General features: G+C 50.0%; 9 protein-coding genes across 17 annotated transcripts; 3 read left to right on the forward strand and 6 right to left on the reverse strand.

The window, feature by feature from the left end:
• Positions 1-12,932: 12,932 nt before the first annotated feature.
• INAFM2 (InaF motif containing 2) lies at positions 12,933-13,394 on the reverse strand. The gene has a single exon (XM_086472386.1). It carries the CDS (start codon positions 13,392-13,394, stop codon positions 12,933-12,935), a length of 462 nt encoding a protein of 153 aa, XP_086328512.1.
• A 14,701-nt stretch (positions 13,395-28,095) lies between these two features.
• Positions 28,096-73,245, forward strand: PLCB2 (phospholipase C beta 2). 2 transcript variants are annotated; one of them, XM_086472456.1, is made up of 32 exons: positions 28,096-28,228; positions 32,178-32,255; positions 34,590-34,658; positions 43,713-43,853; positions 44,579-44,658; positions 45,297-45,350; positions 47,494-47,569; positions 48,147-48,247; positions 48,931-49,097; positions 49,297-49,443; positions 49,763-49,920; positions 51,793-51,875; positions 52,258-52,342; positions 53,743-53,911; positions 54,745-54,842; positions 55,586-55,682; positions 56,578-56,662; positions 57,083-57,207; positions 58,228-58,382; positions 58,813-58,977; positions 60,058-60,157; positions 60,427-60,531; positions 61,532-61,617; positions 61,715-61,811; positions 63,411-63,464; positions 64,966-65,176; positions 65,417-65,585; positions 67,251-67,327; positions 69,525-69,620; positions 70,687-70,744; positions 71,381-71,467; positions 72,109-73,245. In XM_086472456.1, exons 1-32 carry the CDS (start codon positions 28,145-28,147, stop codon positions 72,379-72,381), a joined length of 3,630 nt encoding a protein of 1,209 aa, XP_086328582.1. In that variant the 5' UTR covers positions 28,096-28,144; the 3' UTR covers positions 72,382-73,245. The 2 variants fall into 2 exon arrangements, with proteins under 2 accessions (XP_086328582.1, XP_086328583.1); XM_086472457.1 differs by lacking the exons at positions 70,687-70,744; positions 72,109-73,245 and having other exon boundaries at positions 71,381-71,415.
• A 7,804-nt stretch (positions 73,246-81,049) lies between these two features.
• Positions 81,050-105,998, reverse strand: PAK6 (p21 (RAC1) activated kinase 6). 2 transcript variants are annotated; one of them, XM_009961490.2, is made up of 9 exons: positions 105,911-105,998; positions 96,331-96,539; positions 91,301-91,918; positions 87,649-88,140; positions 87,260-87,393; positions 84,252-84,378; positions 83,962-84,087; positions 83,180-83,314; positions 81,050-81,217 (listed from the first exon to the last, which is right to left on the reverse strand). In XM_009961490.2, exons 1-9 carry the CDS (start codon positions 105,996-105,998, stop codon positions 81,050-81,052), a joined length of 2,097 nt encoding a protein of 698 aa, XP_009959792.2. The 2 variants fall into 2 exon arrangements, with proteins under 2 accessions (XP_009959792.2, XP_009959793.1); XM_009961491.2 differs by lacking the exons at positions 83,180-83,314; positions 105,911-105,998 and having other exon boundaries at positions 96,331-96,534.
• Positions 105,999-106,032: 34 nt separating this feature from the next.
• BUB1B (BUB1 mitotic checkpoint serine/threonine kinase B) lies at positions 106,033-153,006 on the reverse strand. Its single transcript, XM_086472363.1, has 31 exons — positions 152,864-153,006; positions 151,434-151,493; positions 151,040-151,184; positions 149,973-150,169; positions 149,692-149,870; positions 149,382-149,575; positions 147,306-147,400; positions 144,943-145,169; positions 144,543-144,652; positions 142,784-142,881; positions 142,457-142,509; positions 141,890-141,970; positions 141,579-141,663; positions 141,088-141,190; positions 139,744-140,030; positions 138,682-138,848; positions 136,414-136,560; positions 136,119-136,231; positions 135,676-135,837; positions 134,803-134,945; positions 133,222-133,393; positions 132,728-132,834; positions 128,358-128,543; positions 119,306-119,454; positions 118,944-119,108; positions 112,709-112,793; positions 111,533-111,832; positions 106,728-106,748; positions 106,423-106,500; positions 106,185-106,306; positions 106,033-106,109 (listed from the first exon to the last, which is right to left on the reverse strand). The coding sequence occupies exons 1-31, from the start codon at positions 153,004-153,006 to the stop codon at positions 106,033-106,035; spliced, it is 4,251 nt and encodes a 1,416-aa protein (XP_086328489.1).
• A 10,142-nt stretch (positions 153,007-163,148) lies between these two features.
• CDHR5 (cadherin related family member 5) lies at positions 163,149-175,529 on the reverse strand. The gene is made up of 15 exons (XM_086472364.1): positions 175,451-175,529; positions 175,059-175,237; positions 174,117-174,167; positions 173,672-173,764; positions 173,450-173,548; positions 172,006-172,116; positions 171,465-171,641; positions 170,966-171,056; positions 170,004-170,101; positions 169,083-169,289; positions 167,927-168,043; positions 167,230-167,302; positions 165,962-165,967; positions 164,597-164,748; positions 163,149-163,721 (listed from the first exon to the last, which is right to left on the reverse strand). The coding sequence occupies exons 1-15, from the start codon at positions 175,527-175,529 to the stop codon at positions 163,149-163,151; spliced, it is 2,106 nt and encodes a 701-aa protein (XP_086328490.1).
• Positions 175,530-177,851: 2,322 nt separating this feature from the next.
• On the reverse strand, positions 177,852-181,829 carry SCT (secretin). Its single transcript, XM_009954003.2, has 5 exons — positions 181,741-181,829; positions 180,572-180,676; positions 180,180-180,284; positions 178,988-179,089; positions 177,852-177,963 (listed from the first exon to the last, which is right to left on the reverse strand). Exons 1-5 carry the CDS (start codon positions 181,827-181,829, stop codon positions 177,852-177,854), a joined length of 513 nt encoding a protein of 170 aa, XP_009952305.1.
• A 12,655-nt stretch (positions 181,830-194,484) lies between these two features.
• Positions 194,485-207,492, forward strand: DRD4 (dopamine receptor D4). Its single transcript, XM_086472233.1, has 4 exons — positions 194,485-194,763; positions 205,505-205,617; positions 205,996-206,543; positions 207,290-207,492. Exons 1-4 carry the CDS (start codon positions 194,485-194,487, stop codon positions 207,490-207,492), a joined length of 1,143 nt encoding a protein of 380 aa, XP_086328359.1.
• A 3,804-nt stretch (positions 207,493-211,296) lies between these two features.
• Positions 211,297-233,033, reverse strand: DEAF1 (DEAF1 transcription factor). Of its 7 annotated transcripts, none has more exons than XM_086472073.1 (13): positions 232,965-233,033; positions 232,718-232,868; positions 231,739-231,836; positions 231,205-231,334; positions 230,310-230,456; positions 229,375-229,514; positions 228,619-228,684; positions 227,565-227,691; positions 225,697-225,825; positions 224,851-224,979; positions 220,999-221,249; positions 213,535-213,624; positions 211,297-212,009 (listed from the first exon to the last, which is right to left on the reverse strand). In XM_086472073.1, the coding sequence occupies exons 1-13, from the start codon at positions 233,031-233,033 to the stop codon at positions 211,905-211,907; spliced, it is 1,632 nt and encodes a 543-aa protein (XP_086328199.1). In that variant the 3' UTR covers positions 211,297-211,904. The 7 variants fall into 7 exon arrangements, with proteins under 7 accessions (XP_086328199.1, XP_086328195.1, XP_086328194.1 ...); XM_086472069.1 differs by adding an exon at positions 215,323-215,388 and having other exon boundaries at positions 232,718-233,033; XM_086472068.1 differs by adding an exon at positions 215,323-215,388 and having other exon boundaries at positions 225,697-225,858; positions 232,718-233,033.
• Positions 233,034-233,778: 745 nt separating this feature from the next.
• On the forward strand, positions 233,779-240,781 carry TMEM80 (transmembrane protein 80). The gene is made up of 5 exons (XM_086472081.1): positions 233,779-233,851; positions 236,152-236,168; positions 238,212-238,305; positions 238,413-238,505; positions 239,630-240,781. The coding sequence occupies exons 1-5, from the start codon at positions 233,833-233,835 to the stop codon at positions 239,833-239,835; spliced, it is 429 nt and encodes a 142-aa protein (XP_086328207.1). The 5' UTR covers positions 233,779-233,832; the 3' UTR covers positions 239,836-240,781.
• The last annotated feature ends 37,008 nt before the right edge of the window (positions 240,782-277,789 follow it).

Here is a 277,789-nt window from a genome sequence, read left to right on the forward strand (position 1 = left end):
AAGATGATTCATGTAACTGGGACCTACATGAGATATGGCGAGCCTTAAGGAGGAGCATCTGGAGGGAGGCACCATCATGGGTTATCAAGACCGGTTAATAATTTCCTGCCAGGAGGCAGCAGGTAACTTCCCAGTGACATTCTTTTTTCCTGTGAAAAAATACATATTTGAGAAATACCATGCATGTACCAGAAATGCGTCTGCTTCAACGTTTCGTATTTCATAGAACCCAAACTGAAGCCCTCGTTAAACCTTTTCAAAACAGAACATTTTAATGTTATGTTTTTAAATACTGATGATTCAGTTTTGATAAGGTGCAATTTTTGGAAAATCAGCGTTGAAACAGATGGTATGATTTTGCAAAATACAACCTATCAATCAGCCCTGAAAGGAAGGTAAAAACATCATGCCATTACAAGTTTCTATTGTGGAATTTCCATCCAGTAGAAAATCCTGTACCGGGTCACCTCACCTGACGCCAGGGACATGCCCCCTGTAGACGGATCTCACTCGTCCCACAGCACTGCGGGTGTCTGGAGCAGCAGTGAACAGGGGTAATCAGTGCTAACAATGTGCTGCGCCTCTGCCCTGCCCCCGGGCTTTGTGGGGCCCATCTCCCACACGCATTAACGTGCAGCTTCCCCACCACAGATGCTGCTCATCCATTTCTGCGGAACAGCAGCTCCTTGCTCCACATGGAGGTTTCACAGCTTCCACTCCTAATGTCTATTTATGGCACTAAAAGTCTCCAGCACCTTCAAACCAGTTGGAGATGCTGCGCAGAGAGTGTGGTGGGGCTTTCATCCCTTGCTTCAAATAACAAGGAATAAATATTTACCCGAAGTGCAGGACTGGAATCCCTGGAGAATGTCCAACAAGTCCCAGAGAAGTAAACGATACACAAAAACCACAGAAGCTTTTCCCTGAATTCTCTTGAGAAAATTAATCTTAACATCTTTAGAGAAAATGCAGCTGGGGGTAGATTTCCAGAGTAGCTCCAGGGATCTGACCTTCCAGCTCTGGCTGACGTAAACAGGAGTGGGGCAGGCAGGGCCTGTGTGCTGCAGGATCGAGGAGGTCAGAAGAGGTCAGCTTTCTGATGCAAACCAGTGCTAAAGGTTGGTGCAGGAAGCAGGACAAGCAGAAACCACCACTTCTCAATACAGTTACGGAGCTACCAAAGAACATGCCAGTTCCCTCAAGGTTCAAGAGACAAGAAGATACCACCTGCTGCTACGTCTTGGAAGTTGGCCTAGGACTGGCGGGCTGAGGTCTCAAGGGCTTGACTTGAATAGCATCAGACTCCCTGGTCCTTCCTGCAGCCCACACCACCTTCTTGAGCCCACCATTGTGCTATGGGCATTGCAAATCCCCAGAGCACACCTTAGTACCGCGAACCACCAAAGGAGAGAGGTCGGTCCTCGTGCAGAATTAGGGAGTGGTATCACTTGACACAAGACTTGACACGGTTATGTTCATCCCTCTGGAGCGACGGGAAGCCTTTACTCCTAAATCTCTCTGGCACTTTGGAAGAGCTTCTGTCTCTTCTTTGGTTTGTCAGCGTGACTTGAGGAGAGCAGGAACTATTAGAAGCTGTTAAGGTGTTGAGAGTCAGAGGCCAAAGCTAGTCATTGCAGCACCTTCCTTATGGCTACTCACTGAAGATTAACAAGCCTAAAACTAGTTTAGGGCTCTGAGAGGCAACGTTCTAAACAAACCTTGAAAACGAGCTGCTTTTGCAGCCTGCAGTTGTTGCTGTCACCGCAGAGCTGGCAGGAGGGAGCACGTGCCCATGCCTCAGCCACGCGCGTCAACCCTCTTAATGCAAACCCCAGATGAAACGGGGAGATAAAGGTACCGCACTGTGGTCTGCCGTGCCAAGGGGCACAGGCACATCTTCCTTTCTGCCAGCTCTGCTGGTGAGAAGGAACAGACAGACTGTAGAGAGTGACAGCATCTTAAACCATCCCAACCCGAGTCTCCACCAAAGACTCTTTACTTATTTAAGCTCATCAAGGGTTGCAGTAATGACTTTTCTACCAGTGGCAAATCTAGACAGGATTAGGATATTTTTTTCCCCTTAAAGAAATCAGTTCTAAATCAAATAGGAATTCATCCAGGGATGTCCATTGGCCTGTGCTAGGTAGAAGATGTCTCATGATCTTACTGATCTTTTTTCTGGCCTTACAGTGTATGTTGGAACAGCAGATATATATATCCATTTAAAAAAAGCTAAGTGAGAAAATCTGGTATGATGATGTCTAACAGATGGTCCTTACACGTCATGTCTGAGTTTGCCTTGTGGTATTTCACGAGACTGTCTGAGGCCCACTGAGAACAAAATTGTCTCTGGGAACTCTGGACCTGCCCCAGGAGAGACCCAACAAAATTAGGTCTTCCAACCCAAGCAGAGGATGGATAGCACTCACCTCAGCTGAAGGAAAAAGGGCCAAATTGCCAGACTTCATCAGCTACATTCAGCTGCAGTCTTCAGGGCCTTCGTGTCCACCCACCCCCATGACATGAGGTTTAACCAGCAGGTCCTGCAATGGACTGTTGTTGGCTTGGCTGCCAGAGTCGTCCCAGTGACGTCCCATGTCCGGCCAGGCTCTGTCAGGCTGGGAAACGTGAGGCAGATGGGGCCTTTGAGAGAGACCACTAGTGACCTGCATGAATCCTCTCACGTGGCAGTGACACAGGGAGGGGAATTGGGCACTGCATCCCCTGCTGCTGCTGGCAGGCACGGGCAGCACACAGCAGCATCGCTCTCCGGAGACCCGACTCACACCAGTGCCCCCAGCACAGAGCCTCCTCCGCCTCTGACTGGCCCTTGAGTCACACATGGAAAAGGGGATACGGTGTGAAAAGAGAGCAATGCTAATCACTGTGTCTAATTTCTAAGAGAAGTAATGACTTTAAGGCCCAGCAGTGTCTTGGCTGTAAAGACTCACTCATGCACAGCAAGAAGGTGCCTGTATTGAAAGGATAATATTGCAAAACAGGAGAGAGAATTGTCTCCCAGCACTAACAGCACAGGGCTGTCAAAGAGGCTTTTGAAACCATTAATAATAAAATAGATTAACAATAAACAGAGCTAGCTCTGGAGTCAGTTCAGACGTGTAAAACAGATTATTTTACAATATTTGCACCACCAAGTGCAACTCTGAAAATCTGTGTCCTGGCTCTTGCCAGCAGCATTAAACCCCCGAAGTGTGCTGCTGCAGCATTGCGCGGCCAACCCCAGCCCTTGCACCCCCACGGGACAATGAAAAATGTCACTAGCAACAGTCTTAGAATCTCCTCTCAGCCGTTCACAGCATCGATTATTTCAGAACCTCGGGTATGATTTCAGTGCAGTTCCTTACTGGATATCCATAGCTGTGTCCTTAAAGGATTCCTTTAGAGGTTTCCTTTCTGTGTGAGCCAAGCTTACGATCGCCTCTCCTGCCTTCATGGTATTTCATACGTTTTTCTTTTTATATCCCGCCTCTGCTCTCTCTTGGGAGTTTGGGTGCTGAAATCTGCATCAGCAAAAGGCAGACCTATGGACTTAAACAAGGCTGCAGGAAAATGCCAGCTCAGCAATTCTGAGCTGCACCCAAGCATCTGGCAACTGGAGGAAAAAAAAAATCTGCCTTTCCCAATTAAAATCAACATATCTGGGTCTGGAGGCAGCTACAGGACAGCAGGCTCCATCACGGGTTAGTTTTTTCACTAGAGAAAAGCTGATAGATCTCCTGCCCTTGGCGAACACGAGAGCTGCACCCCCAGGCCACGTTTCACAAGAGGGGACCACAAAGCCCTGCCCAAAATCAGCCCCTCCTCTCCTTGCTCCAGGTGCTGTACAAGCACACACAAAAACACGTGATGATTGTTGTTCTTGAGACAAAAGGAGAGAGTCAAGTAGTCTTACCTAACCCAGAGGAGGACTGGGAGCGTGCTTCATCCAGACTTGTACGTTCAGTCCACCCCCTGGGCCGCGGAGCTCCCCGATGCTCCCACCGGGTTTGGCAGGCGGGTTCTGGGTCACGCTGCCGCGGCACCTCCCGCGCAGCCCCAGCCATGCAGGAAGGTCAGGCTGAAACTCCGCAGACACTTTTAATTTACTGCTCGGCGGTTCCCTAAAGACTGATAATCCCGCTGCCGTCTCTGCTCTTGTTTCACAGGATAACGTGCTGAAGGTGGTGGATGAGAAGAGAAGAGGAGCACAAGCTCGTCCTCACTCTTTGATCTTCTATGAAATCAGCTTTCAGCACCGCCCTGTGCCCCTCAGCACCCATTCACAACACGGGGGGTCCCCCATCATCACTCCCTGCTCACAGTTTTGGCATCGCCCTTCCCTATCCGTACGCCAAAGGACAGGGAAGGCTACACACACTCCCAACCTGCAAAGGAAACACCGTCACTTATCTTTTGTATTTGTTTTGCCTATATTGCAGCTGTGTGGCAAGCCAATGAAACGTCTACTGGATGCACTTTATTTTATTTAATAACTAATTCTGTTTAAAGTTAAGATTTAGGTTTCTGGGCTCACCACCCATTTCCTCCCCCGGAGGCTGGCAGGGAACTGCATGTGCCGGGAGGACGCAGAGGCTGTGCGAGCTCTCCCTCACTCTGGGGCAGGGAGCAGGCGAGAGCAGAGCATTAGGAGACGGGGAGAGGCGTTACGTTGTAGTTCAGTAGGCGGATGAAGAAGTAGTGTTCAGAGCAGCTCTTGTGCTAGAGGTGTGTATGTGGTTGAAGTGTTGGCAGAGATGTGCCGTAGTTGCGTGGGCCGCGGGGCACAAAGGGGACGGAGCACTCTGCAGTCCCGCTGCGGGGTGCAGGTGCGGTGACAAGCACACGGCAAGCGCAGCATCTCACCCCTTAACAGCTCGCTTCCCTCCTCCTGTCAGATGTAGTAGGGCACAAGCAGCAGAGGCTGAGTCAGCGCATCAGGGGACTCTGCTTGCTTCTAAGGCAGGCAGTTGCCAGATGGAGCAGCTATGCAAGCAGCTCAGCAAAGCACCGTGCCTGCTTCGTAAGACCAGGAAGGCTACAGTACCCAGAGATAGCTGCAGCTCTCTGTGCCGAGCAGGGCAAGGAGGAGGACAGCACAGATGCAATCATCTTCCTTCTCCACCACACTGCACTAAGGATTAGGCAGCAGGACCTAGGCCAAATCAGAGCTGAAGGTCTAAGGCTTCCTACCGAATGCTTTCACCTTCCTGGTTGTGCCTTTCATAGCCTCGTGCTGGAATAAGAGGGCAGCAGCTCCCCTGGAAGCTGCCACCAGACATTTTGACCTGGCCTTAAAAGACACCTTTCAAATCGAGGATCTGGATGAGCATTTAACAAGCATAACTGTGCAAGAATCCCAGCTGCTTGGTCTTCCAAGCAGCTCAGAGATTCACAGCACACTAGGACCCGGCTGAAATATGGCCACCCATTAAGGAGAAGGCAGGCACAAGGAATAACGCAACATAATTTTTGACGTCTAAATGACAAAGCAGAGGCTACCACTCTTGTTTTGAAGCGCTGCTCTAAAACTGGATGCAGGAGTAAACGTACATGCAGACACATAAGCGTGGAGATTTACTGGATTTCATTGCAGGACGCATTCACTAACCAAAATGCCAGACTGCCTTGGTGATGAGGTTGGCATGTGTGGACAGAAATACTGTACGCTGTTTTAATGAACTAATATTTGCACAGATGAACATTTTGGTTTTCCACATGACTTAGATCCACAGCACCTATCTCATGAACGACAAGCCTGGGAATTTCCTCTACATGCCAAATTCAGGAGAGTTTACTGGCTTCAGACCAGGTATTCTCAAGAAACAGAGTGTGCATCTTTCATGTTTTATCAGTAGAAACATCTTCACCCCACCAAAGCCCAGACTGGGTTTATTTGGACTTACCCAGCAGATAAAAGAACAGAGCGATAAAAGCCAGACTGTAAAACTGCTCCAAGTCCTGGAGATTCTCCATCACTGTTAAGGGCTGATTTTCCTTATCTGACTGGCTCAAAAACCTGCTTACAATTGTTTAATTGTTTAACTTATTATTATTTGTTACATCAGGTGACTGACCTCAGTCTCAGCCCAGTCAGACTGAGTCATCACCAGCACACACTGGGAACGGCTTGCCTCACGGACCATGCGAAATACAGTCTCAGATCAAGAGCCTGTTGCACCTCAGCAGCAGTCGGGCACACAGCCAGGCAGAGAGAACGGCTGCACTGCCCCTGGTCCGGCCCTGAGCTGCAGAGATTAAAAACCCAACTGCAGTTGTTGCTCTATCTTAATGCTCCAGACTCCTTTTTGAAAGGAAAACCATCACTTTTCCCCCATTCCCTCCTTTTTCTGCTACAAATCCAAGTAACTCTGCCTTTAATGATGCCTAGGAAGAACTGAGTCTGTGCCAAGCTCCAGGGATGGGACTGCACAGACAGTGCCTGTTCTAAGTGTCATTTTTTCCTGCTCATTAACACTTTGCTCGAATGCACTTTGGTTGGTGCCTGGATTGCAAATTTTTTGGAAAACTGTGGCTAGCTGTTTCTTCTTTACAGTGAGAGAAAAGACTGAAAAGTTGAAAAATCTGATGTAGAGGGATTATTTATATGAAATAAAAGTTGTACTGAGGAAAAAGCTCCAGTTTCTTTGTGTTTCTCAGTCCCACACGCAGAATTTTCTGAATTGAATCAGCAAGCTCTGCTTTCCAGAGCAACAGCTCCCATCCAGCTTGCTTACCCCCTAACTCTTGGGTGAGCCCAGCTGACGCACCCGGAGAGCTCGCTGCAGCGATGACGGCCTGCACTGCAACACGAGGCTGCCTTTTCCTCAGAGGCATCAAAGCTTCCTCATCGCCACAGCACTTTCCTGGCAAGCGAACGCGATGGCAGCAGGCAGAGTGCAGAGTCATCTGCCTGCGGAGGTACCGGGTTCCTCCCAGCAGTGGTTGGGAGCTCAGGGATTTTGTGAAAGCTCTTCTAGCTCTTCCGGCCAACAGGAGAGCAGCAGCGGCTCTCGGGCAGAACACCTTCTCCTTCGAGCCAAGGGAACAGCCTGCTGCTACGCACTCGTCTAGTTGGCAAAATTTACCATCAATTTCAACACAGCAACTCTGTCGCTAAAATTCACGTTGAAATGGATTTGACGAGTAAAACAACTCCTGTATCAAGATCAATTTAAAAAACGTCAAGCCAAGGACAAAAATCCATCTGGATAAAGTTGGAAATACCTCAGTTTCCAAAGCTTTACCAGGCCAATCACTGCAGGAGGCAACAACATACAACCCTGACAGCAGTTCCAGCTCTCCATTCCTATCTCAACAAGTCTGGTACCTCCAGCAGGAGCGTACCGCACCGACTGCCGACAAGCAAAGCCCTCTCAAAGCAGAAATAACAGAAACATTCACTGATTTTCCACACCAGTTCCCCTCCAGATACATTGGTTGCAAATGGCACAAAACCCTGACGCTAAACTGGCATTTAGTCAGAAATTTTTGTATTTAAAGTGCGTAATACAGTAGTTAGTGCTGTTTAAGTTATGTGGAAAGCTTTTAAAGTCAATTAGAGGCGCAGAGCAGGAGCAGGGTACAGCTCTGCTGTGACGTTCAAAGCGCTGCCTGCTGCCTTCCCTTGGAAAGGCCGTTCCACAGCCCGACCAGGTCATGGGCTCACGGACTCGGCAGCTACTGGCAGGCAAAGCGAACGCGTTGGGCGTTCCAGCTGTTTCCCCGTCACGCCAGCTCAGTGCAGGGACACCCCAGCTGCCCAGAGATGAGGCTCTCCCCAAACTGCCGCTGAACACACGCAGAACAAGCTCCACCTCCTCAGCTTTACGCTCCAGCTCGGTAGGCCTGTTTCTGACACCATTCCCCTCTCCACACACTGCAGCACCTCCAGGACTCACAGCCAGCCATCGGGAACACCCCCCCATGCATAACCCCTTCCAGAGCGGCCCACTGAGATTAGTTTTGACTTCTCCGAAAGAGATCCCCGATGCCCAGAAGCAGCCACTGATTTGTTATCAACACCACACCACAAGACTGCGTCTCAGCTACGCTCACGAATTAAGCTAAGGCCTGGGGTAAACCAGCACCACCTGCCTTGTCGGAAATGCAGCCCAGCCCCAGGAAGCCGGGATTAAGATGGTGTGCGTTACATCAGCCGAGACCTCGAGAGAACATGCATGGGGAAAAGGTAGCTTTTAGGAGATGAAAATGTGAGCCAGCTGCTGGAGCATATTACATGCTCCAGTAACTTTTTTCCCAGCTATTTCCCTTCCTTCTGGTCCCTCTGCACGTGAGCTATTCCAAATGCACTCTCCTGGAACAAATGAAGCTCAATGGGACAAGACCAGCATGCGCAGGCAGAGCGCAAGTATTATATGTCGATAAATAGGCGTAAGCCCAAAGGCATCTCCATGCAAGGAAGGAACCAAGAAGGTTTGAGAAAACACCCTCTGATCCAGATACACCTTTGACTGGGCATCATTAATAATTCTTCACTTATTCCGCCTCCTTTTAGGGAGCACTTCCATGTGACAGAGCTTGCAGTTCTGCAAGGATCTAAGCAGAGGCAGCGCTACACAGTGCTGGAGGGTCACCACTGTCACGTGAGAGTCGCACCAAGGCAGTATTACCAGAAATTTTCTCACAAGAAGTCCAGTTCCTCCCTCATGAGACTCTTCTCAATCAGATATGAAAGGCAGAACATGACCTGGTCTTCTCTCTGTCCTCTTAAGCAACTACTGCGATGAGGAGCTGGAAAACCAAAGCTACTGTGGTATTTACCTTCCCTGGACACTCGACAACGATGCTTTCTGCACGTTTCCGAACCAAGGTGCACCTGAAGCACAAATGTACGGCGACTTCTGTTCTCTGTGCCACAATTTCTGAAAGGCTCTTAAAGGACAAAAATCTGGAACTCGGGCCCTAAATGATACAGAGACTCACAGGTTGGAGGAAAGTTGGCATTACAGAATGATTAGCATGTTTAATCAATAAAAAAAAAACAAGTGAAAAGATAGAAGCACAGATGCTGCTATTCCAGCCATATTCTTACTGCCATCATGCTTTTCCAGGAGCATCCCGCAGCTGGAGGTTTTGAGACTCCTGTTACCTTCCTTGTACCACTAAAGCAAAGGGCTCAAGACCCACAGTTCACTCGTGTTGATCATCATCTTTGTCCAAACTGACTTTCAGACAAGTCCCTTTCACACCCATGCGCACACCGGCAACGGGACACAGTTCTGTTTACAAGTAACAGGCAGGACAGCAGTTGAGTAAGGGGAGTACGGGGAGTACGGGGAGTAATCCTCACCAGCAATTCCCAGGGAATAACACTACAAATCAGGAGGTCAGTGATTTCTCTCTAGGAAGCAACACAAAAGCCTGGGCCTTAGCTCCCTCCCCCCAATTACACAAAGTGAACTGTTTTTTTTTTTCTTTTTGAGGAGCAATGAAGGGAAAAATGGAATTGGAGCTGAAGTAATACCAGAGCTTTTTAAAACCTCAGGTTTACCTAAGACTGGTGACCACACCATTTTAGGGCACTAAAAAATTATCACAGAATCCTAGAGTCATTAGGTTGGAACAGACCTCTAAGATCATTGTGTTCAGATGCAGATGACTGTCTCAGTACAAAGACGGCAACGTAACGCAAAAATTCACAGTTTGAGACACCCATCCAGCTGTTACCTGTGCGGCCAACATACTTCCCGAGAAACCCCTAGCACCCTGGATTTTACAAAGCTAGCTCACACCTAGAAACCAGCCCAGACAAACCATTTTTGTTACGAGAAGCATTTGCAAAGTGCGCTTAAGTCACCGACTTGTTGGACAATCTGCCACGGCGAGAGCAGCAAGCACAGAGCCCAGCTCACCGCAGGCTGGCACCAGCAGTACCTCGAGGGGCGCGTATTTTCCCGTGGAGGACTACGATTCCTGGGTAGGGAAAGGGGGTGGAAAGATTTTAGCTGAAGAACCTGGGTCCAAAAGGGCTTTGGAAAACAAGGCTGCTCCAATCACAAAAGCAGCCTGCGATCCTCCTGCACCTTCACGAGCCAAAGCTTCCCCCGTTGCACACTTAGTACAATCGTAGTGGAGTAACAGGATGCTCCAGCGCTGGTTGTAACAGGTACGGAAATAGAAACGTTTTGCTTAAATCTCAATTTGTCAGCAGAGGAGAAGATGCAAAAACGCAGCCTGGGAACTCATCAAGCCTGCACTTTCATACAGGAACGAAGACAGCCACAACCATCTCCGTACTGGCTCAGCAACTATTTTTAGCACCAGAAAGGGAGGCAACCGTCAGCAATGGCTCTACTCCCTTTGATAAAGCGGATCCGAACGCTGTCACTGTCCCAGAGATCCTGTGCCACCAAAACCACAAACCAGGTGAAGAGCTTGAAGTTGTTCCTGCTCCTGAATACACGGCATCTCTCCGCAGCTACATGACAGGTTGGAAGAGGGCCACGCAGCCCATTTAATTCAATTCACTTCCTCTCCCATCTGCTCCACGCAGCCATGCTCTATTAGCCTTCTGAGAGCAGTTGTATTTAAAGTGAAAAATGCCAGGAGTCCGTGTGCATCCCGCGTATGCTGGATGTACCATTCAGAGCCCCTGTAGATCCACCAGTTCTGAGCCACAGACCAGGACTGGAGAAATCCCAGCATCTGGGTAATCCCACCCAGCTTTTATTTATCTTCAAAGGTTTTAAAAGTTAAACACAAGCTCCCTCCCAGAGACACTTCCCAACTGGTTCCGCAATTAATACTAGAGCCAAGAAACAGCCTAAACTCAGCTGGCACCAAACAAGGAGCCTGGGCTGTTTGTCTTTTACCCACTCCTCCCTCAGAGAGCTGCGGGAAGCCTCTCCCCCTGCAACCAGGGGTGTACGCCGAGGACAGCAAACAGCATCATCTTCACCAGGACCCAGAGCTACCGCCTGCCTGCGGCAGCCCCACCAGGTATCAACATGCTGCGGGCAGAACTGCCCCGGGAACAAACTCCCCCACTGCTGCGGAACGGGCACACACGGGGCTAAACCCGGCCAACCGCCTGGCCAAAGCTACCACCCGGTGCCGCCGCCAGGGCACTGTCAGCCCTGCCACCGCAGTGGGGGAAGAGTTCAGAAGCAGCTCAGGAGGTAACAGGGCTGCAGGGCAGAGCGGCAGCTTTGGGCTTTCAGCCCCTTCAGCAGCTCTTCTACCTGCCCTGCAGAAAGGGGAAGGATCCCATGCACGCTTTTGGCCGGAATGACCAGATACCACCTTCTTCCCACCAGCTCGCCGCCTTTTCTAGTGCGTTAACAACACACGGACTTTCTTCCATGCTCTCCTCAAAATGGAAAAAGAAGGTGGAAGATCACACCCAGACCACTCCCTCCTTTTGCCCAATTTCCTTCTGGAAGCCCCTGCTCCTGGTTCCTACCTTTAACAGACACTGTAACGGAATGCCCAGCTGACAAGGCAGCCTTTACACACCACCACCAGTCCAGGTATGATACAGCTATTTTCCCTCCAACTTTAAAAAAGTGCCATATCTTACAGTACCGTCACGATTTGCACAACTGAAAGACGTACACCACACGGCAGCACATCTTTATCCCTCAGCAGAGGAAAGCTGAACTCCAGGGATCACTTCACAGGGACGCAGAACAGCCTGGCAGCCTCACAGTTAAGGCATGCAACTGAAACCATCAATCTGAAAAGCAGCTGCTCAGAACGACAGAGGTCTGAGTTTCCTAGTCGCGAGCCCACATCCCACAGCCACTGAGGGGCAGGTTCTCTGCACAGCTCACCAACGGACGGGGCTGCGCAGAGCATTTCTGAAGACTACAGGGTCGGAAAACACCACGCTGGGGGGAAAGCATGCCCAGGGCACATCATGAGCCGGCTGGCACAGACCTACCTCCCGACGGCCCCAGCTCCAGGGTGCCAGCGAGGTGCCGAGACGGTCTGTAAGCTCAGCCACCCCATGCAGGCAAGAGCAGGGGCGTACGAGCCGCGACCGCAGCTGCCCGTCGGGCCCACCGCGAGGGCTCCACCTGCTTCTGTCAGGAAAGATCAAACCTTCTCTCATCACCAACGCTTAGTTGCCATGATTGGCGGGAGTTAGGCACGTACGGAGGTTTCTCCAGCCTCACCTAAGGAGACCAACGACAAATGAATCAACATCGTATGCCATCACAGCAGGCAAACCATTTTTGCTACCCAGAGAGCCCTTCCAGCTCGACATCCCTCGCAAACCATCCTCCCAGCACCAAAGAGAACATACTGTATTACAGAGACTTTCATATTGGGAAAATATTTTAATATAGTAAACAAGTCAATTTACCTCTCACATGTTTTTAAATAAGTTGATGCTCATTGTTAAACAAAACTGGTTTTACTTAAACAATGGATTACAGCCTCTAAATTCATATTGTTCCCAGCTGATCCTGTAAATAGTGAGGAATTTTGGACACCGATATCCTTTTATAGGTAACAGACTGGCATAAATAGCACAGGAATTCAATGCGGGTTCGAAGGGAGAAGCTAGCCCTGGTGAGGAAAAAAAACGAAGCCACAAAATTCCCTTTTGAGGAAAAACGGGGGGGGAAAAAAGAAAAAAGATACCGCAGTTCTAAGTAAAAAACACTTCCTTCCCCCGCCGACCCCCGCGCCGGGTCAGTCTCCAGCCTGAGCTCTTCGGGGCTCGTCCGCGCCGGGGGTCGCGGCGCCGCCTCCCCAGCGCCAAGCGCGGCCGGCGCGCAGGGGCGACCGAGCGATCCCACCTCGGGCAGCCGCGCCGCCGGCCTCCATCCTCCGCCGAGCGCGGCCGCCGCATCCCCCTCCTCCCGGCCCGGGCAGGGAGCTCCCCCCCGGGGGCGGCGCCGGCCTCCGGGGGCTGAAGCGCGGCCGCCCCCCGCAGTCCGCCGGGCCCCTCTGCCCCGGCCGCCTCAGGGGCTCCCGCGCACCCGGCGCAGCGCGGCCGCCCCCGCTTCGGCCCCGGGAGGCGGCAACGACGACGACGACAACGACGCGTCCGGCTGGTCCGTCTCGGCGAGGCCGGGGTCGGGGCCCGTCCGCGGCGGCGCTGGAGCCTCCTGCGTGGGTCCGGCGGGCGGCTGGCTGGCCGCGGGGCCCGGCGGCGGCGCGGCGCGGGGCTGCGAGGTGGTGGTGGCGGTAGCGGCGGCGGGGCCGGGACCGGAGCCGCTGCCGCCGCCGCCGCGCACCGGCTGCCAGATGAGGCTGTAGTAGACGGCGAGGACGATGGCGGCCAGCGAGACGGAGAGGACGTAGGCCAGCACGGTGGCCAGGCGCACCCACTTCTTGTTGGTCTTGGCCGCCATGCGCGCCTTCTTGTCCCCGGTGTAAGTGGCGGGCTTGCCCCGCTCCGCCCCCGCCTCCTTCTCCTTCATGGGGGCCCGGCCCTTGGCCCGCTGCTCCACCGACCCCTCCGTGGTGGGGCCCGGCTCCGCGCCGCCGCCGCCGCCCGCCTCAGGACATGCCGGTGCCGCCGCCGCCGCCTCGTGCCGCTGCCCGCGGCCCGCGCTGCTCCGGCGGCTCCGCCGGCCGCGGGCGGGGGCGAGGGGCGGGGCTTAAGGGGGCAACACCCCCCCCCCCGGGCGGGGGGTACCGAGGGTTGTGTTTAAAGGGGCGATGCTGCGCGCCCCCCCCCCGCGCCGCCCCGCACACAGGGAGTGGGGTGGGGTCGCTGCGCGTGCGCGGCCGTTGGGTGGCCCTGAGGGGGCGCGCGCGGCGGCCATGGCGGCGGCTGCCGCTGCCCGCGGGTCTGCCGGCCCCCTCACCCCGCTGGGGCCGCCGGCCCGTCTGCCGGAGCCCCCCGGCCCGCTGCCGCCGTGCGCGGGGCGGCCCAGGGCGCGGAGGGCAGCGGTAGGTACGCGGGTGAGGGCGTCTCGGGGCTCCGCCTGCTGCGGCGGGCAGCCCCCGGGGCCTGTGGGGCGGGAGGCCTCCCACCGAGCCAGGCCGAGATGGAGGGCTCGGAGCACAGGGAGTGCTGCAGGGAGGGACGAGCGTGAGGAAGGCTCCCGGTAGAGGCCTAGCGCCGGAGGAGGAGGGGGTCAGCGATCTCCCCTCTGCTTTTTCTTCTCGCTGGGAGTTACTTCGCGGGGCCTCCCTGCTTGCGGGGACGTGATGCTGCCCGCAACTTTTGCGGAGCTTGAAGGGCGCCCTAGCTAAGCGTGACTTGTGGAGAGAGGGCGGCTGGTTTAGTTCCCTTCCAGTTGGGCTGATCCCAAACCGACTGATAAGCTCTAAAGCTGCTACTAGGATATGGGTTGACCTTGCTCCCCGTGTGTTAGTCCCCCCAGAAGCGTTCACAAGACAGCTGAAACACTGTGCTAGGGTGTGGATTAGCCTTTTCCTTTTTTTCTTTATGTCTGCTTTTAAGAATGACTTACTTGCTCATTTTACAATCATTTTCTTTTTTCTCCCACTTAAATCTTAGGCCAGTCAGGTGTGTTGCAGCAGAAAACCTGTAAACAAGGAGTTGCAGTCCTGAAAGAGGCTCACAGCAGCTGGAGGAATGACTGTTGCTCAGAAAGGCATCAGAGGAAGTGAGTGAGTTTTGAGTTACAGTAGCATTTTATTTTTCCTCTTAATAGCAGGAAAAAAGGTGGAGGGTTGGGAGAGAAAGGGAAAACCTCTGAGTTTTTGCAGGAAGAAGTATGGAGGTTGCAGCTCTGAGGAAGACTACTGAGGCAGAAGATACGTTAGGGAATAAAATGGAGTAACTTAAAAATAACTATAATTCTTGGAAGAAGGTGGCTTGTGTTAACTGAAGGCTCCAGGGGTGTCATGTGCACGTGGAAGGGTGGTGCTGCAGCGATCGTCTGTGCACACGGACCCTCAGCTGGGCCTGGCAGGGAGCTCCCCCTGTCCAGCAGCACAGGGAGCCTTCTGAAAGGGGCACCTGGCCGATTGTTCTTACAGGGGCAAAGGAATTTTGGGGACTAAACTTTTTTGGATGAGAGCGGCTATGCCAGGGTGGGATGTTCTGTATCCAGACCCTGCTCTTGTGTGGAGGGAAGGGCTAAAGCGTGTGGCATCGTCCTGCCAGCTGCTTTTGGAGATCCTCAGCACGAGTCTGTCATGAGACATATCATGGCTCTGCCGTGTCACTACAGGAGGGTGTGGATCCCGTGGCTGCCTTGCCAGCACTGGTGAGGGCAGTGGTGATTTCACTGCCTGCTCAGAGCAGTGGGGGCTTGTTGCCCATGGCAGGGGATTGGACTGGATGATTTCTTAAGGTCCCTTCCAGCCCAAACAATTCTATGATTCTGAACTGCAGCTAATGACAGGCTCTGTCCTTCTGAAACACTTAATTTTCGTGAACTGTTGCTGTAACCCAGTATGTTGAGGAAACATTTGTTAGTAGGGGTTTTTTTTTTGTGACTTTTCTATGGGCCCCCTTATCTCTCTTGCCCTGACTTGTTACACCTGACTGCATTCTTCTCGTTGAAGTCAAATTTCATACACCTGAACAGCATGAGCTGATGGCATCCTACTGACAAAACTTCCGGAGTCGTAGAAATGCTGCATCTTCTGTGGTGTTCTGTAGATTGCATACACAAATTCCCTTGGGCTGTATGTGCTTAAGTTAAGGGGATTTATAGCAATTCCTACAAAATGGATTTTCTACTATTATTTTAGGCTGTTTTCTCTGAATGATGGGCTTGCTCCAGCCCCTTCTCCCCTTCCTTCTCCTGTTTCAGTCTGCTGCTCCATCTTTTCTTTGCATTCCGAAGAAAGAGTCTGTAACTTGATTAGGGCTTCAGCACAGCTGTCCCCTGCTGTATGTGTATCCCTGAGCCTTTTGTTTTGAGGTCAGAGACTCTTTGGTTTCTGTGCTATGGAGTAGTTTAAGATTGAGTTTGGGCCTTTTTTGTCTGGCATAATTTCTTAGATCTTCAGGTTGTTTTTTAACCCTTCCTCTCAGCTGCAGGTCTGTATTGACATACCTGGCCTTTGGTTTCCTGCTATTGAATGCTGCAAGGACAGGCAGAGCCTTGCTGGGCTGCTGCCCGTGTCCCCTCACAGTTCTTCCTCAAATCATCTGGGCAGAAATGTGTTCATGCCAAACCCTTATGCTGTCTGTGATCTCTGGTGTTGCCACTGGTGGAATTTATCATTGCCTCTGGTGAAAGGATCATGGATTACCACCTCCTGCCAGTCCTTTCCCCATGCTCTTCCTTATTTCCAGTTCTGGAATTTTGGGGGAGAGGATTGACATGTACAGGCAGCTCCTCCGGGGCTGAATGAGGCCTCGGCAGTTTTTGCCTGACGCTTGTCTAGCCCACGTTGTCTTCCCTCATTTTAAGTCTGTCCTTGAAGATGCTGCATCCTCCTTTATTGCTTAACCCCACCCTGTTGTAGTGTCCAGAGGCTGGTAGACAAAAATCAGCGCTGCGGTGTTGTGAGGTGTCGGGATGTCTGTTGTGTTGCGTTTGGTGAAGGTGTTTAAGGGAGTCAGCGGGTTGGGGTGGGAAATGGGCGCAGAAGGTCACAGTCGGGTGGTGGGGGTCAATGTAATACAGAGCAGTTACCGCTGCGTTTCTCAGTCCTGTTTCCCCTCCTGGGAAGGAAACCAATCCTTCTTAATCTCTGTGCAAATGACTGCTGCTCCTTCACTGGTGCTGCCTTTTTTTTTTTCCCCTCTACTCACCAAAACTTTGTTCATAAATCCAACAGTTAATAGCGCTCCTATAAATCCAACAGTTAATAGCGCTTCTTTTCCATCAGCGGAGCTCTTGGCAGACTGGACTGGCTAAGGACGTGTGGTGGAGCTGTAGAAACAGCCCCAGCAAAGGTAGTGAGTATGCTGTGGTTGAGATCCCACTGCACCTCCTACCATTTCAGTGTAGATTCCAGGAGCAACTAAAGCTGCTCCAGCTGGAAGACATGGCAATAGCCAATTGAATATGAGTTACGCTCCTTCCTGCCTTCCCAGCGCTCTGCTCCCCTCCCCTTCACCCCTCAGACCGCAGATCTGTAGTTGTCTTAAAACTGAGCCGTGTCATTTTAGAGGTGTTCTGCCTTCAGGCTCACATCCTCAGCTCCCTACTGCACTTACCATTGCTCATTCAGGCTGCAGTGTAGACCTGCCCTTCACAGAAGACAAGAATTCCATGGCATCATTAAAGAAATTCGGTGTTCTTAAGGCTCTCTGCTCTATGCCAAGCCCTCTGCTGTCTCAGCTTTGAATAAGACTTGTGTTTATTAAATACTAAGTCTTGTTGGCTTTTGCTTAAGTCAGGTGTAAGGTTTTCTTTTTACTGTGAACAAGTAAATGGGTGTGAGGTTCTCTCCAGGTCCTTTTGTTCAGGTGCAGGCAGCTGCCAGAAGGCGTGGGCCTTCTGTTCCTAAACTTAGTTCCTTGCTAACAACCACCCATAAAGGCAAATGAGAGCCAGGAAGCAAGAGCTGCAATAATGATATTTTCTTTGTCCTCTGGGTTTTAGCAGAAAACCCAAGCTGTGTGTTGAGCAGGCTCCTGGGGTGCAGAAATAGAGCTCTGGGGTGCGGAGCTCAGAGCTCTTGTAAAGGCAGTGAATGTGTCGGACACTAGACAAAGCTTGCAAATTAGTCCTTTCTCAGGCATCTTATTTTCCTAAAGAACACAAAAGAGAGCGCTTACCTGAGAGAAATGGCATCAAGGGCACGTGGTGCACCCTGGGACTGGACCTGCCGACACAGGACGCCTGTATAGCCCTTGAACATCTCGCCTTTCCCCCATGACAGTCCAAACACTGTACTCTTCAGGGTCCTATTGTTTATAAGCTGCTCTGATTTTTTATTTCTCTGGTCTGAGGGTCCACTAGAAAACTCGTTTCCTTATGAGCCTGCTACTTGCTGCCTTACACCCGTGTTTAGTTGAAAACCCAAGTGCTGAGACAGGTTGTCGCGGATCTGGTGTTGCACCTACCTGGCTGAACAGCACTGCGTGAGTTCTGCTGCTACCTGTGGCGACGGGGGGGTTGATCTCCAAGGGCCCCCGAAGGACGTAGCTGAATAAACTTGTGTTATTGATTTCCCTTGTTCAGGGTCGGTGGAGAGTATCTAGTGCTTCAGGACAGACTTAATTAAGGGAAGATGATTGGCCTCTGTACAGACCTTGAAACACTGGGTTGGCTCACCTGGGAGGTGGCTGAGTCTCCACTGTTAAGAGGCCTCCTGAAGCTCTCTGAACTAGTGCCTGTTGAGCTGATCCTGCCCTGGGACAAGGGATGGGCTAGATGGCTTCCTGCAGTCCATCCCCCCCGTGCTTTTGGTTCAGCAAGGCAGCTGCTCTGCCTCTCCTTGCGCCCCATCACTAGAGGCGATCCGCTGGGAGCCCCTGCAGGTGACCAGCTTGTCCCATGAGGTGTGCGGTTTGGTTGCTCCCCTTAGGGTAGCTTTGTTGACTCTCACATCATAAATCACTGCCCTGATGTTACACTGTCCCTTGTCTGACCTCTGGTTGTGGTCCTTGGTGTCTGCCTCTGGCAGCGTGACTTCTACAGGCAGATTATAGACTTTGTAAAGAATCGTAACTTGCTTTTTATTGGCTCTGTGTTGCTGCTTACACTTCATCCTGTCACCTTTGTGAGCTGGGGAGGGGAGAGATGGATGAGGTCACTGCCTGCTTCCGAATGTTTAAAGGATGGAGCAGGTATGTTTAAATTCATCTCTTGGCTGAAGTCCTTGAGCGAATACTTCGCTAGGCTTGAGCCATCTGTCATAGAGAATGTCTCTGCTCTTGACGGGACAATCTCTCACCCTCTCCTGTTCGCTCTTCTAAAAGACACACACCTTATTGCACACCGTTGTTCTGGCCTCCCCTTTGGAGCCTGCAGGGAATCGAATTCTGTTCTTCTCTGGCGTTTTCCTCTTACACTTTGAAATTGCCTCTGTCTTACGTGGGAAGGTGCTGTCTCTTGTTGATCCAGTAACAGATGGGGGGAGGTTGGGGGTGTTCTAATTCCTTCAGCTTCTGATTGAGCTGTGGTATGTGAGGTTTGCACAACCCACTGTCTTGCACTGACTTGGAGAGTGAGCTGCAGAGGTTATGGGGTGGGCGGGGGAGATAGGAAAAGTGATGCTGAGTTTGAGATCTAACAGCAAGACGTCTGGTTTTGCTCAGGATAGAGGCCTTGGGCAGAAAGCTCCCGGTAGCTCCAAGTGGTGATGCATGAGCAGCTTCAGCCTTGTAACATCAACTTGGTGAGGCCCATTTTGAGTTGTTTTATTATCCTGTGAACCATCTGCACAGTATAGAGTATGTCCTGCTTGTAGGAGAGCCTTGCACAGTGAATGTTTCCTTGGCGGGAAAGCTCTGGAGAGTGAAAAGTATGTCTGAAAAGCATTTATTGTTTTGGTTTTAGTGTTTAGAAACTTCTGTGAGTAGATGGTGGTTCAGAGCTGGAGTGGGGAAAACCACGTGGCTGGCTTTGTAGCAGAGGTGTTCACAACATTTTGGAGGCTCTGCTTTTGTTTGGTGTAATTTGAGGTTTGGTGTGGAGTGGAGACAGATCTGAGGCAGAGAGTTCTCTCAGGTAACAGGAATTGTCTTTGGCCTGTTGTTTGCATGACACATTTCTGAAGCTGAGAGTGACAAGGGAGCTTGACAGTGCCCTGGGCATTGACTGAAATGAGAAACTTTGCCATTTGCTTGGATGTTAAGCTCCGGTCCCAGGGGTTCCAGCGCTCTGAGCTGTAGGTTTCACACCTCAGTTTGTGGAGAGGAAAGTCATTTCACCAAGTGCAGCACTTCAAGAGGATGAGTGTTGTGGGTTTAAGTTTAAAAAAAAAAAAAAAGTTTCTCTTTGGGTGTGAACCTGTGCTGTCTGTGGTTGTGACTCTAAACAGTCTCTGTGTGGGAATCTAGAGTCAAAAATCAGCGCTTCGTTGTTCGTCTTGCAGGGAGGAAACATGCATGTTCACACCCACACACGCGCTTAACGCCCGACCGCGGTTCTGAGGGCTCTAGTTCAAGAAGAACCACCACTTCTCAAGCAATAGGGCAGTGACGATTGATGGCCACGTAATGTGGCTGTGCCTTTGCCTCTGGTTTTCGTGGTCTGAAGAAGCTGAACTCGTCCACTTCTCTGTGTGGAGAATGAATGCGTGTGAGTGGTGCTTCTCCCTGCTGCGCCGAGGTATACACGAATACACACGTATCTAGTGTTCGCTCACCTGTGTGTGGGGGAGAGCACTGAAAATACGACCTACGATGTTTGCAGAATGGCCACACTTTATTCAGAGTTGCACCAGCTTGTGGTTGCCCCTACAAGCGCTGGAACAGGATTTTCTTGGAAAGCCTTATCCGCAATCTCATGATGCAGCCCTGAAGCTAAAGTGATCCTGCTTCACTCTGGGGTGGTTGGATTTACTTTCTTCCCCCCCAGGATGGAGAAGGGGGCTTTTTCGGTAGTTTGTTTGTGCGTGATTGCTCCAGCCATTTAGCTCTTAATGCAGCCAAGCTCTCGGTTAGACCGAACAAGTTCATTCTTCAAAGTCAGCTTGACTTAGCTTAAGTTTGGGTCCTTGCTGAGTTACACTAAGGCAACATGAAGTTTTAAAGATCCAGATAGATTCTTTTATATACGAGGTCAAGGTGGGTTTTCACCTTAGCTAAAATAACGTAGCTGTGAATGTGGTAGTGCTCCCTGATCTCGCAGTAGCTTTTCCTTGCAGGAAGAAAAAAAAGAGAAGCAGCTGTTAGTTTTTGACTTCCTCTGTTTCTGTGTGCGTGGCTTTGGTAGCTGAATAAGGAAAATGTGCTGGAATCTTGTTGATACCCCTGTGCAAGAGAGGGTGATTTAACTGAATTAAAATAGCAGTCTGAAACCTCTCCCAGTTCTGCTGGAGCTGATTCTTACTTGTGACATCTTACTGTTTTCACACTCCTGCCATCCTGGTTCAGGCTGCGACTGGAAATGGAGCTGTAAAGTCCTAGGAGAAAGGCTGCTCTGATGCTTCCAGGAGCAGAAAGCATGGAAGTGTCAGCAGGAAGTTCAGTCCTGCTGTGTCAGACACCTGTGAAAAGGGGAAGCTTTGCTGGCAACGACCTTAAGTGGGATTCCTTGTTACTGCTGTGTTGTCTTCAGATAAATCTTGTGTTACAAGCCACTGGCTGTTTTGCTGAGGAAAATATTTCTTCCAGATCCAGTGATTTGATAATCATCTGTTCTTCTGGATCTCTACATTTCCAGCAGAGGTGTCCAGCTGGTTTTGGAACAGTTGTATTCCTCAGTTTTCTGCGGACTGTGTTGTGTGCCTCATTGTCAGCTGGAGAGTGCTGCGGGGATCATGTCAGCCTGGGGACCAACGGTGGCTTGTTTACTGGACTAGTGAAGACCACGAATGGTGAACTGGAGGATGAAATCCAACCTGACACCTACCGCAGTCGTGTGTGCCCTGAGCACTAACGAGGTGGCACGTGTCAGAGCTGGTGTTTGTGTCTGGGAAGCTGCGCTGCTTTTCCTGAGCACGCCTCGTTAGACGGAAGCTGCCTCATAACACCTTCACCGCCTGCTCCCACCAGCACGCCCGGCCTTGTGTTTGTCCGTGGAGTGCACAAACATGCTGCTGCCTTTGGCCACGCACGCACCATGAATGCCACAAGGACCTAGTAAGAGACCTCCCTTGTGCTCTGGTGGCAATTTCCAGTCCATTTGCTGCTGTTCCTATGTTTATCTGGAGTTGCATGCAGTGCTCAATGGTTCCTAGAGAGCTCTCTTCTAGGAATCTGTAGTCCCTTTGTGTTTGTGTGGCGTTTATTCCCACTTTGATAATGCTGTGAAATAAAAAAAATAATTTTCAAGGTCTAATTTTGACCTCTAGAAAGACAGGAGATGGCTTAAGTATGCTGCACTGATTGCGCTTATCAGGGCCAGAAAAGCTGCGTAAAAAGCACAAATAACAATAAATAAGGTAAAAAGAAGGGCATTTCCTGGTGAGGCAGGGAGAGGAGTCTCTTGGAGAGTGGCCGTGGGAAGGAGCTGTGGCTGTGCTGTGTGTGCGTGTTCGTGTGCTCGTTCCTTGTGGCACTGGGCGAGTCGGTCACCTGCCTGCGTGCGCAGCAGTGAGGCCTCAATGGAGCAAACCTCTCTGCAAAGGTGAACGCAAATGGGCTTCGTCATCCCTTCAGGATCTGATGTAAACCCCTCCTCCCACCCACAGGTGACTATCAAGGGACAATGTCTGGATGAGATCTTCAGACCCCTTTAGCTGCAGCTTTCCAGTGGCTGGGGTCATCAGCTGGTGTCAGTGAGCTTCATTCGGTAGCTTCCGTGGGCTGCGGAGCCATCGTGTCTTTTGAGATTGTTTTAGTGACAGCTTCAATGATGTAGGTGAGGTGGAGGTTGGTGAGAAACTTTTGGGGGCTGATGGTGGTCCAGAGCCTGAAAAGCTTGTGAATCTGGGATTTTGCACGCGCCACTTAAAGCAGCAGAGGCAGTAGACCTACCTGCAAACCTGCCTGACTTTTCCTTTGCAGCCTCTGATGGAAAATGCATTCTTTCCTGCAAGACTAAACTTGACTATGTCCTTGCTTCACAAGCGTGTTTCACTCTGGGGAGCTGGAGAGTTTGGACTGTAGTGTGTAAAGGTCTTTGCAGTGAGGAGGGGAATACTGGAAGGCTGAGGCTGGGTGCTACAAAAGCAGGTTTTTGGTTGAGCACGGGGAGAACTGAAGTTTGTGGAAGGGCCAGGGAAGACCATGGCTGAAACAACCTATTCAGCTCCGTTAGCTGAGGAGGCAGAGTGGTTCTTGGGTGGCAGTCTGAGGCTGCTTTAATGTGGAATCAGCTGGTAGGGGCAGTGCAAAGAAGGTTTATAGCTTTTTTTTTATTATTTTTGTTATTCTTTCATCCCTGAGTCTGAATAGTGCTGCACCGGGGTGTAGTCTGGAATGGGAGGCACTGTCTCTTGCATGGGATTCCGTGGGACTCTTTTTCCTTTCAGAGTATATGGACACAGTTATATAAATCCGTGTAGGAAGCGGTGCTGACAAAAAGCCAGCCGTGGGCTGACGGCCGCATCACCTGCCTTAGCTTGGTGCTGGGACCAAGCAGACATCCTCCATTTCTCAGCCAAGAGCTCTCGTCTGTCTGGACCCGTGCGTGCAGCCGTGCCTGCTCTCCGGGAAGCGTGGACTCAGCCCTGCCCTGGACGTGGGACTGACCTGCTGCCTTACCCGGGACATCCTGCATTAAGAGGCTGACTCGGAGCTCTCTGAAGGGGAAGAGTCAAGGTGTGCCCAGCACCCGAGACTGTGCCCAGGCTCTTGGTGGGGCTCTTGTCTGGATGGGGCAAGAAGTGTGCCTCTTCCAGTGGATCTTGGGTTTTCCTACATCCTAAATGCCTTGAGCAGAAGCTGTTGTGTACCAGAGAGCTCGCTCTTCATTCATTTCACAATGGAGGCTGATGCTTGAGGAATAATAGTTTGTCTCAACTGAGAATGAGTGTGTTGACCTTAAAAATATGTAACTTCTCCCATTCCTAAAACTGTTAGGGTTTTGTCTTGCCCCAGGTACTATCTCCCTGGTATGCCAGTTTAAGATGTTGACCTTGATCTTCAAACTCCCCTGAGGTGCAGCTGAAATAACGTCTTGTTCTCTGTGACCTGCCCAAGGGGACTGTGTTCATCTGGACTTGACTCACGTGGGCAGATGCATTACTGCAGCAGCTGGCTTTGGACCTTCCATAGGAGGTTGCACTTGTGAAATGCGCTTTGGGATCTGACCTTCTCACAAGTGGAAAAAATTATGCCTAACCAAGGGAAGTAGAGCGAGTAAAGTCCAGGTTGTAGAACTAACAGACTGTGAAAAGCAGGAGCAATGAGGATGGAGCATGGCAGAAGTATTCCAGTAATACTAAGGATTGGGAATCTGCTGTGGGAGGCAGCAAGTGCATCCACAGAAAGAGACAGCTTACAGTTGGAATAAGTTGGGGTGGTAGAGTAGGAAGAAAAGGTTGATGAGGTCAAGAACAAAATGGAGCTTCCTCCCCCAGCATCTTGGTTTCCAGTTCCATATTTTATTCTGTAGTTAAACGCAGTGGGGCAATTGCCCTCCAGATTGGGTAGAAGTAGCTTTCCTGTTCTTGCACCTCTGTTAGTGCAAGGTACGCGAGATGGGCACCTTCTGTCTGGTGTGCTGGTACTCTTCATCCTCCTTCCTCTGCCTTAGTGGACCTGTCTTGGAAAGTTTCATTCTTTTGCTAGTAATTGGGAGCTGCACGGCTCGGTTGTCCCTGTGCAGCAGTTACTTTTGTGCTGCAGGAATGCATAAGGATGTTTGGGAATACCCAGAAAGCCAGCAGCGAGCTGCAGCGTAACGTACCAGTGAGAGGTAATTGGGGACCTGACTGTGTCTCGGTGCTTGGTCAGATAGGTTTGGCGTTGGGTTTTTTTCCCCACAGGACCTCACTGCTTTTGTGGTATTGTGGCATCTGTGGCCACTTGTCTTCCTGTGCCGTAGTCCACTGCCCTCTGACTTTTGCAGATCAAGTTGGAGAGTCGTGCTGCCAGCTGAGAGCTGTTGTGAATCCTTGGCTTTGTGGTTTGGGCTCAAAGTAGGACACAAAATAGGCCCCGGCGCACACACTCAGCAGTTCTGCTCTCCAGGGGCGGTGAGAAAACATTAGCCTTTGTGGTCCCACTGCTGTCATTAATCCTCTGAGGATTCCCGGGGCTCAGAGGGCAGAATAGAAAAAGGAGCAGCAGGATGAACTCAGTTTTGCGTAGCTGTGAATTTATTATTGGCGTTGGAAGGAACGCTGCCGGCTGTGTGCAATAGCATAGCTGCTCGCTAGAGGGCAGTATGACACACGGCAAAGTGCCGTGACGGGAGAGCTTTCGTGCAGATTTTGTGGGTGCTGGGAATGGGGGGGGGGGTTACAAACCAGTTTGCTAGAACGTGGGAGCCGTCCAGTCGAGGTGGTTTAATAGACAGTGTGCCTAAACCCACTGTCTACAGACCCTGTCTTGTGAAATCTCTGAAGGGTGATGCTGACCACCTTGCTTCTGCATGCACCTCGTGGGAGGTAGAGGCTGCGGAATAGGTAGGATGGGGAGATAAGGAAGAGTCTCCAGAAAAAAGAAAAAAAAAAAAAGGGAAATTTTGGCATATCAAAACTCCTGTAGTGGGTGGTGGGATGCAGAGTGGTGACGGTAAGGGGTGCAAAGGAGGCACGGGGCCCTGACAGAGGGGATGTAGGATGACTATGCACTGAGTGATGGGCCTTGCAGGAGAAAGAAAGTGAAGGGTGGTTAGGATAAATACTGCAGAAGGCGCTGCTGCTTCTGCCTGCTCCGATATCAGAGCTTTCAGCAGAGGGCAGGACTGTTGCTTTATTCTATCGCTGTTCCATCAGCTGTCTCTTCATGCAAGGGACAGCAGCTCCCCCATAGAGCGAGGAGCGTGAAATGAGAGATAAGGAGGCCGGGTTATGCAGAAGGAAGTGAGCTTCAGCTTTGTGACCATCTTTGTGCAAGCGGGATCTCGGCAGTTGATGTTGTGCAGCGCCGTGCAGCCTCGCAGGACAGGTGCGAGCTTGGGCCCTGCTCTTCATGTTGTTTGTTTGTTTAATTTATTGTTTTATCCCTTAAGGAAAGCTGACCTTGAGTGACAAGCCGGTAAAGCTGTAGCAGGATTCTTGTTTGCTTTAGGTTTGTTGATGAGACAGAGGAAGCTGTTGAATATCCAGGTCTGAGAGAATGCAGGACAGAAGCAGCCTTTCCGTGAGGCCCTGGTTCAGGCAGGAAGCAGACATGGTTCACAGTGCTGTGATAACTGTGGTAAATACTAGATAGGTGACTGGAACCAGTAGCTGTGACTGATCTCACCTGCAGTCCCTCTGCTCTTGGCAGTACGGGATGGCAAAGCTCATCCCACCTTTCACTTTTCACAGCTATGACCTCCAGGGCCTTCCTTGAGTGCTGTTGGTGTCACAGAGGATGGGAGGACTGCAGCACTTCTGAGAAAGATGGAGGCTCTTTATCCTTTTCACAGCTGCTCCCTAAGTTAAGTGGCCCTGAAATTGCTCTGGCCTTGCAGAAGGGATCAGGTGAGGGAGAGAAAACCCCTCCCTGCAGCCTCCTGTGCTCCCCTGGCCTTTCTCTATACGTACCTAGGCCTCTGGGTCTGTTCCCAAGCTGCTCACAAGAAGAGCCCAGAGAACAAAACCAGACCCAGCAGTGCCTGGCGTTTTGCTGGCGTTTATGCCAAGTCCCAGGCTGTTGCTGACGTCCCTGAGCGCTGCCAGCTCAGCCTGGGAGATCTGGGCAGACACAGTCATCTGCTGCCTGGAGCGACAGTGGTCTCGGAGGGGGAGCCTGGTGATGCTGTCTTGGCTGGGCTGAGTACCCCAGTGCTCTGTCAGCTGCCTGCCCGGGAAGCATGTGGCGCTTAAGGAAGCTTCATACTGCGAGCATAGCTTGGTTGTGAGGCCGGAGGTGACGGATTCCCATGTCCCTACTCAGCCCTGATACCCACCAACTGCAGCTATGGGTAAGCCACCTCTGTTTGCTGCCCTAAGAAAACAGAGCTAAAAGCCTTAGCTTGGAAAGTGTGGTGCCTTGCAAAATATCTTAGTAAACGCAGAAAACTCGATGGTAGCTGGAAATGTAGAAGCTGTCTTATTCCCAGTTTGTCGGGCACCATGAACCCTTGAAAGAAATGCAAAGGGTGTTAGGTTTGGTCAGGGTTCTCTGTTTCTGCAGCAGGCGTCTCTCTGACAATTGCTGCTGTCTTTTTTTACAGCTAGAGCACTTGCTACAGGTCCACTCAATCTCTCTTGCCTCACGTCACTAACGCTGGTGAATGCCCTTCGGATTCCTTCAGTCAGCCTTCCCCCGGCTGTCCAGTCTGCTTCAAGGTGCTCGCCTTATCAAACTGGGTAAGGCGGGGTGGGAAAGGAGCAACAAACCCACGCGGCTGGCTCCCCTTGCTCAGTGGGAGTTTCGTTGTCCACCCTTCTCAGAGAATCTGCCCTAGTTTTGACAGCGTCTTGTCCCTCTTGAGCAAAGCCAAGTGCCACACCTTGGCTTTGGCAGGGCACAGCAAGGACAACAACACAGCTGCACCGCGTGGCTTGGAGTCCTGTCAGAGCAAGCGTAGCGCAGTTATCTCCTAACTAGTTGTGGGGCTCTGCCTTTTTGACTAAAATTAACTTTGCCCGTGTCAGTCCTTTCCACAAGCCACTCTCCTTCTGGTTAGCCAGTGCACATCTGCCACCAGAGCGCCTTTTCCCTTCTGCTGTCCACACCTAACTCCTGTCCAACGTCAGGAGCAGGGATTTGGTTTTGCCCTGTTTGCCATCACCCTTCTGTTCTGCTTTCTGTCGCTTCCCTGCAGCTTCATCGTTGTAATCCCCTCTGTACCCACGTCTCCCGTTCTGTGTTCCCACAGTATCTGCAGTAGACCCAAGTGAATCTGGAGAATGCTGCAGTTCTAGGGACTCCTGTCATGTTTTGTTTCATCTGTCTGGAATTTCCATCTGCTCTGCTGGTCTGTCTCATTTTCAGGTTGACATTCAGAAGAACCCATAAGAGAAAGGAAAAAAGTTAGACTGGACAGTGCAGCAAGTGGCCCCAGAAATGGAGTCTGTACAGAGCAAAGAATAAGTTTATTTTACGTGATATCTGGCCCGTTGCATGAAGGGGGCAGTCTGCTTGTAGCCAAAGCCCGAGCTGTTCTGTAACCACATCTGCTGAAACAGTTTGAGTGTCGGCTGGCGATGCCTGCACTTCGTCAAAGAGCACATTTAAGGAAGTTCAGCTGCGGAAGCGCTACAAACCGTGCGCTTCACAAGTACAGCTCCGAGGAGCAGGTCCCTCCTGGAGAGACGGCGTGTGTGCATGAGTGCCCACGCAGGCACCTCAGCCCGTCGCAGGCTTTCCTCTGGGTGACCTTGGGCTGAGCTCTGGGTGCTTGCTTGGAGAGCTGTTGATTTACAATGCAGATTCATCGGTCCTCGCCTGCCTGCCCCTGCCCCTCCTAAATTTGGCTGGGATATAAGAGGCTGTTCGCTTTCTGATGCCAACAGCAACCATGGCAGAGAGCCCTGCCATGTGAGAGGCAGAGATAGAGGAGAGGAGGCCGAGGAGGAGCAAACTGCAGCTGCTATTGCTTCTGGTAGCTGAGGAGCACATCTGCAGGGCAGAATGTCAATGCTTACGCCTGTCCTGCAGCCCCCGGAGGTGAAGGAGTATCTGTCCAAGGGCGAGCGCTTCATCAAATGGGACGATGTGAGTACCGGGGTTCTGCTTCGCTAGGTGGTACGCACGGTGGTGGGGCAGGTGCCATGTTCTGGTCAGAGTTTGTGGGGAGGCCGGGAGCCTGTGTTCAGCGGGAGGATGGGACTGCGTGTCGTACCCGAGAGCAGCTTTGTCCGGAGAGGGAGAGTGAACTGAGAAGAACAGGAGAGCCGAGGGCCAAAAACAAAGGGCGTGAGTGTTAGGGGTTGGTGATGTGATTTCTGCACCTCTTCTCACTGGGGAGGATGGAAGTCAATGGAGTGTGTGCCACTGGGTCTGTGTGCACAGCTGCTCGGGTGTAGGACCCCAGGGTCCTGCCCGTGCTTGTGAACCAGCCCTCGGGAAGCCGTCGCTGCTGGGACTCGCCTTGGGGCGCGAGGCACACGCTGCGTTCGGACTTGTCTGCAGGGGTAGGATTTACTCCAGAGCTGATGGACACTCTGTGCTTTGCAGATAGAGAGGAAATCGGGCTCCAAGCTGCTTCCTCTTATGGCCGTGTTGCTGGAGCGGATCAGAGGGTGAGCCATGTCCTCTGCCCGCCTTGTGGGGCTGTGAGCTACCCAGTGGGCAGCGGCTGAGCAGCGAGGGGCCTGGGCTTTCACAGTGCCGGAGCCTCAGAGGGTGCTGCAAAAAGCTGCTTCTCTCTCCAACTCAGTGTCCTCTTGTATCTTCAAAACACCTGGTTTGCAGTCTGTTTGCCTTCTGTTCTGAGGGGAAAACAGTGTAGAACAGCAGAAGAGAAGTTAATTTGGATGTAAGAGTCCCCCTCCTCACTTTCTAAGGCAGCAAAAGAGTATTTACCCCACACACCTGAGCAAGGGGACAGCAGCTGCCCATCCTCTTTGTCTGGAGTGAGAATTGCCTGCTGTTGAGCATGAATGCTGATAAAACCGGGGCAGGCCAGGCTATGATTATTCACCGAGATCGGGGAAAGCATTTGATGTGGTGTTGCAAATGAGACGCATTAGAAGGAGCCTCCAGCAGCAATGCAGGAGGGATTAGCGCTCACTTGTGGGCGTGAAGCTGGAACAGAGTTTTAAGTCCCAAGGCAGTGTGTGAGGGGGAGGTAAATCACTTGTGTGCAGCATAAGTAGGGGTGGTCCAGTGGCACTGAGAAAGGAGAAGGCACTGTGATGTACAGAAAGGGTGGGTGCTGAGGGATACAGGTTGGAATATCACTGGGCGGTTATTCCGCTAGCTGTACGTGAACAGTAGGGTGGAAAGCACAGCCCTCCCTTTCTTTCCAATGGGGCTGCTGCCTGCAGAATGCACTTGTGGCTTCTTTGAATTTGAACAGGAGTCCTGTTTCTGAGAGTAACAGTAGCCAAACCTGTGTATAACTGTTGCTGACTCTATGCTCAGTCCTTGGGGACCACTTTCCCAAAAACTTGAAGCTGTGAAGTATTTCACTGGGCATTCCTGGGACAGTTAGGCTCCCTTGAAACCCAAGATGAGTCAAGTTGGGCTTCTAAGACCCACCAAGTATTAATTTGCTGCTGCAACCATAGGAGTTAGGGAGCTTAAGTCCTGTGTGGATTTTTCCCTAAAGTTTACAGATCTGTAAACATCCCTAAAAGGTTGCTGCTAATAACTAAGTTTAGAGACTTGACCTCCAGCAATAATGAAAGCTTTCTCCACAAATGGGCTGCTCTGGTCCCATTGCTGCATCTCATCATGCTTTCCCACTCCACAGTTAGAGGAGGCCATGAAGGATGACGGCAAGAGCTCCAGGCTGCAGGATTGCTGCTCCTTAGAGGTCATGGGCCTGTGGGTTTTTTTGTCTCAGTGTTTGAATTGACCTGGCCACGCTGTTGGTAACAGTTTTGAGCTCCTTCCACGATATCTGAGGCAAAGGAATGAAGGTAGATCAGACTGGCTCCTTACATCATTCTGTACAGTTTGGGACTGGGCCAGAGCCTTCGTTGCACCCAACAGTTTCTTGAGAAAAACAAACCCCTATAGTGCCTTCACCTTGCCCAGCGCTTGTAATGTGTTCTCTAGAGGAGAGTGCAGCGGGATCGCTGGCAGGGAGGCCTATTCTGACCTGTCCCACTGGGTTAGTTGTGACATCTGAGGGTAAGGAGCAGCTCTGCTGTGCTTTGTTCAGCATCCAGCAAGCTACGGCTGCCGAGGAGACTAAAGAGGTTAAGCCCTGCTGCACAGAGGATACTTTTATTTCAAGAACCAGCTTGGGAACCCTTTCAAAACCTCAGGCAGGGCACAATGTAGTAGCGGAGCAGATGCATGTGGATTTGGTTCTGTGCTGACTCTTAGCCCTCGTAGGAGAAGCAAAAATGCTTCTCTCTTAAAGATTATGGATTACAGGATTTTACCAGACAGTGCTTGCTTTCTACCCTGGAGTTGAACTCCATGGTGTAGGCAGCAGCCAGTTTGGCTGCCAGACCATCTCCTGTAGAATTCACAGTTTCCTTTGTTGGCAGGAGCCACCCCGTAGGAGAGCCTGCCTGCACCCCACAGCCATCCATGTCCCTGATCAGGAGGCCAGCTGTCAGCAGTCCTTATTGCTGCCTCAACTGGCTTTCAAGAAAGCTGCTTCGCAGAAGATAAGGTTAATCTAGAAGTATGGTGCAATACTCAGTAGCAGTACTAGAGTGCCTGTTCTGCTCTTCGTGGCTTGTGGCCATGTGTTCAGGGAGCTAACAGAGCTCTGGGAACATGGACATGATGCTGGGCAGATCAGCATTGTCCCTAGCACAGCATGAGAAGGACAGTAGGAAGAGAAAGGAGAACATACGATGCCTGTGGCACGGGCAGTTCACTGGAGTGAAGAGTACTGAATCTGGAAATGGAGATCCCTGGAAATATGAATACACTTGGGAGTGAAGTGTGAGTTCAATAACAAACTGAAGAACCCAAGGCCGAGTGATGGATACAACTTCCAAATTCCATGACTGGTTTCATCTCAGTAGCTGGGTACCTCAGCTTCCGGAATTGAATCTGAAGCCTTCCTAGAAGCGGCTGATAAGCCTTATGACCCTATCTTCCGTGGCACCAGAGGGCGAAGGCAGGGAGGAGTCATCTAGGCTGAATGAGCAAATGGGCTGGGACCCAAGCAGAGGCACCAAGCATCCTTCGTCTCGGTCGCGAAAGAGGTCACGCTGCTTCATCTCTTGGCGCAGGCTTGCCTGTGAGATGGAAATGGATGTTGTCTTCAAAATGTCTGTGAAGCTGCCTTGAACTGCAGAAGCAGCGTAACTGTTGGGAGGCACAGCGCACAGCCTCACAGCAGCCGCTGTCTCCTTTGCAGTGCGTGCCTTGGTCTGATCTGGAGGGCCTCCCCGTTTTACGGGGTTCGGGGTCGGCCCCAAGTCATTTTGTGCCTGTCGTGTGGGTGTTTAAATCGCTGCTTCTTTTTAGTCTGCGTAGAGCTAGTTCATGGGTTTAAGAATCGCCGCTTGAAGCAGACTATCTGCTGTGTTAGATGGACCCTCCTTGACCTCTGCCTGACCAGGCCCTTTCTCTGTCAAGAGAGCCCAGAGAACTGGCACGAGCACCTGGGTGGTCGATGCTGCGGATCAGCGCAAACCCGACTTGGCCTAGGCAGCTTCTGGAGCTTGTAGAACAAAGGAGGTGCCTTGGAGAGAAAGCAGTTTAAATGAAACAGCTGATTGCATCTACGGGTGCTTTCTTCTTTAATCCGTTGTATGGAAAGCTCCAAGAGAGCTGTCCTAGCTCAATGCACGGTGTTAGGGGAGACCCAGGCTTCAGCAGAGATCAGCTTCTGTAGCCTCACGCTGTGACTCGGGAGATGTACTAAAATCATGTGGTTCATTTCTATAAATCAGAGGATGATTCACCCGACTGGGTCTGTATGTGAACTGGGAACCTTATGTCCCGTGATGGGCTCTCCAAGTCACGTAAGGTGCTAACCTTCTTCCTCCTGTTTTGTTGTTTTGTTTGGTTGGTTTGTTTTTGTCAGGAAACAGCAAGTGCTTCTCCTGTGATTCTTCGAGTGGATCCAAAGGGCTTTTACTTATACTGGACCTATCAGAATAAGGTAAGTGCTAAGACTTTGCAGCTCGGTCTCCAAACAGCCAGTTCAAGTTTGTGTGAGATTAAAAGTGCTGGAGTTCTGCCCTCAGGAGCAAACCACCACACTCGTTCCACTTAGCAGGAAACCCCCCACAAAGGGCCGGGGAGTCTTGTGCTTCTTCAATGGCAGATTTGCCACAAACATGCCAGAGAGGCGTGTAGCCTTTTTGTGCTTGTCGTGCTGGCGTCTTGTACCTGCCAAGCTCATTAGATGTGCTTCAGAGGGCTTCAGAGAACAGCCCTATTGAGATCCCTGTTACCTGGCCAGAAAGTGGCCAGGTGGGTGCAGTTAAATGTGTGCAGCCTCAGCTAAGGTGTCCCTCAAGTGCAGCCTGTGTTGTAATTAACTGACTTGTTGGGGTTTTCGAAATTTCAATTTAAAAAAAAAAAAAGCGGTGACCATAGTTATGTAGAGACTACACAAGTCTGGCGAGCGAGTTGTGCTTTGCTCAGGCCAGTGGTGTGTGCGTGCTGCTGGAGATAAACCAAGGATGCTGGCTGCTGGGGGAGAGCGAGAGGCAGCAAATTCAGGAAAGTGAACTCAGTTCCCAGCTGATGAGTAGCAACGAGGGGTGGAGAGATCTGGCTGACTGGAGGTGGAAGGCTGGGCTTACTTCTGCTTTCCAGAGCAGAGCTGTGGTTCAGCTCCACTTCCTCCTCGTGACCTACATGCTGAAGAGGCATGGTAGATAAAGAGACAGAGGCAGTAGTCCTGCACGGCGCCCTGGCCAAGAGACCTGCTGTGTTTTGGTGAGCTCTGCCTTATCAGAAGATTGTGCCCCAGTGCCAATGGGGGCAAGGCACTGCCACACAGCTGTATCCTCCAAGAACAGTGTCGTGAGGCTGGGGACTGTCACATCCGTCTAGAAGATGTGTTTTCCTTTCAGGCACCTCCGTTGCTCTCATTCCTCTTTCAAGGTCTGCTCCTGGGGGTAGAATTTTTGCTGTAAGGGTTCCAGCCAGACGGCAGAAGTGGTCGCACCGAAGGAGATGCACAAAATGGGGTGAAGGGAGCTGTTGTCACCCATCAAAAGTGAGATATTTCACTGGGTTAGTGGTATGAGGGATTTCATTACCTGGGAAAGGGACTGGGGTAGGGAACTGTAGCTGACATGAGGAAACCCCAGACTGGAGGGGGTCTCATATTCCTGGAAATTGCCATTCATTATCATGTAAAACAAACTGTTATCAAATTTGAGAGGCGCGGTGGAGCGACAGCCTGTTTTACATGCTTGGGGAAGCACTTGTCTGGCATCTTTCCTATTCTCTGAGGGCACCTGCAGACGGTGTGAGCTAGCAGGGGTGGGGGGCAAATGGTGGCTGTGAGCTGGAGGGAGCTGGTGCCAGCTTGTGAAGGTCCTGTGCAGGCTGGCATGAGCAGAGTGACCAGTGACAAGAGATGGGCCGATACAGAGCATGGTGTGGTATGGTCAACAGTTTGTTGAATTCATTTGGCTTATTAATCTTTGGCTGACTCTTCTTAAGGTCTGCTTGTCACAGACAGCCAGGAAGAAAAACTGCACTGCTTTTGCACTAGGGATCCAGAAAGGAGTGGGATTAGGAGTAAAATTTCCATCCTGCTTGACAATAAAGCAGGGATACAGCCAGGGACACGGTATCCACATTGTTCCTTATTGTGATCTTGGAAAATAATATTCTCTGCTGCAACGAGTATAATTTGTTCTCCAGATCCATGGTAAGCAGGCGAATTAGTAACAGAGGAAGGAAATTCAGGTTGGATATTAAAAGAACAAGCAAAATAAACATGACAACTAGCCAATAGTGAGGACGTGGAGCGGTCTGCCTAGGGAAGGTTGTGGAATGTCCTCCATGGGAATTGTTTCAGAACAGATGAGGTGAAGGTCTGCTGGGAGTGACCTGGGGAGAGGTGGTCCTGCCTCCCTCCTAGCTCAGCTGCTCCGTCTTGAATGCTTGTAGGCCAAGGACAGGCTGACGACACTAGTGGGATGTATTACCGCGTGGACTTGTACCTGGGGTAGGGTTCCCCCGTATAAACCTCTGTGTGTCACAGACTCCCTCTGATGGTAATGCACACCGAGCCTCTGGCCTCGCCCTGGAGAGGACAGTGCTGCAGGCTGCTGCCGCCTCCGCACCAGCCTGCCAGCTCGGCACGTCAGCCGCTGGTGTTGCCCTGTCTCCCTGGTTTTTGGTGGGAGAGCTCTTGCCCGGTAAAGGGCGCTGGCTGAGACCTGCTTTGCAGTTTCTGGGGGCTCTGCAATGGATTTCTTTCCTTCCTCCTTTGTCTTTCCTCATCTTTCTTGTGCTTATTTTATTGTAGGAAATGGAAATTTTGGATATAACCAGCATCCGAGATACCCGAGTAGGGCGATTTGCCAAAATCCCCAAGGTGAGTGCGTAGCTTCATTTCTGCCAGTTGTTTGTAAGGGAAAGGCAAGGCTGCCTGGGGCTTTGGCGTGAGCTGAAGCAGCTTACCCTGGCTTCCTGCCACAAGAAGGTGGAGAGGACCTTGGGTCCTTACATCGCAACCACATAAATACGGAAAAGCCACCTTTACTCTTGTCCCCAAACTCCCATGGGGTCCTTGTGCACCCAAAAGCAAGGCACTTCCAGACTGTGGTGAACCCAATTTAATCTTGGCCTGGCCTTGACGTCCACTCAGCTACGCTGGGAAGTCCTGCCGGAGCCTTGTGATGCGGCTGCCCGCAGTCACCAGAGCTGCTCTTGGGCAAAGATGCACAGGCTGGGTCAAGGCAGCTGCAAACCTGTAGTTACAGGAGATTCTAACGCAGCGTGTGGTGGGGTTTCTTTTCCCTTTAAAGGGAAGAAAATGTAGTTTCAGAAAAACTAGTGTTGTGGGTGGTTTTTTTTCCCCAAATAATTTTAAATTGCTTGCAGGGTGGCAGACCAAGGGAAGCACATGATTATGGCTTTGTTCTTGGTTTCAGTTATAATTTAAGCTTCCTGCAGCAAAGTTGTCCTTGTTAGGACTTTGTTTCAGGGTCTGTTTTTTGTTTGTTTTGAACTTCTCCATGTATGGAAAAGGCAGGCAGAAAATTGAAGTAAAGCTAGAATGTGAAAAGGAAACAAAAGAGTGAAGGTGATGGCTCCCCATGGTAACAAGGTGATTCTCAGACTAGCGCAAAAGGGGAAGATTTTGCAATAGATACTGAGAGATTCGAGCAGCCTCTTTGCGCAAGTAGTGCGGCTGTTTTCTTCATACTGCTCTGAAAATGGCTCTTCAGAGCTCCCTGAGACTGATGTTTCTCAGAAGACCCTAATGAGGTGGGTGCTAAAGGCACAGCAGGGTTCAAGAACAGTACCCATCTCGCACAGTTCTTAAAAATCATAATTCCTTCTGAGAAACCGTGTTTCTTCTTGGAAATTCACTAGAATAAAATATATTTGAGTTTCCAACAAGCCTAACAATTTGTCTGCAGGTTTTGTGGGAATAATGTTTGGAAAAAAGCTCTCAGAAGGTTTTTTTTTTTCCCCTTCATTTGAGCGAGTGAACTATTTGGAGCTAGTAGACCTAGGTGCTACACTCCAGGCAGGATGCAGTAAGGAAAAGGCCAACTTAAAGGAGAGGCATGAGATGTTATATTCTAGGGTGTTCAACTTTCAGGAATAACCTGTTTACAAAATGAATTCAGCTTTGATATAGATTATAAATAGATGTTGTGAGTACTGAGGCCATCGGTGGATGTTCTTCTGGTGGCAACAGGCAGCCTGGTGAAAAATGTCCTAGATTCTAGCAGTTAGTTAAGGAAGACTGATTGCAGGCTACCAGGAGAGACGTGCTGGCACAAGCGCAATGTCAGAGTTGTCCCTAGACAGAGGGAATTCTTACTCAAACAGCATCTTTCTGTGATGAGCCCCTCCTCACAAACAAGGGATTGCCCTGGACACAAGACCAGCCCTGGTTTTCAAGAGTAATTCACAGTACAGTTCTGGGATGCCCACATGCCATATCCAGGGAAAAACTAAAATGGCCTTTTAAAGGAGATTTTTAATAAAAGCATGAAGAAGTTTGTGAAAAGAATGAGGAAATTCATGAGCAGTACCAGGGTAGCGAAAAGCAAGAGAGGAGGCTGTGTCTGTAGGTAGCTCTAACTCCTGTCAAGAACACTGCAAGTGGCCTGTGTGATTCCCATTGTAAGCAAAGGCTCTTCAAGAACAGAATGAGAGAGGACATCTCTACGTAGAAAAATTGCTGCTGAAGGATAAGAAAAAGGTCTCTTGAGAGGAGAGAGCCAGCCAGCAGACTCCCGGAAAGATCAGTGCTTGGGCCTGTGACGTACCCTGTGTTCATCTGTGATCTGCAAGAGGTGTACAGAGACGAGGCAACGTTTGCCAACGATAGAGTTGTTTGTAGTGATAAAGTGAGGGCTGATTTGTAGAAAGACCTTGAATTGCTGATTGACTGGATGATCTAATAAGCGATAAAATTTAGTACAGATAAAAATCAGGCAATGCACACAGAAAAAAACCCCGATCCTAATCTTCTGCAGTAACAGGCTCCGAGTTGACTGTTGCTACTCAGAAACAAGATCATGAGGGTATGGTAAAATACCAACGTAGCGTCCAGTAGTATTTGCTCAAAAAAGTGAGCTGTGTGTTAGGAATTAGAAGGAAAGGATTAGGAAATTGTGCCACAGCGTACACCCTGAATGTACCTGTATTTCTGTGCATTTCCAGTGTCCTCGTCTCAAATGAGACAGCTAGAAAAGGTAGAAGAGCAGCAAGATCAGAAGTGTGCAATGGCTGCTGTAAGAAGAGCATCTGAGTAGGCAGGGAGTGTCGTCTGGCAAGAAAAAAATAAAGATGGGGGGGGACATGTAGGAGTATTGTGGAGTGCTGTAACATCAGGAGTTGAATGGAGAAGGTGAGCATGAAGCGGTTGCTCAGCGCTTCTTCCCGTGTGAGAGCTCAGAGCAAGCGGAATTTTCCAGAGGTGAGTTCAGCAGAAGCAGGAGCTGCTGTTTCATGCATCGTGTCCCTGCGCTGTGGGATGCCTTCCCGCACGAGTCATGGAAACGTACGCGAGTTTAAAAAGTCAGGACAAGAAGGAAATGCCCTTTGAGAGTTATTAAATGTAAGATAATGCCTCTGGCTTAGAAAGCTGCTGAATCATAAATTGCTGGAAGCTGCAGAAATGTGTCAGGGAAGTGTCACTGCATTTGCCCAGTTCTTATACTTTTCCCCAGGCACCTGGATGGATCTGTGGGCTGACCTGGTGTAGCAGTTGTGTTCTACCCATTGTAATAGGCCAGAGGCAGTATTTTAGTGTCCTGGGAATTGGCTACAGCTCGTTTTTGACAAACAGAGAAACAAAGATCAAGCACCAAATGATTTATTAAGTATTCTTGCCAGGCAGAAGCGATGCACTTGGTGACAACCTCTGCTGTGAAAATCCCAAGCGCTTTTTGAATTCTGTGTTTCAAGAGACCCATTTAAAATGAGTCCCCTCTTTATTTCAGGGAATTTTCTGGTGTTTCTATGACAACATGTCGCAAAATGCACTAGGCTGGCTCCTTACCCCCCTTCCTCTTACGGGGTGATGCGAGGTCTCGTGTGGGCACTGAAATAGCCGTTGAACCAGAAGGGTGGGAGGGATGTGTCGTCCGTCCTGGAGATTTCTTATAGCCGTGGCTGTGCTATCCACGGTGCTCCTGCAGGGCTTGCTTAAAGCCCTCGGTTGTGTGCGGGGTTGGCTCCCCTGAGGACAGAATTTGCTCAAAGGAATGCAGGAAGCAGTGAGAATTCCTTAACCTGAATCACCGCACCCTCCACATGGGGCATCGTTACAAGAAGTATATAAATACGAAAAACTGACGTGAGGAAGCAGACAAAGATCTGTTAGAGGTGAAGGGTGGAAGAATGAAAAAGGGTGCCGCCTCCCCTGTTACAAAATAATGGCTTGGAATGCTTGTGGGCCGTAACTGCTGGAGTTAATGCAGACAGTGACTTGTTTCTTTGGCTAAAAGCGGAGGAGAAGGGGCTGATGGATGATACTTAAGGAGAATGCTATCACAGCTGCTGGAGGAGCTTTGGATGGCACCAATAACAAATCAAGCTGCCTTTTCCCCTCCTCTCCACTTCTTTGCAAGTGACCCTGTGGCAAATCCACAGCCTCTCTGAAGCAAAGCTTGTGATCTGGCGTTCCTACTGAATTGTGGCTGAAGAAGTTCACAAGGAGAGCAGTGCTTTGAGGGCATCTGTGCTATTGCTTTCCCCTGCAGGGGCCTGTGCCCTTTCAGGCTGTAGTTTGAGCTGCAGGAGGGTGAAACACACCCTGAGTTTTTCAGACCAAGGCAGATGAAGTGAGTCTCCCTGCAAACAGGTGGTTGGGCTGTGGATGCTGGGAGTTACCTGCTTTCAGTAACACTTTCCTGCTGCTGCTAAGCAAGAACTTTGGGGTTTTTCTTTGTAACCTCTCTGTACACAGCAAGAAGAATGACACCAAAGCACCCACGCAGAAAACTACTTCTGTATACCTGTCATACACCCTCCTTGACCAGCATTGTCCCTGCCAGCTGGGAGGCAGGGACTGGTGGGACCTCCTCCCTGACCCGGCAAGTGCTTAGGGCCTAGACAGTCAGCCCGTGGTGCCCAGCAGAGCTAAGTGTGGCACTGAAAAAGGGACAAGTCACTCAGGGCTGGCAGCAGCCACCTCCAAATGAGAAGGGCCACTGTTCTTTGCCCCAGAAGGAAATGATTCCTGGATCTGAACCTTCCTGAAGGTGGGGGACAGCCATGCTCTTTTTGAGAAGGACTGTCCTCTCTTGCTTCCCCCCTTCTGGCATGTCAGCACATAAGCACGCACACAGCCCTCGAGTCCTCCCATGACCTCGTCTGCAGGTTTCCCCTTCTCACCCCCTTCCCTTTATTTTCTTTGAGAGCTACTCAGTGTTCTGCAGTGGGTTTTTCTCCATGGAAATTTTTTTGAGAGATGGGGCAGAATGAACTTTGGTGCCTGTTCAAGAGTAATAAAGATAAGAATTAGCAGGGACTTTGAACATAAATGAGACAAGATAAAAAGCTGTTGAATGTAGTTCACAGCACGCCAAAGCAGATCAAGATGTTATTTACAATGCAATTCTGTGTTTTCCTTTGAGTAACAAGGAACAGTAATGGCTGCTCTGTTTTGTTGATTTTTTTTTTTTTCTTTTTTCTGATGCACCAAGAGCCCAGAACACTGACAGAATGTAATAATTAGGGCTGAAATACATCATGTTTTAGGCCAGGCTGGGCTGTTGGCTTCATCTTGCATTTTGTTTAGACATTTCAGCAGGCATTGGCTTTGAAACAAGCATAATTTTTCATAAAAACAGAAGTCTTATTTTCTGACTGTCGTGATTATAAAACAGTTTCACCCTCCATATGCGTTTTGTTATTGAACCCAGGGGTGCAGAGTCTGAACTGAACACTTACAAGGGAGAAAAGTCACACTAAGGTGTTTCACACGTCCTGTTTGGAGGTGGAGTAGGAGCGAGAGGTGTTTAGGCGTCGCCAGTGCAGGGAGCGCTCCCGTGGCACTCGGAGCCCAGCCGGGGGCTGTGCCCACGCTGCGGGTGCTCAGTCGTTCTGCTGCACCGCAGGGGGACGGCGGCGGCTCGGGGGGTCGCACGCCGCCGCCTGGGCCCAGCAACGTGCGGGAGCACGGGGTGCAGGAAGCAAAGTTGGGTGTTCAGGCCTCCAAATAAGAGCGGCCACGAGAAGCCGTATGGAGACAAACTGATAGGTGTGCGGGGAAGAGGAGAGCAGGTAGAAGCCTGTGGCTTGCTGAGGATTTGTAACTAGCGGAGCAGGGGCTGAGCAAGGAAAGGGTCCCATCTGAACAACGGCCTTTTGCCACCCTGGGCCCTTCTTCTGCCTCTTCCATCTTTCTGTGGCGCGAGCTCTTGGGCCGCAGGGACAGAAGTTACTGGGGATGCGCAGCCTGCCTCTGCCCCGCAGTCTGGTCCCGCTCGATTCCAGCGTGCCGCGGGTTATTTTGTGCCATGTGAATCTGTGTGCTGCTGCATTTTCCGGTTCCTTTAGATAAGGCAGCAATGAGAGCTGAGAGTGCTTCATCTGGGTAAGCTGGGGTGGGTTTTTTTTCTGTCTCGTCTCACTGAGCCGCCTGGTGCAGAGGCAGGCTGGCCCCCGCGGTGGCAGGACAGCCCTCCCCGCTTCGCAGCCGTCCGTCTCGTGGCCGAATCCCGTGAAGGAGCAGTGCTGCTAACGAGGCCGTGAGCATTACCTGCAGAGCCAAAGGCATTTGAATAATCTTGGTGCTCCCTTTCCCTTCTGGCGGCCAAACGAGACCTTTCTTCTCCAAAAGAGAGGATTTGTTGTCGTGTCCCGTCTTCTAATGCCACGAGCGCTGCATCGCGTAGCGCGTTCCGTGAAGGTACAAATGGGCAGCGTGCAGCTGGGGCAGAGCCCGGCTGTCGCTCGCCTGTGTCCCATTTCAGGTAGAGAAGGGACCATCTCTCGCTGCCTCTTGCGTTAGGCCTGGCTCTTTGTTTATATTTGCATGGGAACTTGCTTTTCTCTGGACTATGAACCTGGTTCGTACAGATGAGGATTTTAGGGAAATCAGGAGGGTGGGCGGTGAAATGAAAGCTGAGTCTGTATTTGAGCCACTCTGCTGGGGGGGTGTTTTCTGTTTGCTCGGTGGGGGGTTTTTTAAGTGGATTTGCTAAGCATTTCCCTGGCTCTGATTTGCATGGCTAATACAGTTGTCCTGCTTTTCACATCGCAATTCCTGTTTCTCCTTTGTGGCCACCTGCAACGTGACACTAAGTCATGGCGTGGGGAAGCTGCAGCACGAGGCGCTGAAGGGGTGCGGGTTGTGAAAGAGCCGAGACGTGGCATCAGGTTCAGTGCTCTTGGACGCAGGCTCTGGTCCCCTCGCTCCGTCTCCGTTCAGGGTTACACCAACATCACGGCGTTTGTCCTGGGAGGGAGGTAATCCCCGTGTAAAGCAGGCGGCACAGCGTGAGGGAGCGACTCGCTGCAGGCCAGGCAGGAGGTCAGTCCCTGGGAAAGCATGACCCAGTTCAGATCCCTGGCACGATCATCCTTCCCTCTCCCCGCTGCAGTTCGCTTCTCCTAAGTGAAGCCATCAGCTTCACCGAGGCGTTCGGCGGCAGCGTAAGTTAATGCTGACAGAGGGCACGGCGTATAAAAAGCAGCACAGGCCGAGGCTGACGGCGAACAGCAGCATCTGAGAAGGTGATCAGATACCAGGCCGTTGCCAAACGCAGCGCGAGTCCGGTTTGTCTGGCGGAGCGCGGCGAGATAATGGTAGGAGCTCTGGTGCGGCACCCAGCTCGCTGGGGACGGAGCGAGAACAGAGGCGTCTGCCGGGGAGCCGGGCGACACCAGCTTGCAGAGAAGGAAGGGCTGGGAGGAGCCGATGGGTAACAAATACAGGAAATGAGTTCAGCATCAACCACAAGTTCTCTATTGTCTGAGCTTCATATAATTTACAACGCTAGAGGTAAGGAAGCTGGACAAATGCTGGGGGGGTTGCAAGCTGAAGTTAAATTTGAAGCTGAAATCCTCACGCTTCGCCACTTGTGATGAAAAGTTAAGCTCCGTCAGGAAGTAGCGATGAGCTTGGAGAGGAGGTGTGGGAATGTGGGTGCCGCTCACTTCTGCGAAGGAAAACTGCTCACAAAGCAAGAATGAGCCATTTAGAAATTCCCCAACTATTGGAAAAGAGGCGAATCTTCTGGGTGGCTGACTGCTTTCCCCCTTCGTTCCCTCCGAATGCTCTTGGGCGATACAGGTTTCAGAGTTTCCCCTGCGGAGAGCTGCGTCTATCAAGTGAGAGACAGCAGTCAGGTGATCTTGAGTTACGATCCAGTCCAGCCTGTTTTTCCTAAAGATGCCTGTTTGCTACAGAGATGTCAAAATTGCAAATGCTCCAGAGATTTGGAAAAAACAATAATCCGCAGAGTTCCTTATGAAATATAGATGCAGCTCTGTGCGTGACGTGGTGCAGACACGTAAGAGTGCCTGAAGCTGAGCTGCTTTGGAGTTCCTGCTGTTGCAGGCCAAGTGTAAAGAGAAAATTCAGTGGCAGAAATGGAATTGCTTCCATTTGACTCACAATGGGATGCAAACAGATGGTTGCACAGAGGGACTCTTCGTTAGTTTGGGCTAAATTGAGGTCCGTGGAAGTCTGGGATCGGGGAGGTCGCTTTCTTCAACTGGCACCGACTCAGACGTTGTCCAGTGAGCAGCAGCTTAACAAGCCACTAAACGTGAGCAGAACTGCAGCGCCGGACTTGTACGTGCTCCGAGTTTAGAGCAAACACAAAGGCAGCCAAACACTTTTAGCCAAAACCTCTCTTGCTGAAGTCAACGCCATACGTGACACGTTAAGGTGTTGCTGATGTTTTAACTTGTCACGATGCGGCCACTCAGCCGTGGGTCCGGCTGCAGGTTGGTGCACCCAGCGAGGGCGAGGGCTCCAGCTCCAGGGAACCTTCTGAGCCCGAGCTGCTCCGCCAAAAGTCCCGCAGCACGAATTTTGCCCTCAGCTTCTGAAGGAGCAGTTGCTCTGACAGCCTCCCTGTTTGCTTTGATGGGGATTTATCCTGCACTTTAGATAACGAATTGCTGCGCTTTATTCTAGGACACGGGAATTTTATCCTTTCATTATAAATAGCGACTGTCAGTACAACTCCAGGATACCTTGGCTTAGTGACGCCTTACATAGGAATGAAGAAAATGCTAAATAATTTAAAGAGATTCTATAAATACTTTCATATGGTGATGAAATCCAAGTATGACTAACCAGATGAGCCTTGTACTTAACAAAACAAATCTCTGGTGAGCCATCGCTGTAGGATACTGCAATTGCTGTGGAAAAAACCGCTTCTAGCAACGGACTATGAACAGAAAATGCGACTTGGAGGGAGAGAGCCCATCCCTCCAGTGAGCAGGTCTAAAGCTCGTAGGCCTTCCGGGTCCCAAACGACATCTTCCTTGTGGTGGACCGAGGTCACAGCCAAAGGTATCACGCTAAGCTAAAAGACCTTCTTAGCGTGTGTTTTGACAAATGACTGGCTGCCATGACCTGGTTACGCACCTCTGGTGCGAGCAGGCCAAATACTCCTCTGCCTGTCTGCGAGTTCCGGCTGCAGTTTAAGAGCTCTTTGAGAGCAGTCTCCAACTTCTGCTTCTTCAGACCGAAAGAGCATGTTTGTGCAGTGATGTTAGTCACGATGTTTTGTTCCGCGGGGGATCCAGGTAATGCAGGCTCCAGAATAAAGATGAAAAATAAGGAAAGCCAAGGAGAGGAAGATTACATTAAACAATTTTGCAAAGCTTTTTGAAAAGGTTGCTGGGAATTTGGATCAATGTTTGGATTAGGTCCTGGTTTTCTTCAGGTGCAGTTTGCCTTTTTCTCCCTTCATCCCCATCTGTTCTGTTTCTTTTGCAGTGCCAGAAGCTCCGAGAGGTTTTTAACTTGGATTACCCTCACAGCACCTTCCTGCTAAAGACTCTGACTATTGTATCTGGCCCTGACATGGTCGACCTCACTTTCCATAATTTTGTGTCCTACAAGGAGAATGTTGGCAAGGTATCGGGTCCTGAGGGCAAGGAAGCACTGGGAAACACTAAGGATTGGGGCATTAAGTGGCAGCAGGAAAGGAGAGGGGAAGACCAGGAGCTGAACCCTGTCAGTGTTACTGGCAAGGTTATAAACAAGCAGGTTTATGTTCCGGTAAGGTGTGGTACTGCCGTAGTTCTGGAAACTTCCACCCTGCACGGAGAAGGACCAGTAGCAGAAAAATCTAGTATGTTGTTTGGTCCCTCAGGTGCTTTGTGTGAGAAGACTCGGTGGAACCGTTTCAGCTGCTAGTGCACACAGGCCGTGGGAAGGTGATAACCAAGCCCAGGGCGCAGTAGTTGGGGTCTGGAGCAGGGTTGGGACAGGACTTTTAACCACGGCCTGTAGCGACGGGGCAAGGGGCAACGGTTTTAACCTGAGGAAGGGCAGGTTTAGAGTGGACACAAGGAAGAAATTTTTTTACTCTGGCAGTGGTGAGACCCTGGCCCAGGCTGCCCAGAGCAGCCGTGGCTGCCCCTCCCGGGCAGTGCTCAAAACCAGGCTGGACGGGGCTTGGAGCAACCTGCTCTGGTGGGAGGTGTCCCTGCCCAGGGCAGGGGGTTGGACTCGATCTTTAAAGGTCCCTTCCGACCACTCCGTGGTTCCTTGCCCTTTCCGTATTTGTTGCTGTGTACTTCTCGGTGCAGTTCCAAAATGCCCAACTGCCTCTGCCTTGTGTGCCTGTGTGTTCCCAGAGCTGGGCTGAGGATATTATGGCCATCGTTCGGAATCCCCTCACATACAACGCTTCCCGGTACACCTTCCTAGAGAAAATGTAAGTGATTTCTGACAAACGTTGTTCCTGAAACCTTCCTGTACTGCCCTTTGTGTCTGTACGAGAAAGAAAAGCCTTGTTAGCATCCAGGTCCCTTGGCAGCCTCCAGAACAAGTCCTGTGTCAGCTCGGGAGCCCCAGGGCACAGGGAGAGGGTCGGTAGTTGGGCCGTATGTTGCCTGACAGCTGACTGGCACAGAAGGGCTTGAGCCAGTCAGACATGCGCCGGGTATTGGGCAGACTGAAATTCGGAGCCTCAAACGTGTCTCCCACCGCAGTCACAGCCCTCACCCCAACAAAGCGCTGCCCCTTTTTTGCTTTGCTCTGTCGTACTGTTTGGTTGGCAGTGTGGTACCGCTGAGGAATGCTAAATAAATAATAGGAGATCTCATTATCTCACATCTATATCTTATGATTTAGAGGAATCTTTCTGATATCTAAGCTTTTATAATTTTCCTGTTTCTCCTTCCCAAGAAATAGGAACAGATTCTGTCTGAGGGGAAGCTGGCGGTCTGTAGGACCCTGATTTTCAGTTAACTGTTAGATTGTTTTCCCAGTCGTGTATTTTTCCTTTCTCCTTATTTAATAGGACCTCTAAGATTGTCCAAGTGCATTTTCATAATCTTGTTTCCTTCATAGCCTGGTGAAGCTGAAGATGCAGCTTAACGCAGAGGGGAAGATTCCAGTCAGGAAGTGAGTATGGCTGTTCGCTTTATCGTGTGTTCCGTCAGGCTGAAGGCAGAGCCGCTGGTAGGAGGGTGGTTGCCCAGTGGCTTCAGCTGCCCGCTCTTTCTGCACCTGAGAGGTGGAGATCATTCCCTCGGGATTCAGGCCATGAAAGGACTCCTGCTGCACCTTAGGTTCCTCCCAAGGGCGGGCCTGGGACATAATTTGGGGCTGGAAGACCTTTTGTGGCCTTCACCTACAGCAAGAAATTGCTTTAAACAGCCATGGATTTCACTTCCTGGGCTGTGGCCAAGAAATAATGAACAAAACCAAGCGACTTCGGTAAAATTCTGATCTCAGGTTGTTTTGCAAACCTGAGTTGACAGGTGGATGATTTTGTGCCGCTCAGCGTCTTCCCTGGTCAAATCATTCCATGGCTGATCCTGTGGCTCCAACATGTTGCTTCAGCTCACGATGGGTGACAAAGGGCTGCGCTGCCACGTTGAATTCCCTTTCGGGTGCATAAATTCTCTTTTGTTTGAACAGCGAGGACCTGCAGAGAGTGCATTTGCGGGTATTTGCTGGGAGGTTTGGAACCGCTCTGCCTCTAGGTTTCTGCTGTTTCAGGCTCACAAGAGGCAAGCGCTGATCACCTGCAAGAGGTGGGCTGCCCGCCCCCTGTTACGCTGCAGAACGAGTCTAGATTATGTCTGTGCTGGCTCAGTGGGCTCCTGGATGGTTGATCGTTATTCAACGATAAACACTTTTTGTTGTTTGTTTTCTAAACCACCAACCAGCAGAATTTGGTTCTGCCGGAACCCGGTGTATCCCTCCAAGGCCTTTTAAAAACCTATAGGTCTTTAATGAATAACTCACACCGGGGAAGAGTGCTCTGAATTGATCTTTGAAATGCAAGCCAGGTAGCATTACTGCAGAGAGAAAACGGCTTATTCTAGCTTGTTTCAGAAGGAAAAAATATCTGGTACAGGCTGTACCTCTCTTCAATGCCCTGGTCTGTCTGGCTTGCAGAGTGGTAAAAGTGCTTTACTGTGTAAAGCGTTAGACCATTGAATAGTCCAGGTTAAAAGCCAGATTTATAAAAATATTCAGTGTCTCCAGGTGCAGGTGTATGTAAGGCTGTCAAAACTCCCATGTCTGAATTCTTCTGAAAATTCCACTGAGCATCTGCCTGTCTCCTCAGACATTTAAATCCCTTTTGAATCCTAACAAGGGTGCTGCCATTTTTGCCTGGCAAAGGGCAGCTTGGGAGCCAGCGTGCAGTGCGGTTGCTTAAGCCTGCTGCAGCTCCCACTGAACGCCTTTCCACCTGTCAACACATTTGGCACTTTTTGTTCCCCTTTTTGGCTGTGAGCAGCTGTGATGCCAGGAGCTTCATAGAGCTGACATCTAAATTTATCCACGGAGGAAACCTCATTGCTGCTGACTGGGATATTCTGAAAGTAGGGAGAGTTCAGTTGTCGTTACTATTCCATGGCGCAGCCAAGAGGCTGCTTGAAGCTGGAGGCTTGACCGAGTGAATTCTGCCCCGCAGACCAGCGCCCAGCGTTCTAAACCGGAGCTGAGCATCGGTTTCCGCAGCAGCAGGCTTTTGTGCTTCCACCACGTAATATAGCACCTTCTTTGCCTGGTCATGAGTTTGTTCCTCAAATTCACGGAAAGCCTTTGGTTCCAGAAAATCGTGCCTCCTTTCAAAGCAGCAAATGGGCACAATGTTTGTTTGCTTTTTTTTGAATGTTGTCTTGACGACAAAGTCGTTCTTGCTAATGCCAGCTACTGCATGGGGTGGTGCCTCGTGGGGGAGCGTCCTGGGGAATTTGTGGCACAAGGCCCGCTGCCTCCGAGGGGGGCCAGGGCGGAGGGCTCTGAGAGTAAGCTGATGCAGTCCAGTGACAGGGCTCTTCTGAGTCCACAGCAGAAATGCAGAACGTCTGTATTAAGGCAGCAGTCAAAAAATCCACGGTAGGTTTATAAGGATGGGTGCCTTAGTGACTCCCTCGAAGAAACACCCCCTGTCTTCTCTGTTCATGTTTTCAGTCGCCCTGTCAGTCTCCTTTGTGTTTTGAGTGTCTTGCACTCTGGCTGTACCTCCCGGCTTTCTGACTTCACTCCTGCTACATTGTGGTGATTTTTTCTATCCATGTCTGGTCAGTATTTTTCAGATGTTTCCTGCAGACAGGAAGAGGGTGGAAGCAGCATTAAGCGCTTGTCATCTTCCGAAGGGCAAGGTAAGGGTTTTGCTAGGTAGCCAAAGGTCTTGCTAGTGTGAGAATAATCTTTTTGCCTGCCCTGACTGTGAGGCCCTTGGCTATGAAAAAATCATCAGCCCAGATGCTCTTCATCGCTGTGAAACCTTTTCCTTACCACTAGCTGCCATGCCTTGACTGCAGGGATCAATTGTTACTGTTTGTAGTGCACTAACACTTGCGACTCCATCACTTGCACTACGTGACACAAGCAGCAGCAAGTTCCCTTCCGCCTGTTTCGCTGTCACTCGTTGAAGCCACAGATGTGACGGTTCATCGTGGCGCTTCTGCCAGCCCGCAGGGTACAATCCAGGCCTCTGACAGCTCCTACCGCTGCGTCAAGCTTTAGCTTTATACCGTCACACAAGAGGCACCGAGGGACAGTTTAAATAACTGCCTGTTCTGAAACAGGGCATTGTGGTGCTTCTCCTAAACACCTTGCCAGCTCTTGCAGTCGCTTCCTTGCTTTGTCACAAACAAGTGCCGGACTGTGGGTGTAATGGAGAGGTGAAAGCCATCGTGGGTTTGTTACGCTGACATGTCTTGATTGCGTTCTCAGAACGATGCCATCAATCCAGAGGACTTCCCCGAGACCGTGTATAAAACTTTCCTCATGAATCTGTGTCCACGGCCTGAGATTGATGAGATATTTACCTCACAGTAAGTTTCTCAAGCCACAGCAGAGAACTTGATCTCTTATGCCAAAAAATAGGTAAACAGGAGGGGCGAGGGGATTTTATGCTATGTGGTTTGTTCCCAAGCCTTAGAAGGGCAGGAACCCAGGTCACAAAACAGCGCCAGCGCGCTGTCGCTCACGGCCTGATTAGAAAGGATGAGACCTCACTGTGCTGCAGGGACTCTTCACTGTCACCGTCAGGAGGGTTGATTCCAGGTCAACACTACGTCATGCTGATGTGATATGCTTTTGGCTGGCCCCAGACAAGGCCGTGTACAGCACGAGGACCATAGATCCTCACAAGTAGCCAGTGACTTTTTTTTTTTTTTTCAAATAGCTAAATCTGTGACTTCTTAAATGGATTTGGTTTCATAGGGGCACTTCGATGTGCCCCGAAATTCAAGTCCCTTTAGAATCCGAGTCAGAAGCTCAAAATACAGTTTGTGCTCCCAGTACTCAGCACAACCTCTTCACAGTATGGAATTAGTGAGGAAGAAGAAAGGCCACAGTGGGAAGCATCGTTTACAGGGAGAAATGTAGGTAAAACAGAAATGGCCCAGGCAGGCAGACACCCATTGCTAACCTGAGAAAGGACCCATCTGTCTTTTGTGAAAGGGTTTTCTGGGTAATACACGGGCCTTACCTCTGCTCCTCTGTCATTCTCTAGCCATTTAAAAGCAAAGCCCTACATGACCAAAGAGCACTTGGCAAAGTTTATCAACAAGAAGCAGCGAGACTCTCGCCTCAATGACATCCTTTTCCCGCCAGCCAAACCTGAGCAGGTGCAGAGCCTGATAGAGAAGTACGAGCCCAGCGGGATTAACATCCAGAGAGGTGAGTCTTGTTCAGCCCAAGAGGCTTGCTGTAGAGGTAGTACGAAAAGAGCAGAGGAACTCACACCTTCTGCTACCCTGACTTCCCCAGGGGAGCGATCAGCCCGATTCTCACAGGTCCCTGTGTTTGCAATGCGCTGGCAAGGAGGTGCCAGAACCACTTTGTTTCGGTACCATTAACAGCTTTGTTTTCTGTGTAGGGCAGTTGTCTCCAGAGGGGATGGTCTGGTTTCTCTGTGGCCCCGAGAACAATGTGATAGCACTGGACAAATTGGTGCTGTACCAGGACATGACCCAGCCGCTCTCACACTACTTCATCAACTCGTCCCACAACACGTATTTAACAGGTAGGGGCATTTAACAGGAGTCCGCCTCCGCTCCAGCACGTGTGCAGCACCGCTGGCGGTGGGCGGCGAACCCGGCCGTCAGGCGGGCGGATGGAGCTGCCCTGAAGGTCGGAGGGCTGAGGGCTGTAACGCGCTCTGCGGGGCCTGGCGCTTCAGCGCTGCGTCAAGAAGAAACATCACCCCGTAACCGAAGGCGTCTTGTCAGGCTGCCACGATCGCCTGATCCAGGGTGGCAGAGAGTGCTGTTGCTCCAGTTTACGCAGCAACTGGCCCCCGTGACTGGCTAATGTCGACCCTTCCTCCTTCTGCTCTCCCCCAGCTGGTCAGTTTTCTGGTATCTCCTCTCCTGAAATGTACCGCCAGACGCTGCTGGCTGGCTGCCGCTGCGTGGAGCTGGACTGCTGGAAGGGCCGGCCCCCGGATGAGGAGCCGATCATCACTCACGGGTTCACCATGACAACTGAGATCCTCTTCAAGGTACGGAAAGGGTTTTCTCCGGACACGCTTTCCCCTGCTTGGTTTTAGGCTGGTGTTTGTTTGAGGAGGCTGGCTGAGGGAACTGTCGAATGGGTGGGCTGAGGGCAAAGATGACGAGTGAATGAGTGTGCAGATGGAATGAAAGATGAACAAATACGCAACAGGCTGGAGTGTGTGGGCATTTTTGGAGTGGGAGGACCAGAACAGGGTTGTTAGCTGGGGGTGATGAATGGATGAGGGGAATGTGTGCAGCCAGCTAGAAGGATGGAGAGGTGGTGGAGTAGATGTGCCGGCATACACAGGGCTGTGGGGCAAGATGGATGTATGGACAGAGAGTTGCACGTGGTGGATTTATGGATAGGTGCACGTCAGAGAACCAAACAAGAGGGCTTTTAGGAAACAAACGGTTAAAATGAGTTTAACTGGTCTACAGCAGGTTTCTGTGGCTCACAGCCTCACATGGTGGTGCTTTGGAGGAACAGGTTTCAATTACTTTCTAATTACATGAGTGTGTGGAATGTGTTCAGTGGAGCAACTGCCCCCTAGCAGCCTGGGCAGCTGGCTTCCCTGAGGATTCAGCTCCCAGGCTTCAGTAGCACAGTCCTTGGAAATACAGGGTATTCAACCACAGAAGTTACAAACAGCTTGCAGGTTAAAAATCAATGCATCACGCTTATTTCTTCTGCACTCGTTTACACAGCAGCTGTCAACAGGCAGAGGCACTTTAGATTCTCTTTAAAGCTATTTATTCCTATTCCCTATCTTCCCCCCAGCTCCCACACTTGACTGTAACTAAAATACTGAGAGGGGGGGAACAGTCCTTAAAATCAGAGGTATTGTCGTATTTCCCAAATCCTGTAGTACCACTGCTGCTTTGGGCACAGCAGTTCGCTCAGGACAGCAGAAATAATGTCAGCTGTAGCTGCTGTAATTGCAGAGTTCTGCTAAAGCATGTGGCTGTACCTCAGGGAAATTATAACCTGTTAACCAGTGTGTGCCCAGGTTTTACATAATACGTAAATCTTTCCCTCCACACCTCTCTCCCTTTTCTACCATTGCCCGTGGCTTTTTAGTAGCTTTTTCTGTAGCTTCTCCTCTGAACCTCGCAGGGTTCTGTGACAGAAAGTCCCAAGTGGTCCACGGAGGAGCAACTGTGGCAATCTCCCTCAGATCATGGCTGAACCAGGAATTCTGGGGGAGCAGGGACTGCAATTGCAAAGGAGCAACTGACACTTCTTTACCATGTCAATTAGCAGCACCAGAAAAGAAAATAGTGGAAAGTTTATGGCAGTTTAACAGGGGCTTAGGGAAAATATGATTATTTTTTCACACATCATTAATGCTGAGAACGTTTCCATGGTATTTGCATTGGAAATGTCAGCACTGCTCGTTACTGAACATACCAGTTTTCTCTGCTGCTACACAGAAGAGTTTTATAAGCAGGTGAAATGAGAAAATTAGGTTCAGAGGTAAGTATAAATAGGGTTTGGAGCAGTTTAATCTGGTGCCGCATGTACCTTTCTCTACCAGTTCAAAGTGCATGTGGCAGTAGCTTGCCGCCGGCAAGAGGCTTCGCATTCACTTATGTATATACTGAACCACGTAACAACAATAAAAACCCATATTCTTACATCTTCAGCTTCATTTTTATGCAAGCTATTGAGTTTAGCTGCATGTTGTGTCCTCTGGAGCTGGAAATCTGGGTGGGTGTGAAAAAGATGAGACTTCTCACCTGCGTACTGGGAGAAGTTTAGTTCCTTTAAAAAGAAGCTCCGGACAGTGACCAGTTCGGAGCCCATTCAGTGGGAGGTCAGCTGCATCGCTGTTCCTGGCGAGTGCTGATCTTTTCTCTGACCATTGCCTCTCGTTTAGGATGCCATTGAGGCCATTGCCGAAAGCGCTTTTAAAACATCTCTGTACCCTGTCATCCTGTCCTTCGAGAACCACGTGGACTCGTGAGTATCTGCCGATTGGGAGAACTGTGGTCTGTGTTGGCCGGAGCAGAGAGTATCCAGGCAAGGGCTGCACTCACTGTGGAGTGCCTGAGCTGAAATGAAACATTGATCGAGATTTCTGAAGAAAAAGCTGAAAGATGAGCCGTAAGCTGCAGGCTGAGAGTGACCCCAGTTGTGCAGCCTTTTAGCTCGGGATGGCAGAGTGTGGGGAAATGGGAGTCAGCCTGGGAAGGGACTTTGAGATCTGCCTCGTGCTCTCGGTGACGGCAAGAGATGGTTTTCTGGGTAGAGTACATGGATCTCGAGATGGTTGTTCGTGCAAAGCTCTGGATTCGGGCATCTGCTCTCCTGTTCACTCGTGCTTGGTCTCTTTGTTCATTAGGCCCAAGCAGCAGGCGAAGATGGCCGAGTACTGCCGAACCATATTTGGAGATATGCTGCTGACAGAGCCGCTGGAAAAATACCCAGTAAGTGGAAGTTGGGGAAGGAGGCTAGTGGAGAGGTCTTTCTGAAAAAAACTTGGTCACTCGTGGTGCTAGGAGGTGCCACAATAGATACCAGGACAGTGAGAGAGAAGACGATGCCTCGGACAAATAAGCCTGGTTCTTAGGGGTGAGCAACATAGTAAGAGGAGGGAAGACCTCTCTGTCGCAGAGGTTTTCTTAAGCACTTGCCCGACTCTGCTCTTATTTAACACTCTGCGACGTGAGTGACTTTGGAAGCGGAGCTCTAAGTAGCCACGTTGTCCGAGGATGGCTCAGTGTACTTTTGTACGCGGCGCCGTTTCTGATCTGTCTGCCCACACTTGCTTTGGAACGAAACAGGAACGAGGGCTCAGCGGCATTTCAGGCTCTTCCTACCGATGCTTCTCCATTCCTGCTTCCAAGGTGGAAACACTCCCTTCCAGGCACGGGTGGGCAGGCCAGCGACGTGCATAGCTCTGTGCTCCGAATAGCTGAGTGGAGCTCCTGATGTGCTCGGCCCTAGTCGTCGTCTTCCCTGTAAAGCCGGTGTTTTTGTGAACACAGCGACGTTTTTGGTGATCCCCGCGCGCGATGCTGCTGCAGCCGCCTCGCGAGTGGACACTGATTCCAAATAACGGGCAGTGCCTGTGTTCTGCAGAGCGTGAGGCCGTTCCTTGGGGCGTGTGGAGGAGGGGGACGCAGGGACACCCAGCCCAAGCCTCTGTTTTCAAGCACTGAGATCCAGAAGAGCTGAAAAGAAGCAACGAGCAAATTGGCAGTTACCCGCTGTCCAGACCCGTGTCCTTGTCCAGGCAGTAGGGAGAAACGGGGGGGCGGGGGGTGGAGGAACAGTTCAGGGCATTAGCTAAATTATTAACGGGCCTGCTGCTGGCTGCACGGGGAGTGTCGGTCTAGCAGCACGGTCTGAGTCACACATCCTGGTCTTGAGTCACCTGCTCTGGCATCTTTTTTACAAATCTGCTGCAGGCAGAAGGTTTCAATGTGGCCTGAGTGCTGATCTAGGGCTGAGGCTCTGCGATCATGACAGAAGTAGGTGGAATGTGAAAGCCAGAGGGGTGTGGGTGCTTCAGGACACGTAGATGGTTTCTTAGCTGCGGTGCAGGATCGGTGGCTGGGAACAGCGTGGCCTGTGCAGGCAGAAGAACGTGAGAGGGCTGAGAGGTGCAAAATGCTGCTCTGAAACCAAAGGTGAAGTCTAAGAAAAAAATCTGCATAGATGTAGTGGGATATGCCAGCAGGTGAAGAAATGAAAGTATATAGTGGGTGAGAGATGTGTCCAGGCACCAGTAAATGGCCAGAGGAATGGTACTGGGGCGGACAGGAGAGGGGAGTGTTTGAAATCTGTCTTTGTGATGAAAACTCAGTATGTTTATCTGTTGCAGCTGAAGCCAGGAGTTCCTCTGCCAAGTCCTAAGGATCTCTTAGGGAAAATCTTGATTAAGAACAAGAAGAAGCAATCTGTATCTGGGAAGAGGCAGAACTCTTTGAAGAAAGGGAGGAATGTGGAACCAGAAATTGAGCAGCCAGCCCCTATGGATGCTGAAGATACTGGTATGTCTGAAGGGAAAATGGGACCAGTATAGCTAGATGAGCAAGTCTGGCCCACTGGAGACCTTCCAAGTCACCCAATGCTAGCTTGAGGCAAGCCAGTACTAGTCATTAATTTAGTTTTCTCAAGAAGCAGCATAAGCTTGGAAGAGAAATTAAATCTTCAGGATATTTTCAAACACTGCATTCCGACCAAAAAAGACAATCAGCTTAGGCCCTGCGCATCAGTCAGCTCTTCTGCCTGCTCCAAGGCATGGGGCTGCGTGAGCTGGTGATCCGTTGATACACACTGGCTGTGGGCTGGTGGAAGGGTGGATCATTCTTTACTGCCTGTAGCTCGCTGATAACCACAAATTCACTGTGGCCTAGTTCTTCACCCTGAGGTTCTTGAAGGTTTATGGAACCTTCAGGCCCGCTCTCCTCCCCTCTTGGGCTCAGGGAACTTATGGTAGGACCGTGCATTTTCAGTCCCTGTCATGGTAGGAGCACATGAAGTCCTGTGAAGACAAGGTGAGCGCCACGACTGAGCACCTAGAAATGGACATTTATCCCCATGAATGTGTGTGACCTTGGTGGGGAAAACAGCGTTGTGATTGTCACTCTTGGGGTGTGAGGGAAGCCTGCAGGAGGAATGGTTTGGTCCCTTGAGTGTGCTAGTCCAGAGTGTGCTAGTTCTTGTGTGGATTTGGCTAATAAAATTGTATGATTCTGCCGCTTACTGCCCCTGCGTGACTTGGTTGTGAGGTTTTGCAGAGCGCTCCGTCGCTGGCAGTCTGCAGAGCCTTGTCTCAGCCTGCTGCCCGTAAGCGCTGCTGACGTGGGCTGTGTGCGCTTAGTCTGGGCAGGTGATGTGGCTGAAGAGGAACCAGAGGAAGAGGATGAACATCTTGGAAACCTGGATGAAGAGGAAATTAAAAAGCTGCAGTCAGATGAGGTACTGTCACTGTTGTTTCTGTTCCTTTTCGAGGCCTCCAGTTTTCTCTGGGGCCTCACCATATTGAATAGAGATGAACCCAAAGCGCAAAGGGGAATGAACTGTGCTGTGATGAACCGGGGCTTTCCTTCCCCCGTACAACATGACTTACAACTGAGTAGAAACTGAGTAAGAGAAATGATGTTGCAAGCATAGAGAATATGGCAGAAGAGCTGTTATTTCCGACTCTGCCTTTGATATTCCGCGTGCCTTGGAGATAACTGCCTGCCTTCAGGGTGTTTCGAGAGGCTTAGCCTTGGTCTGATAAAAGTTGTTATTGAAACATAAAGTGCTGCTTCTGAAGGGGGAAGGGGAAGAGATCAGCATTGCCTTGAATCGGAAAAAAAAAAAAAAAAAGACACAAACATTTTCCATTTCTGTCTCCCGAGTATCACTCAGAGAGGAGAGAAACCAACGTCCCCAGTTTGTCCCAGACTCCGTGCTTTGAGAGGCTGAAGAAGTCCTGGGCTTCTTACATACTGCTGCCTCTCCATATGGCTCAGTTTCAGTTTCTTTCCCAGCTACCTGTGCCCCTGCCTACACCGCCCACAGTGCAGCTGCAGGACCAGGAAGCCAGAGAAACTGGTGTGCGCTGGCCAGGGCAGGCACCGGGGTTCTTTGCTTGTGAAGCCCAGGTGTGTGTTGATTCCCCTCTGGGAAAGGTCTCGTCATCTGTCCTGTCTTGGATTTTGTTTTCTGCTCAGGGCACGGCTGGTCTGGAAGTGACAGCGTACGAGGAAATGTCCAGCCTGGTTAATTACATACAGCCCATCAAATTTGACTCCTTTGAAGTCTCTGCCCGTAAGTCAAACTCGGTCCTCTCGGGATCCCAAGTGTTTCCAATGGACCAGGAGAGCAGCGCTTTCAGATGCTGCTGTTCTCCACCTGCCTTTGTGACTTGCTTTCCCCCATTTTCTGTTGCGCTCTCTCTCTCCCACGACACGCGGATGGTCACAAACACTTCCCTTCTGCCCTCCTCCCTGTAGTAAGGAATTGGTAAGAAGGCAGGGAGATGTCAGATACTACCTCCAGTTATACAAGTGAGGATGGAAAGAAACAGCCTAGAGGCCACTGACATCTCTGTGGGCTTGTTTTGCCGCTTCTGAGGGCAGGGTTGAGCCCAGCTTTTCTTAATGTATGTGACGGGCCTTCCTCTTCTGTGGTGGTCGGACAGAGAAACATCCGAGACACTGAAAATGCTGGCCATTTCTTTGTGCACAATAGGGTCCTCTAAACAGTCCCCTCGGTTGGGACTAGCTTTGAGTGAGCTGGTTTGATTGATGAAAGAGAGAAAAAGAAAAAAATAGGTGAGTGAAGAAGGGGAAACTTGACAAAATAAGAAACTTTGTGCAAGACTGAAAATCTGGTTTCACTTGGAACGAAAACTCCAGGCGGGAGCTATTCTCTAAATGTCACTGAAATCCAGGAAGAGATGGGCAAAATAATTGCCATTTAAGCTTTGTGAGCCCACCCTGTCTGTACTCCATGAAGTTCGTGTCCTGTAGTAGACAACCATTGTCTCCCTGGTAAACATAAATCACCTTTCATGGAGTATTATTCTTCAGTCCCTTCCCAAGGCACCAGAGAAAGGTAAATTGCCTTGACAGAAAACCGTCCCTGGTAGAAAGCGGGAGTAAGCAGGCCAAGTGGGGGCTGGGCACGCCTTTCTTCTAAATGCTTTGTCTTCTGTTTCCAGAGAAGAACCGGAGTTACGTCATCTCTTCCTTCACGGAGCTGAAGGCTTACGATCTGCTAAGCAAGTTCCCGGCGCAGTTTGTAGAGTATCCTTTGGGCAGCCTGGGTCCGGTGCAGTTGGCTGGGTGCAGTGCGAGAGCTCATCCGAAGCGGAGGGGTGTCCAGCTGGCTCCTGGTTTCAGGACCTGGTAAACTCTCCATCAGAGATGGAAAGTGTGCAGGTGCTAGAGACGTGGGGTCTTCCAGGGTGGCCTGGGGGCTGTTCGGAGAGATTCTCGACAGGGCGCATCCTGCTGTAGCGAGCGCCAAGGCTGCCAGATGCCCGGCCGTAAGCGGAAGGGGTATGGGAAGGGAGCTGCTTGCTGCCAGGGCCTCCCTCCCTTCTTGTCTGGAAGGCTCTGAGCGTTGGGTAGCAGAGCTTAAACGATCTTTGTAATCCGAATGCGTGAGCCAGCGCCAGGTACCCACGGAGTGCTCCAGACTTGTTTCCCATAGAGCAACCGTAGATACAACAAGCGCCAGATGAGCCGGATTTACCCCAAAGGCACCCGGATGGACTCCTCTAATTACCTGCCCCAGATGTTCTGGAACGTCGGCTGTCAGATGGTGGCACTCAACTTCCAGACCATGGGTGAGTGTCACATTGTCCTCCAGCTTCGGAGCGTGCTCCTGTTCACTATCTCTTCCTTCGCTGTTCCCTGCCGCTGCTGGTCCCCTGACCGCGTCTGCGCTGCGGCCGCCTTCCAAGGGGTGCTGGGCGCTGACTCCGGCTCCCACAGACCAAAAGCACTTCTCTAGGCCCAGCACAAGTGTCCGGGGTGCCAGTCCCACGCGCTCGTGCGTACACAATACGTGGAGTTGCTGTTACCCAGCGTCTGGGCGCAGTCTCTGGCTGTCCTGTAATGGGATGTCAGACGAAATGATGTGCACAAATGCATCAGAAGCTCCCACTGCCACTGAGCTGCTTCCTCTTTTGCAAGGCAGCAGGCAGAGCTCCATCTGGCTACAGGCCTGGCCTGTCTGTGCTATTATTTCCAGTATTTTGACCTTGATGGGGAAGAAGGGCCTTTCCTTCCTGCACAACCAGCATGAGAAGGAAAGAAACGCCTCCAGAGAAAGCTGTTCTCTGTCCCTCTCCCTTCCTCAGGGGAGTGTCTTTGTATAGAGTGCAGGAGACTAGTGGGAGGATCAGCAAGAGATAAAAAGAAGCAACTTTAAAAGGGAGTGAGAGGTTGGTTTTGAAGAGGGTGTCGTGTTGAAGACAGGTGGAGAAACCTCAAGAGAAGTGGCAGAGGAGAAGATGGACTGAGAGGAGGCCCAAAATGACAGGGGGAAGGAGTAGAGGGGTTCAGACAACTATTTACTTCACACCTGAAAATAGTGGGTACTTCTTAAAGTGGGTTTTAATTTAGTTCTACCCATGACTTATGGTGCAGTCGTAAGCAAACCGCTTACCTTTCCTACAACAGCTGCTGGAATATTTTTCCTTGTAGGGTGCTGAGAGACTTAATGAGTTTTTGAAATGGCTTTGTGAGCCCTTGGCTAGCAGGGGCTGTCACAGTACAGCGTCTTTCAGCTCACTCGTAGCACGCAAGCCACCCGATGAGGTCCCCCCTGAAATTTTTCTCATGGTGTTCCTCTGTATCTCAAGATGTCCCCATGCAGCAGAACATGGCTCTGTTTGAGTTCAACGGCCAGTGTGGCTACCTGCTCAAGCATGAATTCATGCGGCGTCCAGACAAGCAGTTTGACCCCTTCTCTGTGGACCGCCTTGACGTGGTGGTGGCAAGTACCCTGTCCGTCACGGCAAGTACCGACCGTGGCGCTGTCAGCCCCTTCCTGGCACCGCGGGTAGAGCTGGCATCTACGTCCCCGCTGTTCCTTACCCAGTAGAGTTCTTGGTGGCAAATGAACCTGGAGAGTCCTGTGGGAGAGTGTTACCGTGGCAACTCCCAGTCTTTTCACTATGTTAAATTAATCATAATCGCATGAAAATGGAAAATTAGCATCTGCCACACAGAAGCAGCCAAGGCTGTGATGATGGGGAGGGAGGAGGCTGGAGGAAGTCGCTGCAGCAAGAAACATGGGTGGAGGTAAAAGAAAAGCCTGTTGTGGCTTGGAAGCTGCAGCAGAGAAGACGTTCTGGGGTGGGAGAGCGACGGTGGGGTGAAGGTATGGGTGGGTGCTTCGGTTTGATTGTTTCCAGCAGTTGCTAATTGTTCCTGCTTGTCCGTAGATACTCTCTGGGCAGTTCCTCTCGGACCGCAGCGTGAAGACGTATGTGGAAGTGGAGCTGTTTGGGTTGCCGAGGGACACGAAGCGCAAATACAGAACCAAACTGACCTCCACTGCCAATTCTATTAACCCTGTGTGGAAAGAGGAGGCTTTTGTTTTTGAAAAGGTAATAACATTTGATAGTCCTTTAGACAGAGAATCCTTAAAGCTCCTGTTGGCCACAAGCACTGCCTCTTGAGGGGTCAGTGACAACAGAAGGGACCCCTGGAGGCCTCAGTCATGGCTTTAGACAACGAGGCGTTACGTGTTGTGCTCTCAGCCACTATCCAAACAACAGCATCCGAACCAGCTCTGCGTCAATATTTCTCAGAACAGGCAGGGGGTAGCTGGGAACACTTCTGGAAATAACAGGCATCAAAAGTCTCCGGTTGTGATGCACTTCAGACCGAACTGACTGATCAGCTTTGAAAACTTCAAGCACCAGGAAGCAGAAAGGAACTGAGCGTCTGTGGTTAAACTGTAAATGAGAAAGAAACTGGAGAAGTAATGGGACCAGTGGGAGGTTTTCAGTTGTGCCAGAACACAGAAAGCTGCCCTGTTTGTCCACGAGAACTCAGTGGTCGCTAATCCAGCTGCAGGGTACGGGGAGGTTAAGTCAGAGGCGACAGTGATGTTTGGCCTTTCTGCAGTAGGTTACACAGGCAAAACAAGTGTTGCACAATTCACCTCTGTCAAGCACACTGTGAAATGGCAGGTATTTTCAGCCTACTTGGGATGTGGTAGATAAATACTATCCTCATTTCAGGCTTTGGTTCTGGCAGAATAATCTTTAGTTCATTTTACGGCAGAAGAAGGAGGGGGAGGAGGGAGGCAAGAGCCCTTATGACAGAGGCACCAGGCTGGCTAAATTGTCCTTCCAAGCTCATTCCCTTCTCATTCCCTTCATGGAAGCTGTGGTTCAGAGGGTGCGTTGCCCCGTTTTTTCTTTAGGTAAACTGCCCTCCTGTGATCCGGCGCAGTCTCTGCTCTGCGGAGCCGGTGTTCTGTGGAGTTTCTGTGAATTCAGTTACATCTGTGATAAACTGTGGCCTTAAATTACAAGAAGCAGAAATAGGCAGTGGCTTCCTTGGAGAGCTGGCACTGTTGTGTTGGCAGGAGGAGAGAGTAAAGCTCTACTCAGTGAAGCGAGTACGCTGTTAGGAGTTAGAGGTGGGGACGTTGGTGCCTTACTCTGTTTTTTCCTTAGATCATGATGCCCGAGTTGGCGTCTCTCAAAATTGTGGCCTGGGAGGAAGGAGGGAAGTTCATTGGTCATCGTGTCATTCCCGTTATTGCAGTGCACTCAGGTAAATTTTGTGGAAATTCCTTCCGCTTCTGTGCCCTTGAGACCTGTCCGTTGGAGGCTGTAAAGAAGATACGAACATCTGCGTATTTTGCTAATTAATCCCCATTCCCGTAGGCAGTGGGGCCTTCAGATCCATCCTGTCATAGCCTCGGCTTAATTCCATAATAGGTTCACCGTGCCCTCCTGTAGAGACTCTGTTTTGCTGTGGAGCACAGAGACAAGAAGGGACAGAGATTCTGCCAGCTGACCCCTTCTGCTTTCCGTCCTCAGGCTATCACCACGTTTGTCTCCGCAGCGAGAGTAACATGCCGCTCACCATGCCCTCCCTGTTCGTGTACCTGGAGATAAAGGACTACGTGCCCGACGCCTGGGCAGGTAGTTCGCGTTAGTAACGCGCGTGGGGGGTGCTCTGGCTTTGTCCAGGCTCTGATCCAGAAGCCTTTTTCCAGCCTGGAGGGTGCTTTCCTGCTGCACCCTTCGTTCCTGGTCAGGGTGGGACTTGAGTGAGTGCCAGCGTTCCGTTGCCTTCAGCAGAAGAGAGCGGGTGCGTGCGCTGTAACCGGGACTGGTTCCCAGTACGGCCGAGGCGCACACCCGACTGCGGGATGCGGATGTCACTGTCTCTGGCTCGGGGTGGGTCGGTCTTTTTACTACTTTTGTTCAGAGGCAGGAGGGGTTTCCTGGAGGGAAGAGTGATCACTACCAGAGGCGGAGGAGAACAGGCTTTTAGGGAGCCCAGGAGCACTGTTCTTCCCTGTTTGAAGAGAGGGAGGTTCCTGCTGGTGCAGAGATACAGTGACCTTCCTTTGAAAAGGGGACGGTCAAGCAGCGAGGGGTGAATGAGGAGAGAAGCCCCACTGGAGGTATCAACAGCCAAAGTTCTTGACAGTCATGAGCAACCAACAGCACCAACCACAGGAGTTCTTGCGAATACTTCTCATGTTTACTCTCCCTTCCCATGTGTTCATACAAATGAACCTTATTCATGGGAGAAATCCCGTGAACTTGGTGGTTTTAACACCTATTCCTAAAAAAGACCAGTTTTATACAGCGCTGGACTGGAATTAGAGCAGGGGGCTGTGCAGGTTAGGAGAGTCCTAACCTGGCTTTGCATTTTGGGAGCACTACGCTCCTTTTGGCTTCACAGAGCTGCCCTAAACATCAGTTGTGAGACACCCCCTCAGAACAGGGCTGAGGTGAAGACAGTCCCCGCCCTTTGTGCTGGCAGGGAGAAGCTTGTCACAAGTAGAGAATCTAATGCAGCCCTTCTCCACGGTCTCCTGTCCTCGGCCAGAAGGGAAACCAGAAGGCAAGGGCAATCAGAGCACGATGAGTTATTTGATAATCCAAGCAAAGACCTCCCCTTTCTTTCCAGATCTGACTATTGCTCTCTCCAACCCCATCAAGTTCTTCAGCCTGCAAGACAAGAGATCGGTGAAGCTGAAAGACGGCTCGGTGGAGGTACGTTTTTCCCAAGTTCTGTCATTATCTCTAAACATGTTGCATGGATTCAGCCTGAAATAATGGAGCTTTGATTTACTTCTGATCTTTGTTTTAGAGGCTGGACACACAGAGGAACTTCTTACCTGCTGAAACTAACGGGATACCAGGCTCCACTGGGAAATTCAGTCTTCCTCTTTCCAACGGGCCTGCAGGTAAAGCTGTGGCTGTGGGCTGGGCTAGAAGGGGGAGCCTGTACACTCAAAAGGCTGGAAAGAGACAGTGCTGGAGGGCGAAGATCCTTGGTAACGGGGTCAGAACCTCTCGGGCCAAGTCACCACCTTCAATGCTGGTGCTTGTCATTACCGACAAAAGCTGTAGTTACCCCCTGACTCGGGCTGTGCACAGAGCTTTTACGCCACCGCAGAAAAGTAACCTCGGGGATGTACTGAGGATACCAGGAAACGAGCCGAAGGTCCAACGGGCACGAACATTGTCTTTCCCCTCCAAGGCAGGGCTAACGTTTTGGGGTAGTACTGCCGTTCCCTGAGCGATCTGGCGCATACGCTGAGGACTCGGACTGAGGACCTCCGTTTTCCAGGTTCAGCACAGAGGTCCCTGGGAGAGCACTGCAGTAAGCGGGAACCACTGTCCAGGGAAGAAGCGGCCTGTGGCCGAGATGTAGCCTTTCATCTTAATTGTGAAAGTGGAGGTTGGACGTTGATTTTGAGCAAAGACATGATAATTCCCTATATTTCTCAGACAAAGGTTTTAACATCTGGCTTGGTTTTAGCCCATAATACCTCACCTCTTTGTTGTTCTCCTTCTGTAGATTACTGTTGATTTCTGACATTTCAAGTATGTTTAGGTCTCCCCAAAACTGCATCTTCTGAAATTGCACTTTTACCAGTGTCCAGTTGTGTAATACTTGGGAATTTTACTGATTAGTAATTTTATTCATCAGCTGAACACCAAGTCCTTCGTAAGATCCATTACCAGTTCAGAGTGAACAGATCCCACATCGGGCATTCCGCAAGAGTGGAATGGAGCAGCACAGCCCTGTGTTTTGACTGCCAGATTAAATGGGGACCCATTAACATAACAAGGGCAAAACCTCTGACCAGTCAGATGAGTTGAAAAAAAGTTACGGATTTGCTTTAACAGAAATCACACGGTCAGCATTTATTGCTGGGTTTATCGAAGCTCTAGCAGAGAAAGATCTCCCTAACAGCGAGTGTGTTCCTTTCCTACTGGCACCTTCTTGGCCTTATGAGATAGCCAGCAAGCCTTGAAGCTGTAGTACTGGTGAAGGTGCCCGAAGGAGTGTTCCTCAAACCTGCTTCTACTGCAAACTAATTGATAGTTTTGGGTTAGGTAAGAGCATGTCCCCTGCTGTACACTTATTTTACCTCATTCTCTGCTCTTGTGTTTTACACTAATCAGTATTTCTTCCATATTAACTGTATCAATGTCATCAGTGTCCTTTTGAATATGTTGGTATCAAAACAATCAGTTTTCTCAAATTTCAGACCAGAACATCCTTCTCGCCTAACCAAAACAAGTTTTCATGTGCCAGGTCATCACTAGCAAGGTTCAGCTAACACGAAGCAAGTGCCCCTTTTCTCTGGCAAGGCAGAGCATCCCGTTCTCTTTCTGATTACCCAAGCACTTAAGCATCTCAGCAGCTTAATTAATTCCTTGTGTTCACACCAACATCCTTCACATGGCCCATGTTCTTGACGAGCTCTCCACTGTCCCTTTTCAACCCGAAGATCCAAGACAGAACATGAACAGGAACCTCTTTGTGATTTCAGGAGCGGCGGCGTTCGCCAAGGACGAGAATGTGACGGAAGTGACGCAGGTTGCAGGTAACTCCTCTCGTGCTGTTCGCGTGGCCTGAGGCCCTGTCAGTCGTCTTAGGTTCCCTCTCCACCCAGTTTCTGACTGGGATGGAGATGAAGCCTGTTCTGCACATTAAAAAAGCCCTGACCCAACCCTACAGACAAACCACACGAATCTTTGGGCTCGAGGCCTGGCTTCCCTGCCTGTGGCACCGTTTGCCCGTTTTGGCAGCTGCCGCGGAGCGTGGTGAGCTCGCAGGCTGGGACTGAGCTCACGGCAGGTCTCGAGGAGAAGAGAGGCTTGGAGCTGCCACGGGCTGTGCCTTCCACGAGCTGGGCCGCTGTCACCTGCACGGGTGGCTCGGGAGAGCTTTGGGCTGAGGCCCCTGGCTGCAGCGGGTCAGCTGTGTGGCCAGGGAGGGGGCTGGAGCTGTCACACGGGGTCTGCTCTGGCCGGAGGGATGGTTCCTCTCCCCTCGCCAAAGCAGAGGTGACGCGGCCGCAGGGAGCCTTCGGCCCACGGGCACCCTCTGCGGTAACGTGTCACTCACCTGCTTTTCTGTGCCCTCACGCAGCGCGATACAAACCAGTACAAACCACTAGGAACCAGTCTGCCTAATTATGTCACAAAACCGAACTGAAGGCACAAGAGTAAACCTGTTGCCCTCGAGAGATGTTGCTGAGTAACTGTTATGTCCATGAAATTCTGGTTTTAAAAGTTATTCCTAAAGAAAAGCATTCCCCAGGACGGAGCTGTGGTTGCTTTAAATATGGGCTCTGGTTTGAGAGTCTGGACTTGCTGACTGGGAGACGCTTCGGTTTCCTCAGAGCGAGCCCTTTAGGAGTTGGCCCCGCACAGCACAGCATTGTGTGGCGGGCACACCCACAGGTTCTGTGAATTTTTACACATTCCAAGACAAAAAAAAAAAAAGTTACTTCCCCTAAGAAGGTACCTCCCTGTGGCCTTTCTGCCACAGATAACCACATCTGCCTGACTTGCTGCTGCCAGATAACAAGTTCTCCAGCATTTCACAGGCATCCTTCCCCTCTCACTTTCATCTGCTTTAAAAGCTCCTCCATTTATTCCTCACAGCTGAAGAAATGCCAGGCGTTAAAACCAGAACAGTTGAAAGCTCTTGTCATTGTAACTCAGTTTTGCCAAAAGATCAGTAATGAAATAACAAAGCTCTTCCCTTATAATGACGGCTGCCAACTAGCTTAACAGTCGTGCTGTCCTGGGGGACCCAGAATTGTGGAAAAGGGCGCAAGGCACAAGACGGACAGACTGGCACGTCACCACTGGTGTGTGTTCCTCTGGCCAGAATACCAAAAGGCAGCAATTCTGGCCATGCCCATGCCACGCGTCCCCCAGGCGGTGAACTGAGCCGCGTGTAACGCTGAAAAGAGGGAGGAAAAGTGAGTGAAGGCAGTGCTGGACAAACCTGTCGGACCCCAGAAGGCATTGCAGCCCTGAGAAATGCTGTGGGAGAGAAAAGAGCCTTTCTTTCTTTCTTTCCGTCGTGTTTAGAGCCTCAGACAGCCAGCCTGGCGGAACTGCAGCAGATGAAGCTCTTCCTGAAGCTGCTGAAGAAGCAGGACAAGGAACTGAGGGAGCTGGAGCGGAAAGGGAGTAAACGGAGGGAGGAGCTGCTGCAGAAATACTCTGTACTCTTTTGGGAGTCTGTCTGCTACGTAGGCAAGAAAAGGATGATACACGCTAGGAAAACCCAGAAGAAGAGGTAAATCCAGCACAGGGTCTCGGGCAGGGCCTGGCCTGTGGGTCACCTCCCCAAACCAAAGCAGAGGGATCCCCGAGAGAGAAACATGGGCTCCCCTTCTCTGAAGGAAGCGTGGAGTGGTGCGGGCATCCACAGCTCCCTGGGTTTGCGGTGTCGGACCTTCCACTGAGGGGTGGGCGGGAAGGAGAGGATTGTCTCGGCATCTCTAGTTGCAGCAGAGCTGCTGCATCTGTTCTGCAGGAGTCTGACAGCAGGTGACGTCGGTACGTGTGCAGATCCTGTGGAAGTGGCAGAAAGCGTTGATAGCCGCGTTGTGGAACTGAGAGAGAGGCTGGAGACGGACCTCATCCACCTGGGGGAGGAACACCACGATGGGATTCGAAGAAAGAAAGAGCAGCACGCCACGGAGGTAAGGACCGCAAGTGTCGGCAGAAAACGTAACCTAGGAGAGCCCCTGCAGGGACAGCCTGAAAACCCAAGTTCTGGACTGAACTGTGAGCTTGGAAATGCGGCCACGAGGCAGAAAGCGCCCCTCAGAGCAGTTGTCAGGTCCATGCAACGTAATCGAGCATGCAGGCAGTGATGCTGGTTTGTTAGAAGCTATAAAACCCCAGCAGGAGCATTGTCATAGGCCTGCACTTTGGAAAAAAAAAACCTGCCCTGGAGCACATGAGGCTCCATCTGCTTTAACTCCTTCCGAGAGCCTTGCTGGGGGTTAACGTGGCGTTTGTGGCTTCGCGCGCTGCCAGGTGCCGGCTCTGCCGAGGCCGCACCGCGCCTCTCCCGGCGTGAGGCTCTGCCGGCTGAGCCAGGGTGACCCACAGGGATGCTGGAGCCCCGCAGCGTCACCAGTGGCGGCCGTCGGAGCGCCACAGACGTGCCGTGGGGGCAGCCACGGTCACTGCTGTCGCTCAGCCAGGACAGGCGGCGCGTGGGAACGGAACAGCCCCACTTGGTGCTTTGCCGTTGCCACTGTGCTGAGGAAAGGACGGCCTGGCGAGGGACAGTGCTGCCAGGAGCCCCCCTCAGCCCTGCCAGCAGGGCTGAGCTCCTTCCTCTTGGAATCTGGAAAGCGTTTTGCTGTTTGACTTGGTAAGGTGCCGCCAGTGAGTCCTGCAAGCGCATCCTGTCTCCCCCACCCTCAGACCCCCCAACCCTCAGACCCCCCCACCTTAAGCAAACCCCGGCAAGAGGCACCGTAAGGCCTGGAGCCGAAGCGCAGATGATAAACGGGGCGTACGGCGGCTGTTCAGTGAAAGGGGGATGGTTCCAGGACTTGGAGGCCTTTTCCTACTGTTATTTTCCAAAGGAGTTTGCATCACGTGTCTTAAATCTTAGGTTCCCTGGTGCACTTTGGCTTGACAAACACCTTGCAAGCTGTCCACGAGACTGGCTGGTCTAGCCCGTACCAGCCCTGAGGGGGGAAAAAAACCCCAAACTGCCTTTTGAGAGCGCGCTTACCTGGAAATCATGCGTATGACCAGAGAGAAGCCAAAGGAATAAAACATCCTTGTCTCACAGCTCTGTCAAAGACTACAAAAAGTAGCGGGCAGGGCTCCAGAAAGGAAATAAACCCCTTGAGTTCTGGCTGCCCAGCACGCAGCCCAGCAGGCAGGGTTTTCCCTTCCAGGCTGTCTCCCGGCAGGCAGCCGTGCAGGCAGGTCCCACTGCCCTGCCACTCCTCTGCCAGGAGTTCCCACAGAACTTGGTTTCCACCAGGCACAAGGCCCGTCCCCTTGCCACCCCCCGGTGTTGGAAGGTAAGCTCCCCGGCTCTTTCCCCCCCACCCACAAGGGCGGTGAATCTGGTGCTGCCTCCTGCACAGAGAGCTGGGAAACGGTCCCTAAAGGTCACCTGGAGGCGCGGGACGGCTCAGAGCAGCCCTTGGAGCCTTGGTGGAGTCAGGCCGCTGGGACGGGGGCGTGGGTTTGCACGAAGCCTCACGGATTAGCTGGGCCCTGGAATTCAGGGCAGGGAGGGAGAAAGCTGAAGCCGGTGGTCGTTAGATGCGGGCGGAGTGCTGGGCCTCGTCGGGGTTCGCTGGGTTTTGATCTGGTTTTCCTCCCTTGAGCAGCAAGTTGCCAAGATAACGGAGCTGGCCAGAGAGAAGCAGACAGCCGAGCTGAAGGCGCTGAAGGAGTCGTCGGAAAGGTGAGCTGAGTCTCTGAGTGACGGAGCAGTCGCGCGTAGCTCTTACCGGGGGCGGCGTGTTCTGGTGGATCTCGAAGCGTTGTGCTCCAGGCAGCGAGTAACGGCGGGGGAAGAGCAGCATTTCGCTTGCTTTGGCGGGCAGCCGAAGCCCCGCCTGTGGCCGGGGTCCCGCAGTGAGGCTGGGAAGCAGCTCGTGTCTTGTGACCTCCAGATCAGGGCACCAGCGTTCAAGCTGCCGTGAGCAGCCTTGACTGACTCAGAAGATGGGAAGTAAGAGTGCTGGTCGCTGGGTGTCGTCTCTCTGCTGGAGTCAGTCCATCTCGTATCATCCCTTGCAGGGACTGACGCCCTCCGTCTTCTGAGTGAATGGAGCATCTTGGCTCCAGTCCTCAAATGAATGGGACGGATCAATTCACCGGTTTCTAGCCAGGCGTCTGTCCGTTTGTTCCTGCAGTAACGCTGTCCTGCAGCTAAAATCCTCGCTCATTCCTCCTTCCCGTTAAATCCTCTCTCAGCCTCTCGTTGCCAAGTCGGGCAAAACTTCCTCTTTTCGTGTCCTGCAGCAAGGCACGTTCTCTGTTTCTCTCAGCTGTTCGCACACCCAGACAGGACCAAGAAAAACAGGTCGAGTAGGTGGGTGGTGGTTTGCTGACACCACGATGTCGTTCAGTACAGTCACATGTACAGCTGGCTGCGAGGAGCTCCAGAAAGGTTGAAAATCTTGGGCAACAGGCAGTAAAAGGGCAGTTAAATTCAGTATCGACTAAATACAAACGGATGGGAATGGAAAGACACGAACCACAGCTCAGCCCTACGCAGGGGTGAGCTGCTGTTGTCCCTTGGGAAAGAGACCTGCGGGTACTGCGTGCAGGGCGCTCGTCCTTCTCGGCTCTGCAGTGGCCAAAGTGGCAAATAGAGGGTTTTTTTAATTGCATGGGGGAAAAAAAAAAAAGATTCAAAGTCAGCACTGTGCCTCTAGACGTGTCTCCTAGTGCAGACACATTTCAGTGTGCCACCTTGGACAAAGAGCTTTGAACGAGCATGAAGGGGGTGGCGAGGGTAGTCAGCAGTGGGGAGTAATTTCTGCACAAAAACGAGTTAAACAGGACTCAGCTTGGAGAACCGATGAGTGAGGGGGATGTGACAGAAGTGTGTAAAATCATGAATGGTATGGAGAAGAAGATTAGGGAAGTGATTACTGCCTGTTTCTCGTAAGAGGAGAACTATGAGGCACCCAGTGAAGGTCTTGGGGAGTTACTTCTGTCACGCGGCGTACGAGTTGGGTTCTTTTCCTCTCGGGGCAAGGAGCTATGAAGTCCAAAAGCAGAGCTAAACCCCAAGGTATGGGAGACGTGCATGGAGGCTGGAGGTTAGGCTGGAAGCTGGGAAGGTGGAGGAGGGAAAAATGACGCTGGGCTTGTGCTTTTTCCTGCACTTCTCTCACGCGGGTGCTCGTTCCGCCGCCGCGGGCAGGAGCCAAGCAATGGGCACAGCCCAACGGCTGCCCTTGCGTCCCCCTCGGCAGCTGCCCGGGGGGCGGCCTTGCACAGGGGTGCCCGGGGGGCGGCGCTGGGCCTGGGGTGCGTCAGCGCCCCGACGCCTTCCCCCGCCCGCCCCGGGGCCTGCAGCCGCCGTTGGGCAGGGCCACGTGTGCCCGGGCAGGGGCGCCGAGCGGGGCTCCCCGGGTTGTGTTCATCCTCCCTCCTGGTTGAGCGAGAGCCTTGGAAGCGTTGATGGTTTCTGCTCTGCGAGTTGCGTCCCGGGTCATGCGCCTTTCCAAAGGCGCGCTTCAGGTCGTCGGCTTGGGTCTGAGGGACAGGCCTGGAGCGCCTTCTTTTTTCTCTTTTTTTCTCTTTTTATTTCCTCTATTTTCTCTTTTTTCTTATAATTTTTCTTTTTTCTTTTCTTTAATTTTGCACTGTAAGTACTTTCAGCGAGTCTTCCCACCCTGAAGAGGAGCCCAGGTTGGGTATATAATACCACCTACTTAGACAACGTCTGTTTTCTCCTGTACCTTTGTTATGACTCCCTTTAAAAAAAAAGACAAAGATAGAGGACTTCTTAAAATATTCTGAAGACCTGGGGCTTTCTGCTGCACAGTCACTCAGACTTGGCTGTTCTGGACGGCGGAGCACTCCAGAGAGCCAGGGCAGAGGCGGCGTCAGTCCCTGCCCCCAGCACCCTTCTCTCTCCCCAGCACGGTCAAAGACATCAAGAAGAAGCTGGAGGCCAAGCGAGTGGACCGGATCCACGCCATGATGAGGAACACTAGTGACAAGGCTGCTCAGGAGAGGTACCGGGCTCAGCCTGTGCGGGAGGGTGAAGCGGCCGCGCGGGGGGCGGCAGAGCTGTGGGATGGGAAGGGGCCTGGCCTGCCCTCGCTCCGGGCGGAGCGATTCTTTCTCCGGTGCAGTCCAGTGCTCAGGCACGTACACGGTGAAGCCAAACATCTGCCCCGTGGCTACAGCCATTACGTCATCGCTGCAGGGATAACGTCATCGCTGCAGTCACTGCTGGCAGCGGCTTCCAGAGCTTTCTCCCAAGGCTTCACCTCTTTGCATATGGCATCAGCAAAGCTGGACTTTGGAATAGCCCGAGGGGAGCAGCAGCGCCTTAGCGATGCCCCCGCCCTGCCGCGGGGCGTAGGAGCTCCGGGGGAAGGGCAGGGGGAGGTCAGCACAGGTGGAGGCAGGGTACCCTGAAAGGCCTCCCGTCTCTTTGGCTGTCCTGCGGGACACGTAGGCTTCTTGCGGATGTGACCCCGCACCTTCCAGTCACTTCAGCTGAAGCCTAAGAGCACTTCCAAATCCCTCCTGCCTCGGTGGGGGTTTGTGTCCCCCCCCAGCACCAAGGCAGGCCTTCCCCAGCCTCTCTGCACTCTGTTGGTAACCAGTTTGAGCCATGGTCTCGGTCAGGGGGTTGTGTTTAGGCAGGCAGTGGCCGCAGCCTCCCTTCCCCTTCGTCGTTACAAAAACGCTCCTCTGCTCCTGAACCTGCCTGTCCAGGTACCGCGTGACGTGGCTCGGCTGTAACGGCTGCACGGGCGCAGACGAGGCTACGCTGCCGCCTTTGCTTCCAGCACGTGGCACCGTCCTTTTGCTCTCTGTTAAGCTGAAAAAATAGAATTTTGCATCCAGTTATTTGGTGTCTCAGTCAAATTTGAATGGCGCTTTATTTGCCTTTCCTAAAATTACAGCAGCCTCTCGGTGTGGGAGGCTGCTCGGAGACTGTAACACACCTGTCTGTGTGTGGGCACAGCCGTCCTGCCGTGTGTGTGGCGCTTTGTCAGCATCGATAAACAGGCTTGTATTCAGATAGCAGATGGCTTACGGGTTTTTATACATTTCCTTTCTTTAAAGGTTGAAGAAAGAAATTAATAACTCTCACATTCAGGAGGTGGTGCAAACAATCAAACTGGTAAGCTCTGCCGTGGCCCTCTGCCGCAGCACCTCTCTCCTGCAAAGTGGGGGTGTCTCGTGTACCTGGGCAGCCCGGCTCGCAGGCAGCGCCGCCTCTCCGGGGCGGTTGAAGCCCGTTAAATTGCCGCGGCAGAGAGGGCTCAGTGCGTAACGGCGGCAGGCGCAGGGCAGCTGAGAGCTGCTGCCCTGGTGACACACGGCGAGTCCCCGCAGCGCTGCAGCGCAACAGCCGTCCAGGAGATTCTGCGTTTGTGACTCGGGGCCTTTGTGAAGCACAGGGCGTGGGCAGGGCAACCCCCCGGCTGTTCGAAAGTGCCTGAGATTTTGCAGAAGGGGAGGAGACCCCTGAGGATCTCATCTTTGCCCTGCAGAGCCCCGTCCCCTCACAGAGCAGGCCGTGCCTGTCCCCCCGCGCTCACGCTCCTGCAGTGCTTCCCTGGCCCTGGAGTTCAGGAGCTGGAGCGCTGCACCGGTGACTGGGAGCCAGCAGAAATTGTTCAGAATTGGGAACGAGGGGGACACTGCGGGACGTGCTCTGTAACCCTGTGTCTTGCTGTTACGAGCTTGGGATGGCTAAAGCGTTTGTTTATAAAAGCTTAAATTTGAGTGTTTTCTTCGTTTGTTCTTTTTAAAGGTGACAGAGAAGACAGCCAGGTATCAGCGGAAACTGGAAGAGAAGCAGGCAGAGAATCTGAGAGCGATCAAGGAGAAAGAACGTCAGGTAAAGGCAAGATGAAGCTGAGGGTCAGTGCTGCTCCTCAGTACAGTAAACCCAGAACACTGCAGGGGATCATCTTCCTTGCACGTTCTTTAATTAATGCTACACTCATCCCACCCCCACACTTCAGACACCCACCCCTCGCTATGCTGAGGAAATGAATGACTTAGAAGACGGTTCTACAGGAGCCTGCACAGATCTAAGTCGGAGGTGCTGCACTCCTCCGCTCCCCGTGCTCACCAGCATTCCTCAGTCATACAAAACCCCCTAAATTTAGTGTGCTGGAAGCGTGTCTTCAGAGGAGATCAGTCTCATCCCTGAGCTCCTCGCACTCCCAGAGCACACAGGCGCGTCCGTCTGCTCTCCGGGCTGACGCGCAGCGAACACGCGGTCTCAGTCCATGGGACTGGGGTGCAAACCCGAGTGGCGTAACTCAGCCATCCTCCCCGCCTCCCCCCTCAGGGGGGCCAAAGCTTGCCTGGGGGCTGGAGACAAGTCATTCCCTGCGGGGTTTGGACCGAAATGGTGGAATAGGAACATCTCATCGTGTTGGTCTCTCTTGGCGAAGTTTTTTTAATACCTTCTCAGCCTGACGGCTGCTCCGCTCTAGCGCGTGGAGAATGACTCGAGGTCTCTGTTTGCAGCTCCAGCAGGAGGCACTGGCAGAGTATGAGGAGAAGCTGAGAACTCTGACTGCGGAGGTGCAGGAGATGGTGAAGAACTACGCAAAAGCAGGCTTTCCTGGAGAGCCAGAGACTCAGAAGGAAGCAGCTCAGAGCGTTCCTGAGGGAGGACGAGGCTCTGCAGAACAACTGGAAGAAAAGACCCCGGTGGCAGAGGTGTCGAGGCTCACACTAGCCGTGCCTGAGCCCCCGGGAGCTGAAACTGATGTCCAGATTGAAGAAAGCATCTTTTGAGAGGTGCTTCCCTTACTGTTCCATTTCCAGAAGGTTTATGGAGGTATACAGTGACGTTCAAGACCAGCTTGGCAAACTACTGCTCTCCCTTTCTACTCTGGGGAAATCCTGCGGGAATTTACTACTTTATTATCGTACATATTGGAAGTGGTCTGAGGAGCTCACCCCTCAGAGGGTGCTTCGCTCGCTCTCCCATAGCCTTAGCCCGGAGGTGTTTAAGCAGCACAAAAGGGCCTGTGGCTGCATCAAGCTACAGCACTATTTAGTCTGGATTCAGGCTCCAGTTTTTAGAGGAAGTTCCCTCATCATTCGTCACAGGCATCTCTCCAGCCCCCTGTGCTGCTGCCTTCCAGAGGTGCAGGGGGGAGCGCGCCTTTAAACCCAGCCGTAGAAGGGAAAGGGGCAGGACCATGGGCTAAGAAAGGCCCTTCCTTCCCCTGGGTATTAACAGCTTTGCCCGAAACTGGAGGCAGCACCAGGAGAGCTGTTCCTGCCTGGAGCAACAGGCGCTCTCCTCGCCCCAGAGTGTTCAGCGCCACGCTGCAGTGTAATCCCACAAAGTGCCCCCTCACCCCTCACCTTGTTCTTCAGGTTTCTGGAAAAGCGGGCTCAGTCCCAGCAGCCGAGAGCCGGCGGCGCTGCTTCCCAGAGCGGTTACGCCGCGACACTGCCTTGGCCCAGGCGTCACAAAGTGCTGCTATAACAAACAAACAAACAGCTCGGGTAGGTCTGAGAGACAAGATGTTCCAAGCCTGGTCTGGCATCCCAGAAGAGACCATACCTCCCCCACCGTGTAAACACAATACTGGAATTATAGATTGTAAATTTCTGACTTATTTATTTTCTTAAAAAAAATAAAACGTTGCACTTCTTAAAAAAAAAAATGAGATCCCCTTCTTTTCTACTTGCAGTTAACTGTGGCTATGGGAGCAAGTCCCAAACGTTGCCCGATGTACACGTGTGTTAACAGACATCAGCGGTCCAGGGTTTTCTGCCGTCTGTGCTCACAGTTCTCAAATTCCACTCCTTCTGTTATTAAATTCGCAGCGAGGTGATTCTTTTAACCGTTAACATCCTTCTCACACTTCTCATGCTCCTCTGCACCAGTTCGTTCTGTTCCGTATTGTACCCGATAACCAAACCGAGCACAGAAATTACCCCCCCTCCCCCTGCTGTGACAGGCCACCTCACCTCACTAATACAGTGGCTGCCGCCTCCTCTTCCTCCTCCTCACGAGCACAGGCCAGGAGAGCACGTCACCAGGCGTCAGAGCTGCTCTGGTGAGGTCACGCTCCTCACGTTGGCTCAGTCCTGGTTCAGGCCAGCAAAGGCACTGCCACGGGACAGCGAGGTCCGTCACAGACACGCCAGGACAGCGACACAAAGAACCAGGGACACTTGGAGCTGGTTCTCTCCCACCCCACAGCACCGCTCGCCCCTCCTGCGCCCCCAGCCCAGCCCCGCGGCCCCTCACTGGCTCTGGCAGCCGCAGGAGCGTCTCCCAGGACAGCCCGGGCTGGTGCAGAGCCCCTGCTGCCGCGGGCAGCGACACTCACAAACCTCCGGCCGAGCAGCGCCAGGGCAGCGCAGCGGGGGCTCGGGTCCCTGGGTGGCTCGTCCCGCCGGCCGGCCGGGCTCCTTCGGGGGGACGGGGGGCTCTGGCGTGGGTGTACGTTGCTAATGGCCGTTTCCGTCTGGTGAGGGCAGTTGCCTTCGCTGGTCCAGGACTGAAGCTTTATTTCAGGAAGGGGTAAAATATCACTCCAGTTAGATCAGTTTTGTTGGTTCCTACAGCAGCTCCCATCCCCGAAGGCTCACTCGCGCTGTGAAGGTTGAGGGCCTTCAAAAAAAAAAGATGCCAAACATCGCAGCAAGGTACAGCTGCAGCCGGGAAGGAGTTCAGTATTTTGACTGAAACCAGCCCCCAGCGCTGGCAGTTCCCAGTCGGGGCCCCTGGTCATTACCCCCTGCTTTCTGCACCGGGGCTGGCCGTGGAGATCAGGGATGGTGTCAGCAGCGGGATTAGCACAAGGGGAGGTGCTGCCTTCCCAGTAAGGTCACGGGGCAGAGCCACCACCATCATAGCCTCAAGGAAAGACTGCAGGTGGAGAAACACACCAAAACCCACCCCAACGCTGGCCCCGAGTGGGGCTCCCCAGTCACTGCTCGGCACCAGTTGCTTCCAGCCATTCAAACAGTCCCTCTGCACCCCTCAGCCAGGCCAAGGTGCCTGCAGTTGCTCCCTGAGATCCAGCTGCACACGGGAAAACACAAACAGAGCTTCAGGACACACGAGCTTCCCGTCAGCGTAAATACAGACCCGCAGCGCTCACTGTTGTGCGGCCCGAGGCTGCCGGTCACGAAAGCTGTTCGGAGCCCTTTCCAGCTGTATTTCTAGGGGCACAACAGCCACCCCCTGCTCTGTATGACCTTACATGGCACATGTTGCTCAGCACAGACCAAACTATTCCGTGTTCATCCCACCCTTCTGCTGCACACACAGCATCCAGCGCAGCAGCAACACAGCGCTTGTGCTGGCTGAACCGGGGTCTGTCGCCAGCTTCAGCCACCCGGTCCAGGCTGGCCACCCAAACCCCCTCCAGACAGTTATTTTCTCTCAGATATTATTATTTCAGAGGTTATTTTAAAGGATGATTTACCCCGTCTCTCTCTGGAGGGAACCCGGACACGTAGCTCATACCAAAAGGTGGCCACGGGGTGCCCCCCTCTCCATGCCCATTGCCAAAGCACCAGGGGTTACTTTTTCCCCTCAAATCCTCACAGTGAGTGAACCCAACAGAATCAAACCACGTTACAGAGACACATGGAAAGCCAGAGCAGAACAGCAGGGCCCAAGCTGGTCTCTCCCCTGACACCACCACCTACAGAACGTGTTTCACAGGGGAAGGGCGAGCTCCCTTCCTCCCCGCAGCACACGACAGGACAAACACTCTAAGCCAGGTCGGGCAGGTTCAATCTCGCCTCAAAGGCTGCTCCTCACCTGCGGCACCAGCACGAGCTGCAGCCCCTGCAACGAGGGACACCACCGCGACCGCCTCCTGCCCTCCAGCCTGCGCCAGCTCACCCAGCCCTGCCTGTCACGACTCCCCGATCGCTCCATTTCCCAGCCCAGAGACCCCTCACCACCCCATCGCGCCAACCCGTCGGTGAGAGCTCTCAGCGCCTGGGGGCGTTCCGAGGCCAGTGCAGCAGGCTGAACCCACTGCTCTCCTCTCCCAACCTCTTTAGCGCTCTCTGCCATCATCTCCACGCGGAACATCAGGGCTCTGGCAGCCTCTGAACGACGCAGGTCGGTTGGCCAAAGCAAGGGCCGAAACAACGCCAGAGGAAAAAGCTTTTCCTGAGGCTTTTTTAGAGGTGTGGCCATTTCAAAAACCAGCCATAGCTCAGCTATACTGTGACACAGATGTAAGAAAACTTCAGCAGTCTACATTCATGTTATTAATATCCTCTGATGTCTGAGGCCCGAGGAAGAAAACACGCCATGATGACGCGTACCCTCACACCACATGGCAGCTCCTATTGTGCAACCCTCCTGTTATCGAGCAAAGCGCTGGCACAGCTCGGTCAGGTCATTTATGCAGAATTTCATGAAAAACAGGTGGAATATTTTACACAGATTACATCTCAGTGCTAAAAAAATACCTTCTAAACGTGCTTTTCAGAGTGTGTAGGGAAGAATCACTCACTGCAAGCAAAGCCCCGTCTCGGAGGGAGTACGGACCACGTTCTGCATCAGCACCTTTCCCCGCTGAAGTGAAGCTGTCTTCACGCCCCAGAGGCCAGGCGTGCCGATGCTCCTCGAGACAGAACACTGTCTCTACCCAAAACGTGATGAAATTTCTGCAAGATGAGAAACGGACAAAAGTAAATAAAGGTACTAAACCAACTGTCACTGCAGAGGTTTCACCCAACACATGACGCGTTCCCACCACCCCTCCAGCAGCACAACGGCTCGCAGGGTCACATCAGCGTTGGGTCACTTACGTACTCCAGAGGAGAAATGCCACCTTCTGATTTTCCAGCAATTTCTTCCCACGGAATTCAGACATCCCTGAAGGTTTCTTCATGCAGCCGTGCAGCCCTGCCTGCGTTTGGGCTTACCACAGGACGCTGGCTGACCGCAGGGCAGTACGGTAGTTGGATCGGAGAGGTCTCTGTAATGAGGCTGTTCCATACAGAAACCAAATTCAACGGTAGCTGAGACAACAACAGTGCCTGGTCAGACACTGAACAGCAGCAGATTTGGGCACAACCTTAGATTCTTTCCACATTTTCATCTTTTATGTGGCATATTCTAAGTCTCGTTCCCTACCACTAAATTCGCTTGCCCAAAACTACAACTTTCAGGAGTCCAAACTTTGTTCTATACTCTTAAAAAATTAAATAACGGGGACCCCTAAGCAAAGGAGACCTCCAGCCACAACGAGGGATACAAACAGAAGACACTGTACCTGAAGGATCAGCCCGGGGACTCTCTAAAACAAGAGCATTACGAACAAAAGGCACAGCAGTCAAACTCGTCTCTTGGCCAACACCTTTGCAGGTGTGCAAACACCCTGACGAGAATTCAGCACTGACATTTAGGAAAAAAACAAACAAAAACCTAAAAGACTGACATGACACCCGCTCTCAGATGAGAAGCCCAACCCAGGGGAAAGCTTGCCCTTGCTGCCTCTTCACTATCCAGCGGGAACTGGTGGTAGCGGGAAGGTCCGGGCGAGCGCAGCTCTCCTCGGCAGGCTGGCTTGCTCCCACCCTCCGCGATCGTCATGCCCTTCACGTTTTCAGAGCACTGCACAGACACGAGGCAAAGCCTGAAGGTCACTGCTAAAGCAAATCCATTTGCTGTGGTGAACAGATGCAGATCTCTACGAATATGCTGCTGTCAAGCAGACGCCGAGAAGCAAATAGCCAGAAAGTCCGTGGCGCTGGTTGCTTTAGCTTTATTTCTGTCATCGTTCCCCAGGCAGCCAGGGACCAAGGAGCCTTTGATGTCTCTTCACAGCCACCAACAAGTGCCTGGGCGTCCTTTCCTCCTCTGCAAGGAACAGCAACTCATTTCCTTCCAGTTTGCCCCAGTTTTAGCTGAAGAATGGACAGCGTGAGCGGGCAGTTCCCTGCTGCCGTTCCTGTGGTTACAGGAAGCTTTGCCTTCAAATGTTTAGTGGCCCTTCTGCATACGACAAGCTGCTCTAGCTATTCCTGCAAACCATATCCAGTTGAGAGCTGCAGTTCAGGCTCAGTTTGTACTGAATGATCCAAAATTATCTTCTGCCTCTCCAACAGAGACACGGTGCTGGCAGGGCCGTTGCTGCTACAGAGGGAATTTGCTGCACAGTAGCTACTGTATTTTAGAGACGCTCTCCCTGCCCCACATGTATCCCCACGTGCTCAAGATTCACTGCTTATTATTATCCCCATGCACAGACTAGGACCAATGATAAACAAAACACAAAATATATGATAAACACAGAGCAAAACGCTTTCTCCAGGCACGGAGGGAAGCGTAGGGTTCTCCTCACCCGACCAAACAATCTTAAAAGCCGGCAGCCTCATTTGCTCTAGGGTCCTTCTGCAACCACTGGTTAAAAGATAGGGGCCTTCAGAGAAAGACTGTCCCGTTCTGAAATAAATGGGATAATAAGCTGCTGCGTCCGATGGCACAGAGCCCTGGTTTGAGGACAGGCACCATCACATATAAACAAGTGCAACCGGGAGATGACAGCAGTCACAGACTCCCCGTTTGATTCAGCAAATTGTTCATATAAATTCAACCTGTCGTCTTCAAAGGCCTACTACATGCTGATTGCCAGGGCTGTGGCAGCGTGGAAAAGACTCGATACAAGCCAGGCTGACAGGAAGGAAAAATAAAAGGGACCGATTCAGGTGAAACATGACACAGAACAACAGAAAACCCCGAGACATAAGTGCAGCCTTGTTGAAAGCACATACAAAAAGATATTCAGAGAAAACAACATCTGAAAGCATAATTACCCACCGAGTCGGCTCTGAGCCCTTCAGAGGAGAGGCTACATCTTGTTATGTACTTAGCTATCACTTAGCAGACAAGAAACCTCGCTCCTGAAGACTGCTGCAATGCAAATCGCAAACCTGCTCTGCTGAGGGTAATTCTCCTGACTGGCTGCCTGGTTCGTGGGGAAGGAGCTGTTGGCCCTGCAGAGAAAGCTGCACTCTCTTACCTAATCTAGGTTTATCTAAGGATTTATTTTTGATTCCACACTCGTCTAAGTAATGGAGCGATTAAGTGGTGATAGGCCATGCACGAACTGTAGAGAGAGAAACGCAAGAATCAGAGGCTTAACTCTCCATTGGACAGGAAGATGGATATTTCCCACATTCTTCACAAATATGGTAATGAGGTTTTAAAATTTTATGAGGTACTTGAATGCAATCTTTCAAGGGCCTTCCCCCACCGTGTTTAGTCAGACTGGGGCCGAAGCAGAAAGTGGTGTTCAATGTTGAACCTGCCATTCCTGTCTCTAGGAAACGCTTGTTTCAGGATCCAGGCTCCTGCTATCGTCTCTCCTTGTTTTAAAAGCCACGCAGCCACAGAACAGATAAAGTCAGAGCAGACTTCAAGGTTCACACTTCCCTTACATCTCTGAACTACAGACATGTTTTAAAGCATCTCAGCACCACAACAGGCTTATGAATAAATCAAGATCTACTTTAATTTAAAACACAAGTGCAAAGGATTCACAACTACAGACGAGCAGGATCGTTTCTTTCAAATTATAAATCTTTTCAAAGCCCTGCTCTTTTGCATAAAAAAAAGCAGAATATCTGGAATACAGAAACATTTTACATCAAAAGTTTTCCAGTGCAGCTAAGGAGGAGCTAAACGAATTCATTTCAACCAACTTCATCAGCCCCAAACTTGGACACCCAGTCTAGGCAAACCGCCTGCGATCCCTCTGCTGGCCACAGGCAGAGCGGTAGCGAGAGACAGCGATTTCACCCTTCAGCAGGTATCTGGGGCAATGGAGGTGAACCACCCTCTGGAGGTGTTCCTCTCACCTCGGTCTACAGAGCCAACCTATATGCTTCGCAGACTGGGTGCCCACCATTTGACGGCTGGCATCAGTGCAGATGAATTCCATCCCAAATTACTTCAAGTAATCAGCTGTGGCTTCAATTTTGAAGCAGGATCTGTAACCGGAGTAAATAGCAGAGGACAGAGATCATTAACATCTTCTGAAGAAAATGCAATTATGAGGTTAGTTTCTGAGACAGCAGGACTGTCCCAAGAATAACTTAAATTCCAATAAATTTGTATCTGGAGTTTCAAAACAGGATCCCAGTTCCACGTGTAAGATTATATCCTTGAGACCTCACAACAATACACACCGTTACTGTACAATGTCACATCCTGACCTACAGTCCAATGACCTCGACTATCTCACTGATCAGAAAGTGTATCATACAAAATAGCTAAATCTATTTTAAAATAACTGAAAGAGCTGTTTAGACAACCAGTAACCTTCCAAATGCATCAGCAAAGGGATGGGGGGGGAAGGGCATACCAGTAACAAAACACACATCAAAAGTTTCTCTTCTCCCCGCGTCCTGCAGCAGCAAGCGGGGGAGCTCGAGGCTCCACGAACCGCCTCACATGAACACAAACATCTCTCCTGGGATATGCAGGACAGCGGAAACCTTTTCGTTCCGTCTCCTAGAGCACCCCCAAGGTGCTACCCACCAATTGACTCAGGGCAGCGCTCCCCAGCCTCTCCCGGGAGAAAGGACTTGGAAAGAAAGGTGCCTGGAAACCAAACACAGGAACAAGCTTTCACAGACCCTCCACTCCAGCCAGCGCTGGAGGTGTTGCATATTGTGAACTGTCACCCACAAGATCCTGGTGGCAAGAACACCCATCTTCACAGAGTCTGTTTTGAGGCCTGTATCCAAGGGTTTCCCCCTCCAAAAGTTTAAGATCATGAAATGGATTCAAGATTGACCACTAAACCATACATATTCCTCAGCGAACGAGAAGCATGTTGATGCAAGAGAGCCACTTAGAAACTAATACACACTTATCACATCTGCTCCCTAGGAAAATACGTACAGTTTTCTAGGTCCACATTTAACCAAAGGAAATTAAAATCATCTGTGAAAAAGTCTCAGAGGAAAAAAAATCGTCAAGTCTTTGTGCATTATTTGAGAGTTTAAAGGGGTCTGTGCCCCAAAATGTACATTTGAGTCAGCTCAAGACTCCAGTGTACAACTAAGGAAACAAAGATCACATTTCTAATTGGGAAATATCGTTCCAGTTCAGTAGTCAGCAGCCAAGGTTTGCAGGAACTTGCAGACATTCAGACACACCACTTCAGACTCCACTGCAAAACGCCTTTCTTCGGAAGAAGCGATCCACAAGCCACGGAACGCCTGCTTTATTCTTGAGACACGCCTGGTCTTATTTGGATCTAGTATGTATTGATTGTCTTCAGCAAAAAAACAGCCGCAAAAGGCTGAGAACGCAAGGACAGTATTCACAATCATCCGCTAAAATGATCGTTGACAAGTCCCAAGCACCATTCACAGGACGAGACTGCCTGGTCTCTTGGTTTTTATTGGGTTTTTTTAATAAACATTAATTTTTCCTACCGTCTCCCCTCATGTAGAGTCAGCAGGTAGAGGTGCGCTTTCTGTATTGTTGGATAAGGGGGACCAGGCACTCTGGAAGTCCTGTCTGCAGCAAAAAGGGGTGATCCAGAAGTTCTTGTGCCGTTGCTCTTTCTAGCGGATCCCGCGTCAACATCCTTTCCAAGAAGTCTCTCAGAACTGGGGAGGTCTGTGAAAAAAGCAACCAACCAAGTCAACCCCCTAAAGGCACCAGGCGACAGCCCATGCAACAACCGCTGCCGAGGCAGGTTTGGTTTGAAAGGATCCCGGACATTCCAGCTCTGTGACCCTGCTTTCGCACAGAAATGGAACGTGAGAGCTCATGCGGTTTGGGCTGCAGTAATAACCTTCTGTCACCAGCGGGCACACCATTTACACAGGTTGGGTTGGTTTTTTTTAACGGGGCACAGCAAATTAAGACGAGACTGCCTGCCATGTCCTCCCATCTAAGTTCATTTTGCTTCCCATTTTGTTATTTCATCTTTTCAGCATTTCACCTCAGAAATTCAACAGAATCTCTGCTGCCCGAGGCACATCGCTTGGGTGTGAAGTGTTGAGCAATTCATTCTCTTACCGGCCACAGATTGTGGGAAAAGTCGTTAAAAGAGGATTCCCAAATAGGTTTTGAGAGTCTGGCAACCTGATGCTGCCAGCACAAGATGAAGAAACTGCAGCACAACACACTGAAAAGCTAAACGACCTCAGCAGGTTTGTCCTTTGAAAGATGTGTAAAAGCCTGTTGAGTAGCCAGACCCGAGAACCACTTAAAGGCACTGCGCATCTCTTGCTGATGGTAATCCTCTGCATCATTAAAACGGAATAAAAAATGAACTTGGTATATATTTATTTATTTTAATGCTGCTAATTACATCCATTTTAGTTTGGGGGCATTTTCCCAGCTCTGGTTCACTTAGAAGTAGATCACGAAATACTGTTCGTACTGAGCTACTGCTTATTTCTCGAGCGCTTTGAACGCCTTCGCTGTGATTGCTAGGGGGAGAAGGCAGGAGGCAGCTGAGGACGAGGGCCAGGACCCGGCCTTTAGCACTCTGGCAATAAATCCACCTATGTGTCAGGAAAGCAGCAGATCTTACCCCAGGTGTCCCTTCGCCCTGTGGCACCCCAGCACTACAGTAGTTGACCACAGCGAGCCATGAGCTGCCATCAGAAGGGAGGGCTGAGCCCCGCGGGGACAGCAGGGAGACGGGGGAGGACGGCCACTGGCCTGGCAATCCAGCGGTCTGGGGGAAGCCAGTTTGCTGCCCAGGACAAAGTGGAGCAGAGCAAGGCTGTAAACGGCTCTGGCTTTCACAGCCTGTGGTAGGGTCACCTCACCACGCACCGCGTGCGATCCGGACCAGAAGTGGCTTTACACCATCTAGGGAGGGCAACACCGGGTCCGGAATGTGACCTTGAAATTTTAATTAGCGTTGCGAAGAGGAAGGAGCAGCTGCTGGTGTTCGGGTGTGTGCTGTTAGTTCAGCAGTCTACTCTGTTAAATAATTCAGCTTCAGCAGCTGCAGATATTCTGATTAATTGGAAAGGCCGGATAGCTCAGAACGCTGCAGAAGCTATTTGATCTCGGAGGCTTGGATGAAATGAAAGGAGGACAGCTCTAAGTGGCGGCTAAAAGGTAATCACTGTATTTCTCATGTCACTGCTACTTTTCCGTAAGAAACCATGAAGCTGAGTTCCTCTTCAAAGCAGCCGCAGTGTCTCCATGACCTGCTGTCTGTGCTGAGCTCTCCTGCTCTGGCCATAACGCAGTCTGTGCAGTCCTGAAAGCCACGAAGCCAGAAAGTCTCAAGAGCAAGGATCCTAGTTACTTCCCTAGAAGATGAGCTACTCTGTCCACATCAGCCAGACATTAACTGCTGGGTCCACCTGAAGCAGCTTTGATGGCATTATCAGGTTTATGCCCAAGTGACCTTGCATTATTAGGGCTATTTCCCAAACCAGCCACTAGCTGTCAGCAGCGGCTTGAACCCACTGAGGCACCAGGGCCAAAGAAGTTCCCCAAGAAACACGTCCTAGCAAGATGACTTTCATAGCCAGCTTTACCGGGAACGGCTGATACGGATGTTTCCTCACGATAACCATCAGGTTTACAAGCGTTTGCCAGTATGCTCACCCTGTGGAAGTTTTTCAGTTTGGGAGGAGGGCTGTCCCGGAGTCTCTTCATTGCCTGGACTGGAGAATCACTAAAATAGGGGGGTTCTCCATCCACCATCTCTATCACCATGATCCCCAGAGACCAGATGTCCACCTGTGGGAGCCAATGTCACGTCAATACACGTGGTTCACAGCAACAGGTCCTTGCTTTGTGGCTTTCACGACGACTCCAACACCCCACCCATGACAAACGGTACTGAGAGAGTAAAACATTAACCCACTTGGTGCTACTGGACTTCTTACCACCGCTTAACAAAGACACCCAGGACCGAGCCACGCTGGTGTTGCGACACGTAAAGGTCTGCAAGTAACGGCTTGTGCTACACCCGGTTGGTTGGTAAACAAAACTAATCAGGCTGCTGCCACCTGCCCGTCATTTCAGAGCTCCCATCTCTGCCTTCCCCGCTCTCCTCCCCTCCCTTTATGGCACCGATTGATTTATATCATGTCACAGGCTGCCTCTTGCTAACATCTGTCCACACCACAGCAGATACAAGTCTATGCCAAGCTTCAGCTATAAGAATAGAGTAAGTTTACACCTCGTTCCCAGAAGCAGAACAACCTGTTTTTCTACTGTTTTAGGACATATTGGTATCATCACAATCAAATCTGCAGTCACGGTTTTATTTATATTTTAAATAGACTCTAGAGGCTCTTCCTAGAAAAGCCAATAGTTACTTTCCTGCGACACTTCAGAAGATTGTTTGCTACCTCTTCTGATACTAGGGAAGTGGTCCCTACCTCGGTGGCGTATGGTATCCTCGCAATAACTTCTGGAGCCATCCAGTAGGGGGTACCTACTAGGGACTTTCTTTTAGGGACATCTTTACTGATTTGAGCACAGAAGCCAAAATCTGAGAGTTTGACCTGTACAAAGAGAAAATCATTTTTAAACAACATGGAGGGGAAACACCAAAGACAAAGGGAGTAAGAGGATGAGGTACAAACAAGAGGTGGTGAACAGAAAGGAAACACGGAGACAAAGGCTGCAGCGGCGGGAGACACGAAACAATTTGTCTGAGGAAACGTACCCTTCCATCCAGTGTCAAAAGGATGGAGTCGCTCTTAATGTCTCGGTGAATGACCCCCTGAGAGTGAAGGTAGGACAGAGCCTGCAGCACGGATTCACACACTGTTGCAATTTGCTCTTCATTTAGCCTGAAATTACAGACACGGGAGGGTCACTGCGTTGTGCTGGGCAGTGGGCAGTACCCATTCGCAGGGCCTCTTCAGAGGCCCAGGGCAATCTGGGAGTTGAATTGCAGATACCTAGCTTGGTTCCCCTCAGCCCTGACTGTCTCACACGTCTACTGTTCTGCTACGACTGTCTTTTACTGTTGAAAACGTTCTTGCCTTGATGGTTACCAATTTTAAGTTCTCCTAAGTCTAACACGGAGAAATGGCATTTTCATTCTTGTATCCACATCCATTCTGCTGGTGCTGTTTCAAGCAGTTCTGACAGGCAAGGCTGCTTCTTCAGGCGAAGGTGCCGCAGTAACCGTTGAGACAGCTTTTTTTTTTTTTTTAAGCAAATACAGTAAAGCTATTGTTCACAAGGCTTATTGTGCAACTTTATCCAGAAAGCATCTAAACGCATCGTTCTGATAACGAATACAGGGATCCTTCACAGGTTTCACGCAGCTAGACACTTCGGATACCGCTACACCTAACTAAAGGTAGAGCAGGTTACAAGCAGGGAAGACGCTCCTGAATTTTACCACTCTCTGTCAGCACGCTGAGCGTGAGCACCACGAACCTCACCTTTAGAAGGTCTTGCTGTCTGGAATACCAACACAAGAATCTTCATGATCAAGTATAAGTGAAAACAATAGAAATTAAAATTATCTCCTGTAGCTGGGGACAGTGACAGTGTTCTCTGCACACTTCTACTGAGCAACGCTAGAGGTTAGGCATCTCGAAGAACGGCTGAAGTACCCAACTTGAGTACTTTGGAGTCGCAGCCTGTCTCTGGCAGTTGTTTCAAACAGCTCTCAGTTGAGGGCACAGAAATGACAAATCCAGGTCTGCGAGTAAGACTGAGGAGAAGAGAGCGCTCGTAAGGCAGAGCTGTGCAGAGCGCACCAGTACCTCCTAAACGCCCAGGAGCGACTCCTACGCGTTCAGGAAGGAGGCTGCACCATCAGCTGAGAAATTTAGACTCCCATCGCTTGTTCGGTATTCCCTATCTTACTCTACCGAACGGACGAGCTGACCGGGAGAGCTGCATGCCGTGGCCGCGCTGCGCCGTGCTGATGGCAAATCCGTCCCAAGGACGGCCGAGGGGGACTTCTGCCGTTGAGGGTAACCACGAAGGGAGAGGGACGAAGGCTGACTGTGGGGCTTCCCAGTACAGAACCCAACCTACTCAGAAAGTGCTTTTCATTCCAGAGTGCGCGAGCTGTACGAAAAGCTGATACCCTCCTGAGCTCTGGGGCTCAGCAGATAACACGAGGTGCGCTTTCAGCTTGTCACGTATGGAATTTGGTTTCAGTCAAGTGACTGCACAGTGTAAACCAGATTACTAGAGGATTACCTCACTCCCGGAGATGCAAATCAGTTATCACCTTCGGCAAATGTTTAATGAGTGGAATGAGGGTATTTTCCTCCCTGAGAAAAACCGACAAAGGCTTGCAGCTTACTTTTGACAAATGTTATGGTTATAACAGTTCCTGTTTCCACTAGGTGGAAAAACAAGCATTTGTTAAAAGGTTCAAAGGAAGGCCTTGTAAAATAACTCAAATCTAGGCTGAGGTCCCACAATGGAATTCAGTCTCACTGGTGGATATAAACTACACAGACTCTCCATAAACCTCTTCAGAACATATTTTTTTCGTTTTTATCTGCAGTTCCATGGGTTCTGATACCAGCTGAGAGCTGCAAGAGCTCCGCTGGCTCTGCAATGCCCTAACTCAGCACTCTTCAGGATTAAATGTTCTTTTTCCCGTCCAGGAGCAAGTACACGACTTACAGCAAAACCCTGGTTCCCAGACCCTGCGATGTGCCTCTGAACTCAGTGCTGGAGGGTCTGGCCAGCTAAGCGTCTCCAAGACACTCCTTACACATGGGGCTGGGGAGGCTACGGAGGACAGCGGGCTTTTTTTATGCCTCCCAAACACATCACAGATGTCCTTCCAAAACAGAGAATCCAGCAGAGCAAGACATATGCCTTAAATCCACCACAAGACCAGCAAAGGCTAGTCAAAGCACGCAAGCGAATTAAAGGCACACTATGATTTTAAAAAGCAAATACAATTAGTGTTAGCAATACTACCTAATTGTAATCCAATTAAGATTCTGAATCTTCAACAAGGGCGAGCTCATCCTACAGACTTTCTTGGTCAGTTTTTTCACTGCATTCCCTGCACCCGTTTGCAGCCTCGCAGGACTGCTTGGAGGCAGGAGGAGGGTGCTCCAGGGTCACGGGTAGGGCGCGACCACCATAACCGCGCCACCAGAACACCTTGTGAGTGGGACTCCAGAGGCCGTCTGAGAACAACTTCTTTGCCCTCCAGAAATGCTTTGGGCATTAATGAATATGAAGTGGCGGGGATAAGAAAACAAATTTAGGCGAGTGTCCAGTAGTTGCTATCTTTAGGCAACAAAACTTGGGAAGGAGTCCAGATCTCAAGGCTCTGCTGCGCTCCTCCAGAGGAGTTAGCTGCAAATTCAACCTCACTAAAGTTGCACCACTGAAAACACTTTCTGCATGCTCTTTAATACTTATTCAATGAGCTTCCTGGCCAGAATTCAACAGATATAGTAAACAATACTTTTTATGAGTACCGTGTTTTACAGGGAAGGTCATCAAGTAGATGAACAGTGGGTACCTAAAGGCAGCAGTACTGTAAACAAGGTCCCTTCTACATCACAAGTATCATCACAAAGTTCAGATGGAGGACAGTTATAAAGCGTAGTAGTTTCAGGGCACTGCAAACACAAGGTGTCTCAGGAAAACTATTCTTCCCAGAAATCTCCACTCTGCTGCTCTTGCCTATCAGGTGGCAACACAAGCGTCGATGCTTCAGGTTTTGCTTCATACCTGATCTGAGACACAATGTCTGTGAGGGCTCCCCCTTGCAGGAACTCCATCAGCACCCAGAGCTCCTCTCCCACTAGATAGCTCTTGTACATCTCCACCACGTTGACATGTTGGTAGTCTCTCATTATCACCACCTGTAAAAACACAGCGGACAACTGACCACCACAAAAATCACCAACAACGCTTAATCTTACCCAACAAAGCACGCGTGCGCAACCCTATGAGTGCAGTGCAGTGGCCTCCATCCCCCCGGTCATTTTTCTTCTTGGTACTAGTGTAATTCTGTTAAAAGGAAGACGTCTCCTGCTCTTCCCTTCTTTTTACCACGCCGACTGTTACCACGGCTTTACGGTGGAGAGCAGAACCCCACCTCTCACCGCCGTACTCACCTCATTAAAAAGGAGCTCCCGGCGCTGCTGCTTTCTCAGATCCATCATTTTCACTGCCACCTGCCGCCCTGAGTGCTTCTCTCGAGCAATACAGACAATACCTGTGGACCCTTCACCAATCTTTACATAGTTCTCCAGCAATGTCCGGGGATCCCCCTGGTCCACAACCATCCTAAGGGCAGCTTTGAACTGCTCATGAGTCACAACCACCGGGTCCTCACCGGCCGGCTGCCCTTTCGCAGAAGAGTCCTGGGGAAGGTGAAGGTTGCTGGAACTAGTCTGAGTCTGCCGGTTCCTGGGAGACCCTGCCGGTGACGGCCTGCCCTGCGGCAGTGCAATTGCCTTCTCCACTGTGGGTGACTTCTGGGGCGTCCCAGCTTCTGAGATCATCCTGGGGAAATCGGACGCGGGCTGATCTGACGGAAGAGACTGGGCTTTGGCTGCAGGGCTGCGTGGTGAACCCCATTGCTGGGGCCTGAAGAAAGCATTAGGCTTTGAGAAGAACAAATATGGAAGTGGAAGAAAGAAAAAGCAACGGTTAGATTAACAAGAAGAAAGAAGCGTCAGGAATCAGTTGCGTGTTACGCCACTCTGGCCTCGTACATTTTGTAGCAGACTGGAGTCAAGAGCTGTAGGTTCTGTCTCCAGCTCTGCCCAACATATGCTGCATGACTAGGGGAAGCCACATGGATGCAGATTTTCAAGAATCAGTTACAGGGTGGGTGCTATGCTTTAAGGACCTCCAAACTGAGGCAGTTAAAAAGGACCACTTAAAGCACATGCTTTAACAAAAACATCAAAAAACAAAACCCACCAAAAAAACCCCAACAAACCAGCTGCTAAAAAGCATTCCAACCTTGCCACCAAAACTCAGGGGCAACCTGTGTTGCAGAGAACTTGAAAATCCTTTATCCCTCTGTGCCTCTGATCTTCCTGTATATAAAAGGAAAGAGGATTCATGCCAAAGCTGTAAATCACTTTGATGTCTTGGCCTAATTCCCTTTGGGTAATTACGCTCTGCCTACTGAAAACTCACCCTGCGCTTTCCACTGGTGCCTGCAGAGCACTCCTGTCGATTCGGCACACAGCTAGCACTCTGGTTTGGGAAAAGCACCACGAACCAGGACAGCCGTGGGTGGCCGGCGTGAGACTTCAGCTACACAGGGCCACCTGCCACCTTGCCTTCTCCCCGGCTCAAAACCGACCTCCGATGAATTTGGATCAGCAGCGCTGGTTCCCGGAGCACTCGAGGCTTTCGGAGCCCTCCCACTCAAGTACCAAGCAGGCCCAACCCTGTTTACTTTACAAGATCTAGTAAGATCGTAGCCCGCAGTAACGTGGCTTCAGGATACACATTCCCATGCTAGCGCTACGCACACGTCTCCCAAGAAGGGTAAATCTTCAAGTGCTAGTGGAAACGTTGACTAATTAAAATTCAACAACATCCAGCAGGTTAGTTATAAAATACATTATATCCTTAGTTATACGTAAAATAATGGCGGATCTGATGAAGTGGCAACTTCAGAAAGAGCAAGCCGATCATTTGTATTATAGTGCAAAATAAAAACTTCAAAGCAACCAGCTTTTTCTCTCACACAATTCAGACTATTAATAAAGTTAATAATACGGGTATGGGAACCAAAGACTGCCAATAGAGAAATTTTTTAAAGAGCGCTCATTTTCTCTGTCTCAGACAGAAAATAATTGTACAGAATTTCATTCTGTGCGCTTTGGTTTTTAATCAAGGATCTGTGTCAACAGTAAAATCTGCATAAGCCTAACACACATAGGGCTCATTTTCACACACACAGAGGCCCTGAAAGTAGGATTTCGCAGCTCCTGGCAGCGGGGTGCAGGAGCGCGCAGACACAAACTGCCTGTCACAAGTTACTTCCTCCTCATGTACCAGCTCCACCCCTGCAGTCCTGTGGAGACACGTTCATGGCAACCAAGTATTTATTTCCCAACTCTTGTTTTGTCTCAGGAAAAAAAAAAAAGTTTTATATAACCTAGAGCATGCAGAAGGGCACACAGCAGGCACGCAAGCTCACGCATGTTTGTCTAACCACACGCAAGTATTATTTCCTGCTCCTGTCATTTGTCAGCCCTTACATACACATTTTCAGTCTCTGGACATTTTGAGGGGTCACTGGTTCTCCCACACCTTCCCCCGTATTAGGCCAAAAGGAGAGAGGACTCGCCCTTCCCATGGTGACTACAGGCAGCCTGTCAAGGCACCCCCCTCCCCATTTTCAGCCAGTTACATCATCCCCTTTCCATTCCAGCTGCAGTTATCCATTTTTTACACGTCACAATTACATCATCATCTCCATTTGTGAGGGAGACTGAGGTTTTAACCACTGGAGGCTGTTAAGAACAGCTCAGATAAACAATTGCCAGCGACGGTGCAGATCCTTCACTGGAGCAGGGAGATGGACTGGATAACCTCAAGGTCTCTCCTACTCCTCTCACAAGCAGCTCGAGTTCAAACGGACCCAAGCACACCCACCCGCGCACCCGCCATTTGACTGGTAACCTCTGCTCCTCCTCGTGAAAGTGCTGAGGCGCGGCAGAGGCACGCTTGCCAGGGGAGAAAGAAGCGGTCAGTTCTCCCAAGCACTCGGGGACGCCTCCAGGCAGTACAGATCAGCCCAGAGTCAGAGGCAGCAATAAGGGTGGTTTGGCTACACGAGAACTGCATTCCCTCACAATCCCGCTCCCTCGGAACGGGAGTCTGCAGGGAGAAGGCTGGGCCTGAACGCCTCGAGCCTGCTCCTTATGCAAGCTGCAAGAAGCCAGGTCGGAGAGAGCCCCACCCTGCCAGCCGCTTCAGAACAGTCAGTTCTGCTGGGCCAGCGGTTCCTCTCATCTTCCTCCGAGTTCAGGGCCTCCACGCCTGCAAGAAATTAGCCTGGCCTTGCACCAGCCCAGTGCAGCCTTTGAAACCACGGAGCCGCTGTGCAAGGACCACGAGTGCTGGGTTAGCCGGCGGCCTGCAGGGCTGCGTTCCCTATCCAGTAACAGGAACCAGCGTTTTGACTCCCGGCTTAGCGAGCAGCAGCGAGTCATTCGCTCAGGACAGCTTTCCTGGGGGAGAGGCAGCTATGAGCTGTCCCGTCCTCACCAGAACCCAACAGTCAGATTTCCAGTGCTGGGGGTGCTGATGGAAACGTTCCTGTTGTGGGCAGGTTGGCAGATACAGCTATGACCAACACGCTCTCCTCAGGTACTTCTATTTTGCACAGGCAAAAGAACACGTTACTAATGTAAATTACGGCCATTTCCCAAATGGCAAAAGCACATCTACGCTAGCACAGCGGCGTTTAAGTTGTGCCTTTACTACTACAGAAGGGCAAAAATGAGTAAGTCCCCGACCTCCTTCCCAACCTACATTCCTGCAAGCACAGCTCCACTAACAAGCCTTTCTCATGTAGATCTGGCCGTCCTTTTGAGCTGTGCCTAGCAGTACACTCGGTGAGGCTTAGGCGGACTACACGTTTCCTCTGACCCGGACTATTTTGATTCCAGCATTAATCATAGCAATAACAGATGGTTGCATGATGTTTGCAATTTGATTTGTTCAGCTGTGTAAGTAACCTCTGGAACTGCAAAGTCAACATTGCACTCACTCAAAAATACTGAATAACTATACCTTGATCTGCAGGGAAGGGCCTGACTTGTTTGAGCCGCTGGATGAGGGGAACACACTGCGCAACAGCCTCCTCTTCAAGCTGTTCTCTCTGGATTTGGAGCTAGGGCTGCCCTCCCCTGAGGGCCTGGAGTTGGCTTGTCGGGCGAGACAAGGCTGGGGCCAGCACTCTTCTGAGCTCTTCTTCCCCATCTTCTCGCTCTCCCCCGGTAGTGTTGGCATGTGCTGCAAACCAGAGGCACGCTGGAGGCAGCTGCCGTCCGCACCCTGGAACTCGGAAGGCCCGAGGGACTGTGCTTTCATCACCATTCCATTGGGATGAGACTGCCCTTCCAGTCGGGGCTTATAATCTGGCCACATCGTCTGCCTCCGGGTCACCTTGGTCCCACCATTGCAATTGAGGTAGTTTCCATATTTGTCTGCCCAGTCTGCTTCAGGACTCTGAAGATACATGTCTGGGGGTCTGTCTTCCCCCAGGAGCCCAAGGGACTGTGCTCTCCTCCTGCTGGTGGGGCTCCTTCCCCTCAGAGTGTTTGAGCTGATGGCAGAAAGCTTCTGGATGTCATTGAGTAGCCCGGAGATATAGCCTTCCACTTCCACAGTGCTGCCCCTCACCACAGTCTGTGAAACACAGGGAAGGGGAGGAAAGAAGAGTTGTAATAATTGAGGCTCAGTTTATCTTGACAAAAGTTAGATTTTGTTTGTCTAGCCAAAGGAGACTCAAGGAATTTAGGAAAAAAAGAGGATTTTTTTTCTTTTTGTCTTTTTTTTGTTGTTGTTTCCCCTCTTTACTGAGGGGAAACAACCACAAAAAAAGTCATTGTGTTACATCCTTCTGTCAGAGGCAGCAGTGCTTTCAGCCAGAACTGGGAGTCCTGCTGCTGTGCCCACATTCTAAAGGACAACACGAGAGCAAAACCCCGATGTTTTTAGCACTCCTGACCCTCCTGCGCTGAAATTCTGCTACACTACGGCACTAACTTAGGCTCAACTAGTTCTCAGAAGTTACAGCATGCCGTAGGCTCCATCTGCAAAAATTACCTTGCTGTTCCAATACAAGGTTCATCTCTCCCCTGAAGCACTCTCAATAGTGTTGTAATCAGCCTCCCTTAGTCTGGTTCTCTACAATTTTCGCTAATGCATCTTAATCCCGACTAGTGAAGACCACGCTGTTCCAACGCTCCATCCCTCCTCTGTTCTGCCAAGCCATTATAATTGAAAATGATGAACAAAGGGTCACAACAGCTCACAACTGCCTTGTAAGCAAACGATGAAGAACAAGGCTTCCATCCAAACAAGCAACAGCACTACACAAGTAGGACATCTGAAGCTGTCGGTATATTATGTAGTGCTCTATCTTGTTTATTCTGCAACTGAAAAGCTTTTAGTGCTGGGAACCAAAGCGTTACATTTCTTCACAGAAATTCACAGCATAGGATCACTCCTACACTTTCATGAATCTCTGCCTGAGGAAAGTCCTTCCCTGGTGTGATGGCAATCTCCTGTTTGCTAACTGAACTCCGGGGATCTTCTAAAGATGCTGAATTAATTACACCGAGCCTAATATTTAGCTGGTGCAAAACAGCAGCTCCAGTAATTTCAACAGAATGCCACCACAGTGCACAACAGGAGCACCCCGTTCGCTCAGCGCCTGAGAAAGGCAGGATAGAAGATTTTGTCAAACGAGGTGAAGAAAGGACAATCCAGCTCGTATCACTGCATACACAACATCACCTGCAGCGGGAAATGCTGCTCTTCAGTCCTGGTGTGTATGTGTGTGTATGTACAGATACACACCTCCCTCACCACATGATTGCATCTTCCTCCATGGCCCCAGTTGCTGTCAAGTAAAGAACAAGCTGAGGACACGTAACTCCTCAAACTGTTCCCATCACTTTTCACCAACCTCAATAGGAAAAAAACATACCAAAAGTTAAGTGGTCAGAAACCCGGTCTCTGAAATGTGTCATGGGGTGGGAAGAGTCTTCTGTCCGTTCTAATTTATCCACTAGAAACACCAGACATATCAATTCACCTCAGCAATGCACTCAATTAAGAGCACTGGTTCATAAATGAGCCTGAGCAGGGAGAGATGCAATATGCACACCCCCAAGTCTCCGAGCAGTCAGCAGGATGCCTCCACACCCTTGGTCATGCTCGCACAGGTAGATGGGAGAGAAAGAGGCCCTCCTCCAACGCTCACTGATGGTTCAATGTTTCTACAAATCAGGAAAAACAGTAATTCAAAATAAAGTTGGAAGAAATCTCAAGCGGCCAGCTAGTCCAAAGTAGGACAAAAGTCATTCCAGAAAGACTAACTTGTTCTCAACATAAGAAGTCTCCAAGAACAGATGCTATGGCCTCTCTAGAAAACCCATTCCAGTGCCCACCTCACTTCCGAGTTAAAAACTTCCTAAAATTAGACTCAAGTCACTCCTTGTTGCACTTCCAGTCCATTAGGTCAGCCCGATCCCCACAGAAGATGGGCGTTGGCGGTACTTGTGTATAAGGACTCCATCAGATTGAGCCAAACCTATAGGGAGTGCTCTTACAAAGATCATGCCTACCGACCAAAATTTAGAAACTAATTTTAAAAAGAAAGGCAACCCTTTACAAGCTACACACAGTACACGTCAAAAAAAGGAAAAACTATGACAGCTGAGTCCAGGACTCTGTGTATAAGGGCTTGGCCTAATAGGGCCAACTAGCACTTAAAAAAAAAAAATTTACTATTGATTGGTATCATTGACCAGGAATTCATTCAAATGGAGTTTACCCGAAACAATCAACTTTGTGACGCAGTCTAAGAGAGTATTTGCACTTGGACTTACTGGGGAAAAAAAAAAGACCCACAGTTTAAGATTCTTCTCTAGTTTTTAAAGCCTGTTGGGTATTCTATCCTTGTTCTCTTGGAGATTTGCACCTCCTTTCAGCTTTTACCATTACAGGTTTAATAGGCCGTACATGAAAGTAACAACTGGTTTTAGACTCTGGACAAACTCCAGTAAATCTCTTCATGCACATTTCTATTTTGACAGTGATGCCTCACGCTATTCTTCTGGGTGTACTTTTTCTAATACTTGGGAAAACTTGCTCAGTTTGCTCTGGGAATGCTACGGGTACAGTGTCAAGAGCCCAGCTGCAGTCAAGATGAAGGACAGAGCTAACGTTTCTGCCTGACCCAAAACCTGATACCCTGTGATTGACAGAAATTGGGTTTCTTGACATGATTTGTTCTTGATAAATCTCTGCTGGCTGCTAGCTATTACCCTGCTATCTCCTCGGAAGTGGCTGCAAATAGATTACTTGCTTATTTGTTCCAGTCTCTTTCTGGGAGTTGAAATTATTCTGACTGATCTGCAATTCCTTGGCTTTCATTAGGCCCAGCTGACTTGAAAATATGTAACTTATCCGAGAAGTCTCATTTCTGTTCATGTTCTTTCCTTATTCTAGCCTGCATTCTTATCCCTTCATGCTCGTGTTAATTGTGTTAGCCAGTGATCACAGCTAACCTTTTCAATAAAGACTGAAGAAAAATCATTAAACATTTAAGAATTCTTAGTGTCATCCCTTATTAACTTCCTTCCAAAATGAGCAGTGAACAAAGTCTTTCCTTCATCCTCCTTCTCCTCCTCAGTGCACTCACGATGTCTCCTTAGTGCCCTTTATGTTCTTTGAGAGTAACATCTCTTTCTGTGCCTTGGCCTTCCAGTTTTGTTCCTACATAAATTTCTTTTCTATTTGCCCTTTATAACTTGACCTAGTTTCCACCCTTCTGAGCAATCCTCCTGCAGTTTAAGCTCATTACAGAGCTCCTGAGCTAACCAACTTGGTCTCTTATTATACATTTTATCTCTTCTCTGGATTGTGGTCCTATCTCCTACTGCATTTTGAACCTCAAAGCACATTCAGGACACCATAAACCAGAAGGCAACACCTCCTCCCTTTTTCTTTTACCTGTTCTTCCTGAGCAAGTTTTTCCTTTCTAAATCAGCATCCTGCTCAAAGATCCTGACGTGCCATTTAAATTGCAGTTTTGATTTTGCATTAATACTTGCAGTATACTAAAATATAGTCCCATTTAGTCCCCATGTTTTAAGTATCTGTACACAAAAAGCTAAATATGTTCGTCAGATAAACAACTGTTTTATGTCCCTCCTAAAATCCAAGTAGCAACATCTCTATTTTACAACTTACCTTTCAGCTTTTGACTGGGAACAAAAGCTTCCCACAGGCTAGCAAGACTTTAAACACAATAATTCTGTCACCATCTTTCATTTGCTTTTCTAAGAGGTCACTGTGAATCTGCCTCTCTTCACACAGCAGGTCCCTGCAGTCCCTTGTGAACACGGTCTCCAGATGCCGTTGTCAACAGCCACCCAAGCAAGACAGCCATCGAAATTCACCCATCTCCAAGGATCAGGAGCTTGTTTCTCTTTACTGAAGGACTTGCTTTAAGGACAGTCTCCTGTTTACTATGTCCCACTTTCTGTTAAAATGTTGGTTTATAAACCCTTGTAGCCTAAACCATAGTTTAGTCCTGCTCCCTCTTGTCTCCCCTTCACTTAGCCACCCATGACCAGCAAGCTACTGCTACCCACCCTCTCCCACTCAGGCTTCCCTGTCACCTGCATTACCAGCCAGATTTGCTCACCCACGGGAACGACAAACTTGCTAAAACAGGTCTCTCCAGGAATTCTCCTCTTCGCTTCCCTGTACAAGAGCTGAACACATCCTAGGCCCTGTCAGCTACCCCGGGAGCTTTCACAGGTCCTTGTTCTAGTGACAGGCAGCCAGCTGGTGACACTACTGCAGCTGAGGACACTACTGTCCTTATTTCCAGTGAACCTACTGTCACCTCAAATAGAGACAGTCTTACCAAAGCCCAGAGCCTGCTATCCACTGAATCCCTTACAGATCCCACCCTGAGCCCTGTTTACCTATATATGGGGCAACGGAAACTTTGCTTCAACTTGGGCCTCCCCAAGGAACAGGAAAGCCCAGGGGACAGGAAAGAGTAGTCTTCCTCTTACCTTCATAGGCTGGAGTTGCATCCTCGTGATCCTTGAAGGGTCTACCACTGGCTTGGGGCGCCTCAGCGTGTCTAGAATGTTCTGCCATTGAGGTGGCAGGCCCACAAATTTGCCCTCCTTTGGGTCAAATGAAGTGTGGACACGGTGCTCGAAGTTCTGCGGAGCCGAGATCTCCGGGCGTTTCTTCTTCTTCTTGCGGAACATGATGCCTGAACCAGAGAAGGCAACGCCTCAGTGCTCTTGTATGCCCAGTCAGTAATATTGCGTATCAATCACGTTAGTTAATTACATCGTATTAAGAACATCCTCCAGTGACAAGAACTTTAACAACAGGGTCCATCATCGACTTTTACAGATGAAGAAACAGAGGCAACAAGAGAGCAATGACTTGCTCAAGACCCCCTAGCAGGTCCGTGGCTGAGCTAGGGTTTCTAGTGACCTTTTCAGTGCTCTGCCCACTGTGAAACAGCGCTGCTATTTCAGAGAAGCAGCAGACACCTGTTACGCCTATGGCTGAACTCCTACCACTTGGCTTCCTTTGTTTCTACAAATGCATATTGCCCGAAATAAACGTTTTAAATATATATGAGACATATATTTATGTTTTACAGGCTTGTACCGAGGTTAAATGGCTTTGGAGTCCAGCCCGTTACAGTGTGGATTCCCCTACAAGCGTGGAATGAAGGGTGGTTATGAACAGGGCTCAGGCTGACTTCTCACCGGTTGCTCTAAGTAATAAACGTTTGATTCCCATTTAAAGACAACAGAGCTGTTGCCAAAGGAAGAGCTGCCCAAGACTGATTTTTGGATCTCAGTTTTTCTAGCTTAGACAGAGGGCTTGGGAGAGAGAGAGGAGGTGGTAAGTGGAAATCAAACTCTGTCAGCAGGTAGCTGAAGAAGCTAAAATTAAAAACTAAGATTCCTTTCCCTTGGGGGCTGAGAGAGACAGTTTGTGTGAACAGCAATTACAAATGCAACAAGCCAAAACCAGCTAACACTTAAATATACCCAAACACAAGAGACATTCAAAATCTGAATTTAGGATTTATAGCCAGAAAGAGAGGCAGATAGAAAGCCAAAAGTTTTAGATATTTTTGAAATCGGGGAGATATGAAGGAAAAGGAAGAACTGGAGCTGCGCAGGCAGCCACAGAGGTGGGAAAGCTCGAATAACTGGAAGACACAACCACTTCACAGAAGACGGACAGGGAAGATGGGGTGAGGGAGAAGTTGCTCTTTCCACGAAGAAACAGCTCAGAGGGAGGGAGATTTTCTATGGAGAGCCGGGCTTTTTGCAGCGGTGAGTGGTGGGAGTCTGACAGACAACAGGCACAAATCAAAACAAGAGAGGCCCCGACTGGACAGAAGGAAAAACCTTTTCGTGAGCAGGAGAGTCCAGCACTGGAGCAGGTTGCCCAGACAGGCTGTGCAGTCTCCATCCGCAGAGGTTTTCAAGAGCAAGTTTTCTCTTGAAGATAAAGCCCTGAGTAACCTGGTCTGACCCTCAGAGCAGACCCTGCCTTGAGCAGGGGGCTGGACTACAGATCTCTTGAAGTCTCTTCTCCCCAGAATTATTCTATGATTCTACTGACTGGTTTTGATGGCTTTAAAGTCACAAGTATTCCAAGTCACATTTTCCTATTTGCTGCTGGAGAAACATGTTTAAAGGGCAGATTACTGTTCTGTGGATGCAATGGAACGTGCCCCAGAGCTCATCAGCTCCTCTCCAAGACGCTTTCTGTCAATGCACAGGACGGACGGTGCAATGGGAGCCTTGAGAGATGAAACAGAGACCCAGTGCCAAAACATTTGCGGTAGTTCAGTGCTAAAGCTCTCTAGCTTGGGAAAAAGCTGTACAGATTTCTTTAAAGAATTAATATCCACCAGTAGGAAAAAAAAAAATATTTACATGCTCTTCTCTTTCCACTGACTTTAATATTAGCATTTACCTCTGACTAATACTGCTTAAAGTGATGAATGCTACCTCTTCCTTGACATCAGGTAGAGGATTTTTGCCACTTAATCATCAACTTTTAGTGATCGCTCTTCCCCTGTATGGGACCTCAGCTTCCAACTATTTGTGCGGAATAAGTATTTACAAGGGTCAGAGACACAGAACACATACAGAGATAACATGTGGTGGTGTAGACACGAACAGACTTCTAGAGGACACTGGTCTCGAAAATCAGCGCACCTCGTGCTTTTTCGCCCCCCAATGAAATGTACGTCAAATATTTTGCAGGTTGTTTTACTTAAAACTTGCTTAGGGAGCAAAGCGCAGCCACCAGGTGAACAAGGACTTTGCTTCCTGGTGCCAGACTGAGATCCTGAACATGCACACACACTGGCTTAAAAAGTGGTTACCATGATCCCGTAGTCACTGGGGTGGGCAGTGTCTGTAAGCCGCAGAAGGACCTTTACACCATCTAAACCCCCAATCATGCAATCCGTCCTTGGTGCAATACAGAGTTCACACACTGACAATGTCCATTGCAATACTGCGTCCAGAAGCCTACTAAAGATACCTTTCAGTTGAAAAAGAAAGCAGAAGATTAGGCCACTAAAAAAAATACTTACAAGAGAGGCTGGAAGCAGCTGCTCTCCCTAGAAAAGGTTTCACAGCCAGAATAATCTTTGCTTAGAATATGTTCCAATGAAAACCCAAATACCTCTTAATGGAGAGCTTATGGGAAGAGCGTTTGCGCTCCAGGTCTGTATTGCAACTACTCACACACAGTGATTCATCTCTAAAGCCCCTTAGGTGCTGTATATTAGCTAGTAATCGAGACTAAAGTCATAGGGCAATTCTTTAAGGAAAAAAAAAAAAAAGCACAGACAATCCTGGAAAGGAAAGATATTCTAATAGCTCATGGTGTTAGTACTATTCAAACCAACAGCTGGTGCTATTGAGGAGCTTTCACAGCCTCCAAGGAAAGCAGGAAGTGTATCTGTAGTATTACATCAAGTTCTTCAGTTCTGAATCGTTGACTACATGTCAGGCATGACAGCTACTTGATCCACCAGAACTGGGGCATTTCCAGACCTTGCTGTTTCAACCAGTATCTCTCCTTCTCTCACCTGCTCCTACTCTCACAGCATCATTCCTCATCTCATCTTCATAACGAGAAGATACTCAGGGCATAGCACACAATGTCTTTCAAGTTTGCTCTCTAACTCCTTCAGGCGGCAAGGGGTCCTGTAAAATGTGGTGTTACAAATGCCACGACCATTAACACTTGTAGTATCAATTGTTTTCTGAACATTTGCATGATTTCCCCGCAAGGAGAACAATTCCAGCTAAACTACTTCAAAACACAAATATTTAAAGCCCGGGTGATATTTTGGCCCCAAACAGAAGAGTGGCTTGATGCCAGCACGTCAGTTTGCACAAGAATAAGCGCTACACTTGTGTGTTTCCATTAAATCACTATACCTGTCAATCGACCCTTAGATCCTATATCCAAAAGCATGCCTCCTAAACCCAGAACGAAGCATCTACTAAGTTCATCGTCAGTTTTAGGGTGACTAGCTGACACGGCCTGCATCTACCTTATTGGCTTATAATAGACATCTTAAAAGCCACAAAATGTAATCAACTCCAAACACAACATACCCCTGGGTATCCAATGACATTTGCTTTACGTGGTCAGCATCAATCTTTGAATATAAAGACATTGCCGTATCAGACAGGTGGTTTAAAGGTACACCGCATTAAGATCAAATGAAATTCATACACTAAAAATAGTTATTCGAAATCCAATGGATTGTAATAATCTGTGTAGGTTTTGCATTTCATTGAGGTCTGTATTTAACCAGTCTCCTTTCACTTTGAGGTTTTCATGCAAGAGCTGTTTACTCATATTTCCAATACCCAGCTAAAGAATGTTTAAATATAATACATAAAACAGGCCTTTTCTAATTCAGTAAGAAATTCATCAGAACATTTTATGCATATAAGATTTTGTAAATCAAGCCAAACCTGTACTTAAACGTAGACAGCAACCCTTTAATATAATACAAATACTGTGCACTGATTTTATAATAATCTACTAGACTTTAGTCTTTCATTCACTGCTGACAACTGTACTGTAAGAAATGTCACAAACATAAATAATAAAAGTCACTACCACAAGACAAAAGCAGTCGGAGATTGAAATTCTCTCAGCGATCCATTCCTGCTGCCTGGGAAACCACGTTAGAATTTTCAACTCCAGATATAGCTGTTCCTAGAGGATACAGTTCCAAAAGCTGTCACATCTGCCAGTGAGCACGAGAAAAAATCCCACAGCCAGCAGATCCAGAGCAGGGGGAGGGATTGACTGGGAAGGAGGGGCAAGAAGAGAGAAGGGTCAGGCTCAGATGAGAGGAAGGGGTGGGAAGATTAAGGATGGCAGAGAGAAAGGGGAATGAGAGTTAGGAAGGGAAAGAGGAATGGCTGGGAGACAGGCAGCCCGAGGAGCAGGGCACGGAAAAGAATCAACCCCACTGAAAAAAAAAGAAGTAGATAAACGTTATCAGGAATTGCTCACTCCAGCACACGAGTTCAAACGCGCAGACAAAGCGGCTGGCGTGCACTGTCATCTCATCTGACTCACCTCCACCCTGCGCACACACCATTCCCTGCTCCAGCAGATGCCCACTGTGCTTCACTGCGCTCAGACGCCCCTTCACTCACACGTGCACTTGGCGACAGCAAGACAGCAGGGAGCGACTTCGGCCTCGCTTGTACAGTTTCCAGTTAAAAATAAGCTTTCCCTCCCCCTCCTCGCTGCAGCAACTGAACTCACTCCTCGGTGCTCGTTGCACTGCTATCGCAGATCTGGACGCAGCTTGCTACATTCCTCCCGCCCCGGACAAGAGATAACGCCGGGTCCCTGGGCTGAAGAAAGCCATTCCCATGATTTCTACGTCCTCCCTCAGCCGATACGCCAGGCTGCTCTGGCCAGCTACAGGAGGAGGTGGGGAGGAGGAGAACTCTTCCTCCAGGACCTGAGGAACTGCAATATGCAGATTGAGTTTGGAGTAGAAAGATGAAGAAGATCCCAGAGAACCCACCAATTAAAAGGAAAACCGTATTTCCCTACTCTGCTACACAGGTCACTGCCATGCAATACATTCCAAATGCAGTGCAAGTTAAACAGGCCATTATCAACGCATGTTGCGGGCATATATGCACGTGTTCATCCATGGGTATGCGTGAATACACACACACGGTATTTCACTGTATTCCATACCCTCTAAAATCCTAATGTTTACCCTCCTGAGGTTTCTGACATGATCGTTATTTATAACAAGCCATAAACGTTCCTAGCAGTTTGCAGACAAAGAAAAATGACAGGTTCCTTCCCTCAGGAACTTACAAATCTGAATGTGACTTCACACAGCAAGAAATGACAACAAAGGGTGAGTGAAGGGGGGAAAGAAAAGCAAAATTGTCTGAAATCTGCAATGGGGTCTAAGAGCACAGAGCCTTGTCACAACGACACCTTCCACATTTGTCTGCAATTCTAGTTTTAGAAATACTGGGTTAGGTACATTTTTTCTCCTAAAGGAAGAGTGGATATTTGCTTGCTGTGCTATCACTTCCCCTATTTCAAGTCCTTTCCTTCCACTCCTCTCTCTCTCCCTCACCAGCCCCCAATAGCAAAGCTATGTGTTGGAGCAAACTAGCAGCACAGCAAACTGATGTAATGCTCTAAATCCTGCCCAAACACACACATGAGCGCACAGATTAATATTACATTAGAAATAAGCTTAGGGAGAGACATATTTGTTATATTGGTGGGTTTATTTTTGACAAACGAGGAAAAGAACACAACTGCTTGACATTTTTTGCTGTGCCTCCACTGATCAGGGTCTGAAGGCTTTGGTGCTGCCTCTTTCTCCCCTGCTCCATTTCCTTGCTCATAAATTAGGACTAAAAGCTGGAACAGAGTGAACGCCTATTTGCTAAGCTTGTTTTGGACACTGCTCAGTGACACACTTTTAGGTGTGTTTTAGCTATACTAGACCAAATTCATTCCGCGACATACAAAAGCACTCGCAAAGAAAAGACCTCTTGAACTTTCTGGAGCCAGTACAGGCACGTCCCAAATGCTAATGGGCTTTTTCCCTTGACAAATAATAACTTTCCATTCTTTACAGTCCCCTAGAAATCCCAGCTAAAGTTACTGTCTCATTGTGTCTCTGAAGGCAGGCCCCACCCTCCAGAGGTTTCATCTAAACAGACAAAAGGTAAGGAAAAGGAATTATTATCCTTATTTGCAGATGAGACAGAAAAAAAATTACTAGCTCGGCTTCTTCCCAGCTATGTCTAGATTAGCAAACCTGAAAGAGCTTCCAGGTATGTCTCCTGGCTGCTTTTTAACTTCATATTAAGGCCAGATCCAGACCAAACACACCCTCGCTTCCATGGAGAGAAAACATGGGTGCACGGCACCGGTGGGAGCCAAGACATGCCCTGACCACGTGTTTGACCTTGACACCAGCACATAGGTCTAGACACCACGAGAGAAACCAGCTGCACAGACAGAAATCACACCCGAACCTCAATTGCAATCCAATGCCTTCATTGTAAGATTAGCCTTCTCCCATCTGTCTTTGGTTTGTGAGAGGCTTACAGCTGGCAGATACCACTGCAGCACCAAGAGAAGGCTGCAACTCATTGCATCCTTTCGCCCAAAGCCAGCAAGATGCGTGCTGCAGGTCGCAAGGCTGAGACATAAGCGACTGTAACAACTATGACCCTTTCCCCCCACCTTTTAAACAACTTGGCGTGGCTGTGTCGTGTTCCGGGTACACAAGACCGTACAGCACCGCGTCTGACACCTGCACACCTCGCTGCTCCCCTTCCAGAGAGTAACCGCAGCGTTTCAAGTGGCTTTACCGTCATTATTTTGCCACAAATGATGCATCAGGGTTAAAAACAAGTGGCTGTATTTTGCTCTTAATCCGGAATACCAAAGAGCTTCAAGACAGGGCAGGATATGAGGCTTCACTCTCCGCTGTCTTGGGTGACAGATCCGTTCAAAACGAGCATAAAAATATTGCCGAGATTAGAATAAGAACATTTAAGGCTCTGTCTCCAAAAATTCACATGAGTAGCAACGTCTTACATATCAGATAGGAGGTTATGTTGGGACAAGCGCAAGGGGCCACATCTGGCACGCTGGGTCACATGGCAGACGAAGGAGCCAAGGCACTCGGCTGCATCTGGGGAACAGCTCCTTCGAACCAAAGCGCTTCGAAACGCTGGGCGCCACGTCCTGCGGCTCCGTCGAGGCACCGCAACCCCACCGTGCCCCTCCACGCCACGGCTCAGACCCGGCTGCCTCTGGCACACCGGGCTACGCGAGGGAAGCGGCAGCTCCGCGCGGCAAGCGCGCGCGGTGCAGACCGTACCGCGGGGAAGCGCCGGGCAGGCGCCAAGCGAGAGTCGCACGGCCGACTGCTGGCGAGCAGAGCTGTCCCAGCAGAGGCACTGGCGACCACACACCTCCTGGGTCACAGTCCTCGCTCCAGCACCAGGGCAAAGGGCTGGCAGAGATGCCAGAGTGATTCCCCAGCCCACCCAAGTACAGAGATGCAAGAGTTAAACCTCCTTCCAAGCAACACGAAACAATCTGAGTCCCTATTTATGATCTTTATGTTCTCCCAAAGTGAGATACGTATTTATTTAATTGCTGTCAACAGCCTGCAAGGCAGTTCACTTGTGTTATCCCCACAGGATAACTGATGGGAAAACTGCAGCCCAGGCAGTGTGCCCCAAAACATGGGAGGAGACAGACTGGCTCAAACCCCACAACCTGGCTGACTCTCAGTGCCTTCCCACTCACTACTGCCAGCACCCAGATGGAAATTTCAATCGTAACAGACAAGTCTTCTCTTAGGGAGTATCAGTTATTCTGCTCTGTTTGGAAAAGCACATGCCATGAGTATGAATGTTCACAGAGCCCTGCACACATTAAAACCTGAGGTGCACTCGTAGCACAAGTAAAGGTAAATAACTGTTATTGTCTACAGCTACCCTCCACGAGCTGGTTAGCCTTCAGCTGTCCTTGCTCACTTCGGAGCTGGTGTCTGTACCTGTACAGAACTGATGCCAGCTCTGAATGCGATGAGAACTTCAGCACGGTACCTCTATCGATACCCTCAAGAAAATGCCATGTGCGATGCAGGACTCGGAACCTGCCTGAGTTTTTACTTGCAGTCGGTGTCGACTGGTCCAAGCTGATGTAAGCAATCCACACGAAGTATTTCCCTCTTTTTTCTGCTTGTGAGTTTCCTGAAGCACATTAGAGAAACAGGTTGGAAAGTGCTCTTTTTCTGATTGGAGGCAGGACAGCCAAACTTTTACAGTGCTTCTCCTTGGGAATGAAAACCATTTTGTGACCAAGCAAGAGTTACGTTTCCCACTTTTGCAAGCCTTGGCAGCAGGACCCAGGATATTCCTTCCAGGTACATCCGTACTCACACCCATCTAGACAGAATCAACCCCTGTACAGGGAACAGGCTTTCCATCTGGAAGCGCAGTTACTAATCCAGCAAACTATTTGCTGATAGCTCTTCCCACTATTTGATCAGCTTTGCTACTAGATACACAAACCATTGCTCACACTTAGCGCACAGGACGTACATACCAAGGCAGTGTAGAATATTAAAATCAATATACAGCTTCATCACACCATCAGGAATGAGACTTTTCAGTGGGACAGGGCTTAAGAGAGCGCCATGCAGCAGCATTCCTTTCCCCAGCAGCTGTGTAGGGGCTGACTGAGATTTCACCCAAGCTCAAAACTCAGAAAAGCAGAGGAAGACTCAGCAAGTATCTCTTACTCTACGTGCACCCCCCAGCCTCACCTGAGAACTCGCACTCACCAGCCACAAGCTTCTCTTCTGCTTTTTCAGTACTCTGTCCCCAAATACATTAAAGCATTAACGTCCTGGCAAAGAAGAAAGCAAACGCATCAGCAAACATTAATGGACAGGCTGTTTTCTGTAGCCGTAAATAACTGGCTGTATGTGTGGTTACCACCTGGCAAAAATAATGAAGTACAAATGCCCAATCGAATTGTAGATTGCAACTTAAACAGGAGGAGATTAGTCAGCTTTCAGATAGCCAAAATACGCTCGCACACACATACACACGTGAGTACTACGCCGTGGTTTCAGTAGGTGTGCTGAAAGGATCTCGGCTAGCACAGCAGCCAGGAGGTCAGGAACACAGACATGAGGGGTTTGACTGGTGAGTCAATTAGACCCCTTCATAAGATACAGTGAGGGTCCTTGCAGATACAAGAGACTTAGGAGGAGATATCACTATGTCTCGTGTAAAGGCAATAAGCATGCATGTTCCTGACACGCTGTCTGCTTTCTCAAGCATAATCCAGAGTAATTTTTAACCCCTTCTTCACCCCAATGTTTTAAGAGCATCACCCTGCAAGATTCAACAATGCATTTTCCTCTCTGCATTCCCCATCATCTTGAGTGTCAATAGGCTAAATCGCTAGACCCCAGGCACCACAGACCCGTATACTGGCCCACCTGAAAAACACTTGAAAGCAAAAACCACGAGATCTTACTGGCAGTCCTGCTGCAACAGTGCCGGTAGAGGACAATTCCAAGTGAGAGGAGAAAGAAGGGTCTGGAGGGAAACTCTCCCACTGTCATGCAGCAAAGCCGATTGGAGGACGGTGTTGCTGGGCTATAGGAGTAAAGATGAAGTAAACTCCTTCCCAAAGGAATCCAGCTCCCGGTTTTTCTTCCCTTTCAGAACCATCCCTTGAGAGAAAAAATTGTATGACCCCCCGAACCATTCCCCTCTCGCTTTGCCCTAGGCTGGCACTGCCAACTCACGTGTGATCATTACGCCAGTTCTTGGCAGCGGCAGGGCTGAGCTCCGAAGGGAAGGGGTTAAGCCGTAGCAGCACAGCCACTGGGGAGCGAAGATGTTAGTTTGAACTGACAAACCTAGTCCTCTGTAAACAGAGGGAACAAATCGCACAAAACAGCAGCCATTAGGATGGTGGTGTTATTGCTTTAAAGCCAGCAAGCAAGCCACTGTCGACCCCCAAATCTGCAGGAGGGAGCTTACCCCTGACTCCTCATTGCTCCGTAACCAGAGGCGAGGTGGGAACACTCTGCCACCCGAATCCGCTGACACGCCGATAAACTTGAGAGAGAAAGACGGCAGGAGAGAGCGGGAGAAGGAAAAGGGGTGGAGGCAAGTCTGACATGTTTGTACAGTGCCTGGTTCACCGAAGCTGCCGAGTTTGATTTCAGGGTGTGGTAGTAGATGGGACACAGAAGCGTTCAGCGCGGAGAAGCCTCAGATTCGTGTTCCAAGGAAAACGACAGCTGACAGCAGAGCCTCTTGGGATCATCTTGCTTTCTCCTCACCTTCTTCTCTTATTTTGGTCCCTAGAGGGGATGAGAGAGAGAAAGAGCTCAGAGTCACACCTGGGCACTGAGATTTGCTGGGTCTTAGGCAAGAACCTTGCGGAGATCGTCTCCCATTCCCTTCCACCCTTTTTTACACCCACCCCCCCTCTCCACTTCACTGCTGACTTATTAAAGCTCCAACTTGCTCGTTATCTCCTCTCTCAGCTCCACAGCCTCAGGGCCTAGAGCTGCCGCAGCTTCTAACGAATCCCGACATCTCCGCCTGCGTCGCCTGGCTGCAGATTTCGGGACCTGCCACCAATTCCTTGTCATTCCCAGCAGGAAAGCTTAGATTCCTTGCTATATGGCTGGCTATACAAGAATTCATGGATTTATTTGCATGGCGGATGAGCAGCACATGACCTGGCGCTTTTGCACTTTTACGTTTCCCCTGTCACTCGGCATGAGTCAGTGCTGCCAGGTCTGAGGTCTAGGATCACCCTATAATCCGGTTGCGCTGCCTGTGCCGTGCCTCAGGGTTTACTGACTCCTGGAAACAGGCATTTCCACAAGTGACTTGTGTTCCACACGACACCAGCTCCACCAGTAGCTGTGGCGGATGGGCATAGGTGGAAGGGGCCATCATCAGAGGACGCTCTGGGGATTACAGCCCAGGAGAGGTCAGAGTTCATGTCAGCAAACCCATCAGCTGCTCTTTCTCCACTGCAAATAAAGAGGATTCTTGGCCCCTCCAAACCACTAACAACACTGGCTTAGCCCTAAGATATTTTTAGGTTCAAAGAGCAGAGATAAAAGCCTTAAAAATCCACTCCCATGATTTTTTAGGGGCTTTTTTAATGTTGGTTTTGTTCAACCACAATAAACAAATGACATGCTACAAATAATCATGAGACTGTCATCATTTCTGCTGGGAGTGGCTGATCCTGCAGAGGTGGGCCAGCCCAGTGACCTTTTAGCCATGTTCCCCCACTCCCATTTTCCTTCTTACCTATCCATCCCGCCTCATGAGGCTGCAGTATCTTTGTACAACAACCAGTGTCACAGACCTAGCTGGAATGCACAAGATCAGCAGTAGTTACTGAGAAGGAACAGAACTGGGGTTCAAATAGAGAACGCAAAGGAAACCCTACCATTGTAGCTGGTGGTGCGAGGTTCACAATCCTCACTTCCAGACCTGCTAGCTACGTTGTGAAAGGCTCGTGCAGTCTGACTGTGAAAGTGCAGTCACCACTTCTACATTACACTGCAGGTCCTTGCCTGCCAGAGCCTGCCAAAGAGACTGAGGTTTCCTGCCTGCTACCTCACAGCAGCATCCCTAGGGTATAGGAAATAAAGTTAGCCAGGTTCCTTGCAGTCTGGGGATTAGCTCCCCTCCTCCTACGGGGCAGGCCCCATACACAGATGTAATCAAAAAAGGGAAAGTGCACGTTAATAGTAGTAAATAACAAACTCCGATCAAGAGAGGGGGACCCCATTCTTTCTCCAGAAGCCTGGAACTTGCAAGGCAGAAGCAGCGCGGTGGAGGATCAGAGATGAGGAAACAGAGCCTAACCCTGCTAGGTGTGGAGGAAATGCGACAGCGAGTGCAAACGGCCGCTCTCATCTGCTGCATCTTGTGCTTTGCTGATGTGCCAGCCAGCGAGGAGTCATCTGCACAACGATAGCTTTGGGAGTGTCACAAAGAAACGTCATTTATATTCTACAAGGAGTCACCCAGGCTCGGAACTGGCTTCAGATTTGCATAAGCATTGAATTTCACGGGCTTACATGCTAAGACAGTCTTCTAGAACAAAACGCAAGTTCCTTATAAAGGGAAGAGCCTGATTTTACTTGTCAAGACACAAGCTTAGATGAAACCAAGGCAGCTTTGGGTTGGTGTGAACCTCTGCTGCCTACAATCTTAATGAAAAATTAGGACACTTTCCAGTCTCTCTATTCACAAGTTTGGTCCCAGCAGTCCTACACACTGTGAAGAAAGATTTCCCAGCAGAAACGATGCGTCTCTAATTTTCCCCTTTAGCAATTGTCCCTTTATTAAACATTTCACTGCTCCTTCCCTGCCCACTGCTCCCTTCTTACCTAGAGAATTGCACAAGATAATATAAATAATTATCCTCACACATTTATATAAACACAGGCATACACACCCCACTCCTCCTACGGCTGCTGTACTCTGCGTTGCTCATTCAGGTCCTGGCTGTCTTGGCTATAGCAGCAGCCATAACTGGCAAGCAAGAAGTGCTGCAGGGTACATTGACTAAACGCTTGCATCGCAGACTGCCTGATTTATCTGCGCAGCAAAGGCCATTCCGTACTCCTTGTCCCCTCCCCAGACACAAAGCTCCCCTCCCCAGACATAAAGCGTAGCAAATTTCAGATCAAAACTGCTGATCTCGCCTCTCTTCTCACCCTGCCCATCCACGTCACTGCACCAGGGGAGCACCAGTACCTCAAATCCTGCACTGTTGCTGTAACAGATTCCATTTCAGCCCATTTAATCTCTCCTGGAGCAGAGTTTTGTGAGAAAGAAAAAAACCAACCAAACAAAAAACAACACACCAAAAAACCCCACTTTTCGACTTTTTACTATGCCAGCAGGCAAGACTGGGCACTTCTAATCTTCACCAAAAAAAGGTTAGAGACACCAAGGCCAACTCTACCACATATGATGTCTCTCTGCTGCCTCAGCCAGGAGAAACGTACTTGGCCGCCCATTTGGAGCTCGTGGGAACTGGGCTACCTGTTCAGAAAACCTTATCCTGCCTCAGCAAAGCTTCCAGGAGAAGCCTAATACCAAGGCACAGTAAATCTGATGCATTCGGGAAATCCCAGTAAGAACGAAGGCAATTCCACCTGTGGTTCAGGGCTAGACCTTCTAGCAGGGCTCCTCCAAGCTCTGGGAATTGCTTGGAGGCACAAATGCACTCCCATCAGAGAAGTGTGGTCTCTCTTCACTTTCATGGCTCTTGAAATCCAGAGTAAGCTGGCCAGGGAAGTGAAAAAAATACGCCAACAATTGGGACAAAGGGGTCACTAGGAGAAAGGGTGTGTTGCAAATTCGCAAAGCATCAGCATCAACTGATGGGAGGAAGCACAAGATAGGAATCAAGTCTGCAAGTCTCATAATCAACGCATGACATTAGCCAGGACTGGAGATAAGGAGGAAGCAATCCAGAGGCAGTTTCGCTTTAAATAAGTGCCTACAGTTTAGCTACCTTTCCCCAAGGCTACTGCATTCAGAAGTGGGCAGAAAATTTCAAGGGAGCACTGTTTGGGTTGCGAGCTCCAGTGTTAGGGTTACCCTCCTGCCTACTCGGCATCGCTGGCTTTATAAAGGCGGTGTGCGGGAGATCCCAGCGGGACACAGCCTCACCCGCACTCCCGCTGCAGGAGCTCAGTCCGCGTGCTTCTAAGTGCCTCCAAGGTTTACACTCTAATCCAGTTTCCATTTTTTGGCCCAATTTAAAACAAAAAACCCAATTCATCAGAGCTGAAGAACTGGACGTTGGTTTGGCAAGCTCATCGCCCCTGCCAGAGCACTGGGTGCTGTTACAGCTCAGGACACATCCCCGCGCTCAGATCCGGCAGGGCAGTGTGGCGCTCGGAGCCCCTCTTCACCATACGCTCACTGCCAAATCCAACTGCTGGGGCACGCGAAAAAGGGAAATTTCTGCTGCTTCAGGCTCTCATCGGCCAAATCACAGCCAGGCTCTGCTGGGCAGGCAGCTCCAACGGTGGAGCAAAGCAAGGAAGCAGCAGAGGGACCTGCAAATTCTGCCAGACTAAGAACACCAGGCTGGAGCGGCGAGAGCTGAGAACATAAGCAAGAAAGCAGATTAGGCTTAAAGAGAGTAAGAAAACAGCAGACTCTCTTTGAAAATTTTAACTCCCACTCTTGATAAGAAGTTGAAACTAAAGCTCAAGAGGATCACCTGAACACAGCACACGTTATTTTGCTACTGGTTGAATTCCTGTGGCTTGGTAGACATTCCCTGCAGATAATATCAATACAGCTTGGATCACAGCCATCTCACACTTCTTCCAGATCTTTTACTTGCAAAAATTCACAGACGTACTAGGTTATAACAGAAGTAACGTCATGCTCCACCAGACAAGTCTGTGCCACCCTCTACAAAAGGTGTATCTGTGGCTTCCCACAAAAGTCAGGATGATCAGCCCTGCAATGGCAACATCGCGGCAGAAAGCCAGCGCAGCCCACCTTTCCCTCAGATTCGCCAGGTCACCTTGGGAAAGTCATTTTCCACACTGGTAAAATGACTGTGACAATGCTTAACTCCCACAGAACAGAGGCGGCTTAATCTGTTGTTTTTCCAGGCATGCTGCGATCCTTAAAGATGCTATAGAAATGCAGATTGAAATCCCTGGCTGACATAAGAGGAATACAGACTACAGCTTCTGTTCGGAATAACTAGGTCAGTCAGCTATTGCAAAAGTATTAAGCAGAATTCAGAGAATTCCTAGTGGCTAAAATAACGGTAGCAGAAGTTTAACGCCATTTGCTGTTATTAGTCACCCTCTACCTCTGGGTACGTTCAAGCCCAACTCTCAAGAGCCTGGAACAATTTGAGGGCTGGAGCTCACGCTTGTCAAAATGCAGCCACGTGGCTCTGTGCGGCAGGGGAGGCTCCGGTGCCTCTCGCTGCCTTGCGGGGGTACAACTGCCCTCACAGCCAACAGGGCCTGAAGCAGCAGGACTCCTGCAGCCCGCCTCGGAGAGCTGCCCCTCTAATCCTGTGGCAGGGAACGGTGTCACGGTCACCCTCCCAGCAGCAGCACCCTACGGCAAGTGCGGGAGGGTGCTTTGTGCCAGGGTGGTGTATGGGTAGCTTGTTTGGGGGGAAGGCTGGTAGAGGCAGAGAGCAGCTCTTTGAATGGCATCCAAGGAAGAGACAAAGGGAAGGGTTGACCATTGCAATGGGGATGAGTAGCCAAAATTTATCTCAGCCCCCTCCCGTCGCTGGGGCTGGACCCAGCACTTGCTGCCCTCCCGCTGTTCAGCAGTGCTGCAGCCACCCTTCACCCCCTCACACCCAGCCCGCTCCCCCGAGCTGCGCTGGCACGACTCGCGGCTGCCTGCGGACCTTACCACGAGGATAATCAACACAAGTCCTTGCATCGAAAAGCTTTTGGGTTTACTGGAAATAGGAGGTAGGTGAAGGATTAAACCCCTTTGGGTTTTTTTTAATTACTATTATTAATGTTTATTTTTAAACTCGGGTAGTTTCAGCAGCCTGGCGTACAGCGCAGCCACACAAACAGCCGTGCCACCACAGCTCAGAAGCCGGCAGCCTGCAATGCAGGAACTGGGCCTTCTAGTTTTGCCACTGAAACAAGCCTGTCATAATACCGACCCCTCCGTTTCCCTGATCTCCGTGAGCTGTGAATGCACTGGAGTCCACAGGACGGGCTGCAAAGGATTAGATCGTTATAATCTTGACTTGGAGATTTATTTATGTAGTGTAGAAAAATATGCTAGCTGTGACATCCTTGTCTTGCATACTAACTGCTACAACAGAGGAAAAAGTTGTTAATTGCTGCCTCCCCTAAGCGTGATTTTTGGTCTTTCCTGATGGTAGTTAGAGAAGCCTTTTACTTTCTTTATCCTCAGCTTTCTCCTCCCATCTTCATTCAAGCTGCAATTTGTAATAGCCTAAATACCAGCATAAGATAGGAGAAGATGCTGGTTGCTCTGGGGCACGTTGTTTCAGCAGAACACAGGCTGGTGGGTGCACGATAAAGCTTCCAACCACCATTTTCTCCATTAAAAAAAGAAAAAAAAAAAACCTACACAAAACGTTTGTGCAACTATTAATGCTGTCAGATTCCACAATAAGAAACTAAAATGTGCTCGCAGTCAAGCAACACATATTACAGAGGATTGAAACGTGCTGGCTGCTTCTGGTTTTGTAAGAACATTTTTACACCTGATTAATGGAGCCCAAACTGAACACACTCACCCAGTCCCCCTGACCACCCGCACCTGCTGGCAGTTTGCTGCAATCACAACAAATGTCCTTCCTTCAGAGAAGGCTGGAGTGAAACCTAGTGGAACAACCGAACCAGAATCCTCCTCAAGATAACACCAGAAACTAATCCACTGAGATAGATAGCTAGATAGAGAGACAGATAGATAGATAGATAGACAGACAGACAGATAATTAAAGGAAGTATCCAGATTTTAATTAAACAAGTTAAGAAAGGAGCAACATAAGACAAAGCCATTTAAGCTGTAAATAAAACGGTATGTCTCCTGTTCCGCAGATCTAGAGATTCTGAGGATGGCACTATAAAAATAAGTGAAAAAATTCTCTCAATCTTCTACTTCATCATCATTCATCCAACTACTAATTCAAAAACACGTTTCTTGTTCATGGACTCTCTGGAGTGCCAAATAAATTCTATAAATAAATGAATTCACAGAAGTATGTTCAAATAAAAAGAGTATCAACTTAGTTCATTTCCACATGTGACCTTTAAAAACAAATGCTTGTTAAGACTCAAAACGAGCATTTTCTTATTTTGCTCTTCAGAACTTTGATGAGAACTGAAAGCCTGGCTAACAGTTACGCCCAAGTGCTTAAGCAAAGATTCCCTACAGAAATGCTTGGGTAGTTATCTGGAAAATTCTTCCTTCTTTCAACAAATAGCAATCTCAGTCCAGGAACAGCCACAACCCATTGTGAAGGTGGTCACAGACCACAAATTAGAAGTAGCTGGATAATTTAGGTGACCCTGAGTTCTCAGAGACTGTTTTAAAAACATGCCTTTAAATGAAATAAATCTCAATGTTCTTTAAATAAGTTATTGGCTCAGCTTTACGTCACCCAGGCTGCTATTTTGCAGAAGCTTAGGGAGAACAGATTTAGAACTTGGAAGAGAACACAAAAGCCCAAAGATCTTCACAAATTCCCGATTTGGGAGCGAGCAGCAGAATTAGTATTTTCTTCTCTGTTAACACCAAACAGTGCATATTTTATAATAAAGTGTCAGAAATCAGGAAGTTTCCTCAGTAGCAGTCACGAACAGGAGCATCTTGTCTACCAGCATCATCTATGGTTGATGAGGTGGTACAAGATCTAAACTACTTGCGACTTTGCTTTATGCCTTCAGGTTTCTAATGAAATAAACACAGCATGCATTTTTCATTTTATGGCCTAAATATTCCCTAACAGCATCTAGGTTTGCAATCTGATTTTCCACACCTTCCACGACCCACTCAGGCGCTCTGATTTCTGCAGATTAATTATGTGTGTGCCCAAACTGGACAGCTTGCCGTAGCACAAACAGCTCAACGATGACTTGCCCAGAGAGACTTCTTTCCAGAGTCAGTTGTAACATCTGTTCTTCAGATCCAATCCAAAGTCCCTTGAAACCACAGTTTTTTCACTGACTTCCACAAGTGCTAGAAAGATTCTTATTCTAAGCTGGATGTTACAGGAAAGAAGTTAATTTCTAACATTATTGTATGCATTTATGTACTTTCTTGGACCAGGCCCAAAGTACTCATTATAAAGTGTAACACCCTACTTAATTCTTCCAGAAGCCAATCATAAGGCTACTATGAATTTTAATGAGCACTGAATCAAGACCCAGATGGTTTTTAGAGCCAAATTATCCTGATCGTGGTTATTTTAAGCTCTGCGTATTGCCTTCTGGCCACTACATATATTAACCCCTCTGTTCCCGGTCCAGATTAAGGAAAGACTGTCCTACCTGTTCTCCCCATCTAAACACAGCTCTTCAGCCCCACTCTAAAAGACCCTCAGCTCCTGCAATGCCTTGAAAAGTCACATCTTTGCAAGAAGACTCAAAGGTTGACACAGGTGAGGAAAAAAACCGTACCCACAACACAGCAGGGAGACAGTGACCTGATCCATACCGCTTCAGTAACCCAACCAGGGCTCTGTAGCCTTCTGGAGACAGTAACATGAACGTGATCAAATTTAAAAGAGATTAGTAAGTGAAATCTATGAAAATTTTCATCTCAGGGAAGAAGGTGATGGAGTGTAAGAAAAAATATAGTTGCTTATAAGGCACTGTGCATTGCAGAAAACTCGAAGGCCATCAGTAAGTTAACCCTGACACGACAGACAGTCCAATTTAACCAGGTTCTCAGGGGACACCCAATTGATCTCAGAGCCATCAAGTTGACATTATCAGCTCACAGAGACGCTTGTCTCTGCTGAATCTGCTGAGTACGTTTGCTTTCTAGTTTGATATGGTATGTTCCATTGGAAGAACTAAAACTTCTCTTTTATACAATAGTGTTTCAAGTATCTCCACGTCATATGGGCAGGATACCTGGCCCTGGCCAAAGGATGCTGACTGCAGAGCCTCAGCTGGGTCCACCCAAAATGACACTGCTCAGAGCTGGAGTTTGGCTACACCGTGATTCTTCGGAGCAGGCTACAAATTACCTTCCATATCTGCCCCAGACCCCTATGACCTTACTCTTTCCTTTGACTACACGTGGGGCTTGGGCCGTGCTTGTTTCCCGCAAAGCACTGCTGGTGCAAACGGTAACCTGCGTGTCTCAGAGACTGACAAGGCCTTCCCCCTTCCCCTTGGCAACCTGCAGGAGAAAAAATATGGCACTCGACTGTTTCCAGAGTGCTCTTTGGTCGAAGCAGCGCTATTCCTTGCTAGACTTTAAGCACGTCCAGAGAAACGTGGGTTTTTGTTAGAGACTTTTCTTTTTTCTAGCAAATTTTGTGACCAATAACTGACCACAGCAATGCGCGCGAGCCTTGGTAAACCAGACAGCTGTCAGGCAGCCAGAGCGCCAGCTGTTTCGGGGTGGTTGGTGGTGTGAGGTTTTGAGTTGGCTTGTTTTGGGGTTGGTTTGTTTTGGGGGTGGGGTTGGTTGGGTTCTTTTTCCAGACCGGGTTAAGGGGGAGAAAAGGAGAAAGAAAATACAAAGAAAAAGGTTCTGCTACCCACTTCTCTGGTCCCCAGGTGTCCAGGATCTTCTCTCACTTTCCTGCCTTGGGCAACATCAGTTCTTGTCCCAGTGTCCCAATATCTCTGTTCTTTGTTAAAGCCCCTTTACATTCACTGTGTGTTTTTTTTTTCCTTTTGTATTCTGGGATTTTTTTTTTTTTCCCTAAACCTTGTCTGGTAAACAGATGGACGTCATAGAAATGAAAAGGATGAAATGGAAAGAGTAACAAAAACTGAAGCGCAGCATTACGCAAGTCAGCTATGGAAAAGAAATTATGTTATGTCGCTGTATATTACTCAGTTGAGAATGGTTCATGTGTTTACACTATTTAACCACCCTACCAGAATGGGCATCACAGCTTGAGGAACACAGACAGAGCTCTGAAATGATTTCATGATTAGAAATGAGGGGTGGGAGGCAAATAAGGAAGCAAAAGATGGTTTAATGTCCTCTCTTGCCTCCAGATGCACGACACATGGCTCAGTTGTCATAAGTCTGTGCCTGAAATACTTATTTTTAATTCACTGAAAACACACTGACTGAGCAGCAGGAGTGCAGGTGACACACTTAACTCGCCGTCGTTCACTCAAGCAGAGGAGCTCCATCTCCCACCTCTCTGCCGGGACTGCCAAGTAAAGCATCAACGGCGGGTTCAGTAACTCACGACAACTCTGCCTTCTGCCCAGCCCAAGAGCCCTGAGGAGCATGTGCTTTAACAGGTTTCAGTCCCTTTTGACTTGAACCACATTTGAACTTCTTAGTGAAAAAGCACTCTATCCTGTTACTGTTCCTCTGAGCAATCGCACACAGGCCCCTTTTATTATTACATTAGTGTAATTTTGTCTCTGACTTTCCCCCGAGATTAATTACTCACGTCCTGCTATTATTTATTTTACTACTAAGAGCCTGGGTTTTAGCAGTAGTTTTAATTAAATACCAATCCTCCTCCTCAATTAAGATCACCTTTATCTAGCCTGCTGTGTGCTTTGTATTCTCCAGCAGTAGCACTTGCTCCCTCCTATTTATCCTGCCCTCCATGGTTCTCTCAGGAACAGCAAAAAGCCCCCTCTCCCACCAAGTCCTATCAGCAAAAAGAACTACAAGGTTTTGCTAAAGTAAAGAACCATCGCATGGAATATAACGTGGTGCTTAACACTGGTGATGCAGAATTCCAGTTAAGTTTATGCCAAGTGACACTGCCAAAAGCAGCAGCAACTTCCACACCCCCAAAGGCATATTGTCTGCTGCGCTGTCCCGTGTGCCAGCCCACAGCGTGGGGCTACTACTGTCCCCCTCTGGTCTCCCTGCTCCTCTGGAGCCTTGCTCGCACGCCCATTGCTCCCCTACCCTCTGATGTTGGGTCTGTCCTCTCCACATGAAAGATGCCAAGGCAGGTTTTCTTTGGGAGTTTGAAGTTCAGCGTGACCACACACTGGGTAAACACCTCCTCAGTCTTTGCTGTCCCTGGATAATGAATCAGATCTCGATGTATTCTAGACTTCAGCACACAGGATTCTTGGAAGCTGCCCTAGATTAATGTTTTAAGAGTCATTCATTCATGCTCCCCAAGTGTCAGAGGCGGAACTGATGACTCCTGACTGTGAAGTTGGCAGCAATATCCTCATCTCGACTATTTCTACAAAGTGGAATCAAACTGCAGCAACAGCATCCAAGTGCATTAACTGCTCCAGTGCCTGGCAGAGCCAGCTGCGGAGGCAGCAGAAAGTTACGCAATTGCTGCTGGCACCAGACACCCTCCTGGCCATCATTCCCTGCCTGATATCGGGCACCAGTACCCTTCCCCGGGCAATCTCACCTAACCACTCAGCAACCTTCACAGAGCACAACTTCCCCTCGAGGCACTGCTCATTCCTCAGCTTGCACAGGGAAGGGGAGGCAACAAGTCAGAGATCATTTTGATTTCGCTTCTCAGACTTGAAAAGGCTTTTTCCTCCTTCTCGGGTCTAGGTGCAAAAGTTTACTAACTACACTTGCTTCCCTAAACATCAGATGTTTTTGCTTTTATGAGCACGTTTTATTCCTTTTCCAAGAGCAAAATGGAACTGCGTACGAGTACTAGATCTATTAGCGTGCAAAGAGAAACTATAGACACACGCCTACGTGCTTCCCCGCACTTCCAGGCTCAGCAAGTGCACTCCTTAATGGCTTCGGCACCTCTGTAAAATCTGTGCTCTGCTGTACTTTCATCAAGGACTATGATTTATACACCACAACCTGGGCACACAAGTCGCAGTCTGGAGGGTTCCCAGCTAGGAGGAGGTGCAGGGTTTGGTCTATACAGGGGAGGAGGGGATACTGATGATAAAAGACTTTTTTAGATGTTACTCACCAGTTTTTTCCAGAGCCATCTCTACACCTTCAAGTTATTTTTCTCGTAACTTAAATAAGGCTTTCAAACAAGTTCCTGCAGCTGGGACAAGGAGGTCTCTACTACTTTCTGGCCTCTCCACAAATAGTTTTCAACAGTGATAAGCTGTTTGTTCAGGTGCAATTCAAACAGATCCTTTAGAAAAAAATATCCTATCTCCTTGCTCGTGTTTCAATAGAATTTCTTCAAACCAAGCCTATCAAAAACCTTCGAGTTCAAGTTCCCAAGGCAGAAACCATCTTCATTTTGCCTCCTACAGTCCTACAGAACAACAAATACTCTGTCAATGTTTAAAAGCACCAAACTTAATAAACCATAAGCTCGTGTCTATTTACTAAATTTTACTTTCATTCACCCCCTGTTCCTACAATGCCCGTCACTCTATTATTTAAGTACATGCCTTAGAAGCACAGTCAATGGCATTTATTCACCACCACAATACAAGCAGGCAAAAGGCAGCGTTAAAAGCATTCTCCCTCACCCCTTTTTTATGGCTTCAGACCTCAGAAAATTAGTTCTTATTGGCTGATTTAAATTTCCAGCCTAAAAAGGGAGTGCCAGAGACAGCAGAGATTTATGGTCACAGTTCTACAGCTTGGGAAGGCAAAAAAATTTCAGAATTCACCTCAGTTTTAGCGTTCAGAATGCCGGACCCTGTTGCCCCATCTACCTCCCACGATCGCAGCCTTACCTTGAAAAAAAAGATCTCTGAGAAATACTTCTGGAGTGAATTCAGTCCCTTCTTCCTTCTGACTGCAGGTCGCTGCTTGTCTTAAACACGGGAAACATCCCTTGCTTCAGGCACAAATCCGCAGCAATTTCATCGGAAAGCTGCTTCGGCGAGGTCCCGGTGCAGCCTCACACACCGGCAAAGCCCAGCCCTGCCCCGCCGCCCGGGGGGCACGGCGGGAGGGACCGGGGGGCACGGCGGGAGGGACCGGGGCGCACGGCGGGAGGGACCGGGGCGCCGCCCGCCCGGGCAGCCCGCAAGGGCTGGCCAAGCGCCCGGGGCACAGCAGCCTCCCGGCTGGGGACACAGGGAACCACGGGGATCAATTCCATCAAACCCTGCCCTTAAAAGCGGCGAGACGTCCCTTGGAAACCCATCGCGCTCTCGGGATCCCGCAAGGCAGCGAATCGCTGTTTTCTGGGACCTTTTTTATCGTGGGCTCGTGCTGTGAGCTCAGCAGAGAGGACGGGGCTGCCTTGAGTGACATTCGGCACAACAGGCGGGAGCCAGCTCCTCATCGAGATCCTGGAGCCGATAGGGCATCAGCCGAGCCCTGACCGACCCTTCGCCGCGGGCTGGGCAGGGAGGGGGCACATAACGGAGCCCCACACGGCGAGCAGCTGTGATTAAAGGCTCCCGGGCCCTATAGAGTTATAAACTGCAGACCACGAGCACAAACACAGCGTCATTCCATCGCCCAGGCAAACCAAAGCGGTCCTTGGCGAGCGGGTAAGCAGCGCCCTGTCCCTTGCTGGACAGAAGGACGCTGTGGGCATTGTGCTGATCTTGCACAACTCGCCCGCGTCCCTGTCGTGTAATTTCAAAAATGCAAACTCTCGCATCGAGTTGACACTTCTGCAGGCTAAATCTCAGCAACAGCTCTCACGGCTGGCTGTAGAAGAAGGAAGGGAAACTATTCTAAGGCTGGAGACTTCATAGGGATGTAAATTAGGACAGATTGATTGAGCTGATTGAAGCAGCGACAGTTTACACGGGCTGAACCTCTGCAGATGTAACCATTATGTTCCTGCTACTTGAGTCCCAAATGGAACCCAGCAGAATCCAATTCTGTAATCACGGCAGCAAGTGAAATAGCTTCCCCCCACTGCAGTCGGCTTAGAAATCAAGTCAAAACCAGCAGGGCTGCCAGTGAGGCAATTAGGTATTTTCCATAGGTAGTCTGATAAAGAAGCCAGTTATTTACAGTTTCCTGGCATGTCAGGTACTTTAGTGTTTCCTGGACAACATTCAGAAAGGAGAAGCACTTTTTTTTTTTTTAAGATAAAGGTGTTGTATCCAAGAGACAATTAATTCATTTTTCTTGCTTTTAGAGCTGGCTTTTATTCCCTCGCCTGGATAACCACAAGCACATTTTTGTGAGCGTTAGGTAACAAGAAAGCCTGCTGCTAATTCTTTCTCATCAGGGCCTGGGGAAAAATACAAGCTGTTGGGTGAAAGCTAAAAAACAAATAGAAAAGATGGGAGGGGGGAGAGAAGGGGAGTGAGAAAATAACTGAGGAGTGAGTCAGTCATGCTCCTCCTGCTTAGTCACCTGTAGTGCTTCTCTCCAGACACACCGGAGATGGGGAATAAGATGCCTGCCTGCCTGCCTTCCACCCACCTCCTCCTCCTGACAAGGACTTACACAAAGCAGCAGTGGGGCAGAGTTTTGGGAGACAATCATCACCGGTGCAAGCTTTCCAGAGCGCAGAGCTGACAGCAGCCCGTTTGCTCATGTTCCCCACCCCCTCCTGTCGCCCCCTGCACTATTTCTCAATTAAATCATCTTGAATCAACCTGTTCATGTGCTGGTTTAAGTTTCTCTGATGGTGCCCTGCAGTTTTGACATCGTAGGGAGTTGCCATGGAGAAGAGGGTGATGTCATTGACACAAAAAGCACTGAATTTACAAATACGACAGGAACAGAGCTATTTATAAAGAGCTGCTTTTCTCTCCCCACTTTGCTGGGGTGGGTGGAGGCAAAGGCAGCAATTCCATTCTTGATGTTTCTGTCAACAAGTCTCAGAAATGAATTTTCTTGTTAGAAAATATCCTAAGCCCGTGAAATTGCTGAATGCTGTCAGCTTTCGGACTTCATTCATTAGAGCTGGATTTAGCTTTCCAGCTCACAGCTATTTTTGAGGTCATATAACTCTCATGTTTGCATAGTAACTTCTATCCTGAAAAATCCGTGCAGCATTACTGACACACAGCCACTTCTGAAAGGAAAGACAATAGCATGTCACAAAGAGAGGGGACAGGTACCCTCGTTGGTGTAAAGGCTTCGTGCTGCTTCTCATCACTTGGAATAACAACTGCGACTCTTGGTTTTGCCTTGACTATGCGGGGTGCTGTTGCACATTAATGCAACCCTCATATAACGAAACATTTGGTGCATATAAAAATTGCAAAACACAGAAGAGAGAGAAAAAGGAAGATGATAAACTTAGACATGAACAAAAAAAAATCATTTTAGAATGCATTTGGAATAAACTGGGAGGAATAAAGGGTGGTGTAAGAACACGACAGGGAAGCGATCACAGATGTCAAGAGGATTATTTATGTGCATGGCACCTAAGCCAAACATGCAGCCATCCATGAGGACAGTGGCATTCCTAAAAGCTGGATGCTAAGAAGAATTATTTCACCAAGATACAGGTCAAGGTCCAAAATTCAGCTTTGAGTTAAAAAAATAGCTTCGTTTGCAAAGAAAACAGCTTGGATCTGAACAGCTGGTGAAACAACTACACTCCAGCTTAAACAGCAGTGTCAGTCAGAGCAAGGGTTCCCCCGTTTTACTCTCTGGGTGCTGATGTCAAAACCAAAACCTATTTTGGCGCAGTGTTACTGGTTGCATTGTACATTTCAGCCGCCCAGAAGCACCACGGTGATGGGGAGCGACAGAAGTGACTAGTCCACATGCAGGTTAGGAAACCAGCAGCTAAATGTATCAGTTTCCCTGTTTTTATGAACCATTTCTCCTCCGCAGAAGTGAAACATTTATAAATAGGTATATTTAGATATGAAAATGTACCTAAAAGTATAATACCAGCTTTATAAACAAGAAAAACACAGGACTTCAAAGATTTGTCCAGTATCACGTGCAAAGCCAGGAGCAATGCTGACGGCCGAAGGCAGGTCCCCAGCCCGGACCCCTGTTTGTCTCAGGAACAGAAGTTTCGCAAACTACAAACGCTGGAGACATTCACAGGGCTTTGCCAGATCATCCACGGCTTTGCAGCACGGTACCCACCAGCTTGGCTCTTACTGTAATGAGACAGCAAGGAGATTCAGGAGAAGCATCGTTTCCCGCCACCTCCTCTACGACGAGTCCAACTACTCAAACACCATTTCCAAATTGGCTGTCTCCCATTTTAAGAGGACCGGTGTGAATTTACTGGGAAAGCAAGGAAAACCGTAACTCTTTTCCGTGAGCCTCATCCAGCGCCACAGTGTGTTCCTCACCTCATGGCAGTGGTTCTGCCCTTCCCCCTCCCACATATTGCTCCACATCCCTTTCTGGAAAGGCTCTCGGTACCTCAGGAAAGCTCACTGTGTGTGGAAACCACAATAAAGTTTAAGAAAGTGGAGAACATGCCGTACAGCGAAAGACCTCAGAAACTTAAGCTATAATCGAGAAAGTTATGAGGCGAGTTGCAGACGGTCTAAAAGTATACAGCTGCGCTGCTTGCTTTGAGGAAAGTCTCCTCAGTTTAGCTGATCGGAAGCAAAACCCCATTTTGCTCTTGGTGCATGGGGCACGTGTAACAGAAAGGAATGCTCCTAAACAGGAACCAACAAAGGTGTCTCCAACGTTCAGTTGTGAAGGAATTATCTCTTGAACAAACCAAAAACAGGATCACAGCGAGTTTTCCATTGTTATCCAGCTCACCAAATGAAAAATATGCTTTCCCAGGAGATGAGGAGGAATAAGAATTTTTTAATTGCATCAAAGTAGACTATTCCTGTTACACATTCTCCGTCTGTTAAGCAAATGAGACTATCTTTACAGCTGCCTACACCAGTTGCCAGCAATGTTTTCCGTTTCAGGCTAGGCAAGACTACTTTCAGCTGACGCTTATGTTTTACATCTTGATATGAAAACGGCTGCTTTTAGTTGCAAAGGATCTAAGCAATAGTTTCTGAATACGGCACATGAAGAAAAGGCCTCCATGGTTCCCCCCCAAACATCACAGGGGCAGGCGATGTGCCACTAAAACTACTGACGGTTGGGTTTGATCCCTGACACACTCACCTTCTCAAAGAGGGTGTCAGCAGATGGGGACTGTGGAGCCATGGGAACAGACTAATGAAAGGACAAGGCGTAGCCAGTTCAGTTCACAGTACAGGTAAAGCACTGATCCAGTGCTTTAGGAGTAAAGGCAGATCTGCCGGTGTGACAGAACGGTCCAGAATGCCTTTACTGGATCTGTCGTGACTGGGCATCGAGGAAACATACCCACAAGCCATACCCAGCCCCCACGGCATTTTGCAATACTCCAACACTTGTATTGCCTACGAAATGTTTCCTGAGTGAACAATTATTTAAAGCATTACACTACATCAAAACACATTACCGGCTTAGCTTCAAGAAAGGAGCTATACAATGCCAGAGATACTGAAGAACTGTGCATCGAGAGAATCCAGAGCACTGGAAAAACAAACATAAGCTCAGGCACAGAAACTGAACAGAGACTAACATTTGTCTTTCATCAGCATTGTGGCACTTAGCTGCTGATCCTGCTTTGTAAATCACATTTCCATACCAGCTGGAGCCACAGGATCAATAATTAAATACCTTTGGATGGTACTTACAACAAAAGGAGAGGAGGGAACACGTATTTCTAGAACCAACAAAAGGAAAGCGTTCTTCCCTGGTCTTACTGAGTAACTTCAATGTTCACGTGCTTGTTGAATAATTTAAAATATTCTATTCTATCAGATAAAGAATGAATGGAAATGAAACTTCCTGATTTCTGAGTTTGTAAACATGACATTCTGCTACATTACCCAAGCAGAAGGGCAGCGAGTGTAAAATAGTAAGCACCCAGAGAAAGACACTGTTAAAGGAGCTTCAGTTTTCCTTCAGCGATCTTTAAGGGCAATCTTTTCAGGCACATGCACATTAGAGTAACGCAGTGCCCGTAGCCCAAGGCTAAATAAGAGATTCCAGCCACCGGTTCTCAAGGCCACAGCCAAATAACTCCCCCGGACTAAGAACACTAAGCTTCTGCACAGCGAAGCATCCCTGGCACCGAGCAGCGCTGGGGAAATCACGAGTGCACAGCACGGAGCGCAACACCTCAGAAGTTACAGTTTAGCCCAAAGCCATTTTGGAATATTTATTATTTGGGAAATCAGCAGCAGCACAGAGGAAAGATTTAGAATTATTTGTGGATGCACATGCAGGAGGTGTAATTTATCTGCTTTTAAAGGTATTCATAAGTTTCATGAATTAAAACACAGTTGGATCTGATTTACAGTAGGTTTGGTAGAACCAAAGCAGAATTAATTAATGCACAAAATCCAGAGTTTGGTAGGTCAGTCAGAATGACACAAAACGCGAAGTGACAGTGTTCTTCATAAAAAATAATTAGGATTTTTTTCTTCTATCATTCTTTCAATTTTAGACTAAAGACGGGACAAATGGCTCACCAAGGCCTTTTTAAAATTTTCTTTTCAAAGGAACAGATGTCTGTTTTCATATGCAAGACCACACTATGCTGTAGTGAGGAAGGTGACACAAGCAAGAGGTAGAAAATAATGGAAATCAATTGCCAAATTCATCTAAAGATATTAGAAACTGGAATAATTCAGCTTACTGAAATCGTTCAAACCCTTCCAAACATTCAGATTCAAATCACATCAGTTCTTAACAGTATCCAGAATGCAATTTTCTGAGAACAAGAAACATGCAACATGGGAGAGCCCTAAAAAAATTCCTTGGCTCTGTCCAACCTGTGGGACTAGGGAGCATTCCCACGTGCCGGGAGCACACTCTGTCCATGCCCTGGCTGTGGGGATAAGACCTGTGTGCCTGCCCTTCTGCCTTGCTCTCCGTCAGATGGAAGGACAGCTCGGAGATTCGCTGGCCTAGAAGACTAAGGCATAAGTCCTGCTGTACGAGATTCACGTTCTATATGTGTCTAAAACTTTACAAGTTCTTAAATATTTTGCAGAACGAAAGCCTGACAATAGACATAAACACAGCAGTTCTGCTTAGTCTTGAAATTATCTATAGTCCCATGTGAATTTAAGGCTACTGATTTAATCCAATGTAATTACCTTTATGTGTTGCTAAATTTCCGTTACTTGAAGAATTCCTGAATTCATATGAATCTGAATATAACATAGACTATAATAAAAACATAATATAATTGTATGATTTCATATGAAAATCTGCAAATACAAGTGTGGGACTTCACGCACCATCCACACAAAATGCATTCTCCTTATTTATCAGCGGGATTTATACAGAAACACCTCATTTAAGTATTACAGGGGACACACACAATAAGACAGAGTGCAAGCTGCTGTTTCTAGTTTGTTCTGGAAATCTTGTGTTAAGAAATCTCACCTGCTCGCACAAGGCCAAGCTGACCCCTCTGATAACGGATCGGTCAGGTCCATCCTTCTGCTCTCTGGTTGTCATAAGCTTTCTGTTTAACACAGACCCCAGGCGAGGAGAAGTCTCAGATATGAACGCATTTGGAATGTAGCTGAGCTGATAAGTACTTTTATCAATTGTCTCAGGTTCAGGATTTTGAATCTCCTACAAATTAAATACCTTTTTAGGACAGCAGGTGATGAGTACTAGCTGACATTTCCTTAAAATGATCTCTTAAGATGTAAAGCATTAGCAAGTAGGCTTCAGAGCTTCCAACAGACTTTTCATAAGTATCTGTAGGTGGAGGACTTTAAAAAGTAAGTTCTGATTCAGTTGGGGTTTTTTTTTGGAAATTATTCTTTTAGCAATTATTCTTACTGTTGGCTTCTCTTCTGGCCTTCACTATCAAGATCTGCTTTTTCTTCTAACTTGCCCTGACCTAGTCAAGCAGAAGCACTAAGGTTCTGCAAGGTTGCTGGTCACTCCAGTGCACAAGCACTAACGAGGTGACCTGGGCGGGTGTTTCACGGGGGCAGCCGGTGACCTTGACGAGCCCCAGCAACAGCTGCAGCAACTCCTTCAAACCCAGATGCAGATAATGGAGCTTAACAAGCAGAAAATGGCTCAGACCTGGCGTTGTTGCCTCTCTCGCAGTGTATGTACACTCACACACATTGATCAGCCCAGAATTTTTATCTGTACAATTTGTTTTCTGTCATTATTTCCAGACCCTTTTCCACTTAATACACTAGACAACGTTATTGACTTAACTCTTCCACTGGTTCTGAACAAAGCAGTTTATAAGAACACAGAGGAAAGGGGGGTCCCTATGAATACCAATAAATTGGTTCAGAGAACAAACGCTCCAGAGCATCAGCAGCAGATAAACAGGCCAAGTATTCCATAGTCTCAGGGGAAAGTATCTGGCTTACTGGGAAGCACAAATCCAAGGCACCCAGAGCATCAGGCAAATGGCTCTTAATTTCTGAAAAAGTTAAGAGCTCAGCAGTTCTGCACCCCTACCTTTCTTGGTAGCCTTTGAGAACCTTTCACTGTAGCACCTTCCTAGCGAGCAAAGGAACAAACCAGGGGCAGGCTTTGTCTCCTGTTCTCTTCCCACTCTCAGGCCAGTCAGAACTTGGTTTTCCAGCAGTGTCCAATTCCCTCCTTCTGACCTTTCTTGCCAAAGTTGTCCTAATATCTGCCTCTGCTGAGATGACAAGAAGTGCCACAAGGGGTAGAAGGTGGGGTGAGAGCACATCTAATGTCCAGGCCTAGAAGTTCTAGTGAGGTTATCACAAAAAAATGGTGATGGAATCTGAGCTATTGCAAGTTTTAACATACTATTTGTTACATGAAAACGTATATACAAAAATAAGTCCAAGGGATGCAATAGATCACAGTTACACCCAGTTGCTTGGAGAACAAAACTTGAACAGACACAACCTTCCTGAGCTCCACTCTAAACCAGGGTAGGCAGAGTCTAACCTGTGTGGTTGAGATGCAGAGTTCCATCACAGCAGAAATGGGATCAAGCAACAAAAGAGATGTTTGCTCTCCCCTTTTATAGCTGCTAGTTCCTCTTCATTATTTTTGTTTGTTTCTCATGGAGAAGTCTGTAATGACATCGCTAAACATTTCTTATTTTACAACACTGGGCAGGAAGGGAGTTCCAGTAATCTTCTAGTTAAGGGTAAGGTGCTTGGGATAAAGGGACTATAAAGAAGGCATTAGATACCTGGAAGAGCAAAGAGAACACAGGCCAAAGCCAGACAAGTAGCGACAGACCTGTGCAGAAAGAGCAGGAAAGAGAGTGGCCTGTAGCAACTTAGAACAGAGGGAACCAAGTTCCACAGCAGAATTTAGAGGTAACAGACAAACAGGGGAGAACCAAGCAGAACCATGGCCGGAGAATTCAACCAAATGAAAAAAACACTTACATCCAATTTGGTTTTATAGGGAGAAGAAATTACCAGTGACGCAGTCTTCTACTCTCACTGTCATATGTGGGAGAAGCCATGAGCAAGTAAATCCTGAGTCTGAGAAGGTCCTCTACACTTAAGGTACATTTTGGTTTTGGATCCTGTAAATTCTGTTCTCTTGAATATAATGAAGCCTTTGTATTGCTTTCAATAATACAGTGCATAAAAGGTTAGACACAAATATCTCTCCACAGAACCTCCCACAAACACCTGCAAATACTTCAGCACATATGGCAAATTTAGACTTCAGTGAGATTTCTGAAAGATGCTCAAGCCAGGCGGTAACTCTAGCCCTTGCAAAAGTAAATAAAACACTTGCACTCAAAAGCAAAATTTTAAGTATGCATCTTTTTCACTCATGACTTCATCTACTTATGAAAATCATCCATGAGAGCACATCCCAAGTGGAATCATTCAAGTTGCATTCAAGTGTCCAGGAAGTCCTGTGTGGTTATGAAAGCTGCCACCAATGAGTGGCGTTTCTATCTAGCAGTCACACACAAGTCCCAGTCAGGCAGAAACACCCCAGCACGGATACCAAATCAAGTCTTTTGAAACCATCTGACAGTAATGTTTAATATGACAGAGTTGCTATCAAAATACAACTTTATTGATGAAACACTGAAAGAGCAGCTAAACATCGGACAAAGACATTTCAGAGACTGCAGTGTGAACGAGGTATTAAACACATTTTTGAGAAGCTGTACAAAAAGGGGAGGGGCAGTTATGACAACCAGTTTTCTCTGGCAAACTGCTCAGACACAGACTAGTTCACACAGCTGGCTTAGAAGGTTATCTATGCACTGATGCAATCTCAACATTCTTTAGCGAGTCCCACAAACTATTGCAGACTTGGCTAAAATTAGTGTACATGCTTACAGTTGAAAAAAATTAAATAAAAAGTTAACCACAAATTCCTCTCTGATACAAAAATGTGTTTGTCCTCTATGAAATCACAGGAAGTTCTCCAAAAGGAAAGTTTCTCCCAGTGCAGCTAAGGATTCACAAAGATGTTCTTGGAAACGACTGTCAAACATGTCACTTATTTCCTCTCTCAACTCCCTCAGCAGAGGCACCGTGGACTTACCATCTGCATTCAGAATTCTCCCAAAAAATTTACTCCAGAAATCACTGTCAGCAGTCCTAAAAGAAACAGAGCAGTTTTCAGTGAAATGGTATGCACACACGACATGTCTGTCATGATTTCCATTTATATTCAGTAATAAATGCCCTGGGAAAACCAAGTCTGGCATAATAATTTCATTCACATGAGTAAACAAAGGAAAACTAGGAACATATTGTTAAGTTTATATGTGTGGGCCCTCTTCTCCAGGAGGCTTCTGGATAGTAACTGGGCAGGCTGTTCCACAGGTCTATCAAAACCACTAGTTTTACAGTTCTCTCTTCTGGTGTACCCGACCACTAGCACCATTCACAGAGCCACGACACTTAAGTTAAATGTCAAGAGCATCCTTTGAACCAGCAAAGTTGGCAGATTCCTTTCATGACTAAGGGGCAGAAATAAATCTTATTCCCCCATTTGCAAGTTAAGTTTGCAGGTCAATATTAAAGGAAAACTGCAAGAGAAATACAAAAAAAAAAAGTGGTTTACAGCCAGTTGTTCTTTCTTTTTTCCTTGCCTTCCAACTGCCAGTTTTCATACAGATAGCATTTCAAAGACAATTAATAGCAATAAATCCCCTCTCTCACAGATAAACTCGCACAACATGAATAAAAAGGGTAACTGACTCATTACAGTCTCAGAGAAGTGCTATCAGAGCTAACCCTTTGTTCTTCAGTCTTGCACTGAAGTCCACAGACCACACTGCTGCTGACTACTGAAGCACTCTTCTCCCTCAAGCCAGGAGTTACATCGGCTTTTGAACAAATGATCTACCTCTGCTTTAGGTGACTCACAGAACAGCAGCAGCCAGAGTCTCAGAAGGAACCTGGCCTGTGCTATTACATTCTTCTAAAAACAATGAAGTCATACAGAACTTAAAAAAAGAAAAAGCAGCAAGACTTGAGGCCATTTCCTTCATGGACTTAGACAAGCAAGAGGCGTAGCAGAGGAGGTTACGTGTTGGTAAGGATGTCCGAGGAGTTATGAGTGACAAAAATAGCCCTAAAAACTCAAACACAGCCTCTATACACTACCTCATATAAGCCTGCACAGATGAAATTTCCTAAAATAGTATAGTGAAAACAGAGAAACTAAAAACACTGCTGGAAATGGAAAAAAATCTCCAAATCCACTCTTTAAATCTGTTCCCCTCCCCCAAAAAACTGGTTGTCAGCCTTATAGTAATGCTCAAAGATGAAAAAAAGAACCTTGACCAGAAGTCACATTCTGCCTTTCCAGAAGTCTTTACTCCAAGTGTTAAGTGGTGGTTCGCATTCCTTTTGTCACCTTTTAAGTGAGTCCTGTTTTACTGAGTGCCAATGGCCTTAGAAGAACAGTTTTGTGCTTTGCCTTGCCATTCCCCACTGGTTCGGTTATTTTGTTGAACTGGTAGTTGTAAAATTAGTGGCTCTACCATTCTGCTATCTTTAAGTTTGTTTACTACTTAAAAATAATTAAGTCCTTTTTTAGAAGCTTTCCTAAGATAAGCAGCTCATGGTTGTTGCATTTAACACCAGTCAGCCCTCTAGTAAGAAACGCTCTTTCTATTTCCTACTGCCTAAGTTCTCAGAACATTCCTTGAGGAAGGTTATCTTGTCAATATAACCCTCAAAACCCCCCCCAAAAAAACCCAACCCCCAAAGAAAAAACACCCAAACACACAAACAAGTCACTTCGAGAACTTTTAGCAGAAAGGACAGAAGTAACATGAGTTTTACAGAAGAAAAGTAGAGTTACTAAAAGCAACAGGAAGGAGAACCCTGTGTCTTCATGAGTGTTGCAAGTGTCCTTGCCATGCACGGCTGTATGTGACGGATAAAGCACTAAGATTAATATCCATCAGGTGACTCTTCTTACAGGGAAGTGCTTAATTGTTCAGCCCCTTCTGGTGGATGAAGATTCTCTCCTGCAGCAGTAAACCTGCTTGTCAGAGGTTACTCGAGAATTTATTGGAAGCTTCAAATTGACTGGAGGAAGTGTGATCAATTAATAAGAACCAGACAGACTAAAGGATCTAGGTGTGAATGAAAAAAGATTCAGTGCAGAGTCCTTATTCTCACATGATGAAACACCCCGTTCACACTGTTGATGCAAGACTTCAGTATAACGTGTAACTACAGCACCTGTACGAGCATTTCTTGGAATTCGTGATATTGAAAAAATAAGTATAGAAGATGATTAATAAATCTATAACACTTGCAGGAGCAAAGTAGAAGAGAGGATGGAAAATAGAAATTTATTTGTACTCCCAGCTCCAAAGCAGTTGTGAACCGATGGACCCACGCAAGCGAGGAGCCGTTACAGCCTGGTTCCAGCTGCACAGAGCTCACGCCCAGGCTTTACCAGCGTCCGGGTTTGAGCTAGAGAGCATCTGTCACTCCTTAGGGGCCTGCCCAGCCCTAACCCTTGACAGCTTCCTCCTCCTCAGTCTTCTCTAGCCCTTCTAAGTCTCATCCCCTTCTACCCAGTCTCCCTCCAAGTTCTACCTCTACCCAAATCCTACTTCTTCCAATCCAGCATCCCCAACTTGACTGAAATTCCTTTCCAGTTGACCCCTCGCCTCCAAACTCCCTGTAACAGCCAGCCCTGTCCTTCCAAACTCGGACTTACCATACCTGCTACTCAGCTGCTCCCACTCGCTATGCGGACAGTTACTGCTGTTTTTCCCATACCCACATCCTGTCAGATCCCCAACACCCTGTTCCTACATTCTCAACTCAGGGCACCTGGGGCTTCATCTGCAGTAGCTCAACTTAATCTCTTATAAAATTAAAGAGTCAAACACATAAATCATGAAAAAGGGAACACTTATTAGAAACCCGTCCCTCTGACCCAAGAGAATATTGTTAAGAACAGATCAAGTTCTGACAGAAATTAATATACAGGAGCCTTATTTTTCAGAGCAGGTCAGATTTACATAGCTCAGACATATGTAATGTTAGAATATCTGTCACTAGAGACCAAAAGCCAGTCTCCATCAGTGATTTAGTTACCTTTTTTAGTATTTTCGAAACAAAGACGCCATAAGATACCTATTTACTGCCAGCCTATACATCATTTGATATTCATCTCTTCAGTCACCCTTGGTGGTTTGTTCTTCACAGCCTAGTCCCACAAGCTGACCCTCCAAAGGAAAAAGCAAGAGCTACAGGGTCCAGCACGGCACACATGGAGAGCGCTCGGCAGAGCCTGCTGAGTCTTGTAACTGCCGCTATCAGTAGAAAAAAACAGGTATATGCCCAGTAAAGAAAAAAAAAAGGTGTTTTTCCCCTGTACACAGCTTAAAATAATGAGATTTTTTTTCAAAGGTTGAATACAACAAACCAGGAGGTGCAAGTACTGCGGGTTGCTAGGGAACTGGACAACTCCCACATTGGTAGTAGGGTTTCTTAAAGCAATGGTTACAGAAGTACATCGTGGCAAATATACCACGATCCTGGAGGCAGGTATCTGTCAAGTAATTTCTGTCATGAGCAGAGAGTTCCGGAAAATCCTTACGAAATGCTAAGGCAGAAGATTCTGCAGGATGTGACTAACAAAACGAACAAGTGTTTAGTCTAAGAACAAACAAAGGGTAGATGAAGGCAGAGTAGTCTTATAGCCAAAACACGTGGCTAAAAGAAAGCAGTAGAAATTAAGACCCGAGGACAAACAGAAGCTTCCAAAAAGCAGCTGCTTGCACATGCACCTTAAATTATAAATTTTAAATTATTTTCCTTCTTGTGCACGTATACTGTTTCTGCAACTGTTACAGACAGAACCCTGGCATCAGTGTCTTAGTAACCCTTCAGTATAGCCTAGAATTAAAAAAGCAGAAAGCCAAACCAATCTCCATTTCTACAGCAACATGCTCCTTTATTTCCCCCCACAACTGCCCACCCACTTATAAACTTCTCCAAGCTTGGTCTATGGTGTGATATGAGAGACTAAAGCTGTCTGGTCTGAAAGGACAGAAAAAGGAAAATCATCTTGGCTGGACTGTTAGACTCATTCAGCTTAAAATTGGCTCCACCACAGCACTAAGGCTACTGCACAACAACCAAGGCCAGTAGCTTCAAAATTTAAGTCTCCACAGAACTAACACTTTTGGCCACAACAGCACCGAGTTCTGTGTTCCAAGCTTTGAAGATGGTACCGCTGTAAAGAAAGTGAAGGAAGTCAGAGTCTGCTCTTTCCCAGCAGCCTCCTCTGCAAAAGGACTTACTTTGACAAATTTTGGCTGATTTTCCAGATGGAATTCTCTTGATAGACCTGGATGTGACCCCCAAACAGCATCAAATGGACTATATCTGCAATGCCAACCAAGTCTACCTGCAATCACAACAAACATCAGAAAGTTCAATTTCTGCCAGTTTCTGCAATCCAGTACAGATTTCTACCGGTGGTGCTTTTACACATTTAAGTCTGAACTGATCTTTGCATCAGAATCTTCCAGACCCCCACTAAGCAAGAAAACCTCAAAAAGTAAAATTTTGGTCTTCTTGTAGATTCCTGAATAAATACAGCAGTCGCAGGCACTCAGCAGTGCTGCTAGTCTCTTCACTTAATGCCAAAGGTTTAATCAGAGGAAAAAATTCTCGTTATTCAGTATTTATGAATCAGAGCTTTCCTCAGTATTTACAAAATATAACTGAAGAAAATAAGAGATGTTGTAAAGAAAACACAGGAATTAAGATGTCCTGCTAAACAGAGACTCACCTGATAAGGAAGAGAACTCTTTGCCAGAAGCTGCTGTCCGTGAGGGGTCTGAGATATGGGAAAGCTGTTGGGCAAGCTTACTTGAGACTGTAACCGCAAATCTAGGCTGTGAGAGAAATCCACTATCTTCAGAGCTCTTGTCATCTCGTCGTTAGCAAACGGATCACAGATCCTGAGCAGAGGAAGCATAAGACAATGCAACAAACTTTTTTTTTTAAATTAAATTTAACAGTGTAGTGCAGGTGAGTCTTAGCTATGTCGATGCTCCCCTCTGATGGTCAGCTTCAGAACTACTGCCGAAAGGGCCGCCCCTGGCTGGGGAGCCAGCGGCAGCCTGAAGCTTTGCGATGATAACCGGTATCTCCAGAGTAAGCAGTGGGAAACAATAAAGGGTTAAGGAACACTTCTCCCTCTCCTTCAAGATCTCAGAATACTTTAATACAAGAATTAAGCTTTGCAATACTTTAATAAACCTTCCCTAGTCTACGCACGAGGGAGGACAAACAGAAGGGGCAGCAGGAGTATAGATCACTGTACTGCCAAGCCAACAACCCAAACAGATGACACCTCTCACTGCTGCTCTCCTTACATACCTGCATGCTGTAAGTGTACTTTGTAATTCATGCTACACCCTTGTCCTAGGATAGTTTTTGCTACCTAAAAACCCCAAACCATTATCCTAACTTGTTGGCAGTTTAGTTTGGTTTGTGTTCCCTACAGAGAAATCCAGCAGGAGATATCCAAGTCCATCAGCCAGATCAGTGACTTCCAAAATAGGAAGTGTGCACCTTGAGGGATGCGCAAAGAAAATATTAGAACTGCAGTAGTACGTGTATGAAATGTATAAGTAAATAAATTCTATAAGTTATAAATAAAATTATAAAGAAATTTAAAATAAAATATATTGGGGGTGTGCATATTAGATGACTGTAGTTTCAAAAGAAATTTGTAGTTAATAGCTATTTTTGACTTATCAGTGAAGACTAAGCACTGCCTTAGTGAATTCTTCTAATGGCATTCTATCTGAACCATTAGGCATTCCAAAGTCACTACCTTCCCACGCTTAGTTCACGGATAACATTCCAAGGGATACGTGACTTCGTTAACATAACATGGGAAAGAGCTTAAAGAAGAAAACTAGATCTGTGCACCAAGTTACAAGCTGGACCGCAGTGGAGGCTAAGCAATCTGTTGAGGAGTGTCTAGATATTCCAGTCCCACTTGCCCTTTGTCTTCCAATTCCCTGTTTTTCAGATACGCACAACCAGAGGCAAGTCATTTACTGATACGCTGGAGAGGTACCTGGATATTGGTAAAGTAGAAACTTGAGAACACAGGCAACAGCAAACCCACTTTGTTAATGTAAGTTTTACAACATCATTGTATACTATTTCTATAGAAATAAACAAAAGAAAGGTTTATTCCCAAACAAAGTGGTTTCACTGTTTTCAGAATACACTGTAGCCAAAAAACCCTAGACTGCAATATCCGTACCCCAACTAAAGGGGGGAAATCACAAAAGTACAAGAGCTGTAGCTGAAACTGAGTATTACATATCCTCCCACATTCTTAGAGACGAACCTGTCTCCCAGAAAGAACACCTCTGGACTCAGATCTCCATGGACAATCTCCGCTTTGTGGAGCTTCTCTACCACACCCAGAAGATTATAAACAACCAGTAGGATAACTTCCTCCGTGATGGATTTACAGCCACGAATAACATCCTGAAAACAAGGAATAAACATGTATCTATATGCCATTCTACCTTAGATTAAGTGAAATATTTATAGCTCACCTTTTCCCCCCGCCCTACTCATCTGTACAGAGATAACAGTCCTACCCTAAATTCAGTATAATCAGATTTTGCCCATGATCGGCCCAGCCAGAATTAAGAGAACCACAAGCTCTTAAGAGACATTATTATTCAGAAGGGGACAAAAGATCAGGAGGAGGAAATTGAACTAAAGACCAAAATCACCATTTCATTTGTATCCTATTTATAGGATATACAATTCAAAATGCACTTGCAAGACTTTTTTTAAATGTAAATCCTTCAGCAAGACACTGCATGCTATGACCTTGCTATAGCAGACTGGAAGACTGAAACTCATTGAAAGATGCCAAGTTAAACAAGAGTTTGAGATGCAAACCCTGCTGTGGAATAACGTGTGGTTCTTGGCTCGGGTCGTTTATCACTCATGAATAAAGAAAATATGGAAAATTGGTTCAAGTTTGTCTGAGAAGCACATGATCTATGAATGAGAAACCTGCTCTAGCTAAGGCTGTAATAGCAGTCCTAATTTGTGTAGAGATAAAACAAGAGACAGAGGCTCCTGATTGCAGGATCGAGTATGTGAAGCTATCTTCAGCAATGAGCACAACGACAAACAGAACTCACCAGTGGTGCCCTATGCAAGAGTTCATGGCTTACAATTGTACTTTATCTGTACTGACCCCAAGCGTGAAGCGGTTTATATCCCTGTGCAAAACAGCACAGCCATCTCGGTACAAGTAACAGCTGCAATTCTCACTGAAGCTTTGGTCAAAATCAGTGTTCAAACGCTCCTGTAACTGCAGCGTGATATAAAAATCCCAAGGCACAGGCTGAGAATACACCTACGAAAGGGTAGATAAGGAGAACATTTATTTTTGGAATTGAGCAAAAATTGCTCGTCTTCACATTCTTCTCATCCTCTTTCTTCCTCCCCACTTCAAGAAAGACATTTTCCACAGTCAGAAAGTTAATCTATATCAGCAATTAGGAAGAAGACCTGAAGCAGCAAACTTCAGGCATGGAGTTCAGAAGTTAAGACCAGACTTACTACATTTTACTTGATACTGGCTGAGGAGATTTTAACATTTCACACATCTTTTACAGTAACCGTCACGTGTGTTACCTTTATTGCAAATCCCTTTGCATCCAACTGGGGAAAGTTAGCTGGAATGGCAAAAACCATCTTGTATTCTTCATTGGTCCAATATTCCCATTTGATACAGTAATTCTCATTTCCTGTTATGAAAGTTTACATTTATGAGCTGTTGCAGCAAATACATGTACCCAGGCTGATCAAGTTACTCCCCATCCACACCACACGAAACCAGTGAGGATGAACATGAAGAATATGAAGTATGTTTCCAACCAATTAGAACATAAGTAGATCCCTTGCACTGGAGAGCCTCGGGCATGCCTACCTAGCTCGAAGTCTCTCTCAAGCTCCATGACAGGCAGAGCACTGGTCTCCAAATGAAAGCCTGGAGACGCAGTCAGCAATTCTGGCACAGGATCCAGCAGCTTTTTACGCTGTTCAGGGCCCCACAAGAACTGAGTTACATCATCCCCTAGGAAGGCAAGTAATAGAAACAGATGAACTGAAACTAGGTGTTGAGTTTCCATGACTTGATTATATCTGCCAAGAAAGAGTAACCTGGACACTGGAAGCTTTCTATCCGCGTACCGATTGACTGCATCGCCTTCCAGCAAGCCAATTAATCTCCTGCCAATAGTTTCTTGCTCTGTGAAGTCAATATAACACTCATCTTTGAAACTCCCTTACAGATTATCTCACCATGAGGTCTCAACAACTCCACTGCAGCATCACGCGAACGGTATCTTTCACAAGAGACAAAGCTATGACCTCGAGTAGGAGCGCCTGCTCGGCCAGCGCAGAATCCAAACCCATTTTGCAAGTTAGCACTCCTTTTTTTAAACTCTTTGTCCAGAGTGAGTGACCAGTTTGTGATTTTTAAGTGAAGGGCTCTATTGAAATTCACTCCTTTGAATACAGCAGGGGTTTTCTTTAAGAGAAAGAAAACAAAGTTGGACTCCAACCCTGATGCTTGCTGCAATGTTAAGAATGTAATGGCTTTTACCACCTACAAGACACGTAAGATAATTGCATGTAGGTCTGGGTTTATTTTCCTGCATGATAGGACAGACAGAAAAATCCTGCAATAGATGAGTTCATCTGTACAAAACCAAGGCAGCCTGAAAAGTGCTGATCTCAAACGATCAGGCAGAGCAAAAGACAGCAGAACCAGACGGCTTCTACTGACTTCCTCTCCCAAAGGTCACAACTAGCAATGGGCGACAACATTTTAAGCTTTCACCATGCAAAGGTAAGAACTGAGAGTCTCATCGCCTACTGTTAGTTATTTGAAAAGCATTGCAGTAAGAGACTGCTCAGGAAGTAATCCTGTGAGAGTGGATCCAGCAAATATTGCACCTTGAAGGCTAAATAGGTGTGCCAAGGTTTTACCATCACAAACCTATGAATTTACTGGCATTTTACAGGAATAAACTGACAGACATCAGAAGCAATTTTTTGGCTCTATGCAACATTAAGGAGTCCTCAGTAAAATTTCTACCTCCAGGCTGACAACTGCCATTCATGGGAGATGTGCAGAAAGCAAGAAAAAAACAAACAAACAAACAACGGGAATGATCAAAAGTTTAAGAACAGACCATTAAAACACCTGAACAAACGCCTTCTTTTTCTGAAAAGAATCTATAAAGATTCTTCATCTTGCTCTAAAGATTAGGGCATATGATAAAAAAAATGAGTCTAAGATCTATCCAAAATATTTCAGCTATTTCAGTGACAACACTCTTCTCCTAATTGTATTTTCATTCCATGTCCCAAGCACGCTTCATCATAAAACAGTCTGCTGACACACAATAACATATTCTTCTCTAGAGTAGATATGCAGAGAATTTTCAGATACACAATTTTAATTAAAATATCATAAACTGAAATAAAGAGTTGAAGCAGGCTAAACACCTTGAAAACCATCATTCAATACAAACCTAATTCCACAGGCCAGGTTTTGAAGGCTGTGACCATTCCTGTTCTAACTGTAATACAAAGATTTGCTACAGAAACAGAGGTCTTTGGCTAGAAGAAAAATGAACTTAACTATTTCAGTACCAGTGTTTTTCTTCAATAGGAAAAACATACTGTGAAGCAGCACAACAGTTTACAGCAAAGTTAGAGTGCAAATTTAAAACCAAAACTATGTGACTTACTAGATTTCCAATTCATATTCACCTTTTTCAGCATGGCACTTATCAGCACATCAGGAGAACACACAGTATGATTAGAGAGAGAAAACAAAATCGCAACAAACAAAACTAAAGCTGTCTTAGAAGCTCTCACTACCATCCAGTCCAAATTTTTCATTGCAGAATCTGCCCTCATTACTCCTACACACTCCTCGCTTTAATACCTTAAATAACTTCTCCATCACCTTCACATGAACATCTTCGGGATGCGGACAAGCATGCTATATTGTACATCTCACTACTTCTGACAAGGGTGACAAGTTTAGTCACAAGGCAAAGTAACGGGAATACGCAGAGTAGAACACAGCAGCACAGAAGCACCATGGTGTAGTGACAGCTGCAAGTTATTCATTGCGAGCGAAGCTCAGTTTAGTACTAACCAGTAACGTTTTCCCCAACACCTCCAGAATCGGTAACCATTTCAGCAGGCAAGCTCGGAGCAAGTTCCAGCTTCTCAGGGATATGCAGGTATTTAATAGTAGACATTTGTGTAACAGAGGAAAGGGAAGATCCTGAGGAGACAAAGCCTGACGAGCGAGTATCTTCCAGGCTTGCTTCCATGATCGGACTGTAAATAAAGTCATCAACTATTCAGCTTTCAGAAGATACAGGGTGAGGTAATGCCAGCCTAGGGACTATGGGAGGATACTGTGCCCTCCCAGACGTCTCTATGTTGAAGTCCTTTCCCACCCTTAGAGGAAAACCAATAGTTATGTTAGAGCTTCATTTTAGCTTCAATGATTATTTATACTCAGAATCTTAGTCTACAGATGAATTTTATCTTCTCTTCCACATCATACTGAATGGTTATTTCTCCCTTCACTACCAAAATTCAGACCCACAGTGCTTTTAACGCAGGGGAGGCTTGGGTGGGAAATAGCTCCTGCTCTTCCTCCCCAGTCATAATCAGCAGTTTCCCAGGGAGCTGGCCGAGTAAACTAACACCTTCAGCAGGGTATACGTGCTTCTGTACTAACAGCTCGCAAATCAAACTCCCTTCTAAATTAAGATAAGCCCATACAGCATCTGCTTTTTTCTTTACAATTATAAGAAACAGGAGGTTGTTTACTCGTTTTGTTTCTTCTCTCCAACTTTTCTCCTCTGTAGAAGAAATCTAAGCCATAATCGCCAGATGCATTTTATATACTAAAATACCCACAGACGCATACAAGTATAAAAGGAACTGATGATTCTGCTTTTAATCTCTGATTACAAAGACAGAATGTGTTTATTCATTTCTTTGCAAGTTATTTGGTATAAAAAGCATGGACTTGAGTCCTGCAGCAGTAATGCTGAAAAGCCAAGGGGGCCTGCTATTACCTCCTAAATCCGCTCGCTCAAGGCAAAACAGACCCTGAGCTAGAGGTCAGTACGTTCTGATTTCTTCAAAATTGTTTCTACAGCAACAACGTAGTAAAACCATAACCAGAAAAGGGGGCTTGAGATGCTTTGCTGCTAATTACCTCAGTTTGTTTACACACAGAGCTTCATTGTACGCTCCCTCACAAACCAGCGTTTCCTGATTCAGAGGTGCGCTCTTCGACTCTGGACAGTCTTCCTTCAGGACACTCTGTGAAAAAGCAGGAGCTGGGACTCTCTGAGCTACCACCCCATGAAAGGGCGTTGAGGCCAGATGGGCAGCCCTGACAAAGTCACACGTGTCTTCTGGGTTGGCACAAAGGGTTTTGTTCTTGTAGGAGCCTGTCACAATTGCGTCCTCAGTCAAGGGTTCAATTTCATTCAGCTCATCCTGAAAAAAGCAGGAAGAGACAGTGAAAAGCCTCTAGATTTTATATCAAATTTTCTTTATTTAAAAGCTGATTATTCCTCTCTCCCATTCTTCCACCCCACCACCTTCCAATATTAATCTGACGCCCAGTCTTCAAGTGCTCACAGCGCTCATTCAAATTGAGTAACTGAAACCTAACTGCAATACGTATTTTTCCCAACTGGGAAGGGCAGCTTTGTTTCCCCCTGGAGTGCTGCAGAGCTGCCATGGACTGTTAAAGGCTATTTAGAATCTACTACCCCAGAAGCACATTTTGGTTGAGTTATAACCACATTATTAAAGCACTTGCTAAAACATTGGGCAATGAAGACACATAGAACACAAAGCAGCACTATGCAGTTATCCAGACTGACTCTAGAGCCAAAATCAGAGTGACGCTCACCATGCTTCACCCTGCTCAGTGTTTCATGTTGTACCTGTACATAAACCCCTTCTCAGCTCAGAATAAAATCCTCTCACTCAACCAGTCTAAAGGTCTATTGTGGCATGTAGTAACTAAGGCCTTCGGCGAGTCAGCAACTACCACCTCTGCTGAAAGCTTTACGAACATCTGCAAAGCTGCCACATAAAGACACACCACTTAGGAAACAAGGTACAAAGACTTAAGGGAGTCAAGCGTATGGTACTTCAGGTGAGGAACACAGGAGCAGAGATGCTTGTTTGAATGCAAGAAAGTGGATGGAACAGGAGGCCGTGTTTCAGAGTGCACCTCTTCTTCACACAAACTTTTTGAAGTTTCAGTGTGAGGAATCCTGGCCACTAATCAGTTGCTTAAAATTTGGAAGACTCTTTACCATCATCTCTGTATTGGCCACCTTAAAGCCTAATAAAAACATGAAATTCCCAGTGTAATCTTAACATCCCCCAATTCAAGTACTGTCACGCCAGACAGAAGTTTAGAACCCTTGCTTGTCACACGCCATGTCACTTGGCCAATCTCACTCAGCTCCCCAGTAGGACATTCTGTGTCGGTTTCTCCCCCCCAGGAAATCTGCTGTGGCATAAACTGTCTCCTTACACGGGCTTCTGGTGACGTGTTTTCCTTCGCAGTGAGAGCACCTGAAGGTTTACGAACAGTAAGAGGGCGCCGGGCACTTTTCTGTGGATGATCTGCAGAACAACTAAGATAAAGTCACATTCCATTAAGTATTTATTAGAGTAGCTACCGACCTCCCACAGAGATTCCTCTCAAGAGTTTAAGTCTATCGACAATGTCAATCTACCACTTTCTACTACAGAACTACCAGTAAGCTGCAATATATACAGCTCTCCAGAACAAAGAAAGTTTATATAGCAGCTTAAATAGTTCTAGATTGAAGAGGAACAGGAGAGTATTTCCTCATTCAGGGACTTCCCAAGTAATGAAATAAAACAAAAAATACAAATGTAAACAAGAAAACCCCCCACCCCACATCCATACAAAAAACTGTACTGATTTCAGCTACTACAGAAGTGGTTTGATACTTCTGTTTTCCCTCCCTCTGAAATCTAGGTCTTGAATAATCCTACCTTGTATTCTGATTTGCCAAAGTGGAGGACTCATCAAATACAGCGAAAGACGTAGCAGGATCCGGTGGGGGAAGGAAACCTACATCTGAAGAAAAACCAAGACATCTGTTATATCAACGGCTTTTCCACAGCAGTGTATCCAATGCTACATAACACATTTAATACAGTCTTAAAAATACCAGTCCTAGCAGGAAGTTACAGAACTGACATTTAAATAAACCTATTAAAAAAGACTTGGTTTTGTCATGTTCATGAACCACACTTTTACCACCACGTTATGTTGCTCTTAGAATACGCTTCAGAATTTGTACCTTTTTTCCCAAGGCTGGCCTCATCTCTCTGCTCCTCCTGTTCAGCCTGAGAGTCTAAAGCCACATTTCCCCTTTGTGTGTCTGGGCATACATCAAGAGACTGGATAACCTCTATCAACAGTAACAGAACATAAATTCAGGTCAAAAGTAAATTGCATCAGCACACACTCTTCCCAACAACAAAACTGAATATATAATTTTCAGTTGTATCTCTACCAAATCCTCTGAGGAGAAAGGACTAAGATAGTATCAGTCAATGTCAGTGTTAGACTTCTACAGATTTCAGTAAGACTGCATATATGAAAGCGTGAAGAAAGCTCTTCAGCTGTTAAAAGAAAAAAAAGCTCTTCTGCTCGAAGGTCTGTTCAAACAGTGACAGTGCTCAGACCGCAGATGCTCAGCCTTTTGCTGACTATGGTTAAAGGCACTATTTGCACGTTCTCGTTAGCATTCTTCTAATCCACCTAGACTTTCGGGTTTAGTTTGTTGCACTCTTGCTGTTCATATAAAAGAACACTTTCCGTTAACACAGCCTTCTCCTGAAGTGTAAAAAAATGTAATACTTACCCTCAGAACAAGAGGGTTTATGTCGTTGAGTATCTTCAAAGACCTGGAATTCACTGCAAAAAAGATACAAACTTGTTTCTTGTATTTTACACACCTTCACTAAACATAAGTAAACGCTGTAAAAAAGGCAAGCTAAGCTGACATAGCTACTTGTAAGGAGTTAAGATCCCTCAGACAAATAATCAAAACTACATGAAGCCAGATTACAGATCCTGGTTACCGGCTGATGCCTAGGGGTATATCCCATCCTGCCTGTGGAAGTGGGCTGTTACTGATCCGTGGTACTTGTAACTAATTACTCCCACGAATTAGAAAATCCTGTATTACCTTCGCAGGTGAGGCTGTTTCTCCTCAACTTCTGTTGCACTGGAACAAGTAAATCCTTGCAGTCCCAGAGGCGGCAAAACTTCTGTTACCTCTGTTGGCTGTAGAGACAAAACCGTATTTTGGTTCTACAGGGATGGAATGACAAGCCATGAAACAAGGTTCCAGGAACATTACGATAATCCTGGGTAGGTTAAAGCCCTGATGGATTAATAGTTGTCTTTATCCATTTTTATTCATACTTAATTTACTTGCATGAAAAAAGTCCATTCTTAACACTTAGTGTAGTTAAAATGAATAATTTTACTCTTTGCAACGTATATAACTTCCACAGGAGATTTGAGTTACACTGCAACACTTAAAGACATACGTAAGCAGTTACATAGCTTACATCAAATTCACAACATTTTGTATTTCATTATTTAAAATACTTACTACTAAGGCATTGTTTTAGAAACAGGGAAGGAGGGTAGCGAGACAGAGAGAGCATAGTTTATTAGCCCAACTGATGACATTGGGAAAAGGAAAAGCTTTTAAATAATTAACTTATACTTATTTGCAACGTCTAAGAAAAATGGCGTTAAACACTGCCTAGCAATGACAGACCAAAGTATATTTGCTTGAAAGATACTCTGCTTGAGACTGGTCTGCATAAAAAGGAAAAAAATCTGATACATACTGGAGCATACTGCTGCCTGTAAAACCTGGAGAGGGGTCAGGTACAGCTTTGTGCACTGGTCTTGGCTGGGATAGCTCATTTTCTTCATAGGAGCTGATACAGTGCTACATTTGGGATTTTTGACACACTGGTGGTTTAGCTGTTGCTGAACAGCACTTACACAGCATCAAGGTCTTCTGCTCTTCACGCTGCCACTCCAGCAAGCAGGCTGGGGGCACACGAGAAGTTGGGAGGGCACAGAGCTCAGACAGCCGACCCCACTGGCCAAAAGGATATTCCATACCACATCACATTATGCTCAGCAATAAATTCTTGAGGAAGGGGGGATGTTCAGAATTATGGCGTTTTTCTTCCCAAGTAACCGTTAGGCGTGGTACAGCCCTGCTTTCCTGGAAGCGGCTACGCACCTGCTGTCAATGGGAAGCAGTGAATGAATTTCTTCTTTTGCCTTGCTGGCGCGCACAGCTTTGGGGTTACCCATCAAATTGTCCTTATCTCAACCCAGGAGTTTTCTCACTTTTACCCTTTTGATTTGCTCCCCGTCCCACCGAGGAGTGAGCAAGCAGGTGTGTGCTTAGTTGCCTACCAGGGTTAGCCCACACCACTTCGCAACCCTTCACTTCTTTCACTAGTTCCAGCTTCTTCTCCCGTCTCCTTTTGCACTACAAATTCACTATGTAAGAGGAAACTGCATATGAGCAGAGCTTAAGAAAAAGCAGTCTGCCCTTAAGCATTTGGCATACCTTTACTTAAAAAAACTTAGAAGTTTATACCTTTGCATAAGGTACCTTGTCTGATTGTTAAACAACTTAATATTTGTAAAATAATACTACAAAGTGTGAAGTCTTTGATTCACATTCCTATAGTGTACGGATATGGCATGGGGACAAGTCAGAGAGAACAAAGAAATACTTCTCTGAGCACCCATTTACTGGGTGATGTATGTGTGCTATAGGGTCAGGCATCCTTTCAAAAAAGTTTAAAACGTGTTAGCCAAAGAAACCTATTAGATAGTGTTCCTCCTCTGGTACTTTAACTTAAAATAGTCCCTGTTTGTAAAGAACAGGTAAATGAGGACAATACCTGTTCATGCAGTTGTTCCTGATTATCTTCTTTCTTCTTTAATTTCTTCTCCAGCTCCTCAATTTTCCGTTTTATTTCTTCCTTCTTCTGTTCTATGGCCTGTATCTCCTCTAAGGAAGAAGAGCTGATAAGGCACAATGCATACTTCCTATGCAGTCTGTGACCAAAGCTTAAATTATTTTTAAAGGGGCTAAACCCCACGGTCTTCTTTCCCTGTTCCACTGCTTCCATGTGAAGCAGTCAGATACGTTACTTTCTCTATACCTCAGAGCAGATAAATACCTATTCCAGTAGAAAAAGAAAAGCAGCTGCAATAACACAGCTGTATGCTGGTAAGTAGTAAGTATCATGTTATGATTCCATCTCAGAAAGTCTTACTTCGTCCCATTTTGAAGCATACCTTCAATTTTCTTTTTTGCTTTCTTTCTGTAGATTTCAGCTCTGATCTCTTCGAAAGAAAATTCTTCCACACCAGCATAAACTTTATCTTTACAGTACATCACCACCTCTTTCTTTTCTTCAGTATCCTGCTGACGATTTTGCACTCGCTGTAGCGGGTCTTCCTCTTTCTCAGGTTTGAGAACACTTAAAACATGGTTTACGCTGGGTTCAATTTTGCAGGGAGTCCTGAAAAAAACATGAAGTTATTACTTTGATTATATGTACTTCACTACAACACAGGAAAGCAAGCACAGGAGAGAAAATAGCTAGTTTCAGAGTCGAGTTGTACAATAGCATAGAGACATTCTGTTCTGTTGATAAAAAAACCCCCCACAAGAAACGTGGAATGACATAAGAGGCAAGGATACCAACTCAGGATTGTGTAATGAAAAAACCCAAACCAAAGCGTTAATAAGGCCCAGTCAAAAGCAAATAAAATTCTTATGATACTCTGAGTTGCCTTGCATTCTGGAGCAGGATCTGTGTTTACTTTAGCTCCACCAATCTGTGTGACCACACAGGTGACAAGTCCCTAATCATCCTGCAAAACAGAGTTTATCTGGGGCAAAGAATCAGCAGGACTTAAAAATGGAATATCTTGGACTAGCTTAAGCCTGGCATTTTTGGTTAAGAAAAAAGGGAAAATTTAAGATGCAAACAGAGGGGGATTTGCTCAAGGAGAGTGTGTTGCATGCTGAGTGACAGAAATTAAGTGCCCCATTACAAGAAACCAAACATACACAACCTGTCTCACCAGCGTACAGTGAAAGGGGCAGCAGCAGCAGCCCATCTCAGCTCAAAAGTGCTTTCCGAAGGTGCTGCCTGCCAATTTCAGGAGAGCAGAACCAGAACTCGTACGGTTTTACAGATACCAGTCACCCACATGACTCTAGCAATTATCCGTGCCTCAATAAAAGATGATCTGAACAACTGACCTCGAGAAAGGTGTTAACTGTGGTCTGGGTAAATAGCACAGTTCTAAGACATGTTTGGCTGTGCCTGTCACTGGAGTCCCAACCCTAAGGCCATCTGGTAGATTACAGGCAAAGAGGGGCTCCTAAGGGTTGGGGCTGCTTTAAAGCTTTCACTTGGGGGAGGTGGGGGCTTATTACCAAGAGCACCACAGGGTCCTTCTACCCAGACCTCCAGATGACAACCAGTGGCATAGTTTGCATCATGTTCACACAATCTCAGTGCAACGCTTTCAGACTTGATCTGCTGACCCCATGGTCAGCATCATGAGGAAGTGGACTCAAAGGCAGGAAAAAAAAAAAAATCTGCTTTTAAACTTTCAACTAGGTGCAAACTCTCTGCTCAAGTTGCTTACAGCCAGTTTAGCACGACATTCAGTTCCCACCCACTCTGTCCTTTCCCCCAGTCTAAAAGGACAGTACCTTCTGTAAACAACAAGTGCTCATTTAAGAGAGAGCAGCAAGTCAGGAGGTCTAATTCCATGGCATCACTGACTTTAAGTTTCTATATAAGCTATAAGATTTTCCTGCTCCTGAATTTTTTTACATGTTCTTAAACTAAATTATGATATGCCCTTGGTCAGAGCTACTCTGCGGTCCACACACAACATGCCAAAGCCACAGGAGAAGCCCATGCTCTTAGCCACCTTTCAACATTCTTTGATGATACACAAGTCAAAGCCAAGGAAGCTGGCTGTAATATTTTTTTCCACTTCTCTCTTAGGAAGAGCCTGTATATCCTATGGCAATCATCAGCCACAGCACAAAGTCAAGCAGCTTGCAAAATACCGCATTTTCCTCTGCTCTAACAGAACAGAATAACCCCATCTCCTGGGATTTATCAGCATTTCAGTGAGCCTGTACAAGCAGGAAGGTAATTTCAGGCAAAAGAGCACACTCCCCCATAACCAAAGCAACACTGTTGTCATGGAAACTTTGATAGGTTGTTGCAGAATAAAACTCCAGATAGAATGAGCACCCAGTTCCCAAGATAGAGCAAAACAGCAGTAAGCCTGTCTCAATTTGGGGCTGCTTTCATAGCAAACAGCATCCTAAGAGAGGTAACTGGCTTTGTGTAAACACACTGAGTTAAGCTATTAAACCCATTAGCTTATAGGAATATGACATAGGCCCCCACATAACAAGCAGCAGCAGTTAAATACTCCATGTCCTTATGCATCCTCCACTGAAGCCTCTGCCATCGAGCTAAAGCACCAAGACCCTCCAAGTTGACAGATTAAATTCTTGTAGGTCTAGAGGCTTGGTTACTTGGCAAGATGAGTCAGAATTTTACAAAGCAGCTTTGACAATTTCAAATGCCATTCCCATTTCAAATGAAGCGAAGACTCACATGACTTGCTGCTGGGCTGACTCTTCCACATACGGGGTGAAATTGGGCACTGGGCAGGGCACTTCTACGCCAGAATTTGCACTGCTGCGAGGACGCTGAGGAAGGAAAAGTCAGTGTTAGCAGCTTAAAGGTTCATTTTTAGACTCTATGTTCCGAATCTCCCTTTTCCCAGTATCTGGCTCATTTGTAGGTTTGTTATTTAAAAAAATTAAACCAAACAGACTTTTCCAAGATTAATTCCATTCTGATAGGTAAACAGGTACAGACCATCAGCTGAGCACTAGCACCCAAAAAAAAAAGCAAGATACACTCCTCCTGCATGTCCTCATCAGTACTCAGTTTCTGTTATTCTGAAGGAATACTGGTCAAGCTGGGTATTCTGGTTGCTCCTCATTTGCTTTTCAGAAATGCTATAGTCTTCATTTTTCAGCCAAGACTGTCCCAATTTTACGATAGTATTTTCTCCTGTCCACTGAGAACCTCCAGACTTCTCAATTCTCCTCTCAGAGACGGTTCCAACACCACCAAAAATCCCTTAACTGCTTCTGCCGTCCATTATTTACAAGATGACAGGTGGAATTTAGTCTAGCGACATGCTACTCATCTGCCTATTTGAAATTCGCCTCAACTCTTAGGCAGGAAGAGTTACATGTGGGGATATTTCACCCACTGACTTCTCTATCACTTTTCAAACTGTTTGCTTAGCCGTCTTCACACTGGCAATGAAAGAGAAGCCTCTTTCCTCTGTGCAGCTTTTAACATCTCAAAGCAGTCACAAAAGGTTATTCTTTCACTGTAATACAAGACAGAATGAGCACCACCTTCAGTGAAGGCAAATTAAACATCCTCAACACTTCTGTTAGTTGCAGTTTGGGTTTTTTTTAATTAAATCTAACAAATTTCATGAAGAGGGGGAACAGAGGGAACTAAAGACAGACGTTAGAAGAATCCAGAAGCATTTGGGGACCAGAATTTATGTGCTAAGCAGCCCCAAGGAAGGCAACTGATAAAAGATGTTTTGTAATAATTCTTCCTCCTCATTCTTCTCAGCTAAATTAAACCTGCTATTTACTGAACTTCTCCATTCACTTAATCAAATTGCTTTGTATCCAGCAGTAATTCTTCCTGGAGTTTGCATGAATTTCAGCCCATTTGCTTCCCTCCCCTCATCCTAGTTTTTGTTTCTAAGCTTCACTTATAACGACTTCTATATTGAGAAGTCTCAAATATTTTTATCATCTGATTACTTTCTACTGTTCCCCTCTAATCTGCAGAGAACAGGGAACACTGCAGGTTATCTAAGGACCTATGAAACAAACTTGATTTCATAGGATTAATTTCCCTCAGATAATGTCTTGGATCATTTCTCTAGAACAGCTTAAACGCCTGTAGCACAGCTGCTTCTTTTCATGTCTCCACTGTTAGTTTAAACCACTGGAACCTACTTTCTGCCATCCTTTTTTCATTTACTGGCAAGCTTCCCTGTATTGTCAGGATAAATATTCCATTGATACAGTAGTTTTTCAAGTCTTTTGATCTCCACTCTTCTGTTTTCCACACAAGCACTTCAAACCAGACTTGCAGAATGCTGTACATGCCTTATTTTCACAAGGAGACAGGCAACAAGTTCTTTCTTCAGGTTGTGTTGTATGATACCAATTTAACTCTTCTTCTTCTTTCTTACAGAATTAACTAATGCTTGGCTTCTCTTCCTTGCTTTGGCTAGTGTTTTCCCTCTTACATTCCTTTTCTGCCCACCAAACAGTTTGGTAGGCCATCTCAATGAATTTTTCTGGTTAGTAAGAATTATAATTTCCCAATTAAGAACTCTAAAGGGTTTTTTAAACTTATTCTAGAAGATCAGCTTGCTAAACTTGAATAGGTTGTGCATAGCCAGAGACTCTTTAGGAAGAAGCTAGGAAGATCTGTAGTTAGACACAAGCCCCAGGCAAAGGAAAAAAAAAAGGAGGAAAAAAAAAAAAGAGAAGAGTATGGCCTTTGTCTCAGGGATCAGCACTAGTCATCAGCTTATAGACACCCTCCTTTTTTTTGCCAGTCCATTTGGAGACCCCTTACCCTGCCAGAGTTCCAAGGTCCTGCGCTCAGTTCATTCTCCTTGGCTCTCGGAGCCGGCGGTGCTGTCCAGGGCTGGGGTGTAAGTACCGGAATCTCAGGTCCAGAAGATGAATTTTCATCAAACACAGCAAAGCCTGGAGTATTTGAAGGCTGCTGAGAAGCTACAGTCTGGAAGCTTCTCGTTTGGTTCATGGCTATAAGCAGAGACATGCAAATTAATCTTTAACTATCACACTCAAGTGCAAATTCCACAACAAAAAGACAATTCCTCCAATAATAAATAATCTGTGATTTCAGCAGCCAAAGGTACCTTTAAGTGTATCTCCTACACGACTAATCGGGGCTTTCACTTTTTTCTTCCCCCTGCCTTTCAAATCTGCCAATGAGCTTCTCTGAGGTTCCGCAGCTCCCAGAAGACCCATATCGCTTTCATCAGGAGTTTCCTCAAGCCCCAGTAGCGTCTGCCGAGAAACACGGGCCTGAAACTGCCTGAGAAAAACATTGGAGAAGTCAGCACAAACATCACCGTACCAGGCACGGACTGAAGCACATACAACTGCTCCAAGTTCTTGCCTTTAGCTGGAAGCTTACCGGTGATGGGACTGGAGTTTGTCCAAAGGCTCAGCCTTGCGCTGAAGACCTTCCTGGAAAATTAGATCCGCCTTCTTAAAACTCCCTCTAGCCTCAAGCACCTCTGCCCAAGCGATGTAGAGCAGTGCCAGCGTTGTGCCAATCTCCTGGCTATGCAGGTAGCTGTACAGATCCAAGGGCTCATTACAACAGTTTCCCTGAAAGAACCAAGTTATTTCAGTAACTGCAGTGGACTCCAAAGGATTCCAGGCTGAAGTCTGCATTTTGGCAAGACCCCATGGATTTCAACAAAAGTCTCAGGAGCAGTTGTAAGCCCAGGACATGCAATTGTATCATCTCCAAGTGCACAAGATAAAAGGAATTCAACAGGAGGAGAAGTACAACAAGTAAAGCCTCTGACTGCACGTACATATTTGTCAATACTATTACCAATCACTTAACTCTAGCCTACCTATTCAGTCAGTCATTTCTTAGATTTTTTTTTGTCTGAGAAGTCAATGATTGAACTATGTTGTATTAGTATTCCTGAGAACAATTTTTTATCTTTATCTAAAGTACAACTTATTTCTTAGCAGTTTCAGAACCAATAAATGACTGGAGAAAAGCTGCTTTGAGAAAACAAGAACAACAACAAAAAACATAGCAATGGAGAGACAGGGCAAGGCAGCTTAGTTTTGCTTAAGCATTGGGTGTGGATATAAGACAGTTAGAAGTTAAAATAACTAGTAGGACAGGTAGGACACCTAAAATGTATCTTTAAATCACTTTCTTTTTTCCTTAAATAAATCTTCAAGCTCCACTCACTCAAACTAGCTTTTCCAAAACAAAACTTAGGAAGTTTGCAGCTGTCCAAACTGAATGATCCTAAAAAAGGTCTGAAGATCCTATTGAAAATGAGAAGTGGAATTCAAGAGTAGGGACCATGTTTGCAGAGAGATACTTCTAATGTTTGACTAGTACAACATATTATTTCACTCTCTTGTTACAAATATCAACTAACTGTGTGTAAACTACACTACAAACACGAAGAAAAAGCAGCACCCAAGACATAGTCACAAAACACTCACAAACTTGAGCCAGAGATTAAGATAGCGGGGATCTTTGTAGTATCGCTGCTGTTCATGGAGGGCTTTCACTGCCCTTTCCAGTAACGCTGCAAGATTACTCTCCTTTCCGCCTTGGGGGAAGGTTTGCTCTGTCCACTTGACGTACCTAGAGATGGAATATACTCATAGGAGGTCAGTTCTGAATAAGAGACAAAGCTTCTGTTTCTGTACAACATAAGGAGATTTAGGAAATAAAATAGCCATAGTATTGAAACAGAACATATAGTTCAAAAGAAACCTGTTATACATTTTCTCTTTTAATGAGATTCTTGTTAAATTAGAGTATTTTTTTTCCCCACGCTTTTAAGGGTATCTGACCTTTCTATTCTTTCTCCTGAAATAAAAGGAAACTTACCGGTCCCAGACATCCAGGGGATCATCTCCAGAGTAAAATCGGATTTCTGATTCAAACTCCCTAAAAAAAAAAATTATCCATCCAATAAATACATGTACAACTGTAAAGATTTTTTCTATACTGTAAATCAACCCCTTTGCTCTCACTCATTCCATTTTGCAGGTCTAACAAAAACCCAAAAAGGCTAGGTTCACATATATCTAGACTTGAGCTTTTATCGAGATCAGAAGAATAAAAAAAAAAAAAAAGATTTTGCACTCTTCTTCAAAAATGAAAGTGCTCGGAAATATATCATTACTTAACAAGAACAGATACACATCTTCCCAAAGAATATTCCCAAGAATTTCTATTACCCCAAAGCTGACGTGGTCTCCCTTGACAGAATGCTTGTTCTGTTATGAAGAGTTATAAGCAGACAGAAATATCTGAAACATATCGTGAAATTTGATTTTTGCATGAAGTGTCCTTGATTTAAGTATAGGAGGTGGAATACACATGCCGGATGATGGAACAGCCTGATGATCAGACAACTACAGAACTGCACCAGGGAGCACAGTGAAGGCCCATCTAAGTGGCCACACTGACAGTCATCATCTTGTCTTATTCTTCAACTCCCAGGCATCAAGAGCAGCGTGGCCAGCACAGGTCAGGGGAGGAGATTCTCCTGGTGAGACCCCACCTGCAGTGCTGTGTCCAGCTCTGGAGCCCTCAACACAAGACAGAGATGGACCTGTGGGAGCAAGTCCAGAAGAGGCCACAAAAATGATCAGAGAACTGGAACACCTCTCCTATGAGGACAGGCTGAGAGAGTTGGGGTTGCTCAGCCTGCAGAAGAGAAGGCTCCAGGGAGACCTTATTGCAGCCTTTCAGTACTTAAAGAGGCCTATAAGAAAGATGGGGGAAATCTTTTTAGCAGGGTCTGCTGTGACAGGACAAGGGGTAATGGTTTTAAATTAAAAGAGGGTAGATTTAGACTAGATATAAAAAAGAAATTTTTTACGATGAGGGTGGTGAAACACTGGCATAGCTTGCCCAGAGAGGTAGTAGAAGCCCCATCACTGTAAACATTCAAGAAAAGGTTGGACGGGGCTCTGAGCAACCTGATCTATCTAAAGATGTCCCTACTCACTGCAGGGGCGGTGGACTAAGTGAACTCTCAAGGTCCCTTCCAACCCAAACTAGTCTATGATTTAAAAGTACAACCAAATCTCCCTAGTGTTTGCTGTTCAAATACTCCATTGCAAACCTAAAAATAGTAGTCTCTACTGTGCAGCTAGTAGTCCTAAATACCTGGAGTGTGATAGTAGCATAGACATCAGTTACTAAACTTCTGGGTTTATGCTCTTTTTAATGCCTATGATATTAGAGATAGAAAAATTGATGAGGAGGCAGGAAGATAAGGGGAAAGAAAGTGTCAAAACATTGCTCACTGTTTTTTGAGCTGAAGAGCCGTGTGGGTGGAGGTGTCCTGCTGAGCCAGTGCTTCCTGCAAGGTGGACATGACCCGGCCCTGCCGGAGGGGCTGTACATTCTCCTTGCTCAGCTCCCACTCATCGTTGCAGTCCTGTGACATGACAGCCTCTCCTTTAAGTTCCACCTGAACATCAAAAACGATAAGGAATTGTTTCGTTAGGTAGGATGCTAACCTGAAAGCCGACAGATCTGACTTTCATTCACCAACCCACACGCCACACCACTTAGGTCCCCGACTTTTAGAGGAAATTGGCTGTTTAACCCCCCTCCAAGGGAATTACATGAAACAAGAGCTAAGCACTCCGACACAACCAAGAATCTCGGGCAGGTGATGCTAGCAGGAAAAGCCACTAAGATTAAGCCTTTTCCCTCACCATCTGCGTGCCCGCTCCCCTCCCCCGAGATTACCACCCTTTCTGAGGATGGCGAGCAGCGACCCTCAGCAGCACCGCGACCCGAGTCAGGCACCTCTGGCTCTTCACCTACGAGTAGCTGCAGCGGCCCGGTAGTACAGGCGACCCTCGATCCCTGCGGGCAGGCGAGGCCCTAAGGTGATGAGGAGAGCGGCGGCGACTGTCCGGCGGCGACTGTCCCCCACCGCCTGCAAGCGAGCAGCCCGCCCCCCGTAGCACCCAGCGAGGGGAGAACCCGTTCGCTACGTGGCTGCGGAACAGCGGTTTGCCCCCGCCGCCCCTCTTCCCTCAGGCCGGGGCGAGGGGCCCGCGCCCTCCTGGCAGCGGCCGGCGGGAAGAGCACGCGCTCCCTCAGCGCGCGCCGCCCGCCGTAACGGCAGCGCTGCCTCAGCCCCCTCCGAAATTCAAACTCCAACCGCCGCCAGCCTCCTCCCCATTGGCCACCCCCCCGCGCCACGCCCGGCCTGATTGGTTCCGCCCCGAGCCCGCCCTGCCGCGCCCCGGTGCATCCTGGGAGTTATAGTTTCCCCTCAGACGGCTCGCGCTGCCGGCAGGGGGAAATAAATAATTAATCTTAAAATTAACGACCTTATAATTAATCTCATCTAAAAGGCAGCTGTCGCCACAAGGAACATCCGTGGGTCCTCCTTTCACTGCTCGCAAGCGTTCCCGCCGTTTCCCTCGCTCAGCTCTGGTGCTGGCCTGGCCTGACAGTGGCGCTGCCAACGGCTGAACCCTCATTTCTCCAGGTTATTTCTCTGCCAGAAGAAAAGAAAATAGTTCTATTATTTTCTCTGAAGAACAGAAAATAATTCTGTTGTTTCTCTGCCAGAAAAACAGAAAATAATTCTGTTATTTTCTCTGAGGGGAGCACTCCTTTCAGCAGGCAGCTAGCCATTAGCTCGGCTTTGTGACAGAAAACCTCACTTTTCAGGCATCCCTGTCAAATCCAGGGAAGCCTTTGAGCTCCCCAAGCTGGCTCCAAGTAACCCTTTTGGTCCAAACAACAGAGGTAGTAGCTCAGGCCCCAGAGGCAGTGTTGCTGTGCTAGTGGGCTGCTCAGCCCAGTTAATTGCCTGCTCTCCTATGGCATTGCAAGAGAGAACTAATTAGCTGCAGTAATATTGCTGTACTACTTCCAGCGCCACAGCGGTGAGAGACCAATTTTTTCTGCTCTGCCCTTGTCTGCATGGTGTAGGCATGTCCTCAGAGTCAGCAACCTAGTGGGGTGGCTGAAGTGCTTTACAGCTCCCCAGACCAGTTTCAAGTCGTTCTTCAGAGCTGGCTTGTGTTCCTGCAGCTAACTGAAATGAGTTAGGACTTGCTGTTTACCTCTCTTTTAAGCGAAAGTTGAGATCTCAATAAAATCTGGTATCTTCAGGGTCTTAAATGTACGGATGTCTTGCTCCCTTCTGCGTTCTCTATCTGCAAAAGCTGAAATATGAGGCGACTGAAAAAAAAATTGCCTTGGACACGGACAGAAGCTTTCTGTGAGTAATATAAATTAGCTGCCTGCTATTATTGGAAAGGTGATAAAAAAAAAAAATATTCTTGTAGAGAAAATTGAGTATTTCATGAGTAAAAAGCGATTTTTTTTTTCTTTGCCGCAGAATCTGAAGGGATTTGTGATGCCTGTGAGTTACAAAACTTCTATACTTACAGATGAAATGTAATAATCACCCTTTACTCTTTAGATATTCCCTAGCATTCATATGATGTCAACAAAAGGCATGAGTCCTCTTGTGAGTGCAAGTACATGGGGTAAACACAAAGGATAATCACAGCCTGACATTTGGGAATATTTTTTGAGAAAAGTTGCCTATATTAAAGGCAAACTGTGATCATGTCATTGATGGGTGATTGCTTCTTCACTACAGGGGCAAGAAATTCATGACATACCTAAAAAGGATGTATGGCCTTATATCCCCCTACTAAATCTGTTACTTCTATACCTGAACAGTGAACATACTTATCCTACAGTAAAATAGATGATGTACACATAAAGGTATATAAATCCAAATTCACCACCAAAGGTTTAGCCTGCCGTGGGTGTGTCACAACTTTCAGAAGTTAAGAGAATCCATTTCGTGCTGAGATCTTTGTGAGAGTGCGAGTCATTTTCTCTAACGCATCTTTTGCTGGATGTGTTGCAGGAGCACCCCAAGGCCTTCATCTCATGGAATTTCAGAATGGACTAACGCATGTTGTAAAAAACAGTTTCCAAGCCTGAGAACAGTTACCTAAGCTGTTGGAAGAGGAAAAGAAAGGGAATGAAAAAAGAGACCTTGAGCAGCTCTCGGGGACAAGGTACAGCACGTTAAGATATAACATGTTTAGGTTAAATCTCTGTTGTTGTGAGATTATTACTGAAATCTGAATCTCGATCCTTCCACCTACATTTTTCTGCAGGACTTTCATATGATGAGTATTGGCATTGTTGTAAGAAGAACTTTTGTATCAGGATGTTGTGGTCAGCATGTGTTTATAAAAGTATGGAATTGGGTGGTGAATCACCTGTTGTTGAATGTTGCCCTGAATAAGATTTCTGAGAATATGTGTCCTTTTTGATAATAGGGCTGGTTTTCATTCTGTTCTTGAATTCTGGCTCAGATACAGAGCCACACATGTGTGCTGCAACATGTCCAGCTAACAAGAGATGAGAGCAATAACCCAAAGCCAAACCTAGTAGCAAATGCTTAAATTTTGTGAAAAACCTGACTTTCTACAACAGTGACTGTCTTGGAGGACAGTCCTCCAAGTGTGAGTTGAATCAAAGTTTTCTTTTTTTAGTTGTATATACACACAAGTCTTAGAACACAGTAATTTTGTCTGGTCAGATAGTGCTGAAGGAAATCTTGTGAACTCTTGAATGCAAGTCAGTAAGTTTATGTGATTTTCTGATTTTATAATGTAAAATTTGACTTTGCTGAGCCACAAACAGGGCAAAGAGGCCTTGGGAGGAGGCTTTAGGAGGAAAACTTCTTGCATATATGGAGAGAACAGGCAATTTCTATTGAGGAATGCAGATTTCCCACCCCCACCGGATCTTTGTGCCTGTTTTCACTCTGCTTCAGCCACTGGCTTTGCTGCTGTTTACAGCATCTTTGGGATGGTTCCCTCTTTTAAGAGCGGAGATGGGGCTGTACTCTCTGAAATACAATTTCTGTCTGAGTATTACTGCTGGGTCACTTCTCTCTACAGGTCATTTCTGCAGCCTCAGTTTTTATTATAGTTCCACATCTGTTCCTTTGAATATGTTTGGTGGACTGCTTTGGTTTTATTGATTAGATAAAATACATATTTATAAAAAGCAAAGGCCATAATTTGCTTAAAGTCCACGTGATGGAGTTGATCTTGATTCTTTAAGTTTCCATTTACAGGTCTGCTGAGGTCAGTTTTACTTTTGTGAGGACTTAGTAACCAACTACTGAAAAAATAAATTGTACAAACCAAAATAAAATTGAATCGACTTCTTTTTAAAAGGAAAAAGAATCCCTTTTGGAGGTAAAGACACATATCCAAGGCAAATCAGGGTCTAAAACAGGTCATGTACAGTTGACTATCATTTGGAAGTCGTTCTTTGAGACCAAGATTAATTTTCTCTGGATTATGTGATTGAAGAGATCAGGGTTAATTATTGCTTCAGAAAAACACTAGATAGTTCTGCTGTCCTACACACAACGGGGATAGGTCTCCAGTTATTTTCTGTCCCTTCAAGACTAAACCAAGGCTTCTCCTCTGCGCTCTCGTCAGCCACATGCCAAAGCCATTTTTCTCTTGGAGGCAAAAAAGGCAAAAGGATGCACTTGCTGTCAGCTATGCCAGTGAAGGCTTGAGGAAATCCGTGAGGTTATTCAGTTAGAAATGGGGACAGAATTTGGGCTAGCAGAAATGAATTTTCAGACACCTGGGAATTTTTTGGTTTGTTTCTGTTACTTCCTGAAGGTAAAATGTCTGTTTGTTACTTGATTTTTCAAATTCCCTGCTTGCGTCTGCTGATTGCAGTTCAGCTTTACAGTTTTCCCTGGCAGCCCAGAAGGGACGTTGCTTCTTTCCTCGGGGCTAAAAATGAGAATGAAATGGCCGGTTCTTAGGTGTGTGTTACTCCAGAAGAGGGTGCTCAAAGCTCAGAAAAGGCATGAGCGTCCTCTCCCTCGGCAGCCGTGTCACCTCTGCAATGCATTTCAGTCTCCCTTCAGCTTCCAGCTGTAATCTCAAATCCAGATCTGCCACTGTCACAGAGAAACTGCTTTTTCCCCCCCTGCAGATTTGTTGACAACTGCGAACATACTTTCCTACCCTGTTAAGCCGAGGTTTTCCTGACAACGGACCAAATTCCTTAGAGTTGTGCCCTGCATGGTCATGGTCGTGCACCTTAGATCACAGTGTTACTCCAGGCTGTTGCAGGGAAAAGAAATCTGAGAATAATTTCACATCTTACATTGCAACACATTTTTTTTCAAATATCTTAGAACTGGCATTGCATTGGAAGGGAAAAAAAGAACTTCTCTGAGCCAGATTCTCGCACTGCATGCAGTATGTTAGTTTATTTTAAGTCTGACAGAAATTTGGAGTGTCTGATTCTTGAATTAATGCTTCTTTTCATAATGCAAGCTATGTGACAGTTTTCACTCCTGCTTCTGTGTCATTTAGCTGATATCAAGGCAAGTTTGTGAGCCAATATTTTGAACCTATGGGGAAAAACCGCAGTAAGACGATTAGAGGTTGAGGTTTGGGTTTGGTTTATTTTTTAATTCCAGTGAGTAAGCATCAAAGATTCCTAGTTCTGTGTAATTTGTTGCTAGTGGTTTGCATCTATCAGAGAGACTGCACCACTAAAACAGATAAAATAGTCAGCAGAGAAAGACAGTCACCTGCAAAGCCCAGGTCAAAGACCAGATTTGGCTTTTTATAGATCTGCATTACAGATATTAAACAAAGATTATTCTAAACTGGTACAGAAATAAAAATCAGACCTTGATTGTGAATGGATTGAAAGAAATTTCTTAAATCTACCTGTAGAGTTAAACTTTCAAAAACATTTGAAGGTCTTTGGCGTTTAAGGATGAGCTTTTAAAGGTACTTAGATGCTTATTTGCCATCAAAACCCACTTCAGCTTAAGCACTTACATGCTTTCCAGTCCTGCACAGAAAAGGGGCCATGTAGAAACCAGTGCTTGAAACTTTATGACTGTCTCAGAAAAGCCGTAGTGCTCCTCATAATATTCATATCTGAACCTGTGATTGTATTTAAAACTTACTGAAACTCTTGTTACTTTGCTTTATCCAAAGTCTTCCAACGGTTCCAAACAATTTTATAAAAACATTTCTATCACTTTGTTTTTCTTTCTCATACAAATGTTTATAAATGAACAAGACTGTTGTATAATAATGCAAAAAGTTAGTCAACCTTCCCAGCCTAATCAGATAAACAAATCCAAACAGATTTAGTGTCATCTCAGCTGGATTTAAACTTGAAAAATTACATTTTCCTCTTGTTCCTTTCACATTTTTCTTCATTTCCTTTCAAACAATAATGGGAGATTGAAAAAGGAAAAACACTTCCTCTTCAAAATCAGTAATTTTCTTTGTCGTATGTTATTTCCATTAAGAAAAAAAAACAAAAAACAAAAAAAAAACCAACCCAGGCATCAGAAATAGCCATTAAACGTTAGACATAGTAAGTCATGGCTCTGGTGGCATCTTAACACCCTCATTCCAGGGCTGCAGCCAGCCCTGTGACTCGCACGCTCACTGAACAAATCACCATTGGGTTCTGCAAATGCGTGCTGCCTTTGCGGGGGGCTGTTAACCCAAGAGAGGAAAGGCCAGTGAAACCTTCTGCTGACGGGACACCCCAGTTCACTGCGAGGGTCTGAAGGAAGAAGGGTCAAGTGCAGGAAGGAGTTGTCAGAAGCACCTTCACTTTCTGCTTTCTCATTCAAGCTGTGGAGAATAAAAGACAGATGCCTTTGCTGTCCGTGTGATGGCAGTATTTGAACACACTTTTTCCCTTCCGAGTGCTGCGGTTTAACTTTTGTCTTCACACGCATAAACTTCTGGGTATTTCCAGAACGAATTTTGCAGGATAAAAGAATGAGGAACCGAGGCTACAATTCAGTTGCACGCCAGCGGAGGGAAGCCAGAGCATCAGCAACCCACGAACTGCAACCTGAGGGTGCCTGGATTCGAACGGCGTGCCAACACAAAAGGCCAAAAGCGTGGGAAGCACAGCAATGACAGGGAGGCTGAAGCCCCAACAGCTGAGTACAGATTGCAAATCGAGGGAGCTCATGAATCGGTGTGCCCAGGAGCCCAAACAGTACAGTGGAGGGAAGACAGACCCACAACAGTGTGTGAGTGGACAGGAATAGATCACATATGGCACAGCAACGAGGGAAGTGGAGCAGCTACGCTGTGTCAGCCTGCACGAACTGCCTTCTGCTGGAAACCATTCCGTTCAGTCATTAGTCATAGGTGTCATGAAACAGTCTTCTGGTCAAGCAGAAAATGGTTCTTCCTTTCTCCAGGTGCGTAGATAGAAGAGTTAGAGAAAGATAGTCCGCAGGAAAAGAGTCTCCAAATGTAAAAGTGGAAGCACAGTTGTGCCTCAAGTAATCCCAAGGCTATCAATGCTGCAGGGAATGAGGAGGTGCTGCTGCTCGAGCACACTGAGGGGACAGCCGGTCTAGGGGACTTGTGTGTGGTCTATCTGTGTCCCTTCATCACTGTGGTGGTATCGTCTTTGGTAACAGCTGGTGGGGCCAAATCCACCATGGTGCTATAGATACCAGCCCAGCACTACCTGACTGCGCATATCCAGCTGCACCAGGACTCGTTTGAGCCTGTGCCCTGTCCCTTGCTATCAGTAAATAGGTCTGTCTGTGTCAGCGTTTCTGTCAGAAATGTTTTCCCTGGTTCATTAAAGGCAAACGGGATCTGGCAATCAGCAGTTCTCCTTCCCAGTGCCAGTCAGGCACTTTCCAGGTCATTATGCTTTAAAATAATTCAAAGCTCCTTATTAATGCGCTGAGGCAGGAATGGCCAACTGCAACCCATGTAACATAGCCATGGATTGTAATAACTGGCTTCTGATAAGCACTGGTCCCAGTTGCAGAAAACTTGAGCAGAGGGGCTGGTGAACATCAGATTGCTTTTATCTGCACTTTGCTCCTCTTCTTAAACCTCCTCTGTCCTTTCCAGTCTCTTTCCATACCCGCATGCATTAGAAAACGCAGTGCTGTGGGTGTTCCCTTTGCCCATCTGCTGGGAAGCGTTCGCTGCTGCATTGGTACAGCGGCTGCTTCTTAGTTCCAATTTCTGCTCTGCTTCCACAGAGGCCATCCCTTGCCCCATGTGAGCCAAGTTATGTCAGCCACTGACCTGGGACAGAATCCTCTGTTGCTAAAATGACCCCCTATCAGCTGGGCACTCAGCACCACTGAACCGTCGTAGATGCTGGTCCTTGGAGCACAGCAAGCCAGTGGCACATCTTTGGACCTTTAGCCAGAGATGAAAAAAGCAAGTGCCTGGAGGGGCTTCGAGTAGAAACACTCTAGCTTTGCCCACCCATCAGCAATCCTCCTGTGAGTAGCATCAGCATGGAGAGCAGGCTGGGCTCTACCCTCGCCCTTGCTGGTGGCTGAAGGTGTTGGGCTAGCAGTTAGCAACTACTGGAGAGTTCTCACAGTCCCACGGGAAATGTTTGCTGGAGATAACCCTAAGCTGCTGGAGGAACCATGCTTACATGGCAAACACAGGGCACACTCCCCACTCTCTGTTATCAGACAAACCACACTTGTAATTTCTGGGCAAATAGCTTTATTGCAGTACAGAAGAAAGCTTTCCACATCTCAGTCTCTACCTTCAGCAGAAGTGCAGCTCCTGAAGTCCACACAGCAATGGCAGTACTCCTCAGAGAAAGGAGAGCAGAACTGAGCGCTAGCAACACTGGGACAGGGAGAAGCACAGAAATAAATATAGATCGAGAGGATAAGAGCCTCCTTGGAAATCATTTGTGCTTTGCTGTATGTGTGGATCCCCACAGCCATACTTTGGTTTCTCTCTCTCAAGGGTTTATCTGGAGTGACGGCAGCAACGTGGAGATTGGCTTGTAGGGAAAAGGCAGGATTATCTATTGGTTTTGCTTCTCTACCATGAGAATTATCTTGTTGCAATCCTGTGCTGTTGTGCTAAACTGAGAAAGTGAGATGAACGTTAGTGACCCAAACTCCTTCTGCTGCATCCTTGTCTTGGACACTCCTGAGCTTTTTACTGGAAGTGAAACACTCAACAGCCCATGTCTGCTCTGTAGCTAGCCCCAAAATGAGAAACCCAGGAGCAGCATAAATTTTGTGCTGATAGATCAGGAGATGCAAATGCACACAGCCATGTTCTCAGCCAGCGGAAATCAGCCAGCTTTTGAGGGAAGAGCTTGGTCGATGGCAGGTGTAAATCTAGACGAGCGCATCAAACACTTTACTCCCCATGCTGCCTGGAAACGGTGTGCTCACTTTGCTGAATTGGGGCTTTATGGCAGGACCCATAATTGAAGACAATATTGTTGAAAGATGAGGGGGGACTGAGGGAGGAGGAGTCCAACACACTGTGGTGCTGTCACCCCGTGAAGCCAATCCAGAGGTCAGCACACTTTCTAGCTGAAGCCTGGGCTTGTACGCCGAGCACAGCAGAGCTGACTTGCTTTCAGTGCACCACCTCTGCTCTCAGGCTGAAGCTCAGCTCCAGGTGAAGCTTGAAAGATGATATTTTACCAGCAAGAGCCTGCTGGGCTCCTCATGAATGGAGAAAAGTGGTGTGCAAAGGGGTTGACATCTGAGACAAGAGAGGAGCAGAGGAATGGCAGTGACATCTGGCACTTGGAGGCAATGCTGACCTCCACCTGCAGCAGCAGTGATAAAAGGGACACCTTGAGCCCTGTAGGACAAAGAAAACAATGGGAAACAACGTGCTGACCTCTGGAATGATACCCATTGCTGCCAAAACCCCAGAGAGCTGGAAATACCCCTGGCATTGTGTAGGTAGGTCCTGGCAGGAGCTCTTCTTTTCCCTGACAGATAGGAGACAGACAGCTAAAGAAGTACTGCACAATTAGTGGTTTTATGACGTAGAAAAGTTGATGACAAAGTCCTTCAGTAAAGAACATACGATCAGTCCTTGCTTACCAGTGACAGAGGACACAATAGCTCCCAAGCATGTAAACTCCTGGCTGCTGGCAGGATGAGGACCACAGTGGCACATGCCAGCTGCTTGCGCGGGGAGCACAGAGCCTGGCACGGCAGAGAGCAGAGCCAAGCCCTGAAGTGAGCTCCTGGATACAGTCATAGGAGCAACTGCAGGGTCAGGGTGACACCCTGCAGCTGGCATCAAACTGTAACACCCTAAAGGGAACAGCCAAGCAGTCAGTGCTGGCTCATTTACCCACCAAGAGGAGGTGAACGCTGGGTTGTGTAACTAAATTGCTACCACAGGCTGGGCTAACTGCTTCAAAATCAGTTCAGCTACAGCTCTGCTGTACCTGCAACCGGTTTGGGAAATGTGGTGGAACGGGCCCCAGGAGGAACAGGCAGGAAGGTGGAGAGGTGAGATGTGTTCCCCCGCCTCAAAACCCTAGGTGATATTTCAAGGTCTCACTAGAAGGTTGAGTTAGCTGTAACCTCATCCAGCTTTAATCGCTGCATTCAGACAAGCAGGACAGGCAACCTTGTCCTCCTGCATTCCAGTTTCCCTCCTGAGCAGAAAGATGGGCTTCATGTCAGCAAAGCAGCTGAGATTCCCCCATTTTCTGGGGCAGAGTACAAGTCCATTCCCATTATATGTCAGTGTCCTCTTCTGTCACTGCATCTGTGTGAGACATGTTGACTGTCATTTCTGCATCTGGGAGTGATGAGCTCTCTGAAGCAAAGGACATTCCCAGCCCTCTGTGGTGATCGTCCTTGTCATAATCTTCCTCCTCCTCGTTCTTCTGCAGATCTTCGTCACTGTCATCATCGCCATGTGCTGCATTGTCCTCTATCACTTGAACCCTCTCTCCATCTGGATCCACATCAGTCTTAAACCACACAGCTTTGTAGCCATCATCTGGCACATGCCTGTCTGTCTTGAGGATAGACTTCACTTCTTTCTCATGCTCAGTCTTTTCTTCCACTTCTTCCTCTTTCTCTTCCTGGTCAAAGATGATGGTGGAAGCTCTAGAAGCCTCTCGGAGGCTATCAATTTCTTCTGCATTGGAAGAGGGCAAGGGAAGTGCTGGCTGCTCTAGCGCATGTGTCATCGACTGGACACTGCTGTTTTCTGACGTCTCATGCTGTTTGGTGCTCATGTCTGGGTGTTCATCTTGCTCGTCAGATTGGTTCTGGTAACCCCCAGAGATGTCCTTGCAGAACTGCAGGAGGAGAGACACCTTGTGATTGCAGTGAAAGGGAAAGAGAGAGGGTGGGGGCTTGGGGAAGGGGTGGCTGAAGTGACTGAGCTACTGCTCAGGAAAGCTTCAGCTTGTTTTGCAGTTAGACCTATTTGAAGCCTGGGAAAGATACAGCTCCTTAGAACACCTATTTTTTATTGACTCCATTTCTGTGGTTTTTTCAGATAAGCACGGGCTTGTTTTCCAGGAGGGCTGAGCACCAGCAATGTGTTTGAGGTGTTACTCTGGAGTGGCATTTCCCTCACTCAGGGTGAAGGACTGTTGTTATTCACCTGAGCTACATACTCCAGACTCACGCTGTAGTCAGTGGAGCCTCCTGATGTTTCCACACTAAGGCAGAGACCAGCATCTGGTCAGACAAATTATACCCTAAACTTCAAAGTAGCCAGTCTGCCAGGGACTTGAGAGACCCAAAAGTAAATACCTCCAGTGCAGACAACTGTCTAAACCCAGGCTTTAGGATAGGATATGAAGGGACATTTCTCTCCTTTGACTATAGAGGGAGGATGAATGATGGTTTATACCACACATGCATGTTTTTCAGAGACTACCTCTGACATGTGTCACATTCATCCTAGATTTTGTGCTCCGTGGAGCTGTGGTCCTCTCCTTACCGTGTCTGCTCATCATCTACCATACAGCTCCAGCCTCGGGGGGCAGAGAACAACAACGGCAAACAGCACCAAAGTGACGCTGCCTTTGCAAACGTTGTCTCAGGAGTGAGTCATCACCTTCACACAAACATGTGCAGTATTTGGACAGCCCATCCACACTTTAAAACCTCCTCAGATCCTGCTTTCTAACTTTAAGAAATTCAGGTACAAACAAGCACTTACCTTTTTCCTTACCATGTGTTTGACTGGTTTTCCATACTGTTTGTATATCATCACGCCAAGGAAGGCTAAGGCAATTAATAGCAGTGCTGCTAATGTACCACCTAAGATAGCCATGTCCTGAGCAGTGTGTATCTTATCAGAGGAGGTTACAGCTGCAAGAAAAATGAAGCAGTAACAGAGCCTGAACGCGGCAGCTAGCTTTTTTAACACCACCTGTCATTGTGGAAGAGGCTCCAACCAATTTTTGAAGGGCAAAGAATCCTGTGCTGCAGGATGTGACAGTGATATACTTGGTATCACAGAAGGCCACTTGTTTGCTGTCCTAAAAGCAGAGGGTTGTTTTAAGGTGGTCACTCACAGAATATCGTAACTTCTGATAAGTTACATGAAGTGGAAATAACATCCTATTACAGGACAATGACTTTTACCCCATGGTTTAACTAAGCTGATATATATGTGACTGTTAGGCAAGCAGATGTTACATGGAGTAAAGCCAGGTAGGTCTTTTGCTTTCTCACTTCACCCATTTACACCAGAATGCAAAAATGAGGTATGTTTGTACCTATGCGTGTGAAAATGCAAAGTTTCCTTTAATCCAGAACATCACCTCTAATACCGATGAGCACACTAAAATAAGAAATAAAACAGCATAATAGGAAATAGTAAAAGCGTTAGAAGGTCCCCGGGACAGGAAAGCCTTTCCTGCCCTTTTGTAGCTGTAGCAATATACACCAGCCTTCTCAGGAGCGGCTTCTGCTTTCAGCCACCAGTCAGCGTAAGCATATTTGTAGAGATCAGCATTATAGTGGAAAGACAGTAACTTCCTCAGAGCTAATGAGCTTTGCTTGTTGTTGTCAATGGGATTCTTTATTTTTACGTTTTTCAGCTTCATTTTGTGGTGTAAATCAGTCTCTTTAAAGTTAAACAATTAATGAAACACAGTTTTGTTCTCCTGCTGCCCTGTTTATGACAATGGACTTTGAGTATTCCCTCCACATTTGATTGCACCCTCAGTTTATCATTAATACGTTGGTAAGGGTTTAGGATGTCGGTGCATTTTTGCTTCTTAATCGCGTCTCCTAGGGAGCCACAGCCCACAGAGCTGATGTGAAACTCCACCGCCCTTAACTCCTTCTGTGCCGTGCAGCACAATGCCTCTGTGAAAGCTGGCTCAGCTTGGTGGAGTGGCTCACCTGGATATCTGTGTGAGCTGGCTCCAGCCCCAGTGTCTCAGAAACCAGAGGCCAAGGTACAGTTACTACTTCCCAGAAGGAAAATATGTTTAAAACGCCTCTACTTACCCCCTGGATATTGGAATGCTCAGTAAAGCACTCTCCAACCTGTTGCATGCACATACCTTCACACCACCTCCTCAAATTGAGAGTTAAGTATCCTACAGATTTGCCATCAAATCTCAGCTCTGTTTAGGCCATTCCTGGATGCTGGCTGTAGTATAAAGCACAATTCCTCTCATAGGCTCTGAGCCATTCAGTGTAATTTCAGTCGCTTTTTGCATAGTCACCAGCATCATTAATTTGGTTGGTTTAAATAGCAAGGGCAACATTAAAAGTTGCACAGAAGTGTTGGTTCGTCTGTTTGGAGCATTTGCAGCTCTGTGCACTGACACCTGAACTAGCTTTCTGCTGAGCTGGACCGTGCCCTTAAACTGGGTTTTTGTGTGTTTTATGCAGCCAGTGTTTTTGGCTGTAAAGTGACACTGCCTTTAGGGAATCCAAATTTACACCCAGGCACCCGCCTTTTTTTTTTCTTCCAGAAATCCCCACAGTGGTGGTGATAAGAGGGTAAAGTAATGGAAGAGCCCAACTGGGAGCTTCAATCACACATCATCTTGTAGAAACTGGTGAATCTGGGCATTATCTGCCTATCTGGATGTGAAAATACATTATATTGGTTCATCTTAATCCAAAGCATAAGAAGTTTCATAAGCTTCAAATCTAACTGATTTGTAAGACCTATTTAAGAGCCATTTCTAAGGAGTATGGAAGTGTAAGCTATTTTTACATCAATAGAGCCAAATGATAGCTGGCGGGTTGTGTATGCAGCCCCATGTCTATCTTATTTCTCACGGGTAATTTCTCCTGGTAAGACCTTAAAATCTTGGAGTATAAGAACTCGATCTGACCCGAGGAGAAAATGCCTTGGCCCATGAGGAGGCCTGGCTTTGGGGGGGTGTGCCACCTTCTGCTCGCTTTGCGTAAGACAAGAAATAATGTTGCATTTTTCTGGTTTTGGCTGAAAACAGTAATGTACCAAGGTGACAGGGCAGCCTTCCTTTGCCATGGTAAGATATCCTGGGTTATTTCTGACCCACAAAACGGCATGAAGCAACCCCAGATTTAGCTTTGGAATAACAAGAAAGGACACCACAATACACAGCACTACTTAAAGTCTCAGGAGGCTGTTTGAGGCATGTGGTGACCACATCATAAGGAAGTTGTTTGAGTGTTTTCTCTCTTACAGCCACTGTAGAACCTCCTGTAGGTATGGGCTTGGCCTCAGCCCAGGTCCACAGATTTCAGTGGGTGACCTGTCATTGCCAGTTTACCCACAGAAGTGGAAAAGACTCCCCAGTCATCTTCACAAAGCAGGAAACAAAGAGACACCCAGCCTACCTGTGGCAAGGATGACCTCCACCACGATTACAGTGCTTGCCTCCTGCAGACTCACCGTGTCTTTTCCAACAGCCTATGAGAACATGGGAAAGAGATAGCTGAGGGACTTCCTAGATCTCCAGCTCACTCTCAAAGTACATGGAGGGCCCTTTGTGGACAAAGTATCTAGTCCATATCCTCGCTATAGCCACACTGCATCATAGCTGGACAATCTGGTCACAGAAGAAGAGTTCTGAAGGTTCCCTGTCCTGGGCCACAACCAGGTGCACTCTGCAGCACAGTGCTGTACACAGACAACGAGGCAGTGTGGGGCAGGCAGCAGCATGTGGTGGCACTTCTCTCTGCCCTGCCCGTGTAGCTGAAACGATGCTCTAGTCGAGCTGGTTCAGATAGCTCCATAGGGCATGGTGTTGTGCTAGGCAAGTCTGAGGGAGCCCGTTGTCACTGGCAGGCAGATGGACAAAGTGACATCTAGCTTCTTAGAAAGTCGATAGACTAGATATAGCCTGTATCAATACCAGAGAATAAATTTGCTATCACTTCATCTCCCTCCATCCCTATATATTTATGATGCAAATGGTTGAAGCAAGGACTATCCTTTCATTATATCCCTTACCTAATGGAATTCCACCCATGTTACTAGAAATGACCCCTTCCTTCCACAGCCCTGGCAAGATAACAAAGAAAGTTGCCCTACCTCGATGGTTACAGTTCCCGGTGTCTGCAGCATCACGTTTGTCAGGATGAGTCCATCTCTGGTTGCAATGAAATCCGTGCTGTTTTTTATGTAGTACTCAATGTTTGGGTTGACTTTCTGAAAAGCCAGAAGAGTGAATGATTAAACCTCACCGTTTGTGTTTTGCCTGCAGCTTCACAACAACCTGTTGGCAGGACTTGTCAAGTCTGAGCAGGTGCATAAATAAAGCTGGACTGAGGAGGTGAGAAAGGTTGAACTCAAGTGTGTTCACCCTGTTGCTGAGTTCAAGGATGTATCCTAAAAGCGTTGCCTCCCAAATATGTCAAGTCTTATACAGCTTGTGTTGGTATCTTTAGTTTGCCCAAGCAAAACACATCTATGGAAGGGACCTTGTAAATTTGGTGAGTTCTGTCTTTAATTCAGCACTGAAGGGGGATGTACATGGAGAGTAATGCTTGTGCTGAGGTCTGCACAGTGTTTTCCTTTGTGTCTAGGCCTTTATTCCTCTGCTAGATCCCCAGCCTTCTTATGGAAACCTTGGCATCAATGAAACTAGCGCTTTTTTCTTTATTTAATAGAGTGGGACGGGAATGGCTGGTCAGTACCTCTCTTCCCCTTTCCTTCTCCCAGGAGGTTGTTCAGGAATGGCTCTCTCAAAATGAGTCCTTACAGGGAAAATTTAACAATTTCTGGTCCAGGACTGCAGGTCCTTGCTAGTCTGCTGTCTTTGGACTGGCTCCTCTTCCCAGGCCAGTCCACAAATAGCTCTCCTTGACCTGGCAGAGAAAGGACACCTCCTCCTGGGATCCTGCCACCCTGAGGTCTTTATGGAAACCCAGCCCTAATTCAGATCTGGACCCATTCACAGTATTTGCTAACCCTGGGCTTTACTCAGCGTGCTGTTTTGCTGTGGATCAGCTCACCTACATAGATCTGGGTGGGACTGACTTTTGGAAGAGAGGACTCCAGCAGCTTCTCCACATTGTATCACACCGTAAGCAGTTCTGGTCTATGTAGAATTTCCAGGAAAATATAATATGGAACACTAGAGGAAAACATGTGTTTGCTTCTCCTCACCTCCTTTTCCTCACTTTTTCTCATCCTGCTTTAAGCCTGAAGCAGTGAGAAAGAATGCAGTGCATTTTCAGTTTCTTACATTCGGGAAATCATCATCCGCTGCTGTTATCATTAGGGGTCTTGAAGTCTCACCAGCTTGGAATACAAAGCTTCTTGGGGCCAGACCAACAAGTACTGTCCCGTTGTAGATCCTGCTCTCAAAGTATGGTGCAAAATCACTTTTATTGATGACCTTAATCTCTACACTGACTATGGAGTATTTCTGTATGTTGTTGACCTGGGTGGCCTGGAGAGAAAGAGAGAGAGAGATGCTAGTGGTGAGACACAAAAGGAGAGGTTTGATCTGAAGCCCACTGCAACCCATGGGATTCTTTCCATCTTTTTCAGTGAGATTTGAGATGGGTTTGGAGTCCTTGCTTCTGCTGTTGGCCCTCCACAGTCTTGGTCTAGATATGACCCTCTATAAGGGCCATTTCTGGACAGATTGCCATGCTCCAGTACAAAGCAGTGAGGTTCCAGCACCAGCAGGCAGAGTCTGCACATCTTGGTGAGGCTTTGGGTCAGTTGAGTCCACAACTTCCTGGCTATGTATGTGCAGGGAGTGCTTTTCAACTCCCTCCCTTCCCCTTGAGCTGTACCCGAAAGAGGAGCTTGTTTCTAAGGTTGACTACTGTAACACAAGCTCCAGCCATGCCTGGAGAAAGCCTTCCAGTTACACTCCTCCATACTTTCAACTCAGCAGGGCATCCCCATTTAACAAAAAAGTTAATTTGCTTTGATGTTGCAACACACACACAAGGGAAAATGCCTCTTAACTCCTGTAAGAGCTTTTCATGTAAGCTGATATGAGACACTGGTCAAATACTAGGCCCTTCCAAAAGAAGGGGTGTAACTGAGTTAGCTTTAATTGTTAGTGTAGTTGTCTCCTGTCACATCAAGACTGCAGCTTCCTAGAAAGCCAGCTATGCTGGGTTGTTGTCTGGCATGTCATCAGACTTACCATGACTTGCAACAGATAACGGTCCGGGGAGGTCGCTGCTTTGTTCATAGTTAGATTCCCGGTGTCTGCATCCACGGAGAATACTTTGTCTGTATTCCCTAAAGAAAATGGAAAGACTATTCCATCATTGGATACCTTCGTAAAGCGACCTGGAGCTCATTGATTCATTTTTTCCACATTCTAGTGGCAATACCCCCAGGGCATAATGCTGTTTTCCTTGCCTGCCTGGCTGCTCCAAGGGCTGCGAGTGCTGGCCAGGAATTCAGAGGGACTCAACAGAAAAAAAAGCATCGAGAAAGTGTATGAGAACCCAACTAGATGAGGCAGGACAGCAAAGATTTACATTTCCTAGTGCCTAACAGGAGATGAACAAGTGATCACTCCACCTGAACAGTATGATCTACCTTTGCCTTGATAGTTATTCAAAATTCCACTATTTTTTTTTTTTAAAAAAAAAAGAAATCCTTTGAATGAAATAAATAGCCCAGTCAATGATTGGGCAATCAGTTGAATGTATTCGAGTAATCTTTTTGAAATCAAGACTAAAACAGGGCAGATTAGATAGTAGCAATGAGGGATAAAAACATAATTCTTGGCAATAAATGAAAATTATGCTGATGATGTGGGAATTTTAGGTTTAGCGTGAAGACTGAATGAAAGTGGCGTGACCAGACTGGCAAAATCAAGTCTAAAAGCTTGAAATAACACGTTTCACCTCCCAAAAAACAAAGTCCTTTTGAAATTGGTTTGTGGGACTGTACAGGGGAAGCTCTCTGTACAGTCTGTTTCTTCTACTGAAACCATAACTTTCTGTGAATCTAGTTATGTCTCTGTGGCAGAAACAGAGGGAAAAATGCCCAGGTCCTCAACTCTCAAGTGCTGTGGAAAGTGTCTCCTCTTGGCAGGTGATGTAGGGGACACACGAGCAATGCTGTTTGTGGAAGGTGACAACTTCTACTCACCACCAACAATACTGTACACGATTTTTTCATTTAAAGTGTAGTCAGGATCAATAGCGTAGATTGGCCCCGGCTCTAGGGTGAGTGGTTCCGTCTGCAGTAAGGAGGCAAAGCATTACATACCACACCGCAGCACCAAATTAGCGTTTGCAGCATCCTCCCGTCCCAGTGTGGCTCTGGTGGTTTTGTCTGGGCAGAATGGCATTTATTGCTGGGAGGTGGTTGTAACAGGGCAGAGGTGAGACAGCCTGGAACAAAGGGGTTTCCAGCTCCCACCTCTCCTGTGACATGCTGCAGGAGCAAGGACAAACAGTGCTGCTCGGGTTGGGGGAACCTCCACTTTTCAGGATGATGAAGGCTCCCTGTCATGCTGAATCATCTGCATTTGTGCCTGGAGATCAGCATGAGCTCTTGGAAATTCTTAGGCACTACCCTCTGGGAATAGCACCTGGATGCTGTTTGAGAATAGCGCCAAGGATACTGTTTGATCATGCCTGCTTACCGACATCTCGGAGATATTGACCCTCCCAATATAGGGGCTGCTGATGCAAATGCTGTGGTCCGTGTTAATGAAAGTACAGGGCAGGAACCAGGGTGATTTGGTGTCAGCTTGTTCAATAAACACGTTTATCGTTGCGGTAGCTGTGTTGGTGGCGTCGTTGCTGCCCACAGGCCTGTCCTGCACCCAAAGGCAAAGCATACTTGTGAGAGGAAAGTTTTATTGCTGAAAGAACAACCCATCTGCAAAAGCCAGTGGCTTTTTTGTTGTAACTCCATTTTGTCTGAGGCTTATCAGTTTATGTGAGATTAGCTAAGGCAGCGAATGATCTCATTCTGCTGACAAAGGTGGACTGAATGCAAGTCTGTCACTGTGTAGTTACAGAGGGCGGAAGGCTGCTCCAAATTCACACACACACCCCCGCCCCCCCCCCCCCAGTATCTACCCTCCCACCTGCCATCACAGAGATCTCCCGTTCAGACTTACCCTTCAGTGAAGAGAGACTGGGGCAAACAAGGCATTTTGTTCCTTCTAAAGGACTCACCCTTGCATACAAGACCAACGTTGTCAATTTAAATTTCTCGTAGTCCAATGCTTTTTGTAAATAAATTTCTGGGTTATTAACTCCTTTTATGGCAAAATAACCGTCTGTGCCCTGGCGGGATGAAAAGGAAAACCAGACGTGTTCAGAATACTGCTCATTGCTGTGTTTGTCATCCCAGTCCTGGGGACCTGGGCAGGGGGTGGCGCAGGGGGCAGTGTGAGAATGCCAGATTTAACTAATCTTTGGTGTTGCACACTGGAGTTGCCTGGCTTGTCAGAAAGGTTTGTTCATGTTCCTGTGAGTTTTCTTCTCCAAGATCCCCAGCTTTGCCTGCCTACCTGCTCAGCAGGTACTAGATGAAATCTTTTACCTCATTTATTTCCTACACTCAACAGGTTGCAAACAATCCTTGATTTTGGGTCCATGGCAGCCATCAATCTCACAGACGGATCAGCCTCTGAGAGCTGGCAAAGATCCCTTGCCTTAGCCTAGCACAGCTGAACTTCAGAAGCAACTGTAAAGCCGAAGTGAAATAACGTACCTTGCCTTTTAGTCTATGACCTTCTGCACCTACTTTGGTTCTCATTTAATCTTATGTCTTGACTAGAATTCCTCCAAATTTCTAAATCCCTCTGGATTTATACCAATGTGAGTGCAAAGTCTGGTCCCAAAGCTGAAATTCAAAAACTTGTGGTTTCTGTTCACAACCCTTAAAATCCCTGGAGTTATGAGGTGATACAGGCAGAATGTCAGATGTTGCCTGCTCACTCCACAATACTTTTAAAAAATGTGAATATACATTTTGTTTTTCTCTTGAATTTCCTCTTTTTTTTTTTTTTTTTTTTTTTTTAGTCTCTAGCTGGCCCCTGCATTCTAGGCTGGCATCAGTTTAACTGCATATAATTCATTTCCTATGTTACCAAGCAAACTCCCTTAAGAGCAAATAAACTGAGGCACTAAACTGGGACCTGAGGAAAGTGAAGTCTGCCTTTGGCTTTGCCAAAGACTTTTTGTGTGATCGTGGGCAGCTCATGTTATCTCCGCTCTGCGTGGACAGTGCTGGGAAACAGAACAACAACTCCTTTCCCTACCTGACTCAGTGCAATTCTGAACTCTGAGGTACAAAGGTCTCTCCTGATACGTTTACAGACCATCCCAACAACACTTCCCTGGATCATATGGCTCAGAATATCCTAGATGAAAGTTTAATCTGTATGATGTAATAAAAGCATGAGCAGCAAAAGAGTTCAGTATCTGCAGTATTGTTTGCTCTGTCCTGCTAACCAAACCAGCATTTGGCTTTTGCAAAAGGTGTCCCTCTTCCAGAAGTTGTCAGAGCACTAAATGCAGTACAGTGACCTCAGCCTCACAGCTGGGGCTCTTCTGAATTAAACACAAAGACTCCTCCAGAGCTACTGGGTTTTTCCCCAAAGGAGTTGCTCACCAGCACTGTTGTTGAGAGTTCATAAAAGATGGTGTCCAGGTCAGCATCACTAGCACGCAAATCTTCACGAGCTACAATGGTTGTATTCACTTTTGTATCCTGAAACAAAGTGGTTGTGGTTATTCTCTCTGAAATGGGCTGAAGACTTCTCCCTGCTAACTCTTGCCTGGTCCCACAGCACTGGGTGACCTAGTGTCCTCTTCACTTCTGCAAAACACTTACCTCAGGAATAACTCTGGTGAGATTCGTTTCCTTAAACACTGGGCTGTTATCGTTCATGTTGAGAATGGTCACAAAAATGTTCAAATAATCACTCTGCAGAAAGGGTACAGCGAGAGTATCAAAGACCCAAATAAGACTTTTAGGGGCTGATCCTGATTTGCAGTGATCAGAGGGGATGGTGTGAGGAGCACAGCTGGATGGGGTCTGGATGGGGCCGGGGTTTGCAGCCAGCCCACAGTGTGTGGGGAGGATTGTGGGTTTGTTCCCACCCCCTCCCCATTCGTGGAGCCGCGGGCACTCTCTCTCTGACTGTGAGAGGAGGGTGTATGTCCGCAAAGAAAAGGACATCTCCTCATCCCCATCTCTGGACTAGGAAGAGCAGAGGGAAGTACGTGCTGCCCTGCAGTACCTTGTAACAGGGCTGAGTGTTTGGAAGAGCACTCACCTGCCCAGCATCGTTCTGGCAGATCAGGGACACCAGCAGCAAGGTGTCCTTCTGTAGGCAAAACCAAAAACCCAGCCATTGTAGAAACAAGCCAAAATCTACTAACTCTTTCTAAAGTAAATACAGGCATTGCTGAATCAGAAATGCTGCTGGGCTTTATCATGTTTTCAGGCATATCTAACTTCTTTCTTTCCTTTGCAGCTGCCCATCAGCACTGGGATCTTGTTTATAATGGAGTCAAAACAGACCAGCTTCTCTCCCTGTGATTCCTGTAACATGTCGGCAGAGCTAATCGGGCATTTTCTCGCACTTCAGGTAAATAGAAACAGAGATTTCTTTTCAAATTGAATGAAACAGAAATGTACCATGCAGCAAGTACAGTGTCACCTGCAGGGTGTTAACTCTGCTGTTCTTTGCTCAAATAAATATGGTTTTTTACATGAGGGGAAAGGCAGCTTAAGGATGCTTGTGGCTGTGTACAGAGCACTCCAGGAAAGTAATTTGGCAGCAACCTAACTGAACACACTGACCTTTTATACAGTCTTTATGCTTCACACAAGATCACCTCACTGCTCAAAGCTGTGTTTTCTACAGGCAAACAGGGGTCTTTTTACGTGAGTCCTGGAGAGCTCTGAACGCTATAGTTGTCACATTTTCAGTTTTAAAACTTCCACTTGCTTTAATTGATACAGGCTCATTGAAGGGAGGTGACAGCAGACATACCATGCACCCCCTCCTCCTCATACTCTGCTTGTGGAAGGGCTGACCTCCCAAACAGTTAGCTCAAACTCAACTGAAATAGGTTTATAATTTATTTATAAGTTGTTTCCTCGATCCTTTAGAAAAGGATTACAAATCCCCAAAGTCCAAAACCCCAGGTTGAAACTCATTGCATCCCAGCATTATCCATCTCATCCTTACAGCTGCTAGCTACAGGCTTACCTCATAGTCCACACTTTGGTTCAGCTGCAGCTCAGACCCCTGTATAGTGAAAAAACTGACATCAGGGGAATTAGGATCAATCATCACAGTGTAGCCTGGTTCCACATGGATAGTGGTCACCACATAGCCAGGAGGGTTATTTTCATAAACGCTTGGTTTGCTATTATCAACGGAACATCCTGGAAAAACACACAAACGAGACACAAAATTGCCCAGGGATTCGCATTGTGACAGGGCTGGGTGAGACCTGAGACCCCTCTGGTTATCACTGGGGAGAAGGGTGTTGAACAAAGCTGTCTCAGAGTAGGAGGGTAAAAATCTCCCACCTATAATGGTGCAACCCTGCTCTGGGATTATTCCTCTGTGGTCATGGACCTCCTGCAAGAGCTTACCTTGTTGCTGTGCTGAAACATGTGTTATGAAGGGCAGCAGAAAGAGCACAGAAGTGAGGAGCCAGTGAGGAAGAGCCATGGCGAGCTGTCAGTTGTTGAAAAAATCCCCGTTTCCCTCTTCTCTCCCCGTTTCTCCCAGTGCTGTCTTCTGAGTTCACTGCTTTGTGAAGGTAAAAACATTGACTGGCTGGAGTGGGTTGCTGCAGTTCAACCTTTGCCTCTTTGCCTCGTTGGATGACTTATTGAAAGATATTTACCAGTCATAGCACATGATGACACATAAATTCCTGCTTCTGCTTTGTTCCTGGGTCTTCCCTGTCCTAAACTCTCTGTAGCACAACGATGTATTTGAAGCGTTTCAGAACTCAGAGTTAAGCCCCCTGAGATGAGCACAAGCATGAAGGAGGACGAGGGCTGACGCTTGGGAAGCTGTCTGTATACTCCAGCCTCTCTCAGTGGGGAGGAAGTGGGCAAATTTATGTTTCTTTTGTGCCAGAGATAGCGTCTGGTTTGGTTAGATAATTTCCTGGAAAAAGTCATAATGATGCTGCTATATGTCCTATATCTTATTTATTTTAGCCAGGCTTTTTCTGCATGGCCTACACCCCTTTTTATAACAGGTTTTGCTCTCCAGCCCATGACTTATGATCTCTCTCTTCTAGTTGCAGCCTGTCATGTTGCTGCTGAAAAATAGATTAAAAAAAAAAAAAAAGCAAGCCAGATTTTAAATGTCTTTGTTTCTGGAAAAAGCAAATGTTAGTGAAGACAAAGCCATGTGGCTGCTCTTTTGTTTGGATGGTAAAGGAAGGAGCTAGGCCCTGTGTAAGTCCTTGGCTTGAGATAATCAGTTATGTTTCTGAGAAAATCTTGTTATTCCCAGGCACCCTACAATATCCTCACAAAGTGAGCAGGGTGGATCCAGAGAGAGCGACTGGGCCCAGCTGCAGCCCAGTGATTGCCCAGCAACTTTGTAGGGACATCACATGCCCTCTTCTACCAGTTGCCAGCAGAGGCTCTTTGTGGGGATGCTCCCCAGAATCTCCATCCACGCTCCAGTTACTTACATCTCAGCAGCTTCCTGAAGCCTCGATAGATGCTATTCTGCTGTCCTGTTCTGTCATTTTCTGAGTGAATTTTTCCAAGCCAAATATCAAGCAGCAAGGTGTTTGGCCACTTGTGCAAAGAAACACCAGTGTTTTCATCTTGCCCCCTGTGTAGGAGGAGAAAGGGGACAACTGCTCTCACTGCCTCTTTTAAAAGCCCAATTGATTTCAGAAAGTTCTCAGGTGCTGCATTTTAGCCAGATGGCCCTTAGTGGCTTAATGAAACACAGACTGTCAACACTCCTTCCAAAACTCCTCCAAGAGGTCTCTTTCCTTGCAGGGATTTCCTATGGACCGAAATAAACACACGCCAAGGTTTGTGAGACCAGCACTTCAGCATCCCAGTAAGGGAATTTGGGAGGGACTAGCTCTTTGCAGGTGTCAGGTACATCCTAGGTGGTGAAAACTGCTGGTGCAGGATGGACTGCGCCGTTCTGCGGGAGGCACACATGGTCACAGCTGAAGATGCCTTATTTTAGAGCTGTTCTTCCAAATCTGTTGGTTTTACAGGAAAGGTGGAGTTGCTGTTCTATCAGAGGAGGGAATCTGCCAGGCAGCATGGGGCAGGGATAACATGTAAAGCTTATTAAATGGTGGGAGCAAATTCCTCTTAGTGGAGCTTTGTCTTTAGTGGCTCTGAGAAAGCTGGGCCAGTAAATACAGGGGCCGAATGGAGTGGAAACGAGATTTACAGTGTGTATCTATGTTGCATAGCTCTCGGCCATTTCTTTGCAATAAAATCCAGCACCCGGCAAAGTTTCTGCTAAACAGAGGCCCTGATGCTGGCCTCTGTGCAGTTGGGTTGTGGGCAGTCCTCAGTCCCAGCCACGGAAGGTGTGGGACTCCAGCTAGTCCCAACATGCCTCACGTGGGGGAAACCCAGCAAGCATCCCCTCGGGTGGGGGAAGTCTGGCAAAATACTTTTCCCATGCCCCCTGCCTTCCTAATTCCAACACCCAGTGATGGTAGCATGCTTGTTACTGTTCCCAAAGAGCAGCCAAAGCACAGGCGTAGCTAACAAATCTTTATTTGACTCCAGAAGCAGGCAGGCAGATGCTAACACAAAGTGGAAGTGATGTGCTTCATTCAGGCACCATCTACTGACAGCAGTTCACACTGACATGGATTTCACTCGACAATCTAAGGGGTTTTATTGGGGTTTGGCTGCTTTCCAGATTTTTTTTTTTTATTTGCTGATCTCAAGAGTTTTTCCTAAGCAAATTCAATAGCTTCCTTGTTTATTTTCGGGGCTATATACATGCAAAGCCGTCTCCTTGACTGTTTCTTTCCCGTCACCTTCAGTCAAAACTGTCTGTATCTTCCTTCATGTCTGCAACCAGCTGCTTAGAAACAGGGCAAATGTACTGGCTGGTAATTGCAGCAGCTTCCCTGGCATCACTGTCCGAGTGGCTGGAAGGGAAAAAATGAGTGATAGTTTGTGATTCCTGGGGGCATGGACTGCAGGAATTGTGACTAGGCCACCTTGTAAAATTCAAAGGTGACTCCAAGAGCAGATGTATGATAGAGGGACCCAGATTGTGGCTGCCTGCAGCCAGGCACCCCACAAATGCACAGGCAAGCCCATTGGTCTTATCATCCCTGTTTATTCTAGGCAATGTGGACAGGAGGTACTAAGGGCCAGCTTATTCCTCCAGATTTTAGTGATTTAACAGTGAGATGTCTAATTGAAAGTGGTTGGTCACTAGGAAGAGACAATGTTCAGATGCTGGGACAGCCCACCCTGAGGTGTGTGTTGGAATCAATAACTGAATCCAGGCAGGGTAGCAAAGGCTTTCTATTTTAACTGTTGGATCAGGTTTCTGAATGAGATGAACAGTTGTTTCAGTCCAGGATGGCAACTCTATGATTAGAAAAAGATATTATTTCGTTTCCTTGAGTTTTATTATTTTTAATAACTGGCTTTTATATGGCACTTCTTAGCAGTCAATCTCAATGCCAACTCTGCTTTAGGTAAGGCAAAACTGAGTGCCAGGTGGGCTTGGCACGTAGAAATAGAGGTCACTGTGAATGCAGGCACGGGAATCAATGAAGGTTGCACACGGCCGCATGCCACCTTGCCGTTAGACGAAAGCATTTGCTTTTCTAGCTCCGCAAACCACCCCTGGGAGTGTCATTGCTGGCAGAGTGGCAGGAGGTACAAAGGTGTGTGACGGAGGGCTGCAATTCAGCCATGACAGTCCCCGAGACAGTGCCTCACAAGCTGATGGCGAATGAGGCAGAAGTGAGTTCAAAATATGGACACCCTTCTCCTTTTTGAGGATATTTTTGAGGATATCAGCTGAGACCTTCTGATCTGCTGCATTACATCAGACTTGGGGCAAAAATTGGGCATTTACAAGTTCCTAAAGGTCCTCTTTCGGCTCCAATAATTTGGTGATCAAGGCCATAGAGATGACAAATCTGTCCCACCTACCCGGTGTTTAGAAAGCTCTGGTACAACCACACAAAGCAAAGTTCCTCATGGCTGTTTTCTTCCTCACTCCCCTGTACATCTGTGTTGACTGGGCCAGGAGAGCTGGGTTCAATAAAGAAAATTAGTAACAGTTTTAAAAATCCCCACAAACAGTGTAACCACCACAGCTGTAAGTTAGCCTACTGACTGTCACCATAGCTGTGCAGGAGGAAAAAGCAGTATCCTCTTCAAATCAGGCTCCGATGTGTTCTGGCTGGCTAAGGGACAGGTTTTAATATGCACTTGTGCTCTGCCTCATTACCCAGTACCAGTGTGTCCTTCCACCCATGGATATATACATTTTTCCAGCATTTGGAAATTAAAAATCTATTGCATCTGCCAGGATTTTATTAGTGGTGCATGTCCCAGAAAATATCAAAGCACCCTGAATAGATGGGAAGGAATCAATGTGCTATGTCTCTGCCTTGAAGAAAGGATCAAGCTTGAAGGAAACCTCTCCAGGCAACATTGTCCCTTCCTGACATACCAGCAGCAAGGGCAACAGCAGCTGTGAGTTGTAGCACAGTGTGCCCCTCATTATAACTGATGATGGGCTCATATACGTGGCTTTAGTGGGAGCCAGTGGCCCCTTATTTCGGCCGGATGAAAGACCCTATATTGGCCATACATATGATTATGTCTAAAGTCTGCCCAGTTTGGCAGTCAGAGCCATGGGTGGGGACCATGAAACCCAGAGGTCTTCCTCGTTCTGTTACAGAGCCCATTTATCTACAAATATTTTCTCACATGCTTTATTTGAAGGAGGTAAATCTCCTACAACTTTCCCAAAAAGGATGACTCACTCAAAGTGCAAACAAAAAATCCTGGGTTGTGATCAGGTGTAAAGTTTTCTGTCCTGTGGATTAAGCTGGATATGCATACACAGTAAATGTTGATTTGTGCTTAGAAACGGACTTGGTGAGACGGTTTGTGTCCTGCTCTGCCTGCTGGGGGACACAGGGCAGGCTGATGGGATATCTCTGCTATTGCACAGCAGCTCCAGGCACAGCCCAGTGGGAAATGACTTGCCCTTGTCTTGAGTTTTCTGAACCACTGGTCATGCCATCCCCCTTTCCTTTGAGCTGAGACCTGCCTTCCCGCAGCCTGCATGGCCCAAGCTGCCCTCCCATTCCTCAGGAATCAGAGCTCTTACCTGCGCTTGCGGCCCATGAGATTTTGAATCAATTTCTGAACTTGAGCATTTCCTCTCATCTTGCTGTATTCACTGGTAAACAGTCCATCTGAGTGCCTCTGGGACCTGCGTCACAGAAAATACAGTGCAACGGCTGCTTCTCCCAGCCAAGCGATGTGGGACATCACAAGACACAGAAATTTCTCTCTTCCCACCATCAAGGAGCCCTGCATCCCTCCCCTTCTCCTCTTCCGTCTCCTTTCATCTCGGACATCTCCTGGATGAGGCCAGTGCTCAGGCTGGCTCTGGAGCTGGAGGCAGCTCAGTCCCATGGGCAGCCCCCTCATTGCTGGGATCCCATCTCCTGCTGGAGACTTCCATGCCCCAGGAGGGTGGTTCTGGCTGGTCCTTACCTCTCCTTGAGGCCCACCAGGTGTTTGACTAGCTGCTGCACATAGGCATTGCCATTCATCTTGCTGAGCTCACTGTGGAAGAGCCCATCAGCATGTCTCTCAGTCCTGGGCGGTTAGAAGAGAAAAAAGAGCTGAAAAGGCAGGGTTTTAAGACCAGCAAAAAATGGGCATTTGGAACTGTGCCCTCAAGGAAAGAGGGTCCCAGACAAAGATGGGAAATAATTTGTGCCAGTTTGGCAAAGTTTCACCAAAAAAAGGGCAAATCTTGTATTGTTTAAAAGAAATATCTTTGTTAACCATGACACAGAAAAATTACCTGCACTTGCTTCTGTCTAATGCAGTCACCTTACTGTAAGGTTATGGGAATGTGAGGTTAACACTGATTCAGGCCAAAAGAGAGAAGTATGACTGGAGAAGTCACACATTAAACACCCAGGTACGCAGACCTTGAGGAACAGGTAGGTAACGGTGGCGGTACCAAAGACCAGCACTCGCAGGTGACTGATTGAGAAGCCGTTAACAGGAGGGCTCAAAGCCTCAGTGAGGTTCAACCAGAGCTGTTCAAACCAGACTAGCCAGTGGGTAGGATAAAAGGTCTGGGGTCCAGCTTCTGGAAAGACTCTGTGTGTGTGTGTGTGTGTGTCTATGCCAGTACCGTGCCAGGGAAGCCAGGCCAGGCACTGGTTGTGGCCATGGAAGGGCTGCAAGGGAGTCTCAGCTCTGTCCTCTTCCAGCCTAAGTCCTTTAGTCTCTCTGTGCTTTAATTGCCCCTGCACAAGTGGGAGGAGAGACAACCCTGCCAAAGTCTTACACGCAAGACTGTGAACTGGTGAACTTAAAAGATTGACTATTTTTGTTTATGTTTTCATAAGACTAGGCTATTTGAAACAGGAACTTCCACCTCTGTCAGCCTGTATAAGTGCTTAATGGGAAAATAGACTCAAGAGTGTCTTTTTTACTCTAGTTTGATCTGTTTGGGGTCCTGATTTTTCTCCTAAATTAAGTCAAATCATTGTTTCCAATCTTAAGCAAGAAAAAATATTTACAATATTTGCAGCCAAGCAGCTGCAAGTTCTGGAAAAAAGATAAAAGGCTGACTTTATAGCTAGCAGGCTCTTTGAACAAAAAGCCATGGAGAAAAAGGAAGCAGAGGCACAAGAAATGCTTACCTCTCCCGGGATGGAAGAGATGCTGAGAAGTGTGATAGGACAATCATGGGAATAATTAGTTGCCACAGACGAGTCATCAAGGAAGCCATGTTCTCTCCTGAATTAAAGCACAAGGTTTTATAAGAACAAATGGCCTCAGTCTTTCTCTGATATAGTTCACATGCCACACAGAGGATATGGCTATAGAAATAACACCACTATAGATAAATTAGGCAGGAATTCCTGCCAGCAAAAATAGTATTTCTTTAAAATACAAAAGATGAAAAATTCAAATCATTTGTGTTGCCAGTTAGTTGGAAGTTGTTTGTAGTTGTTGTCCCACCACCACCACCGCTCAGTCCCGGAGCACAGGTCTGAGGTCGGCTGTGTGAGATGATGTTTGTGCTGTTGTTTTGCTGCGGGTCGGTATAACATGCCTTGAACATGCAGGGAGGTATCATGGGAGTTAATCCATCAGTGGCACAACACCATGGAGTAAACCCCATTCTACTGTGAGTCTCTGAGAGCTGAGCCTTCGGGGAGAGGATTTAAAGCACTCACATGGACAGCTATTAGTATACCTAGAGGATGCCCAGGAGAAATCTGTTTGGATTTTTTCAGAAAAAAAAAAAAAAAAGCATATACCAAATAAAAGTCCGTCTACACACAGGAGAAGGGAAGGGCTCTTGTGTGTGCCAATATCTGCCTACCCTCTACTCTTCCAAGAAGGAAAAAAGAAATAGTACACATTTTCAGTAGCAGCAGAACCTCATATTTGTGTTTTCTTATGGAAATAAAAAGAAGAAAAGCATTATTTTGTTTATCACAATCCATTGCATGTTCTTCCCTTTTATTTCCAGGCTCTTTTTGCAGCCCTGTGCCTGCAGGGATGTGTATGTGCCTCCGTAAGAGGGTGCTCACGTTTCCCCAGGGGTTACACAGAAGCCGTGTCTGTAATTTATAATATGCCGGCCTTCCTCCTGCAAAGAAGCAAACTTTGCTTTCTTAGTTGCTGTTCTGGAAACTATCAGATAGTACTTGCTGACCCAAAATCAAAGTCCTCCCACTTTGGTTTTATTTTAGTCTGAAACTAAACAGTACAAAGAGCATGAAAGGACTGTTGGAGTTTCCTGAACGCTTTCTAGTTGTCCTCCTGGGACTATTTGCTACTCTAAAGACACGTCAGGATGAGAAGCAGCAAGAGGAGGAAGGACAAGAGTGGAGGATTTATACAGAAATTTATTCACTATAAGCCACAGCACAAATATTTAATGGGGGTTGCAGAGCAGACAGGTGAGAGGTTTTCCATGATTAAGGAGCCATAAGCTTCATCTCACACACACTTCTGATGCTTCAGTGTTGTGTTTTCCTGCCTGATTTGGCTTTGAGGAGAATGGAATAAGTAAAACTAGAAGGACATTTCAAAGAGTAGTTTCTTACTGAAGTCCACACAAAACAGACTCCACAGTACTGCTTCCCAGCCGAGGGACATGAAAGAGCTGAAAACAGCCATCAAAACCAGAGCACACCACCCTTCAGGGAAGGGAACCTGGATCCTGAGCCTGTCCTTCAGTCTGTACAATACCTGCCACGCAATGCCTTGACCCCCAGCCAGGATCTCAGCACAGCATTTTGGTCTTCCTTGTGCCAAACCTGGGCTGGCATTTGTCTTGGACCACCACATTTAAGAGCCCATTTTAAACCCCAGCCCTGGCTCCAGAGTTTCCCCTCTCTTCATAAACTTTCTAGCTGCTAATTAAGTGGATTAGCTTGTCTTTTCCCTTTCTGGACATAATTTTGTCTTCCCTGTGCAGATCATATTTGCTTGCTGAAGTTGCTAGGAACAGCAATGGCTGTTGGGCAACTTCTCCTGTGTATCAATGATGACGTGTTGCATTGTTTTTTTTAATCAGTCAGACCCCAGGGAGGAGGTAGATCTTCAGTGTCATCACAGTAGAGCTGCTTAACCTACTTAAGATACTTCCGAGCTTTTTATTGCCCTCCCCAGTGATGCTGGCTTTCAATAAATGCAAACTCCTTAGCTAGCTGGGACCTTTAGCTGAAAGAAGTACGCACCAAGCCAGCTCAGGACCTGGGAGCATCTCAGATCTTTCCGGGAGACAAATCCTACTGCTGAAATGTTAGATTGCACTCAAAGGCTTTGCTGAATCAAGGCTCCCATCACCCTGCAGGAGCACTACCGCTAGGAGACCTTCCAAAAATGCTGGTGCACAGCCAGCTTGTGCACCTTCTTGCTTCTGCCCATCTGTTGTGCTCTGTCTAAAACAAAAGGCCATGTATTTCTGGAAGCCCACCTGCTGTTTGGGCTCTGTTCTTTCCTCTGATTGCTCCAGAGGAGGAAAACCCCACGTATTACCAGCATCTCTGTTTAGGAGATGGGTGGGCTCTTGGCAATGGCTCAGCAAAGCATCGCGGAGGCCTGAAATCCACCACCGGAAAATGGAAAGAGGGCAGAAGGCAGCCTGGCCAGCCTGGCCGTGTCAGCCCAGCGGTACTCACCAAACCGTGGTCACTCCAGGCTCTCAGCTGTCTCACGGCTATGATGCACCACTGGCCCACTCCTCTCTGTAGCCCCCTATAAATCTGCAGCCCTTATCAGAAGCAATTATTTGGGTAAAGATACGAATATGAGCAATCATGATTAACAGCAAATAATGCATCCAGGCTGGAATGGCCTTTTAATTACTCTCGAAACCCGATCAGGTCATTTGCAGCAGTTTGATGGACTGTATTTCTGCTGATGGGTGATAATTCCTGCTTCTGTCTATAATGACAGTAATTTGTTGGGCAAACATCCCTGTACCAATTGCTTCATTGTAATTGTCATCATTATCTCTCCTCCTGGCTTTAATTACCTCTTGATAGGAGCTTAATCTTCTGTACTTCTTTTTTAATCCTGGCTTGGGTTTTGTTTGCAATTGCCAGAACTGTCAGTGAGTGTATGTGTGTACCTGCGATCTGGCTAAACAACATGTCAGGTTTTTAGGACAAACGTTGTCTGAACAGTAGGATGAGGCCTGACTTTTGCATGAGGGGACAATACCTTTCAAGCTGTGGTTTCACAGCCATGTCTGAGAAAGATCTGCTGAGAACAGACTGTATCGCAGCTTCAAAGGAAGAAGCATACTTACCCATGCACAGAAAACATCCTGAATGTATCCCCTGCCTTTGCTGGGGTTTGGAGCTGGTTGCTCTCAAATGCCACTACTAAAGGTGACACAGAAATGGAGGGAGAAAATAGGATTATGCCCTTTCTCTCCTTCTTTATGTTGTATAAAGTAGCTTGGAAGGATTAATCCTTATAAATAAATCTTCTTATCCTCCAACTGGAGAAATAGGAGCTATATTGCACTTTTTCTTGTCTACTTACTTTTATCCTTTGGAAAAGTAGAGGGTGTCCCCACGACTAGAGGGTGGGGAGGGACTTGAATTTCCCTGTCATCTTTCACGGGGAAGAATCACTCACGCACTGATGAGCAGCAAGCCTCAGCACTACTGCGTGTGACTGCAGGCTGCTGCCGGAGCCCTGCAAAAGGGAGGGGGAGAATCAGCAGTGAAAAGTCTCCCCATTCCAGGACAGGAGGATCGAGAGGTGCCATGGCCACTCCTTGGACAGAGGAGCCCATTTCCTCCTCTGAGACAGTGCAGGTCAGTCCTGCAAACTCTGGGCATTTCCCAACCATTTTCCTCTCCTTTCGGTAACAACTGCTTTCCTCAGCTGCGTTAGTGCTGTCGTTCCTGCTGCAGCCCTCCCACCCGCGCTCTGATACAGCTTGCTGCAGTGTTACGGCCTCATTCAACGCTTTTTTCTCTGTACATCCAGGTGCAGACGCGTTGTGAGTCCCATCCTTCTGCCATGGCAGCTGAAAGCTCTTCTGGGCACCCAGCCCTGCTTTGGGAGCTCCCAGTGACAGTAGTGACATCTGAAATTCTTGTATTTTTCTTCTTTGCATTTAAATCTTTGTATTTCACATCCACATCAGTGGTGGCTGCTTTCAGCTTGGGCTCGTGGTGTTGCCAAACATCTACAACTGAGGAAGTCCATGTAGGAACAAGGCAAGGAGGAAAAAAAGTTTATAAAGAAAAGGCTAAACAACATATGGCAAGCTAAAAATTACTCATGTGACTTCCTTTGCTTTGCAAATAACCTCAATGGGTCTGAAATGCCCCCGAGCTCTGAGGGAAACTCAGTTTGCTATGAGAATCTAAACAGGTCTAGGGAAGAGGCACACAGAAGACGTTGCAATGACGAAGTGGCTCCATTATGGCAGCAGAGGGTGAGTAGAAGGAGAGTAAAAGCTTCTGGGGACTGGAAGACCATGAACTAAGTAACCCAATTTAGCTACTTTGCAACAAAAAAAAAATGGGCTTAGCCCTGCAGCAACGGTGGCAGAGTGTGAAAAGGTGAAGGGGTAGAAAAGTATGTGGCCATGCCCAGCACTGCTGCAACATAATGCGGGTGACAACCACAGGCTTGGGCTTTGATGCGGCTCCTAAGGCCCCAATGAGGAAATTCAGGACCATGCAAGGAAATTTGAAAGCTTTTCCAAGACGAAATTTATGCCTGAATAAACTGCAGCCCAAACCAAATCCCCAGTGCTGAAACAACGTCTGATTCTCCTTTGACCAGAATTAACATTAAATTCTCATCAGGAGACATTACGGAAGCAGGAGTGATAAGCAATACTGCTTAGCAATATCAGCTGATTGGAGCTTTGTGAATTTGCACCTTGCTTCTCCCATTATCCGTTTGTGTGAGCATTCAAAGTGGGAGTGGAGACTTCCCTTGCATGCATCCAGCGGGCACAAAGCGTGACTAAACCATCCATTAATCACTGTAATCTAACCCATCATCTCTGTGCAGCATCATTGCAGAGAAAACTCCCGGTCATGGACTCTAAGAATGACAAAGGAAAAGGAAATTACTGCCCCCACCTGATCCTTGCCCTCTGCACAGCTGTCCTGCCCGAAGCTGCTAGAAGTCAGGGCTGAGCTGGTCCTTGCCACCAGCTGCCAGTGACTTACCTGTTCATGGCACACAACACCGTGTTTGCAGGGTGTACGGTGAAGTGCCAACAGGCAGCACTGAGGCGCGCTGAGGCTGTGCATCCACACTCCCTGAAGAGGGCAGGGAGAGACACCCCGGGCCAGGAGGGAGAAGGGGTCTGTGAGCCTTGGGGCCTTCCCTGAGCAGGAGGTGAGCTGCCCCGAGGACCAGGGTGTAAAGCCCCCAGGATCTTTGTGCAGTCACTCATGCTTAGGCTTGACACCGACTGACAGGCGCAGCGTGGAGAGCCCCGTGACGAGCTGCATTAAGTAAATCCAGTTGCCACAGGTGCAAGGGCTATTCACAGCAGCCACGCTGTTGGCTGGGGACGCCCTCGTGCACAGCAGTGAGCAAACGTTATGAAACGGGGGGGGCCATCCCCACTTCGACACCGAGGCTCTGCATGAAAGGGTACCTAATGGCTCGGGCACACAAGCTGACCCATCCCAAAGGCATCGAAATCGACAGGGGCACAGCGGAAGGTCTTTTTTCTCATCTTTACCGTGGGAGAGAGGGGTCATCAAACCTGCAGCGTGAAATGCAGCATCTTAGAACAATGTTAAATATATCGGCCCCAAATTTGGCAATATTTATGGAAAGCACATGAGCCTGGGCTTTTTCTATGTTGGAGGAAAAGGCACAAGAAACTGCATTTTGAAAAAGAGAGCGTTTCACCGTAAAGCAAGGCATCCTGACCCCACACCGTGAAAAGGATGCAGGCAGACTCTCAAAAATCAGCACGCAGAGCTCTGGGGGGTTGTTCTGGGTTTTGAAGGGAAGAAATTCCCTTTCACACTTCAAAGAAATTGATACAGGAGATCAGAAAAGACCTTCTGGCTGGAGAGCAGTGTGGCTGCATACAGACTCCACCTCCAGAGGGCTTTAAGAACAGACTGGGAAAATGCTTCATGTGGATATTGTTGCTCCTGCCTTGGACCAAGGAAAGCCCATCCAGATTTTGGCGTTGCTGTTTATCCAGGGCAATCCATAGAAGGTAGCACCCCTTGCCAGATTGTCCACTGTCCGGACCCCAGCCGCACTACTGCAGCAACTCAGGGTCTGCTGGGGCTGCTCTTCATGGGGACCCCTTGGTTGGCCAAAAGGCTCATCCTAAAATGCTCCTCTGCACTGCTGGCTTTGAGATCCATGGCTTTGAGATGGCTAAGTGCACAGGGGTCAGGACAGGCTGAGAAGGTTGGGGAAGGACCATCCCATCTACCACACATGTCCAGCAGTGTTGTCCCAAGTCCTGATGAAGCTGTCTATGACCTTCGAGGTGCCCAAGCACAGGCTGTCACCCCATCCAATGGCGGCACCCGCCGATGGCATGGGAGTTTATTGAGGTCGGATGGTACTAGGAACTGCATGGCTAAATCCTTCCTACGTAAAATACCCTTTAATCAGCTTACCAAGTGTTCAGGAACTTCTGCCTCCCCCATTCTTTTTTTTTTCTTTCCTAATGTGTGTGTGTGTGTGGGTCCATGTGTGTGGTGGGGATTTTCTCTTGTGTGTTTGCAGGTGAGCCTTCCCCATGCCAAGGCGCTGACTGTGACGCAGCTAGTTACTGACAGCAGATTGGAGTCATTTTCTTGCACCACTCGCAGGTCTGTAAGAGAAAGGACCCTAATTGGAATAAAGGGATTGGAGGATTTAGCTTTCTAAATGCCCTTTCTTGCACAGGATGGTTTCAGGAGTGGTTTTAACCTTTACCACCTGATTTTGTAATTTTGGTTGCAAAAGGGAAGAATGGGATGGGAGAAAGGGGTGAGCAGAGACAGCTGTAGGTGGACTTGGAGGAGGAAGGGAGAAGGAAAATCACAGTCCCACATGATCGTGGGACATCAGAAAAACACCTACCCCACTCCCAAGCCCCAGGGTGGACTCAGTTGTTATTCCCAAACCCTGAACAAGATATGGAGCAATCCTTGTTTGGGAATAAGCCCAGTGTCACAGAAGCAGGCCAGCCCCTCCTGATCCCTTTTGGAGGTTTGTGCTTAAAGCAAAGCACAAAACAGAGGGAAAAGCCACATTTACTCTCTGTTTTACTGGCTTCCCAGTGCCTCTGTGTGTGCACATGGGCTGGATCGCTCTCTATAGGGCTCACTCTGTGAGCAGCGAGTATGCACCTCCCCATTCCCAGTACAACAAGATATCTGGGTTTCATTCAGGTCCCAGCCTTGGAACGGGAGAGCTCTGTCCTTGAGGCTCCACACCCCTCCATGGCAGCATGTCATTCAGCAAGGGGCACATTACTCCAAGCAAAGAAGGTGTCCGGATCTAGGCTGTGCACGGCTAGCTCTCTATCTGCCTATATAGTGTTCAGCTCCTGAGCTGCTCCTGGCTTTGTTTAGGTTGCCTGTGTCTCCCCCCTGCTTTGTTTGGCTGGGCAGCAGAGTCCAACAAGGCAGGTGGGAGATGTGTTGTGCTTTGCTGCAACGTATGGCACCTTTCTGGGTTTGCACCAGTTTAAAAAGAAAGTTAAGATGTGGGGGCCAAAAGCATAAAATGTCACATTCCTGAACGTGTGCTCGCTTGCTCTGAAGTCTGGAGGGAAGATGCTGGACGTACGAGATATCTCCATGGCTGGCAGCGCTACCCAGGGGCAAGGACAGCAAAACCTGGGCTGTGCTAAAGCAGACCTCAATCATTTTGATCAAAGTTGTATCTGCTTCCAGCCAAATCCTGGGCGAAATCTGCAGTAAACCCCAGCACTTTTGAAGGAGGAGATTAAGAAAAATATTAGGTGTTTGGCTCACCTTGGAAAAAACAAAAAGCTTAAAACATTTTACTAAGAACTGGGAAGAGAAAGGGGAAAAGGGCCCCACCGGTGCATGAGTGGTACCTTGGGTGCTGGCAGGGTGCCTTGGCTCTCCACGGTATGGGATGAGAGAGGCGCTTTGGAAGCAGGACAGAACATCCCTTATCCCCCTGCTCTGGAGCAGGGATGGGTGCTAAGCCAGAGGGTCCCCTAAGGGTGCAAGTCCACCTCCCTAGAGATGCTCTGCCTGGGAACCTGGGAATACTGGGCCTGAGCCAGGCTCATCCTGCAGAGGCTGCTCCCCTGCGCAGGCCCACCTGAGCCAAGCAGGAGACAGCCTTGAGTTTGGAAGGGCTGCTATGAGGCGCTGCCCTCCTGTGAGTAAGTCTTCCTCCCTGCTTAGGGATGGACACGGTAGAGGGTTGGTTTTGCCATGGCCGGCACCGTGACTCACAAAAGCAAACACCAGGCTCGGGACACAGTCTGGGTTTCAGGGGAAGAGGAGAACTCTGTTTTCCCAACCTGTGTGCATGTTGTGGCTGTCTCTGTCACCAAGGAAGCACAAAGAGTTTTTTAAAGACCCGCAAAGACAAGCTGCAGCCCCCATCAATCACTTGCTGGTTTTTTTACACCCTATGGGCCTTCTTCCAAAGCTCCTTTGAGGACTGCCAAGGCTGGTGCGCTCTGCCCGACCCCAGGTGGTCTCCCCTGTGTGGGGTGCATGGACTGGACACCACATACCACCGCAGGGACACGACGGGACAGGACTGTGTGGCTTCCTCTGGCCGTCCTTGCCCTCCCGGCCCAGCAGAGCTCTCTGCCCAGCTGAGAGCTACCTTGTGCCTTGACACAGAGGAGCCCCAAGTGCCATCTCTCCCCAAGGCCAGACGCTGATGCTCCCCATGTGTCTGGCCTTATCGCAGCTCTAATTGGCATCAGCGTCCGTAATCTCAGCCTCCAGCTGTTTGCTGTGTCTGGGGAAAAGGAGAAAGCACTTCAGGGAATTAATTTTAATTATAAGGATGACATGCTCTGTGTCCTGGCTGGCAGGCAGGCTTGGCCCAGCTGTTCCAGGTGTGCAGTGCCAGCAATGAGCACAGCAGCTCCTGACAGCTACGCAGCTGCCTGGGCTTCCTTTCAGCTGCACCCCGCTTCGGCCTTTGCCAGGGCCCTGAAAGGACATCCCTTCCAGGTGAACAAGAACAGGCCTTGTGCAGACGGGGGTGGAAGGAGGTGCACTTAGAGGTGCTGCTGAGCTGCTCGCAGGCATGCCTTTCCCTGCCTGCGTTGCCTTGCACTTCTGCTCCGCCACGGGAGGTTTTGGATAACGAGTGGCTCTAATAAGCTCACTGATGTTTTAAAACCAGTAGGGGCTCTTGAAGTACATTAATTTGATCTGCCCTACGACACAAACCCTTGTATTTCACCAGGTTACCCCTGTGTGAGATCAATTATGCGGCTTAGTCTGAAAACAGGCATCCACAAAACCATCTAGTTTTGACTCTAAGCTAAAAAAAACAGAAAATCCAGCCATTTTCTCTATAATTTCATCCCCACAGCTAATCACCATCAAAATGCATGAGTTTTTACATCTTACATGGGTTTAGCATAACTTGCCGGAATGTTAAATGTCAAAAGAACTATTCAGTGTGTACATAAATCCCTGCAGTTTATTGGAGGGGGGACTCAGAGAGCCTGGAAAACCAAGAGAGCCGTGTCATCCTCGTCCCTCTCTTGCAAAGGTTAACCTGAAAGGCAGGATGTTGCCTCTGTCTCTTTTCTCAGAAATGCATTACAGGCAGATTGTAAAGCAGGACAGCTTTGCTGCGGCTGATACCTCCACAGAGAATTGCTCAGCTAAAAACGTCAAATAAAAGGAATAGGATTGGCCTTAAAAGCTCTTTATTTTCCTCCCTTTGTTCTGAACCTGAAGATAGCCCCGGTGATCTCTTGCTTAGCTATCAGGGTGCTATTCAACAGTTGAGTTTAGGCACATCTGTGCTGAAACTTTGGCAGGTAATTTTGTTCTGTCTTTCTATTTAAAAATTCAGTGCCTCAAGTGTGAAAAACTACGGTGATAAAAGTTCCGTGTCTTTTGGGAGACTCTGACAGGTGCCTCACTTTGTGACTTTCCTGATCCTTTGAACTGGCTTGCGATCAAATCCTCCGTTAACTCATCCTGGAGGGGTCTCTGGGGGCCTCCTCCCAGCTCCTTGCCTGGCTCTTGGGGACCAGCTCCACCGCAGCCACTTTCACCAAGGCTCTGCCTGCTGAAAACCAACCGCACTGCTCATTTCCCTGAGTTTCTTTTAAAAACACACTCCAAAACACACCGAAAAGGCGGATCTCCCACTGTTTTGTTGGCTTGCATAAGGCATGGGTGCTTTCCTGGTGCTGCCACGAGCTGGTCTCTGGCAGCTGAGTTTGTTGGTGGCTGGAGGGCAGTGACGGTGACATGGCGCTCGCTAGCAAAGCCTCAGTGTGCCACCGGCTGGGGCTGCAGATGCTCGGCAGAGATCCGAAGAGGTACTGGGTACCAGAGTCTCACTTCCCTGTATTTGACAAGCACTGATACGGTTTATAGAGAGACTCCACCCCTGGTGTACGGACAGAGGTTCCTTTGAGTGGATGGGGGACCAGTCTGCCAGTTCATAAGGGGGAAACTGAGGCACGGTCTTATGTGAGGCTGGGGTGTCCACACTGACAGAAGGTGCTGCTGTTCATACCTTGTGTCCTTCGTGGCACCTACTCAGGACAGAACAAAACATTTTTTTTCTGACAAGAAGAGCAGCTATGGGCGGCTTTCACAGCCTCCCCACCCGCCTGCCCTGAGCCGGCAGGCTGTCACTGTGTGATGGGGAGCCAGGACGCTCTCCGAGCCGCGCATCCAAGCAAAGAAGGGCTGTTCAAAACCACTGGCCACATCAGACACTCTCCGAAGGTGCTCTTAAGCATTCACTGTCCATCACTTCGACATATAACTCTTCTAGCTTTCCATGAGGGTGACGAATGACTCTGTTCTTTGTCTTTTTTCTCTTGCAGTGACATGAGATGACTTCTTTGGATAAGTTGATATATTACAGACCTGCCTTCTCCTCTGCTAGGAGGACAGTTCCTCTTATCCAAGAAAGGGATTGTGTCTAACGCTTATACCTGCCAACAGAAAAAAAAAGGGTGCTTTTCTGCGAGCTGTTGCTCTCCAGGACTCGCTGCTCCCCTGGAGACGCTGCCGCCCAGCAGAGCCCAGCCAGTTGGCCCATGCTAGTTGGGCAGCGAGGAGCTGGCCTGGCAGGATGTGGTTTACAGCCGCTGTCCCTGCCAAGGGATGCCCCATGGGCAGAGTGGCAGGAGGCAAGCGCAGGGGAACCGGGGGACTCGGCGACAGTGAGCAGGGATTGCTGTAGCCTGTGAGTTTGCTGTGGAAGGGCTGTCCTAACTAGGGCCTTGCTGCTCCTTTTTGGAAGTCAAAAGCCTTGTTTCACATTTAATCCACTCCAGGATTAAACTAGTTTAGGATTAAGGCACTGTTAGTCTGGAATAGGGGCTTTCACACTGAGAAGAGTCATTCTGCACTAACCCACAGGGAAAATCAAGAGAATGAATACAAATTAACTGTTAAAGTGAATCAAATAAATGGCAGAAATCCCTGTGCGAAGGCAGAAGGCCTGCAGTCACAATTCAATCCTGCTGTCTTTGTTGCTCAGGTAGTTTAAACCTAAATAAATTAAGGATATTCTGTCCACATAGGGTTTCAGTGCAATTTCCTTAATGCACTTCAGGGCTTCCTTTGACTAATACGAGTTGATTTCTTGGAGTAAAATGGATCTCGTAAAAGTGGTTCTGCTGTACCAGCTGCTCGCTGAACAAAGGCTGTGACAGCAGCAAGCATGCCAGCAGTCAGGTTTGAGGGACCAACCACCAGACCAGAAAAGCTGTGACCAGGTGACAGAAACCACTGAGCAAACTCACACTGTCAAGGCATAATGGGTTTAAAAACCACTGCTGGGGTAGTTTTGTCCCAGTGTACTGCGCTGGCTAACATCTATCTTCCTCGTCCGAACTTTGCAGGAGATGAGGGTATTGCCAAATGAGCTCTTCTGAACCTGACGGATGTGCAGCCATGCTTGTGCCCACCTGAGTCCCACACAAACAGCTCCCGGAGGAACGTAGACGTACAGGCAGAGCCGAAGGCGTGTGAGTGCCCACGCCAGTGCTGGTGGCTGAGCGCGCCAGATTCGGGGAAAGACCTCGTCCCATCCGGAGCAGGTGGAAGCGTCTCTCCTGTGTGATGCAGGACTGAGCTTGGTCTTTGCACACTGATTTAAGCACATGTCAAAGCTTATGTGTCGGTGCAGAGTTGTTCTTTTCCTCCTGCTCAAGAAGCAACACGAAGCCTAATCCTGGGAGAAGGTGGAGGCTGGGCTAAGTTAGGCACTGAAGGGCAAGGCGTTAATCCCCGGCGCTTTTTTTTTGCCTTTATTATTTTTTTTTTTTCCCGGTAAAGCCCCGGACTGCCAGCACTCTCCCCTCGGCCACGGAAGGACAGGCAGGGCTTGGTCCCACAAAGAGCATCCCCCAAGGGGGGGGGGGTTCCTCCAGGGCTGGACCAGCCGCCACGACGCGCCCCTCACCTCCGGCCCGGCGGCGAGTGCGGGCTCCCCCGCGGCGGCACCTCCCCGGCGGGGGGGGAACGGGGACGGGACACCGGGAGCCTCCCCCCCCCCCGCCTCCCCATAAGCCGCTTGGTGAGCCGGTGGGAGCGGCGGGGGCCGCTTCACGGCGGCGGGGGGAGGCTCCTCCCCGCTCGGCGGAAAGTTTGGGGCCGGCGGCGGAGCGTGGCCGCGGAGCTGAGCCCGGCTGGAAGCGGCGGGAGCTGAGCCGGGAGCCCGCGGAGAGGGAGCTCCCATGCTCCGGGCTGCCGGGGCAGCGGCGCGGCGCCATGGGGAACGGCAGCGCCGGGCCCCCGCTCTGCACCGGCACCGCGCTGCTGCCGCCGCCGCCGCCCCCGCCGCCCCCGCCGGCGGGCGGCCACAACATCGCCGCCCTGGTGCTGGGCATCGTCCTCATCCTGCTCATCGTCGGCGGGAACGGGTTGGTGTGTCTCAGCGTCTGCACGGAGCGGGCCCTGAAGACCACCACCAACTACTTCATCGTCAGCCTCGCCGTCGCCGACCTGCTGCTCGCCCTCCTCGTCCTGCCCCTCTACGTCTACTCCGAGGTGAGGCTGCCCCGGGGGGGGGCTGCGGGGGCACCGGTGGGACTGGGGGTTCTGGCTTTTGGACCCGGCGGTCCTGAAAGTTACAGGGCTGCGGGGTGGGATCGGCAAATGGAGGGTTAAAGCCCCTCGCCGGGTTTGTTCCCCACTTCCATGCCTCCGGTTCCGCAGTGCCGACGCCGAGCCCCTCGGGACAGCCCCTGCCCTCCTGCCCCGTCCCTTGTGCCTCCTTCACATCACCGCAGCTACTCCCTCTTAGTCTCCATCAGCATCGCTGCTGCCTGCGCTGCAAAACGGCGGCAGGACCGCGGGGGAAGGCAGCGGCAGCCGGTTTAGTGCAAGTTCATGGGCTCCTCTGTCGTCCTCCCGGGCGACTGCCGAGCTGCGATTGCACCGAGTGGAGATGCACCGGGGTGTCTGTCCCGGGCTGGGTCAGCAGCTCTGGGGAGCCCTTGCGTTGCTCAGTTCCCAGGTTGTCATCAGCAAACGGTCAGGAAGGGATAGAGGGCTCCAGTGTGTGCCTGTCTGGCGTAAGGTGAGCAGGTCTTGGTGATCAGGGAGATCGTTAGCCAGGAAACTGGTTTCTGCGTTGAGTTGAGCAGGGGAAGCTGTCTTTTTAGGGAACTAGGTGGGATCGGGTCACCCTACATCAAGGTGGCTTCCGTTAGATTGCTGCAGGTCTCCTCCTGGCAGGTTCTCTGGTTTGCCCAGGCCTGACCTGCATGGGATGGTGGTCACGGAGAGCCGCCTTGGGGACTTCGGATCAGGTTTTCTGCTCACCTCCAAAACCTGTTCACCTCTGAGACTGTGACAGCTGAGAGAAAGAAAAATAGGAGCTCCTGAGATCGAGTTGCTTTGCATCTCTCTGCCTCTCTGTAACGGGGAGATAAATGTTTATTGCCAGGGGATTGACAGCACCCTGTGATTGCAGGGGGATTTACTGGACCAGGATGAGGAGGCTCGCTGGAGCCTGCCTGATAGCACCAGCTCCCGTGGATGGAAGCACCCACGGGCCAACATGGTAAGGCTTGCACCTGGCCCTGCGGCAGCTGGGGGGGAGAAAGAGGAGTTGTCTTCTTTCCAGATGTGGGGAGAGCCAGGGTGCAGCCTTGTGCACAGGGAGCAGCCCCAGCAAGCTGTAGTCTGGGGACCGGGAGGGGGGGGTGTGTGTGAGATGAACCTTGTGTTTTCTGATAACCACATGATGTGTAAGGTGGTGGCTTAAGTGCTTCCTCAGGGGGTGAGAGGGGCTGTCCCCATGAGTGGGACCGAATGGCATTCCCATCCTTGGAGGCTAACAGGAGAGCATGCCGGCAGCGTTCAGGCCTTAGCATCCCCCCTTCTCTCCCACACCAGGGCTGCCGCTCAGCACCTGACTGGGATGGGCACATACTTTCTTAAGCAAGGAAGGCTGCGGATTACAGCTTAGGATGCTCTTAGCCTCTCTACCTGGTCCTAGGATTTTGCAGGACATTGTGACCTCCCTGGAGGCAGAGGTATTCTGGAGAGACAGGTTCATCTGGGGATCCATAAGAAGACCCAGTGAAGAACAAGATCATTAGATTTCCCTCTGAGAGGAGTCCCCCTGTGCTGTTTGGTTTTGGTGGTTTTGCTTTTCCCTCATTAACTCAGTTTTGGTGGTTAGAAACCCTCTGTCTTCATGAGTCTTCTCAGCTACTTCTTGCTAATTGAATTCCCTTTTTTTTCCTTGCTCTTTCTGTTGTCTCTTCATGCCTGCAGTTCCCCATCTGTGGGCAGACACACACGCCCATGTGCTTTCCTCTAGACTGCAGGCTTGAGTTTTGCTGGCATATGTGGAACATGGGTTAACATACTCTGGGGTACCTCTGAGAACACTTCCAATTGGGCACGAGCATTGTGGGGCTTTCCTTGGGTGCTGGACGCTCAGGCAACGGGTGTTCAGCCCTGTCTGAGCTCTAAAACCCTGGGCTGTCCAGCCTGTACCTTAGCTCTGATGATACTTGGTGTGTTCACTTCCACAGCTGTTCATAAACATCCGTTACGTGGTGTCATTCTTCCATGTCTCTGCACCCAGGGTGTTAAACAACAGGGGATGGAGGTGGCGTATGACAGACTTGTCTTTCCCTCCAACTCCTGCAACAAGGCAGGCTTTCAGAGGCCTAGAGACCTGCGCTCCTCCCGCTCAGCGGTCCCAGGGCGGGCGTGGGAAGTACCGCACAGGTACGGCGAGGAAGGCAGCACCGTGCAGGGATCGCAGCCTCCTCGAGCGGGCGGTGGGGTTTTGGAACGTAGGGCAGCTGAGGCTGGTGCCTGTGTTGTAGCAGTCCCCGTTTCGCGCCTGGAAGTTCCTCTGTGGGCTTGGAGCCCATAGTGTCCATGTTCTTTTTTAATGATCTATATTTGGTGCAGGATTTGCAGCTCATTTTGTTCTGAAATACGCTAAGGAAAAGTGAGAGTAGCCATTGAGCCAGTGCCAGGGGACAGAATTTTTGTGGTGGTTTTTTTTTTTTTTTTCTTTTTTTGGAGGCAAAAGCAAAAACTGCAGATCCGAATCAGATGCTCAGAGGGGCAGCACAGGGTAAAGCGATCGCTACTGTTTAAAACCAGCTTGGTTTCAACTTGCCTGCTGAACCATTGCATGGAGCCACTGAATATGCGGCGTGGACAGCCCCGAATGTTCAGTTCGACCTTTATTCCCGGTGTGAGTTTTTCTGTTTGGTGGTTGTTGTTAACTTCAGTACAGCTCCTGACAGAGTAAAGGTGGACTTTGAGGGCTTATGGGAACACTTGAAAACCAGCTGAGAGGGTGGTTTTTTGCTTCTTGTCTAGTAGGAACAGAACAATAAACGCTGACCACTTCTTTCATTCAGCTGGAGAAGCTTGGTCACCTTGTGCTATTTTCCTGTGAGATGGCTTCTTGTGTTAGGTTTTTGGAGACATCCCTCCCGATCAAGGCTTTTGTTTCTTGTACTGTTACCATTTCACAGTCACTGCAGTCTCTACAGAGCTTGGCAGAAGGGCAGGGAAATGGGGCCATCTAACGCAAACCTCCTCCGGTCCCGTCCTCACATGTGCAGCTTGCGGGAGAAGCACCACGGTGGTGCGATGGCTTTCTGGTAGTGAGCGGAAGATGGTGTCTGTTACTTCTGGCCAGTTGTGGTCCTGTTGCACGAGGCTCCCTCACCAATAGAAAAATTGACAGCCCTCAGCTGAGAGAACTTACTTGAGAAATAGGCCAGCGTTGTAGGAAATGGCTTGCCCTGACCTGGAGCCGTGTGGCTCTCTCCAGGCGTGCAGGAAAGCCTGTAGACCGTCTCCCCACAGACCAGCCTCCTCTGGGGGAGATGAATGTCTTCCCCCGAGTCCTGCCCTGTCGTAAATCTCTCTCTAGCATTCACTGTGCACTGCTGGGAGTTCTTCAGGCTGTATTTCTTTCCTCATTAATTTGTCCTGTCGGATTTACCTGTCTCAGCAGCTCAAATTAACACTTGGCGCCTTAATAAGAAAGAGCGTTAAAACTGATGTGATGAAGCCGGTCTTCCATAAATCCAGATGTTGCTGTCGTTTGTGGGTTCTGATCCTCCACAACCTGATGTAACCAAGAAGCACTCTGTGGATGGGAAGGGAAGAAACATCAGCTTTCCGCTGGCTTGAAGCATCTGTTTCCAAACTGAACGGTTCCTGAGACTCTGAACTGGATTCCTGGCAGGGCAGCATTTACAGCCAGTTTCTCTTTTGCAGAAATACACCACCTTTAAAGAAAACCAGATGACCTTCTGTACCCTGATCATTCCTCACTGGTTTTGGAGTGCCAGTCTGGATGGAGGTGGATTAGTGCTGTTTGTCGTGTAGCTGCCACACAGGGGTGACTGAGCCAACGTGCAGGTTTCAGTACGTACACAGGCAGTCACGTGCCAAATCACCGTGCGGTGATGCAGATGTGCCCAGCGCTTTCCACTGAACTTGTTCAAACACAGAATAAAGAGGTGTTCTGGAGCTTGCCAGTTGTTAATTACCACACAGCAGGCTGCCCTGAGATGCAGAAGGCTCTTCTCTTCCAACTTGCTTGAGAATCTCAGATCTTAGCAGCGTGACAGGGAGAGGTAAAAACCCATGGGGAAGGTAGACCTCTCTTCTGCAGCAGCTTTGTCTTTCCGAGGAGAGTGCGAAGAGCTCTCTTAGTAATCCAGTGCCAGTAAGGCAAGGATGATGGGAAGCAAGGGGGCAGGAGGTGACCTGGGGCATCCCAGGGATCCGTGACAATTCCCCAGGAGCAAAGCCCTGCTTTTGTGTGAAGGGAGGCCAGGAGAAGATACCAGAGTCTGCCTGGAGCATGGATAGCACTGACAATGGGGGTTATTGCTGCCTTGAGACAGCGAGGACACATGAGGAAGCAGAGCTAGGAGGTGCTGTGGAGGTCCTGCAGGCATCTTTAGGCTCTGAGTGACTTTGCCCACTAGAAACCCGCAGGGAGGGAGCTGCGTGGCTCCAAAGGCTCGTCTTGGCGTTTAACTGCTTCCTTCGCCCGAGGACTCTGACGATGGCAGGAGCCACAGCAGCAGTTCGTACAGTCCTCGTTGGCTGGAGGCATCCCCAGCACTTAGGGCAGGCTCCAGCGTGAGCAACTTGCCCTCTCGCGCCCTGCTGCAGCGCGTACCTCCTCCCTGCCTCGCTCTGCCCGGCGGGCCTCTGCTCAGCTCTCTCCTTAATCCCGCCGAGCGCCTGCGCCGCCGAGGGCTCTGCCAGGAGCGCGGCAGAGCCGGCGAGGCAGGGTTATGTAAACGGCTTTGCCGCTAAGATCTGGGTAATTGATTACGGAAAGGAGGAAACCGTTTTAGCAGATCTGCGTGTTCACCCGCCTCCTCCTACAGCCCGGGGAAGGCGAGTCTTTCCATCAGGTCCTCGCAGCGATAGGGCAGCCAGCACAAACTGCACGAGCTGTGTTCTTGGTGGGGCTGGTGCTGCTCTGCATAAAACTTCCAGGGTGTCAGTGTACCGCTGGTACAGAAATACCTGGGGTTTGCAGCACGTCGTGTGCCTGCGATGCAGCTCTTCTGATGAGAGGCCTGACCTCTACCCTCCTCCAAAATGTCTGTGAACACGTGTCGTCCTTTTTGCAGAAGTATTCAAGATTAGTCTTTCTGGAATCTGAAAGCTCTAGTGGAAATAGATGTTCTCCTACGCCTGGCAGATGTCTGAGCCAGTCTCTGCACAAAACACTGGGGAGGTGATACAGCAATTACAAGCCGGTGCTAAGGATTTTATTTTCCGTGACCAATAATGGAGGGAAGGTGTCTTTGAATTTTGGGCCCTCCTAATGTTTCAGGTGGATGACCAGACTTGCTTTGATTTCTGAAAAACCTTGACTTCAATGATTTAAGTCAAGAAAGGATGTTAGAGCAGACGTGAGGCCACGTTTGTCTTGCATCCCACTCCCTCTCCTTCCTCTCCCCTTGCAGGTTGTGTTGTGTCTTCTGGAGAATGCAGCAGTCGTCACGGCTCACGAAAAAGGCCCAGAGTCAGCTTCTTGTGGGCATTTGGACAATTCTTTGACTCTGATGCTGGACTTTGCCCACTTGCCGGGATTATTACTCTTCTGATCGGTGTCATAACCTCAGCGGGCCAGGGCTCTTCGGATTAGCTCTTTCAGCCTCTCCACGCTATGTGCCTGAGCCGTGGCCTCGCTGAGGGCCGGCGGGCGCTTGTTCAGAAATTTGGCTGGGCATCTCCTAACTCAGCTGCAGGCTGCTGTTGCCTGGGTATCTTGTTTCAGATGCCACCACCACCAAAGACCAAAGGATTGCTTTGGGCGCTGTGCTTCTTAGTGAGCCCGTGTGCAGGGCTGGCAAGAGAGGCCGGTGTGTGGTGCTGCGCAGAAGCAGGTGGCCGGACTGAGACAAGAGCTGTTTTCATAGGAAATAAGGAAGTTTCAAGGAAATAAGACTAAAACCTTTGGCTCTGTCCTGGCTCAGGGGCGCTGGTGGTGTAATAGCTCTTCTGGCATCAGGCTTGTTTGCAAGTGGGCAGATTCTTTCTTACAAATCAACTGTGCTTAGGAATAGGGACACCAAAATGACCCGACTAGGAGGGCAGCTTGCAAGGGTGTTCGACTTGAGTCCGCCTCCCGCCACCCACCACCCTATAAAATCCTTTCGATAACATCTTTGTAAGAAGCAGTTGGAGCTGTTCCTCCTCTGCTCGTAGTGGTTGATCAGAACCTAAACGCCATTTGTAGTGGGATACTGGATTCTTGTAAGAGCCCGCGGTGGCTGCGTGTGAATTCCCCGGCATTGCCGACCTCGGTCAGCTAAACAGCAGCTCTGGGATGCCGCTTTGAGAGGGGTTTGGCTTGTGTCCGGAGCACCAGTCATTACCACCTTCCTGTAAACCCTCCTTGGCTGCCACGACGCGCCCGGCTCAGGACAGAGCGTGACCCTCCCGGCCCAGATAGTTTTCCACCTTCTTCCAAGCAGTGAGGCCTGGAGGTTTCCAGCGCGGTGGTGAACGTGCCTCTCCTCGGCCATTCAAGGCTCAGCCTACACTCTTGCCAGAGCTGTGCCGAGCACGCTGCCAGGCTTAGGAAGGAGGTAGCAGGTAGGCTGGCCTCAGGGGCTGTGTTGGCAGCTTTGCTTTGTGTTGGTAAGAGACGGCTCGCCTACAGAGCGCCTGTTGTGGGCCGCCAGCTGGCGGCCTCTTCCCAGCAGCGGCACTGCTGGTCCTGTGTCGCTGGCGGAAAACAAGGGGCCTCGTGCTGAAAGAGCAGAGAGGGCAAAGAAGCCGATGGAAGCGGAGCTGCTCTGGAGCAAGTCCTTAAAGGCGGCTTGAGCTGTTTGTGATCCCAAAGCCTTACACTGTGTACCTTGGTGGGCTAAGCTTCTGCAGCCTCCTGTAATTAGGCACCGCTTAATCACATGACCCAGCAAAGCCAGCTATGCCTCTAATCCAAAGTCACTCACCCATCGGAGAGGTTCTTGGCCCATTTTGCTAAGGAGGGCGGGTGAGAAGCACTGTGTAACGGGAAATCCTCTCCCAGCGCTTTCCCCAGAGTCAGAGTCTTGGGGGTTGGTGGGGAAAGGGAAGGGTTTGTAGCATTTTCTGAGTGCCCAGCTTGAATCTCACGGCAAAGCCTGTGTCCTCTGAAGGTGCTGCAGCCTGAGAGCTCTTGTCCTTTTCAGAATCAGTTAGTTCCCCAAAATCACAAACAGGTTTTGAAAACTGTGGCCCAGAATCAAATTTGCTCTCTCATAATCTAACTGAACTTGTCAAGATCCCAGTGAGCTTGGCAAAAATTTGAGGGTTTGTTTTTTCTGATTCAGCTCCCAAATTGAGTTTGGGGTGGCTGATCTGTGCTGGAGAAAAGGCTGAATGAAGCATTCAGGTCTGAATCCAGCCCTCCCCTGGCTGTCCAGGCTACCTCTCAAGGAGATGGCTATATAAAAATAGCCAAACAGTTTCTCCAGAGTCTACTTTGGCTTTACAGCGCCACGAATGATAATCCTGTGCATGACATCATTACTGCCCGATATTAATCCTTGCAGAGCTGCCTGCCCCCTGTTCCTGGCAGGGGCAGGGGCTTCTGCGCCTGCCCAGCGTTACGTGGGGAGAGTTACCCACCCACGTGGCTCCGGTTTTTGTGCGGGGATGAAGAAAACCAGAACCTGATGTTTCGTGTCTGGACTTGACCAAATCCGCAGCCGCTTCCTGAGCCCTGCACGAGGTGCAGCTGTACGAGCACTGGCGGTTACTACGGGTTTGCTTTGGAGAGGGACCGGAGAGCGGCTGTGGAGGAGGAGTGGAAGTGCCAGGCTCACCCCTGAAGTGCCTCCGGTTTGCTCTGCAGCCTCGGCCGCGTTACCCGCGTGCTGGGAGGTGACACCCTCTTCCCTGGGTGCCTTTCTTTTGGGTTACTTCGACCCAACTAAAGCCCTCTCCCTACTTCTCCTGGTTTAGAACCAAATACAGCGACAGCCTAACCATTTCTCTTCTCGGCTTCATCCCATCGCTCCTCCCTTTGCGCTGGCACACGGGTTGAACTCTCTCCCCACCCTTGGCTCCTCCGCTGTCCCCGTGCCAGGCACTTCGCCCGCCCGCCGAAGATGCCAAATTGCTTTTCCTGGCTCCCCGCTCCCACGTCTTACCAACCGCCTCTCCAGCGCGGTCCGTATTTCTCTGGTCCCGAACTGCTTCGTCCGGAGCTCCTCCAGGGACGCGGCGGCAGGGCCGTGCTCCTCGGCTCAGGCTGTGTCGGAGCTGGGGGTGCCTCGTGCTAGTGAGGAGAGAGCGGGGGGGCTTCGGGGGTTCGACTACCCGTTGCCATCGCAGAGGATCTGTACGGCAGGGACTATTTCTGTGCGTCCCATTTGGTATTGTTCTTGAGTAATGCACGTAATACTGATACACATGATATGGATAAACATACATGTCTATAAAATAGATGAAAGTCCCTGGGACTTCTGTATATATATATATATGTATACAAATAATTTTTATATAGCACATTATATGTAGATAAAATATAGTGTCATATATATTTATATTACATGTAGTGATATATATCTTATAGTACTATTTATTAGATATAATGTGTATTTTTATAATAATAAAGAGTATACATAGAGTATATATAGTGTTCGATATTTTGCAAAGTCCCAGGGGCATTTTATATTTATATTTATTTGTATACAATCTAATTTTTAATAATCAATATGACTTTACATCTATTTTATATGTGCATATATTACCTATATAGAAATATATGGATGAATTCTATATAATGTATAAAATGTTACATATTGCATTGATATAGAATATATATTACAGAAAAACATTTCAAAGCCCCTATATATACACAATATGCATACCTGGTTACAACAGTATGTATTTTATATACAGCAATATGTAATAGGTAGCTTATTAGTACAGTACAGTACGCGATACATCATTTAATCCATGTGTGTATTCTGTATAATCCACGCAGAATACATATAGCGAGAGACACTCTGTACGTCTGGGGCTTTGCGAAGGGGCTGCACCGTCCGGCCGTGCTGTGCCCTCCCCGCCAGCGCTGCGGTCGCACCAGCACCGTCCTTCATCCCCAAGACGCAGCGCTGGGGCGAGGCTGGTGCCGCCGGCGCTGCGGGGAGGGCACAGGCCAGGCCCGGCCCGCACTGCTGCCCAGCTCCCGCCCTGGGATCCGACGTGCCCGCCATGAGGACAGCCAGAGCCCTGGAAGTGCCTTTAGCTCCTGTTTCAGCCGTAGCGGGGCTGCACCGGGGTGATGCTGGGGGGGAACAGCACCACCTCGAAATACGATTTGTCTGAACCTCCGGGGAGGAGGAACCTTTGACTGGCAAGTGAAATACTTGCTCTATTCCAACAAAAAACCCCAAAACAAACAAACAAACAAAGACCCTCAGACATTTCAGCCCAGTCTCTCAGGAGAGCTCGTACATTTCTGGCTGAGCTTGTCCCATTCCAGTCCAGACAACCTCCCCCGTTGCCTGCCAGCACTGCCGCCTGGTGCCCCGCTCCTCACAGAAACAGCCTGCGGGCCCAAGGCATCGATACAACAGCTACAAGAGGCCCCGTTTGTGGTTCCTGGAACTGGGTGGTTTTCACAAGAATTCGCTCTGGAGGCAGCGCTGGCAGAGCAGCCACCGTGGTGGGGCTGCGGAGCTGATGCGGGGCACCGAGGGAGCCTTTCTTCCTCCCAACTGCTCAGCTAGGACGGACGGGTTCGGCTTGAGCTGAGCAGGGTTTCCAGCCCTCCTTCTGTCAGGGAAAGCCAAAGAGGCACCCTCTCTTGTGGTACTAAAGCTAGGGGTTTTATACAAATTCTGTTTATGGTCTTGTCCTAGAGGCAGGTCCTGGTGCGAGGAAAGGAAGTGCCATTCCTTTCAGCAGCTTTGGGTGCAGGAGGGTCTGGACGAGTGTCAGTGCCATACGCTGAAGAAGGGTTTAACGAATCCTGACTGATTTCTGTGCGCCTTGAGCTTTTCCTTCCATTCCCATCTTCCAACAGCCAGGTTCACAGCACGCTGCCGAGCAAACGTTCCTGTTCCACCAGCTGGTATTGATAAACCACAAACCCTTGGGCATTTTCTGCCTTTGTTGGTTTTTTTCCGAGGATTATTTGGGATGCAGTAAGGTAGATTTTTAACTGATATATTTCGCATACCGGAGCCGACACTTCCAAGTAATACAGACCAATGACACACGTCTGGTCACGTCCTCGCGCTGGCAGCACTTCTGCTTTGCCCTGGGTGCCTGCAACTGTAGAGAGAGCGAAGAAGAGATTATTTCTGACTGGCCTGGACGTGCTGGCCTGGTGCTTAGTGTGACAGACTGACCCACTTGGGAGACACACGGAAACTATTGCCATCACCTGCAAAGAGGACGTTGGAGCAGTTTGGACATGAAAAAAGGAAGAGGAGCTTTGTGCTCTGTCACTTGTTGAAGAGCCTCTCCCTCCTTCCTCAGTGACTGGCAGCCAGCAGGGCTGCACAGAGAGTGCTTAGCCCTGCACCACCGGGGAGATGTGGGGTGGCGAGGTTGATGAGTTTGGGGGTTTTGAGCCTGCTGGCGGTCGCTGCACCAGCTGCTTTGCTGAAGGGGAGCGTGGTGCCACGGGCAGGACTGCTCGGCTTCGGGCTGCTTGTTTGGAGGAGCACACGAGCGGCCGAGGTGCCCAGGCAGGGAGTCGTTTCGTGCCGTTCTACAGGCAGGGGGACGTGGCATCTGCTGACCCCCGGGGTCTTTTCAGTTCCAGGGCGGCGTGTGGTCCCTCAGCACGGTGCTGTGCGATGCCCTGATGACCATGGACGTGATGCTGTGCACGGCCTCCATCTTCAACCTCTGTGCTATCAGCGTGGATCGGTAAGTACCTTCCTCCTCCTCGTGCCAGAGGAGGGAGCATCAAGCTGGTTCCACACGCGCCCTTGCAAGGGAGGCCGGATCCTGTTCTCCCCTGAGGAGGGTGTTCTGCCCCACCATCCTCCCCCATCACCAGCTTGGTGCCCCACCAGTACCCTCGTGGTGGCCAAGCTGAAAGCCCACTTGTGTGATGAGGCCCGAGCTGTCCCTTTGGGTGCTTTTGCAGGGGTGGGGGGAGGCTGGTTGTAGCCCAGGCCTTGTCCGTGTCGGTAAGTTAGTGGGGGGGAAGGACAGTGACAAACAGCTTTGGGACCACTCGCTTGTGTTACCAGTGGTGACAGCACCGGGCCAGGACTGACTCACCCGGGGCTGTATTGGCAGGTTCATCGCTGTTTCAGTCCCACTGAACTACAACCGGCGACAGATCGACCTGCGGCAGTTGATCCTTATATCCACCACCTGGATATTCGCCTTTGCTGTAGCATCCCCCGTCATTTTTGGCCTCAACAACGTCCCAAACCGGGACCCCAGCTTGTGTCAGCTGGAGGATGACAACTACATCGTGTACTCCTCCATCTGCTCCTTCTTCATCCCTTGCCCCGTCATGCTGGTGCTGTACTGCGCCATGTTCCAAGGACTCAAGCGTTGGGAAGAAGCCAGGAAGGCCAAGCTGAGAGGCAGCATCTACGGGGCCAACAGGAAGCTGTACCACCCCTCGACCTTTATGGAGAGACAGCAGACCGGCCTGGAGCCACAGGAGTGCAACCCTTACGCCCGCTCGGACCACCCCGGGGACTATGGGGTGAACAATGGGATCCAGACTGTCTCCTACCCACACCTCAAGTACCCACACCCCGGGCACAGTCGGAAGCGGGCCAAGATCAACGGCCGGGAGCGGAAGGCCATGCGGGTGCTGCCTGTCGTCGTCGGTGAGTGGCAGTCGGTGACGGCTGGGGCAGGGTGGGACGCGTGCTGCGCTGTCCCGCAGCAGGGCTCGGCCCGGCAGGACTCGTTTGAACCTGGCGACGCGCACGCGCGCTTTGCCGAGCCCCTGCCAGGAGCCGGCACGGGGGCAGCGACGAGAGGCGTCGCGCTCAGAGCCGTGCTTCCTCCCTGCTGGAGAAGGTGAGGGTGAGCTAAAAGCCACCTCCCTCTTGTGCCACCTCCCCAGTGCCACGTCGTTGGTCCTTCTCCCTCTGCGTCACGCGGGGACTCGTTTTAACACCCACCCTCCCCTCGTCCCTGTGGAACCGCCTGGTGGTGGCTTACGACCTGCCGTACCCATCTCGCGTTGTGCGGGGGCTGTTTATCCCGTGAACGTCTCGGGACCCCTCTGAGCCGGAGCCGTGCCAACAGACGCCACCCCTGGGGAGGAACGTCTGTGCAGTGTTTCTGATCCTGCCTTTCCTTCAAGGCAAACCTGGCTCTTGGCGTCTTAAACACGAATCCAAAACTCACGCGTAGCTTTGACTTCCCTTCATCGACATTTCGGACAAGAAAGCCGCCCTAAATTTGTTGGTCTGGGCGTAGTCGCAGCTCTACGTGGCAGCACATCTGCCGCTTTTTCCCTCAGCGCCCTGAGCTGTCCCCACTCGTGCTTGGCCCAGGCTGCGTTTGTTGAACTAAACCCTTTTTAACATTCACATCATTCCTCTCTCTAATGTCCTTCCGGCAGGTGCTTTCCTCTTCTGCTGGACACCTTTTTTTGTGGTCCACATCACCAGGGCGCTCTGCAAGGCCTGCACCATCCCCGCCCAAGTCACCAGCACTGTCACTTGGCTGGGTTACGTCAACAGTGCTCTCAACCCCATCATTTACACCGTTTTCAACGCAGAGTTCAGGAACTTCTTCCGCAAAGTCTTGCACCTCTTCTGCTGAGCCCACCGGACGTGGCGGGGAGAAGGAGCGACCAGGCTACTTTTTGTATAGTTCATTAAAGATCTATTTCTGCCTAAGGTCTGCTGTCTTTGTTGGGGCAGGGGAAGGAGCAGAGGTGGCAGCTGAAGGATGCTGCTTCCCCGCTCTTTGTAATAGGGAGTTCCAGGTGAGTACGGGTGCCTGCAGCTCGGCGACCGCAGGCGTGGCCACTCTTTTTTAACACTGGGTGCTTCATGTAAGCGGCAGGAGCCGCCACAGGCCAGCAGGGCTGCTTCTAGAACAGCTCTTGCTTTGGACCGTGAGGACAAACGAAGCTCGTGAGCGCAGAGCAAAATCAAGGACACCGGGACACAGCGAGTGTCTGCCAGAGCCGGGCGGCCTCGGCCACGGCAAAGACGCCCCCGGGGGTGCAGGAAAGGGCAAGTGCAGCGCCTCATCCCTCAGAAGGGGCTCGGGGCAGAGCTTTAGCCTGGCACAGGCTGAGGAGGGTCATAAATGCCATTTGTTTTGCATCAGTTCACTCAAGCCCGGCTGTCCTGCAGCAGGGCCCTACGTGCTGCTCGAGCTGCCTTCAGCTGGCTCTGGGCCTGTTGCGGACTCTGCTGGCTGCTGGGGTGGCCTTACAGGAGGCTGGGGCGGGGGGGAAGGCTGGTGAGCTCATTGCCCAGATGTTCACCTGCCAGAGGAGGGTGTAGCTACCTGGGCAACCCTCCTTTTTCCCCTTACCCTTGACAATTTTAAATCCAAAGACTGATTTTACTGATGTTTGAGAAGGGGACATTAAGGTCTGACAAAAAAAAAAAACCAAAACAAACCCAAACAAAACATGTCCAGTATTCCTGCCCCCCCACCCCAAGGGGGCAGCCACGGCCCTGGCTGAGAAATGCCAAAATTTGCCCACGACCTGGGGAAACCCGAAGGGATGCTGTGGGGTCCCACTGCTCCGTAATCCCACGTCTCGGGGCGCAGCGCCTCTCCCAGTGCACGGGACAGACAGGGATCGCTCGTCCCGCCCAGCCGCAGCGCCGCGGGGCTGCCAAGGAGCCCCGAGCACAACTGACGGCTCGCAGCCGCCTCGCTCGCTGCCAGCTCACAGAGCAGCTTCTCGCCTTGCTACGGGTTGTGCTTCCCTGCTCGGGAACGGGGACGGGGGGACGGGTCACGCTCAGGCTGCTGGGGTCCAGGACACGTGAGGATGAGGAGCGTGAGGTCCTCGTGAGCGGGCGCGTGGCCACCTCGCTGCGATTTCAGGTTGACCCACCCAAAGGCTCGGCGCCAGACTCCCTCACCAGGCCGTACGATACCTGCCAGGGACTGTGTCCAGCCTGCAGGAAAAAAAATCCTTTACACCTTTTGGTAAACCTGAGCACGGCGACACCAAGGGTGCCCAGCGGGAGCAGCTGGTGCTGTTCTGTGAGGCGCTGGAGGGAAGGAAACGATAGTTGCACAAACCAGCCATCTTCTGAGTAACGGCTTTTGTACAGGGTTGTTGCTTTCCAAGGGGGAATTCCTGTGCTTAGGAACAAGAGGAAAAAAGTACCGCAGGGAGGTCTGGAGCTTTCCTTTGACTGGGACCAACTGCTCCATCACGGCACCACCACCAACAGACGTATTAAAGTCAAGTGACCCTAGTGTACGTTTTTGAGTGCCGTAGTTTGCCGCTGCGCCGGGGCTCAGCTGCTGATACCAGGGCTCTGAGGGGCAGCTCCCTGGGAGCTGTAATTACGGAGGACGCACACCCACAGGGTTTCATTTAGGAAAGCTGCCCCACCCTCTTCCGAGTCTTTTTCCCCTTAAAAGGTGCAGTAAAGCCCAAAGTCAGTGACTGGCAGCCTGTGCAGGGAGGCTGGTGGAGGGCGGCCCTGCGGTCCTGTGCGTTGCTGCCCGGTCAGTACACAAGCAGGAGAGCGGGCAAGGCCGAGTTCCTGGGGGCTCAGTCACCTCCCCCTGTAGCCGTACCTGCCCTTGACCCCACGCAGAGCTCTGCTGCCCAGCCCAGCGGCACCGTACAGGGACGTGAAGCGACAGAAATACCGGCCAGCTGAAAGCCAGGCCCGACGGTGAGCGTGCAGCTGTAGCGCTCCGGAGGGGCCGCTTCAGAGCCAACCTCCAGCTGCGACCCGGCAGCCTTCTCCGAGGACAGCACCTCTGCTCGGAGACACCGGCCCTAAGGGGGAGGTTGCACCAACACCGGGGCACCGCTCGCTGCCCGCCCTTCCCCCGGCTGGCCCGGCTGCAGCGGCCGATGGCTGAATGAGCGGCTCACGGATCCGGTGCACCCACAGCCCTCCACCACTGTGCCGAGAGCTCTGCGCCGTCGCGAGGGTGCCGCGGGGGCAGGTCACTGATAAAAAAACAGGCGGCGCGACCCAACGGTTTGACATTCTGCGCCGTTCATTTAGTCAGAAGTTAATGGGCAACAGATGGAGGCAAGAAACCCTGTAAATGAGCTGTACTGCTGCCAGCTCAATCAAGACCGTCTTTTCAATTACCTAATTGTCTTTAAGCTTTCGAGAACAGCCAACCGTACTTCAACAGTGTGAGGAAAAACGATTACAAATACTGAAGCGCTACTCTGGGACGGCGGAGTGAGCATTTGCTACGGCAATCGAAGGAATTGCCCGTTTGCTCCTTCCCAGGCGTTTCACTCACCTGATTTCTGTTCTCGTCCTGCCTCAGACGTGCTTGCCTTTCCCTGAGAGAGCAGTTTCCTCCGGAGGAGGCCGGCACGCTGCTGCCTACCCCCTGCCCACGCCGAGCCCTCACCCCCGGTGGGTGGGGGTCCCTCCTGCCAGCCATGCTGCCGGCCTTGCCCACCAAGCCCTGCCTTGGGAGCAGTAACTTCTCCGGCGAACAGCCAGAAAGTGACATTCTTCAACTGCCACCGGCCCACGCTGGAGACCTGTCACCCGCCCCCCACGGAAGGTCCCACCTGCCGCCTCTCCGCAGCAGGTGCTGCCGGCAAACCCTGCCAACGGGCGCTTCTGGAGCGAGCCGAGCAGCACAGCAAGCGCTGTGTGCGATGACAAACCAGCCTCCAGCTCCCCAGAACACAAGGAGTGAGACGTGACAAGACCTTCACGATTCAGGGAGGAAGGAAAGGCCTTGTCAGAAACCGCTAGTGTGAGACTTCAGCATTTTCCATCGTGTTTTTCCCCCCATTATTACTTGCCTGTAACTCTGGACAGAATGTTCTCCTTTTGACAGCATTTCTGATGCTGGACTGGGTCACTCTGTGATCCAGAGGTGACCCCTCTTGGAGCACAAGCCAAACAATCCTCGTCCTCACCCACCAACACAAAATCGGGGCGAATAACCAGACGGGACAAGAAACCCCTCGCAGTTGTTATGCCCGGGGCTAAAAAACCCCAAACCCAGCCAGAGGGGTGCGTGCCTACGAGATGACTCCGGTCTGGGGCACTAATCTTCAAACACGAATCGAGGCGCCTCATTAGCCTGAATTATGAAAGCAGCACTTTAATAATGGAACGGTTTTGTTGCGGTGAACAAAGCAAATACCTTCCTGACGCTCACCGCGTCTTTAATTAGCAGCTGCTACCGGGCAGCGGCAGGACGGCGCTCTGGGAACGCGCTCTCCCCTCTTTGGGCTGGATCTGATCGGATTTTGGCCGGCCGGCCGCTGCGGGCCCCAGCCGAGGCACACAGTGACACCGCGCGTCCCCCGCCGGCCCGGCCGCCCCCGGAGACGCGCCCGTCACCGCAGCTGCGCCGTGGCTGCCCCAGCTCCCGACGGCCGCTCGCCGCGGCGCTCATAACGTTAGAGCGCTGCCCCGGGAGCTCAACAGCACCGCCGGGCACGCTCAGGCTTTCACCGCATTTTATTGAACAACCTGTTGGTTTTCACTTCTGTTCAAGTGCAGAAGCTCCGACGTGTTCCAAAGCTGCCCAGCACAGAGGGAACACAGGGGAAAAAAACCTCCTTCCAATGGCAAACTAAGAACTTGCACTGGCTTCTCCAAGGCAATTAAATAAACCAACTGAGGGTCCGTTTCTTTTTTCAGACAAGAGGTAGGGAGGTGCAGGGAGAAGGAAACACTGGCAAATCTCATTGCAGCACCTGCTTTAGACCCATCTCAAGAGAGATGATGAGATCGCCCTAATCCACACGGTGGAGGTTCCAGTCTGGCAAAGTCCAAGCTTCCTTAAGCCGATGGTGGCTCCCAGCCACGAGGCTGCAGTCAGGCGGGGCTTGTCGCTTCCCGACGAGTTTTTCACAGTCTCTGTATTATTCAAAGTTTCGGAAGAGGATCGGGAGTAGGCAAATGCTGTCAGAGTATGAAAAAGTCTTTCAAAAACGAGTTTGCTCGTGAGAAGCGTGGGTTGGAACGGACAGGCCGCTCACGCCGGGTTGCCGATCCAGCCGGCCGCACCACGGTCAGAGGTAGGTGTGCTCAGACGGTGACCTTCTCCATCACGCTGTCCGCGACGTGCACCTCGTCGGCCTGCACCGTCACGGCGGCCGACTGGCCGCAGATGTGCTGGTGGTCCTTCCAGTCCTGCGAGGGAAGAGCAGACGGAAAGGCCATGAAGAGAAAGGGCCCTCGGGAAGCGCAGCCCGCGAAGCACCGCGGGCCCCGCAGAAGCCCCCTTGGAGCAGCGCCTCCTGCGGCGCAGACGGGCCACGGCAGGTCTCTGCTGCCCGCCCAAACGAGACCGACGACGACCGGGAAGGACCCCGGTGCTGGGTCAGTATTAGAGGCGGAAACACCCCAAGCAGGGTGCTCGCCTCTCCACCCAAAACCCAATCCAGGACATCAGTCAGTTCGGGCGTGGAAAATTCACTAAATCAGAGCCAGAACCTCGCCGTAACCCCCCTCCCAAAGGCAGCCCACGGCGAGGCAGCGCTGCTGGGGCCAGCGCCTTCCAAGGGGTCTTCGCTCAGCAGCGGCAGAGGGCAGGAACACGCCTCCTCCCGCGGCCGGCTTGATCTTCTGGCCTGAACTACCAAAGCGCTGCCCGAACCTGCTCAACCCAGCGGCCCCAGAGCAGAGCTCACAAATACCGGGGGAACCCCAAGGCATCGCTTACCGACAACCACGTCAAACTCCCACCCCGTGACAGAGCAGCGGGCGGGCACGGGCTGACGCCACTGGGAAGCGACACGCTCTAGGAGGGGGACAAGAGGCGACTACTGGTGCCGTTTGCCAGCGCCCTCGTACTGATGCGATGCCCGGGAGGCGGCAGGAAGGCTGGGGAAGCTTTCTGCCAGCAGCACCCGCTGCTTCTTTGGATCTTTTAACTTCTGCTGCGCAGACGGGGAGCTTGGCCACCGCTACACTTGGCTACAGGGGCCAGGAAACAGTCAGGACTCTGCAGCTGCTCGACACACGCGGCCTCGGCTGGTTCCGACCGCGCCTGGACAGCCCCCAGGACTGTCACGCTGCCTCAAGGGACTCGCCCCCTCCTCTGGGGCAGGGGGCCAAGGGTCTTCGTGAGGAACCTGCGCAAAACGTGAGGCACAGCGGCTTCCTCCACCTACCTCCCCATACCTCTTCCCACCTCCCACGTTCAAAATCTTACAGGTCGTCCCACTGTTTCACCTGTAGCATCACAAATAATGTGAAGGACACGAGAGCTGTGTCAGTGACGCAGCAGGGACTGAGGAGTGTCCCGCTCACCAGGAAGCAGCAGGGAAGGGCTGCAGAAGTGCTCCCAGCTCACAGGTCCCTGCAGCTCACGGAATGAGGAGTCCGTGCCCTCATTGCGGGTGTTACTCTGATTTTTACATCACCTTTGAGACGGTGTGTGCAAATCTGGGGCTCTTCCCCACCCATTCGACCCCGCAGACCTGCCCTGCAGACCTGCCCCCGCACTGGTCCCGCTCGGCTCGGGAGGATGCTGGGGCTGCCGCCCCGCGCAAGGCTCGTGCTCGGGCTGCCCGTGGGACACGGCCAGCTCTGCCGCCCGGCCCTCTCGCCGTGCCTGCGCCCCTCCGGCAGCAGGCAGGGCCGTCTGGCTCTCCCCAGGGTCACGCAGCCCTCTCCCGACCACTGGATCTGCAGCTCCCAAGCAGGCTCGTACCTTCCGCTGGCAGAACGTGGAGCAGTAGTTGACTTTGTGGCATCCCGTGCACTCGTTCGTTGCCTCTCGACCGCAGTTGACACAGGACTGCTGTGAAAATGGACGGCAAAGTGACCACGTCAGAGATGACAACAACGGGGAGACCACCAAAGCGTAACACAGGTGCTGTAAAGCCCCCGGTTCCCAATGTATCCTCCGGACACAAGCACAAAACAGGCCCAGCGGCTCCTGGACCTGCCCTCAGAGACCCCCTCTCCTCGCCACGTTAGCAGGGATCACTTCAGAAAATGACAGGGACCTCCGTTTTCCTTTTGGGAGGGCAAGAGGCCCTTCGAAACGTGGGTGAGGCGCTGAGTGGTCATGGAAATCTGTCCACACCGCCCCAGAGATGCCTCCCTCCGCGCAGGTCACGCATCCATCGGCCCCCGCCAGGTTACCGAGGGCAGGCCTGTTCCGACAGCAGGGTACAGGCTACGCCCACGCCATCGATACCCAAACCCCGGCTTTATCCCAAATTTAAAGCTTTAAAGGCAGGTTTGGTCGGTTGTTTTGGTTTACAGTCCTGCGTGTGTCTGAGAGAGGGTCTGAGGAAGGACAACAGGAGCAGGCACAAGGATGGGACCCTGGAGTTGAATCTTTCCCTGTTTTTTTGAGAGGAAAAAGGGATCGGCTCCCGTGGGCCGAGCAGGCTGGTCCCTTTGCCAGGCAGCAGCACAACTACATCAGCAACGTCCCAACAGAGACACGGACGACAGGGGAGTAAAATCAAGGCGGCTCTAACAGGAGCGAGGAGTTAAGCCGAGCAGTCGGGCGAGACAGGAGACAGGGATGAAAAATCACACCTGGTTTTTAAAGGACGTTTGTGTCTATGGCTTTAATCCTGCCTCAGTGACACCAATTAACAAAACCTGTATATTTAGGTGGAAATACCATTGAACTACCGCAAAAACAAGCACTTCACGGAGCGTTCCGTTTCCAACTCATTAAATTACTGGCAAGTCATTAGCACGTCCGAGCAGCGGCGTGAGGTCGCGAGAGGAGGCTGGGAAGGTCCCGCAGGCGTCTCCAGTCCCACCCCTCCTCTCGGCCGAGCAGCCGGCGCCCTGACTGACAGAGCTCCTCGCGCCACCCGCTCCCATCTCACCAGCGGGCCCACAGCCAGCAGCTGCTGGGACTGGACTCTGCCTTCCTGAGGCACAGCCGGGGATGAGCCAGGCCACCAGGAAGGGGCTCAAAGCGGCTCTTTGGGACTTGCAAGGCCTGTCCCAAAGCGGTACCTGATGGAGGCTGTTCCCAACCTACACGGTCTTGGAAAACGTGGAAAATACCGTGTGCGCGGTTGTGCCTGGAGATCCCGGCCAGGCTACAGCTGTGAGGGCTTAAACCAGGGCTCCGGGACCAGCTCAACTCACACCCCCATTCCGAACGCCGGCGGGAACCACGCAGCTTCGACAAGCAGCTGACGGGCCAAAGAGGCAGAGCGCTTCCCGCCCGTCACGCCTCGGCGACAGCCACCCCTGAGGGCGGCGACACCCGTACTGAGGGGGAGCGAGAGCGGTCACCCTGGCCAGACGGCGACAGAGGACTGGGAAACCTGGAAGGTTTGGGCAAGGGGCAACGCTCTGCCCCAACAGAGCATTAGTGCCGCCAGGGAGAGCTCGGAGCTCTGCCGGAAGGCGAGGGCAGACCCCGAATACACGACTCTTCCGTGGCAATGCCAGGCCCTCTGCATGTTTACATGGAACGAGACAAAGACCCTTCCCAAAACACGGGACGTCCCCAGCTCACCTTGATGATGATCTCTGTTTTCCCGTCCACATCTTCCGACTGTTGGAACAACTGGTTCTGATATTGCTGCAAGGAAAAAGACACCAGACGTGTCACTCCACAGCCGGAGCACGAGCGAGGGGCTGAAGAGGGGGCTCTGCAGGGAGGGCCCTGGCACTGAGCTCGCTCCTGGCAAGCCCAGAAGGGCAGCTGAAGGGGCACCTCGCTGTGCCCTCCCAGGAGAGGGGGGCTGTGCCCTGACGGGTGAAGCAGCCTGGGAGAAAGCGGCCTGAGGCGACACAGTGCCCGTGAAGCGCAGCACTGACTCGGAGCCCTCGCCCCACTCCTGCACCTCTGCTCTCAGCCCCCGACACCCGCCGACGGGCACCACCCGCTCGACCCCCTCCTCTCTCCTTTTTGTCTGTCCCCACAGCGAGTCCTCCGGCTCGGCACAGCCCACGGCTGAGGGAGTCACGCCGTGCAGAAGCTACGGAGAAGGAAAAGGCGCGGTAAGAGAGAGGACCAAGCCAGACCCATCCAGATCTCTCCCAGAAACAGCTCCAGAGCACCGACACCCTCCACTTCTCAACTGTTTTGACGGCTCCTTTGCAGCACACGAGCCGTTATTTGCTCACTAGAGCTACACTGCTTAAACGCCCGGCCCTTTTAAGGTTCATTTCATGCTTTCTAGCCCTGAATTGCTTTAATCTTTCTAAAACAGAGTTCAGACGGCCCAGCTGCGAGCTGATTTAATCTTCCACCTTGTTTTCAAAAGGGCTGGGCTCTGCTGGCGTCGCTGCGTTACACAGAGGGCTATTTCAGTTAAAACACTTGTCAGATTTTGACACGGATTCTGTGAAATTTATACAGAAAAGCTGTTTAACACATTTCCGGAGTATCTTTATGATCTTCCAGCAATGTCTTCTGGCACAGAATTTGGTGAGTCCGTGTATTCTCCGCCTCCTAAAGTTTATCTGATATAAACGATGGCTTAATGCACACTCAGAAAAATTACACTGCCAGAGCACCCAGGCCGCTGTGTAAAGCGCCGTCTTTAATCCAGCCCTTTTGGACCAATCCTGCAAACTGTCAAAGACCTCTCCCAAGAGACACCGGGCCTTTGTTTCTCCACTCACTCCCTCTCTTCCTAAACGTCCTCCCCTAAATCAAAAACCTCGAGCCCAACGTTGGGACAGTAGCCAAAGGGTCGGGTACGCTCGGTCACAAGCGGCTCAGCAATGGCAGTGGGGAGCTTCTCCTCCACAGCCGCACCAAGCGCCGACAGAGCACTTGCCGTCCATGACCCCCCCGCAAAGTGCTGCCGTCCAGACAAAGCTTACAAATAGTTTGATATTTTGGGTTTTTTTTTGCAATAAGCACGAGGCATTTTAGCAGTTCACACAAACGCTGAGCTGGAGGGTTTACGGAACGTCACTCCCCAAGACTTCCACGTAACACAAACGTCGCCTGTGTTTGGCGTTCCTTGTCGTGAAGGCCTGCGGGGGCTGAGGACCAGCTGCGTCCGCACCTCCTGTTTGCCCACGGCAAGCAGAAGGTTACGGCCCCCATCGTTCTTAAACAGGCAGCTTCACCCCTGGAGCTGACCCTGCGAGGGCTCTGCTCGTCAGTGAGGGAGTTCTCCCCGTCAGCCGGCACATGAGACACCGCAGACAGCATGCACGACAGGAAAGGCATTTTCAACCGCTTTCTTATGCTCTAGATCAATTTTGTTTCAAAAGAAATGACTGCAAAAGAGATAAATTCAGAAATGCAGGAACTGCAGGGTTTGGGTTTACAAAGTGCCCTCGTTTCCAGGACTCACAAGGTTAACGCTTTCCGACACAGCCTCTCACCCACGTTGCAGACCAGTACACAAGCCCCTGCGAAGGACGTGTTGCCCTCACTGGAAAGAGCAGGCCTCCAGAGAGGCCGAGGACTCACCCAGGGGCATCGAAAGAACTGGCCAAGATGGAAAAACGATTTGGACAAGACCCTCAGTCTTGAAATTCGCCCAGCAAACCACGATCCTTAAACGAATTTACCGACATTAAAAAGGCCGCAGCCAGCCCCAGAGCACCCGTGGGCACTTCCGAATCGCAAAATCACGCGCAGCAGAGCCTCCGTGGGGGGAGGCCTCAGCGCCAGCGCTCGGAATCTGACCCCCGGTTCCTTCAGAACAGCGAAGGACGTCGCCGGACCCCGCCACAGGGCACGTGTGGCTGCGAGCGCAGCAGCAGAGGGGCAGAGAGACAAAACCTCACGTCAGACACGAGAGGAGAGTGGAAGCCAAGTGTATTTCTCCATCTGTTCTCTAACTGCCTACGACGATGGGCATTTATATTCCACGGCCGTACGGCCCGCTGCCTAAACGCTCACCTCCTCCCAGCTCAGCCCCCCCCTTGTTCTTAAGGACTCTGTGTCTGGGTATCGCCGTGTGTTTGGAGCTGCACTTAGGGACCCAAGGGCCTTTCCTCCTGCAAAGTGCCCATCAGACGTGCCATCTTAAGGAAGAAACGGGACTGCAGAGGCTTCCAACTGATGCTGCACTCGTGATGTTTTATGGTTTTCACTTGCTACATTGAGCAGCCCCCCTTCCTGCCACAGTTCCTCTCCGATGTTGGCACTTCCACCTTCAAAACTACACAAACGAGGGGAATAACATATTCCTAAAGCTCCTTTGAAGAGCCCTGGATAGTACCACTAGCAAGAGTGCCCGGAGCGAAACAGCGACGCCTGCTCGGTGACTCCGCAGGTACGAACCTCAGCGCGCAGGCGGCACAAACGCCTCCCCCGCTCAAAGGGAACTGGGAGCTCGAGCTGCCTGTCACAGCCCGGAGCCCCACGAGCACCTGCCGCTGCTCGGGACAGGGCACAACCTCTGGTATTTAAAGCCAAGTCAACCAACCTGCTGCTATACGGGAGCAGACCGGCTCATTTGCGGTGTTTAATGGACTCCAAAGCTCGTTAAATACTAAGAGAAACACAATACAGCGAGTGATTGGCCACGTACAACGAGGCACATGAGCTGTGATGAAGGATTCTTAATGCTTCATTCCTTGCTCCCCAGGAAGCCTGAAAACGAGCACGCACGGAAGTTTTCCTACGCGTTTGCTGTTCTTGCCACTTCTCTGCTCCGCGTAAACCTGGGGCACCTCACGCTTCCTCCGAAGGGCAGGTCAAGCGCTGTCCCGAGCGCTCGGCCTCGCTCTCCTCTCGGCAGGCAGAGGCCACCCCCTCCTCCCCAGGGACGGCAGAGGGATGCGGTCAGGGACATGGACAGTTACAACATCAAAAGCGCTTAAACTCCTCCAGAGCCGGGATGCTGTCCCGGGGGAACGGCTCTGCGCCGCTGCGGAAAGGGAAGATCCCTGTGAGGCACAGCCAGGGCAACGCCGTCCGTGTGTCCCGTTGGGAACCAGCCTGCTCCCAAGGGATTTCTTTAATCCTGCCAGGCATTCAGTCACCCTTCCAGGAAGAGCTGAGCTTACAGCTCGGTGACAATTTAATCTGGGGCACAGCCTGGGCTCCGCAGCTCTGATACACCCACGATCGTTCGCTCCCCAAGAGCCAGGAGCCCCCTGCTGCACTGCGAGCTGGCAGCTCCCCCACAGAGCGGCTCCCACACCGCTGCGTCCCCTGCCCTGAAACGGGGCGGGGGGGTGGCGAGAAGGGTCCCCCGTCGGTTGGCCCTTGGAAGTTCTGTCCGCGTCACGACCCCCAAGCAGTCAGAAAGCACCCGTCTCCTTCGGATGAAATCGCTCCGGCAGAAATCGCGAGCGCAGGACGACACCTCGTCCTCCCTCTCACGCGCCTTCACCGCCACAAAGAGCAGTTTGAGCACACACGGGCTCAGGGCGGGAGAGAGACGTGGCGTCATAAATCACCGAAACACCCACGAAATCAGAAAAGCACCTTTGACCAACGCAAAAGCAGACAGCCAATTACTTGACATTTATTGTCATCGTTTCCAATCATTCCAGCCCTCTACCAGAAACCCAGAGTTTTGTCCAAAACTGGAATTCACTAGAAGGGGGTCAGAAATGGCTGCCTGCGGTACCAGCTGGGTGGATGCAGAGGCCAGCACACAGCAGCGAGCTGGAGAGTTGGTGGTTGGCCATTGAACCAGCAGTCCCACGAGCAAGTGTTGTTATCAAACTACTAAACTGTCGAGTACCCGTGACGCAGCCAGAACGGTAAGACACACAAGTTGTGTAACTGGGGAGTCAAGAGTTACTGGGAAAGGGGCTTCCTCTGGAAACACGCGCCCATCCTCGCCTTGCAAAGTCAGCACTTCAATCAATACACAGGAGTGCTTTTTAACTCCCATTCCCAGGGCAAGAAGAAACTAGAAGCGAGGTGGATTTGGATCAGAGGGTGAGGGGAATGGACTCTGAACAACCACTGTACTCCAGAAACCACTGTAAGGATAAACAGAAGGGACGACAGCACAGAAACTGGAAAAAGAGCAGAGAACGGAGTTAAACAAAGTCAGATGTTCATCTCTAAACTGTGTCAAAGCTCCCCATTTTTCGGTACCCCACGCTCCACGCAGCTTTTCAGCAGCAAACGGCCCGAACCTAGCCAGCAGCGCGGATACCCCCTCTGCCCAGGCGGCAGGCAGGGAAGAATTAAGATTCTCAACGTATCACACACCTGCACATCAAGGATGCAGCGTACAGAAGAGTTTAGCAGAGACAACGTGGCAAAGAATATCAAAGACGCTGCAAGGACTGTCATGGGGGTTCTCAGCTCTCAGCAAAGTCTTCCCACACACTTTTCTTCAAGGTCTCTTGCTGCACACTCGTGCCTACGGAGTCAGTGGAAAGCTGACGTTAGCAATAACGCCGATGGCAACAGCGGGTACGTGGTGTACGGGAGGGGAGCTCATCAGCTAACGACCACGACACCAGTTTCACAGAACGTTGCCCCCCACCTCGCTCCTTCAAGTCCACACCAGCAGCTGTGGATCTGGGGGGGAGAAGGGGAACGCGTTCAGCCGTGCATGGAGCCAGATTCGGGGTGCGTGCCTGAGCTGGCGTTAAGAAGAATCCAGGGTCCCTACCACGCCTCAGGTAAAGAGAAGAGCAGCAGGGAGAGCAGGGCAGTCCTTGCAGATGAGCCCGCACAGAGGAGAGAGGGGCCGCGGGGCACAAGCTGACACTCCCGTCACGCCAGCCGGCCTGGCAGCCTGACCACAGGACTCACGCCAGATCAGCTTGGCTCGCACCAGGCTCAGCGAGACGCCTCTGAATTCGGCTGCTCATCTTCCCCATGAACTCCACAGCTCGCTGGTCTTTTTATCCCTCTGCCTCTTTGGGCCACCGAAAGCCTCTTTGCTGGCCCTGCTCACCTGACAAGGAGAGCAGCCGCCGCCCGGCGGAGCGCTCACCACCTCTCCTAGACCAGGATTCCGTGTCCCCATCTCGGAAGCGTAAGGATGGCCGACGGGAGAGCTCAGGACTCCCGCCACCACACAGGCTGTACTGCTAGCCTGGGCCTGCAGCTCTGGGGATCCCAGATCCTCTCCCCACGGTACAAGTAACTCAAAGCCTTCTCTCGGTGACACTGCTCGCGAGACATTGAGAAACAATTTCTACCACCGTTACAGCCAGCGAAAACCAGCGAGGTGCTGCTCGGCTCATCGCTCAGCCAACAGGCGCCCTTGGCTGAGCCATCTCACCTCTCTGGCACAATTACCTCTTTCCTCTCCACGTCGGCTTGAATTTTGGCTTGCGTGACAGCAGCCTCGCGGAAGGAGGAGCTGGCCTGTTTGGCCTGTTCAATGAGAGTCTTCAGCTGCTGGGCGGTGTTGAGCAGGGAGTTGACCATCTCCTCCAAGTACAACCAGCTCCGCTGCTCCGTCACTTCCAGCCCATTCACCACCGAAGGGGATATGGCTTTGGTGGGGGTCGTGGGGGGCACCGCCAGGGCAGGGAGCGAGGTTAACACTGAAGGTAAAGAAAGAAGAAGAAAATATATGGAATTAGGGCATTTCATTTCCATGAAAACACACATACCACACTGAAACACCAAAACTTGTCATACAAGGTATTCACAGCTGTGTTTCAAATACCCTGGAGGTTCTGAACAGCAATGCTCATTGCAGCTCTGAAACCTCTCCTTGCCTAATCCCAAGGGTGAATGTGCACAGTCCAGATGGAAGTTTTGGTTTCAGACACTCCCATCTCCCGACATTTGCTTTACATCGACCGTGTTGCACAGTTTTTAAGAAAGAAGTTTCTTGTCTGCAGCCCCTCCTTCCAGAATCCTAACTACAGCCCTTCACTCTGGTGCAAACTAGAATGCTACAGGTATGAAACAAAAGACAGAAGCACAGGAGCCCGGCAATACTTCTAAACAGACTTCAAGGGACAAGTAAAAGACGGAAAAAACCCACCGACAATTGAGGGGTCGCAGCCTTTACTTTTTCATACCCTAACCACAACGTCACCAGTAACTGCAGGGTGCAGGAAGCCACCAGAACGAAGCGAACCCCCTGCCCTGGCAACCTAATCGCACCCCCCTCGAACGTACCTCCAACCCCCTCAATTATTGGCACTCTGCAGTCCTCCCTTTCCCAGAGCCTGTGTCAGATAACTAAAGCCCTAGAAAACCATCAATTCTGTCTTAGCTTTACCTTTGCAAATGTTCCAAACCCAGCAGTTATTGGGTCACTAAACCATCTACTTTTCACCACACTGGGGTGGCATATACAGTGTGAGGAAATTACAGCTAGATCCAGGAACCCAACCACACACAGTGGAAGCTCACCTCAGGCAACATTTCCAGGAATAAATGTTATCTGGCTTTATCGGCCTTACTTTTCCAAAATTCAACTCGTAACTCCAGTGCTAAATACTCGCCATCTGCCATAAGATTAAGTCCAAGGCATTCCTGTCTACCAACCGCTGACCTCTAAATGCCTCACTAAATCGTTCACTAGAGAAAAGAGGGCACCAGAACTTGGGGGCTGTGCAGTCTTATTACCCCCAAATCTACTAATTTCAGGATTTTTCCTCACACAGAGGCGTTTCCGAACCATTCAGCACACAGAAAAAGCACAAAGTACGACAGGCTGAGAAACCATAAACCTTCCTGGATAGTTCTGCACGGTTGGGGGAAGAGCTGTTCGTAGTCCAGGCACCAAAAGCTAATCAGCTTCCTTCGTTTGACAGCATCCACCTCAGGAACGCAGCACCGCTCCAGCCGATGGATGCTGCTGCTGCCCTCGGAGAAACACCGAGCAGAGCCGGGAACGTAACCTCGGAAGGGCTGAGCCACTTGGATCCCCTTTGCCCCCCGCCAGTGCTGCTCTCCTCCCAGAAACATCACCCACAGCACCTCCAGCACCTCTGCCAGGCAGCTGGTCACGCAGGGCCCCCGCCCTGGAGCCCCTGCAGCGCGACCAGGAGAGCCCTGCAGGCCCCCCCAGCCGGGCACGGACCAGCGCTTCCCTGAAACGGGCCACTGTGGGAGCCCGACTCTCCTCCTTGAAACCCGAGTTGAGAAATTCACTAAAGGCGAAGTTCACGAACAAAATGTAGAGGCTGAAGGTCTGAAAAGCACTTCCTTCTCGTTCACTAGTCATTTACTAGTCATTTACTAGTCATTTACTAGTCATTTACTGTTCCACTCTCATATTCTCATTTACTCATTCATTTATCAGCCTCCCCTCGCAATCTGGTTTGGATGTCACCGCACATCCCGCCGTGCTGGCCCATCTAAGGTGGCCCCAAAAAGCCAGGCAGAAACAAGCCTCAAACCTCTCCCCCTGCAGGACAGGGACACAGGACAGCCAACTGCACAGCCCAGGTAAAAACACAGAACAGCCGGCGCCCCCACTCCGGAAAAAACCTTGACTACACTTCAAATGGTCCTTAAAATTCAGCTGTGAATACTGTCCTGAACAGCAACACGCCAACAGGCCGTGCTGCACCTCCAGCAGTTCACGGAGGAGCTCTCCTCCGTCCAGCAGACAAGCAGGACTTCTCCCAAGGCTGCACTGAACACCCAGTATCTTCCAAGACAGCGACTAATTGATTAACATACTGACCAGTAACGCTTTAACCCTTTCCAAGCCCTATCTGGCAGGATTTCAGGCAGGCAGCAAAGGCTGAAAGAACCAGCGCAGGCTTGGAGAGAGAGGACAAGTCTGGAAACCCACGGCACTGCGGGTCACGGCGGGTTGGACGGGCGACCTTTTCCGGCAGCACCGCGAGTTCACCGTGCGGGTAGGGGGACGTTTTATGGGTAACAGCCCTTAATTAAAATAGTCATTTCCATCACCTCGCACATGACTGAACCGAAGGGACAGAACTATTTGCACTGAGATACGAGTAAGAGATAAACGGCTCTTTTATCAGCAGCTGTTGGCAGAAGAGCCTTTCCCACTGCTGCACCCCCAGCACAGTATTTATCCCCGCGTGGCGTTTGATACCTTATCTGCCGGGCATTACTTCCGAGTCCTCATTTTGGCACAGGCAGATCAGTCAAGAGAAAGTATTCACCGGTGAAAAAAATTATCAACATTTAATTAGTAACATCAAGATCTGACTGAGACTGAGAACCAACAGGATTTTTTCGTGCCGGCCAGAGCAGGAACACCCCGTGCTGCTCCGAACGAGCAAGTAAAAGGCCACGCTGAGGGGAGAACAAGCCTCCAGCCTGCACCAAGGAACGCAACGTGGCTGCATCATCTTTTCTTAACATCCGAGAGAACAGTACCAGGGACCAAAGCCTGCCTGTCTCACAGCTCCTGCGCCAGCGACACCAGTGTCAGCGTAACGTCACCACCTTCCACGTTTGCGATTCCAGGTTCTTCAACGCTGCCAGTCCCGGTCAGTAAGGGAACACTCGAGCAGCATTGCAGTTCACCTGATTTATCAGTCAGCTCTACACAGGACAGTCTGTTACACATAACACACAAAATAATTCCATTTGAAGAGGTATTTGACGGTCAGTTTAACCTCTCCTGTCAAACACTGAAGGGCTGATTGGAATTGGTCATTTTTCACACCGTGTTTTCTTTTTCCCCTCCAGAGCCCAGGGGAGCACAGCAGAGCTGGCTCTCGCTGCACCTGGTAACCAGCACCCACCGTTCCAGCACAAACATCGGTGCGTCTCGACACTGGATGGGAGAGCAGCGCACCAAGCCCGCCCAGACTGCCTCCCGCGCGCACCGGCCGAGTCATCAAGAGATGTGGGAATTTTTGGAAAAGCTCCTGTGACGTCATTTTAAAAGGGACGGTCTCCTCAGATCAAACGCTAAATGAATGTTTGGCCACGGTGCCCAAGCGGTGACAAAAGCCTTAGGAGAGGCCGGGGCTGCAGGATGATTTAGGCAGCAGGATCACAACAGCCGAGAAACCAACAAACCAAAGTTCTCAATAACGGCGTGAAGCGCTGCCCCCAGAGCGGCAAATCTGCTTGTCCAGATCTTAATAACCACAACCCTCGAAAGCAAAACCGAGGAAAGTTTATTTTTCCGCCTCAATCTTTCCCTCTGCTGAGAGAGAAGGTGACACTCAAGCACTGGGACACAAAACATACCGATTTTGGGATGGGATGTCGGCAGCGCGGCTTCAGGAAAGGGCGAAATCTGGCAGTTGTCCTGGTAACTTGGGTAGTGGGGTTCTGGGTGACTGACCCGGCACGGCTGCTGGACGTTGGCATCCTGAACTGCGGAAGAACAAGGAATCACCATCTAACACAGCGGTCGGGCGTTTCTTATGCTTCTTTCACCCTTTTTTTTAACATTTTACACAAGTTCCTACGCTCTATGGTAAGTCCAGGGGCTGCCAATGAGAAGGAGCAGCGTGATCTCACACAGGGAGCAAGCAGGGCAACCCTGTACTGACTTCACCTCCCTCTGCTTTCACTTTCCAAGGCAAAGGCGACCGCTGCCTTCCCTCCCGCACACCCCTGGGCTGGCTGTAATCCCAGGACGCCGACCCCTGGCTCGCAGAGCAGGGCAGTTCCCTCAGCAGAGCTCACAACCCCCTGTATGAATCAAACTGAAAGAGCTGAAATAGACGTCAGGCATTTATATTTTGTTTGATTTATTCTGCCATTTTTCAGCCTTTTTTCACTTCAACACTCAGCTAGTTTTCTTTGGTAGTATTTTAGGACAAAGGCAGAGTGAAAGAATGACAGAGATGACCACAAAACCCTAGAAATCAGCAGAGGCGTACACGGGCAGCTGCAACATCTGGACAGAACTTTCAACTTCTTTTGTGCAACTGCAAGATTTCAAGCTGCTGAAATCACTTCAAAGGAAGGACAGCAGGTTATGTGGAGTCTCCCTCGAGAAATAAATCCCTCGGGCAGCATTGGAAACGCTTCTGCCTACAGCAGTGGGTGTCCAAAACGGTTTTTCTCCTTCTCCCAGACTCTTACCAGCGGCTCCAGTGAAAACGTCGCCCTGGGACGGACTTTCCGAGATAATTGCTGTGGCTTCCACCGTCGATGCACGGTCAAAGGTCAGAGCACCGGAGGTAGTGATCTGTCCGGAAGGAGTCACGGTGACTGGAAATAGTAGAAGCACTTTCATAATTAACACTCGGCGCGGGGGCCTCGGTTGTCGATATCCCTGTTCTGAATCAGCCCAAGTCAAGACACTCACAGGTCAGCGAGCGGCCTGCGCTAACCCCACTTTGGGTCACACCTGGGACCCAGACAATTGGAAATGGGAATAAAAGCCCCATTTGGCTTCTGAAGGCACTGGCTGGCCTCCCGCAGGCCTCTCTTTATTCTCTGGGTGCCCGAGGCCAGAACGGTCCCTCACCATGTCCTGCCTCCCAAGGCACCACCTTTCCAGCTATTGTAGGAGCAAAAACTTAACACCTACGGGAAAGGTTCAGCGGGGCCACAAACCCCAGCAGTTTCCAGCTGATCCTGATTTCCTACCACTGTCACAAGCCTGGTCCCTACTACTTAAATCAACGTAAAAACCTGCAGATCGTAACTAATTCTACGACAGATCTGGCTGGGTGTCTACACAGGGAGGTAACACCTGGCCAACGCAAACAACAAATCACAAAATCCTTCTGGGGGAATCTATCTGAGCGGCTGCAAAACGTTTAAAACCCTTTTTAAACAGGATTAATGAATCTAGCACCATTCCTTGGCAACGGGCTGGTTCTGTGGCACGCTGCTCAGCCAGGAGGATCTTTTCACAAACAACGTTAAGACGTTGAGGCTGGAGATTCACGCGTGGCTACTCCCGAAGCAAGCAGCCCTCCTCCCTCCCAACGCCAGCATGAGCAACCGTGTACCTCCCAGCACCTCCCACGAACAAACCATACAGGGTAAACCTCTCTGGGGGATGAACCCCCCCCCCCCCCCAAGACAACTCTACAGAAGCCTTGTGCGCTTCTCCTCCCGCTGCAGCTGGGAAGCTGCTCTGACTGTTGGCTGTTCTGGTTCGGATTTCTGTGGCTTCCCCCTCGATTTGCTTTGTCACGTTACCGTCCAGATGCTGGCAGTGTGACAGAGCAGGAGGACACACGAATGTGACTGGGAACGCGTGAGCTGGATGAGCTCGCAAGTTAATTCCTGTTCTCACACACGGTTCGACAATCAGAACCGGTAACAAAGCATGTCCTGAACGTTAGGGAGGAATTTGCAGATGAAAGTGTCACCTTCTGCCTCCTTCATCAACGACTTCCAGGCTGTGGATTGCATTCCAGCTGCTTAGAGCCTACTTGTCTACGTATTTCAAGAAGCAGCACAAATCTGACTCCATGGCCCCCGCCACCTCCTGAAGGACAAAAACCAAGCTCAGAGGAGGGAACGGGGATTTCCGGCAGAGCAGAAAAGAGCTGGCCTTTCCCTCAACAGGAGGAAATTTCTCAACTGTTGTTTCTGAAAAACCTACCCAAATCCCGCTGCGGATCAAGGCCAGGACTCCACAACTGCCCCTGCACGGCCAGGCTGAGAGAGCAAGTAGCAGTGGGAAATACAACCCAGATCCCCCTCAGAACAGAACATGAGACCTACTGCTCACTGCAAAAGGATGTTAAAATACTTAAAACCGGAGCTCCTGGAGGTCTAGAGTTGCACTTTTTCCTACTTGACTTGCAGTCCTGATGTGGCAACACTGTGCTACAAAATAGGAAGCGAAATTAGCTGAAGGCCCTGAGCCAATGAAACTATCCAACGGAAAGGAAGCGGCAAAAAATACGACACTTTTCTCAGTTGGCTACTTCCAACTATCTAGTGTGGCAATTCTCCACCAAAAAAGTCATTTTCACCAAAGAACCTACATGTAGTAGCAGCTGTGGCGGGAAGCAGAGTGATGTTTTTGGGGCAATCCTTCTTCACGGCAGTTGCAGGCACTTCGTTTTCTTTTTTCCGCCTTTTATACGGTACAAAGAGTCGTACGGGGCCACTCTGGGCAAAACACAAAAAAAAAAAGAAAAGGAAAAGGAAAAAGAAAAAGGAAAAGGCATTAGCTGGGGCACCTCTTTGGAGACTTTGGGTTTAATCTCATCTTCCCAGATGCAGCTAAGGTCAAGCAGCCCGTATCCCCACGGAGGATGTAGAGTTTGCAACAATTGACCAAAAAACTTCTCCAAACCAGAAGAACTTTGTGAAAAAGAAGTTACACTCAGCCCCCTCCAGCTGAAGAGGCCCAGATTCAGCCTCTTCCCACTATTATTTAAGGAGCAAAACTGAGCAAATAATTGACTGCTGGCCAAGGCTGTGGAAGAGAAGAGAACAGGCGTGAGGGGAAGACAGGAGACAGTTCGTTTCAGCCTAGGAAACAAGGAAATCGTCCGGTTCATAGCAGAAAAGAAATGTGGAACACTACTTCAAGTCAAGCTCGAGTCTTCTGCTTTCAGGACTTCAACCTCATTTTTGAAACAAACAAACAAACAAACAAATCAACCCCAAACCAACAACCAACCGACCAACCCAAGCAGTTTAATATGAAACTCCGGATCCAACAGAGTACTATGTTACTTCCTTATCAAAACATTCTTCCAGCTCAAAAAACTGTGAAATTCGAGTGGAAAAAAAAGATCGCAAATAGCTTCAGCATCTCCAAAAGCCATTTTACATAAATAACATTATTTAGGAAAAAAAAAATTAAAAAAAGAAGACAAAAAGCCTTGACTATCACCCAGTTTTACTGAGGCTGCTGTGCAGCAGCACTGGCAGTTCCTTCTCTCCTTCCTTTGCGAAGCACGGACACAGCTCGCTGCAGCCACACGCTCGTCAACGCTTCCAGGACGCTCGTGACCTGCTCGCGAACGGCTCTGGCAGCTCCACGGATGAATTGCTTTGAAAGGAACAGATGTAAAAGCTACAACTCACCAGAGTCATGTCGTCGCAGCAGGCAGCACAAGTACAAGAGGCAGCGTGAGGATTTAAAATCCCATCCTGAAATCAGAAGATCACTAGTTCAGTGTTAAGAGTCACCAAACCCACCGAGAGCGCGGCTGTTCTGCTAAAAGATTCGGTCAGCAACCACAGAGACGCACCGATTCCCACCCTGGGCCACGCAGAGGGGCCAGCTCCCCTGCGTCACGGTGACGGGGTGAGCGGATGGGAGGAGAGTGAAGGAAAACCGAACAATTTTCAAACCAAAAGGCAAGGATATGTGAGACTTTATGAAGTTGTTTTATTTGGGACTTTATATAAAGCTTCTGCCCAAGCAGAAATCAGCTGTCCACCTAACGGCAATGCCAAATTCTCCACGAGACTCCTGGACACTGTGGGAAACAAAGGACCCAAAGCAACGCTCAATAAATGGTGCAAGGGAAGAACACGTTTGCCAGGCAAACAGAACGAAGCAGGTCAGGTTACTGAACCACAGTGCCATGGGTGAGCGCTCACTCCTCAGGTCCTGCGATACACTCGGGGCTGGACTCACCAACCCCTTTTCGGGCACAAGCAAGGTTTGCCTTGTGCTATTTGGAAAAACATCTCGAAAATTTCCTCTCACGGGGCTGATTCCCAACCAAATCCAAACGTTGCTCCCGAGTGGCCCCGCGGCACCAGCACCCCCAGCCTCTGCCCGGGCTCCACCCGCCCCTTCCCGCAGAAGGGAGGAAGCAAACTTAACCTTACGTGAATAAGGCACTGCAGCGGCCTCCCAGCGTAGCGGATGCTCCTCTTCCAGTCTTTGCTGCTGGCTCGTCCCGCCATAGCTTCAAACTCAGTGGGGCTGTACCAGTTGTCCCCTTGCTTAATGCACCGCCCACGGCCGCCTGAAATGAAGTGGGAGAAAGCACGTGTTCGTAAAGGTCAAGAATCATTTCGCCACTTTCCTAAAGACAAAACAGCAGTTCCTCTAGAGCATTCACCAAACAGGCCCATTTGCTGCTTCTGGTCATCTAGGATATCAATGCCCATCTGTTATCTTGGCTGTGACAATGACAGCTCCAACTTTGGGCCTCACCAATGCATCAAAACGCTAGAAAACGCTAGGAAAAAATCTTCCCCAAGAAGTATAAGTCTTTCTTGGATAAACACTATGAATTTAAGCCCTTCCTTAATTTGCACTTAAATTTCTAATCCTTCTGGTCGTGAAGAAAACTCTCTATCCACGAAGCAAGCGCTGTGCTGTGCAATCAGGCTCGCCGACAGACCATTTCTGCTGCTGCTTTTGCAGCCTTTCCACAGCGCTGGAAGAGAAGAGGAGGGGCTAAGGCGGCTAAGGAGTCCCACTAGGAGACGAGCTCTGTATTTTCCATTCCAGCAGGGATTCTGCAGAGCTTTGGAGCAACACAAGTCTACTTCTGAGACAAAAAGAACGTTAGAGGAGTCAGCTGTTACCGAGGAGACTCACTGCACAGCAGCCTGCCGCTTCACGATTTGAGAAAAAAGTTTAAAAGCCTCTGAAGAAAGAGCAAAACAGAAGAGAACAATAACATGGAAAGGGACTAGGCTGGCTAGGAAACTCTCTTTTTTCCCTCACAACAGGCCCTTAAAAGTGGTGTGATTAGAAGAAGGGTGCACGGAGTGAAGGAGGAGCCGCCACACCTCCGCACCCAAGCGGTTACCTGAGCCGAGTCTGTTTTTGTACAGGATGCCGCTGATGTTCCGGCACCTCACCGGCAGCTCGTTCTCGTACACAGACGGGTCCCAGTTATACTTGGTTCCAGTTTTCTCTTGGACGGATGTTAAAGGGGTAGGAGGAGATTGCGGTCCTTTGGAAAAAAGAAAAGAAAGGTGACAGCAACCAAAGAGCGCCCCGGCTACCCCTTCCCACGCTCAGCTCAGCCGGGGCAACGGCGTCACGCCGACACCTCTCCACAGCAACGTGAGCGGCAAGGTGCGCCACACACAAAAAAATCAGCTTGAACGTTCTGAAAATGACTGGAAAGAAAGGAAAGTGCATCTGAGGAAGCAGCCGGGGGGATCTTCCCTTCCCAGAGGCTGATCCTGGAGGGTGGCTCAGGCCACTGAAGGTGTGCCCTGCCATCGTGTGGGCAGAAAGGAAAGCGCCAAGCACAACACCTCAGCAGTAAAGACACGGGCCACTGGGACAGATAAATACCAGCAAGCGGCCCGAGTGGAGATAAACCTGTATTCAAGGAGCCTTCAAGAACCGGGGGACTCGTATTTTTATTGTGGATATTCAAATGATCCATCTGCCTTTGCGGGTGGGATGGGTGCAGGGAGGCATGCGACAGCCCAGCAGCAGGGCAAGATTTTTCAAGAAGCTTTATTGGCAAGGGTTAGGGCAAAGAATGAGAAAATGAAATACATTTGACAGGAGAAAAACCACCAAAAAGTTAAGTATTCTTCTACTCCCAAGAAATACAAGAGGGGACAAACGATCCTTATAAGGCAACTGCACAATATTATGGTTTTTAATCCTAGAGACACAATTAAAAGTGGAGAAGGAGCAACCCCTCCGGGAGAAGGACACTTCAAAACCAGATTGCCTTATACCTGGTGTGAGAGGTGCTGATGGCCCCTTCAACCCTGTGGTTTCTACAATGCTGCCGTCTGTGTGAACCACTATGAGGGTGGCTTTTTCAGTATTCAAGCTGTCCCCTATTTGGAGGGCTGTTCTCCCAGACTATAGAAGAAATAAAGAGTTTAAATTAATAGAGTTAAAATACCAATGTATTTTTGTACTCCCCCAAACCTTCTCAAAGGTACCCAAAACACCAATCAGTATGGCAGTTACCAGGTTAGTTCTTGAGGTTTCAGGCAACCAAATTCAAAGGTTACGTGTTCCAGGCTATCAGTTCCATTACAGAATGAGTATATGGGGGTGGAAAGGTAAAAAAACCTTCAAATGTGATAAAGAAAAAACTGACACGGCCCCCTGGCTAACGGTTTTGTGGCTTAAAGCCTGTATACTGCGGCGAAAAGGTATCTTTGACCTTCCTACAGCTCAAACACAAACTGAGCTCTTCATTCACACTAAGAAAGCACATGGGACTTCGCTAAGGCCTTCGAAGGAAAGGACAGACTTACCAGCACATGTCCTGAAATTGAAGCTGCATTTGCCACAGACGTAGTGAAAACATTGTCTGCGGAGGCACCAACGTTGGCTACTGTCACTGTGGTGACTTCTGCAACGTAAAATAGACACGAAGTTAATATTCTGCTGCATCCAGAGAGCCTGATAAACTGCTAAACATCAGAAATTATAATGGCATTTCCCTCTTCCTTCCTGTTCAAAATTAACTTTATTTTTCCTGACACCTTTGTTATAAACACAATCATTCTGATTTGTATTAAGCTTCGGGTTGAACGTGCTTTAACCTCCTCGAGACCGTAACAGTAGTTACCGGCATGTGATGAACTAAGGGAAAAACGAATATTGCAGCTGTACTAAAAATAAACCCCCAACTGTGATGCTTTTTATTAAAAGAGGGCTGACTGGCACCAGGAGAACGGCTGACTCTCCCTCCGCCATATATTAATTTCCAGGGTGCCGTTACCTGAACCCCTGATCCAGCTAAAAACTGCCCACACTGCCAGCCCGGTGTACCTCTGCCGGACAGCCTGCTCGACCGCCCAGCTACAACCGGGGGGTTTCAGGGCCGGGAATGAAGGAGCAACTCTGGAGCTCCCGTGAGGTGTGAAGGGCTCTGGAACTGTCTGCGTATGGGGGCTGGCCTGCAAAATTCTGCATGTTTCAGGGCGCTTTGTTAACGGGACACAGGGCCTACGTGATTTTTCGACGCACAAAGGCCGCTCTGGCTCATTTTACTTCACGTTACGCGGTGCGGGAGTGCGGAGCGAGTGATTCCCGCCAGTGTGGGGGCGACGGCAGCCTCAGCTCGGCGCCGCACCGCACCCCCTGAGGTAAATGACCGCATCCGCACGGCCCCGCCCCGGCTGCGGGGGCCGAGGGGCCGGTCCCGCTCACCGCGGGATGGCCGCGATGGCGGCGCTGAGGCGGCGGGGGCTGAGGGGAGCTGCGCATGCGCACTCCGCCCGCCCTGACCTGCGAAGGCGGCGGCGGCGGCCTCGTCGGCGCTCGGCAGGGGCTCGGCTCCCATCTCGATGTGTTCGGCATCTGCCGCCATCACCGTCACCGCCGTCACCTGCGCTGCCGCCGCCGCCTCCTCCTCCTCCTCCTCCTCCTCGGGCTCGGGCTCCGCCTCCGCGGCAGCCGCTTGCGGCGGCGGCGGCTGTTGCTGCTGCTGCTCGGGTCCTTCCGCGGCCGCCGCAGCCGCTGCCGCCGCCACTGCGGCTGCCGCCGCCACTGCCGCCGCCTCCGCTAAACCCAGCTGCTTCGCCGCCGAGTCGGCGTCCTCCATCCGAGGCAGCCGGCGGGCGGGGGGAGCCGAGCCCGCCCGAGCGGGCCCCGACACCCGCCGCTGCCCCCCCCCCGAGGGTCCCGTGCGGGAGCGGGGGCCGCGAGGTGGCGGGGGGGGGCGGGGGGACGCGGGCCGGTCCTCCGAGGTCACTCGGGCGCTTTTCGGCGGGCTGCCGAGCGGTGCCGAGCTCGCCCGAGCGCTTCCGAACGTGTTCCCCGGGCGGAATCGAGCGCTTTCCGAACCGCTTCCGATGGTGCCCGAAGTGTCCCGAGTCTTCCCAGGCCTCGTCCGAAGGCGATCGATGGCTCCCAACGAGCGGGGCCCGCGTTTCCTGCCGGCTGGCCAATCCCAAGGCAGGACGCAGCCGAGCCCGGCCGAGTCCGTAGAAGCGCGGCCCGAAGCGATACCTGACAGATCGGGTGGGGAACCCGAGCCCGCCCGAACAGGGCCGAGTCCCCGAGCGGTCCGGCCCAGAGGGTCGAAGAATCCCGAGTCCGCTCGAGTCTTTTCCGATCGCGCCCGAAGGCGGGTGAGGCGGTGCGCGAGGAAAGCCGAGCTGTGCCGAGTCCTCTCCGATCGCGCCCGAATTCCCCTTCGCCGGCCCGAACGGAGACGCCCGAACGGGCAGAGCCCGAATCCGCCCGAAAGAGACCGAACCGGGCCGAGCGCTCCGATCGCACCCGAAGGCAGAGGGGGCGGGGGCAGGGCAGCGCGCTCCTCCCAGGCGCGCGCGGAACGAACGGTCGCGGCGCACGGGCTGCCGGGACGCTGGAGGACCGGCAGGGGGCGGGGAGCCAAGATGGCGGTCGTGAGGCGAGGTGAGCGGCGCGTTGCCATCGATACCGACGGCCCTTCCCGCCCCCGTCTCCCGGCGGGGCGGGGGGTTGACCGGGGGCGGCTGTTTCCCGCCGTGGTGGCGGTTACCTCTCGCCGCCCCGGGCGGGGAGACACGACGAGAGCGAGGCGGGTGCCGAGGTCGAGCTAGGCCTCGGGTCCGAGCGCAGCCCGATAGTCATATCGCGACAGGCTGAGGGAAATCCCGGCAGCTGCGGGCCCTGTGTCAGCGTGAGCAGGGGCTTGGCGCTTGGGGAGCTTTATCCCCAGGCAAATCGCCTTCCTGAGGCCGAGTGGCGCCCCTTGAAAATTCAGGGCTTTGCTTCAAATAACGAACCACTGGGATTCGCGGGGGAGGGAAAAAAAAAAAAAAAAAAGTTATTAGTTCGAGACTAATCATTGGTCAAAATGATTAATTTCCACTTCTTTCAAAGCACGGCGCGGAAAGTCGCTGCGTCAGGTCTCACTGATGCCAGTGCCCCCCCCCCCGCCCCCCCGAGCTTGAGTCCTCTTCGTGCTGCTGCAAGTTTGGGTGCTGCATATAAATGCTTTAAAATTATCACTGGGCTTTTTTTTTTTTTTTTTAACTCTGCCAGAACGCTGCCTTTCAATGTAAACGCCCCCAGCAGCGAGGGAGGCTTCGTTAATCCGAGCAGTGCGATAGTCTCGGCGTGCTGGGATTAGCAGCCTGCTGTTATCCCTGAAATGATATCTTCCCTGGCATCGTGATGCCTCCTAACTGCAGTATCCCTTGCCCAGGCGTGTCGCGGGGTTGGGATGTTTAACCTGGGTGAAATGTCGCCTGTTGCTCAGGGGGAGGCAGCATGTCCTAAATAATAGCGGCTGGCAGCCCGCGCCTGGGAACAAGAGGCAGGACGGTGGTCAGTGCCCGCCTGTGGAAAATGATTTAAAAGAAAAAAGTTGAAAAATAAAGCTGAGGAACTGCCCCTAGAGAATTCACCCGGGGTTGCCTGTCCAGTACAATCGCACTACCCGAGTTCCACCACTGGTACCACGGCACGGATGAGGCTGCGCCGGCACAGCGCAGTGCTCGGTTGTCCAGAAAAAGCTCCAGATCCGGGCAGTTCTTGGGAATAACACCGCGTCTGCACACGCCGTTGCGGTGTGAGGGTTTATAGCGGGGTACAGCTACAACCCCGTCTGTCACCATGAGTCGCTGCAGAACACGCCGAGCGGCGAAACCTCCAACCCCCCCGTTCTGCCGAACGCGAGCAAGCCGTCGCCAGAAGGCGGTTTGGCTACGTGGAGGGACGAGTCTGCCGGGGGCCTGCAGTCCCCTTGCACAGAGCGGAGGGGAAGCACGTCCAGGAGGCATTTCGGACCACAGACAGTGGGAATCACCCGCTAAAATCGCCTCCTTCCACGGCGTTCCCAAACGGGATCCCTTCACTGGGTGCCTACAGTTCGTGGGGATTCATTTGGGCCCACCTGCATACGGCGATGAGGCGGTGAGGCCACTCACCTCCGCAAGCCCAGGGATGAAGATGGTGAGGGGAGCATGTCCCACGGATTTGATGATAATGAGATGTCTCTGAGAAGATGGATGAAATGGCCTCTCTGTGAAACAGAGAGCTTAACTTTTCAATTCCTCCTGTGTTGGGAAAGGCTAAGGATATTAATGAGTTACTGAAGAGGTACTTGAGTAGGTCAGTGCCATCATGTTGCAGGGGAATTTTATTTGTATTAAAAAAAGAAAAAAGAAAGGTGAAATGGGGTTAGCTTATAGAAAGTATTTGTTACGATTTCTGTGGGGGATCAGAGCATGTTAAGGTTTTCCATAGAATGACTTTGCCTTTGAGAGGAACCGGTTTGGAAGGATGTTACCTAGAGGAACCGGGGAGCCCTGCGTTCTACAGGAACGCTTTCTCACCATTTAAAAACAAATGGTACATGCTGCTTCCCTGCATAGTTAGAGGGGATGAGGTGTCATCTGCTGTGAAAGGACAGGATAAACGAGTTCTGGGTAAGGCCCGCGTACTTCTGTATGTTCTGGAAGAGACGGGTTCCTTGGTGGGAGTGACTTTTCACAACAGAGATTTCCCCCAAATTATTTTAGAATTCCTGTATTTGAGAAAGTTATTTTGGGAACCTGAACCACATGATCTGAGAAAATAGTAAGTCTTCCAGTGAACTGAAAAAAACCCTTTCTACAAGTGAGCTTGATCTCTCTGTTAACACCAGTTGTTTGAATGTTTCTGCAGCACTTGCGGTAAATACTTAAGACTCATTTTCTTCTCTTTATTTTTCCCTTCTCCACGGAAAGGAAGAACTTCGGCAGTCGTATCCTTTTCGTACCTTTATCCCTCGCGGCGGGAAGCTTCGGGCAGACCGGCTGAAATGCATTCACATCCTCCCGCCTGACAGGTCTGTGCAGTGCCGTTTCATTCTCCGAGTTTTCCACCCTCAGCACCATCCGTAGGAAGCCAAACTGGTACAACATTTCTTCCAAGGGAAGATGGGTTGTGCAGCATTAGCTGGGGTTTAGCTGAGATTTTGCCCTGATCGGCGCCCGCAGAGACCCCTTGAAGCCACCCCGCAGCCTTGGCGGAGGGCTGGCACCCCCGGGCTGTGAGCGTGTAACTCCCGTTTCCTTAGGAAGCAGGGCCAAAGGTGGGCTTTGTGGGCTGATGGACACGAACCCCGTGCAGCACACCTCACAGACCGCTGACACAGCCGACGAGAGGCAGTAAAAGCAGCTCTCAGTAGTACTTCCTCTTCTCTCATGTTAACTCACCCTACGTCAGGCCTGCCAAGATCTAAGTAACCTCCTAAGAGGAGCCACCCTTGGCTTCGGAGATTTCCATGCTTAGAACCTATCTAGTAATTTTTTGCTCCACCTTCCTTCAACTGGAAAAACACAAAAACCTGGTTCTGTTTTAATAAAATGAGCTTCTCTGGGAACTGGAAGACATCCACCGCGTGTGGGTGGGTGCTTCGTTCAGTTCCTGGAAAAGATGCCTGGGGTGAAGTCCCCGCTTGGAGGTATTCAGAGGATTTGAGAAGGGCTGGGGGAGAGAGGGGAGGATAAAGAATATTTTGAGTGTAGAAAGAGGGATGTGAGAATAATGAAATCTGCGCTGATAACTTCCTTGTGTAAATTACATTGTGGTACTGAAGGCTAAGAAAGGCATTTGGTATCATTTGATTATCAAAAATACGTACAAATGGCCAAACTTTCTGGATTCTTGGAGCCACATCCCAACTTCTCCCTGTGGTGGCGAGCCCCAGGATGTCCTGTGTGTGTCTCCTCTGGCACTGGCAGCGTGCGGCTGTGCCTCAAGAGAAGCGACTCCTTCAGTACGTGGGTGCCTGCTCCGCAGGAGCCGTGCCTGTCCCTGGGGGTGGGTGGGCTCCTGCAGACCTCTGGCTGTGAGGTCCCTCCTCTAAACTGGGCATTTCAGCTCCTGCTGGAGTCAGAGTGGGAGCCAGCAGGGGTTAACCCAGGCAGCGGCTCATCCCACCCTGCTCGGGAGCTGGGAAGGTGCTCATCTCACCTCGGCTGGCTCCAGCGGGAGCTCAGGCGGCCAGTTCAGGCTCGGGTAAGTGTCTGGTGGCTGATGGCCCTCACCTCGGGATGGCTACAGGGGAGATGACTGTCCTGAGCCTGCAAGCCATTTCTCCCTGCTGCTGCGGCAGCGTGTGCCGTGCTCCCTGTCCTTCAGGGGAGTTCTGAGGGTGTATTGAGGGTTGTGGAGCTCTCAAACACCTGGGCAGTGGAGCCACGTAGACGAGTAACTAAAGCTAAATATTACCTTAGACTCTACAACAGCGAGTGTGGTGAGCAGGGAATTAAGAAGTCAGTTTCTTAGGAATTTACATCTCAAAGTTGAGCTCGTGGCCTTTCTCAGGCACGTAACAAAGACAGAGCACAGCTTTCAGACTTTCCATCATGTGGGCAGGAATGGGGCCCGCCTGCTTCACAGAGCCACCTATTTTCAAAAACTTAGAGGAATTGGATGTTTTGAGTCTGCCAGCCCTCTGTCAACTTGCTTCAGGCTGACTAATGGGTATAGGAGTTGTCTGGGGAAATGTACACACGCACCACCCCCCCCATTTCCTTAGGCTAACGAACGCCCCACTACCTACCAAATAAAATTTTTTAAAAAAGGAACTAAAGCCAAACCTGAAACAGCATGCTTTTGTCCTAGCTCCTGGTGTTTGTAATCTTAAGTTACTTCCTGAACCCTACCAGTAGGCCAGTCATAGCTGAACCTTTCAGTACAAAAAGGCGCAGCAGCGTATTTTGAGGTTACTGGGAAATGGCGATTTTATGAAATGGATCCCACCTCGTTGCTAGGAGAAATCCTTAACAGCAGCTATCAGCTGTCATCTGTTCCTTTACAGATTCTGCTTTATGTAAATGGGATTTATTACATCTTGTACTTCTTGGCAACCCTTGCAATGATTGTTTATAAAAGTAAGTTGCACGTATTCTAACACAGAGTGGGCTGTGTGCTTATGGTTGTGGTTTGTCAGTATGCTGACCCTATTTTCCTGGCTTACTTACACTGTTTCATTCTACAGGTCAAGTTTTCAGTTATCCAGATGATTTTTTGGCTCCTGATCTTGCATTGCTTTTCATTATGGCCATTCTTGAAGTGCTGCGGTTACACTTGGGTATGTCGTGTCATCACTGTGCCTTTTCAGTGGAATATAATCTTCAGTCATTCAGAAATCGAGTGTGTGTCAACACATGCAGTTTAGATGAGCAGATATTTGGGGACTGTTGTATGTCATTAAACTTTATCTGACTGATCAATAGATTTGGCCAGGGGGGTCAAATAGAATTTGCTCTTACATGAAATATAATCTATAATGCCATTAAAAGACAATAGCTGGGTTGTCAGAAAGCCAAGGCCATCCCTGAGCAGCGTACGGCTGCCACCGTGGCTGCACCTTTTCCTTTCACTCCTGAAGACACACGCCAGTTCCAGCATCTTCGTTTCACTAAGAACAGCGTAAAGGGCTTCCTGACCCCTGCCCAGAGCTTGCTAAAACTTCCTAAAGTCCTTTTTTTAAAAAAAAAAAAACCCTATTAAAATCTGTTCTCGATATTCCTGAGACATTTATGCAAGTTGGGTCTCTGTTGAATTCAGCTGACTTGCTGTAGGGGTGCATTTAGCCTGCTGCCTTAAAGCTCTCTGCATGTGTTTGCTTGGAGCCTGCTGGATGAATAAAGCAGCAAGTTGCAAGTCTAATGTAGTAGCAAAACTACTGAGATGAGCTTGGAAATGAGGTGCAAGGAAGAGGTAAGTGCCTGCAGCTTCTCCACAATGGCACAGTCATTTGAACTAGGACGAGGTTAGCAGGGAATACGGAAGGTTCTGTATCGCCTCAGATTTGAAGCCCGGATGGGTGCTCTTAGCTGCGCACGGCCGTCACCAAGCTGTCACGCCAAGGGCAGGGCTGGGGGAAAGTTTGATGGCTGATGGAGGAGCTGAGCGATGAAACGGCTGCAGCTTCAGAACGGGTGGTCTGCGGTAAGGAAAGGCCGGCGGCACGACTTCGGTCACCGACTGAGTGCTCTTTGGGTTACCCTGGGTGAGCACGGAGCGGACCGTCCGTTGGTGCTGGGGTTTGTTCTCCCATTCACTGGCAGAGCCTTGATTCAGGCCCGTATTTCCGTGTACCCTGAGCTGTAAGAGCTAGAGCTGTTTCTGAACAGAAATACTCTACGCTTAGGGCTTGTGATATTGTCCAAAGAAATCAAAGACTTATGTCAGCTTTTTGTTTCCTCCAAGGTTCGAGGGGTAACCTGACAGAAGAAGAGGCTCCATTAGGGCTCAGTCTTGTGATCACGGTGGGCAGCGTGATTCTGTCGGTGTATTTCCTGGTGTGGCAAACTTACGTGCTGAAAGCAGACGTCATTATAAACGCTGTCCTTCTCCTTACCTACGGGCTTGAGTCAATATTCAAGGTCATGGCCATTGCTGCTTTCGTCAGCTAAACCCCAGCAGTTTTCAACGTATTTTCCACACATTTCTTCCATAAAAGACTGGTGTTATATTTCAAATATTTAATTCTTTTGCACATAAAAATCTTGTAAAACTTCCCTCTGTTTAAAGTACAAATTTCTGAAGGGCAGAGATCTCCCGGAACGGCAGCTGTGTCACACTGTCCCACCAGTCAGCTTGCGTGTGGGCAAAGGCAAGAGGTGATTCAGCAAAAACGCCTAAAACGCTCTGGTAGTCGTCAGGGCTCGGCACTAAATATTCCTTCCCAACACGGAACAGGAGCCAGGGCATCACCTCCCGACCCGCTGCCGCGATGACGCGCGTTTGGACGGCGCAGCAGCCACGGCCGACCCCAGTGACACAGAAATGAAGGAGGACTCGCTCCTGCCCTGCCGCATCCCCGTTCGTGTCTGAGGGCCCAGTTTCTCTTCTGCTCTCCTTTGGGTTTTCGGCCCCCAGCGGTAATTTCCCTGACGTTAGTAGGGCAGGACCTGATTGATCCCAGCGGGAGGGAGCGGAATTGAGTTCTGCGCGTACCCGGAGAGCCGAGCGACGGGGTCGGGGCAGCCGGGGCTCGCTGCCGTGGAGGCCAAAGGCAGCGCTGGGAGGGTCTGGCTGGTTAAAGGGGGTGCCCTGAAGGTGAGCGTAAGCGCTCACCATTCCCTCACCCTTCTGTCCTATTTAAAAGTCCAACAGACTGTTGTCGGGTGTACTTCTGTTTGGTGTTAAATGCGTTTATTTTCATGACTCTGCAAAATTACTACATTCCAGCCTTGTCTTTTAAAAGAAGAATGGGTCAGATTTTTTTTTACTGTATCAAAAACATGTATTAATGTAAAACTTGAGGCGTTTGGGGGCTTTGTACAAGCAGGTTTTATATTCGGAATTTCCTATTTTTGTATTTATTTATTCAAATAAATCCTGTTTTCGATCTAAGAAGTGTTTGAAGCGCAGAGCAGCTCGTTCAGATCCTAGGCTACAGCTAAGCTACACAAAGGAGGACTTGGGCGAGACTGGATGCGTGCACAAGTCCCTCCTGATCCTGCTGTATGTAGGCCACCTGCCCTGAGGAAGAGCGCCCGAGGCCTGCGCTCATCTGCACTAGCCAAGGGCTGAAAACACAGTAGCACGGGCCCTGTGCCGCCTCAGCCGCACCGCTGCGTGCTGTGGTGGCGGGAGGGGACACAGTTCCTGCGGAGGGACCCGGTTGCATCCCTCGGTCGTACCCAGGGGACCCCGTCCAAGGTAACGGCAGCTTCTGGCTGCGTTGCGCCCACAGTCCGAGTCGAAGCACCCCCTTGGCACGAGTCCCCTCGGGCCAGATCCTGCCCCCGCCGCGGCACAGCCCCCCGTTGGTGGGCAGCAGGAGGAAGGCTGCACCCGCCGCCACGACAACATAAAAGCAGCAGAACTGGGTGCTGAGGAGCAGCCAGGAAACGGAATGACCCGACGTTTCTGTGCTTAATCGGCGCGAACCAAACACCCACCCATTTGTCCTCCCAGATCTGCTTGGCATAACGGAATGCGCTCATCACATGCTTGCTATGAGGAGGGACAAACCCACCGAGCTGGATCGACCCCATCGAGGACGAATGCACACCGAGAAAAGCCCTTTCTGCCTGCGTACAAATAAAAGCCCAAACTTTTCCTGGTGTTGACGCCTGCCTTACGCAGAGGTCGGGCAACAGAACGTCTGACAGGTTTTAAAGGAAATATTGCAAAGTGGGATTTTTTTTTTTACCTGAATGCAGGTGGTAGGGCAGATGGAGTCACAGATGTTCACTTCAAGTGGCAGCCTCTGCGCTTTACCCTCCTTCCTTCTCACGGTGCTCACTACAAACAAAACAAACACCAAATATTAGCGCGACCGGAGGCAGCAGAGACCCAGGGTGTCGATTCAGGAGACGCCAGTAAAGCCAGGGGAAGGTGTTCCTTCCCCACCACAGATCACCACCCCCTCAGCTACGGCCCTACAACCATTTGTGATGCTGCACCGTAAAACTGGATCCCTGGCCTGATCCGTGCAGAAAAGAGCCCTCAGAAATGGTTCTGATGGAGGTGTTCATTAGGTGATGGCTGCCATGTTTCTGCCTGTGCCCACAGCACGGTACGAGTTTGGGACAGAGTTGGGCCACACAGAGTAAAGCTGCCTCCTCCTCAGTGGTTTATAAATAAAACAGTGGTTTATATAGATCTCTCCGTTGTAAAACGTTGTGAATCCTCTGCTCCCTAACCGTCACCTGGATGAAAACCGAGCACCAGCAGAGAGTGACAATGGTTGCTGATGGTCAGCAACGGGGTAAATATACACATATGATAATAAACATACATTTTTGAGCTCATTTCAGAGCACCACCTGATGGCTTGCAGACTGGTCCCAGAGCCCTGGACGGCTGTCCGTGCTTGCTGGGGGTCAGCTGCCACCACCCTGGATTTGCACCCTTGAAAGGGCAGGACAGCTCTGTTTCAGTTTTCCAGTTTAAGATAAAATTGCCCATGAACTTTTTCCTGATTAGATGAGCAGATATTGGGGTACTTCTGCTGCGGACAGCCCCCCACTCTGTGATGAATGTAGGAGAAGGATGAAGAAGTCTGTGAGCTTCAGACAACTCCTTCGGCTTGGGCATTGCCAGGCTTTGAAGGGGAATTGTCATCTACGCTGCTGACCCTGATTTCGTGACAGCTTCTCTCCGTGCCAAGCTGGTACAAAGACCCAAAGGATCGGGCCGTAGCCTCAGAGAGCTCCTCTAATCAGGAGCTCCTTTCCAATCCGTTCCCACTGTTCAGAGAACCAGGGCACGGCATAGCGAAGCCATTGATAATATTTGCCAGACATAAGATTGCGGGAGCTTTTAATTATGAGGCCCAGCCCTGCTGAAACAGGACGAGCAAGTTGGATGAAAACGGCATTAAAAATTTAGAGGAACACATATTTTGAGGAGCTCGGTTTGGGTGTTGTTTACTCTGCAGGGAAGAAGTCTTTGTTCTCAAGCCATCACAGGGGTGTCTGCCGCCAACCTGATTTAAAAGGCTGATCCCGAGAGGCAAGTTACCCTCCTGGGATTCCAGTCTCGGAGATAGCCTGAGAGATAGGGCTTTACTGGTCCATGGCTCTTCGGTGTTCCTCAGCAGGCAGAAACAGCGCCCAGCCCAAACCCCAGCTGAAGCGGCGCGGTCCCCCAGCCACCGCCGTGGCTTTGTGGCAGGGCCAAAGGGCTTCGAGCCGTGGCCGACGGAGCGAGGCTGAGGACACGCGCTCATTCGGTTCCACACGTGGGAGCCAAGTCAGCAGAGCGGGCGTACGGGCATGGCTGCCGCACAGCGGGGGAACTCCCCTCCTGCCGGTTGCCTCTGGCCCGCTTAGACCAGCATCGGCTGTTGCAGGGAAGATGTAATAAGCTCCATTGCGGTTTTCTTCCCTGCCCAGAGGAAAAGTTGCCTCCTCTGCTCAGCAGGTAGAGATTTCCTATGCGGCGCAGCACCTCGAGGGAGCCCACTGTGCCTATCTTCATCACCAACGTGGAGCCGGGGCTGCCAGACAGCAAGCAGCCAGTGCCTTAAACCTTCAGTGGCTTCTCCAACGGAATCCTGCCAACTCCCTGTTTGCATCCCGGGAAAGCCAGCCCAGCCCAGCGGTCCCACTGCAATGCCCCAGTGGCACAGGATGCATTTCAGGGGGCAGGGATCTCCTGCACAAAACCTTTCCACTGGCAAGGCTCGCCGGGCTCCGGCAGCGCTGACGTTCCCCCCGCGTTTCCCTTCTGTTGAACCGATATCCCCTCCCCTGCCTGGTGGCGCGGCTGGCGTTCCCTAAACGCTGCTTCTCCCAGGGCTGGCCATGTTTTCATGATGCACCCTGTACCGAGATCCCCCCGGGATCTCACCGACATCGCGGCGAGGAGGATGACAGGGCGCTGGGCGGGTGCGTCACACCGAGTATCGGTTCACATTCTCCCGCAGCGGAAGAGGTCGTTCTCCTGTCAAAACCGAGCTGCCAAAACCGTAACTGTCATGCAAGGAACGGGCTCTCCCCCTGCCCGTCCAGCTCACCCGGCGGCATTCCTCCCACAGGAGCTCAGCCGGGGCGGTTCCCCCGAGCGGCGGCCGGCCGCGGGCCCGGCCCAAGCTGAGCGCGAGCCCCCGCAGCACGGCAGGCACCGAAGGAACCCAGGGCGGCCGGGAACCCGACAGGCGCCGGGTTCAGGAAGCCGGGTTTCCTCCAGACCTGTGTGCTGCGGTGGAAGCGTTTGCTTATTTCTTTCTACTGGGTCAGAGTTGCAGCTATTTCTTGCCCAGGGCCAGCGACAAGGGGTCTCTCTCGCCTGTACGTGCCATGGGTTCAACGCACATCGTGGGGGTGGTGGGGAGGCCTGTGATGCAGACACGCTTTTAATAAAATGCTCTCAAAAGCCCCATTTTTTGGAGAGGACTGGCTAACGAGATGGAGCCACGCTGCCACGGACACGTCCGTAAGACCCATGCATTCAGCTGATATTTTCCAGCTTAGTGATCAGCTCATGAGCCGATCCCATCCATCGTTTTAAAGAAACAGTAAATCTTGAGACAAATGAAACCAGGTGTTCTTTGAAAGGACTAAGTCTGCCCACACAAGAGACCGTTTCCCAGAGTTCAGGGTCCCTCTAGGCCCCCAAACCCACAGTCTGCAGGGCTGAGCTGGCAGCATAGCAGACTCAAGCACAACCCAAGCATCCTCTCCGCAGTCCGGCTACTGAAACTCCAGAGCGGCCTTGCCATCTTTTAAAATTTCCTTCCGGCTTTTGAAGAGCAAGAGAGGAGCACCAAGAGATGATTACGTGGTGAGACTGGAGCTTCTAAGGAAACCCTTCCCAGAGAGCACGGGAACAGCACTGGCCATAACACAAGGGCTGGAGCTCAAGTCCTTCCTCTGCTACTCCAGCAAGAGGCAGCTCTTGCTTTCGCTGTGCCCCACCTGGGGCCCTGGTGAAAAGGGGACAGCGGTCGCACTCCTGACACCACCGATAATGATCTTGGACATCGCAGGGGAGGGCTGACACAGTACTGCAGCGGCACGGGAATGCTCCCTGCGATGGCCAAAAGGGTCACGTGCAGTTTCTCTCTGGCACGTGGGCACACACGCGTGAATAACAACGGGTCCTGCACACAGTGGTGGCCCGAGCAGAGCCTCCAAGGAGCATCTCCTGTCAAGGAGCAAGCCCTGCTCAGGCCGCACCTTGCTGATGCCCAAGGCCAGCGAGCTCTTTACTCCCCTCCTGTGCCACAGCCATCGCTTCCCCTCAGTTCCTCCCAAAGGTGGGTGTAGCAATCACTGCCCGCTCCCTGCCGTAACCCCGGCACAGCTCTGCCCAAGCTGTGTTTTACCTTTGCCCAGCGCCAGGGCCTGAAGTGTGGGGCCGAGACACGTGGCACGGACAGACCCCACTACCTCCTGCCAGCTCACGGTAGAGCTGGGGCAAGACGAGGACTTTATGGCTGTGTAACCATGAGGAGCACAGTGCCACAGTGTGGGGCACCCCAAAGAGGGCTCTGCTCCTCACCCCCGACTGCTTCGGGGACATGGAGAGCGAGGACAGTTTGCCCTCTCCCACCATCTCAGGGCACCTTTCCCTGCTGCAGACATCAGGACAGAGAGAGCAGGCAGGAGCAAAGCTGGAGGAAAACAACCCGCGAGCCAGCGTGGAGCCGCAGAGGAAAGCACCGGGCTGCACAAAAGGTGCCTTGTTCCCCCCACGAGGCAGTTGGGCAGCACATCCCCTCCCTTACTGGCGATGGAAAACCCAGCTCCAAGCACTCCTTCGCCCCCCCTCGCTGCCTTCAACCTCCCCTTTGGGTATGAAACGTTCCTGAATGAAAGAAACCTGAAGTTTAACACGTCCCTCCCAGCAGCACCTCGGCTGGGCTTCTGCTCCCTGTGCAGCAGGGGCGGGCGAAGGCCCCAGCTGCCCCCAGCGCCTTGCGGGGATGCAGCCGGCTCGCCGGGGCCACCAGCTCCTAGTTATACAGTAACCTGTTGCTCCGGGTCCCAGCTCCACCTCTCGCTGCCTCCACATCCCTCCCCTCCTCTCTCCTCTGCCAAGAAACCTCTGTCACCTGCTCTCAGACAACCGGGGCGAGCGGCACCGGGACGAAAGGGCAGAGGGAAGCCAGCGGCACAGGGACCCCCAGGCTGGGGCGCCAGGTGGGCTCTGCCTCGCTGTCTCCTCCATCGCTGGGGCTGGGGCACTAGGCTCGCAGGCAAAGCGCTGCGCAGGGAGGCAGAGGGAGCTTGGCTGCCGGAGAATGGCAGCAGGATTTAACTAGGAGGACTCGGCTGACTGGGAGAGGACGCACGGGAGGCAAGGGAACTGCGGGAGACAAGAGTGGCTTCTCGGCACCGGTAAGTCCCTCCTTGCAAACCCTAAAACTTCACACACCCCCCACCCAACATTTGTCTCCTTCAAAAGTCTGGTTGATTCAGCTGCGGAGGGAGCGTGACTGGAGAGGGGGCTGTGGCTGGGAGAGCTGTCAGTGCGTAGGTTTGTGTCATTTGTTAAAAGGCTGAAAAGAAGTAATTTTTTCCAGCGTTATGTTTTCGGGGTTTGTTTCCCGTTCTTGCATTTCCCCACGGGGTCAGATCCAGTAGGTGGCACTTTCTTGGCAGCAAAATGTCCATCTGGCACAGAACGGTGCTTTTTTTTGTTTTTTTAATGAAGTCTGGAGACGGTAGTTTTGAGCAGCTGTTTGTTTGCAAACCTCGGGGTTTCCTCCTTTCGGGGCGCGCGCGGAGAGGTATTTTGCCGTTCCTTACCAGGTACTTTGACGAGCTGCTGCGCTCGGTGGGTGAGCTCTCCCTGCCCGTGACCTTGGCAAGATTCATCACCCTATTTCAGAAGGGAGGGGAGGCTCGCTCGGAGCTGCCCCATTTTCTTGCGTGACAGCTCGGGCTCCCCGTGAGCCTGCATTAACGAGCTGGAGCGCAGCTCTCCGGTCCCCTTTCACTTATTTGCCTGGGAAATGCCAGTGCAAACTCCACCAAGGACGAGGCTGAGGGACAAACGATTTGACTGACGTTATTTTTAAATACTGGAAATAACTGTGAGACAACACAGTAGTGACACACGGTGATTGCCCTGCTGTAATTAGGGCAACGGGGAGTAACGCTTGTGTTGCTGGGCTGCTCTGAAACGCTGTAGGAAGCGAGTGCTGTAACAGGGATCAGATCCGTCACTGCTTGCTCATCTGAGAGCTCCAGCGCTGGGTGCTTTGGTGGGATCTGCCCCTAAAAAGGACCTTTTTCCGAGTTAAAGAAAGGACAGCAACAGGCTCAGCCCCCCGCTGACACACAACAGCCTGGCTGGCTGAAGCCGGGACCCACGCAGGGTCTGCTGTACGCACTAGCACATTCCTGGCTCCGTTTCGTTGAGTGATCGAGTTTTCAGTTGATCAGGAAGAGAAACTAGTCCTTCGCCACAGAAAGGGCAGGCGGTCGTATTGAATCAAGGAGGCCTTTAAAACACGACTGTGAAGAGGGACTTGGGATCCACTGTGGGAACGTGTCTGTGCGTGGCAAAGGTCGTTGCCTCACCCTGTTTAAAACCAAGGCTTAAAGTGGTGCTTGGGACGACACCAACAGCTCGATCCCTGCTGCAGCTGCGCCTGGGTTGTACCTGCTGCTGGTTTCCAGCACCGAAGCGTTAGGAAGCCAGCCTGGCCAGGGACCTGGGGCTGTTCTGGCTGGACCCCAGGCACACGCAGGTACCTGCAGGCAGTCCAGCGCAGGATCCGCTCTGCTGCACTCGGCAGGGCAGGGGGGGTTTGCCGTATCCTACACAGCTTAGAGGGACCGGGAGTGTTTTTGGGCACCTGAGAAAAAGTTGAGTGGTGGCATCATTGAACGGCACGTTGGTGAAGTCCCGGGGAAGGGAACAGCTTGCACGCACCCCCGTTTGCTTGGTGTGACAAAGCAGTTTGCCAAGACGAGCTTTCAGCCCCTGGCTTTCTGCCCCTCTGCCAGTCACCACCCAACGTGAGGGTGGGCAAGGACACCAAGCCCGAGGCGAGCAGCCTGGCTGCCGCGCAGCACGAGGAGGAAATGTCTTCTGGACCGCAGAGGCAGGCGGACTCTCTCCTTCGGTGCCCACCTTTGTTAACTGCAAACAACTCGCCATCGGTCCGAGTGACAAAACCCGGCCCTGAGCGTGGGGAAAAGGGGCCTGCGGGGCACTGCTGCTGGGGCTCCGTCCGCCGGACTCCCGCAGAGGCAGGTACTCGGTCTGTACGCGCCAGCTCGCCCAGTCGGGCGGCAGCTCCCCTGCGCGCAGGCCGGGGCACGGCAGCGAAGACGCTGCGGTGACGTTAAGAGCAGCACCATTGTGTCAGGCTGCCTCGCTGCGGCTGCCTGCCCGGCTTCAGCTGAGGGCCTGAAGAGCCAGGGAGAGGCTGTGCAGGAGGAGCCCAGGCCAGCTGTATGGCCACAGGAGGAGACCCTGTGGGGGGACAGCCTCGGGGCCAAATCTGCCAGGTGTTTGTTAGCATCTGACCCTGGGCGAGACGGCTTCGAATGTGCTGGAAAACGGAGCGCTTTTCGTAGGGTCACGGGATAATTCAGGCTGGAGGTGAAAGAGATTCGGAAATGACCTTAACGCGCTAAAGGACTCAGGAGGTTTCAGTCCTTGTGGCAAAGAAAGGAGTGAAACAGGGAGAATATACGCGTTGGCTTGTGTGGGCTTGAGAACCATCCGGGTGCGAAGCCTGAGTGCGTGGGGGAGCCTCGGAGTATTATTCCCAGCGGGCTGGGTCCCAGGCTGCTGCTTTGGAGCCGCGTCTCCATCACACTCTCTTCTCTCTTCCATGCCATGGTCTCCCTCGAAGTGGTAGGTCAGGGCAGGTTTGTGGCATTGATGAAGACTCAGCGGTTTTCTCCTTGTGCGGGGCTGAAGTCTGGCCTCACGTCTACTTTACGTAACAGCAGTCAGCAGTGCTGCTCGTAACTCCAGGGCAGATGTTAGTGCCCGGCCTTTAGCCTATGAGTTTGATGTGACTGGCAATAAAATAGTCACCCTCTAAAAATACTCAAGCCTTACGAGCTTTCCCTAGCGTCCTCCAAGCAGAAGTGCCAGGGAAAGTCCACAGACTCCCCAGAGTGACAGAGATGGCCTCCTGCACTGCAGTAAAGCTCTATCAGCAGCAGAGTCTCCACTGGAACAGCAGCACGCATGCAGCACTGGGCAGATCTAGCAGCACATGACTCTGCCAGCACGGCCTCCTGATCTACCATGCTTTGGCCAAGGTTCAGCAGGTGCCCAGAAAAATACCCACCTGCCTGCCCAGGAGGTATTCAAGCCTCCCACTCAAAGGGAGGGGAAGGGTGGTGCCTTCAGAAACCCTTCCTGCTCATCCGACCACATTACAGAAGAGTCCTTACACCCTCAGAAATGGTGCCAGGCACCGTACAACACTCGAGTGACGCAGGAGACGAGATCCAAGGAGGCCCAGGAAGCCCGAGAGCACAGTTTGGCTCCCAGATCTCCACCTGCCCACAAGACCACACAGCTTGTCATCTGTCACCGTTACAGCAGAGAGGAGCACTAAGGATTTTCACGTAGCGGGGAGGCTGTGAACAGCAACTCTTGTCTGAAATGGCAGGAAGCTCAGGGAAAAAGTATGCTGTCACCCACCCCCAAAATATTTAGTTCCCCTGCATCAAATCACTGTCAAGAGGGAGGTCAAAGGGGATCCCGGAGAGAGCCGATCCCAACACCTGGTGGTGTTGCGCTGCTCCCACACGACCAAGGCCACCTCTGCGCACACGGTGAGAGCTCGTCCCTTCCCAAGGAAGCGAGAGGCTTCCTCTCTCCTGGGCTGGGGACGGCGCCGCCTGCAAACTTGACATGCACAATGCCAGGGGGGTTAACAAAAAAGCCCTGGTATTTTTATTTCCTGGTAATCCAGACAAATCAGGAGGAATTGCAATTAAGGAGGGAGGGAAGGGTGTGTAGCCAAGCGCTGGACCGGTTTGGAGATCTTCCCCCTTCACCTGCACTGCAATTCCCCAGGAGAGCCCAGCCCTTGTTCCCATTCCCCAGATGCTCCCAGGGCATTACAGCAACGTGCTCATTGCCACTGAGGTTCTGCTGAGGGAGAAGACCAAAAGCTTCCCAACCCATGGGAAGAGGAAGCCAAAGGTGGGGAGTCACAGGCTCTGCCTGTTCGGCTGCCCTGGAACAGGGACCAAAGTGGCCAGACAAGCTGCTTTGGCCCTGATTTGGTTTGAAGCACCAAGCGAAGCCTGGAGGTGACTGTTCCTGCAGGCACGGTTGAACCAGGGGGACCCTCACCTCTGCACAAGGCAAGAGGCTGATGGCAGAGATTGGGCTGCGCGGTGTCAGACGAGGGGACAAGGCACAGCCCCGGCTGCCATGGCGGCTAGGGCCTGCTCAGATGCTCCATGCTCTTTCATCCATCACTGCCTACAGAGGAGGGTCACAAATCAACCCTGCTCCCAAGCATCTCCCACAAGGGCTTTCCTTACCCTGCTGAGATGGGCAAACATGTCTCATGCGCCAAAAATCCTCGCCTCAGGTGCCAGGGGCGCATTCCCACGTTCAGACCACGGTTGGGTCTTCACTCACCGAGGCACCAGCCCACCTATTCACCTCTCCTTTCCCACTCCCCAGTACGCTGCCGTGGCTTCTCTCAGGCATTTCAGCTGGGATGGAGGAGCTGAGCACCACCAGGGCAACTGGCACCAAGACCCAGGGCAGGAAGGGGCAGCGGACAGGAGTTTGCAACAGCCCTGGCTGTCGTGATGGACAAGTGTGGCACAAACGAGCCTCCATGGCTCACATGCCTCCAACCCAGCCCTGCCCTAGGGGAAGGCAGCTCTTTTGCTGGCTGGTCGAGTAGTAACACTCTACCTTTGGTGGGCTGGGGTCTTTCAACACCGCCTTGGAAAGGGCCAGTGAATGCTTTCCCTTTTTTTTTTGGTTGCCAGTTGGGGTACTGGCCCCCAAAAGCTTTTCATGATTTGAACTTCCTGCTTCCTTTTTAATTTTTTTTCACTCTGTCTTATCATTCTCAACCTCTCCAGATTTATATCCTACAAAGGTAAAGTGCAGACTATCTGAGCAGCAATAAACCAAAGTTCAGCCACCCAGCAGTAATGCTCGCCATCGCTGAGTAATTCAGAAAGTGAAATACTGCTGCTGGTGAGACGGCAGTTCAGACCAAGCAAAGAGGCACAGGCCGAGTCAACATCACCCTTCCCCAGACTGTTCACACGTAACTTTCCTTTCGCTAAAGACGACCAGAAGTGGGAACTACCCAGGAGCCAAGATAGTTCTAACCTCTTCATGCCTTAGAGGTGTTGGCTGCCAGGAGAAACAGAGCTGCCACCTAAAGCCATGGGCTCCCCCCCGATTCCTGCACCAGCAAATACAAAGCAAAACCCAAACCCTGACCCACCTCACGGGACTAAGCTTGCCCTAGTGTGTCACCCACTCCTCATGACCACCAACAGGACTCCTTGGGGTCGCTCCTCATCCCACCACTGCTGGCAGGAGGTGGTTGGCAATGAGGAGGGCGCTGGTGGGCACTGCCCTTGGTCCCGGGTGTTGCTCACAGGCGGTCGCTGAGGGTTGGGGCTTAGGCCAGAACCGCGACTTGGGGACACAAAATCCTCCAAGTCAGGCTGGAGGCTTTCAGTGGTAACTGCATGGAGGAAAAAGCAGTGACTCTGCCTTTGCTCTGTCTGCGCGTCCACTTGCCCGAGCCTGAGCCACTCCTTTCATCAGTAAATTCACTTTATAGAAACACTGGGGAGAGGAGACGAGAAAAAGGTAATTGCACCCACGACATCCCTTAATAAATCACAGGCTGGAGCCTGCTCTCATTCCTGACACTGCTGCCTCTTAATTATAGCTGTGTTCATCTGAGGAGACAGAGTAGGAGAGCCAGGCTTTATGCAGAAGGGAGCACTAATTAGAACCTCTCTGTTCCCTAGAAAGATATTCATGCTTTCCCCTGGGGAAGAAGTGAATGGACTTGTCTCTGGTCATTCCCGCAGGTTAATCTGTAACACCGACTTTCACACAGCGAGGCAGGCCGTCTTGTTTGCAGTACCTGATGCTCTTGGCATTGCTTCTAGGTTGAGATAGGGGACTTTCACAACTCCCTGAAGAAGGAAGATGAGTAACATGTATCCAGGTAGTAGCCTGTGCAGGTGGGGATGTTGCTTGCCTGGTGTAAGGTTAGGTGGTAGGGGATGGCTCCTCAGTCAATGTACACCGACCACAACGGAGTTTTGCAAATCGTCCCTTGCTGAGACTCCAGCCCTTAATACCTGACACAGGCAGGACTCCTGTGATGGAGAGCGTGTCCCAGACTGCACCCGAGCAAATCCTCTGATTGGAATGAGATGGACTTCAGCAGGCTTGACCCATGCTCAGATCCAAATGAGAAGAGAGTCGGGTCCCTGGGGCTGGCAGGGGAAGGAGTCTTGTACCACCAGGCACCTGCATGCCAGCATCTCTAGATGACCTCCAGATGGGCTTGGTACCTGACCACACAGGCAGGTGCACTGCTGAGTCACCTCTGTTCTTCCAACACCTGAGAACACAAACCCTTCTAAATTGCAGGGGCAGAGTAGTCCATCTGAGCTGTGGAAACAGCACTTTGTCCCAAACGGCGTTAGTCAGCATTCTCCAGCTTGCCCTGCAGAGCTTCCAGAGCAGAGAACCCACGCTGGTGAAGGGAGGGTCCCATCCAGCATCCATGCTCACTCCCACCAGGCACTCCAAGCCAGAGTAGGCTGGATGTGAATACCATGGGGAAAATGTTGGGCTGGAATTTTCCCCCCCCTTTTCTGCAATAGAAGGGGCAGGGCGGAAGAGTAAACAGGACATGAAAGGCTCTCAGGGTTAACTGTAGATCCACAGGACTGTCAGGTTTGTTGCTGTGAGTTGCTGTTGCTTGAAAAAAAAGAGTTGATAAAGTTTCACCAGCTGAAAAAACCCCAAAATGCCAGAAAAGCTGCAGTGCAGTCAGATGAGCTGCTGCACTAAACTAGGCAGGAGCAGGTTCAACAGGATGAATTGAAAGTAAATGTACCAGAGCTGTGCTCGTTGCTGGTCTTTGCCAGTAGGAACAGGTAACACCCTAGGTGTGGCTGGGCCATCAGCTGCCTGAGCAATCCTCTTGACAGGGAAGCACCCTTTTCCCACTGCTCCTCTGGGCTGCTGCCTCTGCTCTGAGCTTAAAACCAAAGAAGGAAGGGCCCCCGTGTATGTGACTTAAGTTACGAAGCCTCCAATACTTTTCAGCCTGGAAGAGAGACAGCTGAGGTGCTGCTCTCCTCGAGATCTACGATAACTGCCCGTGGCATGGAGACAGCGAGCAAGGGAACAGCTGTCTACTGATAACAGAGCTGGGGGGCACCTCTTGAACCTGGCAGCTGGCAAGTGCAGCATACACAAAAGGAGATGGCTGAGCACGCCGAGCCGAGCTGCGGAGCATCTTGCCACAGGCCACTCAGGATGTCCAAAGTTTACACAGGTTGGACAAATGCAGTTGGACAAACGCAGTTGGACAAATTCAGGGATGAAAAAGGGTACCAAGAGCTCTTAAATCCCACTGCTGGAGGCTGGGAAACTTCCCCATGTGCCTGTCCTGTTCTCGTCCTCTCCTCTGGGCATCCGCACGTGCTGCAGCCGTGTGTGTGCTCCCAACCTGCTCCCCAGGCAGGAACTGAGCACGGGTGATGGGAGAGATGATGGACTACCCCAGGTCCAGGCAGCTGTCTCTGGCTCCTCTGAGCCAAAAGGGAGGATGGAAGGGAGGAGAGGAGCTCCAGCCCCACTGACTGCTCAGTGGAAGGAAATATCACGCAAGTTTAATCCCAGCCGAGGAAGTGAAGACTGATGGGGGCTGGAAGAAACAAGCTGAGTGCTCAAAGCCCGCCTGCCACACTCGCATGCAAACTAGACTAGACAGGTCCCCAGAACATCTGCTCCACACCTGGCACAAGCCCAGAGACACTCCTGCTCTCTGCTCCCTGCCTGCCAAGACCTTGTGAGCAACCGATCAAAGGTTAGAAGAACGATCGAAAGCAGCGAGAGATCTGGGCTGCCACCACCCTCGGCAGTCCCTGGTATTTTCCCTAGAGTGCAGTGTGTGATGCTGACTTCAACACGACCGGTCCTTGCCAAGACAAGTGCCTGTAGCTGCCAAGATGCTGCTCGCAGAGGCCACGCTCCACTCCAGCACCGCACGGGTGACTGGCACCCAGGTCCTCTTGTCTCAGAATCCTGTCCCCGAACAACTCCACCTAAAAGGGGACGTGGTAAGCTCATGACACCCAGCTTAGCAGTAGGCCCACGCTAATCTCCTGCCAACAGTCCCACAGGGCAGGACTGAGGAGCACCTGGCTGGGGAGCACCAGGAATGGCACTTTCTTGTAGCCCAACAGAGCCCCACCAGCCGAGATGCACCAGGGCCGCAAAGGCTGAAAGAGCATCTTCATGAAAGGTTGGCAACATCCTCTCGCAGACAGCTGTGGCCAGTGCCAGGCCAGGAAGGAGAATTACTGAAAGGGCTAAAAATTACCTGTACAAATATTTATCTACCGTTGAGGGAGAAGTGCGCAGGAGGGCTGGCTACCAGGGCTGCATCTGCACTGTCAGGAAAGCTGGTGTTTGCTGAAGTGGAGGACGAATGACTTTGGTTTCTCAGTTCAGTCAGAGGCTCCCTATCCCTCTCAAAACCGTGTGTATTCCTGTGCTCTTGGGGCCACCTGCCTCTTCCTTCAAAATGAATATGCCGGGTTCTTCAATGGCCGTGTTTAGACACAACCCTGCTTCTGCAAACCTTTCCATGCTCCAAAGGTGATCCATAAAACCTGTGGCTCATTTAAGGATCAGCGTACTGTAAAGACAGTCAGTCCGGTGAGGAGAGCTCACTGGTTTTAAACGACAGGCTGTGGTCAACACCAGCCCTGCCTCCTCCTCTGGCTGCAGGAGAACCCACAGGGCCTGTGTTGGCCCGACTGCGTGCCATCCTGCAACGGCCCCAGCCCTTGCAAACACAGCTTGCCCACCTGGCAGAGAAGGGCTTTCTTGCTCCTTCCCCCTCTCCTCTTTGAGGATCACGGGGCCATTCAGGCCACAAGGGACCTCAGGAGGTCTCTGGTCCGGCCCAAAGCAGGGTCAGCTCTGAAATCAGAACAGGTTGCACAGGGCTCTACTCAGTCTGTTCTTGAAGATCTCCAAGAAGGGCGATGGCACGACCTCTCTGGGGAACCCGCGCCACAGTGCTGAGGTTCCCACAGCAGAAAGGGTTTCCTTCATGCCTCCCTGCAGAGCTTTAGCTTTTTGGGTCTGGGAATCCCTGCGCCGAGCCCCTGGGGGTATGCAGGAGTGGCTAGTGAACCCTTTCCTCTTTAAGACATCGCAGGAAACTTCTCTCCCCTCCCCAGCCCTGTAATCACGCCAGGTTTCTCCTAGCCCAGCTAACAGGCTGCCCTCACACTCTCATCCCAGGCCTCTGCTGCAGGGAGCAATTGTGCTTTTTCTTCCTTGCCCTTGCAGGAGATTAATTTTTTGCGGCAAGATTGTTAAAACATTTCTGCGCCGTAAGATTAGAAACTGTCATTTAAATTCTTTTGATAAACCCAGCCTCAAACATCCTTCTATTCTTAATGAAACAAAGGGCAAAGGGAACATATTTTTTTGGTTTTGGAACCATCTCCCATGGGACTGTTCTGGTTACTGTGTAACCGGCCGGTCATGCTGTGAAATTCTCTCCTGCTGGCCTCCCCCACGGAGCTTGGTAGCTTTACTGAAAGCCCAAACACTGGAAATCGGCACAGATGACAGATGATCTCGCTGTAAAAGCCCAGGGTTTACCTGCCCGCACGCAGGGGGAGGCTCCACAGCTGGCAGCGCCGCTGGCTTGAGCCATTCCTGCCCGCTCGCACGCCTGCGACGCTCCTGCGTTGCGCCGGCACGAGGGCTCGCGGGGCTGGGCTGCCAGTCGGGCTCTGGAGCTGGTCTGGCTGGAAAATAAACCAGTGGCTTAAAAACATGTACATGTGGGGGGAATGGGGTTCCTGCTCCGGGTCGGAGTGCTCCAGCACACAGTTGCTGGGGACGAGGTGGTGGCCAGGGACAGTGCGGGGGTGGGGAAGTGCTGAAGCTGCTCCTGGGACCAAGACAGAATCAGGACCATTTACTCATCTTTAGCCCAGGTTTCAGAGTGAAAATCCAGCAGGAGTTCAAAAGCAGGAGAGAGGAACTACTACCCAACGGCAAGGGCTAACAGCAGGAATGTCTCCAGCAGACCTCGCTGACAGAAGGGTCCAAACGCTGCAGCTCGGGCAAGGGCCGCACACACGGGACAGCAAGACGAGTTGCTTAGAAGGAGGTTAAAGTGAGGAGGCGAGGAACGGGCCCGTCCGGATCAGCTTGTGTCCACCCCCCCGCGGGAATGCCAGGCCCCGACTGCAGCTCCTCCGCTGACCCAGGCCGCTGCTCCTTCCAGCTTTGGCACCTGCCTTGCCCCGCTCCTCCAAGCCGCGGTAGCTCATCCCTCTTTGTCATGTTTTTAGTGCCTTTCCACTGATGGGAGCAGAGCCCTGCAGAGTCTAGAGGATGTGCTGGAGGGGAGACGGGAGCCCCCTGTCAGACTGGCGAGCTGAAATCTCATCTCTGACGTGCGGTTTGTGTTTTAAGAAAGGAGTGAGTTTCCTGCCTAGGGTTTTTCAGAATAACCCTGGTTCTCTCCCCGTTTTCTGTGACTGTGCATCTTGTCTGAATCCAAAGACAGAGCAGGCTATCCTCAGCTGGGCATGAAAGCTGGGTTAAGTATTTTGCAACAGAATACGTTTTGCATCAGCAATCAACATTACAGTTCCTATGGGGACTCTCTGTGGGAATCCAAAAACCTCCGCATTTTGCAGCTAAAACCACTAAATGACTGACAGCAAAAGCACATTTTGATGAACTCCCATTTCTGCCTTTCAGAGATGACTGGGAAGTGGGAAATCACCATTTTCCACACAGAATTCTATCTATGGTGACATATATATGAAAACACCAGCAACAGAAAGACAAAAGCTAGCTCAGACTACCACTGAAAACCACCCGAGTGCTGCTGTGTGGACATTTTCTGGTTATTCCCACCCCCAGCAGCACAGCCCACTCCCCTGAGCCAGGGGGACGATACGCCCTTGTTGAGCCAAGCTGCATCCACAGCCAGTGCCAGTGCCCTGGGACAGGAGCGACACGTCAGCAAAGCCTCCCCAGCGGCGAGCCGTGGGCTGCCAGCACAGACATTTATTTCTGGGGCATGGGCTGGGCCCAGGTCTGGCTGCCTGGGCTCCCACTCTGGCTCCCACCACGCGAGCTGGCATCTCAGGGCAACCTGGGATGAGGGGGTTGAGGAACCCAGACGCCGCTCACCCTCTGTCTCGCAGCACTTGGGAGATGGGGCTGTCGCCTCCATCCAAGGGAAGGTGCCTGGGCAGAGCCCCGGCTGCATTTTGCGGGGCTGAATATGCGCCGTAAGAAACACCCCCATCCCCTGCCGCGCCAAAAGGTGACCTGAACCCTGCCACGTCTCTGGGAGCCTGGTTGCCACCAGGTCACTGAGCTGGTTAAACTCATGTCCGTTTGTTTTCCTGCAGTGGCACTCAGAGCCGAGCTCCCGTGTGCCAAGTTTGAGCTCAAATGAATTGTTTGCAAGTGGCCAAAAATACACAGACAGGATATGAGCAGGAAGCACAAAACAGGGTGGGAAGAGATGGCAACGAATGTTGTGATTAGCCTAAGAAGGCTGGAAAAGCCTTAAAATGTCTAATGTGATTTTCAAGAGATGAATCTCCTCCCTCAAATCTTCTGCCCCACCCTCCCAGCAAAAACTCCAGGGTGAGTTTTACGGCAGGAAATGAAAATTATTGATGCATCAGCTTCCCCACACCCCAACTGCTGCAGGCAGACATTTGGAAAGCGACTGGGGAGCAGAGTGAAATAGCTACTCACTGGTGTAGGCAGAGGGAGACAGGCTGCAGCCCTCCCTTTCTTTGGGGAAAGGTAGGATGCTGTGAGATAAGCGTCTCTGGGTTCAGATTTACCAGTCGTGTTCTACATCTCTCTGCAACCTCTGAGACTTCAAGATGACCGTGATGGAGACAAACTGAAGCTGAACATGGCCCCCAAAGTGGCTCTCAGCCTAATAACAAGCTTTTCTCTGATGGAGAAAAAGCTCTTGGCACGCTGACTGTCCTGCTACATGCCTGAATTTCTGCCAGGCAAGTGAATCAGCGTTTCAGGGAGTGACCAAAAATGCCCTTCCTTTAGGAGGGGAGGGTGGAACTGTCCCATCGATCTCAACGCCTCTGTCCTGCTCATGAACCAGTCAGCATGGAGGAGTCCATTTAAACACAAAGCTCCTTCTGCCCCTCCTGTGGGTTGGTGAGGGACGAGCCATCCTTCCTTGAAGCATCACACATTAAAGCAATTGTTTAACGACTAATTAAGGCACTTGAGTGATTAGCTCAAAGCAGCCGTGGCAGCAAAGGCCAATCTCTTGCCTACTCCCTATACGGCCACAGCTGGCAATAAAGGACCGATCCCCACTGGGAACTAACAGTTCAGTGTGTTGTCAGAGCAGACATGGCAGCTGGTGGTTGGACCAGACAGCTTTAAAGCTCCTGGAAAAAGCAGTTCTGCTACGGGTGCTTTGCACAAACACACCACCCCTTTTCAAGCACAGATGTGACAACCCGGAGCAAATCAGCTTTTCTTCCCTGAAGGCCGACCACAGAGCAGAACACTTTGCTGTGCCCCCAACTGGAGCCCTAACCCCGCTGCGTGAAGCAGCAGGGGCACAGCAGGAACCCTCACACCTTCTCCCTCCCCGGCCGCTAGCCCATCCCGCCCCACCGCTGCCAGCCTTTCGCTGACTCTCCAGCTGTTTCACAAATGCCGTGGAGCCTGGAAGAGCCAGCAGAGAAGCGAGGGACACTCGTGCCATACAGCAAGGTGCACGTGAGGAACGGCTCTGGGAGCCGGCGCTAGCAGCCAGGAGACACGAGGGCGCTGCCAGTTCCGCGCAGGGCTTTGGTGTTCTGCCTGAACACGGGGGCGACTCAACGCCCTCCTTCAGGCTGGGCTGGAGCAGGCGAGGGCAGGGCCTTGGGCCGTCCCTTGTCCTGCTCTGGAATGACACACACATGCAGAGTCACTCCCTATTTTTACTGGCCCGATGTCCCACTCCTGATTTCTACACAGAGAAAATAAAAAGGATCCCTTTCATCAGCACAGTCACAGCATCAAATCCTTCCCTCCTGCAAACAGTCACAGCTATAACCCCCTCGCTGCCAGTGATGCAGCTCCCGGAGTCCAGCACCAGGCTAGGAAAAAGGGATCATTTTGGGGGGGGTGTGGACTGAATGAGGACGCAGGGCAGAGAAACCTTCAGCATGGCAACTACCGCGCGTTTCTTCAGCAAGCTCTCTGGGTCCCAGGTGCGCTATGACCACGGGTCCTGCCAGCCCCAGCGCACGACGGCCGGAGCCCTCCAGCCCTCTCCTCACGTCCTGCCCAGCCCAGGCAGTCCCACGGCCAGCACCAGCCTCCCACAGCTCCCATCTGCCAGGAGCTGGCTGGTGCCAGGCGCAGGGTGAGGGGACAGGCCTTGCTCACTGAAGGTCTGGGCACCAATGAAAACAGGACAGAGGAAAAAGCTACAAAATTCCCCACAACGCTCTTCTCTCTTCCCAAGAAGCCTCGGGAACACGTCATGGTTTTTCTCCTGGGGAGTGCAAGTGACTCACATCACACTTTCTCCCATTTGGGTAGTTTTGAAGTGGGGTCTTTTAGTTTAAACCATTTAATGAGCTTTTATACAAGGTACACTCATCCGTCTCCTTCCACCTTTCCAAAAGCACCTATTAATATCTGGCACACTATTTCTGGGCCTGCTCTCAAGCTTGCTAAACCGCAGCCCTAGCGTAGATAACGCTCAGCTTGGTACCGCGGCAAGAGACGGGCTCAGCAGACACACAGCAAGCCCAAACCTGCTCCGTGTTCTTCCTCCGCCCGGCTTCCTCCATCAGAGAGGAAAAGTGTAAATTCAGGAGCTGTGACTCAGCACAGGGACTCTGCAAACAAGTCTCTCAGAGGGGCAGTGGAGTCAGCTTCCAGGTTTTTCCCCAAGATCTTGGAGATTTGTGGCTCTTTGTGCGTTTTCCCTGGGTCTTTGTAGAGCAAGGCACTGTCTAGACTTGCTTTTGGTTGTGTTTCTTGAAGGAAGGTTTTACATTCTGGCAGGAATATAACAGCTCCTAGTTTGGTTCAGCTAGCCTGCAGAGCCTTCCCCTGCACCGACCTCTGTGGGCACCCAGAGCCTCCAGCACTGCCTGGACTCCTGACCCGGACCTAACTTAAGGGCTGTTTGTGCATCACCTACGGACTGGGAAGAGCCACACACAACAAGTGTGGGTGCATGCGTGTGTTTGGGGGGACACGGGGGTAACTTCTCATGCTCTCTCTAGGTAGTTGGTGAATCTCGCCTCAGGAATTTGTAAATATTGGCACTTCTCGGTGGTATCAGTTTGTGTTTCTAAGGATTAACTCCCAAGCGTCCCTTTCAGCCCCTTGGGGGAACCTCTAGTCAAGCCAGCAGATGCATTGCCTCCAAGCCTCTAATGCAAGCTTGCAGGGCTGCATGGGCTCCCAGGGACCGCTCACGCCAAGCCCAGCTGCCAGACAAGCATGGGGGTGTTCCCCTCTTGATGCTGGGAAGTCTGCCCAAACATTTTCCCAGGAAATGCTTTTTAAGCACAAATTATTGTTTCTGAGGCAGTGAGGGAACAAGGCACAGGCTGCTTGGGTGTGATCCTCAGCGATGGGTTAAATCTTACCCTGATGCTCTGCAATGTTTGGGCACAGCACGGAAGGACAGGGGACTCAATCGAAAAGAGGCAGTCGGGGTCCATCAAAGCTGGCAGAGGAGAGGCTGTAGATCTGAGGTGCCTCCGTCTAAAAGAGCTGCTGCCGCTTCTCCCACGGAGGCTGAAGAACACTCGGTTCTCCCCTGCTCAGGCCTGCGCTGACCTGTTGGGCTGGGTTATATTTATCCAGGTGCTTATCTTCTGGAGAATCTCCGCAATGTGAAAAATCCCATGTATAGAGCAGGGAGTGTTTCTCCCAGACATCCAGCAGGTTGTACGCGCCGCCGGGGACTCTTAACTCCTGCAACACGCTACACGCCACGCACACCCTGAAACCACACAGGCATTGGGGCTCGCCTCTTCCGTAGGGGCTAGCATCTTCCTGAAGTGGCCTGTGATCCTGAGCAGCTCCATCACCGTAAAGATAACTGGAAAGGGTGCCATGGGCGGGAGGGCGGAAGGAAAGGATGACAGGACTCACCACTTCCCAAAACTAGGGGCACTGGAAAAACTTCTCAAACAATGCAGGTAAGAACAGGGACTCCTAGGGTCACCAGACTCTGAAAAATTTCGGTTGGATGTGTTCCCCTTTTCAAAGCAGGAATCACCAGCAGCAGGTTAAAACAGTTATGAAGTTCCAACTTGGTCCCGCCGAACCACCATGATCTGCAAGGCCTGATTTGCAAAGACAGGGATTGGAAATTCCAGTCTTAAGGCGGGACAAGATCCTTGCTTGCTCGCTTTTACAAAGGAGCAGCAACAACAACACGTTCAGCTGTTTGGCTGTCAGCCTCTTTGCTCTGCATTTGGGTTTCCCCTGATGCTTTCTGACTAACCCAACGATGGCTTTCTTTATGAGTGCATGTTCTTGGTAGAGGCCCTACTGAGCAGGTCTGAATTCCTTTTGGTGAGGCCCGACAGGCATCCTTCCTGTAAGGTTCAGAAAAGCAACTAAAGGCAGGAGAAGGGTGTTTTCATGATTAGGGGGCTGGACCAGGACACAAGAAACCCAGGTTAAGTTCTCAGCTCTGCCACAGGCTCCCAGGGTCCACTTCACCAGCACTTTTAGAGATCTAAACCAGACTGTGGGAATTGAGATCTCTTGGTATCACAGGAGGAGCGCTGAGCACACAGATCCCAGTGCCCCACCAACACCCGAAAGCTGTTTTGTTAGTGGATTGACGCGCAGCCTTGCCTATCTGCCACGTCCTTCAGTACGACCACAGTGAGCAGGACAGATCACGGGACTCGTCAGGATACCCTCAGGGCCTGGGGGGGCTGTCCGGAGCAGGGCCCGTGCAGGACACACACATCACCGTGCCTGCGCTCCCTTTGCTCTTGTAAGGACGAGCAGACTCAGCTTTGCAGGACAGTCCATCAAACAGCTTTCACCAGCCCGACATTCCCTTACGAAAACACCCAGCAACCCGAACAGACAGCGCTTTGTTGTCCTGAGAAGTTTAAAAGATAACATCATGTGGTCGCCAGCTAATGTTTCTGACTGAAGCTTTATGTTACTTGCTGAGGCTTTTGCCAACCTAGCGTTGCTGCCTGACCCATCCGGCTGGCACGGGCTACGTGCAGAGACAGCAGCACCCCGGTCAGACCTGCCCCCTCCCGCCCCCCGCAGGACCCCCAGGCAGCGTTTCCATCACACGTATTTCACCAGTGCCCAAGCCCCACAATCCACGTGGTGCAGAGGCTTCCCTTGCCACGTCCTCACGCGCTGCAGAACGAAGCCGTTGGGTTGACTTGACGGGGCATAAGGGACCACTTTGTGTGTTGGCACCACTCCAGAGGGTCCAGTCGGGTCAAGAAACACTTTAGGCTACAGACACCAAACCTTACTTGACCCCTTTTTGTGACCCATTGGTTAAACCACCAGTATCAGTACCATTTCAACGCTAGCTTGTGGGCAATTCGGAAGTCCTGCCACATGGGGCAGATTCTGGGGGTGACTGATGGAAATGAAGACAAAGTCTGTTAGAAATGGGTTACAGCATGGTAGGAAAAACCTACTAGTACTCCTAGGTAGCTTAGCAGTTTTTAAGGTTTGGGGGGTTTTGCCATACATTTCTACTGCTGTTCCAGCAAAAGCTGTTGTGTTTTGACCAGCATTTCCCCACCGCCACAGTCATATATTCTAACAGCCTCTGGCACCAACCAACCTCCTCCGGGATGCTCTACCTGGTCACATGCTCAAACATACTCTTAGACCCATGATGAAAACCACTCACAGACACTAGCTGCTGCTATTGTTATTAACGGTGATGATAATAACACCAGCCCTAAAAAAGACGGTAGAATTTCAGATTTTCAAGTTGTCCAGTCTTCACCCAAAGTTCAGAAGTTTTCACAATCCCTTTCCGTTTGCTGTAAGAACAAAAATGCACGACCACAGCAGATGAGGAAGAAGTATTCCTAATAAAAATAACGTATGACAACGGTAGTGATCAGCCCACAGAGGAGTGAGCTATTATTCTTTTCCCCTCCCATAGAGCTTCTCCACCCTTGCAATATTGCAGCTCTTTCTTCAAAGAGACTCAAAGAAAACCAAAACAATGTATGGCCTGCTTCCATTTGCTCTAAAAGTACAGAAATGTAGCACAGACAACAATGTCAGGCTCCTGTCATGACTCCATGTGTCTACGGAAGACTATTTGACCTCCACGGATAAGACTGTCCGGAAAGTCAGGGAGTGAGATTTCCTTTGCTTTAAAGTACAAGACAACTTCACTCACCTCAACATCCTCCAGCACTGCCCTCCCTAAGGCCCTCTGTTTCAGCACATGAGATCTCCTGGCCTGGGGTCAGGTCGCAGTGCCAGGCTTTAGCCGGGCAGTCAAGCTTCCCCTCTAAGTGCCCCCAGCAGAAGCACAGTGCTGCCGTCTGTCCCCACGGCCAGAATCCGAGCCTGGCTTAGCTGCCGAAGCCCTCATCCCGTTAAACACCGTGCTCACGTGCAAGGCTCCGTGTGGTGACCGCTGGAGAAACACTGGCCTGCTCCATCAAAACAATGGGTGATGGTCTCAAAACCGGATTCGATAAGGCTGAGTGAAAGGCAACCCCCGCACAGCCACGCACCCCACGGCTAAATCTGCCTCCCGCTTCCCTTCCCACGCGTGCTCGCCCCGCTGGGGAAGGAGGAGAAAGCAGCCGCACCCTGCAGGGAGAGAAGAGGGAGATCAGGAACCATCTAACCAGGGAGGCGTAAGCCACAGCTGAAATGACAACGGGGAGAAGACAACTGTGTGTCAGAGGTTGCAGGCTGTCGGAGTTCCTCGGGATATTCCAAGGGGAGCGGGAAAGCTGGGGAAAGCCGCCCGCTCAGCCATAACCCCACCTTGTCTCTTGTGTCTTATCTTTGGCTCCGTCCACATTCAGAGGAGAAGTACTCTCAGCCCTTTCTTCATCTTATTCAAATCCAGTTGTCTCTCAATTTAGCAAAATCATTATAAAGTCTCCAATCCCTGAGAAACCTGCTTCCCCCCCCAGTCTGCCGGCTAGGATTCAATTAATACCAGGCAATTTAAACTGAATTAAAAGCTCTGGCGCGAGGCTCTGTCCTGGTTTAACTTGGCCAGCATCACACCACACCCTCATTTCGATTAACACAAGTTTAAACACAGACATGGCCCTTAATGCAGCGGCAAGAGCTAGGCAAAGGTTAAATAATGAAAATACCACAAATAAATAAAAAGAAGGGAGCCCAGCAGGATAAGGACCTGCTGACTTGGCAAGCGCTCGCATTGCTTACAGTTCCATGCCCTCTTTTGGGCGCAGGCACCCTGGAAGCGAGGACAACCTCCCAGCAGCGCTGGGCAGAGGAAGGGAGGATGCTGGGGTTTACTGGGTTACAAATGCCGAGACGGACCAGGGAGCACTCGATCAGAAACGTCAGAAGGAGCAATTTACAATCAGCCCTGCGCTGAAATGTCAGCAGTGCCAATGCAGCACAGCTTCTGCTTGGCCAGGCAGAAGACTTTTGGAGTCAGGGTGTAAACGGGACTGTGAGCAGCCCAAAACCTTCCTGCTGTTTTGTGGGTGGTGGGTTCCCACCACACACTTCAAGCAGCGTGTTGGCAAGTCATTCTGACGCCTGCGGGGTCCAGTGGCCACTAGCCAAGGTACATGTAGCTTATCCTGCCTTCCTCTAAGGGTCCAGCTTATCCCATCAGTACTTTCTTATTAACTACCACGAGATAAAGAATTGGGTCATTTTAGGGCTGGTCCCACTTCACCCATGAAGCTGAGCAGCAACCTCTGCCGTTGCCATGGGGTCTGCTCCTCTGGCAGCCACACAGGGTTTGACCAGATGGGTTCCTCTAAAAGCAGGAGCAGGTCCCCAGAGTTTCTCTTTTGGATAGAGCTCATGAAGGAGAAACAAAAATTCAGGTGGCCTTGGCTGCATCCCTGGTTCCTCCTGCTGTTTCTCGGCTGGGAGCAAGCTCTGAACTCCATGGGCCAAACTCTGTGCCACTCACCTGCTGGAGGAACCTGGATTTCAGTCCATTAAGGACACAGCCCTGGGGCAGTAAGTGAAAGGGAGCCAGAAATATTACGTTAATATGCAGAAACATTCCCAGTTCTGATCATCAGCCATGGGATGAAAGAGATTGGATGGTGTAAAGTAAACAGACCAGAGCTGGGTTTATTGAGCGCGTTCCCTTGTCTGGGTATCTTATGCTAATGCTCCCAGAGATCTGGGAGATAGGAACAGTGTGAGGACTGTAAAAGGAAACCAGCAGACAGCTATTAACAGAGGGAAAATTCACAGGTACCCAAGCTTGGGCACAGGGCTGGGTTTTGTTACACAGAGGGGCTGGCAGAACACCAAGTTTCTATTCTAACATGGATGTTAATTTATTTCTGCATGTGTGTGTGTTTGTGTGGACATTAGTCCTGACCACAACGGAGACGAAAAAGGGAGAATTTAATATGTTAGCTGCAAAATGTGCTTTGAAGTGATTTCCAGCAGCGTCCAGCGCTGAGGAGTATCACTGTGACACAAAGCAGGCCGAAACCCGCTAGGCTGAGCCCCAAACCCGCCCGGGTCCACCGCACGGCCTGGGCAGCGCCGTTAGCGGGACGGGCCCTGCAGCACGCACACAAGCCGTGTGCTTCGCCTGGGGAGCTGGATCTCCTCAAAAAAATCCCCCTGCCAGACCTGCAGTTTTGTTAGGATCAGGGAGAAAACTCTGTACCTGCCCTCACCTCAGGGGGAAACACATGGAGCGAAATACCACAAATGAGCGTTTCCAACACGAGGAATAAAACCGGATACGGGAGGAATCTAGAGCGGCTCTGCTGATGATACCACAAGCCCTGCAGCAGAGACAGTCAGGCTCCAGAGGGGAAATCCCAGGTGCCAGGCAGGACTCCGAATTCCCTGGCGATGACACGCACTTTAGCCTAAACTCAGTTCAAAAAAAAAAAACCTTTGTGAGGCAGCCCCTCTGCCTGCCAGCGATGGCTGTCAGGGCGGCCCCACGGCACATGCCAAGTACATTCAAAGGTCCCCTCGCAGGAAACCCCACTGAAGACATTGAGAAGTTTCTTCCTTCAGGCCAAAGATGAGTATTCTAAAGCCGTACCTCTGAATTCTGACAACCTTATAGTGAGGTGAGCAGGGCCCGACCCAGGCAAAGCAAGAAAAGAGGTGCTGAGTGCCCAGCCCAGAGGCGGGTGCCCCTGAGCTTTTCAAAAGCGATTAAAAAAAACCATGAGGGCTTTGCCTTGGCTTTCCTTCAACTCCTGCGTTGGAGCAGAGGTGAATATCTTGGACGTCAATCTAAGTGTCCCCTGAGTGTTTATTATACCTTGCTTCCCCTTCTTTTTTTCCCCGCCTTGCAGTTCTGCTCTCTGAGCAGTGCCCGCACCTCTCACATCTTCTTTTACCTTATTTATAACTCTGATCTGAAAGAGGAGGAAAAAAAAAAATCTGTGAACTGAGCCCGTCTGCCCTCTCACCAAGCACCCGGCTATCGCAGTAAATTGCTCTCCATCCTTAAGCTGCCAGTGACTGGCAGCAGCATTCACAGCCATCTCACTCTTCTCTGTGTGGGCAGTAAGGAGACTTTGACAGCTGGTATAAAGCTTAAAATTGCCACGTAACAAAAGATAATGGCACTATAGGCGTGAAAAATGACTCGGAGCACTTACAGTCACAAGCACATGGCCACAGGGATCCATACGTTTGTTAGCGGCCTCTGACAGACCACGAAGGCAGAGGCCACATCGGTGGCAGGGCTGCTTCGCTAGAAAAAAGACGTGCTGAAATACCGCAAAGTCGGGGTGTGCCTGGAAGGGACGGGCGAGAGGGGCAGACAGGCTTCAGAAAGGCCTGCTGGGATGTGTCATCTTCAGGCCAGGTCAGAGCTGCGAGAGGTGTCTGAGCCACAGGGCAGAGAGCGGCAAGGAAACCCCACCGTGCTCCCCTGACTGCTCTCATCTGCAGACCCCAAACCAGAGGCAGGAAGGGCAGCACGCACACGGTTACATCACCTGAGAACGTGACTTCTCACCACTAACCCTGTCTTTTCTGCTTCTGCTGCAGCTGCCTGTCCTGCGAAGCGACATGAGTCTCAAGGGATCCCTCAGCAGCAGCCCCGGCTCATCAAAGTAAGGACCTCGGTGGTGGGCTTCCTCTATCTTGTGGCTGGCATCACCACTCCTTCCTACCAGCCAGGGGACGTCCCTAGTGGTCTCACTTGCCTCCCCCCCAAGTCCCCGGTGTTTGTTTCACCCTTCCTGGGCACCTCACAAGCTGGGGCCATAGCCAGCCTCACAGCCTCACACCACGTGCCCCGCACACGGTGGCTTGGTCATGCCGCGTTCGGCGCGGAGAGAGCAGAGGGACACCAGGAGCCCCTCCACCCGCAGCCTGGGAGCTATGGCAGCCCACGGCAGCTTCCCGATGGAGCCAGAGCCACCAGCTCGCTCCTTCCTTGCTGCAGAGCAGGGTGTAGGTGTATGAGCACCGTGACCACTGCCTGCCCTCGGGGGGACAGGGACATGCTGACAGAGCAGAAAGCAGCCACTGGCCACCCGCTGGCTCACTGCACCGTGCAGGACAGCCCGACCACAGCACCCGAAACCCTGAGGTCCCGCTTTGATCCTCCCCTGCCAGGCCTGAGAAAACACTGCTATCTCCTGCCTGCACGCTTCTACGCACAGCCCAGGCACCCTGGAGGGGATGTAACCCACGGTTAGAGACCTGACACCCCAAAACTCAAGTGTTCACGCACAATTACGTCCTTCCACCTTTTCACATGGGACATGTGCTACATCTGAGCACCAGCCTTCGAGGGCTCTGAGCAAGCTGGGATCTAGTTGAAGATGAACCTGCTTATTGTAGGGGGGGTTGGACTAGACAACCTTTAAAGGTCCCTCCCAACAATCCTATGATTCTATGGTATTAAAAGGGTCCATACATAATCCTGGCACTCACACTGCCTCTGGCTCAGGTATCACATGGAGGGGTCTCCATTTACCTGCGCTGCTCCCAGTGACGAATCCACTTATCGCTCACTGGGAGCTGCTGTCCAGCCCCTCCAGAAGCAATGTCCTTCCAGGGGACACTGCGTGTGAAGGTAACTCTAGTGGGGACAGGCCTAGATGGGCTCCTCTGTCTCCTGTTTCCAGCGGCTGGGTTTAGTGACATGTCCTGCGGTGTGGGTAACAGCTAGGGTTGCAGAGGGAGCTGCCGGCACGGTCAGACAAGCAAATGCTTTGCCTGGTAATTCGGAGTCGTACCACGCCTGACGGACGTGATGAGGAGGGCAGGGCTGGTCCCTCTCGGGACAGCTGCAGAGCTGATTATCATGAGAGCCACAGTGTGAAGGCAGATGTTCAAACGACCTCAAGCTGATGGTTTACTTGTACCTTCTTTCTTTTACAGTGGCAGCGTGGGCAGAGCGGACGGAGCCTCCAAGCTGAGCGCAAAGGACCTGTACGGTAAGTCGTGCCCACTAAGACATCTAAGGTTTCCTGTAGCAAAAGCACCTCTGGAGATCTGGGCGTGGCTGCTGGGGAGTTTTAGGCTGGGACTCAATCAAAGCCACGTGAATCCAGACCTCCACACGCCACGGGCTGGCCTGACAGGGCGGCAAAAATGCACCTTACCTCTGTGCCCCCGCCTCTCACGGTGGGGACAGCTCTGATTTTGTGAGAACAGACAAGCTACGCAGAACACTGCATCCCCTCACCCCCAGATCCTCTCCAGTTACGTTCGCAAGATAACCTGATAAAGGGCCTAACAAAAGAAGGACTGTCCTCAGCAGGTTAATGATTATCCTCTTTTAACTATGCAGTGAACCATGAAAACTCCAGTGCCCTTTGGCTCTCTGGAAGCAGAGGGGATTGGTGGGGTGGGTGCTTGTGCAGAGCCTGATCTGCAGCTTGTTTATAAACCAGCCCAGCTCCAGAGGAGCCACTGAGTCACTGGGCAAAGAGCCATAGAGAACATTTAGGTATCAATAACGGTTATTCCTGATCTTAGCAGCTCTCTGAACATACCCCAGGTGAAGACTGGGCCCGTAGGGTAGGTAGAACATGCAGAAAGTTGTGTGGAGAAGTCACCTCCCTCAGTCAGTTGCTGGATGAGAAGATGGGGGTTTGTCTGGGGGAACACCAGCAGCTTTCGGGGAGCATGAGCCTGCAAACTCTCCCAGCTGAGAGCTGGCGATTGGCCTGGTTGATGCTGTCACTGGGTACAAACAGGCTGTGTGTGCCTCTTGTTGAAGGGCTTATACTCCCTTTGCAGCTATGAGGTGAGGGCGGTTTATTTGTCCCTAGGAAGTGACTTTGGTTGCTGAACGGTCCTGGCTGGAGGTTTATCACTGTGGAGTGGCCTGGAGCAGTGTCCCAAAAGTGACCTGTCTTGCCTGGGGAGAAGCGGTTGCTGGTGGGAAGGTGGGGGCTGTACTTGGTGGATGAAGTTATACAAAGCCACTGTTGACTTCCAATAGCTGCAAAGAAGTGAAACGTGGGAATAAATCTAGAGGAGAAATTTGGTGTTACTGGCCGGGGCCATTTGTGGCCAGGATGCTGCATGATGGGCAGGTGCCAAGTGGGGGTCTGAAGTGTGGGAGTCACTTGTCTGGAGAGGAAAGGACACGTGATAAGCCTAGAAAGAAGCAGGAGGATGAGGCATGGCAATGTTTGGGTGCTGCTCCACTTTGCACACCGGACTGCTAGTTCAGGCGAGCTCCTCCTACCTCCAACAGCACTGAAAGCTCCTGCAGATGTGATCGGGGCAGAAAGAGCCCAGTTGCAAAGTAAACAGAGCGCCACAGAGAGAGGTGTAAGACTGAAACCCAGAGCTGCTGACAACGGGGTGGGAAACACGGCAAGGGCACAGGCTACCCCCCGAGGCGGAGGCAGCCCAGGGCTCTGAACTGTCAGGGTTTCGGGGGGGATCTAATCAGCAAGGCTGACTCGGTGCCTCGGCGTGGGGAGCAGGGACCACCCCGCAACCCCTCCACCGCAAAAGCTAGCAAAGGGAAAGGCTGGCAAACTGCCTTTAAAACAAACACAGTTTCTCAAATAAGCAATTTTCAACACCAAGTTACATCTTTTAAATTCTTTTGCACAGACACACCCCAACAGCAAATTTCACCAGGGATGGGACCTCTCTGATCAAATTCCAGCAAACCTTAAATGAGGGCCATAAGTCCATGGCCAAATCCTCAAGAAGAGCAAATCAGCTGCCCGTTATTTCCCTGCCACCTCTGAATCAGTATGAGAATTTACTGCAGAAGTCAGTGGCCGTTGGCCAGCTCAGCCCAGCACCACGTGGGTACATCCACAGGGTTTTTGCTTGGCAGAACTTGAAACCCGTCCCGGTAATTCAGCATGCCTTTATCAAAGGACACTCAGCATGTGTTAAACCAATATTTGAATGTCTGGGTCCCCTTTGCACTCGGATCCTCCCTCCCCCAACGCTAACTTCTGCTGTGAGCTGGCACATTTTGGGGTGGAGGGCAGGCAAGAACTAAAATTCCAGGGAGAATTATGTTTCATAATGAAACAAATCACGTCAAGCTGAGCTGGCCTTGATTATGTGATCACGATGCTGCTAAGGGACATTCAGAGCTTACAAGACTTTTCATATTTCCATTTTCCTCCAGTGTAATCAGGCTGGACCCCCAGCCTGTGTACGCTGCCAGGCCTCCAAAGAAATGGGTGCAACAGCTCCCGCATTCAGAGCACACAGTCTGTCTGCTGCATTTAAAGCTCACTGGGTGAAGTACACAGATGCTCCAACGCACACAGATGTCTGAATATTATTCCTAGGTGAATGAGGTCTTGGGTTTAGCTCTCCTAAAGTGTTTTTCTACAACAGAGTGCCTCTCACCTCAAAGCAGGTATGGGAGGAAGGAGGGCATGTACTGAACCATGAGCTCAGGTAACTTGGGCTCTAAATGCTAACCCAGCCTGAGCCTTCACTACTGGCCTAACAGGGCAGGAGTGCCAACTGCAGGGACACGACTGCTACCTGAGGGCCAAGGTGTCCCCAGTATCAACAGGGATTTACTAGCAGTATTAAAAGCCACCTCAGGCGAGACCCTGGGGAGTGATAATTAAAAGCATCGTGGTGAGGCTGAAGCAGAGCAGCAGCTCCAGGCTGTGCCCAGAAAGCCAGCTGGATGGCAGAGGTGGGGGATCTGCTCGGGGGGTTCAAGGGCATAGTGTGAAACTCACAGGGCCACGTAGGTCTGCACAGGACACGGCCTCGCGGCTGGGATGGGTGGGGAAGGCGGCTGCTCTGGTGTCACCCGTGGCCTGCTGCAGTTGCCTTGATCATCAAGCATGCGGCACGCCACCGTGTCCTCTTCACAGTGGTGAGCACAGAGGGATGCAGAGAGATAACCAAAGTCACCAGGGAATTCTGCAAAGAAACTGGCTTAAAGCCCTGAGATATCTTCCCCCAGCTCTATCCCTACCAGAGCTGGTCAGAGTTGGACACACTTCCTAGGTGCTCAGCTGTCCTCAGTGGAGTTTCCTGGCTCTCACGGGAGCAGGATACTCATCCTTTCCTCCCCCCTCAGCAAAACGGCATCACATTTGCTCAGCTCCACATTCTGGAAGAGTCTGTGGCTGCCTACACAGAGCGAGCCCCGGCTCCGCTGGCAGCAGGGGGAACGGCTGGCACCTATCAAGTTGCCACCTGACTCAATGCACAGCAAGCAGCTGAATAAATGTTAATGCACACCATAAATAAATTAAGCTGCTTCTCCGCTTACTGGCATCTGTTCTGAACCTAGATGAAAGCCTGCAGGGGGGAATCCAGCGTGGCTCCGGCAGAAGCCAAGGGAAGGGCTGGAAGGAGGTGTTTCTGCATGGTGCTTCCCACGGCAGGCTGCTGCCACCCCTCTCTGTGCTGACACCCAGGTGGACTTCTGGAGGCTTTCATCTAAGCTGCTTTCACGGCTGATCAGAGAGCGCTGTCTCTCGTGACGGATCAGGCAGCGTAACCGAGAGAAGCCGCATGAAGTCGAGGGCAGTGTAATGCTTACAGGGGATTTCTCACGGGGCTGTAGGAAGGAAACGGCTCTGCAGCAGCGTTCAGAGCAGCCCGTTCCTGTTCGGCCACCGTGCCTGTCCCTGCAGTGCTCAGCTGCTTTCCAGCACCCCTGGCCAACTCCTTGGGTGCCTTTGCCTCCCACTTCAAGTGCTGGGGCACGCTCCCCCTCCGAGGGCCACCGAGCAGAGGGGTGGGACATGGAGAGGCCCCGCAGAGGTGGGAGACACCAGCCTAGCAGGAGGGCAGCACTCGTCTCACATCCAAGCCTGTGAGACCCAGCCAGTCAGGTCCAACGTGCCCACCCCATCCTTGACACACTGATTTCTGGGAAAGACTAAAAACTTGTCAGGGTACAGGGCTGGAAAGGGGGCTCTGGAACAAGACAAACTGCCTGAAGCAGGAGTGAGGCTGGAGAAACGTGGGGCTGAACGGCAGCAGCCTGCGAGGCGCGATCACTTGACACTGCAGGCCCCCCCGTAACCCAAGAAAGGCTTCGGTGCTGTAACAGGACACGGGGCACTAACACAAAGAGCAGAGCCACTCCTGCCTGCCCGGCGTGGCCCTGGACAGGTATCATCTGCCTGGAGAGCCGCAGGGAGAGGAGACTCCACTGGTGCCAGCTGCATCCAGGAGCCACCAGCACCTGCTTGGCAGCCAACACTGGCCCTGGCTAGACAGAATACACAGATGGCGAAGGAGTGAATTACATTTAACGGTCACGAACCGACTCCTGGGAGTCTCTACAGACCTCCCTTGTCTCCTAACAGGGCCTCCAGCCCCCAGCCACATGGGGAGGTCTCAGAGATGAGACTCATAAGCCTCCAGCATGGTCCCCAGACTGTAATTCCCTGCTGCCGGCTCTCCCGCACGCTTACTCGCACCCTGGGAGAGCGGAGCGTGAAGCAGGGCCTCGGGGGCACTGCTCTGAGACACCCATCACAGACAAGAGTTGTGCCAGCTCACGAATGGCCCCAAGAGCAGAAAGACAGAAACACTGACTCCAGCCAGCCTTGCTTTCCCTTGTACATGTGCATTTGCTATTGAAGGCTCAGCACAATGACCAACAAAAGGGTCCTCATTTACGATCGGTTATTGCCTGCCCAAACCACCAGCTCGTTAATTATTTCAGCTGGAGGCCACATGGCAGCCCCACAGTTATCCACGGGAGCACTGAGGTGCTGTTCCTCCCTCACAACCCTCTAGAAGAGGGTTTGTGCACAGATTTAACGCACACTGGTGTGGTCTGCCAGACACAACCCTGGCAGGAGCGGTGGCCAGAAGCCGAGTTAGCTCAGCTGCACAGTTGGGTCGAGAGGACCATGCACACATCTGAACCCAAGGGGCTCTGGGCAGCATCTGAACGGTGCCACGCTGACACAAGCTCACGTTTAGCAGCACTGTGCCACCTGCCCCCTCAGATGCAGATATACCCTCTGTGTCTCTCAGCAAAAGCTAAAAATGGAAAGCTCTGGTATTCATGGAGGTGATTTCTGAAGTTCAGTAGCTCGGCGGGAAGGCCAGGTGTTTGGTTTTAGGCAGGTCTGACTCAGATGAGACGTCAGCCCGTGCCCTGAAGCAGGCCTGAGTTGCATCAGTAAAGCAGTGAGTCTGCAGTTCTGGATAAAGCAACTTCACACCCAACCGACCGAGCAGCCCATCTGCTTTAAAGCTATCATCCCACAGGAGCGAAAGTCAGAGATCCAGCAAAGATCAAGGCTCCTTGCCGCAGGGAGGAGGAACCACTTCCCTCAGACTGCCCTGCAGATTCCCAGTTGGGAAGTGACAGGGGGACTGAGGGAACCGGTGCTGACCGCAGTGGGACCAACCCAACAGGGATTTCCCAGATCCAGCGTTTCCACTCCCCCGAAGGCCCTGCCCTGCTTGCCCAAAACCTCCAGAGCACAGGACAGGGCAGACAGACACACAGCTGCGTCTCTCTCCAACCAGCTGCACGACCACGGCCAACACACCTCACCCCTGGGCACTGCCCTGCCCTCTGCCAGGACCGGCTGAAAGCTGCTCAGCGGAGGGAGCGCCCCTGGATGCATTTGCCCAGTGCAGTGGGGCAGCAACAGGGAGCCAAAGTGCTCCTGCAGGAGGTGGGGCGAGAGGCAGGGCAGTTTTGCCGGGTGCTGTTGGCTCCCCCAGCCCACCACGAGACAGCCCCGGGCAGCGCAGATCACAGGGCCGAGTCAGAGCTGTGCCAGGGACATTAATTCCCCACCTCCTGCTACCAGCCTTAAGTAACTCCCTCGTCCTCCCCGACTGCTCCCTCGGTGCCATTTCACCTTCTTTCTTCACATCCCCTTTCCCAACCGAGATTCCAGCTTCAGATTACCCCAGCTCCCCTCCGATGCTGCCTTGTGGGTCACCCTTTTAGTCAGAGCCTCAAACATTTAACACTCCAACTGGAGACAGGGCTGGAAGAACAACGGGAAGCCAGCATTCCTGTTGGTTCCTGCAGATCACAAACCCAGCGGTGGGTAAGGCAGGAAACACGTAGGCTCAACTCAGCCTTGACTGGAGCTACTGGGAGAAGCAGGCTCTGCTCTGGGTGCTGCTGGCTGGAAACCTGAGCAGCTGGGCTCAGCCCTGGCCGCAGAGCTGCCTTGCAACTGCTCCGACCTGCCGCGGGACGGGGGGCTGCAGAGAGGGATCTGCCACCTCTGACGCCACCAGTGCCCGCTCGGCCTCTCCAGTGGCCCTTTTGCTTTGCCCCTTCAAGACTGCTGAGCGCAGGCTCTCTCCTTGCATGAGGTGCCACTGCTCAGAGCTCATTCAGAGGAACATTTTCTTAAATGGAAAAAAAAGGGTTGTCAAATGTCCAAGTACTGTGGGAACAAAAGCTGTATTAGTTAATAACAACCATAAAAAAGGAAAATTTTTCATTACGAGTTTTTTTTGGTCCTCAAGTAAAGCAAATTCATCAAATCCCCCAATCTTACTAAATGCATTCCAAAAAGTGGCACTACCAGCTATGGAGAGTTCAGAAAACAATATTTTGGATCGTTTGGTGAAAAATAATTTGGCACGTTTCTTCCAGCTCTGGTTGTAAAGGAGAAAAGGAACACCTCTCCCCAGGAGCTGCCCCCGCAGCTCCTCAATACCCCGATTATCGTCCGCTGAGCAGCCCCTGGGTGCCTGCCCAGCAGACAGATCGCTACTGCACACACCGCCCGGCGCTCCCCGGCGTGCCGGACACAAACACGCCGTGTTTCTTGATGTACTCAGTCCTTGCACAGCCCGGGAGGCAGGTCAGGTTTTTATTTGCTCTTCTAGAGTGGGTTGTGTCTTCAGCTAATAAAACAGGAATGCGAGCACTCGGCAAACGCGAGCTAATGGCAAATATTCAGCGTGCCGAGGAGGAATTCAGCCACCTACTAGCAGCTGCCTACGCACCAGCAGCAAAGCGGCTCCCTGCTGCCACAGCCCATTCATACCTCTGCCTGCCCCCAACCTCAACGAGAGCCTTTCCATTCACTTCAAGAGCTTCCAGATCGCGTACTAACGTGCCAGCCACGAGAGAGAGCTGCCCCACACAGATTCCCAGCATCACAGCCACCCATACAGACAAGCTCTGGCCGTTCAGAAAGTACCACGGGGCTAACAGGAAAACCAGGGAGCCTGATCCTTCCTAAGAAGCTGCAAAGACGCTTCCCAAACGGAGCTCTCCCTGTGCCAGCCGGCCACGGGGATCCCCAAGCAGGGAAGCCTCTGCAGCAGCAAGGGACGGACCTGCCGGTGCCTCCCTGCCAGGAGCTCAGAGGCAGCAGGTCTGTGCAGAGCCCCAAACCAGAGCCTTGAACCCTGCAGAGCCCAGAGCATCCTCCGGCTCGGCGGGGAAGCGGGAACCCGTCGGACCGGTGCTGCCGCAGACATGGGGTCCGGCTCCCAGCTGAGACCTGGCCCTCGCTCAGAGCCCGGAACGGCTGCTGCTCCCTAAGGCTGCTTCACAGCCCGGGCCTGGCAAATCTGCATCCTTGCCATTAGCATAGAGAGGCATTTGCTGCTTCGTTTCTCCTCTGGAGGGCTGTGTCCTGACCTGTTGGTTTGGCACAAAGGCCAGCTCATGCTACACCGGCAGGTTACTATAAACAGCGTGTGCGCTGCTAGATAATCTATAGATCACATAAAAATTTTGGCAAGCTCTGGAAGGCAACAGCCAGGACTTTCCTTAGGCTGTTCTAATAGATGTGGAGGCCAGGGAGGTCACTAGCGTGATGCAGGGGATCCAGGAGAGGTCCTTGGTCTGGTACTGAAAATGAAAACAAACCCAACCCGATACACCTTCGGTTCCTTACAGAGAGTTTCACGTGAGACTCGTCCATCCCCCTCATTTTCTGCTGTGCCTTCTGCCCAGCAACAGCTGAAAACAAATACAGGGAGAGACAGGGAGGATCAGGGAGGATCCTGTGTGATAAAACTCGCTAATTAACGAGACAAGGATGTGCATGGAGGCGAGGCTGGGGCCATTATTGGGTTTTTTCCCCCCCGAAAGGGGTTTCTTAGGGCTCCTTGGGCTACATCCCAAGAAGCTAGAGATGAGACAATTTACCAGAGCGTGTGCATGTCCCACATGGCATCCACACTCGAGTCATTCAAAACTTTCTGGATCACCCAATACCATTCACACAAGTGTTTGGGCTCAGCAACGGCGCGACTGTTAATTACCCATCGTTGCTCTTGTATCCCGTGTTGTATCCAACGAGTCCTCCGCCTCCGAAGGGCAGAGCAGAAGACAACTCATTTAAACGGGGGTGCAGACTGGTGTCTAAGCTCCAACAGCAGCTGCCATCTAATTTGGGGAAAATCATCGCTGTATTCCTGTGATGCTTATTCACGGCGATGATGCAAACCCTCTGCCTCCTGGGGCCAGGGTAGGGGTTGGATAACACCTCGCTGCTCCCTCTTCTCCACAGCAAGAGGCTTTAGAAATGCAAAGCGTCCTAGCGAGAGGTGTCAGATAAACCCGGAGGAAATTAGCTACTGCTGCTAACGAGCCAGCATTCATTCATACAAAATTAAGCAGACAGAGGACAGGGCTGTGCAGAAGGGCAGTGTGGGAGCCACCCAGGACAAGTGGCTTGTCTTTGAAGTCTTTTCTGGCCAAGGGAGTTCACCCGTCTAACGTAAAGGGTCCCCCTTGATCCGTAGTCAAACAGCCACAGATCTCCTTGCACACATAGTTCAGTTTTTCGGTCCAGCCCACCACGACCAGAGACAGATTTAAGGCAGGGCAAATAACGATGCACCCACAGAAAGGTCTGCAATGCTGCACCACATTGCTTTGAAGTAAACAAACAAAAAAATCCCTCTTTTTTTTTTAAAGCACCTACATTTCTCAGGTAGATGTGGCCTAAGACCCACTATTTTGTGATTTGCAGCCTGGATCTTGTAATTCTTCCTGTGTTTAAATCACAACTAAATGCTAGGAAAAGAGATTTCAGTGTTTTGGCACCCTGCTGTCCCCGGAAAGCCTGGCTGTTTTCAGGCC

The sequence above is a fragment of the Leptosomus discolor genome, chromosome 12 (genome assembly GCF_034619465.1).
Source record: "Leptosomus discolor isolate bLepDis1 chromosome 12, bLepDis1.hap2, whole genome shotgun sequence".
In the NCBI taxonomy this organism is placed as follows: Eukaryota; Metazoa; Chordata; class Aves; order Leptosomiformes; family Leptosomidae; genus Leptosomus; species Leptosomus discolor.

Bases quoted from the DNA above. Each gene is read 5' to 3' on its own strand.
- SCT (XM_009954003.2), bottom strand. From the start codon at position 181,829: ATGGCTTCCTTGATGACTCGTCTGTGGCAACTAATTATTCCCATGATT. The intron at 180,677-181,740 runs GTAAGCATTTCT...CTAACCGCCCAG, and splicing joins TCTCTTCCATCCCGGGAGAG to GACTGAGAGACATGCTGATG. The intron at 180,285-180,571 runs GTAAGGACCAGC...TCTGTGACGCAG, and splicing joins CTGGTGGGCCTCAAGGAGAG to GTCCCAGAGGCACTCAGATG.
- DRD4 (XM_086472233.1), top strand. From the start codon at position 194,485: ATGGGGAACGGCAGCGCCGGGCCCCCGCTCTGCACCGGCACCGCGCTG. The intron at 194,764-205,504 runs GTGAGGCTGCCC...GGGTCTTTTCAG, and splicing joins CCCTCTACGTCTACTCCGAG to TTCCAGGGCGGCGTGTGGTC. The intron at 206,544-207,289 runs GTGAGTGGCAGT...TCCTTCCGGCAG, and splicing joins GGTGCTGCCTGTCGTCGTCG to GTGCTTTCCTCTTCTGCTGG.
- PLCB2 (XM_086472456.1), top strand. From the start codon at position 28,145: ATGTCAATGCTTACGCCTGTCCTGCAGCCCCCGGAGGTGAAGGAGTAT. The intron at 44,659-45,296 runs GTAAGTGATTTC...TTTCCTTCATAG, and splicing joins TACACCTTCCTAGAGAAAAT to CCTGGTGAAGCTGAAGATGC. The intron at 60,158-60,426 runs GTAAATTTTGTG...TTCCGTCCTCAG, and splicing joins CGTTATTGCAGTGCACTCAG to GCTATCACCACGTTTGTCTC.
- INAFM2 (XM_086472386.1), bottom strand. From the start codon at position 13,394: ATGAAGGAGAAGGAGGCGGGGGCGGAGCGGGGCAAGCCCGCCACTTAC.
- DEAF1 (XM_086472068.1), bottom strand. From the start codon at position 233,033: ATGGAGGACGCCGACTCGGCGGCGAAGCAGCTGGGTTTAGCGGAGGCG. The intron at 231,837-232,717 runs GTCAGGGCGGGC...TTTACGTTGCAG, and splicing joins CGCCGCCGCCGCCTTCGCAG to AAGTCACCACAGTGACAGTA. The intron at 221,250-224,850 runs GTATGTTTTGTG...CTTTACCTTCAG, and splicing joins GACATCCCATCCCAAAATCG to TGTTAACCTCGCTCCCTGCC.
- TMEM80 (XM_086472081.1), top strand. The intron at 238,306-238,412 runs GTAAGTTGCACG...TTCATTCTACAG, and splicing joins TGCAATGATTGTTTATAAAA to GTCAAGTTTTCAGTTATCCA. The intron at 238,506-239,629 runs GTATGTCGTGTC...GTTTCCTCCAAG, and splicing joins AGTGCTGCGGTTACACTTGG to GTTCGAGGGGTAACCTGACA.
- PAK6 (XM_009961490.2), bottom strand. From the start codon at position 105,998: ATGACAGTGGGAGAGTTTCCCTCCAGACCCTTCTTTCTCCTCTCACTT. The intron at 91,919-96,330 runs GTAAGAGGAAGA...TGTGTTTCACAG, and splicing joins TGCAACTCCAGCCTATGAAG to ACTGTGGTGAGGGGCAGCAC. The intron at 83,315-83,961 runs GTAGGGACCACT...TGGCTCCCACAG, and splicing joins GGATACCATACGCCACCGAG to GTGGACATCTGGTCTCTGGG.
- CDHR5 (XM_086472364.1), bottom strand. From the start codon at position 175,529: ATGGCTCTTCCTCACTGGCTCCTCACTTCTGTGCTCTTTCTGCTGCCC. The intron at 171,642-172,005 runs GTGAGTCCTTTA...CTTTGGGTGCAG, and splicing joins CGTTGGTCTTGTATGCAAGG to GACAGGCCTGTGGGCAGCAA. The intron at 171,057-171,464 runs GTAAGCAGGCAT...TCCTTACTGCAG, and splicing joins TCAATATCTCCGAGATGTCG to ACGGAACCACTCACCCTAGA.
- BUB1B (XM_086472363.1), bottom strand. From the start codon at position 153,006: ATGTCACAGGACTGCAACGATGAGTGGGAGCTGAGCAAGGAGAATGTA. The intron at 133,394-134,802 runs GTTCGTCTCTAA...TCCTCTGCTCAG, and splicing joins GTGTTCTTTCTGGGAGACAG to GATCTGTGATCCGTTTGCTA. The intron at 128,544-132,727 runs GTAAGTCCTTTT...TGTTTCTTTTAG, and splicing joins ATCAGCCAAAATTTGTCAAA to GACTGCTGACAGTGATTTCT.